At 40.5% G+C, this 253,871-nt stretch overlaps 3 protein-coding genes across 4 annotated transcripts; 2 read left to right on the top strand and 1 right to left on the bottom strand.

The window, feature by feature from the left end:
* Window positions 1-16,854: 16,854 nt before the first annotated feature.
* Window positions 16,855-18,512, bottom strand: LOC132070301 (vitelline membrane outer layer protein 1-like). The gene is made up of 3 exons (XM_059466975.1): window positions 18,342-18,512; window positions 17,687-17,790; window positions 16,855-17,149 (listed from the first exon to the last, which is right to left on the bottom strand). The coding sequence occupies exons 1-3, from the start codon at window positions 18,510-18,512 to the stop codon at window positions 16,855-16,857; spliced, it is 570 nt and encodes a 189-aa protein (XP_059322958.1).
* Window positions 18,513-37,918: 19,406 nt separating this feature from the next.
* On the top strand, window positions 37,919-39,611 carry LOC132087588 (vitelline membrane outer layer protein 1-like). The gene is made up of 3 exons (XM_059493943.1): window positions 37,919-38,086; window positions 38,542-38,639; window positions 39,326-39,611. The coding sequence occupies exons 1-3, from the start codon at window positions 37,919-37,921 to the stop codon at window positions 39,609-39,611; spliced, it is 552 nt and encodes a 183-aa protein (XP_059349926.1).
* A 48,043-nt stretch (window positions 39,612-87,654) lies between these two features.
* On the top strand, window positions 87,655-240,696 carry GUCY1A2 (guanylate cyclase 1 soluble subunit alpha 2). Of its 2 annotated transcripts, XM_059466373.1 has the most exons (8): window positions 87,655-87,912; window positions 102,230-102,291; window positions 102,767-102,888; window positions 114,283-115,001; window positions 163,487-163,972; window positions 181,127-181,270; window positions 211,760-211,914; window positions 222,637-240,696. In XM_059466373.1, exons 1-8 carry the CDS (start codon window positions 87,655-87,657, stop codon window positions 222,842-222,844), a joined length of 2,154 nt encoding a protein of 717 aa, XP_059322356.1. In that variant the 3' UTR covers window positions 222,845-240,696. The 2 variants fall into 2 exon arrangements, with proteins under 2 accessions (XP_059322356.1, XP_059322357.1); XM_059466374.1 differs by lacking the exons at window positions 211,760-211,914; window positions 222,637-240,696 and adding an exon at window positions 181,377-182,342.
* Window positions 240,697-253,871: the final 13,175 nt, after the last annotated feature.

Raw genomic sequence — 253,871 nt, 5'->3', positions numbered from 1 at the left:
TGATTTGTCCATGATTCAAGTTCAGTATTTATTGTCTTGTCTGTTACAGATGTGTGAAAAGTGATTTCATTCTTCAGAGGCTGCTTTTGCATATCTGAGGACTGCAGTTAGGCTGTCTCCAAATTCTTGTCTTCAGGTTAAACTGTGCATTTTCTTTCAATGTTTTCCTGTAGGTTATGTTTTTCTATTCTTATTCTTTTGTGCTCTAGGGTCTCTCTGGTTCATTAAGATGGGATGTGATGGAAGTCTCGAGAGTGGATATGATACCTCAGAGAGTTGTTATCACTGTGTCTGAAACGAGAGGTTGCTGCTATTCTTGGTGGAATATCCTTCTATTTACAGACACACACACACACCCCCACACCCACACCCAGTGCAGTTTGCCTGTTTGAGGAGACTACAACATAGTGAAGCCCACGACTGCCTGCAAACTTCAGATCCTCTCCTGCTCTCAAGTCAACAGTTTGCTATTATTGCAAATTACACCCAAGTCTGTGTTCTTGCTCTTATTGTTATTGACTTAATTTCCTTTTTATAGACCTTTTTTATTTTCATTTTGATGAGACAATTTTGAATTCTACTTCTGCTTTTAAATTATTTTTTACACCCTCTTGAGTCATGTGCAAAGTTAAGGAGCAACTCTGTATTGCAACAACTAGCAGTTGTGCCACATCCATGTTCACCCTGCAATATTTGTGTGCGCCGGCTAAACTGTTTCCCTGCTGTCACTTGGACTGTTGCTTGCTGCAACTTCTGATCCCATTATTCTTGCTACAGATGTGTCTGCTGTGGGCACCTCAAGTACCAAATGAAATAGGAAGCGTTGCTTTAGTAGAGTCAGGATCTAGTATCATCTGTAAAAGGTGAGATGGAAATGAGTAATTATCCAGGATTATATTCTGGTTTTCCTTTGGAAAAAAATGGCCTGAAATTCAGACTTTGCTGTTACACCTTTCTCATTCAGGTAATTTGCTTGGCTGGGTCCCTTCCCAGCTCTTGCACACTCAGAGCACTGAGGGAGCAGAGGGAGAAACAGGAGATGTTGTGAAAACACTGCTCAGCCATATGAGAAACTTTAGTGTCCTGTCAGCATTGTTTTGGTCACAGATCTAATTCACAGCACCAAGCAAGCTGTGCCCTCTGCTATTGGCAGAACAGGGCCACTACTCATCAGGACTTTTCAGAGGCTTGGTTGAAATTATGTGCCATGAGTTCTTGCTGTGATTTACAGTCAGATTGGTTGAATTTAAAAGTATATACTACTGTTTATTCCTGAAAACTCAGAGGAAAATATTTTCTGTAATGAAAACATAGATTCAGGGTTTTAAAAGCCCTGAACAACTTGATAGGCTTCAGAAGGCAGAGTGGAAAGAGAATGTGGCCATTATCTCTTTTTACAAACAGCACATGGCTTCTTGAGAGGTTCCTGTTCACCAGCTCCCCACTTTTATTGAAGTGTAGTCTTCTGTGGAAAGCTTTTGAATTATTTTCTCTTTAGAGCAAAAAATACTTTGGCCAGTATTAGAACAGAAACAGATGATATGGAATTCATCTGACATTGGTGTGAGTACTTCTTGTCTCTGTATATAGCTGTCTGCAAGATTGTGGGTAAATAGCATTTTATGTTTCCTATCAAATAAAAAACTTCAAAAAACTTTGTTTTAAGGTGGAAAAAAAAAAAGAATAGCATCCTCCAAGGAAATCTTAATCCACAGGACTTTGATCTTCAGAGCTCCTTACAAGCATGAACTTTGTGGTCTGAAGGTTTTGACAGACACAGCTCCCTCCCTCTGACAGCTATGAATCTATTGATTGTCTCTTTGGACCAAGTGAATTTCCCCCAAGCCTTTGCACATGCCCTGCCCCAACCCAGCACGTGGGATTTGGGTTGCTTAGGGCACCTAGAAAACCCTCTCAGATTCCATCTCCTTTTGTATCCCTGGGATCCCATCAACTTCAGTTGGACACATCATTCTTGAAATGCTCTTTGTCCGTGAACACAGTTTTAAATGATTTATGATTGCACAGTCTTTTATTTTTAGCTTCTGTGCAAAGCCTCCAAATCAAATCTTGATGGGAACTGCTGTCTGTGATGATTTTATTGTCTTCATTTCCACTAATGAAAAACAAGTAGAGTCTTGAATTAAACTGTGTGGTCGTCTTCCTTTTAGTGTATTTTTTACACAAATCAAACAGGAATACAGGTAGATGAGAGCAGTAATATAATTCTGGCATATTAAATAATTACCTTAAAAAAAGTCAGTGAATCTCTTCCTAACAAAACAGCACTGCTAGAAAGCTTGGGTAGTTTTTTTAATGTTGGGAAGTGGGGACATGCAGGAGGATTGTGAGGGCGCACAAGAGGTTGTGAGCTGGGTGGTGCAGTTGGCACAACAGAAGGATGGGATGCTGTCCTGTGGAGCTGGACAAGCTTGAGAAGTGGGCCCGTGAGAACCTCATGAGGTTCAACAAGTCTAAGTGCTACTTCTGGGTCAGGGCAATCCCAGATATAAGAACAGTCTGGGAAAAGAAGTCACAGAGAGCAGCCTGGCCAAGAAGGATGTGGTGGTGCCGATGGATAAGAAACTGGATATAACCTGTCATTGTGTGCTCACATCCCAGAAAGCCTGTTGTACCCTGGGATGTTGCAAAAATAGTGTGGCAAGCAGGGTGAGGGAGGTGATTCTGCCCCTCTGCTCTGCTCTGGTTTTTATCATCATGTGATTCCTCAGTTCTGATGCTACTGGCTCTGTAGTGTTTCACATGTCTACATTATTTGGGCAATAAAATTGTGATGTTTCATTTTCTTAAGTTACCCTATATGCATTATTTGGTTTATGCAGACATCTTTGTGCAACTTCTGGTTGAGTGTTTTTGCTTCACAGAAGATTTCTGGCTATGCAGTTTTCATGGCTTGTTTTTGTTTTGCTGGCTTTTGTTTTCTCCTGTAACACACTGACTGCAATATGTCTTTCAGGGTGCCAACCAGAGTGCTTCTCCTGCATGGAATTGTGCTGAGCTCCTCTGTATATGACTGACTCTCAGTTCAGTAGGCTAGTTCTCCTGATCCTGGGGAGTTCTTAGAGACCTGTGCTGCTCCCTTTCCTAATGGCTGGTGTCTTGGAGAGAGGGTTTGTTTATTGGAGATGGGCTGTGTGGTTATTGATTGTCTCCCCCTCATGAAAGGAGTCTGTTGTGCAAGAGGACAGGTCTTGGGCAATAATCTAAGAACTATCACTCTCACCTTCTCAGGAACCGTGTTTCACATCTGGATCAGCTTATTAAGGATATTTACTAATGAAGCCCCAGTAAGGTGACACAGCAGCCAATTATTTTTTGCACTGAGTTCCCACTTGTTTAATGGCTGACAGCAGGACCTTTTAAAACTGCAGGCCTGACAACTTTGTAATAATCAGTTATTTCAGTTTAGTCTTTAACAGCATGTTTAAATCCCAACCTGAATCCCCAAATATAATCACATTACAGACCAATTATTCTGCTCGCTGAGTCACTTTGTCAGTTTGACAGCATGCCTGGCAGAAAATTTCGATTCCTTTCAATTCTTTGATTAAAGAAATGAATTAATTCAGAGTTTTATTTTGTTTGGAGATATGGAAGTCTGACTCTCCCACTGATTCATAGTCACCATTTGAAGCTGGAGAGTTCTCTTTTGTGGTAAATGTAGTGAGTAGTCGCAATTCTGGGCAAAATCTTTGTTTTTGCCATGATGTAGTGCAGATTCCTGTATTTGAAGGCCTACTCCTTTCTTTTTTGCTTGTATTGACCAGAGGTTGACTGTATTTCACTCTAGCAGCCATGAATGGCCAGTGAGACAAGTAGTCGTGAATAGGTAGTGGATCCATACAAAGGATGTCTTCCTGATGGATTAGCATTTTAAAAAAATATACAAAGAATATAAAGATGTGTAGGGAGTTTGGAACTGGGAAAGAATCCTTTTGAACAAGTAGGTCTTCAAGCTGGAAGTTAGCAAATAAATATTCATAGTGTTTGACCTTCAGAATATTTGGTTGGCTTAAAAAAGTTGGGTATCTGCAGCCTGCAGTGAAGACTGAGAACTGTTAACAAAATCATACTATTATAGTTCTCTGTTTGATATATCTTCCTGCTCATTATAATGGGAAAGGAATAGTGTTAGTTTTGGCATTTTGAAACCGTTTCTCAAATGCCACAAACATGTTATGACTTGGAATTTACAAACGTCGTACTGCTATCTGCATGCTGCAGACCAAATCAGCTGCTGTGCTGACTGTTGCCCAGTCACATAATTAGGCCATGAATGTCATACAGCATTAACAAAAACCCCACCCAGGGCAGAGGAAAGTTCATACTTTTCATCCCTGTGCTGCTAATGAGGAGTGACCTACAGGAAGTTTAGGGCTGGGGTGGAGTTCCTTCACAGTGTGCAGTCCCTGCTGGGCAGATGTGGGCAGCACAGTGTTTGATGGGAGGAATGATAATCCACTCAAAATTAGGAAAAGGAAAGATATTAGAGAGCTATGTTAGGGCATAACAGGGATGTGTAGGGATACAATCAGAAGGACTGAAATGTGAAGTGGATCCAGCAACTTTTAGGCTTATGGAAGACAAGGAAAAAAAAAAACATTTAACACCTGCACTAAGAGGAAGGCAATGATACTATGGCATCATTGCTGAGTTAGGAAGACTCTCAAATAACTGATGGTGCAAAAGAGACATGAAGTAATTTTGGCTTTTAACCTTTTAAAAAAGAATAATTTTGACCGGACTCTGAACACAATTAAATTTTCAAAGGGAAAAATAGTTGTCAGCAGTAAGGAAAGAAGAGGTGGAACAAAATATTCAGTAACTTACATGTGTATAAAAAAAATTTTTTTTGACAGCAAGAAACTATAAAAAACTCAGCAAGAAACTATCGGGATGCTGTAGAATATTTGGGGAAATGTGATAATGCTATTAATAAATATTTACAGATACATTCAAATATGGTATGTGTAAGTTGCATAGACCTATATCCCATAGCTTTGTTCCTGATCTCAAGGACTTTTGAAGGGGGTGGGGGGAAGAAGCAAGGAAGCTTTCAAAGAGAATACATTTTTTAATGTTCTCTTCATGAGAATTTTCATACTTCCTTTAAAAGTTACCTTTCCATCTAAGCAAAGCTTTCCATATTTCTACTTTGAGTTTTCTGTCATTATGCAGTCTAAATAAAATTCATCTTTGAAAAATTTCTTTCAGATAGAGCTTTACTGCCAAGAAAGAGAGTATAATTTTCACTTTTCTCTTGGGAGTTAGTGCAGCAGAAAGGTTGTTTTGAAATGCATGAAACCTGCTCTTTGTGCTGGATAATTTTGCACCCTCCAGTGGCTGTGAAGCTTCTTTTTTAGTCCTGAATTCCCTGAAGTAGACAGAACACACTGCTGCAGGAAGCAAAATGTTCAGATTCTGAAAGCCATCTGTGTGCTTTTTTTCTATAATCAAATAATCCACAGCTGTTTCCAAAAGGATATATTCCATTAACTCTGTGCTTTTATGAAAATTTTATTCTTCTTTCCACTGTACTCTACCACAGCTGGGGAAAAAAATGTAAATCTCACGTGTGACATTCTGTTTATGTTTAATAACTGCCATAGGCAGGCAGGAGTCCTGCAGCATTTTCTTGTCACCTTTGGCAAGTTTTGTAGTATCACAGAAAAGTGGCCCTTGAGAATTAAAAAAAATGAGCTCTGATTCCACGTCTGCATTTCTTCCTTCTGTTGGGACAGGAGAGGATTCCTGAGAGGATGAAGTACTGGCACCGTTTGTATATTCTGTCCAAGGTAGACATCAGTAGTGAGTTTCTCAGTACCTCAGTGGTTACCTGGGTTTGTTCCCACTAAATCACAGACCTGCTTGATACTTTGTCCATATGTGGAAAGAAATATCTTTCAAATTTCCATCATTATCCTCTGGAAGAGACCCTGATATGCAACTGGAGAACTGTAGATGTATTTCGAGCAAGACCCCTTATCCCTCTTGAATTTAGTTTTTACACTGAACAATTTACCTCTTGCCCTCTGAGAAGCCACCAAAGGCAGTGCTACCCATGCTGGCAGGTAATCCTCAGCCTTCAATTCTCTGTAATGCATCAGAATTTGCTTGGAATTTACTTCTCCAGTTTCACTAAGGAATGTTTCAAAAAGTGTAGGGGTTTTTCTACTCAGCAGTGAGATGCAAGGAGTAGAATAGATCTCAGCTTAAGTTTGGGGCGGGGGGTGTGTGATTTGCCACCAGTATGGGGAAGGTGTCTGAGCTCCTGTTACAGTCAGTGTAGTGAGCAGAGCTGAGGGTGATTCAGTCTCCTCAGAGTGAGTGGTGTTCTTGGGATGAGTCAGTGGACTCCAAGCCTGTCCTGTCCTGCCTGGCTCTCCATGGGCTGTGATGGCAGCTTGGGCACCTGCCTCACACAGAGGCACCTGCACTGTAGAAACCCAAATTCAAGAAGGGTGGATTGTAGCCTGTGTTTTTATGTAGAAAATCGCTGTCATTAATTTTTGCTCTTATATAGGAGTTATATCCTTTAGAATGTAACTTTTCTCCTGGGGGTCTTGCAGCAGCCATCAGAACACTATTGAATTTTCTTGCTCTGAGACATTAGGCAAATTGTGTCTTATTAAAGGTGAGAAAGTTTAATATGTTTCACAAATTGAATGTTAGATGTTTGGTAATTTATTTTAATGTTCTAATGAGGGATGAGGTATGCAGGGAGAATTGAGCTCTCCTCTGTCTCTAGCCACAGGATTTTAACTGAGGCCAGTCCCCCAGAAATGAGGGTAAGTTTTCATATAAAACAGTAGTTATAATTCAGAATTCAAAGGAATTGGACAAGGTCTCAGAGGACTTGCAGAAGAAAAATGTTTTTCTAAAATCAGACTAAAGAGAACCTAGGGACCTGCACTCTTTTAACCCATACCTTGGAACTGGGAAAAAAAGCAAGTAAACCTCTAATGGTTGATCTTTGTTGGTAAGAAAAAAACAAACAAAAAAGATTTTGAAAATTCCTCAAGGCTTTTTTGTTTGAATGGCCTACAGGGAAAGCAGTAGATTTGACACATTTGGAATTTTTATGATTCTGTAACTCATGTGTGATTCTTCCATAATCAACCTAGAAGGATAATGAAACCCTGGAAATGTTGGTACATTCCACTATTCAATTCACATCTTTGGATAGCACTGTGATCCAGATGATCAGTGTGATGCTGTTAAATGTCATGTGGTTGTTAGGTTTAGGAAATATGGTTTTTATAGCTTTCGCACAATCCTGAAAATGTGAAGAACAACAAGGAGGTTATTTTGGCAGAATGGGAATTACTTTCAGTTTGTACTTGAATCCACAATCAGGATGAAGGACCTCTTAAAAACATTTTGCTCAAGATGAAATGAAGCATTGTAGCAACACGGGATGCTTCTGAAGTGTAGTTTTGCTTCCTTTCACGTAAAAACAAGATGGTAAAATAGAAGAGGTGATAGAAAATAATGAAAGATGTAGTTTGGACAGAAGCAGTCAGATGCCTCTTCTTATTGTCTCCCTGCCCTTAATGAAAAGAACATGATTTTTTTTTCCTTTCCCCAATTAGGTCAAATTTAAACATGCCAGTTGTGTTCGGCTGGATTCCAGTTCTCAAGTTCTTCTTGCACAAATGGTGGTACATATGCTCTCCCTCTGACTGGATAAGCCCCTGTGTTTAATTTTTTGCTGACTTTTATGAACCATTTTATTTAATGATTTCAGTTGTTTGGGGTTTTTTTTTTTTTTTTTGCTTTCCCTGGGACAGGCCCTTGAACAGGTGAGATCTCTTCCTTCACAGCATGGTGGGTAATATGGCACTTTCAAATAATCAGAAATCCCAGGGACACAATAGCTCTGGTCTCTGTACCCATTCTGAGCGCAGCAAAAAAGAGGAGTTGCTGGTGTGAGCTCTGAGCTCTCATGCTGACAGTGAACCTGTTATTTCAGACAGGACATGTATCTTTGGAGGATCTGGTGTTCCTTGTGGCTCATGTTTCTGGACACACTGCAGGAGCATCAGGAAATGGAAAATTCAGTAAAAGTAACATACAGCTGTAAAGGTCAAAAGTTTGATTATGGATTCATGACAGCTTACATTTGCAAAATGGTCTCTCTTTTTTAAAAATTATTGCTTGAGGCGCTGGAAAGAGTCCCTAGCTCCAGACTAAACAGCCCAAGAAGTGGCATCTGTCCTCCAAAGTTCCCCAAGCAAAGAGTAGCACAGATATTTTCCTAAGCTTGAGAAGATTATACAATTGTTTTGTGGATCTTGACTGCCACTGTGATTGCTATTGCAGCAGATGAAGTTTCCTCTATCCTTGTGTTTTGTTGTTTTGTTTTGTTTTTTTAATGACTTTATTCTGGTGGGATGGCTCGAGACTTTAGGAATGATATGGTATTTCTGACTTTACTCATTCCTGGTAATATCGATTTCCAGCCTCTAACTCAGTTTTCTGTTAGCATGATGAGTTTATTGTCTAATAGCTATTTTTTTGCTGAAACAAAAGTTATTTGAAGAACAGAGAAAATAACACACTATTTGATTACTACCTGGTTCTCCAAGAGGATGAGACAAGAAATGCTGTGATTATACAGAGCAAGAGCAGTTTCTGTCCCAAATACACCATAATCTATGGGGAAGGAAAGACTCTCAGCCTGTTATTGAGAGATGGGAAACTGAGGTACAAAAAGATATCTTTTCCTGTTATGCTACAGCTATGATGCTTGTATTCAAGATGTTTGTTGTGTATTTTCAAGTCTTTCACATTTGTTCTGATGTGTACATAACAACTTTTAACTACCTGTATCAAAAGCTTTATACCTAGAAATTATATTTCCTCCTTTGGTGAGACAGAGACAATTGGAATTCAAGCCAATACAATCCAGTTAATAAAAAAAACTTTAGTTGTTGATAAATGGACCAGTCAAAAACCTACAAACTTACTCAGGCACAGCCTTGAAGGCATCAGCCTCAGCTTTGTCACTGATGGAGAGAGAAAACATGATTATTGCAAGTGTGTTCAGAATTTAAGGGGGATTTTGGGTTTATGTGAAGCTTATGGGATTTCAGAAGAGGTTTGTGGGATTATGTAAAATTTATTACAGGAAGTTTAGGGGAGGGGAAGGGATCAGGGTAAATGGGTGAGAAGCATGAGGCAATGAGAAAAAGGGATAAAAATGGCTCAACACACTGAACCCTGTGGCTGCCTAGCATTCCTGTCCTATCTTTGTATAAAATCCTTTCCCCAAACCATTCTTTCTTTGTAATCTTCCTGGGCTGTTTGTGAGAACTGTGAGGTCCAAGTGTCAGCATCTGGAGAAGGACTGAGGAGGTCCAGTTGTCAGCATCTGTGCATGAGATACCTAAATACCAGTAACTGGAAAAATCTGTGTCCTGCTCCTACGACTGCTAACCATAAAAGAAAAAATCTCGTGTAAAGGTTGCGTCTCATTTCCATGAGCTACGGAAAACATGCTTTCCTAAAACTCCCACAGCACCAAATGTAATGACTCATTGCCTCTGTTTATTCCTTAATTACAAAGTTCCTATGTGGGGGTCTCAATTTACGACAACACATCTCACTGGCATGACTTTGATAATGACTCTGCTCCGTGGCATGTTTGAGATCAAGCATGGAATTAGGCTGAGGGAAAAATGTTTCCAGTGGGGTTTCCAGTGATGGATGCCTCCACCATCCCCAGCTCCAGCACCTACTGACTCAGAGCTGAAGAGAAAATGACTAGAAAATTCAGAGGGAACTGCTGTACCTGCCAAGAGAGTGAAGCAAGAAAACGGTAAGATTTACGGGAGAAACTGGTGATTTTTGTGGTGGTACAGGCTGAGCCACATAAACAAAATGACCACCTCCAGGTTCATATTCCATCATTACACACTTCCCACAGTGCTGCTGGACACAGACTTGAAAATGATGCTGTTTTACTCTGTAATTTGGATGCCAGAAGGAATTGTAGTTATCCAGCTGACTGATGTCCAGCTTTTATCTGAAATTTGCTAATAAAATACCCTTGTTTTCCTGACTGCTCCTACCTGTGGCAGAGCCTTGATTAATGGCACTGGTGGTGATAATGCTTCTGTGCTAGGAAGTCCTGCCAACATGAAGAGAAGCTAATCCCAAAAGAGAAAGGCACAAAAGGGGAAGCTGCTCCAGGAATGCTGGCAAAGTTGATCAGAGAGGATGAAGGAGGAACTCTGCTGGCCCTGAAAATATGCTGGGTGAGGATGCTGAGAGTGCTTGGAGAAAGTACAAAAATGGGGTTTGAAAATAATGAGGAAAACAAAACATTGGAAGAGCAATTGAGAGAAGAAGCTTGGAGCAAATATTTTTCCTCTTATTTTCACCCCAATCAATATGAAAATTAGGAGAGACAAAAGTGTTTTCAAGAGGTCTGAGTCATCTCTTCGAACGTGGGGGAGAAGTATTCTGCAAAGTCCTCTCTCCTCTTCAGTGTGTGCTTCTGGGAATCAGTCTGCCTAACTGAGGTGGCTTTAGGCCTTGCAGAGAAAACTGGAATTGCACTACATTTACTTGCTGCCTTAGTACAAGAAGAAAGAAATGTGTTGGGGGTAGTTGCTGAGCTTGCAAGCACCCACTTTTGATGATTTTGGTTTCAAAGGTGGCATGTATTACCGCTGAATAAATAAAGTTTATCCTAATTAATCTGGACCTACAGATCACAGTGTCTCTGAAATACATTTTCCCCATTAATTAGTGATTTTAACAGAGTGGTTAGGTACAAAAAGTCTGCACTTCCCTGGCAGGGGATTTGCTCTAGCTGCCTTTAATGTGTTTTTCTGAAAGAAAATCAAATCTGATTTTCTTTTAAAAAATCTTCATTTGACCAATCATTCTTTGTGAAACAACTAAAAGAAATTTCTTTAGATGCTTAAATTAAGGATATAGGAAGAAATAACTGAAACACATTCAACCTGAGGAGCTGGAAATGACTTTTCCACCAGCCTTTTAACCAAACTGGTATGGGTTGCCGAACACATGAGCTGCAGCTCAGCAATAAAGATTTCCTGGCAAGTCCAGGGATAATACTGGCTCTTGATTTGCTTTTTCTGTGCTGTCAGGACAACATCACCCAACAAAGACTTGTACTTATTTATTAATTATGCTTTTCTATTGAGGAACCTCAGCACAATTTGACCCCTAACAAAATTTGTTCCTCCTGTGTGAAGGAATGACTCAGGTTTATAGCTGTTGGGCCTGACTAAAAGTATATTGCTCACTTTGTATGAAAATTAGTGCTGGAGACATATGACACTGTAATGGCTGCTCTACAGCCAATTTGTCATCTTTGTCTTTATATACCATTATTAATCTTGTATTTTTTGAGAGACTTCCAACTCATTGAAATTTGCATCAACTTAATGTTCAACCTTCAAGATGTTGCCTAATTTTCTTAGAAGAATTATCCAGGAGTACAAAAAGATGCAGATTCTTAGTCAAAGGCCGGTTCTCCTGAGACACAACATTTCTTCCTCTTGGCATTATCTGAGTTTGCATGAAAAGCCTTGGGGAAGGAGTCAAACCCTTTGTTGCAGGGTCTAGATGTCCTCTTACAGTAGACATCCTATGTACAATATAAGATTATGCTTGGCCCAAACAGCTTAAAGCCCAAAGAAAATGAGGCCCAAACTGATGAAAGAAGTTGGGGAAAACTGACATTGATGGATAGCAGGACAAACGTTTCCTTCCCAGCTGTAGATCTTGAGTTGGACAGGGTGCTGGGCCATCTTGGTGCTCCTTGAGGTCCCTTTCCAACCTGGTATTCTGCGATTTTATGACTTTTCAGCCCAAGAAAATTACACTAACACTGGAATGGTTTTATGTTCTTTCTCCCTGTTGCAGGTAGTGGGACATGGCATCTGAAAGTGCTACAAGGAGCAGAAAGAAAGATCTGTAATAAAGGCATCAGTTTAGGTTTAAAATGGGTTCTATACCAAAGTGGAAGACACAAAATGACACTAAGTACTTTTTAGACCTGTTACCTTATTACAGATGACAGAGGTGCATTTAGATAAAGCTGTATAAGCAGACAAGCAATATTTAGAGAGGAAGGGCAATTGGGTGCTTAGATAGTAGTTGTTTTTTGCCAGACCATTGTGATGGAATGGCAAAAATTACCTGCATAATGAGACTCTGGTAGATGCAGTACAAGGGTACAAATACAAGGCACAGATATTAGCAAGATGATGAAATTGTTCTTGTAAAACCAGATGTGAGACTTGAAAGCACCATGAGAACAGCAAATGGTGCTGCTCATATAATCAATTTTCTATTTTTTTTACTGTAGTTGAAAATAATTCTAGAGAGAAGAAGAATGACAGGAGATTTTTTTCCCCTACTTTTAAGATACTCTCTGCAAACACTGTGGTGAAGCTGAGCAGAAGAAGGAAATCTCCAATAGAGCAGTAAGTGTTAGAAATTGTGTATCTGAGTTCATGGCTGAGGATGAATGCTATTTTTTGCTAAAAAAGCAAAGAGAAGGTATAAAATATCAAGGGATAGAAAAGAAAAAAGGGAAAAACATTAATACCAAAGAAATGACAGCTGACGCTGGTTTGCATCAGTAGAGATTATAGCCCGTCTTTTACTAATGCACTTTCCAGAGGTAAAGAGTTACATCAATTTATCTTGAAATGACACTTGCAAAGAGCATAGTGTCCATTATAATCTCATTTAATAAACTGCTAGGCCACCTAAACATGCTTTCTATCTGAATTATCCACTGGAAGCATGTGCTTCAGCAATTCATTAACCTTCCTTCTAATTATGTGGGTATAGGCAGCACTCTGCTATGGCCCTGCAGAACCACAGCACAAGAAAATTTGTTCTTTTGCTCAAAGTACATGTTTGTTACTGAAAAGGGCACAGGAAGGTCAGAGGGATGTACTCTTCCTTGGATTTACTGGAATTGTTACTTACTTGTTCAGAATTAGCCATTACTTCAGTACAGATTTTATTACAGGTCAAAGACACACTTGTGGAAGCAAAACCAAATCTCCTACTAAAATAAAAAATAAGTGATAAAATCAGATACAGTATTTCTACTTCAAGGAAAATATAAATAAGTACTTCATTAAAGATGTTCTAGAGGAAATAAGCTGGCTTGGAAGAGTTCTGAACTTTGGGGACATTTGCTCAGTGTGGAGCCAAGTTCAACCTTTGCAGTTTTTCTGAAGGGAATGTGGTCGTCCCAGAGAATGAGAATGCTGATAAGCACCAGAGATCTCCTAGACTACAACATTTCATATGCAGTTCAGAGGGGAGTCCAACCCTTGCTGCTTTCAGGGAAGAAACAAACTTCCCAGGAGACTTTTGGGGCTGACCTGTTCCAGAGGTAGTGTGTTTGAAATGCTCAGTGCCTAGAGGTGAGTTCCTGATGTGTGACATGAACATTTTTCAAAGCTTTGAATACTGCATTTTCCCAGTTTTAGTAGTCATTATTTCAGCTGTGTCATGTGACAGCAATGTCCAAAGGCTGCTAATGCACCAGGGCAAACCTTGCAGTGAGAATGGGGACAATCCAAATATTCCGTGTCTTCTTTCAGTGCTCTTGGGAGAAACATCAGGAAGATGTCCAAGGTGTTTTTCATCCTTCTCTATTTCATTACTCACGCTCATTCTCTCACTCCAGGCAGGGTGCTGCAGGTGTTGTGACAGCTGGGGGACAGGACTGTGGCTTCTAAGAAATGCACTGTCACCTCACTTGGCACGTGAAGAGGATGCCTGCTGATGTGTGTGCTTGAGTTGCAGCAAAGATTAGAGCGTGGACCTTCCCTCTGCTCCCTGGCTGCACAAATGCCAAATGCCTCAGGAGCCCTGGTCCATTGCTGTGGTTTTTATGTATGGAGTCTGCCACCAGAACAGACAGTAAAAGTGAGACAGAGCCCTTTGATAGAACAGGGGCTATCAGCTGTCTGCTTAAGGCCAACATGCCAGTATCATCACAGGAATTCTCCTGTTGGGCGCATGTCTGAGCTGTGGAAAGACTCTCATGGTTTGTATTTCACTCACTGGAGTGTAAATTACATCATTGAATTGTCTTTACTGCCTGCTCCCTTACCAAAGGTTTTAGCTCAAGGTTATCCCCTGATATCCTTCTTTACTGTAGTGAATCTCCATTGGCACTTCTCTGGCTGAATCAGTCCATATTGGACAAGGAATTTCTGAGGAGGAAAGCTGTTGTTTTGGGTAGAACAAGCCCACCATCCCTGCCCATAAGCGTAAAAGGTGAGCCCTGGGAGTTATTTTATTGCTATTCCTCACCCCCCAGATGCTCAAATCCATCCATATGTGAGTAACTGGTGTTACTTCATTACCAGCTGCTGCTGCACATCACCTGTACCTTTTGAGGAAGTGTGGCTGTGAATATCTTTACATGCAATTTTGAGCACTGTGCGTGTTCTCCTCAGTGCCTGGGGAAAAGTGGGTGCTGCTGGCTGTTTTCCACCACAGATGCCTAAAGGCAAAACAGGAATGTAGTGAGGGATGTAAGATTAAACATCCCAACCAGCTCTTGCTGGTGCATCAGGTGAGTAATTGCACAAGAAGCAAGATGATTATAGAAGAGCCCTGGATTTCCATCTGGTATTCCATTCAGGTTTTCCTGAGAGAAGAGTGGTCACATGCTGGTGTGAGTGCACAGGAAATGAGTGCTTGACATGTGCCTTGCCACTTTGAGGTGGGCTGTGACAAACCCTGAGGTTCACTGCTGCAGATTAGTGACACACACAGCAGAAAATATGATATTAGCCAAATAATGAATTTGAAGGAGTAATGGACAGGGATATCTCTTCCAGCATTTCTCTGTTAGGTATCCTCTGCCTGGAAAATGGGATATTTATTACTCAAGAGTATCTGCCAGGGCATTTGGATTCAGCCCAATCAAATGTTTTTGTTATGATGGGGAGGGCGAAGACCTGAGTGGGAAGACCATGAAATGACTTTAAAGAGTGGCTTTCTTGCAGGAACCTCCCTGTTGACAGAAACTCTTTCATGTTTAATGCCATGTAAAGTGCTGTGTACAGCAACTTGCTTAAGTGAATGAATAATGAGTAATATGAAAGTGATGTAATAGTGCAAAAATAACATAAAAACCCTTGAGACATTCATGACAAGAATTCCACCTTTTTGTCTCAGTGTATTTCCTAGGGGAACCTTTTTTCCAGAAGAAAAGCTGAGTTGTGCATTTTCCTTTTATATCCAATTGTAGAGAGATTCCTGTAACAAAAATGGAACTGTCTCCAGAGTGCCTTTATCTCTTAAAATTGGAAATCATCCATGAGGATGTGTGACCTTGTTGTCAGATCACATATTCAGTATTTCTATTTTGATTTTAAATCTGGTACTCCCCTGATATAATTGGTGGCTCTGTGGTGCTTACCAGTTAGGTGTGGAATAAGCAAAGCATGTGGGAACTGACCAAACTGGCAATAAAAATATAACTGCTTGGACTTTCAAACCCGTTTTCAAAAACTTGGCAGAAAGGGTTAAATATGCTTGTAAATGTACCTCTTGTAAGGCTTTTCCTGGCTGCATGCCAAGTGACAAGAAGTCTCTTTGGATGCATAAGGGCAGATGATAGTACAGTTGATGCTTCAGAAACCTCTGGAACATCTGGGATCCCAGCAGGGATTAAGCCTTGGCTCACAGGTGGTACTGAGGAGCATTCACAGTCTTCCTGAGCAAGACTTTCTTATCAGAGAGAATACTGCAGCAAACAAATTTCAAATACATGATCATGGGCAAAGTCTATGACATTTACAGAGCTGAGGATATTCTCCTTCCCTCCTACGTCTTCCTCAGATTTCTGCCTCCTCTTTGCGCTCCTGGGACAGAGGAAAGTGTTTGCTGAAATATTTGCAATTCTCTCTGGAACTCTCCTAATCCTTGCTGTTTGTTCCTTTCCTCCTTGAGTCCTTCCTGCACATGTGCACCACAATGCTGGTCTCCCCCAACTAGTTCCTGCATAATGCCCTGTGAGAGCTGGGTTTGGGGCTAATCCCTGCCCCATACTTGTTATGTCCTCACCCTCAAGGAATTGCCTACAGCCCCAGGAAGCAACACAAAATATGAACTCCAGAGAAGAGTTGAGCAGGAGGTTTGGATGCTGAAGAAGATGGTGGTGGGTTCAGGAAAAATACCTGTGCAATGGTATATTTCTGACTGCAATCCATGTGAAGTACTCTAGCCTTTGAAACAAAAATCCTTGGAGGGCCTCTTCTGCACGGGGCACCTGGAGATGTGCTGAGAAGGCTGGAAGGAGAGGCATGGAGCTGGGACCACAAGCTGCATGGTATATTTGAACTCATTTGTGGATGGATGGATGGATGGATGGATGGATGGATGGATGGATGGATGGATGGATGTCTGATGGATGGATGGATGTCTGATAGTGATCCCTGCATATCCTAAGCATTATAATGGAAATAGGATGAGAAGTTCCCCTTCCCCTCCCTTGAAACCACAGTTTCTGTCAGGGCAGATGATCCCTCTTCTACTTCAATGTTCAGCCCTTACAGTCCAACCTCCTGCCTTACCAACAGGTGTGGGAATCCCCTGTGCTCCCTCACAGGAATTTTGTAGGTTATAAATTTGTTACCAAGCTAAATCACAATAATTACAAAGACCCTTCTTATGAAGTGCTGTAGCCATGGGACCTGGCTACCCTTGACATAATAAGACAGAAAAAAAGTACACTTCCCTTGGTGCAAGGACAGATTCAAGGTTTAATGCTGTGCAGCTTTGTAGATGCTGGCATTAGGTGGGGAGCCAGGCTTACTCACAGCAGAACACTCTCATGTCATTGAGAGCTGTGTCATCCCACTTTCCCTGGGGTTTCTCCACCTTTGTTTGGAGCCCACAGATGGCCCCAGAGGTGCAGTTGCTGCTCCATGGGCCAAAGTGCCCTCCAGGAAGCCCCCAGCCCTCCAGGTCGGTGTCGTTGGAGCAGGCGAACCTCACGTTGTTGACGGCCGTGTTGTCCCACAGGTACCGCCACCGCTCCACGCGCAGCGAGAACGACACCAGCTTGTTGCTGGAGCAGAGCTGGGCCTCCGTCCAGTTCCCCCACCTGCCAGAGGGAAAAACAACTGATTGAGGCCTGCCCAGCCCCTGCTGTGCTGCAATCAACACCATGACCTGCCCGGCAGTCCCGGGGCAAGGGACATACATGGGGGTGGCAGGTTTCTGGGACCACCTGCTTCACCCTCCTTCCCCATCATCCCTGGATGCCCAGCCACCACCTGCTCCAGTCTGCCCTGTTCCTGCAGAACCCCTTGGCAACTTCAGGTGCTTGCTATGTCCCTGCTACTCAATGTGCTTTCCAAAGTAAGCATTTGAGGAAAAGGAGAAAGTATTGCTTTAAGATCTGTAATTTCTGATCTTTCTTTCATTTTGCAAAGCACTGTTCCTTTCCCTGGAACCAGACCTTTGCCCTGAAACCTTCACACTTTGTGGCCAAGGGGAACTCGCCCACGTCCTCAAGAGGGATGCTGAGCCACCTTCCAGGGGGTGTGGCTGTCTGTGGAGAAACCATTGCACTGGTTTCCCTTCAAGCTGCCCAGGAGCTGCTGCCCGGGAGGAGGATGAGGGAGTGAAGGCTGCTCACCCCCCCACGGAGGACTCGATGACTGTGCCGTCCGTGCAGTGTAGGCGGACGCCGTTCAGAGCCGTGTCATCACCAAACAGCCAAAATCCCTGGAAGGGCTGCACCTTGGAAAAGGGGAAGAAAAACGGAGAGGGCACCCTTTTAAAAGAGGATGAGGGATGGCAGGAGGCTTTGGGGACAGAGTAAGAACATCAGTGCAGCTGAGCAGGGCTGTGAGGCAGTTCCATGACATTTCTCAGGAAGCCAATTTTGCTGTTGCCCACCTCTGTTTTTCTCCAAGCAGTGGAGCGGGTACTCTGGAAACAGGAGTGCTTGGTGGCTGCTGTCCCAGCCCATGCCCACCCTCCCACCCCGTGCTGTGATACCCAGACCAGGCATGCTGGCAGGTGGGACTTGCCCCTGGGAACAGGCTGTACCAACCTCAGGAATTTTCTTACCCACGAGACCCCTCTGCTAAGGAGTCACCTACTGGCAGGAGCCTGGAGAGATTCTCTGCGCTAGAAATTTCTTGCTGAGAAGGCTGCGTGCTGCAGACACAGCACAAACTGCTGTGATGGGACAGAGTGCTGTGGCCAGCCCTGCTACGATCAGAACAAAATGACATTGTCTCACAGCAGGTTTTGTTCCCCATGCTGAAGAAGTAGTCAAAGCCTACCTTCAGTGCAAATCCCTTTGCGTGGCCTCTGGGGCAGAATTGCTTGTGTCCCCACGAGCCCCAGGGACCTCCGTTTGGCACGGTGAGGACAGACCCATAGTGTCGAGCCTCTGCGCCCCGGGGGCAGCAGGAGCCCAGCAGGCAGAGGATGGCTGGGATGAGCAGCTGCATCGCAGGGAATCAGCTCAGCTCCCTGCCTCGCTACATGGAGGGGCTGGCCCAGGGCAATTTGTTGGCCAGGGGAGTGGGGAGTGCCAGCAAAGCTCCCGGGGAGCGCTCCTTGTTGCTATGTACTGCTCCTGCTGCCTGCCTGCCCTCTCTGGGGAGGCCTCCTGGGCTGCCCTGGATGGGGGACTGCAGGGTTCTGAAAACTTGAGGATGCAAAGGAAGGAAAGTTATTCCAGCCTCAATTACCAAAGAATGGAATGGCCTGCTTCTGTAAGAGCCCCTTAGTGCAAGGGAAGGGGGAATGTTGCTCTGATGTTACCCCTTGGATGGAATTGTAAAGGACCTCAGGTACTGACAGCACCCAACAGGAGCCAACGAAGACAGAAATCTCTTAAATCTCTTTCTGTGTTATTGTATCTCATAGGCAGCAGGGGCGTGTCAGAAAGAAAAGAAACACAAATGAAGGGCGGTGTGATCAGGGTCCTGCTCAGGAGAATGGGTAGCTCATGGATATCTTGCCATGCCTGGTGGCATAGAATTTTCTAAGCTGAGGGGTTGAATAAGTGATATTATCAGCCCTCTCCATTAACCATGATAAGGCTTTTGGGATATATGGAAAGTTAGGGTTGAGCAGTGTCAAAGATACCTACAACTGTACATGAATCTTAAAGAAAGCAGTGAAGAGAAACTAGGTGGAGAAGGAAACTCCAAGATGACTGATACAAAAAAAACTAGAGATGTTTTACAGTTTGTAGTTATATTCACAGAGCTGAATCTTTCTCTGTTGGAGTCCCACTTATTGACGGGGCTTGTTTTCTCTGTCTTCTGCTTTCACACATCTTCTCCTGTTTCCTCTCTAACAGTCTGAGCTGTCCTGCCACTGCAGGTGGCAGAAGAGAGATCCTGGTTGCAAAAAGACCCTGCTAAGCTGATTTTTTGTTATTCCTTTTGGCTGTGTGGGGAGGAGATGGCAGAGACAGTGCCACTGGGTCAGTGGTTCTGGGATATTGCAGCAGGAAGCAGTGAAAACTATTCACACAAGTAATTAACTGCCTGTGGGAGAAAGTGAACACTGGCTGCATTTCTATAACTTCACGGTGGGAAGCAAGAAAACAAACAAGGAACTAATCTCAGCCTTATATTTCCTCTCCTGTCTCTCATTAATTTTTAACTCTTCAAGAGTGAGGAATCTTCGTGGGTCAAAGAACTTTCCGTCCCCTCCTCTCTCACCTCTTTCCCTACAGAAATCTTTCTCAGCTCTAGGAGGAAGGAATGGACTGAAATAAAAATGATGGGATCAGTATCAGCAGCTGAGTTTGTGCTGTTGGAGTGCAGGGACAATGAGTACTTTTGGGTGGATCTGCTGATACACTGAACTTCCCTAAACATCCAGTGATGCCTCTAACATCCCTGCTAATTAACAGCTTATTATCCAGGGAAGGTCTTGCTCTTCACCCACTGCTTCTTTTTCAGTTAACCTGCAGTTTGCTAATCAGGCAGGAAAAGTACCAGCTCGCAAGTCTAGGATGGGTGGGTTTTTAATTATGTAACTTTGGAAAGCTGGAGTTTGAACCCAGAGACTCTGGCAACTTCTCTGCTGGTAAGCTATGGCAGCTAGTGGTAGGGTCATATGTGACATGTCCTTTCTTCTTTTGTTCAAGCTATTGGAAGGCCAGGATAGTGTTTGTTAGACTCAGCAACTGAAGACATGATGGCCAGAGCAGAGTGAAGATCAGCTCTGTAATTTTGCAAGCATATAAGCCAAAAGGAAATATCTTTTTTTTTTTTGACAACTTAAGTCCTCCACCCTATGACAAAAAAGAGCAGAGTTACAACGAAGACAAAATTGTTTGGAAATAGTGCAGGCACTCAAAAGAATCAGAAAATCAGCACAACAGTAAGAGGTAATCACACAGCCAAAACATCAAGATTAAAGAATGAAGTGCTTGCAGTAGCCTTATTGACATTGCATGTACACATTTACATTGTAGATAGGTAAGTACAGGTTAGGTGAATCCCCCTTTCCCTAGGGCAGAAGGTATTTTGTCATTTACTGCCCATTTATAAGATGGTGAGGCTCTCCAGGAGCTGTGTTCTCAGCTGACCTTCTCTAGAACATAAGCATTCTTAGATGGTGGTGAGAAACAGCCATTTTACATTGTGTGTGGGCTGAAAACATTCCTGCAATGGCCTTTGTAATTTCATTGGAGATAAAACCGGTTAAACTCTTCCCACATCAGTAAACTAAAGATAGTTCTTTTATCAAAGACCTAGTATCAAGAATTCTTCAGTGCTGCAGTCAGCCTTTGAAGCTGACTGACACTGAACTCCTGTGGCTGTCATGTCAGCTTAAAAGCAGATGCAGTGCCTCAAAAGGTCTCTGCTCCCTTTGGTCCTCCATGGGCTGCAGGTGCTCAGCTGCTTCACCACGGGCTGCAGGGAATGTCATCTCCAGTGTCCTGAGCACCTCCTGCCCTTCCCCTGCCCTGACCTCCGTGTCAGCAGGGCTGCTCCTCTCGCATGTTCTTACTCCTCTCTCCAGCTGCTGTGCAGGATTTCTACCCTTCCTGAAATATATTTCATATTCAGCCCCCAGCATCGCTGATGGGCTCAGCTCTGGTGAATGTGTCCTGGGGCTGGCTGGCATTGGCTCTGGCTGACATGGGTGCAGCCACGGGCATCTTCTCACAGAAGCTACCCCTGTGGTTTCCCAACAAAGACTGCCACAGCTCACAGATGCAGCACAGACTGGCTGATCCCACTGTAGCATCTAAGCTGGAATAAGAGGCCTGTAGTTATTTGTTGCCACATTTCTCTTCACAGAGAAAAGCAAGGCACAATTCTCCCCAAGAATATTTCTGGGTTCCACATTCCCTGAACATCAGAGAAAGAAAACACAATTCTTATCTCATTTGCTGTGCCTGTGTTTGTGCAAGAGTAGAATGCAATATGGAGATTGTTTACCCAAAGTGGTGGTGTTTTGTTTCCTTGGCTATCAGAGCCAAGTGTGTGTGTTTGTGTGTGGGGACTGTCAGCTGACAGTCATGGGATTCTGTGCAGTTGTGTGCAGAGCTGAGTGCTTGGCAGATTCAGTTTAGATATAAAGTAATGTAGTATAGAATAATATAGTATAATAAAGTAATTAATTAACCTTCTGATAAGATGGAGTCTTCCCAATCATTCCTCCCTGCCACGGGGGTCATCCTGTTTCTATAGTTACTCCCATCACCTTTGGAGCAAAGTTTTAAAATTGACCTCATGTTTGCCCATGTTTAACTTACCAGTAATTTTAAATGACACATCCATCACTGCTGTGATGTTAGCTCTTCCAGTTTAGAGACATAGATCTCCTGAGTACTTATTATCAGTCTTAGTCATTCATTGCTATTCACAGTGTGACTTTTTAAATCTCTCTTCTGAAGTAATTTTGATTTCTACCTAATCTTTCTTAAGAACCCTAACCCCTGAGAATGGCTGGAGCCATTTGAAAATGAAGTTTCTTCCACTAGGAGCACTGAGCAAATAAATAATTTTAAAATGGCCGTATCTGCTGGCCCTACAGATTTTCTGACAAGGTCCTGAATCTTTGATGTGAAGAAACATTAATAGCATTTATTCCCTTTGCCATTTGTTCTCCAAAGTGCTTTTTGTCTGCCATTTTTTCACATGCAATCTACCACCAGATGTGTTACTTCTATTATTTCCATCTGGCTGCAATATTAGCACTCACTGTCTCCTGCAGCCTCCTTTACCTTGTGGTATAACACTGACAATTTTCTTTTACTCTTTCCCAAGTAAATGTTAATTCCTTGTGTTTCCTGGTCCTGTACTTCCAGCATCACAACCTTCAGGCTGCTCCTGCTGTCAGTCAGGCTGCAAGCCCATGGGTTTCCTTGGGAGGCTGCCTTTGGGTGGGAAGAATGGAGAAGGATCCTGTGCAGGGTCTGCATGTGTGGTTTTTCAGTGAGCAAAGGGAACAGAGAGCCAGGAGCACTCCTGAGGACCTGGCAAAAGCATTGTCTCAGCCCTGAGGTACAGAGAGAGAGAGGCATCCTGCACCTCTGACAGTGCCCCACAGCCAGCCTGGAGAGATTACCAGGAGAGTTTTTGAAGATCTGAAGTGAGGATGGGGGGGGTTGGGGAGTAGATATGCAAAAGTGAATTAAAATTAACTGAGAATGAAGTGTTTCTCTTTGTGTATGAAATCTGCCAAGAAATTCCTTCCAGGTGGTGAGCCCTGGGAACTTTATCACTGGCAAAGTTTTGTTGGTGTTTCATTCCAAGCAAAGCCATAGCTCTCCTGGCATGATGTACTGCTGCCAGATCTTGCTGACTTTCAAGACTGAAAATAAACAAATTTGACAAAAGAATTTTTTTTTTTGTGAGGAAAAAATCTTCAAAACTTGACTGGATGTGACCGTCAGAATCTTTATCTTTCTTTTAAGTTGTCCCTCCTTTGAGCAGGGCACTCAGGTTCTGTGGAAAAGCCATGTCTGCTGAGATGTTGTTTGGGACTGCACTGGTGTGAAACTAGATATATGGCAGTGTTACTGCCATAACTGTGACAGCCACATCCTTCTCTGGACTTGTACTCTGAGTTAATTCTGAACACATTTCTTGCCTGATTTATGCTCTTCCTCACAATTTACAGAGTCACTTCTCTACTTTAATCAATTTCCAGACATTATCTCATCCCTTCTCTTTCCTAAACCACACAGATTTATCCTTTTGAGCTCTTCCTTTGCATTTCCTTCTGGTATTTTCTGTTGCTTTGGATATTTGGATAGCTAAATCCCCATTACTCTTGTCTTCAAAGTCCCAAAACTCTTCTTTAATAACTTCTCTCCAGTCTAAAACCTGAGTTTCAGATATTCTTGTAGCTGTTATACTCCAAGGGCCCATTTGCTGATTGCAAACACAGAGGAAGAAAAAAACCCAGAGCACCTCATAAGAAAAATACCTCAAGCACAAATGAATTGTGAGACAGGATATTGAAAGTACAAGGGCAGAAGGTAGATCATGGGAGAGGAGAAGGGTTCTTTATTGTCATTGCAAATCCCTTGGTACAGCCAAGGAGGAGCAGCCCCTTTGGAGCCTCCGTGGGCGCAGCAGGGACAGGGCTGTGCTGCTGGGCTCCATTTCCCTGAGCACACAGGGACAGAGCCAGCAGAAGGTTTGCACATGAACAGTTCATCTTGATCCTACAGAAAGAGCAGTCACTGGGTAGCTCCTGGCTTTGGGAATGAGAGAACTTCTACTGCAGCACCAGAGGGTAATAGAGCCCCTGTGTCACTGCCCCTGTGCCATCTGAGTGGCTGTCAGGGTGGGACAGCCACTGCTCAGTGCAGCAGCAGGACAGGAAAGCTGGCAGAGATTGCTGAGGCCCTGGGAGAGTTGGGCAGCCCTTTTGAGTTATAGGAGAAACAGACAGACTGCTCCTAAGTTACATCCTCAGCTGGCCAAGCAAAGGTGCAGCCAGAGGGCTTTTCTTGTTTCATGGCCCTGTTTATGGTGCCATGGCTTCTGCCTGCTGACCCCTGCCTCCAGCAGTGCCCTGCTTTGGTGATCCCCCTGGCCCATTGATTGTCTTTGCCCCAGGCACGGCATGCACCATCCTCTTCATCTCTCAGCTCCTCTCTGGGACACACTGGCACATGGCAGGTGGTCTCAATTTGAATTTGGTGGCTGTGTGACACACCCACAGCACTGGGACACACATTTGTGACTTGCTATGGCTCTGACTGCTAAATGAAGCAGATGACATGCATTATGTGTTACCTTTTCTCCCCTCAGATGGGAAATGAGTAATAATCTGAGTTTAGCTTTGTTTTCTCCTCTCTCTTGCCTGACCAAATCCAATTTCCACAGAAAAGTTTAATGAAGAATGAGCAGGGTGGCCTCTGGGAAGAAATTCATGAGCAGGGAAATGCCAGGCCAGGCCATTATTAATGGTGGTCTCTAAAATAAATAACAAGCTTATTAACTTTGCAGGCCACAACAAGCTGGAATAGGCTGCAAGTACTTAGGGAGACACAGCTTGAGCTTGACAAATGGTCTTGTCAAATTGGAGAAATAGTTTGAGAAAAATAAGATGCGATTCTGTTCTAGGGACAGGGGTGAGCTCCCACCTTACTTCTGCAGAAGTAAGCAGCTGCATGAATTAAACCACCTGCATTGACATCACTCTGCAGAGCAGGGTCTGGGTCATAAAGGATCAGAGGCAATGCATGAGTCAGCGGTGTCAGGTGGTCTCCATGCTCAGAAATGGGAACCAAATTACCGCCTAGGGGACAAATGGAGTGAGTTTTCTTCTCAGCAAGTGTGGGCCCCCAGCGGGGCTGCTCTACTCCACTGAGGGCACTGAATTCCAGCAGGACATGGCCTGGCTGGATAGAGTCCAACAAAACCCACCAGTAGTCTGGAAAATCTGTGCATAACGAGCATGAGGGCTGGGACTGTGTGACTGGGCTGTGGGTGACAGGGAGAGGGGTTCTTGGGAACAGCCCTTCTGTCAGGATCTGCAGCCACTGCTGCCCTGAGAGCGTGTGGGAAGGACAATGCAGGGACCCCAGGGTAGAAAGTCTACCCCAGGGTTTTCTGTCTTCTCCCTCACTGGGCTCCCTCCATGCCATGTAGAGCCAGGCTGGGTGGCAGCTGCAAGGGACCAGGGGGAGGCTGGTGGCTGTGCAGGGACTCCTGCTCAAGGAGGGGACGCAAGGACTAGGTTGGGGAGGTAAGCATTGCTCCAAGGACTTAGAAACCATACTACAGTAGGAGTGCAGTCTCCTGGGCTCTGCAGGGAGCTTAACAAGTCCCCAGGCACTGCAAACAGCTCACAGCTGCTGTGGGAGAGGACAGCATAAGAGCCAGCAACAGTGCAGAATACTGCTGTACAGTGGAAGGGAGTGGACTGGACTCTGTCTGTCTGAAACAAACACTAATGGATGAGTACTGCAGCAGGCTAAGGTTGGCCAAGGAGTATCCTTAATAACAATAATTAAGCCTAGGGAGGCTGCAAGATTATCCCTGGAGGATTTTTTGGGAAAGTTTGAGCAGAATTGCATCAGTGGTGCCCAGTGTGCAGTGATAGCTTTGGAGTAGGAATGCTCCAGAAGACCTCCTGAGCATCTTTCCAGACCAGTTTGCTCTGATCAAACAACTAATTCTGCAAGCCAGGAGCCCATCCTGACCTTCAGCTGCTGAACTGTGGCAGAGCCCCCAGGAGCTGCTCTCTGCTCTGGAGACTCACTGGGTACGCAGCTTGTCCTGGGGCTGGTGGGCACCCAGGTGGGCACAGCCTGATGGGGAGCAGTGCAGCTCTCGTGGGCACGGCCCAGGGTGCACCACAGGGTGAGGTATTGGCACAGCCTGAGGTGTTGGCAGCTGGAGGTGAGAGGGAAGGCACAGGGGTGGGAGGGGGATGCCAATTCTCCCCCTCAGCCATGCAGGATCATGTCACACTTGCCTGTAGGCTTGCTGGGAGCAGCTTTCCCTGGGGCCTCGCTCAGCTGCTTGCCTCTGCATCTCTGGGGTGCTCCCAGGCACCCGAGCCTCTGTCTGTGCCTCAGAGAGGGGAGTGTGAAATGCCAAGTGACAGGAGACCGCAGGAGCTTCACACCAGTAAATGGGTGAAGGCTGCTGCCAGAAACACCATTACAAAGTGTTTATTTTCTCTCTATTTCCAGGATAAAATTGGGGAAACATCAAGAAACGAGCGAAAGCAGTGGAACAGCTGGGATCTGTTTACACAAACTGTTAAAGGAGAATGTAAGTAACCAGGCCACATATACATTACAGCATATGCTGTGTTTATTAGATTAAGTATATGAAAATATCTGTTAAATCACATATTATTGCATGTATAATGCTTTACTGTGAGTGTAAGTCCATCCTGAATTTCCCATCCCCTCTGCAACTGGCCAGCAGACTGGAAGTCCTAAATAATCTTCAACCTTTATTAATACAAGCTGGACTAGAGCTGCAGATAAGAAACTGTGGGACATCAAATTCCTGCTGCCTGGGGAGTCCTTTTCCTGACCAGCAATGTGAGCCTAGCAAAGGGCAAATATCCCCCAAGCAGCACTGAAGAAAACAAAGAAATAAATCCTGCCTAGCGCTGACATAAAATGAATACCATGGAGCCAGTTTTCTGGGTTACTGGCACTTTCCTCCAGCTACAGCATTGTTCATGGAGCTGGGTGGGTGAGCCTGCCTGAGCACTGGCACAGGTCTGGCTTGGGTTGTGGTTAGGAAACACCTCATCAGACTGGCACCTGCTCTTTTTTAATGAAGGGATGGGGAGGTGAAAGGACATTTGTGGGTCAAACAGGGAAAAGGAGAGTAGAAGCAGGGGTTTACTTGAGTAAACTCTCCCTCTCAAAAAGATCCAGCCCTAAAAAACCAATCCCATTTGAGCTTCTCTCCTATTGCCAGGCATGGACTACCCACTTAAGGGAATGATTCAGAGAACAGGACTCCCATTGTGTGCTTTGGGATATGTTCACGTTTTTGCAACAGTTTTGTGGGACCAGGAAACCTTTCCAGTCTGTGTCCCCCTGGTGTAGCAGCAGCAAAAACCTGCTATGGTGGAGCAGGGACAGCAGATCTCCAATGCAGCAGTAGCAGCCAGAGCCCTTGCAGCAGCTGAGACATCAACACTGCTCTCCTCTGCAAAGGTGCAGTGTATTCCACTTGGAGCTTGTTGGGGTCTCGGAGCTGGATTTTGCTGTGCTGATAAGGAGATTTGAGCCGTCCCTGATTTGTTTTGTCAAGGCATGTTCATTTCCTGATGTTCTAAGAAGGCATTTTCACTGGCTAGCGTTTGAATTCTGTGATACCTCCGGGTGATGCTCAGGTGGACACACCATGGTTGGTGTGGTTTCAATACCAATCCACAAAGTTGGCTGTTTTCTGAGTATTTCTTTCTCATCCAGGCTTTAAAGCTGAAGTCCTGCCTTGCCCTTGTCTCCCCTCTCACTGGCTTGTTGTCCCCAGGCTAGAGCAGAGTGTTCATTTCTTGCAGCAGCACAGAACATCACAGCTCCCAGCATCACGGGAGGGAAGAGCCCAGGCTTGATTTGCATTAATTTATGCACAAAGGCTTCCTTTTGTCTGAGGTACTTTTAGCTAATAGATCACTCACTGGCCAGAGCCAAGGTCTAATTGCATGATAAAATTGTGCAGATGTGGCCACAAAAGAGACTCATGCTGTTAATGGAGTGTTTTTCCACAGAGACTTGACCCAGTTTGGAGAGAAAATTGTGGGGGTATTTTTTGAGATTTCTTTTTTTTGTTTGTTTTTTATTTTTTGTAACTGCATCTCATGGAGGGATACAGTTAAAATAAAGAAGACATCAGCCTCAGTGGTGAAGCTACTGTGGCCAAGCTGGTTGGATCAGAATTTCAAGAAACTTTGCTCTTCTATACCTGACTGTGGGTGAAAAAGGGACAAAATGACCAAAGCATTGAGGAAATCCCCCAAAGCAGGTGTTACTCAAGTGAAGTGTGCAGATACCATTTGTAGTGTTCAAAGCCCTTCAAAGACTGAGTGCAATCTTACTTGGAGGAATAGGTGAAAATGAGGGAAACAGAAGCTGACCTCTAGGGCATTTGTATGGGAGGTTAACAGGGTTTGTATCTTCATGGTTAGCCCTGTTTTTGTGAAAGATTTTCTTGAGAAATGTCCATAAATTTTCAAGAAAGGGAAGAAATCCATATTCCAGCTGCATAAAATTACTGAAAAACTGGACATTCTGAGGGAAACCTAGATATGAGATATTTTTCGCATGTAGCCTAGGAACTGTGGACTGCTGCAGTCACTGCAGGTGGTGGTACAGTAGAAAATCATGTTCTGGGATCAAGGAGGGTTTTCAGAGGGATTTAAAGACATGTGGGTATCTGGCATAAAACATTCCTGGCAGCAAAGGAGGCTTTTAGCTGTAGTACAAGTCCAATGCATCCACTGAAGTGATAGTGGGGGTTTCCCCTGGTTGCCCAAGGGTCTTGTCCTTAGGAGCAGGGATGACAAAAATGTGCTTTGTGCTCCTGTTCCCTGTGAGCAGCAGGAGAAAAGGAGACCAAGCCCCTGGGTGTGCTGGTGTCTGTGAGCTCTGGCCTGGTGGCAGCACAGCCACTGCTCCTTGGCAGAGCTGAGCGGGTCTGCAGTGACCTGTCCTGGCTGTCACTGACACCGGGCCCTGGAAGGGTGGGCAGCTCCAGAGCAGCGCTTTCCATCAGCAGCTTCCCTCTGCTCCCTCCACTGCCTGGCAGCCCTAAGGGGGAGCCCTGTGGGGGCTTCCAGCAGTCCTGAGGAGAGGGGTAGAACCTGGGGTAACCCCAAATGAACAGAGGATTAAGTACTCTGCCAAGGAATGCTTCTGTGCTTGCGAAACCTGGAGTGTTGCACACAGGCAGCTCTTAGAGGCAGGGCAAGCACAGTTTCCCTGCAAGCAGTGTACAGCTGCATTTTCCTCACCTGGAGGAAATAAAAAAGTCACAGAGTTTTATCTGAGTACAAAAGAAAAGGGACCATAGCATAGAAAATAGCAGAGAGGGAGATTTTTCATCAAGGCATGCACTTTTTTTTCCCCTGAAATAAGAAAGCAAGCAAGAGCCCCAGAGAGAAGCTGAAGGGCCAGGTGTGCTTGCTCAGGCAGTGACACACCAGCAGCCAGGGACACCCAGACCTGCTGTTGAGTGCAGCCCACACAAACCTGAAGCAGTGAAGAGAACCACTGAGAAAGGGCTTTGACCTGCAGGTGATGCCATAAAAAGAGTAAAAAGAAGCTGCCTGCTTTCTCCTCTCCCTCTGCTATTCCTGAGGCCCTTCCTCACGGGGGCAGGGACCACCTGGTGTTCCATTGGCCCTTGTGCTCAATGTGAGGGTCTCTCCCCTGTCCAGTATGTCATGAGGCATGGGCACTGGGAGAAGAAATAGACAACAGCAGTGTCAGGGTTTCAAGGACATGCCAAAACCAGCATGACTGGCAAGTGCATTTAGGCACACTCTTTGGAACAGTGAGATAACGAAGCAGAGCCCAGCATGGCCATGATGAGTCTTCCAAAAGGTCTTGTGCCTGTGGCAGCAAAGAGAAAGAAAGAGCTGGGTGAGCTTCCTGTAGGAGACCTGCATGTGGGCAAGGCCCTCTACGGATCGGCTGCAGTGGTAGGCTGTGGTGGGGACCGAACAATATTAAACTTGCCAAAGAACTTAACCCTTTCTTATTACATGCATATAAATTTACAAAGATGCATAAAGATGAGGTCTCATTACATGCACCCATGTTCCCTGTGAGAAGTTGTCAGGACAGGTGATTCTCATGGATAATGCCACAGAAATTTCAAGCCTGTTCAGAGTCTGCCCACTCCCGTGAGTGTGGGGCTTACCTCTGCTCTGAGGTGAGTCTGCAGAGGAAGGGATCAGGAACCTTGTGCCCATTGGCTCAGCTAGGAGGAGAGTGATACAAACCAGCTGGATTCAGTGCAAGTTACAGAGGGTAGGGATGAGGGAAAGTGGCTTCTGAAAAAAATAAATTAATTGCATATATGAATCATTTGAGTCTTTCAGAAGCAGCAGAGGATTCAGAGGAAACTGTGGAGGGGAGGAATGACAGCTGTCCTGACCAGGTTCCTTTCCAATGATTTTCAGTGGATTGTAGCTTTGCCACATTGGAGAGGCTTGTGGTGAAACTTCTTGTGCTATGTACTCTTCTATTCAACTTGTGCTTCAGGCCTCTCTTAGAAGAAGACTATTGCAATGTTGTAAAATGTCAAAATTTCAGCAACAGGTGTTTTTGGAACAATGTGAAGCCTGGCAGTGTATCCATCATATGAATTCCCTCTCCACATTACTTTGTCATCTCTTACTGGCATGAACATTGAATACAATAAAACAACTTTTCACCTCTGCAGATGAGCCTTGGCAGCAATTGCATTAATTGGATGGTTATTCCATCCCTGCTAGGTGAACTCCAGCCCTGAGCAGAGGAGGAGTACTGCAGCAATGGTTGCACACCTTCACCTGCCTTGGTGCTGGACAGAAAGGAGACACACAGCCTCCCCTGTTCCTGAAATCTACCTGAGCTGTACACAGGCAGTATAGCTTCAGCAATTCCCAAATTAAATACAGAGGGGCCAGAAATCACACATGGGGAGCGTGGGAAAAAATAGGCATACATAGAACGGGAAGTAGGAGCTGGGGTTAGGGAAAACCATTGCTTTTTCTAGGATACAGGATTCCCTCATGTCCAACATCTCTTCCGTAGCAATTTTTCTCCCTCCCCAACACTTGGCTGCAAGCCAGCACCTCAGGTAAGGAGGTAGGGGAGCTACAGTAAGCCTTTGGAAGAGAAGCTTCCCCTTACCCAGCAAGCACTTTGGTCCCAGCCAATACTGCCTTCTCCAGGTGGGCTTCCATGAATTCACAAGGCTGGGGGAAGAGGTGGGAGAGGGCTCTGTGTCCCACAGTGCACTGCAGGCATGTGAATGATACTCTGTCCTGGACTGACAGTGTCTCCCTTGCCTCCTACCCGTGGCTGTTCTGGCCTCTCCTTGCTTTGTCCGTGTTCAGCACCTCGGTACCAGGACAGAGAGCTCTGCCTCCTCTGTCTGCCTCTCCAACACCCTTTCTACCTCCTCAGGACTGTCCTACTCTCTGCAACCCTCAACATCTCCCAGGACAGCATGAGCTAGTGGGATGTGGCACACGTGCCCCATTTAGTGCTACAATTTTAGTCATGCTGGGATAATTGTTCCTCTTTTCCTTTCCAAGGCTTTGGGCAGGGGACAAAGCAGCAAACCTTGCAAAGGGGACTGGATCTCAGCACCAGGATCAGGTGCAGGGGGTCAGGGTCTAGATATGGTCAGTCTGGGTCACCAAGACAGGGCTTGTGCACCTAAACCCCCTAAACCCGTGTCCTGATGGTGAATGCTGCCTTGGGCATCTCTGTCATGACCCCCTTGGTGGTTCAAGGTCGATTATTTCACTTACTTGTAAATGAATTCCTCATCATTGATTGTTGTCTGAATTGTTTACAATGAGACTCTGTGGTCTCAAATTTAGACCAGCGTTTTCTACAAGCACTTGTATCTTTGCCTTGAACTATTATATCCAATGTCATACTCAAAATTTTGAAATATGGTCAAAGAAATCTAGCACTCAGAGTAAATGGGTGCTTCTGTCTTCAGTCTGTGCACCTCGGTGCCTGGACTATTGCATGCAGAAATGTCACTCCCTTGTTTCCCAAGGGAAAGTAATGTTGGTGGAGTCCTTGGATACCTCAGTGAAGAACACTGTGGAAACTCACTAAGCAAGCAGGACCTTTCTAGATCAGGGTTTTAACAGAGTGTAAATGATAAATGGATCATGCCCAAACAGCTACCATTGTTTGTAGGTGGTGATCAATTCTTGCTCTTGACAGCCGTGATGGAAGTTGGGTGAGGGACATGGGTCTGGATCGGTGTGTTTGCAGGAGCTGAAGTCAAGCATGCAGCAGGTTCAAAACCACAGCAGAAATACCTGTTCATTACTCAGTGGGACTACTCTTCATGTTTCCGCTCCAAACTACTCCCCAGGTATGGGATATCTTGGGTTAACCTGTGCCTAACCAGTGTTTCCCCCGTATTCACCTGTTCCTGACAGAGACCCCAGAGCACCCCCTCAGCAAAGCTGCTGAAGCTGTGGCAGGACCAGGGCTGCCTCCCCAGTTATCCCTTCACTGGTCAGTGTTGAGGGCACTGGGACCTTCATTTGAAGGCTGATAATTGAAGATCTGCTGCAAGATCAAGTGAAGCAAAACTTAACACTTGGTGAACTTTAGGAATATGAATGAAGTCCAGAACATTAATGCAGTGCTTAAAGGCTTTGCGGCATGAATTCCAGAGGTGGGTAGCTGACTATAGGCAACAGGGTCTGTTCCATAGTAAATTCTCTGGATCAGCATGACTGTCTGTGAGGAGTTCTTGTGGGAGACAAATTGCTTGAGTCTTTTCTCAAAGTGCAAACATTCAGACTGCAGTGGCCAGCAGTAATTGCACATGGTGGTTCCCAATGACCATCATTTATTTCTACCTTGCTCTGGACTGGAAGAGGATTGTAATTCCACACAAGGATTTCCTGGAATAATATGGACTCTCCTCCACGGATAACTGCCTCAAGACTTTTTTGTCAAAACAGTAGGCATAGTCTACAGCATCATGTTGCCTTGCTCTGGGCATAGATCAGGATGTAATCTGCTGTTTATCAGCATGCAGCTTAGACTGATAGCTGAAGTATTTTCAAACAATACCTGAATTGCCTTAGGAGATTAAAAATGTTGATAAAGTAAAAAGATACTTACATATATTAAATGTTTTCATACATTTTGACATCAAATAAAGACATGCCCTCTTTCTTTTCATCCTCCCCTTCACCTGTGTTCAGGATATGTTGATAAATTCCTTTATTTAAAAAATAAAGGGAGCTTTGAATGATCTGGTACTTATCAAAATAATCTACAAATATAAACTTTATTTTCAGAGCTTTTTGCTCTTTCTTTCTTTCTTTCTTTCTTTCTTTCTTTCTTTCTTTCTTTCTTTCTTTCTTTCTTTCTTTCTTTCTTTCTTTCTTTCTTTCTTTCTTTCTTTCTTTCTTTCTTTCTTTCTTTCTTTCTTTCTTTCTTTCTTTCTTTCTTTCTTTTTCTTTCTTTCTTTCTTTCTTTCTTTCTTTCTTTCTTTCTTTCTTTCTTTCTTTCTTTCTTTCTTTCTTTCTTTCTTTCTTTCTTTCTTTCTTTCTTTCTTTCTTTCTTTCTTTCTTTCTTTCTTTCTTTCTTTCTTTCTTTCTTTCTTTCTTTCTTTCTTTCTTTCTTTCTTTCTTTCTTTCTTTCTTTCTTTCTTTCTTTCTTTCTTTCTTTCTTTCTTTCTTTCTTTCTCTCTTTCTCTCTTTCTCTCTCTCTTTCTCTCTCTCTTTCTCTCTCTCTTTCTCTCTCTCTTTCTCTCTCTCTTTCTCTCTTTCTTTCTCTCTCTTTCTCTCTCTCTTTCTCTCTTTCTTTCTCTCTCTTTCTCTCTTTCTTTGTTCCTTTTCCTTTTCCTTTTCCTTTTCCTTTTCCTTTTCCTTTTCCTTTTCCTTTTCCTTTTCCTTTTCCTTTTCCTTTTCCTTTTCCTTTTCCTTTTCCTTTTCCTTTTCCTTTTCCTTTTCTTTCCTCCCTCCTCTCCCTCCCCCAACCCTCAGTAGACCTTAATCTGTTTTTTGTCTTGGCATTCTTGAGCCTCAGTTTCAAGGGGGTGGAACAGCCCTGTGGCTGTGGTTAAGGATAGATTTCCTGAGAACTTTTCCCAATGAATTTTCGGAATAAGTTGCTAAAGTTTTCATAGGTGAAGTAATCTTTAGTTGAAGACTTGCAGTGGGTGTAAATTGGCATTTGGTCTCTGGCTGTCAGTAAATTTGCACTGCAGGAAGATCTGCCTCTCCATTTCTTTGTGGGGTTTCTAGTTAATTAGCAATTTGAATTAATAGTAAAAAATATTGAAAGTCTGTAAAAACACATATTAAGCCGTGTCCCACAGGAGGCAATTCTAGGTCTAAAATTGCTCGATATTTTTATTTATTTTATTGCACAGTAGAATAGAGACTTTGCTTATTAAATTTATAGACTGTAATTGCTGTTTTAAAAACAATAATGTATGCTCAGCTTAGTAGATAACTGTCTACATTTTCAAGGTAAAGTTTTATATGAAAGCTGGGGGTTGTGGGCAAGTGGGAAACCACCTGAAAATAACTTCACAACAAGGGGAGCACCACCTCTACATGAAGGTCCTCTTTACATCCCATCATTTCACTAATGTGAAATTATCTCCCCTTTTATCTGAGAAATGGCTATACTTATGTTATTTGCTTTAAAGCTTCTCTCTCTGCTCATGCATCTAGAAAACCCCCGCTCTTGTCTCATTTCTGAGATCTCTCACTTATATTTTTCCCTGCCATTCAATTTCCTATTAATCTGAGTCAATTTAGCAAATGAGAAAATGAGGACCAGATAGCAGATAATTTGATTACTCATTTTCTCTTAAACATTTACCCATAGTACTGAAAACTAATTCTCCTTCAGCACTACTGTTTTTAGCCTGCAAAATCCTAAACAGAGTCTGAGGTTATAAGACTAGTTCAGATGGGATCATGCTTCACTGTAGTCAGTGGTGATGAACAGATGATTTCAGAGAGAGGTTCATGTGAAGATATCTGCTCCTCTCTATTGTCATCATGTTGTCTCTCAGCAGCTATGAAGGGAGCAAACTGCAATTATTTCAGATGGAGACATCTGCACTGATGTCTGTGTTCCCTCAGAATCTCACCTCTTCTTTCTAAATAATGCAAGCCTTTACTAATTCATATTTCCATGGAATAGAATAGATTCTTTATTGCCTTTTTATGTTTTTTTGGCACTGGGTGTGATTCCTGGGTTTGCTGGTGTACCATTTCCATGAGATAGTGTGTCTTTTGCAGGATGCAGTTGGCTGTGCAGTGTCTTATCTGCATCCCAGGCTGCAGGTGAGGAAGGGTTGGCAGAGCCAGGCTGTGTGATTTACAGTGGATTTCTACCCAGTTGCAATGGTCAGCTTTGGCATTAGAGATGATGAGGAATGTGGCTACTGAGAGCTGATGGGTGGTAACCAGTGCCTTGGTAGCAGTGTGGGAGGAGTGTAAAATGGCCCAGAGCACGCAGAAGCACACAGTCATTCAGTCAAAACCATCACCCTGAATTTATTGACTTCTCTTTTAGGGAATACTGTTTACTACCCCTCCTATTTGGAGTTCCTGGGCACCTGCTGCCTTCAACCCTTCCTACAGCTCACTCAAAAGAGTCCAACATCTCAAATGATCTCCATCCTTTGTGCAGCAGCAGGTTTACATGAATATGAGAAACTAAGATATGAGAAAGACAACACTACACTGCCAAATGAAGTTTGTATTGTTAAGTGTGTGGTATTTTCAGGTGTAAAAATCAGAAATTAATGAATTTTCAAGAGCAGCTAATAAATAATTTTTTCAATAAAATCATAAAATAAGCAAATCATGTATGGTATATGTTTCTATATGTTATAGACAATTTTTTCCCATGTTCCATATTGATTTTAAACAAGTCATAACATCACAATAATAATTTTATAAAATCAATATACTGATTAGTATTATATTAATCTGTTTATGAAAAAAAATAGAAGTTTTTATAAAAGTTGAAAAGTAGTGGCAAAATTTTTATGCTCCTCTGCCTGCAAAAATAAGTGTATTAAGCTGGATGAATAATGAAAGGACGAAATACCCTGTATCATCATCATTTTGCTGTAGTCATGTTTCATTAATCAAATTCATCAGTTTTCCAATTTTCTTTAAAACTGTTGTGACATTTTCAAGGATATTAAAATACAGGAGAGGGATCAAGAAAGCAGGGTGAGTGTGTCAGTAAGAGATCTGGATCTCACCATTGTAGGCTTTTTTTGATTTTGGTAGTCTGTGTAAGCTGATCTTTGGAAACTGGCTGAGGCACCCAAGCAAAATTGGCACTCCTAAGTGGTAGCAAAATCAGTGTCTGCTCTGCACGTGTTAAGTGCTGTCTAAGCCATCTACTGTGAAATCAAGTCCAAGGCATCTCACATTTGGCAGCCCAGGTCACCAGCTGTTTGGGAAAATGATCCTTTCCAGGTCTTGGACTAATAGTTCGCTAATAGTTCTCCTCTTGAGCTTCAGTTTTCTCCTGGTTCTGTGAATTCTGCACAGGAGTCATTTCTCATGGCCAAATTCCTGAAGGTGCCCTCACCTCCTGCCTCGTCCTGCTCCCCTGCGCACTGCGGGCTCACTGTGCCCCAGGATCCTCCTCTGGCAATGGGAAAAGGCAGGAATCTTATGATTTGAGCAGAGTCTGAGAGGGAAGATGGGTCCTGCCAGGCTGTGGACCTGCATCACTGCTGCTAGAGGTGAAGTGATCAAAGGTGGTGGTTTAGGGCCAGCAAAGGAGAAATGGGAGGGAATCCTGCTCCTTTTGTAGCCATTTCCCAGCCAGGTCCCAGCCATTTCTTTCTGACTCCTTCTGCTCCTTTCCATCCATTTGCTGCCAAGGGCAGGTCTGAGTGTCCTCAGCTACCACTGTGTGACCCTGCCTAAACAAACACACCTGGTTTGCCAGATGTGATTGCACAGTCCTTGTGGGAGAAAACACATCTCCTCTGGACTTTGACATCCCTTTGGAGAAGTAAAACGAAAGTTCTGGTTTAGAAAGGAAAATGGGTTGTGCTTTCATCACGTGCTGTGCTCTCTCAGTGCCTTTCACTAAAAGGATCGTCCAACTTCCCATCATCTTAATTTTCATATATTGCCAACTATACAGACCACTGACAAGTGTAAGAGGAATGCAGAGTCAAGAATGGGAAAAGCAGCATCGCCTTTTAGTGGGACAGGAATAGATGGAGCAGAACAGGGATTGGAAGAGAAACTTAGAAGAGGGAAATTCTTTATCTTCTGTTGGTTCAAGATTTGGCACCTCATCTTGCTTTAACATCCTGAGGATCAAGATACTTCTCTAAAATGTACTCTCTCTTCTTTGCCTATTGATCTGAGTGAAAGCTTCTGCCAGATGCTGCAAGACCAGCCAAGGGCCCTCTGAAGCATTGGCTAACTCTGTGTTAAGGGAATCTCAGCTTCAGGGTTTTGAATTCCCCTCTCTCTGCATCGTGACATTCTCTAAGATGGTGCCCTCAGGCTCAGTGTCACCTTTTCACCTTTCTACTTTTCCCCAGTGGCACTTAGCCCTGAGAACCACAGTGGGCATCCCAGCATATCTGACTTTGGCTAAGCTTGCTGCAAAAGCAAAGCATACAGGGTTTTTGAGATTAAAAAGGCTGTTGAAAAGAAGGATATTAAAACCATAAATTACCTAATTTGTTTAGATTCCCAGGAATCCTATTCAGCAGAAGGTTTTGGGAGTCACGGGCCTTGAGTTTACTTACTCTTGTTCCAGGCCACATCCCTTATATTTCTTCGTCTAGTCTGAACTTCCTTGCCAAATAGCAAGAGGTAAAATGGTTATGGCAGTTACTCTCAGAAGACAAACACTCCCATGGCCAAATATCTGCATAGCCAGAAGCAGAAATCAATATTAAGCTTCTACAGTAGGGAGCACACAGGTGCTCCCAAAGCCCTTCAGTGGCGGGGGATAGACCTATGGCCACAGGATCTGCTGCATGTCAGCTGCTGAGCTCCCAGAGGATCTCCTCATGGGCACTGTGAGAAGGTCAGCAAGTGCTGTGCCATGCCTGGCTGGAAACTATTGTTCCAGTGGTGTTTGTCAATGGGCTGCTAGGGAAAGGCAAGCAGCCTTGGGAGGGTACAAATTCCCCAGGCCATACACCAGCTCTCCTTCAGCAGAAGCAGAGCACAAGAGATGAAGTTCCTCATGCCAGCCACCCTCCTGCTGCTCCTCCTGTGCCCCCCAGGCTCAGGGGTGCATGGTTACACCTCTGTCCTCTCTGTGCCCAACGGGGACCACTGGGGCAAGTGGGGCAGCCAGCAGTTCTGCCATCATGGCTATGCCAATGGATTTGCACTGAAGGTAAAATTCTCTCCATTCCCTACCCTCCCTGTCCCTAAGGATTTTCTGCAGATTTTTCCTCTTCTTGACTATGATGTTCTGTACATAAAGCTATGAGTCTTCTGGCAAATGTTGCCACTGTAGCTACACCAAAAAAGTCTGCATGTGGCTGATGTTGCAGGGAGAAGTCATGTGGGTGAGAAAATCTGGATTCTGGGAGAGAAGCATCCACCACCAGTGTCTCTCCTGAGACTCTGCCTTACCTGTTGAGTCAGAAATAGAAAACACAAAGAACATGTTACAAGGGTTAAGTGGTTTCCCAGTGACAGCTGTCTTTTCCAATGTGCTTCCCAAGACATTTTCTCTTTCCCATTATAGAAAGGAGGTGGGACAGTTTACAACAGGTATGTAAAGGACTTTTCCTGGGTCCTTTTCCCCTTGCCTTTACCTCTGTCCCTGTGTGACTTCCATTGCAGGTGGAGCCTGACCAGTTTGGAAGTGATGACACGGCTCTGAATGGCATACACCTGCATTGTCAGGATGACTCAATCACCATTGAGTCCTTGGTGGGGGCGTAAGTGACACTGTGGTTTCTCTCCTGTTTGTCATCCCCAGCTCACAAACCACCCATGGCTGTGATCATTTGTAGGGGTCTCTTCTCTCTGACTTGCTGTATTCATAGTGCTGTAGTGTAGTGAATTAAAACAAGTGGTTAGGGGTTGTTTTCATTAATTTTGAGGGTTATTAAACAGGGTTTAATAACTTTAACTTAAGTTAAAGTAACGTAACTTTACTACATTTTGTTTGCCCTTGGATTTCACTGCAGAGCACGGTGAACACCAGGGTCAGAGTCTTTCTTTGGAAGAGTTTCTAAGCACGCATTTAGAAACTGCGAGGTCCAAGCCCTGGCCGTGCTGCAGGGAGCAGTGCTGCACCTCTGGCTGCTCTCCTGGCTGCCTGCTGAGTACCCGTCACACATATCAGGGATGCATCATAAAACCTACACTCAGGCTGCCCTCAGAGTTTCCACCAGAACCATAAATATCCAATCTCAGGATTCCTGGTGTTTTTCTGATGAGATATCAATGAAAAGTACATCTTTGGAAGGCAAGGAAAAGAAAATTAGAAAGTAAGGGGCCCCAGACTGCAGCAGGATGCTGTGTCAGAGAAGTGTTAAGCTTCTGAGCAGCATGACAAGCAGAATGATCATTTCCCAGCAGCTCACAGAACCCAGACATTTTTCCATTTGCTTTTTGTCAGGTGGGGTTCCTGGACAAGCTTCCAAGTTTGCCCTGGAGGCTACCTGATCTCCTTTTCACTGAGAACAGAGAAGTCCCATGGAGCAGGTGATGACACAGTAGCCAACAACATCCAGTTCAGATGCTCAGACGAAGCTGTGCTGGTTGGTGATGGACTCTCATGGGGCAGCTTTGGCCCATGGACCAACAGCTGCAAGATCTGTGGTCTCCAGACCAAGGTAGAGCCCCCACAGGGACTTCAGGATGACACAGCACTCAATGATGTGAAGTTCTTCTGCTACAAATGAGCACTTCCTCCCAGTTCCTCGCTGCCTACACATCCCATATCCCACAGCAAGTGAAGTGTCAGAAAGGCTTTGCTCTAGCTTTATCCTGGGACGTGCCCATGATGTTTTGACTGCTTGCATCTTGCTGTTCTGGCCAATGCCTTAGATGATGATGTCTTTTACAGCTACTGCTAAGTTAGCATAGCCAAATCATTGCATCATGTACTGCTGGTATATTGCTCTGAAAATGCTCAATCTCTAGCAACGGCTCAGATCTTACAGATTTCTCAACTTTCCTCTGACTGGCCAGTTTCTTTGAGGTTTGGTCTGCCCATTTTCCCCTTATTTGAAGTAATACTTGATCTGTTGGTATGACAAACAGGGAAGAATGGGTATTTGAGTGCATTTGAAGCTTCTGACCAAAGCCAAAATGAGTAATGAGAGACAGGCAGGGTGAAACAGAAGTTTGGGTGGGCTCATGAGAAGCATCAAAGGTTTGCTGTAATTTCCCACTCCTAGCTTGAATTGCCTCAAGATTTGTACATGCTTTTTGCAAGCAATCTGTTAGCTCCTGCCTGAGCTCCTGCCTTAGGAAACATGGCTAGAAAGTGTGTTTGCACTGTGCATTCATCTGTGTGGCACTGAACCACCTGGTGGGTCGCAGCTCCCCAGGCCTCCTGAGCTGCTGCTTTATAGTGTGCTCTGCTGGCTCACCTGGCTGCTAGTGCAAAACATTCTCGTGGACTTGGATTTTGTTTGTTGCCTCTGGGTTTCATGCTTTAAATAGAATGGGGGAGAATCCAAACTAAAAATAAACTCTATGTCATTCATCCATTTTTTATGCTCCAATATCCTGGTTAAGCTGGAAGTTATTACCTTGTCCTGATATGCTAGATGTAAAGAATGTACTCTCAGTTCAGGGAAAAATGTTTGGAGATCATTATCATGCTCAATCAAGCCACCAAGCCTCTCTGGCAAGAGGTTGAGAAGACTTGCTGCCTCTCTGGGCACCTCCTAGGAAGTGTAGCTGTTGCTTTTTCCTCAAAGCAAGGCATTATGCATTTTTGTGTGCTTGAAAAAAAGGTAGGGACATGGTGTTGGCATTCTCCAGGTGACTGCTGGGGTTGGGCTGTGGGACGTTGTGTCTGGGACCACAGCCATGTGGAGCAGCACAGAGCTGATGGTGGAGATTCCTTCTGCCAGTTCACATCCTCTCCTCAGCACACACATGGCAGCCATCTCCACTCTGGCTCTTCAGGTACACAAATTTTTCTTACTGTTGCTTACCTCAAAAAGTACTTCAATAATAACTGTATTTCCTTCCACTGAAGCACTTCAGCAAAGCTTCCATAGTGCACGAAGAATCTCAGAAAAATTCTTGCATTTGAATGATTTTATTTAAAAAAAATTATTATGAAATTTTCTAATCAGACCTCCTGCTGCAAATTTTCATAGTTCAAATTTGTTTAATCTCAGGATTTGACTTATTTCTTAACATTTGGTATTTCTAAATGATCCTTTAACTGCTGTCTCTCTTCCTCTTGATTGCAGACATTTTAAGTGTGCAAATGCTTTATTAAAGAAATGCTTACTTTGTAAAACCAGCCCAGTCATCACTTGAAATACTGATTATTAGCTTCAAGGAACTGTTTTGTAGCTTCCATCTCAATTTAGCAGTTTCTGAAAAAATCCTTATTTATCATATATTCAGCTCTCTCTAAACATATAAATCCCTCAGCTCTAGCAATTAGCCAAAAAAAAAACCAAAACAAACTCTCCCCCCCCCCCCAAAAAAAGCAACAAAAAACCAAAAACAAACAACCACAAAATCACAACCTCTTTTTAACAAGGGGAACCAAACTAAACTAAAACTAAATTCTGATGCTATCACAGTTAACTGGAGTTAGCAGTGCCCACACCATATCCTAACTTCCAAAATTACTATTTTCAAGCCCCACAAGAGGACATATTTTAGTTTGCATCTAGTTGCTTGGCTTTCATTTTCCTGTGAAACAGGAATAATTTCAGCTTGCAGGCTGACATCCAGTGTAATTAGTGAGGAAAAATTAGTGAGGCAATATTTGGGGACATAAAAGTAAAAATAGCTGCACTGATCTAAGCAAAACAGGCTTAATTTGATGAAAGTGAGCAGAAATCGTGGTGATACAATTATCTTCCAAAGCTTGGGAATCCCCTCGCTGAGGCAGAGGCAGCTCCATGCACTTCACAGAAGTCTTAGAGGGCCAACTGCTGGTCACCTTCCACCAGAGCACATTGGACAAGCACAAACCATCAACTATTAGTACTACAACACTCTGGGATCAGTGTCACCAGCAAATCTGGCAACAGGACATTCCAAGTGCTTTTGTTTCAGCAGTGGTTTTTTGAAAGATATACTGAGTGAACCTGTGTCATTTGTGCAGCCGATTACGTGAGGGAAAAGGGGCCAGGTAGCTCATCATCTCCATATAGAGAAAGTTTCTACGAGAGTTAATTTTTGGAATGACCTATGCCACTGAGCTGAAGTGCTTGAAAGAAGGAATGGCACTTCTTTTGAGTGACTTGTTCAAGAAGAATTCTTATATATGTGTATGCACATGTAAATGTAGATGATGGAAAACTGGAGCTTCATATTGCGCATTTCTTCTCCAGAAGGTAATTCAGGCTGGAAGACTCTGATCATCTGCTCTTTCTTTGCAAATGAATGATTCAGTTAAATTTTGAGGTTTTGCTGTGGGAAGAATTATTCACAGCGCCAGCAAAACTGACCTTCTATGCTTTCCTGCTGCGCCAGGTGTGACACAGCTTCCTAATGGAGTGTGAATACACACTCCAAATGAGAGCTGTTCCAAGAAATGTTTGGAAAACAGAATACCATCTTCTCCTCACATAATTTCTCATGTACTTATCAGCAACTTGAAAATTGAATGGCTATTTTTTTATCATCTGGATATTGATGAACCAGCTGGGTCTCCTCTGATGGTCCACTTGCAAAACATGGATCATACACAAACTAGAAAGTAGATCTCAGGCATTTACTTCACTCAGAGTGGAGAAATCACTCTTATACCAGAAATGAAGGTATAAAACCATCATCTAAGTGTGCTGGAGCTGGTGTGGCTGAAAATGTGCATGGCTGGAATCTGTGAGTGGCAACATCTGCATGACTCAAGAAAGTGACTGTGTGTCTCTGGCACATCTACAAGTCAGGAATATGTTGCTAAAGAACTAACACATAGTCCCTGTGGAATGTTGGTGGACTAGTGGCAACACCAAGGACCAAGCAAGAATTATCCCTGAATCGACTGATAACGTGGCAATTTTGGATCTGGAGCATGAGTAGGCGTGGGGATGGCAAGGAGGAGTTTTCCACTGATCCCTGCATACATGGTACAGCTCCCAGGGAGACTGGCAGAAGCAGCAGACCTGGAGCTTTCCCAAAGTGATTTTTAAAAGCCAATTCTATTGAATAAGACTGAATCAGACCAAGACCAGACCTGCTGTTAGTGGTGCTCCACTGAACCAAGCTTTGAGTCTGCCTCTGAGAAAGATGACCATAGAAATCCTAGCCTTCATGGCCATATTGTTCCTGTTGCACAAGGAAAATAGATATTCCATTAATCAAAAATGCTCTGAGGCTTAAGGCTCTGAGGCTTGTTAATTTTTGTGAGATGCAGGGGAAACAACTGAAGATGCTTTAGCTGCCTTTCATTGTTAATACTATACATGATGAGTGCATCATGCAGCTCATGCTCAACCTGTCATAGTTAGCAAGTTTTCCAGCCCCATAAAACCAACCCTCATTAACTAGTGTGAATGCCAATGAAGAAACAACTAAAACCATCTGGTTTTGAATTTTCTGAATACCATTACTTGGGATTGGTATGTGAGGAGGAAAGAACATTAACCTATGGATCATGAAAAGAAAAACGTCAGGACTCTGGAGAGCTGATTCATGAAGGATTGAATTCTGGCTTCCATGCTCCCCACAACACTGTGGGCATGCCTGGGTCCTGCAGGACTGAATATATATGGTATTGTGCTTGAACCCTTACTTTTAGTCTGAGGAGCTGTTGTGTGGCTTGTACCTGCCTGCTCTGTCTTCATCTCTCTAGAAAGGGAGCCTTCCCAAGGCAGTCCAGGCTACAGAAAGTAATGTTGGAAGCTGTTGTCCTGGCAGGAAGAAGGAGTATCTGCTCAGTGAAAGCTGGGGGAACGCATGAGCTGTCTGGCAATGCATAAACACGATTAGCAGCAAGGCAGCAACACCAAATATAAGGAAAACATATTGCTCCTGGGCAGATAATGTAGAATCTTTCTTAGAGACTTTTGCATTTGGTGTGTTTCCTGAACTTTCCATGTTCTACTGGAGCAAAACTGGGTAAACATCAGCCACCTCATAACCCCTTCCAACACAGACTGACTCTGTACTGCTTGGTAAGGCTTGATGGCTTTGGCACAGGCCACCTAGCTGGGTGACATTTGGCTCCACTAGCACCTGGGCCTCTCCAACAGAGAGGCTTTTTTGAAATCCCAACAGAGATTTCTTTTTGATCACTCAAAACCAGTTCAACAGTAGCAATGGGATAATGGCAGTTTGATGCACTTCTTAATGAACATAAACCAGCAAAATGGACATCAATGACCTCTTCAGTGCTGTGTAGAAAGGGAAAAAATTACAGTGCCACGGGAACATGTGCAGGAGTTTATTAATTCGGTTTGTGAAAAAGAACATTTTCAGAGGGGACAGGACAGTATGAGAGGTCAGGTTACTGTGGGAGTCATTTCAGGATCAGATCCTGAAGAGGCCCAAGACATCCCCTTTGTGTTTCTGCTGTTCTCTTTCTCAGGGGGAGCATTCTGCTGCTGTCTGTGAATGACTTAGAAGTCCATGGACAAAACTGTACATCACTGCCTCATTGAAATCCAGAAAGGGCCACTTTTACCCTAAAGGAGTCTCTTCATACATTCAGAAATAATTTAACCAATTTCACTTTTGCAAGTAGTAAAAGTAGATTAAAATATTAATTCCCCAATCTGATGATGTGCCTAGCATGACCTTCAATCCTTGTACCAATTTTTGACAGTGAACTTTTTATAGTGAGATAACCAAAAGTAATATAAAAAGCAACTTTCTGTCCCAGCTTTTGCCACTTATCAAATAAGACCACATTTAGTAATTCTAGTTTATTGCTATAGAATCCACAACATGGCTAGAAGTGCTGTCAATTGAAAACATGAAATAGATTCTAAAAGTTGATTTGAACATGTTCTTTTCTGAGGAGAAAACACAAAAACAAATTTTGTCTCCTTCTAGCTACATTGTTTGTACTTCACTGTGACAGCAACTTCTGTGTGCTTGCTGGCAAGAGCAGTGTCAAGGGGACAAAGCTTTTCTACTTTTAAAGGACACTTTCATCTCAGGAAAAGTATTACCTAATGAAGAAAATATTACTTCTATGTCCAGGTTTTTTTCAAACAAATATCTGGGAACACATCAGTGTTTATGGAAAAAACATAACTGGGTTTCTCCTCTGGGTCATGCTAGTGAAGTTGCACATCTCTGAAGTAGGGGAGAAGTAAGAAAGACATAAACTTAGGAATCATTACTGTGTAAACAACCTGATGAAAAATTTCCTTTCAAGTCCAACCAAATGACTGCAACTTTCCATGTGAGATTATAACAGCCATGCTGCGGTGCTAAGTAGTTATCCAGCAGTACCTGCTGAGTCTCACTCCTATTAGAGGTGTAAGAAATCCACTGGTGTCCTCCTGGGCTTTAAAACCCAGCTGGAAGTTTATCAATGGGTTACCTCAGAGGTGGCTCACCTTGAATGAGATACAGTGTCACACTCTTGCTTGTTAAGCAGGCTTTTATATAAGTGTTATGGTTTCCATAGAAACATAACTAAATCTTTCCTCCAGCATAATCCCCAAAAGCTTTCACAGACCTGGAAAATACACAGTGAACAGTCAAATCATTTTTTATGCTGACAAAAAGAATGCCACAGTTGTCACCCAGTCAGGTTTCTCACATGGGGCAAAATAAGTTTAAATCCCACACAGCAGAATTGCCTTGCAGCATTCAGACATTTTCTGGAATCCGATTTCCCTGCAAGTTCAGTTTTAAAAAGCTCTAGAGAAACCTTACAGAACTGTGTGAGCTATAGGTGGGAAAGACCTTAATTGTGCTTCCCAAAGCATGTTGGTGAGTGCAAAACCCATGAGAACAGAAACAATAATTATGCTGAGGATCTCTTCCCTAGGCCTGTATTGCTTTCAGCTGTACATTTTCAAGTGTTCTTCATGATGAGTTTTAAATGTTCTCCTTCATAGCTGGGATTGCCAGCATGCAGCAGGGGTTCTCTGGGCTGAAGGATTTCCCCCTTACAGTCTGTTTTTCCTCTTGTGCAGTGTCACCCCACTTCTCTTAGCAGTTTAGGACCCCTAGGTCATGGCTGAAGATTTCCTTTAGCTTGGAGAAAAGGAGGCTCAGGAGGGACCTTATTGCTCTCTGAAAGGAGTTGTAGCGAAGTAGGGATCAGCCATTTCTCCCAGGCAGCCAGGGACAGGATAAGAGGAAATGTCCTCATCTTGTGCCAGGGGATGTTCAGCTTGAACATCAGGAAGAATTTTTTCCAAAGGGTTGTCAGGCACTGGAAGAGGCTCCCCAGGGAGGTGGTGGAGTCACCAGCCCTGGAAGTGCTCAAGAAATGACTGGACATCGCACTTCGCACTGTAGTTATTTGGTGTTTGGTCAAAGGTTGGACTTGAGGATCTTGGAGGTCTTTTCCAACCTAAATGATTCTGCTAATTCACTAGGAGGATGACTTCTTACAGATCTGTTTTTAACTCTGCCTGCTCTTTTAGTGTCTTCAAGAATGTGAGCAGAGCAAGTTGAAATAAAATCTGGACAAAACTATAATGATTCATCTAATTAACACTGTATGAAGTTATTTATTTTTTTGAAGTTTAAATATACAGCGCTGCTGCAATTCATTTAAGCAACTGAACAGAAGTTTAATGCAGGTGCACGGAGAGTTTTGTCACTTTCAGCACTTTAACAGTGGCAGGTGTTGAGCTGAATTTGCTTGCTAGAATTATTTATTATGAATGACAGATATATGAACTGCAGTGCCCTCAGGTGGAACTTACCTAAATGAATATGGACACCTATCATTTATAGTCCATCAGTGACCATGTCCTTGTCTTCTGCTTCTGTTATGGAAACAGGTCTGATGTTTAGCAATAACCTAACCCTGTTTGTTCTCTGTTTAAAGGGTAAAATGCAGTTCTTTCAGCTTGTAGTTAGGTTGCACAATCCAGGCAGCGAAAGAAAAATCTTCCAAGGAGCTGGTTCAGGGCTGCTGGCTGTGGATGACCAATGGGTATTAATGGCAACTGATGGCTTGTTCACAGCCCCCCAGACTCTGGGGGCTCTCTGTGCATGCAGTCCCTGCTGCAAAGCAGATGGCCTCGTCCACAGCCAGGAGCCAGGCGGGTAGCGAGGGCTGGACACAAAATTCCCAGACTCTGCATCATCTCCACTTCGTGTGGGAGCACGGAGCAGTTGTCAGCTCACATTACATCCCTGTCAGTGAACTCAGTGCCTTCCCAGCTGGGCTAAAGCAGGGCTGGCTGGTGGAGACCCAAGGAATGGCAGCTGCTCTGGGGACTCTCAGCTTCCATGAGGCAAAATCCCTCCCCGGTTCACTGGCTGTCCTGCACGCTTTCCTTGGGGCAGAGCAGACAGGCAGGGAGAAGGGCAGTCCCTTCCATGCTCCTGGCATGGGGAGAGAAGGGGGGGTGAGCAGCCCTTGTTAGAGCTGTCCTGCTTCACCCTGGGGGTGACACCCAGCTCATGAGGACTCTGCAAAAGGGGAGTGAGTGGGGCTTGAGAAGGGACACAAACACTGTCTTGAGAAACAGCTGTGAGATGAGCTATTGTTTCATGTCCCCGTACTTACTGCCAGGAGTTACTTCCTGAAACTTTTTTTTGGAATCAATTAATTTAAACTTTAGTTCAAGATAGCTCAATGTCAGGAAGTCCCAGGCGGGTTGGCAGTTGATACAGATTTGCTCTGGCAAGGCCAGGGTATCCTAGGAGCTTGTTGAGAACTCTGCAGGGATGATCTACACATCTCTGCCAGGGTTGTGTTCCAGTCAAACTGTTGGACCTCCAGGTGAAGGGACTGATGGAAGAGCTGGATCCACTACACAGCATCAGGTAGGAGGAAGGGAAGCTGTCCCTTGAGGTGAGACCCCAAGCCCTGTGTTGCGTGGAGGGAGGAATGGCAAAGAGCAATCCCTGAACAAGTAGAGGATGGGGATTCCTGCGGTGGGACTGATTGGATGCTTGTGAGCTATTGCAGCAGGAGAAAGGCTCCTTCACCACCTGTGCAGGGCCTCAGTGGGTGAGACCAGAGGTTGTATTGGGGTAGGAGTCCAAGCTGGTTGAGTCTGATCCGTACTCTGGAGCAGTGTGAGCCTCCAAAGTGGTGTTTGTCGCTTCCAATGAGCTTCCTGCTGCTCTGCTTCTGCTCCTTTGCACTGGGCTTTCCTAAGAAGAAGCTAATCAGGATGCGTGTCCCTGAGCTGCAGGTATCAGTGGGTAGCACTGTTAGATGTGTTATGTGTATTCCCACTGTGAGAAACCATCCTGTTCTCAAATAGCCTAGAGTCAATCAATACAGGAAAAACATGGACAGGCAATGGTGGGTAGTGAGGCTGTGTCTTTGATGATGGCCAAAAATCAGTGGAAGAAATTATGGCATAAAAGCTGCAGGAAAACCAGGAGTGAATAGGCAATTATAGTTTAAACTCCTCTTCCCAAAGAGACCTGTGGTCTTTTTGCATAGATATTTATAGTGTTCAGTCTGCATTATAATTGTCCTTTGAGGGACTAAGCTTCGTGAGATGAATAAAGAACAGTAATACAATGAAGTAATTTAATTAGAGCGTTATTTCATACAATAACATGACAAGTGTCCTGCTTCCATTCTCCCTGGAAGCTGTGTCCTTGATGTCAGCACTGACAGTGATGCTGCAGGAGCAGCATCAAACTGGTGGTGATGTGGAGAGCCAGGCTCTCTGCTGTGCTGGGATGGATGCACCAGCTAGGAATGGCACTGTCTGAGAGCACCACCTCTGGATGCAGGCAAATGCAGGCCACAGCCATGGGATTTGATGGCTTTGTGATGTGTCTAATGAAATGTGGGTCTCTGAGACATGTTCTTATGAACCTTTCTCCCAATTTCTGCTAGAGATCATGAAATAAGAGGAGCCACTGTCATGTAGGATATGTACCCCAATTGAACAAGGAACAGAGTGCTCAGCAGGATAGAAAGTGCTTCTCTAGCATTACTGCAAGTGCATGCCACCTCCTGGGATTGTGAGAGAAAGGAAAAAACTTCCCAAAACTCCACAAGCAGAAATTAAATACTTACTAAAGACCAGAGGCATGCAAATGCCAATGTCTCCCTTTTAAGTTTTAGAGCTAACTAGGAAGATAAAGCTATCAATCAGGTAAGCTGCAAGTCAGATCTCATGCTTTGGCTGATCCAAATGGCCAAAGATGACAATTTTATCTGAGGTGAGGCAATACCATCAGCTTTCCCAAGACACAGCATTGCAGAGACATTCCAGACCTGGTGAGGAGTCCTAGTCAGATTTTTCAGATGTGAAAAGAGTGGAGAACAAGGGAAAATTTTGATCCACTTTAGGAGGAAGGTTCACTGTCCCTATGACAAAACTGAGCAGTCATTGCCTGCAGCACTTGTCAGCTTCCTTAAAGACCCCAGACACACTGGGGCACACCTAACATAGCAAGAACTTCCAGAGTGCTAAGGATGCATACCTTCCTTCTTTGTAGCAACATTAACCACAAAGAAGTCCAATTGCTGCTTAGATAAAAGGACAAAGGCCCCTAGGAATCCAACATCTTGGGAAAGAGCTGTTTAGAGCCACGTAACAACAGCTTAGATGACTATTTACTGTGAAGTTGCAGTCTGAAGTGAGTATTGCTTTTATGGCTAAATTTTGATTTGGCACCAAGTGCCTCTTTGCTAAATGCCTGTGAGCCAAGGACCAGTTTGGGTTAGAGCTTGATTTGGGGATGCTTCAAAGCCTAGATACTTTTCCTGGACTTCTACTGAGGAGAAGTAGAGCTCTTTCCATGAACTCTTTCCGTCAGTCTCCATGTGCTTCCTACAGCATTTTCTCTTGTGGACCCTGAGAATCACCTCCAGGTGATCTTCAAAAGAAGTACTGGTTCATGTATTCCCAATCCTTTTAAGCACTTGCAGAAAAGGAATAATTTACCCATCACTGGAGATGGAGATATGCCATCCATGTGGTCACTCACCCTGCACCCTCTTTACTCTGTCTCTCAGAGCTCAGAATCATGCAGATGGTGACTGTGTGCCAACTCCAGCCATTATTCACCCTGTGGAGCACTGAGGCCATAGGATTAATCTCAAATCACCAAGGTACAGCAAAAGATCCCTAAAGGAAGAAGTCTCCTGCATGCTGTTGCAGGGAAGGAGGAGAACGCATTGCTGGGAAGGGCAAGAAACCTCCTGAAAACCTGCCTTGTCTGCAGGAGCACCTCTGTGACATCTTGGCTCTGCCAGGTTGTTGCCTTCACGCCCACAAAGTGGCATTTTGAGAAGAGGAGCATTGGATCCCTGATGGCACAGCTGTCCCCTTGCGAACTGACCCATTTGCCAGCAGTGACTCTGACTATGGAGCACAGCTGTGACCTGTGAGCTGCCTTGTCAGTGTGCAAACACTGGCTGTGTAATGGGACAGAAGAAAAGCAGCAAACATCGAACTTCCAGCCCAGAGTGAGATTCCTCTCTGTTGAGATTCCAGCTAGGGCTGGGGGAGTCATGAAAGAGGATGTGCAAACAGTGTTCTTCAAAATCCCTGACCTGTCTTGAAGTGGTTTGATGTGTTTTAGCTGATAGCACTTTCCATGTGCTGTCACAGACACTGACCATGCACAAGGTGCATGACCCCTGCAGCAGCCATCCTGCTGGGCTCACCAGCTGGACAATAGCTAGGGAAGTGCTGCAGCAGTTTCCCCTCAGTTTTGTATATTACACTGTGTACTACCACACTGTGTGTAGGTTCAGCAGGGGATTCCCATCAGGGATGACGTGCTGCAGATTGCCATGGCTGTCTGCCAGTACAGACAGCTCTGCTCAGACTTCCCTGCACACCGAGGCCAGCAGGAAAATCCCTGCCACAGATCAGACATCAAGGCATGGCCCCCATATCAAAGGTGAAGGTGTGGAGCAACCAAAACCTTTGGGAATACTGTCTGTGTTTCACAGCCCTGCTCCTCAGTTGCTGGTGTTCTACAGACATTACCCATCCAGGAATTGTAATAGCATGTAGGAATATGTGTCCTTTAACAGCTCAAACTTCAATTTATCTAAGTAAACAATTGCACTCATCTTGTTTTAAGTTAAATATTTGGCTCAAAGAACTTAACTGCACAAATACAGCAAAATCTTACGAGAAAGCTGGAAAGGAACTCTTTACAAGGGCATGTAGTGAGAGGACAACAAGCAATGATTTTAAAATGAAAGAGGGCAGGTTTAGATTAGATGCTAGGACGAAATTCTTCACTATGAGGGTGGTAATCATCTGAGCCAGGATCTTCTGCTGTCCTTTCAGTCTCTGAATGTGCTTTTGGGGAGGGACATGCTGCAGCCTAAAGCAGGGGCTTTATAAAGGATGCAGAAAGGCTGCTGAAAACACAGAAAACACCCAAAAAAAGGAATGTAATATGTAGAGGAAATGCTGAAATGTGTGAGCTTCAAAGGTTTTGGGATGTTCAGACTGCTGGAAATAAAATTGAAACATTGTTTGATTGTGACCTGGAAAGGAAGAAAATATCAGTTAGTGACTGGCTCAGGGCAGAGAGGAAGGTTGGATGAGTTACAGTAGCTGGATGCTCAAGATGGAAAATTTGAGTAAGAAAAAATAAGGTGCTGATATGAACTTGACATGAAGAGCTGTTAGAGCAGGCAGACAGGAAAAGAACAGGGTCTCCACCTCTGGAGGACTCCCAACATCAGCAGGATATTCCTCTGGAAGACTGACAACACAGATTGCCAGGGCTTGAGGAGGAGAACAAGAATATCCTGCAGGAACTGTGACATCCCTGGTGAGGTGAGGGAACTCACTATTCCCAAAAGGACTTAAACTCTGGATCAGTGAATAAAAGGAGTGGGATCACATTTCATCTTGCTGCAGTCATCAATTGGTGCATCCATTCTGCACGTGCAGAAAGGCTGGTTGGGAGTACTGCCTGCTGCTGCACTGAGCTAGACACCTATGGGAGCTACAGAAATGCAAAATCTATTTATTAAATTAAATTAGTACCACTAAGGTGTCAATAGATAGAATGGTCCGTTTTCCAGAAGGATGATTTGCTGCCAGAGGTACCATTTTCCTTTAAAATTAACCATTATGTGCCAGTAAGCCTTATACAACAAATACCAAGGAGTGGTTTGAGTGGAAGATGCAGAAAATAGGGCAGCCTAATCAGAGGCAGGCTGAAATCAATCTCCTGCTGTCCCTGACCCAGAGACACTCTGTGCTGAGATCTCTGCTGCATAAAGACAAGGCACGTCCTTGCCTGTGCCCTGCAAGGGAGGTCATCAGGGATTCACAGGAACGGCACAGGAGAATCTGAGACCTCACATTTGCATTCTGAGATTCACCACAGCACTAACCTCTGCCCTAGCAGAATGAACTAGTTTCAGCTTTATGCCACAGGTTCCCCTGCAATACCAAATCCAGGAAAGGGACTAAATTACCTGTGCAAAAACACACATCTGTGCATTCAGACATGGATCTGGTGCTTGCCTTAATTTTCACACTAACAAGATAAATGCAATAATTTTAGCATATGGAAGAAATATTAAAATTTGCAGGACAGTAATGAACAACCCCTTTTGAAGTGGTCTGCCTTTCTCTCAAGAGAAGCTATTTTTGTCTGTTTTCATTAAGAAAATAATAAACGTATTTTTGGTGGCCAGCTGTACAGAAAACAAACTGGCAGTGTTATGCTGAGCTGATCTATTAGTGTGGATACCAAGAGGCACTCTGCTCTTCGTTTACATTGTGAAGGAATGGCTTCACATGCTAATGCTCTCCTTCCATCAGTGTCCTACACATGGAATCATAACAGCACCTTGCAGTCTTGCCTGGGTGCTCACAATTGTGCAAAAATCTCAGCAGAAATCCTTGGTAAGTCCTTACCCGTCCCTCCTGAGAAGTGGGCAGCTTTTAAAAATAGATCCCAAACTGCCTCTGAGCACAGCAACCCCTGGAAGATGCATTATTTGTGTTCAATAATATTATTTTTGGTAGGGTTCATGTCAATTTGAAAGAGCATTTTAAAAAGGTAGAAGAGTTCTTTCCATAATTACAGCTACACCAGCTTAATTTACAAACTCCTATAAATCTGTTGACACTTGGTAACAGTGGTATTTAATCTTTGTTCTAATATCAGATTTATACTGGTTTGGTACACTCAGTGCCTTTCATTGCCAATTTCATCCCAAGTGCCCTTCATTTTTCAAAGATGGGTAAAGGAAAAATTTGTCTAAACTGTGAGTGTCTGGAAATGCACCATGGTGCAGGTTTTTGTTCTGGGAGAATAAAACTGTTGTGCCAAAAGGGAAGGGAAGGGAAGGGAAGGGAAGGGAAGGGAAGGGAAGGGAAGGGAAGGGAAGGGAAGGGAAGGGAAGGGAAGGGAAGGGAAGGGAAGGGAAGGGAAGGGAAGGGAAGGGAAGGGAAGGGAAGGGAAGGGAAGGGAAGGGAAGGGAAGGGAAGGGAAGGGAAGGGAAGGGAAGGGAAGGGAAGGGAAGGGGAAGAGAGATGACACTTAATTGATAACTGCTCAGAAACTTAGACTGGTCATAAAATGTTGAGTCTCAGCTATACAAAACCACTGACTCTTTGTCCCCTGTGATCCAGTTAGTAATTCTTAGACACCCTCGAGAATCTGGGCCTGAAATTCTGATTTGAGAAAGAAAAAACTGAAAATGTACTCTCTTTTCATCACAGTTTGGCCATGGAGGAACCAACAGATGCATTTTAGTTAGCAACAGAGTGCAGACAGATCTCTTGGGACTGAGAGCCATAAGTCAACTACTTCTGTTCTTGATGCTGCAATTAGTCAATACATTCTTCAAACTATCAGTTTTCCCCAAACAGATCAAATTACAATCTCCAAAATTCAGTCCCCAAATAGACTTATTTTTAAAAAACTATCAACCATCAACACATAGCATTGCTTTCCTTCTTACAAGCAACAATCCTTTTATAAGAGGATCAAGAAGGTAAAGTATACATGGCCTTTCTGCCCATGATGAAATTCTTAGTTAGTCCAGAGCACCCACTGAGCTCTACTGGAGCCATGGGTGATGCTGGCTTTCGCACTGGTGAGCTTGATGTTCAGGTGAGTTTGGCTCCCCAGGATGCACAGAGCCCCAGGATCAGTAGGAAGTCAGGAGCAGGGGTGGTGATTGGATGTGCAGCACAGTCCTGGGGTGCTTCTTGCCCCCTGGACCCACTCCAGGCAAACCTGGCCCTGGTGCGGTGCCGAGGGGAGCCTGGGTGCAGCTTCCCTATATTTGTATGGGTCTGGCACCCACTGTCAGCTGCAGAAGTCAGAGGTCTCCACCCTTGAGTTAGTGAAACCTTGCAGAGAGTAATAGGAACAATAAGGAAAAAATCATACATCTAAGAAATTAAATACATGGTCTGAAATATTTTGAATATAATTAAATTGCACTTAGAGTTTTCCCTCACATCAATCAAGCCAGCTATTAATTTTTTTTAATGTGAACCTTAGGAAGATTTGATGCTTTAAACCATTAAACCCAGATATTATAATTTCCCCCATGGCCAATATGAACATTGTATTAATCATGCAGCACCCACTGCAAGCTATTTCTACCGTGCTGCTTTTGTCCAGTCCCCTAAACTATTACCATCCATCTACTACATGAATTTCCTGTAATGGATTGTAAGAAGTCCACTGTGCAGCACACTGACTGAGTGATCAGAAGAATTGGAATTTTTTCCTTCCTTTTCAAAATTTTCATGCATTATCTTCAGTGACTCATAGTGTTCAGTTTTTTCCAGGTGTGCTTTAGGGAAAAATGAAAATAACCCACCTCCAGCATAGGCTCAGCCTCTTAGGAGAAACTGCAAGTTTTTTGTTATTACTATAAACAAGATTTTCTGTTTCAGAAGATCCGGTTAGAGCCATTACTGTTCCCTGTATCCTCTGGGCAGGAAGTCTCTTCTCAGGCTAATAATCGCTTGCAATTTTTTTCCTATGGAAAAACAATAAACAAAAAACCAAAGGATCCTCATTGGTAATGCTGCTCATATTACAGATTAAATTGCCAGAGGAAATATACAGTTAGGTATATTAAGATTTTTCTGTGAATCTATTACATAAGCATACAGATTTTCATTGCTGTCAGCGCAGCTGTTTGCAGGTCTGCATTCAGCAAAGAATGTCAATGCCAGCGCTGTGAAAGCGTCACTCAGCAGCTCTGCTGCTTCTGGGTCTGATGGTAATAGATTGTCTAAGAAATCTGGACACGTTCATTTTGCCAAGGGATCGTGTGTTGCTGGAGGTAATGCACATCAGATGAGATGTCACACTCTCAGAAGAAGTGCGGAGGCGTTAAGACAAGCCAAATTCTCGGCTGTTTATATTCTTCTTTACCAATCAGGGTATCAGGATGCAGACTGAATTTATAAATACTGGAGTGGGATTTGTTGCATGACAGAAGCTCTTGGAGAATGACATATAGGTTAGACCTTTTGCCTTATTATGCCTCAAAGAAAAGTGATTACCTGCGTTCACAGTTTAAATTAAATAAATATGTTTGGTTGTGGAGTGATAGAGAGATTTCAGGAGAAGAGTGCTTCAGACAGCACGTGCTGAAGGCTGTCGGGGGAAGCAGAGAACAGCAGCCAGCTGTGTTTTGTGCTGCACAGGTTTCTGAATGCTTCAGAGCAGCCCTGAGAAATTTTGCAAGTTTTAGAAACAACTGTCTCCACTAGTTCTTGGCTCTATTTGAAAGCTGGTTTTGGGTCACTGGTAACTTCCCTGAAGAAGGAGAGAGGAGAAAAAAACCCCTCTGTTGGGGATTAAATGAGAGCCAGAGACATGGGTGTAGCTTCCTTGTGGCTGTGCAGGCACTGGTGGAGCAAGGAGGCAGGATTGTGCTGGGGTGTTTTATTTGGTTTAGCTGGGGACAGCAAGAAGCAGCAAGAAGACAGAGTCTAACAGCATCTCCTTAGCTTTTTGCCTTTCAGTCTTTTTGCCTATCATGGTTTGACTAATCCTTTAAATATATTTTGCGTTCGTTTCTCAAATAACCAGCAGACATATGGTGCTAATGAGAATGAGAGAGGGTTTGTTTTTTTAATGAGAAAGAGCAGCTGGTAAGCAGAATATAAAATTAAAAATGGAGGGAAAAATAAGCTCAATGGGATAGATAAGGTTATTAATCACAGCAGAATTCCTCAGCTCTCTCCTCTGATGAGAAGCATCAGGTGGAGTGGGACACCGGTGACCTTGGGACAAGTGTGTGACAGCCTTTTGCACTAGGTGAAAAACAAGTGAGTGATACATGCAGCTGTGTCACAGCTCTCCACGGCAGCAGAGATGCTCTTCCCTGTCCCTGTGCAGGCAGCCTGGCTGGTGGCAGCCCCTCCAGCTGCCCCAGACTGTCACAGCATGGTCCTTCATTCGGGACGGAAGCCTGACACACCTTGTGGGTGCCATCTGCAGAGGGACAGGTGAGCACAGACCAGCAGTGACACATCTGAAAGGGAAATAATTGGAAAGTGGAAAAAATTGCTCCAGTACATCCAGGGGTAAATTTGCCATTTCTGAGTGGTGCTGCATTGCTGGGAGGATTTGTGGCAGATGCTCACAGCTTTCTTTAAATGAAAACCACTTCATTTTCTGCTATTTAAACATGTCATCCTAAGCAATACAGAACAATAAGGGACTTTCCCAGGATGCACCACTGTCTGACTGAGAGGCTCAAAGTAACACAAAGAGCCCTCCTGCCCAGCAGCCCAAGGTTGCTGCTGCATCACACTGCTGTTTTTTAAAATCAAGCCTATTTCATTTAATGACTGGAGGCAGACAGAGCCCAGCTCACAGCTTCTGTGCTAACTTACATTCACCAGGATGCACAGGCTTTTCAATACTGCTGAATCAATCCGCCCTTTCCACTCAAAAGAACTTCTCTGGATTGTCTTGAAGCCTGCTCTTGCCAGCAGCCTGTTCCTGTCTTGAAGCCTGTTCCTGCCAGAAGCCTCCTGCTCACATGGTTACTGCTGGCCTGCAGTCAGGTGCCTCCTATCCCTTGCCAGACAACACCTGAGTCACAGGCAGTATCCATCCTGTGATGCAGGGAGCCCCAGGCTCTCAGGGGCCCTGAGCACCCCCAGCTGCACTGGTTCCATGGCTGAGGTTGTTTCTGTCTATCAGACCCTTTGCCTTTTCCAGAGAAACGTGTTTTTCCTAGGTATGCCTGACTCTTAGAGTCAAGTTGTCCTCTGCTCTTTGCATGTGCCTGGCCATGAACGATGGAAATGATCTGGTCTAGTTCTTGGTGTTTGTATGAGAGCCAGTTTGTTCCTGCAACTCAAGGACAGAGGAAGAAGGTGAGATTTGTCTCTCCTAATACAGACACAGCATTTTGGACAGGTTAGTAGCCTTAGAGACCTTTCCCTACTGTGGCCATGTCAAGGACAAAGGACAGTCCTATCCCTCCCTATGCTTACTGGAGCACACTTTGATCCCAGTAACTGTGGGGCAGAAACACAATTGTGATCCCAATTCCTTGCTCCTCTCAGCAGGCTAAGGACATTTATGGACACCAGTGCTGCTTTCAGTGTTGGTCCTTTTGGTGCTGACAGTGGTGGGGAGGGACAGGCATGGCCCTCTAGCTAACCCTTATTTGAAAGGATCCAGTTTGTATCCCCTGAGACACACTTTATGGTGTGCAGAAAAAGTGTGTGGCTGGCTGCAGTGTGCACTCTTGATCTGAGCTGCAGCACTGGTGGGGATGTACCTTAAGAGCATTTGACAGACTGCAGTGTGAACATTACCAATTGCTGGCTTCTATGACATTATTGATCTTATAATTATTATGCTGAGGGACGATGATGATTTGCACAAAACAAAAGCAGCCTCTTTTCTGAAAAGAATCTTTGGTAAATTGTTCATCCCTCAAATTTTGCCCAGAACCTGCCCTTAATTTCCAGAGTCAAATGCATGCTGCAGTAAAGAGACCACTCTGAGCAGGAGTCTGTGCCATGCCTTTTCCTCCTAGAGCAGTGCAGTCACCTTTTACTCCTCTGAGGGGAACTGAAGGTTGCTTTTTCTTATAATTGAGCAGAAAGTAAGGTAGAAGTAAGGTACAGCCACTGTAACAAAGGATTATGACTTCTTCACAGGGTGAAATCATAAGAATCTGGCTATATGGGAGGAAGTTCTTGTTTGAACATGCAATTTGAACAAGTAGCAAAGAGAATCCTCGCAGATGAATGACACTAAGTGGTTTCTTCTGTTTAATAAATATACAAAATATCTATCTAGATCAGTTGGATGAGTAATGGAAGCCCTCAAACCCTTTAGGGACACTTTTGCTGTCTTGCAGGCTTGCATCCTTTTGCACCTAGGATGAGAAGAATTGAAAAGGCAACAGTGGGAGATGATTGCTGCTGCTAGCAGCAGAGAAGAATGAGTGCAGATGTATTAGGTTTTACCCCCTACATGATAACAACTTTTCTAGGAACAAAGAGATTCTTTGTGCCATGGAATTTGGTGGAAAAGATGGGTGTGAAACTTCAGGGACATAGCTGAACATGCTGGGTTCAGAGAGAGGTGAAATCATTCCAAATCCATTTTCTTCTTATATCCACCTGTAAAGCCTTTGGTGGACATAAGCATCAGGCATGCTGTGGCAGCCCAGCTCTGTGCCTAGCAAATGCTCTCCTGCTGCATGCTCAGTCCCAGCAATCTCTTCAGGAAAAGACTCCATGTGGCTCACTCTCACCAGGACCCACAAGTGCCATTTGAGCTGTTTGTGCTGTGAGATTCCCACAAGCCCATTGTGGGGGATGCACATTTTCCAAGCCTGGCTGGGGCAGCTCTCTCTTGTTCACTCCCCTGGGGTAATCATAGGGCTATTTTTTGCTGCACACTGTGTGAGAGGGAAGGGTCCCATGGTGTGCCTGAATGCTGCACAGTGCAAAGCAGCACTGTGCTCCCTCCTGCCTCTCCCAGACCCCCCTCAATCTCCCAGAAGGGAGAAAAGGCTCACGTCAGAGGGATGTTTATGCTGATGTTATTCAAATAAGCAATGAACAAATAAAATGGTATTTAGGCACTGCCTTTGCTTCTCAATACATTTCTTCAGGCAAAATTACCCGCAGTGGTACTTAAACCTCCTTGGGGGTCTGTAGCTCTTGACAATGTTTTCTTTCCTGCCTGCTACAGTTTGAGGGGGAAAAAAATTCTTTATTGTACTAGCACAGCCCACAAACTTGCTGAGATACAGATGTGAAACTCTTGTCTTAGAAAGAGCAAGGAGGAAAAAGAAATCTGAAAATAGGGAAAAATGTCAAGGGAGACATTCGCAGTTATATAAAGTTCTTCTTCCCGATTTAAATATTTCTGTAACTTATTCTGAAATTCAATGTTTGTAAGTAAGAATAAAAACTCTTTGTATGGAACAGCTTCTGGATAACATGTTTGTGCAGAACAGAAATATTGAAGGGTGAAAAAATCGATACTCAGAGGGAACTGAATGGCTCAAGCTATGGCCAAGTGTATGGAGGCTGCCTTGAAGAGCTTAGCACTTCGAAATTCACCCTGGTCAGTAGAAATGGAAACTAATTTCCAGCTAGCATCTTTTCTGAGGCCATTTGTTAGAACCTGTCAAGCTGATATGACCTCTCTTTCCAATCTCAAGAGGGCAAATGCTTCTATTTCCTATTTACAGGGTGTTTATCACCAGGGCAAAAAGAAGTCTCAGCCATTAGACTGGGGAAAAAAAAAGCCTAGCCACAGAAATAGGTACAGTTCCTGCAAGGCAAATCAGTAAATGAGGTGCCACAAAGCACAGTCAGGAGAGGGGTTGCCTATTTGATTTTGAAGCTGCTTTGGTGTGAGTGATGCAGTAAAGGCATCGAGCCTCACCACCTGAGCCAAGGACTGAGCAGTCATCAAGGGCAGGTGACCAATTTGATTGATTACAGGATAGAAAGGCAGGAGAATAATACTGACAAATGACATTTTGAGGAAATGAAATTATTCTGGGAGAGCTTTGCTTTCACGGATTAAGAACCGAAGGGCTGCTGAGCATGGACTTATCTCAGTCATGTTAATTTCTCCAGCATAGTGGACTGGTCGAACTCTCCAAAGGAAAACCTCACTACTAAAATCCAGAATAAATTAGATGACAAGTGTAATCTATCAGCCATAATAATTTCAGCACACATTGGAACCAGAAAATTTTAGCTCTGCTTTAGTTCCCTGTATCTGGGAACTATTTGAGTTGGTGAGGAGGTCTGTCTTTGCCAGTGGAGAAAAGCTCCTTTCTATCCTGCTGCACCATGATTAATATACCCCCCAAATTATATCTCCTTCTCAGAAGATCAGTTGGAAAGTGTTGGCTGGGAGCAAGTCTATAGACCTGAAGGTCAGCCGTGCTCTTACCCCTGCAAGTCAGAGGTGGCAGAGCAGACAGAATTACGGCTGTGACTCATCTGGTGACATCCTGGAAGAAAGCCTGTTGTGAGAGGGCTTGGTGGCTGTCAGCCCCCATGAACTGCAGGACCACTGGGAATGGAAAGTGTGAAGCATCCCTCTCTGAGTTCACAGAATCACAGAACATGCTGAGCTGGACCCATCTGTATCCCCCAAGTCCAACTTCTGGCCCTGCACAGGAGGACCGATCTCACACCCAGGGCCTGAGCACACTGTCCAAATGTTCCTTGAACTCTGTCAGGCTTGGTGCTGTGACCACTTCCCTGGGGAGCCTGTTCCAGTGCTCATCCCCTTTCTGGGTGGAGAACCTTCTCCTGATGTCTAATCTACACCTTCCCTGACACACTCTGAGGCCATTCCCCCAGGTCCTGTCACTGGGCACGAGAGTGAAGAGATCAGTGCCTGCCCCTCCTCTCCCCCCATGAGGAATCTGCAGCCTGCCAGGAGGTCTCTCCTCAGTCTCCTCCTCTCCAGACTGAACAGAAAAAGTGACCTCAGCTGTTCCTCATAAGACTTCTTCTCAAGGCCCTTCACCACTCTCATTGCCCTCCTTTGGATACTCTCCCATAGTTTAATGTCTTTTTTTATGTTGTGGCACCCAGAACTGCCCCCAGCACTGGAGGTGAGGCTGCCCCAGCCCAGCCCAGAGCAGAGCAGGACAATCCCCTCCCTTGCCCAGTTGGCCGTGCTGTGCCTGATGCCCCCAGGACAGGGTTGGCCCTCCTGGCTGTCCAGTTCCAGTGAGAAAATGTCCATGCCAGCTATGGCTGCACTCACAGGCCATGTGTGAGGTCACTGGCATGTCCCATCTGGATGTCAGTCACCATGTTTTCAGTTGTTGTGAGGCACAGGTAATGCAGAGCACAGAAATCTGTGAGACTGTCCAAGACTTCACTAGAATGGCTCCCTTCTCCTGTGGGACTCAAGCTGGTAGTTTCGGATCCAGCAAGAGATTTCTACACGTCACATCACTTGGTTTCACTCCAAATTGATGGGTATAAACATATCAAACTCCCTTTGCATGCCCCACTTGGGAGAATATCATAACCCCCAAGTTCAAGCATCTACAAAGATTTAGACAGAGTGGTTGCTATTCCTCTTTTCCCACTGAGAAGGTGCTTTTGATTCCACAGTGCTCTCATTGCCCGACTGAGGCTGTGGGCAGCCTGTACTGTACCTGCTACTTGAGGCTTACAATAAGTTGTTCTCATTTACCTGGTGACCTACTTCCAGCTGTTGTTACCTGCAACAAGTGAGAAGTGGCCCATACCCCTTCTCTGCCTAAGATGAAGCCTGTATGTGTGCTGAAGGGCAGTGGGCCGTGCCCTGCTAGAGACTCCCAGCTGGCTGACAGCTTCCTATCCTCCCTGTGCGCTCCTCACAGGAGGTGACACTGCAGCCACCACAGCACGTCCCCTGGCAAGGCACAGCCTGCACAGGATGAAGCCCATATCAGCTTGCTGTGCTAGTTTCTTTCCTGAGCAAGGAGGAAGAAATACCTTCCTTTCTTTGCAAACTGACTGTATGTGCTGTAGATTATTTCCATCATACTCTCTGTCTGTATTACCGGCATTAATCCAGTACAGCGTGGGATGAAAATGTGCCCCTGAGACTAAGCATGCACGTAACTTTGACTACCAGCTGACAACATGGATGCAAAGTTGTCTCTTCAAACTACTCATAAAACCCTGTGGATAGTGACGCTAAGTAGCTCTCTTTTATGCAATGCAGGCATTACATTTTTTTTTTTTGTGTGTTGACACATCATTATATTTCTCAACAAGGCAAATTAGAGCAATGATATGAAGTTTTGTCTTGAGAGCCTTGAGGATTTTTTATGGTTCTGGGAGCCTTCATTAAGACAGACTGTAAAGTGGGGTGTAAATATTATAATGATGAGTTATTTCTTCCTGCTTGCTAAGAAGCAGCAGAACCACTGTAGAAGCCAGCATATCCCATATGGATTGCTTCTATTATATTTTAACAACTGCTGCATGTACTAATTGCTTTTAGTTCATGGGGACCAAAGATAATGTTATGAATGCTCAAAGGAGAACTTATGTTGTACATGACAGCCATGGCTAAACATCTCCTTTCTCCTGCTCTTGCTGTAAAGACACCCAGGTGGGATTTCCTTTTCTGTTTCTTGTTTTCTGTCACCAGTTTTGATGTCACTGTGAGGATGCGCAATAGTCTTGAAACACTTGTTCCAGGGTCTAGCTGCATGACAATTTGTCCCAGAGGTGCCTACAAGGATGGATTGTCCATGCCCTTCTCATCAGGGGCAGGTGGGGTGTGTGCTGCCAGAGTCTCTGTGATACAACCTTGGGCCTGCACAGCCCTTTCTTCCCCTCAACCCCAAGAGCTGTGAGCATCATTCTGTCTGTGACAGCACAGCCTTTATAAGGAAAGAGGACTGGGACTGGGGAGGAGCGCAGCCACCATGCCATGTTACCTCTTTTGGGCACCACTTCTCCCTGCTGTCAGCCCATCTACTCTGACTAGCCAACAGGTATCCAAACAGACTTACTGTGCCACTCCTCACAGAAAGGACATTTCCACATGAAAGCTGACCAAGAAAATGTAGAAATTAATATTCCACAGGACCCCTCATTCCCTATGTAGAAACCTGCTTGGTTTCCCTTTTCTTGTTTCAAAGACGTGTAATTAAGCACGAAATTAAACAGGGCTGGAGCTCCTGAGATGTGCTGCAAATTCAGTGTGTCATGGACGTTTGTAGTTTAACTTGCACACTGCTAGGTGCTGGCATTTGCTTGGGCTGCACCCCACCTCCTTGTCAGGGGCAGGGGTGGGAGAGCACAACTGCATCCCCATTTTCCTAGGTTGAAAGCCTGACCACAGCAGCAGGGCACAGTGCTGTGTGCTCTTAGATAAGGAGGTCCCCTACCAGAAGAGTCAATTAATGACTAGTTAGTGAAAATCCAATTCTTAGCAAATTATATAAATTATATGGTTATTATATAACCATGAGTTCCACCCCCACCTGTCCCCACTCCCCCAAAATGTAGGGTCTCTTTAATGGTCAGTCTCTAAATTTCATTAGCTTTTCTCTACTGGTCGCAGCCAGGTGCAAGAATACTCCTGCCATCTTCTGGGAACTTTCCTCTGTGTGAGACACCCCACTGAGAACACACAGCATCCCCTGAAAATACTACCATGCAAAATGCCAAGAATTGAAAAATTCCTCAGTTTTGGTAACTTAAGTGCTCTGTGTATAAAGCCCAGTGTGTTTTAAGCATCTAGCTCACACCAGTCCTTTGAGACTGGATGAAGTGTCCCTTTCTTTAAAGCTTTGTCTTTCTGAGGAGGAATGACAGCAGGTTTCAATTTTCAGTCTTTGTGATAGTTTTCAGTGAAATAAGTGTGACTTTTTCCTCAATCTGCCTTCAATCCTCCTCAATCTGCCTTCAATCCTCCTTTAATAAACATACATCAAAAGCAGCTAAGGCTGTATTTGGCACAACATTCACTTTTCTTCATTTACCTGTAACAGGACTGACTGCTGTAACATCCTTGATTTGCACATGACTGCTGACTTTCACTCTGCAAAAGGCAAGATCTGGCCAAATGATGCCCTTGTACATTCCCATTGGCAAGCTTGGTCGCCAAATATCGGCTTGTTTTGTATATGCCAGGTTAATTTGCTATACATACATGACTTTGCTTCAAAATCCCTACAGAATACAAGTTCCTTTTTCTACACAGGCATAATTCTCTCAAGCTTCAGTGTCATCCATTAACAAGCTGCTAATAATAAATAAATTAATAATCAATTTAGAAAAACTACACGGAAAAGTAACCAGCATAAGAAAGGGCGATGTTCCCCAGCAATCTCAGCTTTTTCATACTGCACAGGCTTTCTTGTCTTTTTTTTTCCAGAACTATTTCAGACAGATGCCCCAGTAACCTCTGATGTTTCCTACAGATCTCTTCTTTTTGACACAGAAGTTATAAAAGCAGCACTCTCAAAGAAATTGGAAACCTTGTATTCTGCAAAAGCTCAGTTCTTGATGTTCTCCAAGGAAATAGAGTATACTCTAAGTCTCTAATCCAGATATAGCAAAAAGACCAGAAGGTGCCACATAAATTTATTTTCTGTACTATCTAATGTTATTTCTGCATCTGTATATTTAGAATTCCTGCTTTGTTAGTACCTTCACAATGTAAAAATTGAATGGAAGTGGTGTGAGTTATGTTTTGTTCCTGTCAGATGTAGCTCTGAGAAAAATGTGAGAGAGGTCATGGTCACCCAATAGAAGATGAACAAGAGGCTTGGACTGCCTTGGATGCCTGCCAGTGGATATTGGCTGATGCTCGTTGGACAACACACTTGTGTAAACAACTTTCTTCCTGCAGCAAGTGCTCAGAGGCTGTTGACACCCACGAAGTTGCCAGGACCTCGACTGCGCATCTCTTGTGAGGGGCGGCACCGTAACCAAGGCTGTGTGCAAGCACTGGTTCATAGTGCCACCTACAGAATCAGCACTTCCACTGGATGATGAATCGGATTGCCTCTCACTCCTTTCTCTCAATTTGATTTAACGTTACGAAGAAATTGTGAAGCAGAAGTTTCACAAACTTTAAGCATTAAATTACCAAAGATTTTCAAGTGGGCAATTACACAGTGCAACAGGGTATTTTTAAGCATCTCCCTTTAATCTAGCCTGTGATGAGGATATTCCTACCCTGGAAAGTAGAATAAAATTTCAATTAACTCAATTTCAAGTGGAAGGAAGAAAGGTCTGAAACATTAAGAAAAAGATAACCCCTAAGAGAGATGTGGGGACATTGAATGACATAGGAAAACATGTAACTTATTAGGCCTGAAATTGTGGAATCTACTTTTCATATTGAAGGATATTTTTATTAAAAAAAAAAAAGAAATGTGATCAATACACCTGTTTCCAAAAATGAAAATGCTCTTTTTATGAATGGAATCCTATGTGTACGATAGGATTATGTGTAGCAATATGTGTAAAGAGATGATATGTGCACCTGGAGAGCTGCATTCTAGAGCTATAGTCTAAAAGACATTCATGACAAAAGCTTTGGGCACCAGCCTATACCTTGAAGGAGTGACTCCTGTCATTGGCACAAAATGAAAGCTGTTATAAAGAGAGCTATTCAAATAATATATTGAGATGAAGAGACCTTGTGGAATGTCTTCCTTTCTTTAAGGTTAATATATAAATGTATAAATGAAGACAAGTAAACTGAACAATATGGGGAAATTTGGACTCCATACTCCTCTGGATTCCTCTTGTGTTAATTTATGCTTGCAGAATTGAAGGTCACTGTGAGAAATATAGAGATTCATCACCTGAGTTTGAGAAACCCAGTGGCATCACCAACAGGAAATGCATATTAATCCCTTGTGTGACCAGTTATTTTTGTATCAAGTGGGAAAGAGATAGGGTGATGCATGTTAGAGAATGATTTCAGTTTCAGACCTGTTCTCACAATGACTATTTTCAGTGAAAACTTACACACACACAGGTAATTGCACAGCAATTATGTGCTGTATGTATGGTGAGACAACAGTAATTGCTTCTTGTTCCAGGTCAGGCCAGGTGCTGGGAAAGAGGTAAGCTCTGGTTTATCTTTATTTGCTATCCCTTGGTGCATACCACATCTTGGAGTTAGTCTTCTTGTATTGGAGTCCTGGGTACCTGTCCCAAGGACATTTGCCTGCCTCTGGTGTGTATGATGGGAAAGCCCTGGGAAAACAAATTGCATCTAAAGAGGAATAATTGAAAACAACAATATGTGAAGTCGTAGTATACGAGAGTACGAGCGCTCCTGCTACACCAAGCTTTAGTGTTGGAGAAAATCCTAAAAGAGATTGTGGAAGCTCTAGCAGTGAATTAATCGGCATATGATTCCCCACTGAGAGTAGTACTTGAGTGGGAAATTATTTAAAACAGGTGGAACAGAGTAGGTGTTATCAGTCTGACTGTCACTCTGTTCCGTTTGGGGAATCTTACTGGTCCCTAAGGAAAGAGAAATCACACTCATGCTGTGCTGGTAAAGGATGATATGTTCAAATTACTGGGAACATGTGTTGTATTCAGTAGACAGCAGAGAGAAGGAAGAGCTCCCGTAGCATCCCACTTTCTGAAGTACATATTTGTACAAACTGGGCTGAAAATTTATGAAATAGGAAAGAAAGAGCAAATAACTGAGAGAGGACTTTTTCAGCCCCTCTGTGAGTAGCTACAAGCTGCATTTCTACTGGGTTAAAAATTCTTGCACCTTTTATGTGTGATCTTTGTCATAATAAAGGCCAAGATGAGTTCCTTGCGGTTGAAGTATTTGACTTAATGTATGACAAGGTGTAAAATCAAAATACAAGAGGAAAAACTGAATTTAAAATACCCTTTTATTGCTATAAAGTAGACTGAAGTTGTATATCTTTTCTCATGTTTGCCCTTTAGCTTTTGATGCTCTTTAGATTTATGGCATAGTGCTGAGTGAAAATGATAAATAGGGTATAGATACTGGAAAATGGAAATGTTGCTTGCCAGCCTGAATAATATGAGCAGCCATTCAGTCACTGGAAGATATTACAGGTTTAAATGTACTTTGTGATGCTTCTTTTAGCCCGACACCTTTTTTTTTTTCATGCCTCTTTCAGAGATACTATCTTACCATGAAATAGGTGCTCTAAGTAGCAAACCAGCAGCTCAGTTGTGGAAATTACTTTGCATTGCTCCCCTGCAGAAGTGTACCTCTCTGTAAGAAAGCACTGCAGCCTAATTGGAACAAAATCTTGGAGCATGAAAGTGAGGATGGCTTTGTTGCTGAATAGTCAGATCATTAACATAGAGAGGAGTCATAAACTATACTTTTCTTTAACTAAGTTGTGTTTGTGATTTACAAGTGATTGGGTACTTATTATTAACCCAGTAGCTGGGTAAATGTGTGATAAAGGAATATAAACTGAGAGCTCCATGGTGCAAAGACCAGGCATTCTTTCAGTCCTAGGTGAAGTCCCATGATGCTTTGGAGTCATGGAAATAAAATTTAGAAATTCCAATCAGTCATACATCTTTTAAAGATGGAGTGCCCTAACATGACAAGGATAGCCATAGCTCTGAGTGAGGAAGTCTGGGATCAAGTCTCCTTTCTGTTTGAGCCAGAATACTGTTGCAGTGAAGGCCAACCACATCTTTAAGACATGTGAGGATTGGGGTGGATTTTTCTCATCTGTCTTGTTGAAACTGTTCCAATCTTTGTCAGAATTTAAATCCTCTGGGGCCAGAACACAAACAAGAACATAAAATTAACGAAACTTCATACACTGGGCACTCAGATGAGGGAAAGGGAATGATGATTTGTATTCACCCTCTTTTCGAGGGATATGTTTATACACAAAACATCCTGTAACATCTGTGGTTGAACATTCCATAATATCTGTCCTCAGAAGGCTGATTCTCAGCACAGCTGTTTCTCATAGTTCATAAAGGAAGAAGTCTGGTGCTAATCTCAGGCAATAAAAAAGAGATCAGTAATGTGGTATTCAGATGATTATATCCCAAACTTCCTGTGTATTTTAGATACCAAAGGCCCTGAAATGTCAGGGTGTTTGGGAAAGAAAACGGATTATAAAAAGTTTTGTGCTTTGTTTTTTTTTTTCTTCCTTAGCGTTGAATTTTAACAAGTGCTTAGTTACTTCCACACTCCTGGAAACATGAATTTTTTCATTTTAAAATGTCATGTACAAAATATGGATATTTCCAAAACATTTTCCTTCTCCTGGAGAAGAGAGAGAGTGAGGGAAATGTGAACAAATTCCACTATACCCACACTGCACATCAGTTTAAATATAATTAATGGAATCATAGAATGATTGGGGTTGAGAGGGACCTTAAAGATCATCTAGTTCCAACTCCTCTGTCATGGGTGAGGGCACTAGACTAGATTGCCCCATCCACACATCCAGCCTGGCCTTGAGCATTCCCAGGGGTAGGGCAAGTTTTCTGGGCAACTTGTTCCAGTGCCTCATCACCCTTAGCAGTGTAGAAATAGTAAAGATTTTCTTCTTAAAAAAAATCATATTGGTAAAACCAAAAAGCACAATTTTGGTAAATAACTTACTGATAGCCTCTCCTCCTTTCCTCCCTTTCCCCAAAGTTAAGGATTCCACAAACTCATAGATAATGTTAGAAGACTATAATCAGGAATGCCAAGCTAGACTTAAAAACAATGACAGGAGTAGCAATTAGTGATTAATGGGCTCCTTTTATTTGCCTTCAGTTTTTCTTTTGTGGGTTTCTTTGAAAAGAACTTTGCTGAAAACGAGTTGACCAATGGCTCCTCAGATTCCATTAGAGAAACCCCAACACTTAAACTAATGGAGAATTTTCATTATTTCTCTCAAAATACCATGGTGATGAACACTGGTGAAATGACTATTAATCATTTGTCAGCTTCAGGAGCAATATGATTTACTTTTATCAGGGATTTAACCATATGAGGACAAGAACAGCACAGGACAGACTGCTTAGTCTTTCACATCATTTCTCTCCAAAAGTCTTGGGTTTTCACTGGTCTGACAGAGGGTTTTGGGGAATCACTGGTGATGGCTGTGCCTGCGTGCAAGGTGAGTTATCAGTGAGCAGTGTCAACGCTGGAGTGAGGGTAGTGCCTGGGAAATGTGAGTCTTACAGACAGGAGGGTGGCAATGCCTCTGCTTTCCAAGGGAAGGCAGGAGGAGATGGGCTGGATGGCTGTAGATCAGTAGGGATGAATTGTTTCAACATAATTGCCCTAAGGAAAGGACTGAATGTCTTCCAAAGAAAAGGACTAAACAAGGCAATTTGCATATCAGAGGAATCCAGTAATGAAAACTTACATTAATGTGTTAACTTAGTAAATGTGAGAAAGGTGGGTGTGAGGTTGTCCAGTGAGATGCAAAGATCTGAGAGAAATGACCAACTGTGTCCCATAACAGTTACTCCACGACTGCCAGTCTGGAGGGCTGACACATCTACAGCTTCCCCCAAATCCCTGACTGTATCCTTTCTCCCACTGCACACACAGTCTTCTTCCTGGTTTGTCAGAATAACCGGGGTCTATCCAAACTTACTGCACCTGCAAATAGCCCTGAGCTGGTGATATTTTCCAGTTATTTTTCACCGTGGAGCCACCAGAAGCATTCATTAATAACAAGTTTCTTTGCGTGACTTGATTTTCATCAAGCTTTGATCAAACCTTCATGGAGAAGTTTGGGTTAGAGGTGCCCTGAGGAGAGTCACAGGCTCTATCCAGCCACTCTATCCCACCCTACAGTGCTGCAGGGGGTTGTTGTGGCCAAAGTGTAAGACCCAGTGCAATACCACTCATGTTTTCTGTGCAGCACCAGCATTGTGACATATTCAGGAAAAAATACTGCTCTAAGGAAAGCTAAGAAGACATCTTCTCCTGGCTCCTGCCCCCGTGAGTGTATCTTGCTGTGCCTAAAACCTTGCCTGGCTTCTGGACTTTCAGCCTACTCTTAAAAATCTTCCCTGATGGAGACCCTGGTGTCTCCCTACAGAGCCTGTTTTGGTCCCTAACTAGAGACAGACATTTCTTGCCTTGCTGCAACCATGGGGTCTACCCACTCTCCACAGAGCTATGGTGGCACCCAGCCCCTCGTCTGCAGTCACAGCTCAGCTGCAGACCAGCCATGGCTTGGCAATGCAGGGGAGTAAGTTGTTTAAAATTACACCTAAAAGAGCCCTAATCCTCCTCTCTGAACAAACGAGTAGTCCAAGTGAATTGCTTAGCTGCGGCGAGCTCTGTCACCTCATTCCAGCATGGATGACTAAGGAAGGAGTATGGCAAAAGTTTAAAATATTAGAACATATTTCTACCCTAATGTAGGCATGAGCACACTGTGATTTCCAGCCTGTGAGCAGCTGCTCACATTGGGTCAAGGCACACTGGCACTCATTTACTGTGGTCCTTCATTTCTGGGTTTGCATGGGAATGGCATGCAGGTTTTGTGACAGATGCCCTGCCTCTCGTGGGCTGAGCATCTGACTCAAGGCTTATTGGTGAAGCATTACTGCAAAGCATTACCTTTTGCCTTTCCTCAGCTGCTTGTTCTCCTTAAACTTGATCCTTACAGAAAGCCATTCCCTCATCCCAAATTACCACTAAATCTGTTTAAGCCCAGACAACAAAAATGACCTTTTAAAGTACTATGTTAGTCAAAATATGATTAATTAGGGTTGAGTTCTTTTAATTCCAAATAGTTTAAATACTTATAAATTAAAATTTAAATAATTATAGTCTTCTCCGGATATTTTAAAGAAAGAGCTATGAAGTAGAAAGTTGAATTTTCAATGCCTCATTTAGCATGCTGAAAAGAAGGAAAAGAATAATATTAAAATATTTTATATCAGAGGTGTAAAACTGAAAAGAAAGAACTAGCATTCTGATTACGAATTAAGTTCTCATTTAACACAAATAAAGCATACGAGGTTGTAAGAAAGTTTGACAAAAAGAAAGCCTGCAGAGATCTGTATTTTTTGTGCTATAATTATATTGGTATTTCTATATTATTATAGTCATTATCTTGCCAGTATCCAAGATAAAAAGCCACTATTAAATCCTCTGAAGTGGATAGTGGCTGCATATGTCTGTCTGTATGTGTGTAAAAGTGTGAAGAGTTGTAAAAATATTGAATGGGGTTCTGAAAATAGTCCAAATTTATGCAACCACTTAACTGCAGCTACTGCAGCTTGAGTTTGACTTTGTGTCTGTGAGAAATCCAACACAGACCCACTAGAGAAGAACCTTGCTCAAGTCATGCACGGCTACCTACCCTTGAGTTTGCAGGAATTCCAAGAGCAGGCAGGTGAATTACTGGCTGCAAACACAAAGCCTGATCTAGATATTGAATCCTACAGTTCTTTAAGGATGCTGGTTTGGCTGACAGCCCTTCACCCCCTGACTGTGAGCAGTGTGTCTCCTGAGAGCTCCTTCAGCATTGCTCTTGGCTGCAGGAGATGAAGAACAGAGCATGAGGCTGGCAGAGCAAAGTCTGACAGTGCTCACTGTCCCTTGCCTGCAAAATGTATGCAGCCACAGACAGGGGAAGCCTGTGGACTGCAGAAGCTGCCCAGTCTTGCCAGTCAAACCCACTGGTTCCAGCAGGGGTGTTCCAAGGTTACTTTGCTTCAGCTGAGGTGAGAAAGGAGTCCAGTATATCTTACGTGTTCCTCTTCAGCAGCCTCCATAATTCTCGTTATGTTGATTTTTATTACTGTAGTTTAATTTACTGAAGAGGATAGAAATGATTTGCGAGTGAGGCATGTAAATAATTTTTAAGAATGGAGTAAGAGTGATTCTTAACAAATACACTTGGATTTTTCTGGGAAGGCCATTTTTCCATTCACATTTAGATGCATTAAATTTCTTATGGAGAACATCATCATCAGTTGCAATGACATGAATGAGGGATGAGGACTTTTTTAAACTGTAAAGTAGAATAGCACTGATCAATAATTCGACTGGAAGTTAAAACTAACTGGAGTTTGGAGATTAATTTGAAAATGGTATATGTATTTTATTTTCAGGAACCTTTATGCATTCAAAGTGTGAACAAACTCAGGGCAATCAAGAGGAAAAGCAGCAGCTTGGGAAGATAACTTTTTATGACATTAGCATTATGTTTTCAGAATGAAGTTGCGAGCAAACCTCTTCAGCTTTAGTTGGAGAGTTTGTGCATTTAGGCCAAGCCAGATCTCACTTACAGAAGATTCTCCACAGCAGCAGGTTAGCTTTAGTAAAGTTGCAGAAGGGACTCCCCCTTTCAAACCTGCTCTGTCCATCTCTGATAAAGAAATCAGTCAAGCTGTGCTGATCCGTCTGCACATCAGGAGAGCAGGGAAGGTCTCTAGTGAGGAGGGCATCAGAGTCACTGAGCAATGGTCTAATGTTGGCCATGGGGGCCAGGTGTCACAGGGAGACCCAGGGAGGTTCACACCCCCACACAGACACTGCCATAGTACATCACAACATCATAGAACACTGCCATACCACATCACAACATCAGAAAATGGTTTGGATTGGAAGGAACCAAAAAGATAATTCAGTTCCAACCCCCTTCTGCCACGGGCAGGGACACCTTCCACTAGAGCAGGTTTCTCAAAGGCCCTTGGACACTTCCAAGGATAAGGTATCCACAACTTGTCTGAACAACAACTTCTATGCCATCTTCCTTGAAAATCAGAATAAAAAATACTATTGCTATATCAAGCAAAGGTCTCAGGAAGGTTTCCAGATTGAAGATTTCGGTTTAGGAGTTTTTCTTCCTTAGTGCTCAAATTAACAATACTTTGGTCATATGTGGCTAGCAGTTAGTTGGTAGATACCTCCACTTTGAAATCCATAGTATTTGCCTTCTAATCTTTTCTCATTAATTAACTTGAAGAGCCAGAGCCAGCCTGTCTGTGTGATCAGGTAACCCTTGTCACACCTCTACCATGGTCTGTGCTTTTTTTGCTCTGCTCTCCAACCACCCCCTGACCCAACATTTCCTTTATAAAGTGCTACTGCTGGGTGGATTAGCTGCAGAGCAATTTCCTCACTGGTCCCACAGTTCATGCCAGGCACAGCCCTGTGCACCATGGGGGCCTTCTCCCACAGCAGATAAAGAATATCCCCCTTGCTGTCATCCATATTTTGTTTATGTGTCAGCAAAGAAGCCAAGTAACATATTTGCTTTGTCTCTTGTGGCATTAACACACCCAAGAGACAGAGAAAAGTGTTATTCTGGAGACTAGTCCATGGCTGTGGAGCCCATGAAAGGAAAATGAGAGTGAGAGGTGAATGCTGGGGCTTGGGTGCCTGCTGCCACGTGCTCACAAAATGTTTTCCATGTGAAGGCCTCCTGGAGGGATCTCACACCAGGTGCCTGAGAGTGTTTTCCAAATGCTCCTTGAACTCTGTCAGGCTGGTCCTGTGACCGCTTCCCTGGGGAGCCTGATCCAGTGCTCATCCCCTTTCTGGATGAGGGAACCTTTCCCCAGTAACCAACCTAAACCTGCCCTGACACAGCTTCAGGCCATTCCCTCAGGTCCTGTCACTGTCACCACAGGGCAGAGATCAGTGCCTGCCCCTGCTCTTACCCTGGTGAGGGAGTTGCAGACTGCAATGAGGTCTCTCCTCAGCAAGTCCTCTTCCCCAGGCTGAGCAAGCCAAGTGACCTCAACAGCTCCTCATAAGGCTTCCCCTCCAAACCTTTAATCATCCTTTGTATACCCTCTAATGGCTTAATATCTTTTTTGTATTGTGGTGCCCAAAACTGCACAAAGGCACAAGAGAGACAGAAAATGAGCATAGGGTATCCTGAGGTGGGCCAACTATGAAGATTAGAGGAAGAAAAAAGGAACAGCGAGAAGGGAAAACCAGGGTAGAAAGAATATTTCATCAATTTTTGTCCAGGGAAGAAGAATTCCCCCAGCAGAGAGTGAAACCATATTGTAATGAATGGCAGCTCATGTGCATTAGCCAGCAGGGCTGACCCAGACTGTGGTGGGGCTGTGACCACTTCCCACTGGTCTCATACCCTGGCAAAGAGTGTTTCAGATGTTTACTGCAAGGCAGTGAATTGTTAAAGGCTACCTGGGGACTTTTCACACTCAGTTGGATTTTCTGCATGCAGAGATCATCTGCTTTCACCTGGCATCCTCGTTCTCAAAAGCATGACATCAGCCTGATTGTGATCTGCATGATGTCTCCCTCACTATTAATGCTTCCCTCAGTATTAGTACATTTCCCTTCTTAGCTCATTGCCAGTACAGCTTTCTGTTATCTCTTGGTCACTGTTTGGATTTTTTTTTCTCAGTAGTTTTGTGACAAAACCCAGATACAGGTGAAAGCTGCTGTGTAAAAAGCAGCCAAGCACAAAGGAGGAAAAACCACATCTCTCCTCAGTGGCAGGGAGCTTCTCTGTGATTCACGGTCCTGCTGCTGAGCTCACAGCTCTCTGCTGGCTTTTTAACTGCTGCAGGCAAAAGCCAGATCAATCTGTTTTAGGTGTTTGTTTCATTGTTATTCTGCGCTGTCAGTCACAAAGGCAAGGGACACTCTCCCAGAGACAAACAGATGATGGCAATTTTTGCTGTGCCAGATGGGGGTGTGCAATTCAACACTGAGAGGAACTGCCAACCAGAAAGGCCATCATAAATCACAGTACCCACATTTTCCATATGATTAAGGTCTGTCAGGTCTCTGCCAGGCATAAATATCCACAAGCATGCTATCATTTGAATTTTGGAGCACTTTTCTGCACAAGGAGTTACCATTTTACACCTGAGTACTCCTTGGAGACTAAAACATGTTATCTGCCTGACTGAGGGATGGAGGAAATCCCCACAGGACTTTGGCACATGTGAACAGTACCTTCCCCCCGCTTTTTTCCAGGAAATCTCAGCTGGCTAGGACAAATTCAAATTCTGCCATTGCTGCAGGGATTTATGAAGTAAAAAACTGACCTTTGTCTTCAAAATTCGACAAACATCAGCAGAATATTTTTTACACCCTAATCCTACAGTGTGAAAGTCAATCTGATTTCCTTCTGACCCAGATATAATGACCTTAATTAGTTCTTCATGCTGTCATTGTTCAAGAGCAATCTTGCTCTTACAGAGTTTGCCCACAGCTGACACTTGGGGAAAGGTGAGATATCTGTGCCCTAGGGCTTGGAGTCAATGGGCTGTGGTCATCTGAATGCTGCAAGAGACAGATCACTTTGGTATGGCAGCACTAAAGATGTGACCTCCCTGGCAGGGGCCAGTTGCTGAGTTCACCCACCATTATGACTCTCCCATGACTCTCTGTGCCTGAGTCTTACTCCAGCAGCTCTGCAGCGCAGGAAGATGACAGCGGATATGGCACAACCATGCAGCACATCTGGCCCTAACATATATTTGACTTGTAGGTAGGGTTTCTGTCACACAGGAAATACCTCCAGATCTATTAAGATCCAAAATCTTATCTTCTCTCAATACCAATCACAAAAATTCTGTGTGTGTTTGTTGTATTAAACTCCTTATGCGTGGAGGGTTGAGTAGTTATATTTGTAATGTTATTTAACCTTTTTGGAGGCATTATACAAATTTTTTCAGGTTCTTATTTAGTATGTTAGTGCAGAAAATATAATTTTGTATTACCTAATAAACATACTTATTAAAATCTATTTGATGGAGGGCACAAAAATCCAGTCTGTGAGCTGCAATAAAAGTTTGCAGAGGAACTTCCCCTGTCTTTATGAAAGATGCATGCAAAGATGATGTGAAGCACCTTTTCTTTGCATTGTGGCTGGGGAGTAGGATCATCTCATACAATTACAGATGTCTCTGGTGTAAGTCACCCTAGGTTCCTTTCAGAGTCAATTGAGAGAAGTAGGTATTTTCAAGAAGTGATTCACTTGACCTATTTGTAGCCATCTATTTTAGGATGAAATGATCGTCCCCCCACCCCCCCAAGTGCCTATTTCTATGCATTGACTGTAAAGAGCAGTGAAAGCACTAGCTGAAGGGTAAAACATTGCAGGTTTTGCTTTTGGCCAAATGAATTAGTGGATCTTTAGATTTTTTTTTTACTTATTCTTGGCTCAGGCCCTAATGTTATAGTAATGGGTAGTTTTGGGGCAATGTAATCACACCAAGGACTGCTCTTTTTTGCTCCTTTTGTCTCTGCCTTTCATATTTTCATTTTCTGTTTCTCTTTTCTCTTTGTTGTCTTTCTGTATCTCTTCCTTTTCCCTGCAGCAGTTTCTAGTCCTTTCTTGTTCCCTGAAATTGTGTTAAATGAAATAATGAATACACTTCCTTAAAATATTATGAAGACTTTTAAGGTAGTGTGCCAGTAGGAGTAATGGGAAGGGAGAGAGTTCATAACTCTCAGAACTCCTGTGCTGGTCAGGTTTCAAGGTTATCTTCCCAGTTAGTTAGATCTGGTTATCTTCCCAGTCAGAGGGATGGAAGTAAGCATCGTAAAATAAAAGCTTAAGCTGTTCAGAACCTGGACATTGCAGCACCAGAATATTACACCAAATACGCTTCACTCAGACCAACCTATTCCAGGGAGGAGCTGCTCAGTGTGTTGGCTGGACAATTACTGAAGACCATATTTCACTCATGGGTTTTTATAGTTGCTCTAGCTTGGGTACATTTCCTCCTGTCCCCTTTGCTGAGCTGACGGCAGTGAGGCTGGCAGTGTGAACCTTCCAGCAGGGCACTCAGGTCTGCAGCACTGCAGGGGTGGCGGTGGTGGCAGGAAGGTGATGGGGGCTGGGGCTGGCATGGGTGTGCTTGCATCCCAGCAGCCCAATGAAAGCAGGGACAGCTCTACCTGTCCCACCTAGTCCTGGCTCCAAACTGCATTCCCAGCCCTGGGCTGTGATGCCCAGGGCTGTGGTGCCCCCTGATATTTTTGGAGTGGGATCTTCTGTCTCCACTAACTCTACTCACTTGTCCAGGATGGAAGATGACTATTTCCGCCTCTGATTTTTTTCCTGCAAGCATAGTGGCTTGCTGCTTTTCTCATTTCCAACCAAATTATGCAAAACCTAGCATAAAAAGATTTAGTACCTCATCTTTACAAAATTCTGTTTCTTTTATGTCTATGGTTCAGTTGATCCCTTTAGTGCCTGATTTTCTTCCCTGTTAGTCATCTTTGTTTTCTTAGCTGGAAAAAAGCACTCAAACTTCATAAATTCCAGTCCTCTAAAATAATAAAGCTGTATTATTTGTGTTGTCTTTGATGCAGAGTCATACACACACATTATGCACGTTGCTCTCTCATCAACAGTAAAGGAACCCAAGGTATTTCAGAAGAAGAAATTAAGAATACAAATGTTGCAGCCCTTTATAACCTCTCTTTAAAGTTAAAGAAAATTAAGGAAGAGTTGCAAAGTTGCTTGAAGTTTACAGTGAACTCATTTCTGTTCCAGAATTTGCTAGCAAAATTAATTTTACATTGCTACGTTTTTTAATGTGGAATTATTGACAGATACTCAGCTTCTGGTTAGGCTCATAGAAGATAATGGGCTGTCGACAGGAAATAGAGATTTCCTTGGAGTGGCTTCTTGTTTCATGGAAAGCCAGAACTGGAATCTTTGAATAAAATTCAAAGAGGAAAAGAGAAGTTGACTCAAGATTTACAAGTTTAAATTGGTGGAACTTTTTCTTTGATAAAGTATAGATGAGTACTTTACCTATCCGTTTCTAATTGGTCCTTTGCAACATCAAACCTGCCTCTCTGCCTGTCTCTCACACTTATATTTCTGATCTACCAGAGATGAGGCTTTGCTCAGTACAGACCTTTCACACTATTTAAAATCCAATTACCCTGAAAATCCTTCTCTTCCCAGCTATGTCTCAAGTGTTCAGGTTATGATGAAATTGCTCTGCTTGACTGTAACAGGTGCACTTACCTTACTAATAAGAGTTTTTGCTTGTGTTTTATATATCTGTAAACTTACACAAGTCTGCTTGAAGCAAATGTTACTGTTTTTAATATTTAATGAGCTGTATTTTTTAATATAAATAACAGTGAACAGAATAGGACAGGAGAAGATGGGAAGGAAGACGAGAACAAATAATTTTGAAACATAAAATATTTAAGAATTACTGGCAGCTGTGGAGAAGGGGGAAGCTACCACAGACAGTAGCACTGTGCTTTCTGTTTCTTCTTCTCAGACTTGCTCAAAGAAGTTGTTTATTTAGGAACTTACTGTTGTACTATTCTTCAGATTCTTGGTTTTCATACCAGCCAGAATAATTCCGTGCTTCTTTTTCATGTCTCTATAATTTTTTGAATCTGACTTTTTCATTTTCAAATCTTGTCTGCATTAAGTAATTTTAATGCTTTTGTAGCAAGTAAAAATTAAATTTAAAAATTAATTTTTAATTAATTAAAATTATCTTAAATTAATTTCTAAAAAATTAAAAATTCTGCTATATGATGAAGTGAATGGGGTAACACTCTAATGCTATGCACTTCCTCTGAGTTTTCACCTGCAAGGAGTTCAAGATGCTTCTTAAAATCGAGGGAAGTGTTTGGCATTTGAGGTAGTATAGATGTTTTAATGTTAAGCTGCTTCTTTCTGCTGCAGAGCATTTGCTTTGTGTTGCCTTTGTGCCCAACGAACAAAACAATTGCTCTTTAACTTTTTTGACACCTTATCATGTTGAGTCATGTGAAGCATTAAACTGTTGTCAGGGGATGGAAAAGATCACACTTGAAGATAAAACATGAGGGCATGAGAGAAAAACCATGACATAAATTTGAGATTGTACAGCAGGAGTACATTTTACTTCATGGTAAAAAACAGGACAAGATACTTTGCAGAAACTTGGTGTTGTGCACAGATTAGTACTAAAAATAGTTTGAACCAACTGCGTTAGCACTTTCACCTCTCTGGAATCAAATTCTCATTGCTTTGCAGAAGCATCTGGAGTTTAGCTTTAGCTGAATCTTATTATTGAAGAATAAAGGGAAAAACTGATTGTATAGAAAACCATACCAGTGACCTGAACTACAGCACTCTCTTTACAAACCAGGCACTTGGCTGCACCACTGCAGAGAGAGCTAAGACTTTTTTGTCTTTTTAGAAGAAATATTCCAAAAATATGGTTTACTTATTGGTCTTACTAGCAAAATGTTATATTCTTTCAGGATTTTAATGGTACTTTTCTGTAAAAATAATTTCATATTTATCTATCCACAGAGAAAAGGTTTTTTCAACATTACTCTACTAGCAGCAAATGTTGGTAGATACAATTTATTTCTCTATTGCTACAAGCAGCCAAATTCCCATTATGTCAGTATGTGAATTTTTTTTTCCTGTAAAAGATTTTGAGATTGATTCACCCAGATTCAAAGAAGTCCTGAGGATTACTACAAGGTGCTGACCACCTCAGCCTACATCAGCAGGGATGAAAACTATAGGGTTTGGCCCACACTGCTCTCAACTCCCCACTGAAACCATTCTTTGTTTGAGCTTATTTACATTACATATTTGCTTTGTAATTGCTTGCAAATCACCTTGAGAAGTTTGGAATGAAACACATTGCAAAAGTGAAACATTCATGTTACGGCAAGCACGTTGCAACTCCCCCCACCCCCTGCCCCTTCTCAAGGTGTGCGGTTCCCTCAAACTAGCCTACCTTTTTTTGACCTTTTCTTGCATAAAATATGTTGATATGAAAGAGAGCTTGAGAGTCCACTGAGTCTTCCATAGAGAAAAGGATTAGTCTTTCCTTCCTATATTTTCCATCTTTTGTTTCTTCATCTCCTTCCACTCCCCCTCAACAGAACATTTATAAAGATTTCGAATCAGATTGTGAAGCTGAAATTATACACACATATACACATATGTTTCTAGTTATGTCACCATTACAAAATACATTTATTTAAAAACTCCTAGTGCAGAACTTCCCTATTAGTATTCACACTAATCTCTGCATAGAAACATTCCTCTGGGGACTGACTGTCTGTTTTGCAAAGAGCACAAAAACCTGTGGAATAAGAAATGGTGGTATCCTGATGCTCAGTAACATCAGCAAGAGTGACAGTGCTGAGTGGCAGAGGCACTCATATCTGAAAATTGTGTTCCTTCACCAAAACTAACTTGACAGGAAAATACTTTATATTTGCCTGTAGCCTTGTTTTAAGGAGCCAAGTGAAAGTGAAGAATGAAGTTAAACAATCAATTAAGTTTCAAGTGCTAAAACTTTAGTCACCATATTTTGCAATGCTTTCAAATATTTCTCTAGAATATTAGGAATGTTTTAACACAAGTATCCACAGCAGGTTAGACAGCTGAACATTAGAAGGAAAAGGGATCTGAACACTATTAAGTACATAAAAGTGCTATGCACTACTAGGCACAGACAGACTGAAGTTCATGTTGAAGGTACATGTGATGAAAGACGCTGGGACAGCCATTGTAAGCAGCCACACACATTACATTTCACTTCTTGAAGAAGTGCTTTCACAACAGGATCCTTTGCCACCTCTTGGAGAAATACAGTAGATTTTATTACAGTAGATTTTATCTGGATGCTCAGTAGGATCTTTCATTTGGACAGCATTTTGGCTGACTCACTGTTCGCGAATAATATCCTGTAGGTAGACATGGTAGATAATTTTTCATTTACTCAGACACTATCTTAATGGTTTATTATCATCTACATCTATAACCATGTTCTTTCTCTCCCTCTCCTGTTGCTGAAACAATATAAAAGTAAAACCTCTCTCTTCCTTTTTGGCCTTCATAGAAGCAAGTCTTTGGGACAAATAAAAGAATTCAAAGAAGTTTCCAAGATAAAATCTTCCCAGTCCTTATATGACAGAAAGTTTCACTTTTCAAGAAGTCTGGGTAAAATATAGTGGGATTTCCTGTCATTAAGATAAAATCGAAAAAGGTAATCTAATCAGACAAGATGTCAGTGTGAATTAATCTTAGACCAGTTGGTAAGGTGATATTGCCACATAGGTGGCAATAATTTACATTTTGGAACTTTTAAATAGGAAAATATCTGGTGGAAAGTTCAGTTTGAGAAGTAACAAGTGTGCGCAGTGTTTGTGGCAAGAGCCAGCTCGCCCAGACAAGAGAAAAGGAGCTGCAGTATGACACTCTGTGCTTGGCCTCCTCTGGTCCTGCTTCCAGCCAGGTCCTGCTGAGCTGCTGCAGAAAGCCCTCCTTACACCTCCTTACACCAGCTCTGCTGCAGGCTTGTCCCTTCCCAGATGCTGTGCAGCACTGCTGGCCTACAAAACTGCTCAGGTTCAAACCTAGTCACACCTGGTCAGTACTTTGTGATTACCCCGATTTTCCAGGACCTGCCTGCTAACTCCTTGCTTTTGCTTCCAGAGCTGCTACATGCTTTCCTGGTGCTTCTGGGATCACAGGGCTGCCTGGAGTGTGCTGTGAGAGACCACCAAAGGGAATTTCTACAGGCAAGCCAGAGGACTGGGAGAGACATGAGGGGCACCTTTCCTCATGGGTATCCCCTCTGCCTCTCCTCAGGAGAAAAGGCAGTCCTAGCAGACAGCTCAGGAAATTTGAGAGTCCTGGCTTAATTCAGCCTCTGTCCGGAGCATAAGAAGCTCTTAAAGCTCTTTCCATTTTGTATTCTCATGTTGTATGAAGAGTGGAAGGAGCTTCTCCAGAAGTCTGGAAAACGTGTCTATTTGAACTCCTGCTATGATACACAGGGTGCTTGAAAGCAAATTTGGTTCAATTTCATATGTACATGCCTAGAAACCACTGTATTTTCTTTGGCTTAGACTTGTGATGACATTGATATCCTTACAAAAAAACTGCTTATAGCAGGAAGTATGTCTGGGATAAATATGTTTGCGAGAGTGGAAACAAACTGGCTTTCTGTAGGGAGCTGTTCCGTAAACAGTGGCTTGACAAAGCTGCAAAGACTGCTGGGGTGAGGTAGCCCTAGACCATAAAAGATGCTCATCAGCATCTTCCTGTTTTAGAGTTTTAAATTAATTTCAGTGGGGTTTAGAGGTAACTCTGAGGCAGGACTTATGCTGCCCCTGCTGCCTGGTGTCCTCAGGGTAAAATACTCAGGACACAGAAGAAACACTGATCAAGAAAAGGTTCAGTTTACCTCATCCAGGGCTGAATTCAGCACATCTGCCTTTCCGTGCAAGTGGAATGGAAATAGGAGATTTTGAGTTCTGAGCTACAGTTTTTATTTTGCAGTTTGTAAGTTTTTAGGTCTGAATGTTTAGCCAGCTGAGTGTTCATTCTAAACAATTAGTTACAATTGTATACCATCACTTCTCCCTGAGATTTGCAATCTCAGTTTGACCTACTCATCTGGGTCAAAGCACTGCTATTTGGACACTCTTATTTTTCTCACTCCATCAGGCATTTCCTTCACCTTTTTTTTTTTTTTTTTGGTGTGTGAAATATTGATGATGTCAATATACCTTAGCTCTTTTTACAGCCCTGACATCTATTTTTGATCCTATTTTGGCAAGTCAGTATAGTGAAATCCCTAAATTTACAAGTGGATCTGATGCTGTCCATTCATGTTTCCAGCCAACTGATCCTGAATAAAGTTGTCTTGAAGTTGGATTAGGCAACAAGGAATTCCTGATTCTGCCATTGATCTGCTAGGTGGTGTGACTCTTGTGGTGTGTCACCAGTGCTTTGTTTGCTTTTCTCATCCACAAGAAAGAAGTCCTAATAGTGTGCTGAGGGTCACAGATTAAAGATATTTTATGAGCATTAGGACACTGATTCTTCTGCTTTCATTACACAATATGTCATCTTGCAGTGTAAAACAGATTTATTACTGCTTCAGTAACATGCTGGACTCTAACATAACCTGATGACTAGAACAACAACTTAGACCAATGTGAATTTGCTGCACTTTGCACATAAACTATATTTCTGAGTAGTTGAAATATAGAATTGATTTGTTCTTCAAGCCAGCTGTAATTCAACAGATCATTAATGACAAATGGCAGAACGCCCCAGCCATCCTTCCAGGCACTACTCCAGATGGAAGTCATTGGATAAAGAACAGGAAGGTTTGGCAGAATGTGAAAAAGAATAAATTCGCTGCACATCATTCATTTTGCCCGACTGCAATAAAGTAATTGTAGCACAATGTTGTCACAGGATAACAGTCTCCTGCTGCTTTAGAAATGCTTTGCAAAACAGGTGTTTACTTTCTCTGTGGGGACACATTGATCCCATGACAACAATCTTTTCTATTAAAGGAAAATTAAGTACTTGTAGGTTCAGCAGTACCATAAAAAAGATTATTATAAAAAGCCATATAATGTGAAATGATATGAACTATATATATGATATATGTGATATGTGCAACTAATAGAGGGATTAGTTAAAATACTTTCTTTTAGCAGCTTTACAGCCAACATTTTCTCAACAAAGGCAGATAGGACAATGCAATGCACTATGATGGAGTTGTTTTGCTATTTTAATCTTCCAAGGCTGTGTGACCTGTAGAAAAACAGCATTTGTGAATAAAAATAATATCAAAACTCCAGCATATGTCTGATGAGAAATGCATAGTTAATAGCAAATAAATAAAAAATCATGAATAATTAACAATAAAGTAACACACTCTAAATAATGGAAATTAAAGACCATGTATTTTCTGTCAGGACTGAAGTCAGTTTTGTAAATTTTGCTCATTAGCACTAAGACAAAAATGTGAAAATAGATAAAAAATATGAAAAAATTTGTGATTTTAATAATCTTTTCCTTAGAATCACAGAGACGCAGAATCATTTAAGTTGGGAAAGACCTCTAAGATCATTAAGTCTGACCTTTGACTGATCATAACCTTGTCAACTAAACCACAGCACTACTCCATCACCTCCAATCCAATACTTAACACCCTTTCTGTGGAAAAACAATCTTCCTGATGTCCAGCCTGGATCTCTCCTGGCACAACTTGAGGCAGTTTCCTCCTGTCCTGTCACTTGTTTCCTGGGAGAACAGGCTGACCCCACCTGGCTGCACGCTCCTGTCAGGCAGCTGCAGGGAGTGCTGAGGGCCCCCTGAGCCTCCTTTTCTCCAGGCTGAACACCCCCAGCTCCCTCAGCTGCCCCTCACAGCACTTGTGCTCCAGACCCTTCCCCAGCTCCGCTGCCCTTCTCTGGACACGCTCCAGCCCCTCAATGTCTCTCTGGCACTGAGGGGCCCAGAACTGAGCACAGGATTGGAGCTGTGGCCTCAGCAGTGCTGGGTACAGGGGGACGGTCCCTGCCCTGCTCCTGCTGGCCACACCTGGCTGATCCAGGCCAGGATGCCATCGGCCCTCTGGGCCACCTGGGCACACTCTGGATCATGTTCAGCTGCTGTCTAATGAGAAGAGTAATTATGCATTAGAAATTGTAAAAGAATTAAAAGTAGATAATTTTTTTTCCGAAGCGTCTGTAATGTGAGACACATACATCACACTCTGTTGTAGTATGAGAGAAAAGTTGCATTGGCATTCTTTTAGTGAACCTTATTCATTTTACAGACATTCTGCTATTCACCCAATAATGTGCCAGCTACAGGTTGGGGCTGATGAGACATGTATAAAAGAAGAATATTTGTTCTCTTATATGCTGTAAATGTCTATGTCTATGGGCTCTCAAAGGCATTTGACTGCCAGATGAAGCAACCCCTGTGGTATTTATCCTTTGCCAAGGCTGCGTCTGGATCAAGAAAAATGAAATGAGAATAATTAACTGGGGACTGAATGACTTGTTTGCTCACCAGACTCACCTCTGGGATCTGCATCATCTTGAATCTTCTGCTGTCTATTTCTATTTAGCTAGAGACAACTTATGATGGTGTTTGGTATTTTTCCAGCTGGTTGCTCTATTCAGCTCTGTGCACTTCATATCATGAATCCCAGAGTTGCAGTATGCACACTACTGGTATCCTTAGTAACTGTATTGGGCAGGTATGAGGCTTAATTTTACAAGCTTTAAAGGTTGTATCTAATCAGACTAGCCAACATGGTCTGGGTTTACTCAAAGGTCTGCTTCATCTGAAGAAAAATATACTTGAAGAACCTAATGGCATTTTTTTTGCTGAGTTGTGAACTTCACTATCTAGACATTGAAGGAAAATGTCCTTCATGTTCTTCAAAAGAGTTGGTTTGGTACAAGTACATTTGGTTATGATGTCCTGACCTCAGGAATAGTCACTGAGGCAGATAATTTTCTTTTCCACTTCAGGATCACTATATTATAGACATAAAAGGAATACGGCCATAAGGAGCATTAGGAAAGTAATTTTTAAAGCTGCAAAGGTAACTCAAAGCACTGTCAAATGCTACCAATAAGTTGCATTGGGAAGTGCTCCTTTAAACTTCAAGAAAAAGAGAAAACTGAAGACCTAAAAGGTGTAATTTTTGTCATGTTGAAACCCTCTTCCTTAGTGCTGAATAAAATGCAAAATGCCTCCAGGCAAGTTGCTTACCCTACAGCTGAAGTGCTGCACATGGAACCAGTTGACACTTTGGTATTTTTGCAGTTTAGAACTTATAAATATGTATTTGCATTTTCTGTGCTAAACCATGTGGCTCTTACACAGTTGTCACTGTCACTGCATCAGCCAGGAAACCAGTGGTATTTTACTTCACTGAGGACTATATGAAATGGTCTTTGAAAAGGAAGTAAATTTAATGGAAACTGGAGCATGTGAAGGATGTTAACATCTTAACACAGAGATGTTAGGGGGTGATGCTGTGCTAGGGGTGGTGCTTAGCACCAAAGGGCATCTTTCAGACCCCTTAGTTCCTGAGTCTCCACAATGGTGGGAGCTTGGCCTGCGGGCCAGCAAGGGCTTGTACAGCTGATCTCAAAGAATCTGTGAAAAGGAAACACAGAGAAAGACAACAGACCTGAAGGTTTGTGTGTGAATTACTTGAATGCGAAGTCATGCCTGATTCATGTCCTAGGGCTGCTGAGGGAATCACCAGGACTGCAGAAAAAAAAGTCTGTGCATCCCAAGTGTAACACTTCCCATGGCAACAGAAGGTACTATGGAACACTCTGGCTTTACAGGACATCCTTTCAAGCCACAGGCTTCAATCACCTTCAATCACCAGACTCCATATCTATTTCTACTAAAAAAAAGAAAAGACACTATGCAAGTCAAGGGAAACAAGGATGACACACTGAAAGCAATGTCCTGGTTGTTGTGTCCCAGTTAAAAGCAGCATGTTCAGGCATAGACCTGTGCCCCCTCTGAGAGCAGACATCGGCTTGTGCTGCCTGGGGCCACGCTCCAAAGCTCCTTCACACCTGTGGAAATCTCCCTCGTTTCTTCAGTAAGTCCTTGTTTAGGCTGCATTCAGACATTTAAAAGGATAAGGTTGTAAAACATGTCATAGTACAGTGAAAAGGTAGAGTAAAAACTCCCTTAAAATAATTTCCTTTTAAGATAAGTTTTTTTTTTTTTTAACAAAGGGAAAGTAATGACAAGCTGTCTTCATTGATGGTAGGACAAACCACTTCAGCTGAGATCACATTTCCTTGGAGCATTTTTGCTGAGGAGAACTACATGGAGTTATCACTATTGTAAAGAATCTCAAAAGGTGTCTTTAAACTGATAGCATGGGTCGGGAAAGTTGGGAAGAAGACACCTTGTGTGCCATCCGGGATCGAAGCTCCTCTGCTTTGGTCATCTCTCTTAGCCCAGCCCTTTCTCCCATTTCCAGGGCTGTAGCGAGAAAATGAATTTAGTTTCTTTGCAGTTTTGGACACAACCTAGAGTGCTAAAGGGAGGAGTGCTTGCACAAAGACGACAGCTTTTGATTCTGAAAGCTGATGGCCGGCATCCTGTCTCCCCAGTTTTTAAAATGATTTATTTTTTAAGCTTCAGCTTCCCTATTGTAATTTCAAAAGTTCGCAGGCGGGGAGGGCTGGCAGGGAGCGCGCACCGGCTTTCCCGGCCGCTGGAGCTGCCAGGGAGCTGTCCAGCACCGCGGCGGGACTGGAGGCGGCGGCGGCGGGGCGGCAGCCATGGGAGGGCCCCGGGATCGTCCCCATTCCCCGCGCTGGCACCGCCGCTCTCCGCGGAGCCGTGCGCGCTACCGGGCCACGTCCCCGCTTCCCCCAGCCCAGCTCCACAGCTCCAAAGCGCAGAGCGGAGCGCCTTGCCGCCCTCCCGGCACCGGCAGCGGCTGCGCGCCGGCCCTGCCCTCGGCCCTGCCCTCGGCCCGCCCCGCCGGGGGCATCTCCGCGGCGCGGGGCAGCGGGGCCGGCGGGGCCGAGCGCGACAGGCGGCGAGCGGGGCGGGGGAGGCGGGAGGAGGTGGAGGAGGGGGAAAGGGCTCCAAACAACACGTGATCCCCGCGGAGCAGCGAGGGAGCCGGGGGAGGGGAGAGCGGGGCGGGCGGCCGAGGCAGAGGAGGGCAGCAGCCACCGCGGTCGCCGCCGCCGCCGCTTTAAAGGCTCCCGGCGCGGAGCGGCGCGGCACCCGCGCTCCCGGCCCGGCGCGGAGAGCCGCGTTGCGGGGCAGCGCCGCGGTCTGCGCCGCTCCGGCGCGGCGGCTCCGCCGCTGCCTCCCGCCCGCCCAGGGGCACCCGCGGCCATGCGAGGCGGCCGCCCCCGCGCCCGCCCAGCTCGGCGCTGCCCGCCGCGGCTGCCCGCCGCCCCGCGCTGAGCCCGCCGCCGCCCCGCGCCCGGCCCGCCCGCGGCACCATGTCCCGCCGCAAGATCTCGTCAGAGTCCTTCAGCTCGCTGGGCTCGGACTGCCCGGAGACGAGCCCCGAGGAGGAGGGCGAGTGTCCCCTGTCCCGCCTCTGCTGGAACGGCAGCCGCAGCCCCCCCGGCCCCGCTGACATCCCCTTCGCCGCCGCCGCCGCCGCTGCCAGCGCCGGGGCACGCCGCGCTCCGCGCCGCCGGCGGGTCAACCTGGACTCGCTGGGCGAGAGCATCCGCCGGCTGACGGCCCCCGCGGTGAGTGAGTGAGTGAGTGAGTGAGTGAGTGAGTGAGTGAGTGAGTGAGTGAGTGAGTGAGTGAGTGAGTGCCCCGCGCCCGGCTCCCGCCCGCGCCCGGCACTGCCCCGGGGCTCGGGTCCCTGTCGGGAGAGAGGCGGCGGAGCCCGCGCCCCCCGCCTGAGTGCTCCCGCCGGGTCGCTGGAGCCCGCTGCCTCTCCGTGCCCGCTCCGGCTGCCGGCTGCCGGCTGCCAGCCACGCAGATCTGCGGGAGTGCAGCTCCCGGCAGCCCGGTGCTGGAAATCGGGTCGAGAGTCACGCTTAGGAGCAGCTGCCGCTTTGGCTGGGTTTATCGTTTCTGCCGAGTGTCTCTCTGAATGAAAACAGAGCAATAGAGTGTTTATAACTGGTACTAGCGACCGTTTTTTTTTCTTATTTTTTTAATATATAAAAAGTTACATCTGTATGATGCATGGCGTGCGCATTGTTCCTGAGCAGTGAGGGGATGTGAACTTCTTACATTTGTAGGGCTTCTCTGTACTGAATAGGGTAAAACAAAACAAAGTTCCGGCTATGTGTTCGTAAATATTTCAGCAACAAATTTCCATGTGCCTCCTGGATGCGCAGACATTACTGACAGGTCAGTTTCTTTAAAGCTGACTTTGAAATCCACGACTTAATGATTGCCTAGATAGCTGCACCTGTAGTTGAGAGTCAGGGACGCATTGTCTGTACGCTGTAAACATCAGGAGCGAATTCAGGTAGAGCCTGTAACATATGCTGGTGTAATTCTGTAAGACTGAAATCAGTGTCTCAGGAGTTCTCGTAGATTAGTGTAAAAAAGGTTTTTTCTCCAGCCTTTGTGTTAGGATTGCGCTATGCTCCTGTACATACGTCTGTGATCACTGCTAAAATTTCCTCCTGAAGTTTCAGCTGCAACTGAATATTTGTTTGGGCTCTGAGATAGTTTAATGTATTAAAGAATGAAACATTAATGGCAACAAGTAGTCATAATGTGCAGGGCAGCTGTATCTGCTATTGTGGCATCAGATCATATTTTTTCATATTACTGGGCAGGTCTGGAAATTCCTTACGAGTCTCATCACCATCAACTCTCAGTTTGCATTGGTTTTAGTATACTCTTTTCTGTTTGGAGTTCAAGTGCTGGACAGGAGTAGACAGGGTGTTTAATGGGAGAAGTTTTAGGGCATTAAACAGCTAATAGTCATCCAGCTGCAGTTAAGACTTTCCTTTCCCATTGAGTTTTTTTCCCCTCTCCACTGGGAATCTGGTCTTGTAATGCTGATATTAATAGATGATATTTCAGGTGACCTGTCTTGTTTTAGTATACTAAAAAAAGAGAGGAGCTATTTAATTTAATAGCAATGCAATGGTATAATTAGAGCATATGTTACCCCAAATATTTGAAGTATTCAGAAGTAGTTCAGCGCAGCATTTTGAGATAACCTTAGTATTTGTGTTTTCTAAGCTTTGACTGTTATTTCCTGTGTTATGTTGCTATAAGAGACCATTACAGTTTTACATATAAGTTGTTGAATTTGTTTTCAAAATAAACGCATTCCTTGAATTAAGACATTAATAAAACTCTGATAGATCCAAGTCCTTTTTCTTCCCTGCTCGCAGAGAAATTTTGTTTAAGAATGCAAAAATTTCATCTAACATGGTTTTGATGTCCCAAGCAACAGCATTCATGGTTTCCCTGGGAGGTAATTATAGCAACCCTTGTTGCTAAAAAATAGGTTATTTAAGAATTTTAATGTTATATACATTACTTAAAATTTCCCTTTTTATCTTGGCATCCTAACTACAGCTTCATTCCCATCTTACTCATTTTGGCATAAATTAATGTCTTTAAGTCAAAGAAGTCTTCTTGTCCTAGTCTTGGTTTAGGGAAAGAACCAAGTCCCCTGCCTTTTTATTTTTCACCCAGAGAAGCCACTGTTCAGATGCTTTGTTATTTTGGTGCTTTCTTACTGAGCTCTGTAGTACTGAATATATGCCTTCACGCAACAAGTCAAGTTCCCATATGTCTAACACTTTGGATCGGATTATTTTTTCACATCTACTGATATAAATCAGGAATAACTTTAATTGGAAGTAAAAAAAACCCCACTTTGATTTAATAGGATTCATTTATGTTGTTTGTTAAATTAGAAGGCAAGTGTGAAGGGAGCACTGGCAGATGTTCTTTCTAAATAAGAAGCTCTAATACTATTTTATAGATGTAGACAGATCTTCATTCCATTCTACTATAGATAGGGGTGTCTGATAAGTATATAAACATATCTGTGTGCATACAGATGTTTATACTGTATATCTAGCCTGCAAGGTTTAATGTTGTCTCTTCAGACATGAATGCAGCAGTTCTTTGTCCTCATTCCAACTTTCAAAGTTGAAGGATGCTACAGGTTCCTGATGTTTATACTTAGCTGTAGATTTTTGTGCTTTCCTTCAGCAGTGACTAGGATTATATACTCAGTGAAACACTGTTTTGTGTTTTCACTGAAGAAAAATTCTGTGTGTGTATTTAATATTACTGTACCATGCAGAGAGTTCTAAGTGGTAGCCGGAGCTACTGAGAGCTGCTCTGGGGATGTGGAGAGCATTGAACAGAATAGGAAGGAGCATCCAAGGGGAAAAAGAGCTTTGGGCACCCAAGAGGGGTGTCTGTAGGGCAGAGCAGCAAGAAGGCTTCATGTTAGGAGTGGTTGTGCAAAAATGTGTATGAAGTATTTCTTCTGTGCAATTAATTCATGAGTTAGTACAGCTACGAGATTCTGTACAAGATTCTGTACAAAGAAATGTACGAGATTCTCTACAAAGAAATGCAGTAATGAGATATTCAAGATATATTACACTAAAATACCATGAAAACAAGTTACTGCATTTTTTTATCACTTGTAATCTTGGTTTCAATTTTAGCTGAATATGACTTTGCTCAAACATTACTTTTTGTGGAACTATGGGAAAACATCAAAAAGTGAATCTTGATGTGTTGCAGCATTGAATCCACCCCATTCTCCTTGCTCCAGGACAACAGCTTCTAGCACTTTCCAGCAGGCATGATATTCCACCTTTTCCCTTATATTGATTATTGGAGATTTTTTCCTGCAGTAGTTACACTAGAGGATGTAGGGACCTGATCCCTCTTTTGGCATGGGTTCATTTTATGTTCCTGTGGGTTTGTAAATGTTCCCTGACATGCCTGGATGGGTGAAGGATTGCTGCTGTTTGTCTGGAATGTGCTCACTGCAAGCTCCCTCTTTTCTGAGCCCCAGAACTAGAAGGATGATAGGGCTCACATCCCACCAAAACAGCTCTGTGTTTTGGGGAAAGTGTGTGGTGAGACTTCCATCTACATCTCACCGCTGGCATTTGTGAGTAAGCTGTGCTGGGGAAGCAGGGTGCGCAGGCAGGGAGGCAGAGCAGCAACAATGCAAGGAGAGGCAGCTCTTTTGTCTCAGCTTCACTCAGCAAACTAACTGTGCATGTGCTGAACATGTCACCAAGCTGCTGCCCTGCTGCCTCTCCCAGAACCAGTTTGCTGTGTAGCCAAGTGCCCTGGCATCAGAAGGGTGGAGGCACAGCTTCTGTGGGGCTGGGGAGCTGTGCTCAGCACCTGGGTGTGACGATGATGGTTGGTGGGACCAAACTTTGCTGCCCAGTACAATAAACCCCAGGCTGTGCACACAGGTCTTGTGGCTCCATCGGCTCACGAGGTTCTGGCAGCAGTGCTCCCTGCAGATTGCCCCATGACTGTCCCTGCCCTCTCACAGCCTTTGATCCCTGTGATGTTCCCACAGCGCTGTGTAATTGTGAAGGCAGCTCCTATCCGTTCCAACATGTTCCTAAATCATGTTCCTGACAGAACACAGATGTCCCTCTGTCCTCCTTCATCTGAACCGCTGTCGAATGGTCTTTGGTTATGCACTCTGATCAGAGAAATCTGGAGCCAGATCCAGCTGCTCCCAAAACAAACAGTTGCCCTTGTCACCAGGCTGGGTTCAGTTTATTGGAGATAAATAATAAAATGTTGGGAACTTAATAGGGACATTGATTTATTGACCTTGTTTTAAAGAAATAACTTGGTAATTAAATGCACATCACAAGCAAATTTAATGATACATTCTCCTTTTGATTCCAGCTTTGTTATTGAGTTCTGTTTTAAAGGATGGATTTTACACCCACAAAGACATACATTTTGATTAATTATAAGTAGAGAACATGATGCTATATGATATTCATTATTAAAAAAAATTTTTCTTCCCTTAGAAGCTCTACTATAGGAGAACAGTATCCTGGCACCAGTTGACATAGCTTGAGTCTTTAAAAGTGCAGTTTAATATGTGGCTGAATTCTAGTTCCTTGCAGCAATTTTACTTTTGCTCCAGTTTTATTTTGACTTGTATCCAATACCAGGCTGAAAATAGAATCTAAATCAGAAAAACATAATTTGTCACTGATTTGAAAAGTCAAATACTCTGCTCCCATCTAAGAGGCATAGGCTGTCCCTAAAGGATCTGAGAGTGACTGGGTGTGCATTCAGAGGAATCTGTGTACCCCTGAGCACTGCACTGATCTTTCTGAAACACAAATTACAGCACAACACAGCATTAAACTGACTAACACTTCCATTTGATTTTATTTTCTGAAAGGCCAATGTAACGCATTGCTTACAAAACTGTTAAGTGAAAATCACTTCTGTTATACTTTTCTGTTCACTTAGAATTATTTCTGCTATTCTTTAAACGCCCAGTTCAAAACACATTAATGTAAGAACCCTATTTTTTTTTCTGTGTTATTTAGGAAGCTACTACTGGCTGCCGCCAAATAGTTTGAATTTAAGAACCGGCTTTCTGAATGCAGCCCTTTCCCTGCCAGTGGAAGAAAAGTGAATGTAAAAGCAGTCATTTATGTTGGTGTGTAGGCTATGACTTATGTCACAGAACTACTGTAACTTCAGATTGCTTAATTGCAAGTGAATCCTCCAGTGAGCGGAGGTGGGGTTTTGGCAGAGAAGTTGCAGTGTAGCAGCTTATATCAAACGTGGCTCCATCATAAACCTCTACCACTTAGTGTCCATGAGTACTACTCCTTTTATTAGCTTTTTACTTCTACCCCCTTAACAAGCTGCTGCCACTAGCAGGAGAGGTAGCAAATTGATTTTTGCATAAGATTTTGGAAAAAATTTGCACAAGTATTCTGAGCTCCCTATCACTTACATGAACACGTTGTGTATAGCTAAGCTCTGCTGTTGTAGAAAGGACTTCTGCCTGTCTTTCTGAATGAAATAAGGTAATGTCAAATGATACCCATATCAGTGCTGTGATGATCTTATTCACTTAGTAGCCCAGGCTGGATGACCTTCATACATGAGTAACATCCTTCTCAAGAATGTGGGTGTGAAGCATGACAATGGTGAAGAGAGGCACATTCTATGGGAAACTTTTAATTTCTCATTTCAGCAGGCAAACAGAATGATTTTTTGGAAAGTATAATAAAACCAGACTTTTGCTGAGTATCTTTTAACTCAACATAGACAAAAGTCAGTTATACAGAAGGTCACACAAGCAGTCTGTAGTCAGTCAATCTGTTATTTCATCATCAGCCTGAAATGGAGCTGTGATGTCTTAAACAGGAAAATTCAGGAAAATATCATCAATATGAGCATCACAGTGGGTTTTAGTTGTTTTTCTTGTTCAGCAGTTTAACATCTGATGCAAAGAAAGTTCAGCTTCAGCAAATAAAATACTGAAGAAATTATCTGGCCAAGGGCCTGCAGCATTGTATTGACCTTGATGAAATTTTATTGAGTGTGAGTTTAAGTATTTGACATCTAATGCTTAGACCAGTCATAGTAATATTGGCTTTCTTAATATTTGTGCTGTTCCAGGCTGAATCTTAACTTCCCTTCAGTGCTTGGAGAAAATGTGTCTTGGAAGCATTCATAGGTTGCAGACAAGTTTGCTGCCTGGGAGCAGTGAGCATATCCCTGCTGGGGAATAGGCTTTGCCCACGGGCAGATCAGACCTGCTGGCTGGCAGAGCAGAGCATGGCAGCACTAGTGGTGATCCCACAAAACTGATCTAAATTGCTTTGCACTTCTCTGCCTCTCCCCTGGCCAGAGTGTGCAGGTGCAAATAGAGAAAGGTGTAAGGGAGATGAGAATGTCAGGATCATTAATAAATGCCCCTACAAAAGCAGTGAGCCCTCATGGCTGCATCACAGTGAGCATGAATGTTTTTCATTTGAAACTGTTTGAGCAGAGCCATTTACCACCTCACAGCAGTTGGTTGTGCTCTGATAAAATGCAAAATGTTAATACAGAGGAAAGCCTGCTCTTGCCTTCTACCTCTTGCGCTAATGTTAAAGGCTGCTATGAAGTGCTTTGAGTAAAAGAAGTTATTGTCTTGTATCCAGATTTTTCTGTATGTGTTGCTTTGCAAACTCTCAAACTAAGTTTCAGAATGAAGATTAAAAACATCTAGGGTTTGTCTGTAGGTTTCAAAGGGATAAGTACCTATGCAGAGATGCATATGAAATTATGTCCAGTTACACTGGGGAAATTGGTTCTTCTTCTATCTCAGCAGAAAAAAAAAATCCTTGAAAAGGACCGACCTATAAAGCTTTTCATTTCCTATCAGTCTGCTGGAGTAGCACTGATGATTTTATGTAGTAGATATCAGTTGCATTAAAAGATGAACAGGTAGTATTAGCAATAGATCATCTGTTATAATCTTACTGAGCACGTTCTCTCTGCAGCACAGAACAGTTTTTCTGTCCATTTCAGACCAGGCTGAAATTCAGAGATTAACAAAGTGATTGCAGCTGGTGTTATAAGGGATAGCACCCTGAGATATTTATCCTTCACTGTCAAGGAGTTAGGCTAGATGATCTAATAGGCAATTCCATCCCTAATATCTGTGATTCTTCTAGCTGAAAGGCAGTTGGGGATGCAGAACTTACAATTTCTAGTCATTATTTAGCTCTGCTTTATTTCTTCACAGTGTTTGCATTGTTGCCATGAAATAGTATTGGGCAAAATTCTTAATCTCAATGCTGTTTATTAAATTAAGGCAATTCTCTGATGTGCTCCAGCATTTCTCTGTGAAGAGGACCCCAGTTTGTATGAACTGAGGAGCAGAAGTGTCTCAGGTTTGCCTGCCAGTCGCGCTGAGCTCGGGCACTGCCCCCTCGCACGGTCCCGTCTGGATCATCCTGAGCTGTTCCAGGCAGCTTGTTTGCCTCCAGCTGTCACTCACCCTGCCCTGGATCCCCAGACAGTCCACTCCTGGGGATTATGCATCTCCCTCTCTTGATACCGAATCTGCTGCTAGCCATGGAGGTCTGCAAGCAGGGAGTGCTTTCATCTGGAATTGGGAAGCTGGTCTTCATGAAGAAGATACATTTTTTAGCTCAAATAGAAGCAGTTAAAAAAATAGGTGCAACTTAAAATGTTCAGAATCTAGAGAGCTGACTTTTTTTTTTTCCCTGGTTATATTATCAAAAACACTATTAAACCCCTAAATATTATTTCTTTTTTAAAATTTCAGATGATTGCTTATGTTGTGAAACTGTTTCTCCATTTCTGATTTCTGTCCCCTATCATTCCATTCTTCAGCTCTTGGAATGGGACAGGGAGAGTGCTGACTGTGCAGGACCTGCTAGGGAGTTTTCTTCCTTTGTGCATCATCAGAACATTGCTGGATGCCAAAGGAGCCTTCCTTTTATTTTTCAGTTCTGCTTTTCCCTAGCTGCAGCAATTTCAGTGCTTATCTCTCCACTCCTGGCACTTGGGAGTGTTGATAAATGTTTGTCTTCAACTGGAGCCTTGATTCTTTGTTTACAACCTCTTTAATTCAATGTTTTGCAGACCAGAAGGACAGGGAGGGAACAGTTTTTCACTGCTTACATGATCATGGGGTAAATATTAAAAATACGCAGACTGAAAATTACTGTTTTGCCATTTATCTTCTTTCGGATGGGCCAGATGCACACCTGCTCGTGTGTGCTTAGAGATCTGCAGTCACCTAAGCACAAAGGCCTGACTAAAATTGGTTTTGAAATATGAAAAAGGAAATGTTTTTCATTAATGAATGATCACCAGCAGTGAATCTGGTGACTAAAATCATACACATCTGCTGAGTTTATGATTGAACACTTGAAATTTGAAGCATTTAAAACTTTCAGTGCTGATTTGGTGGAGGTCCACAGGCTCTCCTGCATGCAGGGGTGCAGATTCCTCTGGGAAGGACTTTGCAACTCCCCAGGGCACAACACTGTGGGAGAGCCTCCTGACCCAATGGACATACTTGAAGAAATTCTGATAGAAGCAAAGTGGTTTCTAGCAGAGCCTGTTATGCTCTTCAGTGCTTCAGTTTCCATGTTTAAAATTTTAAGCACTCAGGTTTTAACAGCATGACTGCTGAAGCCTTTGTGAAGCTCAGCTAGGAGCCACTTAGCTTTTCTGAGGAAAAAATATTTAAAACTTTGTGAGGGCTAAGGAGGAACTGTCTGTGTACCTGGCTGCTCTCTTGGCAGTGTTCTGTACAGGCCCTTTCTTCCCTAATTCCATCTGGGTATCTTAGGATGCAAAAGGAATGGCATGGAGAATTTTAAACTGCATTTATGTAAATTGAGACTGAGTCATCTGGGATACTGTGTGCAGTTCTGTCACCTCAGTGTGGGGTTTGTCTGTCCTTACCTAAACATTTTAAGATGTCGAAGTCTGTAGCAATCAATCAATGTCTCTTCTAGACAAAAGAAAGAAATGGGTATTTATAAAGACTGAGTCCTCTGGCACGTATTAGATGCCAACCAGAGGATTAAATTAATCACTGTGGGTGCCTGCAGTTGGGCAGATGAGCCCTACCGTTTATTTCCAAAGGTGTTGCAATCAAATGAAAGACATTTCAGAGGCAACAGAAAATGGCTAGAGAATAGGCTGAAATCTCAGTATTCTGAGAAGATTGGAAAGTTTATGTTTGAATGCCTTAGGAAAGACATTTGTAAGAAGGGATGCGGTAAGAAGGGATGCAGTTGAAGGGGAAATTTTTTCCCCTTTGCCTTGAAAACTGAGGCAATGATACTGCAGGAAGAGAAAACTGAACTCAGAAAAAGAAAAAAGCCCCACAGTTTAAACTAGAATCCTTTCTGCAAGAGAAGTTGTCTGAGTTTAAAAACCAGGAATACTTCAAGTTCATTTAGAAAAATGTCTTCATAAAGATTTTCTCCAGTTAGTTATAGAAGGAGTTTTTGAGGAACTATTACTCCTCTATCTTCAGGACTTGAACAAGTTTTGCACTACTGGGGAGCAGGATGAGATCCAGCAGGAAGGGCACATTTCTCTAGGAGTGCATCTTGTAACCAGTGGTGGCTGGCAGTGACAGTGGCTGTTGTGGCAGGGCTGCCACCGCCGGCATTGCGGCCTGGTGGTGCCAAAGGCCGGGCACTCTGGTCAGGGAGCAGTGAGGTGCCAGGGGGAAGAGCTGTCGTAGAATAGTGAGGGAGGATGGACAGATCTTTCCAGAGGCCCTGCAGAGCCAAGAAGCTGAGCTCCATCTTGAAAGAAAGGAGAGAAAAATAGAGATAATCTTTGAGAGTCAAGGGTGGAAACTTTCAAGATGGTGAGGGCTGGAGGTTGGTTACTGCTGACAGCATAACTAAGGCCCCTGTTCCACCTGTGATTCATCAGGTACAGAGAAGGTAAAGTGCCTGTGAAGAGGTGGGAGAGATGGCCTCCCTCCCTTCAGATGGGGCAGCAGATCCAGCAGAGCCTCAACCCTTAGAAGGTTCCAGCAGAGGAGGGTGTGGTAGGTATCAGAAGCTCTCTCCTGAGGAGACAGAAGCCATTGTGTGCCAGCCTGCTGTGCTGTCACAGGAGGTTTGCTGCTTGCCAACAGCTCACACATGAGCCTTGCAAAGAGGCTGCCAGAGCTTGTTTGTCTCCTGGACTATGACTGCTGCTGCTCATCCATGTGGGCACCCATGATGCAGCCAGGGAAGACCTTGAGGAGTCAGGAGTGACCACACAGCTCTGAGTGCAGGGGTGAAAGGTGCAGGTGCCCAGCTGGGGTCTCCTCAGTCCTGTTGGTGGAGGGGAGACGGCTCTGGCTGGTGCAGGCACATCTTGCAGGCAGTGATGGTGGTGTTGTTAGCCAGGCTGTGATCTCCAGGGACATGGGGGATGCTCTGAGGAGCAAGGACTGCTGAGCAAGAATCTGACAAAGTGAGCTGAGGTCATCTCTAATTGACTGCACAACCTTGTGAAGGTGGCTTTAAATGATGCTTATTGGGGAAGGGGGTTCATTCTCTGAAGAAGAGGGTGAGCAGAAAGATGCAGTCTACAGCTAAACTGAGCAGGGTGTGTAGGGAAGATGGAGCCAGGCTTTCCTTGGCGGTACAGAATGGAGGAAGGATGAGAGGCAAAAAAGATCGGAGTTTAAAATCAGAATTATGGAAAGAAATGGGACATCATGAGGGTGTCCAGATGCTGGCACAGGTTTCCCAGAGAAGTTGTAAGATCGCCATCCATGGAGAAACTCAAAACTTGTCTGAAGAATGACCTGAGCAACCAGTTTTAACTCAAATTACTTTGAGGAGGATGTTGGTCTAGGAGACCTCCAGACGTTCTTTCAAACCTGTATGACTCATTGATTCAGTAGTTTTTTACAAATTATTCTGACACATTAGGGTTAGCCATGGCCTGATATCTGAATTCAGAGTGATTTTAGTGAAGTCCTCTATTCTTTGCCACGCAACAGATCAATCTGAGTATCTCCAGTGTTTCCTTATACCTTACATGTCATCGTACCATATGGAGTTTGGATGTGATCTGGTATGGCAATCCTTGGATTAATTTACAGTTAGGAATAACAAGAATTTGTTTTACTTTGATTTGTCCTTAGGCACATGAGCAGATGTGACTACTCCTGTTGTGATGCATACAAATATTAGTTAATTATCATAATCAAAAGGAATTGTTGACATATAATTGTTTAGGTAATAGTCCCTGGCTTATACTTACATTAAATCCTATAATTTTAAGTAGCTATGAAACTTTACAATATCTTCAGTAAATTACTGGTACTGAACACCTAAATGGCATAACAGTGGAGGAGGTGGATGGTTAAAGGCTGTCTTTTACCTCCTTGAGTGATGGAGCTCTGTTTCTGGGAGAGGTCATGTATGCTATGCTGCTGGGAGAAGGTTTAGCTATTTTGCCTCCATCCATTCTTGTTACTGAATTAAAAAAAAGAAAAAGAAAAGAGGTGGAGATGTTTTCCTGCTCATTCTCTGTCTCATGAGCAATGTATTATCAGTAGTGGAAGAAGCAGTGCCCCAAACTGCCCTTGTAGGCAAACAGGTGTCATATCTCTTCTCACTGTTTTGTTTAGACATGGCCCTGGTAACGGAATTACATTTGTAGCAAAATGACATTCACCAGTGATGAAATACAGCAAACTGAGAAGGTGAGCATAGTGACACTCTTAACGATGCACAGCAATATGCCATCATAATTCTTGTCTGAGATGAAGAAAGGCTTTGTGACTCCTTGGATCGGTTTCCATTCTGGCTCTGAGCGCATTACATCGAGCTCTGTTTATGACCCATGTTTTAATAGTAAATCCTGTTTTTTTCTGTATTAAATTTGTAAGATTTGATAAGAGTTGCTGGTGAAAAGTGGTGTGAGTTCATGGGGTTGTTTAGGATTGTCTGACAACAGCTAGGAAACTGATTTAGCTTTCAGGAGAGAAAGTTAACATGGGAATTTTTTTTTTTTCCATTCTGCACTGCAGGAGAAGGGATGTTTACCATTGAAATAAGTTCAGGACTAGGAGATTGCTTGTATTATCAGATCTTGAGGTAGTCAAAATTATTTTTCCCTGGTTTAGGAAACTTCTAACCCCGCTCCCTGGTTTAGGAGTGCAGTATGTGTTCCAGGCATGAGAAGGACTAAGACAATCTGTGGATGATTGCTCAGGTGTTCTAAGCTGCAAAACTTCTTGAGCAGACAAGAAGCAGTTTTTCTTCCTCTCTGTTGTGATACCAAGCATTGCTGCATTCCATATTCTTGCTGTAAAAGCACTTTGGGGCAACGAGAATGGAGATTCAATTTAGCAATGAAACATTTCTATTATTCCCTATTTCATGTCAGAGGAGTTGCTGGTGGAATACTGATATTCTGTGTGTAGAGAGTGGGGCTGAGGGAAATGCTCTATGGAGATGGGAAATGACAGGTCTCACTTCTTCACTTAAAGCTATTCTGCTTTGCTTTGTTGCTGCTGTGAGAAAATACATCTCTTCTAGACGTAGAGAATGGATTTTTCTGCCTTCTGAGCAGAGGAAAGCTTCTGAGTCTCAGTGAGAACATGCCATTAAATATGTTTGCAGCCCATTAGGCTTGAAGACTTCAACATGTGCTGTACCACTGAGAAGGAGATGTTTTTTTGATATGTGATGGTTTCACTCATATGGTGCTTCCATCATGTTTTACAAGAGAACATGCAATTTTTAAAGCCTTTTGGCACAGGTAGTTAGTTAGTTCCCACAGAGATGTAAAGTGATTACCTGATAGTTAACAAGAAAAACCTTTTCCAAGGTTTCCATCTAGGTTCTTTTTTTTTTTTTTTTTTTTTTGTTAATGGGATCACAGAATAGTTTGGGTTGGAAGGGACCTTTGAAGGTCCTCTGTCCAGCCTCCCTAGAATGAGCAGGGGCATCTTCAGCCCAGAGAGAGCCCCATCTAACTTGACCTTGAATGAGTCACCTACCACTTCCCTGGACAATCTGTTCCAGTGTTTCACCACCTTGCTATAAATATCTTCTTTCTCATTTCTAGTCTAATTCTATCCTCTTCTAGTTCTAAAACATTGCCCTTGTCCTACTGCAACAGGACCTGCTAAAAAGCTTGTCCCCATCTTTCCTATAAGCCCTCTTACGCTCTTTTTGAGTGCATGCATTTAAATTTTAATTTTTACAATTTAATTAATTTAATTTTTAAATACAAAAGTGTAGACACTTTTTTACAGTTTGGTATTAGAAAATAAATTTTTTGCAGTTGTACAAACCTAGTGTAGCCTGGTATACAGTTTTTTCTTCCTGCTGTCATTAGGACAGATGACTCCTTCTGCAAACTCATGAGCAAGTGTTTGAGCAAGGTGGGAAGCTCAGCTCTTGAGCTGCTGAATCTGTAGGTCAGTAAGCAAAATTTGAGACTTTCAAAGGTGATTGTGGTTTTAGCATGATATTCCTCTAATTAAGGAGCATTTTGACTATTAATTTCTAAAACAATTAGATGTCTATTCCAAAAGGCAGCAAAAGACCAAACATCTCTAAAATTTCAGTGCATGTTGTTGTGAGTCTGATCAAAATGTCCATGTGTGCTTTCGATACAGAAGAAAAGCTTATAACTCTCAATTGCGTATCTCTGTCTGAATTCTGGCACCAGGTCAAAATAGACAGGTGAAGAACCTCGGATTTGATACAAGCTAGTAATTTTTGAGGAATAACATTTTGTCGTAAGTGACTTGGAAAATTCAAGAGAGAAAATTACATGGATATCACATGTCCTTTTTTTGCCAAAAGATCTCTCATGAATTCATTCAAATAATAGCAGCCTCAGCAGCAGTAATAGTAAGAAAATAAACATTTATATACATAAGTATTTTGGTGAACTCTGTAGTAGTGGTAATAATGCAAATAAAGACAATTATATATCTGTGTAGTTTGGTGAACACCTATTAAAGTGAAATAGCATAGAAGTGCTTGAAGCATGCCATGATTTTCTTCTGATGAACTTGACTTTCCTGGTAATACGAAAGATGACTGAAGAGTTATAGCTTGTAGGAAAATAAGCCAAAATAAATTGCATCTTTATAATATTCTTTATTAGAAAATGCTCTAGGGAGCATATAGAGTTTAAAAATTCAATACCTTTTCCTGGTGATACTTTCATCACAAAATAAGGGCATTTTCTTGCAGACTATTTCAAATTAATTATTTTAAATTACTGAGATAGTTGGCGTGTTATAGTTTTTGAGAGCTGTTTTTGAGAGAGAAGTGGCTCCTTTGTTATGTGCAACTAGCCTTATAAGCAGTATTAATTATGCCACATTGTAAAATTCTTCCATTTAAATGGTGAAGTAAGATACAAGGAATGAATAATAATATTTAATATCTGTTGTTGCGATGGGCATATGGCAGGTAGAAGATAAAGAGGAGTAAAACTGAAGAAAAATAGTGCATGAAAAGATCTGTTAATTGAACTGTGCTGCAATTCCCTAATCTCACAATTTTTAAAATTATTCTTCCGTAGCCTCAGACCATTCGGCAGACTCTTCAAAAGACACTGCAGTATTTTGAGCATCAAGTTATTGGGTAAGTGTTAATGTGAGGTGGGGAAAGGTGCATGGTAATGCTTTGCTCTGTGCTTTCCAATTCACAGCCCTCCATGATAAGCTTTTAAATTTAATTTTTAACTTTTTCTCTCAAATTCTTAGAGTTGCTTTGGAATAGCAATACATAACCAAGATTGCTGTTCAATCTTGCTTCTGTACAATCCCCTCAGATGGCGACTGCTTAATGAACTGGAATGTTTCTTATAAAAAGAGAATAGCAACTCCTTTTCAGTCATAGAATATCAGGTTGGCAAGGGACCTCAAAGCTCATCTAGTCCAACCTTTCATGACAGAAGCATGGCCTAGACAAGATGGCTCAGCACTCTGTCCAGATGAATCTTGAAATTGCCCATCACGGGGCAATTAATCCTTAATCCTTTGCCACCACTTCTGAAAGATATTTGTTGACTTTGCATTTGTATAAGGAGTTGTTATAACTTTTTTCTTTTCTGTAGTTACAGAGATGCAGAGAAGAATTTTCACAATATATCAAACAGATGCTCTTATACAGACTGCTCTGGCAATGAAGAAACTGAAGATGTCTCAGGAATTCTCCAGTGTACGGCTAATGTGCTTGGTATGTGTTTTTTCAAGGGAATTTGTTTCCTTTAGTTGCAAGGAAGTTTTACTGACCATCCTAATGCCAACAATGAAACAAGAAATTTTTGCTCCAACCACAGAAATTTAGAATATAGGCAGCAACATACCAGTACACTGTTACTACATTTGTTTCCTTTTCTACATACATTTTGCACTTTTAAGACAATCCAGACGTGATTGTCAGTGGAGGCAATGAATGTGTATTGTGCAGTACCCAGTGATTTGAGAAGTTTCAAAGGCTTTTGGCAAGTGGACTTGCTTCTGTGCTGGCCTTGGAATTATCTTTAGTGTTTTTATAGGAGTTCTGAAGAAAAACAGACACTTTTATCATCTGTGGACCTGGTGAGTAGAGGGCCTGAGAAACAGCAGCAGGGTGTACCTGAGACATGAAACATTCTGGAAACTTAGATTTTCTCCAGCAAGAGGCAAAACACTGAAATCTGACTGTATGATAATTGAAGATAAGTTTTAACTTTCCATGTCAGGGGAATATGGTGAGGTGATAGTCTGCTCACATTATGGTCTTTACCCTTGTATCCTGCTGACTTAAAATACTTTTGGAGGATATGCATTGTGTATCTGTCTTTCTTACTGCAAACTGTTAAGCAGACTTGATGTGCTCTGTGAACAGCAAACATGCTCTAGTTTTGGGATGACTGTGTTTCACTGACATTCAAAATGTTTTGTCTTTTTTTTTTTGCTATCCAGTGCTTTATTCTGTAAAATGCTAAATGCTCTCAGGGATGTTCTGTGTGTCTTTAGCTGCTGCTAGAAGGAGGTGGTGTTTTGTATTTTGCATGTGTGGTCATGGAGAGAATTTAGAACAAATCAAATTCTAAATGTGTCCAGTGTTATTTACCTTTTTTTTTAATTCTAAAATTTTTGCATGCTAGTTCTCTAAAATAAATGCTATGAGTGATAAGGAAGGACTCATGCAAAGCAGAGACTTTTCATGTTATCAGGTGCACATTAATATTATAAAAAGCCAGACTAGACATTCAGTACTTGTTTCACCATGACACAAAATATGAGTTATATGAAACAGCTGTGAATAGTTTTTCACCTTCATAGTGCTTTTAAAGCAGTGTGTCAGTCCCAGTACCTCAGCATGGCTGAATAATGTGCAACCTGTTTCCTCAGTGGTATCCTCAAAATGCATGTTTATTAGGGGCAGATTGGGACCACAGTATAGGGATAACATCTAAGCATTACTATGTTGGGGAACTATTAAAGTGGTTTTGTTGAAAATTAGGTTGCAGAGACTTTTTCTTGGACAAGTTTGCCTCTTAAAGAAAGACTTCTTAGCAAAAAAACTCCACTTCAGTATGAGCAAAACACTGTGATAATTTAAAAGCAATCCTTCTCCCTATCTGGGATAAGAACATAAGGGAAGGAACAGTAAACCCAACTTATTTATTTTAATTGTAGCTCCTATCACAACAGGGAAAAAATTAATGGAGGCTGTGTAATTAATTCTCACATACACAGTTATTTTTCTTGTTGAATAAGGATTGGGAAGATCGGCCTCTGTGAAAGAGGGATGTAACCACTGGGGTGTGTACCTGGAGCAAGTGGCATTGCTGAGACAGGAGGCAAGCATGAATCTGGTTGTGATGAAGGCTAGAGAAACTGTTGAACCAAGTCTGGCTCTTAGTTCATTTATATGAGCAGTAAGAGACACTTGGTGTCTAGGTCTGGAAGAAAATGTTTCCTTAAAGATGCTTGGAAGCATCTTCCTGCTCTCTGACCTTAGATACTGCCAACATAATTCACCTCTTCCAGTCTCCTAACCACCTCTAAAAAAGTCATTTGGCATTCCTTATTCATCAGAAGAGTGCAAATGCTGAGATCTCTGGTAAGCTTGGAGGACTCTGAGCAGATGCTTCACATTGTGGTCCTGGTGCTTGCGCTGCTCACAGGGAAGTGCTGACTGCAAGCTGTTCACTCAGCTCGGTGCATGTGATCCATCATGTATGAATGCTGCAATTTTCCACCTGTCAAGTCAGCACCAAAGTGTGTCACCATCTTCCTGCAGTGCAAGGACCTGGTTCTCCTTGTCTCCTTACTGAGTTGCTCTGCTACAAGTCTAGACATCAGTAGAAGTCTCCCTGCTTTAAACCACTGTAATGGAAGGCACCCATGTCCATCAGATTCACATGCTGTAAACTGTGTGTGGTATCAGATCAGTCCCACTGTTTTCCTTTACAAGGACAGCTTCTGAGGCTGGAGTATTTTATTTAACTTTCCATCCTTTCAAAAATAGTCCAGACAACTTCATGATGGACTCAGCTTTCATTAATTAGTGCATGCATACTTTTACAGTGTCCTTCATAAGCATGTAGAAACAGAGAATCCTTTAGGTTGAAAAAGACCTTTAAGATCATCAAGTCCAATTGTTAGTGCAGCACTGCCAAGTACACCACTAAACTGTGTTCAGAGGAGATTGACAGTGTTGGTTTGAACCTATTTTAGAAATAAATGATAAGAGAAAGATGTCCATGATGAAGTATGTTACGTGGATTACTACCACATTTCTTTCTTAGGTGACTATAAACTTATACTGAGGTATGTTAGAGAGAAAAGTTGTATCTGAAGAGATTCCTTATTTGACCTTGGGCAAGTTTTTATTCTTTCTGTGCCTCAATTTCCCATCTGTATAATGGAGATAACAGGATTTTTGTAATCCTTTAAACCACATGTCAGTGCTATTCAGATTTCAACCTTCTTGAAGTAAAGACATTTTCATACCCTTTGTACATTCAGCATTTTGAACAATGACAGCAAATCTCGTTTGGGACTGCTTTTGTCCTCATGATTTAAAATAATTTGATTTCATGTAAGATTAGAGTGTGCATTTTTACTTAAATGCTTCCAGAATACAGCAGAAGACCTTCATGTAGCTGCAAATTAAAACTTTGGAACAGGAAATTATGGATGAAAACTTTTTTGTGTTTTTGTAACTGCTTTTAAGGAATTTATTCCAGGACATAAAGCCTTCATGACCTATCTCCTGTTTATTTCTTTGGCAGATATTCAAAGAAGGTCTGTGCTACTGAGTTGTACAAAGCAGTAGAGAAATGCTCGATTTTCTTTTTGAACTCCACTCTGTACTTCCAATATATCACATGATATTTCTCACATCCCAAATGCACAAGTTAGATAAAAAGGTGTACAACCTTCACTTCACCTCATCCAAACACTCTTTTCAGACACTGCAAACAATTAGTGTAGCCTTTGTGAATGTGAACTATTTTTCACTCTTCAGTCCTTCACAGGGAAAAAAAGAAAGGGAACTTCATTAAGGCAGTTATCTGTCTTTTAAATGGCATCGGTATTTCCTTTGGAGCCTCTCTGCATCTTGCTGAGGAATATGTAATCTGTCCTCACTTTGATAGTAAAACTAATGAAAAGTAACCTAAATTCATAGTCATATAAAAAGAGCTGTTGTGCAAACTCTGTAAAGCAGCAGTAACTGTTCACACCCAGTCTCTGACGACATGGAAGAAGTGTTGTCTTTGAAAGCCCATTTGTGTATTTTAAACTGAACTATCTAAATTGCATGTACTGCAGCACCATGTTAGATAAACTCTATAAATTACACTTGGTCACGCAGTCTGAAGTTACAAATACACTTGTATCCGATCATGGTTTCAGGAGAAAGGCCTGGAGAAGTAATTTTACCTATCTAACTTTCCATTGCTTAAGGCACTGAAAAAATTTCTCCTCCATTTTTTTAATTCAAGCAAATAATTTATACAACAGAATTATTTTTTGTCTCGTAAAAATTCAGCTTAAAAAATGCACAGCACATATCAATGGCTAAGTCAGCTCTGCATGTGGACTCAAGTGTATTGCAAGAATTTTTCCTATTAGGCATTTGTGACTTGTGGGATAATAATGCTCTTTCTTTAGATTTTGCTTCAGAGAGTGGCATGAAGAATTTGCTTGTCTGTCCATCTGTCTGGGCATCTTCTGTTTGGAGGATGATATGGTGCAGTGGCAATTCCCCAGGGATTCCCTAATACCCTGGTGATAAGGTGTATGGAATCCTGGCCCAGAGCCCTGTCCTGTCAGGGAGATAAATTGTGTTTCTGGATTCAGCTTCCCCAAGTCACCAAGGAGGAGGTGGAATCCATTGTTAGTGTAAGGTTTTAGAGAGTTCTTGCTCTGGGTGACATTTGCTTGTCACTACCAAAGAGAACATGTGCTGCAGGCTGCTTTATATAGGGCAGATCACTTCATGACTAAATATATCTTGCAGGGCTGATCCTTCATTTAGTACAAAGGGCATAATTCTATAAAAGTCATTTGTTGTCTGTACATTTGTCAGAGTTAAAGATCTGTGTTTCCTTTGTGAAACTAAGAAAATCTTAGCCCTTATATGAGACGATGGCATGAAGCTGTGTCAGGGCAAGTTTAGTCTGAATATTAGCAAAAGGTTAATCACCCAGAGGGTGGCTGAGAGCTTCACTGAGGTGAAGGCTGTTCAATTTTTATTGCTCCACTGCTGAGCACTTGGGAAGTGGTCACAGCACCAAACCTGACAGAATTCAAGAAGTGCTTGAACAGTGTTCTCAGGTATATGGTGTGATTCTTGGGGATGTCTTGTGCAGGGCCAGAAATTGCATTTTAATGATCCTTTTAGGTCCCTTCCAACTCATAATATTCTATGCTTCTGTGATTCTCTGTTGTTAAAGAGATGTTTGGGATCATTCTGGTAACTACTAAATAACTGCTGAGAAATACTGTATTTGAAAAGGCAGGAAATCATTGAAAAGGACATGCCAGGACATATCTTAGCCTACCTTCTAACCATCTTAGACTAAGTGTAGTGTTTGGAAAAGGTAAACAAAGGTTTGGGACAAACAAAGTCAGCAGACTGACTGCTTGGGAGGTGTCTGAGAACTGTAAATGCTTAGATATTGAAAGTATATAAATTTTTATCACTTCCCTTTGCACTTAGAACTGCAACTAGTCATTAGGATGCAACTAATTTAGGATACACAGCCTGATTTATAATTAAAGTTGTTGGTTTACAAATGGCATAAAAGGAAATGTTACACGGCCCAGAGGATTTACAATACCAGTGGATTCTAATAATACTTTATCCTGGGGGGTCTCAGCTATACTCACAGGGCTCCTGTTATTTAGCAGATGTTACAGTGCACTGGCAACACAAAAGTAATCTAAACAAAAAGCACATAGTTCATGTGATTTTGAAACTGAGATGAGTACATCTCAATTAGAAAAGGACAAATGTTTATACCAAATGGCCTTAGACATCCCACTCTCCTCAAATCAGAGCTATTTATTGTTAGAAAGCAGATGAACTTCCAGCAGATAATGAGCGGTTTGGAATTATGATGTACAATAGCATCTTGTGGAAGTCTATTTATAAAGAACATTTTCTGGCCATGATTCATTGACTGAATGTAGGTGTTTGTCGTTATCTGAGGTGCTGTGAGGTACCTTTTGGCCTCTGTCAAACCTTCAGAAATGTGTAGGTCTCCCTTAGGTCCCTCGTCTTGGCAGATACAGTAACTATCTGTTGGTTCTTTTTCTGATGCCTTATGAAGACTCAAGGAGCATTAGATTTCTATATTTAGTCAGATGAGTTGAGCCCTTTATATATGTGAGGAGTTATGAGAGATAATTTTGCATTTCATGGGAAGAGCTTTTAGATTTCATTGCAATTTTATTCGTTCCAGGAAGTGCAGTTCTGCTCCCTGTGTTAATTTAAAGACATGTATATTTACTTTAATGAAAAAAAAGCAAATTAAAAAAATCCTTATTGCTGTTTAATCTTTAGAGTTAGCATGAAACAAACCTGGTCTGCCTAATTTTTAGGAACTACCAATCTAATGACTGCAGTTTTCATTTAATGAGCCCTGTGCAAATATAAGAAGGGAGCCTCCCAGGTGGTGGTGGGGGACATAAAATCATGATAGTCTTGCTTCACATGGCTTGGCTTTGCTTCAGAATTGGCTGCTACTGAGAGCACTATATGGGGGCAAAACCCTCTTCCACTGCCTATTCTTAATATCTCATGTGAGCTTCCTCTGTCAACAGTTTTGAGCAGAATCTTTTATATTTATGTTAAGAACTGGCGATCAGCTCCTCAGCAAGAGGCAATAATTACAGTGGTATTTCTATCACTGGTCAAAGGACGAGGAAAGAAACCACCTCATTAAAAGTGGATAAAAGAAATATTATAGGTGAACAAGTGTCAGGAGTTCTTTTTTTAACAGTAGTTCTCATTTATATTCTGTGAAAGATATGCAGGCCCTGCATGTCACTGTAAGAGAGGTGTTGTATAGATTTTTCAGTTGTGTCACAACCACATGTAAAAGCATAAAATGGTGTTACTGTATTTATATAAAAAGCACCAAAAAGGTAATATAAAAATGCAATCTGGATTCCCAGGATGATATAAATACACAATAATAATGAAGTAAAATCTAAGTCAGTTATACAATAATTAGATACTGGTACTAGGTTCACTTACAAGCCAAATGATTCATCTACTGTACCTTCAGCATTAGTCTGAACACAAGAAAACCTTTTTTATTCAGAGACTAAATGTTGCTTTCCCTACCATCTGAAATAATTCTTTAAAATTCTGAGCTGCCACCTGTCTTTCTGTCCACAGGTCTGTTTAAGGAAAAGATGTTACTGATGCCAAAAATTTGATAATCCAAAAACATTTAGGAGACACTTGCTATAACTGAGGGTGGCAAATTCTGCTTCTGTTCACAGTATGAGGTCTGGAATTGCATATTTAATTGTTCCAACCCCTTAAGGTTTGATATTTACAGATTCTGAATGGTATCTCAGAAAAAAAAAGTATTTTTCAATGCCAAATGAGTCAGATGCTGGCCACTCTGCAGCCATTGTCTTAATTATTTACTTTTAGGAAAAACTGGATGGCTTGTGACTGCTTCTGCATGCTGCACCAGTTAATGAATTACATTGACTTTTTTTTATCACATCACATAATAGTTTTTTATCACATTAGGTTTTTTATCTTCTGATTGCTTCTCAAGAGCCTATGATTTGCAATTGTCTTTATGGGAACAGAATCTTACCTAATTTCTCCACTTCATAATGTACAAAATACTTAAAAATAGTGCATTAATTCCTTGACATTTTGTAGTGTGTTTTCGGTTTACATTAACTGCTGAAAAGAAAGTGAAAATCTTTTGCTAGTATGTTATTATAGGATGAAGTCATCTATTTCTGCTCCAGTTCAGTGAAATACTTAATTTGTACTTTGAACCTGTGCTTAAAGACTTTGGTAATTTTGGATCTGGATAGCAAATATAGGATCCCTTCTCTTAATGTCTTTGAGACACAATTTCAAAGGATAATAATTTTTCACAAGTCCAAAAGTGCTTTTTAGTGGAGGTCTGTACCAATATTTTCATTCTGTGGTTGCTTTGCCTCAATTTCCAATGTGCATATTCAATTTATCTCCAATATGGACTAAAATAAAAGTGACATTGTAAGGAAAAGCAACAAAAAGAAACTACTAAGGAAAAACCATTAAAGTTGTGATATGTCCTCCTGATGTCAATTTAAGTAGTAGGAACACAGTAGATCCCTCTCCAGGAGGAAAACAAATTGAGACTAATGCATTTTTAGGACTTCATTTACAATATTAGTAGAAGGTTTGTAAAGAGTAGAAGCTCCAAATAATGAGTTACTTCAGCTGGGGAGCAGCAGAGAGTGTTGGGATGATTTTAACCACTTAGTGGGGTGTCTTGGTGAAACCAGGGAAGATCTTTTCCCCTCTGTGTTAATTGCAAGCCAGTGCTCATTAGGAAGCTGTGTTGGGGTCATACATGAGGTGATAATGGGAGTGCAGTGGCCTCTACATTTGGAAGTGCTGGGCTGTCCTACAGATATCAAATATATATTTTTTTTCCTGGGAAGCTGAATGAAAATTTTGCTTAGAGGTTCACAGTGAAAAAGAAAGAATGGAGATGCTGGCTTTTCAGAATGGAATCGCAAATTGTCAGTTTTGATGAACAGAAGTTGACTCACATTTTCAATGCCATATTCAGTCTGAATTAGTCCAGGGCAAAATCAAACAGAAAAACAATTGTTCAACAATTGAATGTAAGATGAGTTTGAAAAGATTGGACTTTTTATGTAGATGCATAATCTGAAGGTTATAAGATTATTTTAATTTTGTTTGTATTTTCTCAGCATAAAAGAAAAAAACCAGGAAATACCATATATGTTGAAATTGGAAATCATACTGAATGTAATATTTAAGGATAATAACTAGCCCATGGAAATCTCTAAATGTAAGAAAGTGTGCATTATAGACACAATGAGTTCTGGGTTCATTTTTTTAGCATGAAGGTTTTTGTACTTGTCATAAAACTATCTCCCAGTCTGGTATTGTTTTGGATTTATCTGGGATACAGTTCATTTCTCCTCAGTAGCTGGTACTTTGCTGTGTTTTGGATTCAGTATGAGAATAATGTTGATAACGTACTCATGTTTTGGTTGTTGCTAAGTAGTGTTTATCCTAAGCCTAGGACGTTTTTTGTGTCTCATGCTCTGCCAATGAGGAAGGGCACAAGAAAGCTGGGAGGGAGCACAGCTGAGACCCAAACTGGCCAAAGGGACATTCCACACCATTAGAATGTCACGCCCAGTTTATAAACTGGGAGAGTGACCTGAACGAGGACAGGGACTGGCACTGGTGGTGAGCAATTGCATTGGGCATTGCTTGTCTTACTGTATGGATTTTTTTTTTTCTTTTATCATCATCATCATCATCATCATCATCATCATCATCGTCATCATCATTATTATTATTATTATTATTATTATTATTATTATTATTATTATTATTATTATTATTATTATTATTATTATATTTTCATTTTGTTTCAATTATTAAACAGTTCTTATCTCAACCTACAAGTTTTACTTCTAATTCTCCTCCCCATTTCTCTGGGGTGGGGGAGCTGACCAAGTGGCTGTGTGGTGTTTACTTGCCAGCTGGGCTTAAACCACAACAGCTATGTGTAGAAATATGGGTAGGGAGAAAATCTACAAAAGATTTGCAAAAGGTTAGGATCATTTATATGGTAGCAAGTGAAAAGGTTATACTGAAGTATATACAGAATTAGTGCTAGGTGAGCATCTGTTCATCATTGGTTTAAACGAGAGGCAGGAATAATTCAGTAAAAAACACATATCAAATATTTTTTTGCAACTTTACACAAAGACACCACTGGAGCAAATAGCTTTGCAGAGAAATACAGAAAAATTTAATCTGTGTGTTTGTGTAACAAGGAATTTATTAAATTAATATTTTTAATTCAAAGATAAACATCATGCTTCATGCAAAAATTATTGTCTTGTTGGTAAAGCTAAGGAAGAAGCTTCCTTGAAAGGAACATTATGATTTTTGGTTCTGAAGGTTGCTTAACTTAGTTTAATTTCCTTAGTATATCATAGTGTCTGTTCTTGTAGAGAAAATTCATGACTAACATAGACCAGCAGTTTGGTTGAGTTTGGTCATATCCATTTTTCTATTAGAGCTGATCTGATTTTCTGCTGGTACTCTGTGTAACTCAATTCAAAGCTGAAATGTTCTTAAAAGTAGTGGGACGTCCTCAAGCCAGGTACAATTCCTGTTGCTTGGAGTCAGTGTGTTGCATCCAGACTGAACAGCCAGTTCTCCAGGATGGATAACAAGACCAATCTAAGACAATCGGCAAAACCTCAGGCCAAACACTGAGATAGAGTTCCCAGCAGTGATAATGAGGTGAGGCTTGCATGTGTAGCAGCAGAGTCCAGGAGTGATCAGTTCTGCAAACCTCATTTGCAGTCAGTGGCGCCAGGGCAGCTGCTGCACTGTATTTGTACAATACATTTGAAAAGCACTTCACCTATGCTGTCTTTTGGGTGGCTTTGTGGGATGTATTTGGCCATTTGTATCAATATCCCAGGGGTTTCTGGTGATGTTCTGTTCCCCTCTGCAGTCTTACAGCCTTGGGTGTCCCTGCTAGACTGCTCACTTTTACACACAGACTTCTAAAGTTGCTCACTATACAGGCAATGAGATTTAAAAGTATGAGTATCTGTTTGTGTATACATATGAATATGATGATTTCTTAGCTATTTGCTATTAATATCCAGTTATGACATTATTGGTATGGGTTATAATTTAATTATTTTTGGACTATAGTGAGTATTTTTTGGTAAGATGTTACAATACCATGTTATGCAGGCGTAATGGTAATGAGTCAGGAGTTGGCACACAGTCTTCTGAGTCAGGATATTAGGGGGCATTGTGTACCAGAGGTACTTTCTTTTGGCTTAGCTGTAGAGCTGACCATCTGTGGTCATAAAAGATCCTGGGAATATTTTTGTAATAACCTAGTTTAGTGACCAAATTTCTTTATGAGTAATGGCATTTGAATGAACTTTCCCAAATTATAGCTATTACTTCTTTTATAAAATATGCTTTGTCATGTTTTTATGTTGTCATATTTATATATGTAATTTTATGAATTTTAATTTGCTATTAATCATACATCATTGCAGACTGTAAAGCTGGGTAACCCTGAAATCCCTTGTGAATATTGTTTGTATTAACTATGCCTGTGTACATAGGTAGTTCAGACACTGCCTTGAGTTTATAAAAGGTTATTGTCTGCAAACAACATGACTTCTGTTCCCTGTTATACCTCAGGTATAAAAGTCACTAATCACTCTGTTCTTCCCAAATTGAAGGCCTAGAAGCAGTCTAAACAATGAGAAGTTCAGTGATCCACTGGGATATTACCAGTGTTATAAAGCATGCTGAATACACATTAAAATAAAGGGCCTGTTGTGCTCTCAGGAAAGAAATAACTGCCCTTCATTTCTGTTCAAATTCAAGAGAAATTTTAACGTGTTTCCCTAGTTGACTGACAGGTAATTCTGTATGATTTCAATGTAGTGAAGAAACTATGTTGTTAATTCCCAGATTACTTTCCTTTGAAAACTCTGGATATTTGTAATTCTCAGACAGGTGATATATACTTCCTTTTATTGTTACATCTTAAAACAATAAGATTAATTAAGTTAATTAATTAATTAACAATAAGGTTAATTTTGTAACAGTGAGGAAAAGGAAACAGGCCCTCTAATAACTGGCTGAGACAGCAAGCTGAAACAATGAGGACTTAAAAAAAAATGGTTTCTAGGGTTACTCCCAACCACCACAGAAACCTATGGATTGGCATCTAGTGAAAAAGCTGCTCTCACTGTTTTGGAAAAATCCTGGGCAAATACAGGCAAAAAGGGAAAATGTGACACAGTAGCAATGCTATTTTGTTGATATCAGTGTCTCATTGTCCTATAGGTCTGAAGTTTGAGGAAATGCAGGAAAAGTTTGGGGAGGAATTCTTCAATATCTGCTTTGATGAGAATGAAAGAGTTCTTCGAGCTGTAGGTGGGACCCTTCAAGACTTCTTCAATGGCTTTGATGCTTTGCTGGAGCATATTAGAACTTCATTTGGAAGACAGGCCACCCTGGAATCTCCTTCTTTCCTATGCAAAGAACTCCCAGAAGGCAATCTCATGCTTCATTATTTTCACCCGCATCAGATTGTGGGATTTGCAATGACAGGAATGATAAAAGCGGCAGCAAAGAAGATTTACCGCTTGGAAGTGGAAGTAGAACAGGTCACAAACAATAAGTTGTGTTCAGAGGGGACAAACCCAGGTAACTGCAGTTGTTTGACTTTCCTTATCAAAGAACATGAAAATGCAAATACCACAAAAGCACTTCCACCAGGAACTTCCCAGTCCCCCTTAGACCTGAGGATTAGTATCAGCACCTTCTGCAGAGCTTTCCCCTTTCACCTGATGTTTGATCCAAACATGCTGGTTCTCCAGCTTGGAGAAGGTCTTAGGAAGCAGCTGAGATGTGACACTCATAAAACACTGAAATTCCAAGAGTGCTTTGACATAGTCTCTCCTAAAATCAGTGCCACATTTGAACGAGTTCTCCTGAGGTTATCTACACCCTTTGTCATCCGGACCAAACTTGAGGATTCTGATTCTGAAAGTAAAGATAAGGTAAGAATATTAATTTGGAAGTGGATGTGCTTATACGTGTGTGGTGGGAGAGGATTTTTTGCTCAGAGAAAGGCAGCTCAAGTCCTGTGTACTCTGGAATGCCCACTCATGCCTTGCAAACAGGGGCTAAGTGATATTCCCCAGCCAAGTGAATATTTTCCTAGATTATTTATAAGCTTTGTCTGTGAAGTTGTAGCAAATCCTGACATTTCCATTCAGAAAATTCTGCACAGTGGGGTTGAATAGTACAGCTTGAATAAAAGGGTGAGGAATTTTACAAAATACCTGTATCTTATCCTTAATTTCACTCTGGGTATGTTATGATAAGAATAGGTTTTAAGCCATTTACTAGGACCTAGCTTGGAGTATTTATTTTGAAAGTTTCTCACCGCTAGTTTCACATTGCTACCTCAATGTATCTTATTTCCCTATTTTGGAATGCTGCTTTCCTATAGGTTTCTTCTTACCTCTCACCCTGCACTCAAGAAAACCAGGGCTGTAAGTGGTACTGAGTGTCACTTAAGCCAGTTTTATTGTGTTCCAGTCATTCAAACAGGCACTTGTCCTCCCACACTGCATCTTTCCTCCATGTTTTAGGAGACAGCTACCTTAACCAGTGAGCCCTGTGTTGAGTTCAGTGCATTCAGCTGAGTAGACTGAGAACATGTCTTTAGTGTGGAGTTCTCCAATGGTTGGATGGAATTTGTCTCAGTGCCTATCCTGGAATTACAGGGAAGTTTTTTGGTGTGAAGTAGGGTTCTGGGTTTTATGCACCAAAGTACTTGTACTTAATTAAAACTTGCTTAAAGGCTTGAAAGTCTGTGTGTGGGTGCCCTGAAAATACTGCTGCTCAAAGTGGAACTGGATGATCTTTAAGGTCCCTTCCAACCCAAACCATGCTATGGTTCTATGATTCTATGATAATTAAAAATATAGTTACTTCTTACCGCAGCAGTATTTCCAGCTCCTCTTTGGCACTATACTTTGGCACCAAAAAGCACACGTCTGCTGCATTTTCCTCTGGAATTAATATGTTCCCCCAAGAGAAACAAACTGGTGCTTTTCATTTTGTATTATTTGATGTCATTCAACCTTCTTGAAACCAAAAGGGAGTTTATTTTTCAGAACCAGTCCTCAGTGTCACCCTAGCCTTTAATTACAAGAAGGAAATGAGGTGTGAAAGGAGTGGAGGAGTTGGCTCTGAGCTACCTTATGATACACTTGTTTCTCCTTTGGAAGAGTCTGGTTTCACGACGCTTCCGGCAGAATGCACCTATCCCTCTCAGAAACCTTCCCCTCTCCCAGGACAGTCACAGCCCTTTGACTGTCTTCTGCTCTTCATGAATCTGCTGTAAATCACTCTGAAGAAGAAGAAGGTTTAGGTGGAGGAAGGAGACTTTCAAAGCCTTTTCCCCTGTTTAAGTTAAACACACAAAATACTCTCTTACCTGGACAGATTTCATATGGCTGTGGCTTGCGCTCAGGAGCAGTGGCAGGAGTGGGGCTGGTTGGAAGCAGGATTTTAGATTAGGCAGTACTAACACCAGGGACACAGGTGGAAGGGGACGGCAGCACAGGACATCCTTTTCCTGCCAGCAGCTGGGAGAAAAATTGTATCTTGAACAGTGAGGTGTGAATTAGAGTCAAAAGGGTGATGGTGAGGTGCAGGGGAGCTGTTTTGCTGAAGGCATGGGAATTAATTTGAGAACATCAGTTTATCTGAAGAGGTATTTTCTTCTGTCTCACCCATTTGATAATCACTTTCAAAAATGTATTGCTTGTGAATAGTTAAAAAAAGCTCAGCATAGGATGCATTTTGCTAGATATTTGCTTTTTAAAAAAAAGAATAGTTGCACAGATTCATAGGCTATGGTTGACTTGCTTACATAGATTTTGAGAGGAGAGACATAGCAATACAGTTTATGTCATGTCATTATCCATAAAAGTCCTTCATGGATAAAAAAAAGTAGACTGGGCCTTGGGAACTGCATGCTGTATTATTTTCCCATAGCTCATGTCACTCATTTTGGAATTCTTTTCAGTTTGCCAGCACTTGTTTGGAAGTTGAATATTGGGCAGGTAGATCAGTAGCTGTAAACATGACCCTGCTTAAAAGTTGCCAATAACTGACTTAGACATTTCCCTATTTCTCTGCCACACACCTCTCTTCAGTTCATAGTGGAATCACATCCCACTTAGAGCTATTTATCTTTAAAAAATAATAAATAAATCTGACTCTGCAATAACTGACACTTTTCAGGCTTGGTTACCTTCAATGGCAGCTGTAGGCATGTGACCCAGACAACTCTGCTGCAGTGTTGAACCTGTTCAGATGTCTTATTGCATTAAAAAAAACAAAAACTCAGAGGCTTTGCAATGAACAGATGCTGTTCCAGCCTCTCTTCAAAAGATGTTTATTTTCATTTCAATGCATAAATCATACATTTTTTTCAGACTAGCAGTGAGAAAGACAGAATCAGAAAACAGTTTTCATTTAGTCCTGACACCAGCTCTGTGTTCAGATGAAAGTAAGTCATAAACCATGATCTTTCCCTAACTAAACACCTACAAGCAAAATTAAAAAAAAACAATCCAAAACCCAGCACCTGTCCTCGCTTTCAGGGTTTTGAGTGCTTGTCCAGTTTATTTAAAGACTCATTTGTGTGTTTCACTTTACTGGTATTTGAATAATTGGAATAGATAATACTATCCTAAATTTCTGGTATAAGTCCTGTGAGGTCTGGGTGATAGGGAGCACTTCCTGAAAAGCTGTATTGCACCTTTGCAGAAGCACAACCTCATGCATTAATATCTTAGCAGGATTTTGTTAAGTTGGTATGTCACCACCTCTTCCTTGGAGCTCAGAGCATTTACAGGATCCCATTGTTCTAGGGACCAAGCAGGAAAAAAAGGACTCTCCACCTGAAGAACATGGATACCTAGTTTTAAACATGATTTTCAACACCATGTTTCCTGCTTTTTCATGCAGCTAAATGCTTGTTATTGTCTTTTTTTCCTATGGTATGGTACTACCCAGATGTTGAAGGGCCCTGTTGCTGCTACTTCTTATATAAACATTCTGTGCTTTTCACATTTCACTCTAGTTTTTTGTTTTGTGTGTGTGTGTGTGTGTGTGTGTGTGTGTGTTTTTAACCAGGGACTTTCACTAGCATCCAGTTAGGTTTTCCAAATTTTGGATATTGTCCCAAAATATCAAGACAATGTTTGCTGTTTAACCCCTCTAAGGAAACTAATTCTACACTTCTCTATGGGAGCAATAATTTATTGCAACAATAAAAAATAAATTTATTGTCACAATTAACCATTTGGGATTGATCTCTTACAACTTCACGCATGGTTAGTACAACTGTACTGCGCAGAAGCTCAGTGAATGTTAGTGGAATCACATGTGGGATAAGAAATTAAGAGGGCTGAGTCTGAGCTCGTGTGATGGAGTGTTCTGAAATCCATGTCAAGCCCTTCCACTGAGGTGGAGGTGCCGGCATGGGAGGGGGCTTATAACCCCCCCAGCAGTGAGTTGTGCATGCAGGGCAGGTTGGTGTCCCCCACCATTGCCTGCCCAGACAGGGGCTAGAAGCTCCCACAGGTACATCCTGAGTGCAGCCATTTTCAGACTGTAGTGATGAACAAGGCCATCTGTGACATGATATAAATACTCGTCTCCTTGACAGTACACTGAGGTGCCTGGAGCTGCTTCAATTTTTAGCTGAATGGGAACACAAGGAATTGTGTTTCTGGAACTGCTTTCACTCTTCCGGCACGTTCTCCTCATGTGCCCCTTGTGAGCCCTCAGTGCTGGGCAGATTGAGAGGAGATGGGGCTGCTCCCTCAGGGACCCACTGTCCCCGAGACCTCCATCCAGACCCAGCCCTCCTGGACCATGGATTGGCAGGATGAGCCCTGCCAGCACTTTTGGTGCCCACCAGTTCGTGGGCCTACATTTCTGAAACTGGGTTTCAGGTTCCCTGCCATATGCTGTGCATTTGTATTTTCCTTGTAGTGCTGCTCTTCAGCTCAAACTAACAGGCCTTTTCCACATTTGAAATAAATCAGTTTTTTAAGGATACTCACTGGCCTTTGACTTAGGCCTCTGGGCACTTTAGAAATTATCTAAGAATAAAGCTGGCACCTTAAACTGCATTACTGGAGATGCCCAGACATTTTTTTTTTGATGGAATGTATTTGTTTTGAAGATTTTATTGAAAGCATAACTTCCCAGTTAACAGTTCAGCAAAATGTCTTCTGGCAAAAAATTACTTTTATTTATATACGTGAGTAAAATTTTTTTCGTAATTTTAGACATAAAATACTTTTATTAGGGAAGACAGTTTATCTTACAAATTATAATATGCCTAAAATATGAAACACTGGGTTTGACAAAAATGACCCTCTGAAATTTTTATGTTGGCATAAATTCCAAATGCCACATATAATTCAGATTTATGAATGGATTGAAACTCTGTCAGGGGAGGTTTAGGTTGGATCTTGGGAAAAAGTTCTTCACCCAGAGGGTGGTTGGGCACTGGAACAGATTCCCCAGGAATGGTCACAGCACCAGCCTGACAGAGTTCTAGAAGCACTCGTACAACACTCTCGGGCACATGGTGTGACTCTTGGGACTGTCCTGTGCAGGGCCAGGAGTTGGACTTTGATAATTCTTGTGGGTCCCTTCCAACTCAACATATTCAGTGATTCAGCGATGAAAAGTCCATCTAGACCAGTGCACTGATTCTCACAGTGACTGAGAGACAACCCTCTGTGAAATCGGTAAGACAAGGTTCAAGCCTGCAGCGTCCCTCTCTTTTAGCTCTCAGGGGAGGAAGCGCATCCTCTTGCAGTGGTATCCAGGATGTGGTAGGGGATAGCCCCCTCAGGACCAAGCCTCTATGATTTGATTTTCTCTACTGCTTATTAGCAGCTGTGAATGTGAGACCCCTCTGGCAACTCTCAGCCAGGTGTGCACATTGAACATGGAGTAAAACAGCTGGCAAAGAAGCCTGCTTGCCCCTTGCTTCAGCAAAGCACTTTCCCAGTGTGTTTTCCCAAGTGTGTTTGTTGATCACTGGAAACTGTAAAAAAGTAGTGCTTTTTAAGTGCTGGAAGGATGCTGTCCCCCTTTTTATATTGAGAGTCAGTTCTTTATCTCCTTCTGTATTTTTAGTCTGGACCAACTGAATGAGACAAGCAGTCCTGACACTAGCAGATTAATTTAAAACCCACTGTACACCATCTCATATTTTTCTTTTGCTCTGTAAACTGTTTTTCCTCTTCTCCTAATAAAATTAAAATGAAATGGCCTGAAAGTCATTCCGGCATAAGGGACATATGTCACTCATGATCTAGGAATTCTAATTTTTTTCCTAGAGTTGATTTATTCACAGTCAGACAGCTTTTGACAATAAGCTCCCGTTGCTTTGCAGGCTTGTGGAGCTCTTGGAATCAAATTTGTGTCTTCTGTTTCTGATAATGCTATTATCCCACCCATTTGTTTGTCAAAATGTGTATGGACTTTGATGGTTTTCAAGATGAATTGAGTTGGCTGGTTTGACTGCTTCTAGAGATTGTGGTGGGTTATGAGAAACAATAGATGACATGACTTTCTTATCTCACCAACAGTTGTGCATTGGAGAACTTTAATAACATTGTGAAATGGGCCCAGAATTGTTAGTAATGCTACTTTAGAACAGGCCAATAAAAATGCCATTTTGGAAGTGTTTTCAGTGATAGGACTGAAAAAGTTTAGCAACCTAAAGTTAAAATACATCCTTCTCATTTACATTAGCTGAAAAACAAGGAAGCTGTTTGGAAATTGTTTTGTCAAGTGAAGTGGTTGTTAAAACAATGTGACTCCATGTAAACTCTTCCTTATTATGATTTGTATAATGTTTTGATAAGGAAGCTGGTTGGACATGAAAATGTCCATATATCTCCTTTTGCTGCAAGACTTTTGCATGGGCTACTAAACTACACTATGTCATAACTGGAACAATATGCATTTCATGAATTTTTGCATTACATGATGGGAATATTTAGACACAACTCAGTTTGATTTTCAGGAATGGTTTTTTTTCCTACCTCTTTGTTCCACTGACTAAAATTAATTGTTGGTTATTCAAAATACATTTTCATGCTTTTCCTCATTTGCGTGTTTGAGTTGCTAAATGACTGTGCTTTTCATGGCATCTGATCTGAATGGGTGTGATGTCAGTGAAAAGCCCTTTTCCTTGGGGTGGTTGAATGAAAGCAGATGCATCCAGTCACTCCTTGCCTTGCTCCTTCCTGTCCTGGCGCTTGCAACGTGACAATGCATGAAGTCAGGCTAAGGTTTTATGGATGTGTCTCTTTGCAGAGGCTGAATGGACTTAGAAAGAAGGGGGAAAGCTGGAGTGTCTCCCTGTGGATTGAGTGAGCTTTGTGCAGGAGCTCTCCCAAGTGCATGGGTGGGAAGGCAGAGCCTGTGAGAACACCAGGGTGTGCCTCTGAGTTTAAACGTTGGGTTTATTGCTCTGAGGAGCAGTGAATGCAAGTGTGGCACTACTTGCATTGTCAGCTTTGGGTTGTAAGGCCACTTCTACCCAGCAATTGCCAAACCTCCTGCCAGCCCTGGAATATGCTCCGTGCCTGAAGGCAAGCCTGAGTTACCCCAGGTCACTTGCAGAACTGTCCTGCACAGCCAAAGAGTCCACTCAAAAGAGGAAGCTTATCACTTTCTCCCTCCACCTTAAATTTTGTCTTCAAACCTCAAATTGGGACCATGGGATTCCCTTCCTGTCTGGTTTTTAGTGTAGCTTAGTAGTTTTGGACCAGTTTTTGACTACTTAGCTTGTTTCCTCCAATCATGTCTCATAAATATCTAGTCTTTTGAATTTAAATTATAGTTGACAGCATGGTTTGACTCTAAATATTAATTTATTCATGCTCACTGGGCATGCATCTTGTTGTGAATTTTTCATGCTTTATTTCCATGGAAGCAAAGCTCTGAAGTTGTGAGACTGTGTATGAAACAAAAGCTTTACTGATGTTTTGTGGGGCCATGGACCCAGGTGGAATAGGCAGTTAAAAGAAATTTACTTTGCCTGAGACTTGTACCTGCATTGGAGCTATTTATATTCTGGGAATGTAGCTGAATCAGACATTGTAGACTGTGAAGGTCATAAAACTCTAATCAAGGGGAATACTACTAGGAAATAACACTTAGCTGGTTTTGCCTTAGGAATAATTAGTATGAAAGAGCAAGATAAGAGTGATTTGCAAAAGTCAGGACTCCAAAGCAGATGCTGATTTGCTGATACCCAGCCAGGTATTTCTGCTGTCTCTGAGCAGTACTGGAGATAAGTTTGACTAGATAACATTTTGCTGCCTTTACTCTTGCCAAGGATGTGTGATATTCACCCTGCTCTACTCCAAGGTCTTCCAAGAGACTGACAGTGTCAGTAGCAGCAGATCACCTGAGGTCAGGCAGGTGGCCCATGCCAGTGGTGCTAATCTTTGTTTCAGTTTGTGTTTTGCAGTGATGAAATGGCTGAGGAGGCCAGAGCACTCAGTCGGAAAGGATGAGCCTTTCCTTTGCAACTCTTTACTATGCTGAGGAGGGAGTCACAGTTCAAGTGTATATACCAGCCAGGCAGACCCAGTGGCTGAGTAACTGGATTTGCTCCTCTGGGAATATTCCTTTGCCACTTGAGGGTTTTTAGGGCATGCTGAAGCAGAAGTTACCTCACTAAGCAATATATGAGATGTAGAAGTTGCATAAACCACAGAGGTTTATTTAACTTATGTATGCTTAGAGGGAACACAGGGATGAGCCCAAGTTCTTCTGCCTGTGCTAAAGAATCACCAAAAAAAAAAAAAAAAAAATTTAGATATTTGTAATGTGCTGTTGTGAGGATTCCCCAAATTTTGTAGGTTGTTTCATTTTTCATTTTTTTGAATATGCCTTTTACAACCCTATATGTTCACATTCTCTCCAGCTGGAACACCTAAGATACATTTCCTTTAAAAAAACATATAGTACCTCCCTCATATTGTCATGATTAAAGAGAGTGAAAGAACTTAACCCATAAAATAATATTTATACTATTTGTTCCTGTCACTAACCTTTGGCTTTTACAAGTAAGGACTGAGTATCTGAGAAAAGAATTAAATGTTCTTTTCCCACAGGCACAGGACAGGCATGCAAGATATTTCTAACACATAATTTTCCTCTTAAAAATTTTTTTTTTCTCTTTGCAGATTGCAAACAATTAATAAACGTTTTGTACTTTGACACCTCAGAAAGATGTAAACATTTTAAAATTTGGTTCTGGATGAAGGATATTGAAATATAATTTTCAACATTTTGAATAATGTGATTTTTGTCTGCCTTGTGAGTTTTATGTATTAGGGTTTACTGTTTTTCTTTCTTTCTTTCTAAGAACAGAAATCAATCTTTTTGTTCACATTAGACAGAAGCTTTTTCTATAATGATTCTCATTCTGCTGTGGGCTCACTGGAACAGCAGCATTTATGCAACCATCATGGGAATGAAAACATTTCATTTTCATTTTCCCATTACCTTTCTTTTTCTTTGGCACTTTAATCTTTTTTTCCCTTTCTTATAAAGGGCTGTTATGTAGTTATTATGTGATCTTCATAAAAACAATTTCAGCTATTATTTTCTGTGTCTACCTGACAGCATCTTCATAGCAATATTCCAGTGGAGTGGCTGTAGTGGATTTCTCTCAACACTGGAGTTGGTAGGATCTGATCATGTCCTGTCTCAGTACTTCAGTCTTGTACTTCTCTCCTCAAATGTTGATCTGGTAGCTTTAAAAATGTCTGTTCTGATGAAGATGCAGGTCAAAAGGATCCTGCTTGAGACAGTACAGATAATAATATTGAAGTGTTTAAAAAAACCACTTACATTGACAGGTTGCAAAGATAACTGCCTTTGAAAATTCATAAAATAAAAGCTTAGAGCATAAAAATATTTGGCCTGTGATGTGTTTGGAAGAATCTGAAGAATGACCTGAAATTTGCAAAGAGTCTATTAATAAATCAATTTCTTAAGCAGGTATTTTAATGGACAGAGATACTCAAAACTGAGATAACTTCAAAATCCTCATTCTTGGCTGTTGAAGGGAGATATGCCTGTCCCAAAACAGAAGTGAAGTCATGCCCCATGGCTAGAGGAAGAGTTGTTTTTTGTTCTGTCTGTGATGGGTGGGGTAGGGCCTCTCAGCCCTCGGCACGTGGTGCTGTTCTGGCTCAGTTTGGGCAGGGAAGTTCAGTGATGGTGAGACATGGGCTGCAGGATGGGCACCAGGTGTGCATCAGGGGACGCACTCATGTTCCCTCCTTCCACTGGTGTTAGGGGTCTTGGCAGCTTAAATTCTCCTTTTGATCCCACCCTCCCCCCCAGAAGGAGTGTTGTATTATTTCAGTTGTCAAGTAGCTTCTCCTTATCAGGACAACCTTGCTTAGAAAGGGATGGTATTAAAACTGATTTCATACAATACAGCACAGGCTGATTTCTTGTATTAGTGTAACATTTTCCAGTGAATGCTAAATTAATTATATTTTAAGTGTTTCACTTAATAGAATTGTTATACTTTTTTTGGATAAAACTGTTGGTATTTTCTGCTTGGTTACCTTAAAGGCACCCAGTAGAGGGAATGTTTGAATGGATTAACAGAGCCTGGGGATTGTTTTGGCTGTGCTTGCTGTGGCAAGCTCAGAGTCCTTTGCTGTGCTGTGCAGACTTTTGGATGACTCCCCTGTGGAAGTAGATTCTGCCTCCATGGTCATTGCACCTGGTAGAAGTCAGGCAAAAGTAATGAAGAGCTCCTGTATTCTCAGAGTTCTTTTACTGCCAGTAAAGGAGAACTACCAAGCAAAGAACAGATGAGGCTGTGTTAATTCCAGCTCCACTGAGACCCAAGGGGAAAAATACCAGTGCTTGGCAGGTATTAAAGGAGATTCTTCATATTGAAAGAACTTTGAATTTTCAGCTTCACTGAATTGTATTTAGTTTTTCCTTTTAAAGGAAAAATTGCTATAAAAATATTGTCTAAAGCAGTGATGTGAGCGCCGTGCAGACAAGCGGTGTTGTTTAATTTCCATGTGAAAGAAGCATGGAACATATCATTAAAAGAGCATCAAATTTTCTCACTCATCTCAGAAGACTGCTGATTCAGTCTATTTCCTCTTTGCTCAGGAAGGCTTCAAATTCAGTTATTGGATAACTTCTGTGTCTTGAACATTCAGTTTCTGGCATTTGTTCCTGGGAATAGGAGCATAAAATAACAGAGAATATTTTCTGTCAGCCAAAAATGCAGAGACCTCTGAGAGGTTTCCTAGCTATGTTCAGCAGCATCAGAGGGTCCTGAAAGGCTGTTGGAACCATTTTGGGTGATGGGGAACTCCACAGAGAATTCCAAGGACATGGGAATAACACTAACAAATGCATAAACAGTATTTAAAAATAACTGACTTACTGCTCCAATTCTGTTTTTTTCCCATGGTGTTACATAATTATATTGGGGCTCACGGAATGTGTTGAACACACCAGGGTGCTCACTGGACTAGCAGGACTTGAAGGATCATCCTAGCAGCCCCCTGTTTGCACTGTCCAGAAATTACACATTGTTTTAGTAGGGTGTTCTGTGAGTGTTGGTGCAGTTGGGTAAAAACAAAGAATATAAAAATGATAGCATAAAACCAAAGAGAAGTACCAGTGGCTGTGGTCAGGACCTCCTGACCCCTAACTGATAACTGAAATCAAATTATAGTTCTAAACTAAGTTTATTGTGCTGCTACTATGGGACCAAAATCTGGTACCTTTGCTCAGGGTAAGTAAGACGTCACATCTTGATTTGCCTTACTAGTTATCATTAGCACAGGTGCAACAGGATTGCTTTGGGAGAAGGTATTTATTTTGAGTAAGGAGAAGAAAATAAAGTCTTATTTGGCATTGAGAGAGCTGGGGATGTTCAGCCTGAAACAGAGAAGGCTCCAGGGAGACCTTATAACACCTTCCAATACCTAAAGGGGATTACAAAAGAGATGGAGAGGGACTTTTTACATGTCGAGATAGGACAAGGCTTTAAAATAAAAAGAGAATAGGTTTAGAATAGGTGTTCATTCCTGTGAGGGTAGTGGGGCACAGGTTTCCCAGGGAAGCTGTGGATGCTCCATCCCTAGCCAGGTTGGATGGGGCTATGAGCAACTTGGTCTAGTGAAAGTGTCCCTGTCCATGGCAGATGATTGGATAATCTTTAGAGCTCCTTCCAATCCAAGGCTTTCGATGATGATGATGATGATGATGATGATGAAGTGCAGAAAATACATTTGGTGACTGCTCCTACAAATGCCTTGAATATGAGACTTTTGGTAACAGAAGTGACCCATATGGCATGTTCTGGGAACTAGACTTTTGTTTCTAAATTGGAGTCATTAACATCGTCAATACTGTATTGCTGATTTTTTTATTTTAAGAGAGATGCAATCATAAATAATCCTCCTCTTTTCTTTTTTAGAAAAAAGCCTTTTTGTCTAAAAAAAGAATTTTCTATTCAACAAATTGTGACTTAAAATATTGTATAAGCTTTGTATTTTTGAATGTGTTAATTTGATTGACATTTTAAGACTTCTTTCTATAGTCACTGTAAAAGTAGAGATTGTAGCACTAATTATGGGAAATGTCCAAAGAATCACCAATTAATAATCAGAAGTGACTAACATGTTGTTTTGCATGTATGACAAAGTACAGCTCTACAAAATTGAGGTGAAAGAACTGTTTGATCACCCACCCAAATGTTTATTTCTGGATTTGTTTTAAGCTACAAATGACTTTTGTAGGCTAAACCAAAGGCTTCTTTCACTAAGAGATCTTGCAGTGATGTTGGAAAATGTTGCTCTGATTGATTACTAGGTAAGGATATAAATTACATGTGAAGTCAAGTAGAATTTGACCAAAGAATATCTAAGAAAATAGGGCAGATCCAAGATACTGTTTTAAGATGTTTTCATGGAAATATCTTAATATACTTTCATAAGCAGGAGTTATTTTGCAAATTCATAATATACAAGGAATTAACATGCAGTCTGCTAAGGGAAGCAACACCTGAGTGAGGTGTTAGAGATGATCAAATGAAAAATTTCATCTGTTGGCTTTTTTGTTGCACAGATAAAAATGTTCTCTATGAAATACCCTATCAACAAGGCTCTTGGCATTGAATCTTCACTCAAAGGTGGCACCTCTGTGGGAATAGTCTTGCTGGGTGAAACTTGGAAGGATGTGTTAGCCCATTGCCCCAGCACATGGAACATTGGCAGGGCTGGCCAGGAGTATAGTGGGCACACAAAGAGCTCTAAAATACACCCTGTGGTATTGTGATGGAATCTGTGGGTGAGCTCCATCCACCTCTGCACTGGTGTCATGTGGCCAGTGAATGAGGAGCCAGGTCATGGCTGGTAGTGTGGTGTGTGATGCCCCAGCCATGCTGATGCCAGGGGTTGCTGACTGAGCACTGCTGCAGCCTTCCCCAACAGCAGGTCAGCAGCCTAATCAGTATCACTGGGAAGGCAGCCTCAGGAGGTCCCTGGGCATGGAAATTGTCCAGATTTCTCCCAGAGTGTGAGGGGCTGCTTAGGAGCTAATGATCTTACAGAAGTGCATCTGCCTCCAGACTGATTCTGTTGAGGAAGGGATGTTGTACATCTGGGTGAGCTCTTGTTTCTCAGCTGGAAGCTCCATTTCACACCTCAGGCTTCTTCCATATCTCAGCTGACTGAGGACCTTTGCTGCACGCCTGAGTCCTGCTGAAGTGCTGTTGCTTTTTGAAATTGTTACAGATATCCTTTAGTTCAGCCCATCCCAGGCTCCTTGCAGGTGAGCATCACTGAGTCAGATCAGTTGAATTCTGGTTTAGCAGACAGCTAACACTACTTTCTGTCAAAAGAAAGAGCTGTGATGAAGAATAATGTGTTTTAAAATTATGTTGCACATTAACTATATCAATTAGTAGTTAAATGAGCTGACTATATGCAAAGCAAAGAGCATATCTGTCTTCTTCTCTGACCCTTTCATTCATTTTCATGCTCTCCACTGTGCACGACGAGCTCTCTAAACCAGGACCCTGGCTCTTCACTTGCTGTGAAGAGTGGATGTTTCTGAAAAAGTATTTTGGGACATTTACCTCTCTGTTTGACTACCTTCTAATCCCTTTTTCTGTTACTCCCTTCAGTTTATCTGTGTTTCATGAGCAGCTTGGAGCAGAGGGAATCCTTGTCCCCTCTCTGTGGGCAAGGCTAACATGTGCAATATGCTTCTCCTTGAACAAAGAGGTTCTTCAGGGTTTCCAGGTCCTTGTCTGGTGGGAAGCCTCAACCCTTTAGCTCTGATAGCCCTGTTATTTGCAAATAATTGTGCCAGTGAGTGATCCAAAGTAATAGAAACACCACTACAAATTTTCACGCCCTTGAATAGTCTTCACAGGAGCCGATACTCAGGAGTCTTCTTTAAGCAGATGCAGGAGTATTTTCCGGCTGAGGGTCCTTTCCTGAAAGGAGGCTTCTTTGTAACACTTTTCCCAGCTGTGCAGTATTCAAATTCATGACAGAAATAGCCAGTTGCCAGATCAGAGATGGCCTTAAGCTTCCCCCTGTTAATTGCTTTATCTGGTGGGTTGTGCAGGCAGTGATAGTGGCTGCTGCTCAAGCAGAGCTTTCGCACATGACTGGGGAAGCAGAGGGATTACATGCAAAGGAAGAACAGATTCCATTTTCTAACAGGCTGCAGAGTTATTAGCATTTTTAGAGAATCTGCATGTGTTTCTGAATTGTGTCTGCTGAAGTGAAAGTTGTACAGATGATCAGTGTTTGATAATGTGTTGCGGAATTAGAAAAAAAGAGATAGTTTTTGATCCCTGCATAGATTAAAAAGCATGAGGCTTATTTCTTTGAAAGAAGTGATGTGTGAATCACAAAAAAAAGCTTTGGGTGTTCAAGCTTAACAGATCTTTTCCTGCATAATTCCTGAAGCATTTGTATTTGTATGTAGTCATCTACCAAAAGGCTGCCTGGTGCCTTCCCACTTGAGTTAGAGAAAATTAACAGAAATAAGGCATTCTGCTGAACAGGACTGATATCCCACAGCAGATTAAAAAGGCCATGAGTAAATCCATCTTCCCCTTAGCAGAATTAAGACTGAGAAATTAATTTAATTTATAGGTTTATTCCGTTTGAAGAAATGTATCAGTAAAGGGTATTTGTCAATCTGCTACTGCAGATCTGTGAGAAGAACCTAATAATATAACTCTCTGTTCTTGTTCATGAAAGTGATCTAGATTTAAAATAACCTCTCCCAGAGGAGTGGGAGTGGAAGGTTTGTTTTAAACTGGGGTCAGAAACATCTTGAAAAGTTTACCTGAGTGCCCTAGTTACTGGGACCCATTTACTGTTAATAAGTTTGTTACAGAAATATTTTTGCAAAACATAGGGAGTTGGAAAAAAAGCCAAAAAGCTGTAGGAAAAAAATTAGTTCTTACACAGGCAAACAATAACCTGAGACAGCCAGAGAGAGTCTTGCACTTGACACTGCACTTGTACATGAGCTTGGTGCAGAAGAGCTTAGAAGTGCTGATCTTTGTTGGAAGAAATGCCCTGTCTCCACTGAATTCAACAGGATTTGTTCAAATTACTAAAAAAGACACAGGCAGGATTTTAGCTAAGATGAAAACAAACAAAAATATATTCCTTCAAGTACCCTTTTGTTGGAATTACAGACCACCATGCTGTACAACTAAAATCAAATTGTAAGTCACTAAGTCTGATTTTCTGTTACCTTGTGTTTTGTTTAAGAGAGAATGAACAGTTCTATACCAGCCTTTCTTATCTGCTTGACCTTGGTGTCTGAAAAGAAGAGGCGAAGAAATATCTTTTTACTTACACAATTTGATGTAGTTGACAATCCATCAATGTACTTACTTTTAAGAGTACCAGTTTGCTCAATTTCTTTTTTTTTTTCATTTCTCATTGAAGAGTTTTCATTTTCTATTTAAAGATTTCTGCTAAGTAAATAGGAACACATGAGTAAAATCACCAGCACATATTTTGGCTATACGACTGTTGATATTTAAAAATTCAGAATTTTCTTACTTCTGAATGTGTTAATAACATAATATTTCAAAATTGTGTCTTCATTGATTTAAAATATGGCGTGTATCCATGTCTGCATTCAGAAAAGCATTATGTGGGTAATCCTTTTTTATACTGTGGGCTTTACCTTTTAACACAGTGCACCTTCTGCAGACACTCTGGCAGTAGATGGGAAAACAGTATTGAGGCCATATATATCATTATTTACACGTGCTTGTATTGGGAATAACACTGAGAGATGAAAAGTGAACATAGATTTTAGGAGTTCACATTGCAACAGTGTGTAGTGTACCTTTGTCCTGTCAGGCATTTGCAAAATTTTCTTTTGAAGAGTTTGCCTGTCAGTGTCAAATGTAACAGTTCCTTCCTCCATCTTACCAAATAAAATCTTATTTATTTCCTATTAATGTAGGACACGGAAAGCAATTTGATATGGACTGCATTGAAAGTCTTCTTAGATGAAAGATAGTATTACCTCTCAGTAATTTAGACTTTTGTTCAGGACAGTAGGCATTGGAGGAAGCACCCATGAGGGGTAGAATTTCCCTTGAATTGCCCTCATTACTTATTTGGCATCACTGGTTTGGGATGCTACTGGTACTGGCTGGGAAATTCCCCTAATGGTTTTACTAAGTAGCTTTTAGTTAGAGTTATAAAATTTTTTTTTCTCTCTTATTTTTGAGAATACAGATGTCTTGAATCATGGATAGTCCAGTTAGTGTGTGAATTTCTTGTAAAATTAAGTGTTCAAAGTCTGTACAGCATTCTTTGTAAATCAGTAAGAGTCTGTATACATTAGACACTGCACAGGACTAAATAGAGTGGAGCTATTACAGCTCTGTCTCCAAATCTGAACCAACAAATGAACAAATACGGTTTGTATGAAAAGAAAGTTCTGAATCCTTTTTATGCATCTGGCAATCTTGCCATCTGCTCCAGGACTGAAGGGAGAAAAGCCCTGTGCTTTTGGGCTCACTCATGAAGCTCAGCACCTAGGCTCCTTGTTCTGTAAGGCAGCAGGTGTGATGAGCTGTTTTAATGTGAAATATTTTCTTTTCTGTACCTGATGTCCATAAAGAGGCTGATCTGCCACAAACCACCTCATTGTACTGTGTAACTTAGAAGTTTCACTGTCTCTTTTTTTAAAGAAGTTCTCAATGCTAGAAGTAGGAAGGGACAGAGGAACAGAAAAAAAATATTTTAAAAGGTCTAAATTTTTCTCATATAACTTGATGACTAGAGTGTAATTATAACATTTGACATTTTCTGTGGCTTTTTTCAGTTATGATGTGACTGTCTAAATATTATTTGTTTATTAATGGACTCTTTCAGAGGAGAGATAAGCTATAGTAATAAATACGATACTGGGATTTGAGAGAGTTGATGTATTTGGCCATTTCAAATATCCAATAAGAACAAAATGTTTTCTTTGTTTTGGTATGAAATATTGTTGGCTAAATACAACATCGCATGATAAGCCGTGCTATGTGTTGATACAAGGCCAACCAACAGTCCCAATATCATTTTCACAGTCCAAACCATTTATAGTTCTCAGACCCAGTCAACAAACTTGAGCTGAATCCATCTGCACAGACAACAGAAAGCTCTTCCAATTAGAAGCCCTTAAGAATATCTAAGAAAATTATACCATTTTAAACCAATTTTTTTTTTTTTTTTTTTTTTTTTTTTTTTTTTTTTTTTTTTAAATAAGAAAGATTTAATATCAAATGAGTATCAGGTAAAAAGCTGTAGTAAGACAGTGCTAGAATGGTGGGAAGCACAAGCCTAAAGCAGTAAGAAAGAGAAAAGTGCTTCAGCCTAAGGAAGACATGGCAGTGCAGGACGCGTTCTGGGTAACAATGGCAGCTCTTCAGAGTCTTTAGAGCTGAATCTGTCAGGAGAAAAAGCAATAGAAAACTCAACAAAATGGTTATAAAGTTATTAAAGTTGACTATCTTTTGAAACCGAAGCAAAAACGGCCTCTGTATTCTGCATTTGGAGGTTTGTGTGCAAGGGCCAGCCTTTAGAGCCAGAAAGGGCATCTGGAGCCCTGGTCAGCATAGCAGCCTGTGTGCTGTGCCGTGCTCTTGCTCTGCTCTGAGGCACTAAATACAGGGAGGCACACGTGTGTGCATCTTGCTTTTTCCTGCCCCTTTTAAAATTTAGCTTAGAATCCACTGTCTACCTACTCCTGTTTCGATTTACTGCTTCTGCAGTATAAAACTATTATCATATTACCAGTATGAAACTATTAACACCATAGGACATTTAGATTGGATCTTGGAGTTTTCTTAAAATACAATATCTTTTTATGGGGATGAAGGAGACAAGGAAAAATAAATACCTTTTCTTTTAATGGATTAGGTGGTTTAAATTTCAGGTTACACTGAGGATGCAAAGGGTCTGGGCTAATTCTAAGTCCTTCCAGGATTTATGGAAAGGGATATGGACCCCTGTACTCCTCCTCAGGTAGGTCTGTGTTATTTTCACGGTGAAGTTGAGTCTTTGAGGCACACAAAAAAATTCTGCTTTGTAGCTATTAGCATGATAAGTATGCAGTGCTGCAACCAAAATCTATCCTTTAATTCTTTGTTCAATTTTAATTGCTTTAATGAAATAAAGAATATTTATGAGTGATAATTAATGACTGCATGAAGCGCTATCCATTTCAAAGAGAGTACAAAGGAAGAAATGGAATTTAAGATAAAAGTTTGACCTTCATATCTGACAGAGAAAAAAACCCTCAAACTTAATATGGACTTCATACTGCTTGAGGCAGGATCATCTTTTTTGTCTGTAATATAGGACAACCAAGTACCAGTTAATTAGTTTCCTAGGCACACTAAAATGTTAAAAAATAAACTTAACTGATAAAACCACAGAATCAAGGAATGTCTAATTCATCAAGTTTGTTCTTCAGAATTTATGTCAACATAACAAAATTTATAATTTATAGGCACATCCCAAAGTTTGTAAATAATAGGCACACAAGCTGTTTCTAGGCTGCTGGGTCAGGAAGCAGCGTTCCTGGGTGCTCAGTGAGGTGGCTCCCTCGGGGGAGGGCTGTGAGGGTGGTGCTGCTCTGCTGAACGTGCCTATTCTGATTTCATTTCACCACACCCTCAACTGCATTTGAATCTTCTTTTATAAGACTAGTTATGACTCCCTCACACCCTCATCTTAGGGGGCTTTACAGCCTTGAAAAAATTTTTAAAAATCTCTGTTTTCTTCCTTATCACTTCACATTTTTAGAGTACTACTTTGCTTTTAATAAATCAGTTAATTTAATAAGTGTTTTACCTCGCTTCTAGGAGGTAAAACATACCGCAGTGTTTCTATGGAAATCTTTATTACTTGGGTTGTATTTAATGTTTGGTAATGTCACTATATTTCTCTTTAAAAAACAAAATCAAACCAACTATTTTAAAAATTCATAACAAAGAATGCTTCCTTTTCAAGTCTAAAGTTTTGGCTTAGAGTCACTCTGGAGCACATAAGAGACTGACGGGACATATTAGAGACATTAGGTATGTTTCAGATAAGTTCTGTCTAGTAAAATGGGCATTTGTCCCATTTGTAATTAACAAGGCCATAATTTAGAAAGAATAAATTAATTGCTCACAGCTATTAGGTAAGTAAACTATCTAAAGAATTGTAGTTATGTTCAGCTAATTTCTTCATTGTTTTAGCTATATTCAACTGTTTTAATACCTCTGTCTAGTTTTCCTAATACACCAATCTGTAATTTACTCCTTTTTCAATATTCTAGGTAGTTCCATTTTCCATTTCATCCTCTGTAACAATTCTTTTTGGGGTTTTTCCAGTTCTTCTGACTTTACTAAACCAAATTTTTATTGTGTTGACTGTTTTTCATTGTAATCCCAGTAACTGCATATTTTTAGGACCCTAAAGGCTACAGTTTCCTGTGATTGCAGCTAAATTTTTCATAAAATGAACAAGTGCTATTTTAAATTGTTCAGATTTTATTTTTTCGCCAGTTCTTCTACTCACAGCAATGTTCCAATATGTTACTCCCCTGATGGTTGGAGTCATTCTCTTCCTGTTTAAATGTATTTGTTGTTATCTTGTGCGTGTTTATTGTTGTGCAGAGTGTTGAAGGTACTGCTAAGACACAGTAATCTAGGTTCTGATGGCTTCTTACAAGATGCACAATATAGATGACCATGCCTTAGGCAGAGGAAGATTTCATTAATGTAAAAGACTCTCAGGTGACATATGAGACCAGTGGGAACAGTCATGTTCTTCATGTTCTTGCTCCCCTTCAGCTTAATCATAGCTTAGCTTATAATACTCTTCTATCTCAACCCAGTAAGCCTGTGGAAAGCTCTGAGGTTTGAGCTGTAAAGCTTTGAGGTGGCATGTATGGAAAGCTGATGCTCACTGCATGACTTTGAATTTCTTGGTGCTTTATTTTAATTGTGTGATGATTATGTTGGTTCTCCAGATGCTGTGTTTTTTTAAAGCCGTGTTCCATACATAGGGCTTTTTATTAATAAGAATTAGCTTAAACATTTTGCCCTGCCATCTTACATTTATGACATTCAGGGTGGCTGAGAACCAAAAATATTTTATTTGATGTGCTTTAAATGTGTGCTGAAAACCCCACATAGGATTTGTGTCACAAATGATCCGCAAAATGTAAGAATCAGAGTAGACCCATTTTCAAATAATAATGAAACCAAATCTTTGTGAATAAAACTAACTCCATATTTGAAAAACAAATTCCTAATTTTGTACCACAATTATTCTACTCATTTCAGAGCAATTACTCTGGTTTACATAAAATGTACGTAATTCTAAGGTCAAACTTTTAATGCAGCTCCTAATTCTGTCTCAGGAAATACTGCTGACTGAATGTCACATAACTTTTGTTTTGGTGTTTCCAAGGAAACACAGCTTGCTTCCACTGACATGTGTGGAAGATATGTATTTTTTTCTCATCTTATACTTCTCTGGATTGCTTTAAAATTCCCTTCTGTGGTTACTGCATATTTCACTCTGCATCTGCAGTGTCTTTGCATTGAATTGAACCAGGTTTCTATTCTAATCTTGATTTACTCAGGCACCACACAGATTCAGCTGTCTTCCAGCCACAGTACATTGTAGCTGATCTTACATTTTGGGATTTTGTTACTGGTTGGTTGTTTTTTTTCCCCATCACTAAATGCTTCCATCACTCAAGCTCTTTTGCTCCTACACACTTCTGCAAAACGGTTCCTATGGTGACACGGCTAAATACCTCTCTGTGTGCCTTGCATTGCCCTCTGTCATCTTTGCCTTCAGGAGAAAAGATGGCATCATGACATCCCATCCACACTGCTTTTATTACAAAGCTAAATTAACCTTTTTGGTATTTTTTTCTACAGAGCATTTTCAGTAGCATTTTTTATTCATAGAGGTTCTTAATTAAATAGCAGTACGCGTGAACTTTCAGTTCTTATTCACTCTCTGTGGCTTTGCCTATATTTCTTCACCTCTGTAGAACTTACTTTCGTAATTGCTCTCTGCCTGCAACACCTGACATCTCTAATGCAAAGGGCACCCTCCAGGACATGGCCATGCTCTTGACTTTTAAAGTGCTTCAAAGGCTTTATTACAATTTCTGTGAATGGCTTCATGTTTGTGAATGTTGCACTCATGCATATTTATGTTACTTTAGAGACCACAGTATAAAAAGGTGCATGGATCAGCTGCAAGATGTTCAGGATCAGCTTCATGGGAACATTTCCATAAGGGCACCAGTATTGTTTACAGGGCATGCACCAAGCCAACCTAACAGTTCACCTGCACACCTTTTGGGAGATGTAAAGGTGCTCGGACAGCTTTTGCTGAGTGTGATGCCTTAGAATTATTGTGAAGTAAAGCATGCCCTGCAGCACAGGTTATAGAACATTACAGCTGCTTTCTTCATGATGCATTTTTACTGTAGCCATTCCTATGCCTGACTTGGTTCCAAATCTAGTCTTTCTGTGACTTTGTATGCATTTTGTGAATATTCCTCCAGCAGCATGCCAGTTTTGTCTGCCTATAGCTTGTTAAATACAAATATGCCGCAGCCCTGGGAATTATTACAGGATACTTTGCTTTCTTGCATGGAATAGTTCACCTTTGCTGTATTTACCCCAATTTGAGATTTTAAATTTTCTTTTCAATTGCTATTTTTAAAGCAAAATATTCTGGCAAGATAGTCTTTATTTATGCAATCAGTGGAATTCTGATATTTTTTATTATTTCCATGATTCAGAAGTGAGCATAGGGGAAATCTTCTCCAGAAATATTGCAAAGTATTCAAAATTCTGAAAGATTGTAATTGATTTGGTATTTTCAGCAGGATCTTTGCTGTAAAGTCTATTAACCTATCTTTGCAAATTGGAGTTAAAAGCTTGAAAGTCACATAGGTCCTTACTGCATCTTCAATAATATGCTTAACAGTTCTTAGTTTTTATCTTTGTACTTCTAGTAAGTCTTGGGGATTTTTGCTTATAAAGATTGTCAATAAATTGCTCAGGTCTGAGTGCTTTTTTTTTTTTGTGATATGGTAGAAATTGGAAAGCTAGAGCTTTGCATTGTTAACTACCAAAAATATGAATAGTGTTTCTGCATTGTAAGAAAAGTAGCTCAGTAACTTACTGTTGAGCAAATACAAGATAACTGTGCCCCCAAAGAGTGAGAAATATGCCTGAAAATACATTCTTGGGAAAAGGTAGATTTTATCTTATCTATCCAGCTCTCTTTCCGTCTCTCTCTTGATCTATATCACTATATCTATGTGTTTTATCTTTTTTTTTGATTTTTTTTTTGTTATGTTTTGTTTTGTTCCAGAAGGGTGGGTAATTGTAGTATGTTCTGAGCCATCTCTTCACACTCAGTTCCTGTGTTTTCACCCAGCAGTGCACATAGTATCTGTGGTCTGGAATTGTCTGTCCAGACAATAGCAACACAGGCCATATATCTGATGAAATGTGCTACCAGCTGTCTGATAAACCTGTTTTTAAAGGGTCTCTGCATCTGTTAATTTGGATGAGCTGACACAATGGCATAACCACATGCCTGATACAGATGGTAAATTCTAAATTCATGCTATTATGTGCAAAAGTACTGGAAATCACCAATGTAAGGGTTGTTATTTCCTACTGCATTAGGATTGATTTGCTGTAACCATGAGGACTTTCTGTTTGTTTGGTGGGGTTTTTTTAATGGTCCAAACCATTTTGGTGCAAATTCTCTAATGTCATGACAACCTGAGGGATATGCTGGAAATGGAAAATTTCAGCCTGAATGGTTCAAATATGACAAATTTATGAGCAATGGAAAATGAGATCTGTTAATGGGAAATGTTTGTCACCTTTTGTAGTAAAACAGGCTCATAATATTGCTTATGATGCAGATAGAGCAGCTTTTAGTCACTGTTTTTTAACCTTCTCAGCATGTGAAGAGTAATGCATTTGAAATGATTAGTTGGTTTTAGCTCATGCCAGTCAACAATTCATTACAGGTGTCATTAATAAAATAGATGATGGCCTTTGCCATCTGCTTAAGTTAGGTTTACAAGGAAAACACTTTCCCCACAGTGTAAGGACACAGGTAATTTTGTGTTGGCAACTTGATTACTTGTGAACATTTATACTAAAAACTCTTCACTCAGCCCCCACACTCTACCTCCCAAAAGAACCCTCAGCAGCCACAAAACATCATAGGTATGCATGTGTCGTGTGCATGTAATGTATTCACTGAGATGCCTGAATTCTCTGAAGATACTCAGTGACCCCCATGCCTGAGCCAAGGGTGGCTTTGTCAGTGCTCTGAGCTTTGTGTCTCTTTGGGATAGGAAACACGGGTTAGAAGATGATACTGAAGAGAAAAGAAGGCAAATAAACAGAGGCCAGAGGTGATGATGACTCCATCTCTATATCTCTATTGCTCTTTACTTGTAGGATTGTGGATTTTAGGAAATACTCAAGACCCAGGGGCAATAAGTGTGTTGTCTGATGCTAAGTAATATTGTGGGGTTTGAGTTGGGTCCTTTGGGCCCCTTTGAATTATGCAGCTATCACACAAGTCTCTGTAGTTGTGAGATCGATATTCCTGGCAATCTTGAACCACAATGAGGTTCCTGGGATTCCTCCCCTTCCAGTGAGGTTAATGTCAAAATTGCCTTAAATCTCTTCTACCAGGAAGATGCCTGAAGATGCCTGAGTTACTGAGACATAAAGATTACCAGGCATTTGTGTTTTCAGCTTGCATTACCATTTTTCAGGAGAATATAATGGTATGAAGAACAGCAAGACGTGTATTTCTGAATAATTTGTCTGTACCATGACTGGCTGATTTAACCCAGGATGCTGTCTCTCTCAGTGACTGGCAGGATTTAACTGGAGGCAGTTAAAAGGAGGAATGCACACTAACTTATTTGGTGGGGAATTTTTTCTGACTTTCTGTCTAGTGTGAGGTGTGAAGGCAGTCTTTTATGGAATAACTTGGGATGTTTTATTACCCATGTAAAGTACTAAATGTACTTCTAGTGGTTACAAAATCCTTTGCTTGGACGAATATTTCCAATAGTGGAACAAGGTTATTTTTTCAGTGTTAATTAAAAAGAATATTCCCTATCCTGCTTTTAACTCTCTCTCTTCTTTCATTGAATGTCACCGTTCTCATTCATTACGACAGGATCATTAAACTTAAAGTCAGTACCTTTAATGTTTATATTACAGATCCCCTCCAGCCTTTCTGGCTGCTGACTTTATAGTTGTTAACTCTTAAGTTTTGCCATCTCAATATCGCTGTGGGAGGTTTTTGGTGGTTTTTAGATAATTGAGGAAAAACCAAATGCAATTTCTTTAAATATCATCATCTTAACGTACCTCCTCTGAAAAACTGGTCACTCTGTGTTCCCCATTCCTTCCCTTACCTTGCCTCTGAAATGAGAGAATACCAGCTAACCCAACAGATGTACTTCCTTTCTATCTTCCTATGAAAACCTTTGCCACGAGCTTCCAAGTGTTGTACATGTTTTCACCTTTTGCTGAGTGTTCCTTTCAATAGGATTCCATTCTTCAGAATTAAATACTTTGGAAAAATCATCCTATTTGCATTCTTGTATGTGTATCAAGGTGTGAAATAGTTCTATTTCAGTAATTTCATGATGAACAAACTAGTTAGGACTGAGCAAATGTTCTACTTGCCTACAGATCACATAGTCAAGCATGAAGCTTTTTAGCTGACTGAGCTGCTAGGAAAACAGGAAGAAAACAATGCAATGTCTTCTTGAACTCAGCTGAACACTGGTGTCATAAGAGATCACAGACCCCCTTATTCAGTACCTTCCCAGGCTGGTGGCTGTGAATATGTTGTGATTAAACCCATTTTTTTCTAGTACCAGCTCTTCTGACATCTTTCTCAGACTACTCCTCCTTAATCAGAGCTTCTTAGCATCCTATGTACGAGGAGAATTATGATAAAGGCATCATCTTACCTCCATGAAAATGTCCTTAGTCTCCTTAGTGAAGAGTTTTATATGTTTGAACACCATGTGTTGGTGTGGTTGAACTGTAAATTCATTGCTTCTTCCACAAATAGAAGTGTGAGAGGGTAAAGAAACTCTCCTGAGTGATTTGGAAAGCTGCCTACCATCTGGACCTACCTTGCTGTTGGTATGATGGTGGCAAGAAGCCTTATCATGTCTAAGCTTCCCTGGGTCTCCTGTAGGGCTGCAGCAGGTGGAACTGACGTGCAGCATGTGCTCAAAAATGGCAATTCATACATTTAGGAAAATTAACTATGTGATGGGATTGTCTCCCACAGGGAGCTCTGCAAAATCAAGTGGCAGATCTGTAATGACCTCTGAAGCAAGCTAATGAAAGGGATAGAGAAGTGTTCACAAAATGCCATGAGCATTTTATATTCACTTTGCTTTAGTGAAATGCATGGTGACACTTTCTTGGTTTAAGTCTGAGACTTCATAACCATGCAAAAAAAGCATATGAGACTGATGACAGACTGTAAGTTCTGTTCTAGAAATAATTTTTAAAAAACTTAGATACTTTATGTTTATCATAAAATACACCTGTATGTGGGCTGGAAAAATACTTTTCTGTGTCTCAATGCCTTACTAAAGGGCTGACATATTAAATACTGAATATCAGTTTTATAATAGATTTTATTGTGATTCAGGAATTGCAGAGCCAGCTGGCTTTGGGGACATAATACCAACTCTGTTTATTATTTGCAACCACATGACATGGATGTGACAAATTGATAGCTGAGGTAAGACCAAACTTTAAGTGCAATGGCAATAGCAAATGCAATAGCATTTTCAGTAGCTGTTGAGAATGAAGACCACACTGAAACTTAATATGACTCCAGAGCACTTTGGATGGTTTTGAAAATTCTATGTGTACTCTTAGGTAGTAAAACAAATAGAAATCCAGGATCACCACAGAAATGTAATATTTTCTGAAGCAGTTACATATTTGTGATAGATAAGCAGCACCTGCTAGCGGCAACTGGCAGTGTGGTTTTTTGAGAAACAGAAATGACTCAGGGCCTGATCCTCTGCTATGGCAGATCTTGGGTTCATGGACATTTAAACCTGGGTGAAGTGACATTCAGTCTATCAGGAGTGTGCTGCATTCATTTACTCTTCGCAAGATGACTGCTTGAGTTTCTAGGCAAGGAGGAATTGGGGTCATGACAATTTCATAGCTGGTTTCCAAGTTTAGCTTTACATACATATGCTAGCAAGTTTGCATAAATTTGAACTGGCGTAATGCAAGAGGCCTGCACTGCATGTCAGAAAGGGCATGTTAGACAGATTAGCCTACATGCAATTAACTCCCAAAATTATTCAAGAATTTACTTGATATAAACATAGTCATGACAGCTGACTGTATCTACACTAGTAAGCATTGTTGAGTGCTAGGAACAGACCTGGAGGGCAAAACAGCAACTGTTGACTACTCAGCGCTGACATTATTTGTATTTCTGTGGGTTTTACTGTGGATGGGCTCTCATCTAGTCCTGTGGGCTGGCTGCCCTTTGGAATGTGGAGTTCGGAAGGGAAACTCCTAGAGAACAGTCTGTGCTCTAAGCCTGCTCTGCCAGGCTTTGCTTCTGAAGTGAGATCTTGATCAAAATTAAAACACTATGGTAGATAAGCAGCATCTGAATCTACAAATTTACTGAAACAATTAAGTGTTTCAATCATAATTATTGTGCTATGACCTACATAAACTATTCATTCTTTTCTGTGCAGCCTCCAAGGGGAATTTGAAAGTTGCAGCTAGTTAGTTCAAATGAACCCTGATCTTTAAAAAAGACCTTTGAGTAGATAGTTTTGAATCCTGAAAACAACTCGTTGGAGTATCTACAAATAGGAAAAATCTTAAATCTCAGATTTACCATTGTTCTGTTACTGTTCTAGACAGTCTGTCTGTCTGCTAAACATACAGACTTTTCAGTTACCTTCTTGAGACACTCGCGTCTCCCCAGGCAGTGCACAGGAAAACAGATACCTGGGGCTCAATTCAGTTTTCTACTCTGAATTAATTGTGTGCCTGAGATGCCCTACAGCACATAAGAAGGTCTCGTAGGGCTGGTGGAAGTGGGGGAGACCTGTGCTCTTTTGGAGCAGCAGTAGGAAGCCAAGAGCAATACCACAGAACACGTCAAATGCTATTAATGCAAATATATCAGCCAGTAAATTTAATACATACATTTTATGCTTTGTTGCACTATGCTTATTCAATGTAGAAAATGTTATTTGAGTATAACCCCCAAATTCATACAATTAGCAATGCCAAAAGCAGCGATGCTCCACTGTGAAATGGTAAGACACATGATTGTATCATAAAATAACACCTCAGGATGATGACGGCTCACCATGCGTTTGAATGAGTAGTTAGCAGGGATTTGTCATATTCATGATTATAGAAGTGTCCTTTTCCATTCACTATTAGTGAATAGTAGCTGGTTTTCTTTTGCATTGTTATGGTCTTTTTTGTGGTTTGGGTTTTTTTTAAGGAAAATTCTTTTCTGTTAGTTTGTTCCACATTTTCTAAGTTGTAAGTTTACAAAGTCTTCTGCACAGCAGCACAGTTGCAGTGCAAGATTCTGAATCTCATCTACATCTTTTGTTACATCTTTTTTTTGGTCTGGTTGTCAGCAGTTTAGTGTTTTAAGAGAGTATTTATTCCATGATAAGTCTATGTTTTGATAAAATAACATTACTATTCCTTTAAAATTAGATGATGTATGTTCCCTTTCTAACACATTTGTGTCCTAATTCAACCAATGGACTTCATGATCTTGGAGATCTATTCCAAACTTAATGATTCTGTGATCATTTGATAAAATGTTAAGCTTTTTAGAAATTTTTAAAACATGCTGGATCTTTAGATGTGCTTTCTAAGAGAAGAACATCCATTCATTAACTTCTGTTGGCTTTCTCTCAATCTAGTATTGATTTTAGTAAAGTACTGCTACCCATCAGTAGCCCAGTTAGATTTAACAATTTAAGTGCATTCTTGAAGGTTGGAATATGCTTGAAATGGTTCTTTGAAAAGAGATAAACTGCCAAAAATACACCAGATTTCAAGGGTTTGACCACAAATAATGCTAGTTCCTGTCAAAAGATGTATTTGGGACAGAAAGGAGGTGTATTGACTCTTTCCTCAACTGGACAGATCAGAACACATTTAAATTATTTCCTGCAGAAAAGATAATACAATTTTTGTTATGAGTAGCAAATGATAAGCTTTAATTCCTAGTCAATCTTAGTTATTAATGACAGAATCAAATACTGCTGCATGTTTGGAAACTGTCTGCCCAGCATGTTTCATTTTCTGTGAAGAGCAACTGGAATTAGACACTAATTTGCAGCATACTTCACTTTCAGAGCAAATCCTAATGATAGTGACATTTAAAAAAATATATTTTTGCAATAATGCCATTACAAAGCCATTTAGGCTTCATATGAGTAGCAGAGGTTATTGTTTTCTGTTGAAATATCAGATTTCTTCTGGAGGAGAAAACTGGAATACATTTGTTAAATGTACCATAAAAGCAGAGTTACCCAAAGTTTTTAATTTTCCTTTTTAGCAGTCCAGTTTGATGAATTGTCCTGATTAGCTCTGAGGAAATAAATTTTAAAATTAGGTGGGACTAAAAGGAGAAAAATAGTGACATGCCTGGGAGTTGTCACAGACTGAATCACATGAAGAATTAGATGTGTCAGCTAGGAAGAGGCGCATTTATTCAGTTTGTTTTATTTACCTCACACCCAGAATCATGCTAACTGGTTCATTAGTGAATTCAGAAGCAGAGTATCATTGCCTGACCCATGCACTGGCCCAAACCTCCCTGTGTTGTGGTGTATCCCAGACCCGTGGGAGGTTTCCTTGCCCGGCACAGGAGCAGTGCCAGCAGGTCTCTCATGGGAGTGGGCGGGCAGCACATGCCAGGAGATGGCAAAGTGAGCTCTGCCAGCCCTGACCGGCTCCTAGCTGCTGGAGAGGACTGAAATCACAGGCCTGGTCTGGAAAGAGAGCCAAGCAGGGGTCTGGCTGCTGCAGACTCCGCTGGGGCACCCCTGGGCATGGGCACAGAGCCCTGCATCTGGTTTAGGGTCAGCAGGGAGATGCCTGGGGAACCCACGTGTCCCACACTGTGATGTGAGGCCTTGCACTGTTTAGCACTTGTGCAGAAAAGCTGCTGCAGAGCTGTTTAAGTTGTCTAAATCCTTTCTTTTTAGAGCTTCTTCTTGGTTCCTTCTGGCTAGCCAGAAGTAAAAATTGAGATAACAGAAATAACAATTTTGTGTAGCTCACATCTCAAGCCGCACATTTTGAAGAAAGGAGGGAAAATGTGTGTTGATGAAAAACAGCCTTCTGGTTTAGTTCTGTAAATCAGTAACAACAAAACAACTAGGGGAGTTTGCAATAAATTCAGAATGTACACTTTAATGTAGACCCTTCATGCACTCTGGTCTGCAATGGCAGACTACTGGAAGACATTCTCCATGTTGTCATGCATTTTAGCTCCTTAATTTGACTATTCAGTTTGAACTACAAGTGCCTGGATTTTTAAGTGTAGAGAGACTACAAGTCTCTGGATTTTCAAACCCCTTGACTAACGGAGTAGATGGCTTCATCATTGCCTATGACAAAAAGGCATGCTAGAGGGTATGCCAAACTAACTTCATTTCTTTAATTTAAGAGGCACACATTGCTGGATGACAACTAGTGTGAAATTGGACATGGTTGGCTTACAGTAATGATATAATTTCTTATTTTTGCTTTATTATATCTGCCAAGTACAAATTTACGTGCAGAGTTTGGTCAAGAGGAAAAAATATCAAAAAATATTAGCATCCTACAGAAAAGGCTTTGTTAATTTTATTTCAGCAGTTCTTTTTCTTCATTAGTCTTTTTTTTTAAGAGACTTATTTTAAGAAAATATAACTAGTTCTTTTATATGGCTCCAGAGATTGTATTTTATAATTATCCTTCAAATATTTATAATCTTTTAATAGCTGGCTTTTTTCCTCGACAACATGACAATAATTGCTAGATTAAAAAAAAAAGAGCAATTTGATCAAGCTTAAACGCTGGCTTGATCCTATTTCTGTGGAAGTCAGGGAGACTTCTTCAGTAAGAGGAAAGTTGGAATTTGCTTCATGATTGTTTCTCTTCTCCTGCCAAATCCTCTTTCACTCATCCAAGACAGCAAAGAGTTCTGCTTTCAGTCACAGTGCTGTAAATCTGGTCTATCTACATTGATTCAATGGGCTTATTTTTGTAGAGATCAGTATAAGTGAGAAAAGGATTTATCTCAGTTGGATTCATGCTTCTTGTTAGTGAGTCAATGTACTATATAATTGGTGCTGTCAATAAGACTTTCCCAGTATTGATTCCTTTTTCAGTATGGAAACAGAAGGAATATATCATAGGGTCTAACTGATATGAATGTACAGTATCTTGCAAAAAAAGAGAGAGTTTTTATTTGGCTGGGGCTTTTAATCTTTCATCCTGAGATTTTAAAATAGCAACAAAGTGACATATATCATTATCCATTGCTCATTTTGTGTTGTTCAACTTTCCTAGAAGTCACTGACAGAATTGTAACTGTTTGAAGGGTTGGATCCGAAAGCAGGAAGTGCACAAGGTGCTGCTTATTATTTATAGCGCCCACAAGGTGCTATGGATAGAATATCAGAAAACACATAATTTGAATGTTAGTCAATTCAAAGTTAATGAAAGAGAAGTCTATGAAGATAGCAACAAAATCTGACAAAACTCACATGCTCATAGCTTCATTGAGAATTGGCTTTTAGCTTGAAAAAGTTATACTTGAGATAAAAAATGTTCTCTAATATAACTATTAGAAAACAGGAAGGAGAGGGTCTTTTCCAGACAGATGGGAGAGCCTTAATACAAAATCTTAGAAGGAGCCTTATATTGTTTAACTTTGTGGAAAAACAGTTTTGAGTGGTTGCTTTGATAATGTGGGAGTTCTTAGGCAATCTCAGTTATTATATTTTAGAGCCAAGATTTCTTTGGCATGGATTTTTATATGGCCTTTGACATATTTATTTTTGCTGCAGTTTTTCCAAACCAGCAGGGACCATGCTTAGATTGTGCTTAGAAATCTGGAATATGTTCAAGCAATAAAAGAGGGAAAAAAGATAATTTTGTTCTTATAAGTTCTGATATAAAAAATAGCTAAAGGGGTCATTGATTTATGTGTTTGGTACTTCCTTTATGTTTTGGCAGATTTATATATGTGTATATATATTTTAACTCTTTTGCACTTGTGTATGTGTTACAAGAATTCATGCAACATAAATTAGTATGTATGTCCTGTCTGATATATTGTTTGTGAGGCAAGAGCCATTACACTATGTCATTTAGAGATTATAACACATTCAGGAAGTTTAAATTATTCATCTTTACAGAAGGAATACAAAATTAAATTCTGACTCGAGCATGCCATTTCAAACCACCTTGGTTCTCATTAGGGTTCTGATAATCTAATGTTAGATTCATTACCATCTAAAATTATTGCAATCTGCTGCCTTTTGTTTTGATTCAATGTCCATAATTGTTCCACGTGATGTCAGTAATTACTGAGGCTGCTTTTGGAAGATATGCAAAGACACGGCAAGAAAAGATGATCAAGCCAAGTTTAGATTTGTTATCTGGTTGTACATGTGCGTCAGAAACTACATTTTAGTAGTGTATCTGTTTACAGTTGGTGTTGCATAGGTTCCAGAAAAGGAGGAATTATGCTGCAAGATAAGGAAAACAAATTAAATATAGTTTTGAATCATTCAAGATTGAAAGGAATGACTCCTGGCTGGATGAGGATGAAACTTCTGTTGTATTGAATAATTTTTTACTTTGATTTCTTTTAAAGACAATATATGCTCTTTCCTTTGTAGAATCTGCTCCCCCTCCATACAAAACAGAATAAAACAAACACTCATACCTGCTGAAAATTAATGCTTCTGACCCCAAATTACATTGCAGTTTATAGAATTCGAAACACAAAAATATTTACTCTCAATATATTTACTATAGTAATATGTTCTGCTAAGTTTTTCTTCTTTTTTGTAAATCAGTAAGGCTGTCACTGCACCCTTTATGAGTGGGTGGAGGAAAAGGAAGGATGAAGCAAACTGCATTTCTATCATTTGCATCCATATTCCTTATTATGAACATTTACTAATGTAACACTACATCACAGTCTGTTCCATCATCAGAAAAGTTATAGCTTTGAGACAGCCTGAATCCACTAAAGGGACAACACTGTGCGTAATGTTGCATCTCAGTTGTGTTTGGCAATGTTTAAAAAAAGTGGATATGAGAACTAAGACATGCAGGTGTGATGGGGGATGCTATTTGAAAGATATTTTTCATCCCATAATTTTATTTCTCTTAAATATTCAAATCTTGGTTGGCAGAAGCTTGTGAGAATTTTGATAATTTCCTCACTTTGTTCATTTGTTTGTCGGAGTTTTTGTTTTTTTTTTTTTTTTTTTCTAGTATATATACCCACCTTTCTTTAGAAGCTTGTATTCTTTGAGAGACAGAAGGGGCTTATTTAGAGTAAATCAAAACAGAATCTCTGGCTAGACATACAATAGATTCAGCAGATCTTGTGTGTTTTAGTTTCTGATACATTCAATTAAAGGACTTTTTATGTTCTGTAGTTGGAATTAGAAAGAAGTAGCAGAAACCTGTAAAATGTTAGAGTTCTCAAACAGATGTATATTTATTGGACTACTTAACATGAAGAATGATTTAGGAAAATCAAATGGACACCTGTGAAAAAAAGCTGTTTGTTCTGGCTTTTGCATGAAGAAATGAAAAAGCATCAAGTTTGATGCCAGTAAACTGTCAATTTGTGGAAGCAGCTGTAAACCAAGTACTGCTTTATTGTATTGCTGCACATTTTGAATAAGCTGGATTACTGCAGTGGGAATTACTTTACATTTGTACTCCTGAACATGAAAACATGATGTTTCCTGAAATCACTAGCCAAAGCTTATGACAAAAGACAGAATTTACTAAGGAGAAGAAATAAAGAAAAGAAAAAAAAATCAATGTTAAAATCAGATTTTAAGAGATTACAATAAATAGCCTTGTGCTCTTACTTAGTTCTTAGTCTTATTTTGTTAGGTTTAAGAGCTACCATTTATTTTGTATGATGTGGAAGAAGGAGAACAACTATTGAAATATGCTAGAGACAAGTATGATGTCTTACTGTGTTAGAAAAGCAAGCTCCCTTTCCAGATTAAAGACTTTTTTCCAGAAATATACAAATGGCAGATTGTTGTTGATTACCAGTAAGTATGATGAGAGAGAAGATGCTTGGAAATTTGCCCCAGATCACCTGGAAAATTCAGTAAGCAAAGAGATGAAACCACATTCTCTGGAGGCATTAAAACTTTTTACTCCCACTGTGGAACAAAGACTAATGCCAGTCATCCCATCAAAGAGTTTTCTGTCTCTATTTATAAGAAAGAGAAAGGAATTAGTGGCTAAGTAAAAAACAGATTACAGAACACCAGAAATTGGCTGTGTTGGAACAAAGCCTAGAACTTCTCACAGCAAAGCTGCTAAAATAGGAGAGAAGTTCTGCTTTTGCTGACTCTGAGCTCCCAGGGTGGCTTTGTTGTTAGCATCCCATGTGGGGCTATTTGGCTTTCTAGCTAGGTCAGTTTGGAATCCTGTTCTCTTCCTCCTCACCTCAAGCAGCAGCTGCTTAGACTTCTTTAAGATAGCTCTCAGGGAAAAAAAGCCCCACAACAGCAAAACGAAACAACCCCCCAAAATCACTTGAAAAACCCCCATAAAAGCAAACATGTCGCTTGGGCACAAAGTACATCAGCAGCCCTGGTCATTCTGTCTAGTGCTGGTCAGCAGCAGGCAGGGGGCAGGAGAATAGAGGACCACAGATTAGACTAACACAGCAAATCTAGTGCTGTAATTGTAGTGTTTTCACAGTGGCAGGAAAAAGTACATTATTAACTTCCTTCTGAAAAGAACCCCTTCTATTCCAAGGCTAATGTATGAATAAGCATGGGTAAATCATTACTTTTGCAAGGAATTGAGCCTGGCTAATCAGGAAATGTGTGAAGCTGATGCTGTTTGCCAAATACAGGCTGTTCATGGAATTGGTTGTTTAATGAGAGTAATAGCACAGCTGCATCAGCGTGAGAAAACACAGCATGTCGTGTTTGCAGGTCTAACTAAGAAAAATATGCTCTGATGTTACCTGGGGAGGTGTACAGAAGTCAAAATGAAGACAAAGAGGGGGAAATCACTTTGGCATTACTTAACCTAAGCAAAAGAATCAGTCTCTGTTAGCGGAATGCCAGCTAGGTTTGATAACGAATATTCAGTGGAAAGGTATGCCCACTATTAATCTGAAATGGATTTTTAGACATCTGCTGGGTTGCATCAGGACAGAGATTTTTCTATTTTTCTTGTCCCAAATCTGATAGTATTTGATATATCTGAAAATATAGTTTTTTCATCTGTTTATATTAAGAGATATTCCTACAAGTTATGCAGCCTTACTATCTTTTTTGATTGAAAGTGCCTGTTTCAATAAAACCATAACTTCTATATTTAATCACTTTATTTAGTCATTGTAGGATTGAGGAGTTTTGAATTTGAGTCCACATGGATACATATTTTGTTTTATCGTTTGGCTTAAGTAATGTATACCTGTGAAATATGTCTCTTTCCTTGAATTTTCATTTCCTGACACAAAAAGATATTTTGCTAGGGTGTTTTTGATCAGCTACTGTCAGTGTCTTCTGTAGCTATTAAGAGTGCATCTCCCAATCTTACCTTAGGGAAGGGACTGTTTTTGAGGGTGGCTGAAGAGCTTGCTAAAGTCGGCTTCACTGGAACTGTGTGCCTGCAACAGCTCTGCATATGAAACTGTCACCAACTAGGAAAAACAGTAATGTTTAATATACATTCCTCAGATATATTCCCAGTTTGAAGTCTCATTCCAGAGGAAAAAAAAATTGCAGGTTGTTACACTGATTAATTTTACTGCTAGGTTTATTTCTGGAAGATTTATTCTGTTAGAAACTGAAATATTTGGAACAATCTTGCTTATCCAAAATGTTTCATTTACTGTGTGATCTGATTTTAATACAAAATCAGAAATTTTAAGTTCTATAATGAGAATGTCCTGATATAACAGATTAAATGTTAAGGCACTGTGAGACAGCAAATGTTGTTGTAATTTTTTTTGTGTGAGTCAGAGACAGTTTTCCTGATGTTGTTGATTTACACACATGAAACTGAGATTTGATTGATCTTTGCAGAATTTAGGCATGTGGTGATGTGAAGTGAGCAAGACAACATATGGAAACTGATGTCTGGAAAGCTTTTCTAGAATGAGCTTTGATTTCATTTTTCTCCTGACTTCAATCATTATCTGCTCTTGTGAAATATGAGCATTAAAATGTTGTGAAACTTTGCAATCACTAGAGAATATATTTTATATACATGGTCATCCATGTTCAAATAGTGTATAATTTCAGAGCATGGGACAAAGCTGCAGTGGAGATCTCTGCATAGTTAAGTTGGCTGTTTATCCATTTATTTCACCGTGTCAGGATTTTTACTCTGGGGGCTTCAAAGCAATGAAATGCCTTGGTAATCTGTGATCATTTAACATACTTCAGTTAGGTTATTGTGTATGAAATACAATGGTGTTTTCAATTGACTGAGGGGCCATTAACCAAAGCAGAAAGGAAAGAAAGAAGTTTAATTCTTCCATCTTTTCACAACTCACTAATACCTCATAATGACTTTTCATAAATAATATCTTATTTTCTTGCCTGTTGAGCAAAGGGTGTTATTTCCTTTCACAAACATGTGTGGGAAGAAATTGGAGAAAATGGCTAGTTACACTGTTTAGGTATGACTGACAAATCACAAATGTCATCAGAGAGTTGTTTGTGCCAGACTTTCCATTTATTTCCACTGATGCAACATACACTTGTATGTACTGATAGATATAAGCTAGAATGTTTTGTGTGCTGCAATAAAAGGGGAACCTGTTTTGATCATTTTAGAAAGGAGGGATTTTCCACTTATTTGTGACCCTGTGTCCTGGAGTGTGCTGCTGTCAAAAACAGCCTCTCCATTAATTCCAAATGATTTCAGACTATGCCTTTTCATTGCTCCAGCTCAAGAGCATCCCTTCTGGAGAGCCATGTGTTTTGAAAGCAATTGGAAAATTTGTTTAAACAAAAGATCTCATACTATCTTTAGAGAAAATTTGTCTCTTAGCAGAGAAATAGGCAATCATCAGTCTGCTTTTCTGTGTCATTTCTTCTTACCTGAAGCTCGGTAATCATCATCATTTTCTCTTACTTCCTCAACAGATATAAGAATAGTTTCTTATTTTTAAGGAATCAACTGATCTGTGTATAATGCCATTGATTTAAATCAAGACTGTTGCAGTGTGATTAAGGACTGCTAAATTTTACTGTCTTTAAAAAAAATTATTATTATTATTGTGGAATATTGTGCAAGAACACAGTATTTGAGAGAATTAGTTTAATTTATTTTAACTTTATAAAAAAATCATATGATCACACTTGAGAAGTCCAATATTCTGTATTCTCAATACATCAACCAGTGTTTTATTTCATATAATCATCAGCCTGATAATGCAACAACATTTAATATTCCTTTAATTGTTCTCTATAGTGTTAACACTTTATTAAAATTTTATGAAAAATAATGCAATTGCAAAAATTAAGCATTCTGGAGGACACCATGTCTAGCCAAATATTGCAAGTTATATATGAAAACTAGGGAGAGATTCCTTGATTTTGTGTTTGTGTTAATTTGAGTACTACAAAATGTAAACTGCTAATATTCAGAGAATAGAGGATTTCCAGTGTAAATGTGTTGGAAAAATCTACATGTTATAGGATATGACAGCACTCTAGCCATATCTGGTATCAGTGCAAAATAATTTCCATGTAATACACAGCTGTGTGTGATTACACCAGTTCTTACTGCTCGTTGAATCCAAGTAGATCCTGACTTGTGCAGAAGGAAGAGAGCATTTATGAGAGCCTGTCCTTGTAAATGAAGTACAGGAGTCAATGACAGGCCATGTAAACCCCAATAAATTAAAATGCAGAACAGCTACTGAAGACACATGTATTATAGATGCTCAATAAAACTTAGTTCACAGTTTTAGCTGAAAAGGATGAAGATTTACAGGTCAAACCTGAAGAAAATAAGGTGAACTAATTTCCACAAAGAGAATGTTTTCTTTTTGGCTCTTCTCATAAGACCATTTTCATGGGAGACTTTAGGCAGGGCCCCCTCCTCAGCTGCACAGGGGAGAGAAAGTTGTGGGTCAAGATGAGGAGATAGGGAGAGATCACTCATCAATTACTGCCAGGGCCAGAACAGACTTGACTTGGGGCAGTTAGTTTAATTTATTACTAATCAAATCAGAGTAGGATAATGATAAGTATAACCAAATCTTAAACCTTCCCTGCTCCTTCTTCTTGGGCTTAACCACTCTTGAATTCCCTGCCTCTTCCCCTCCTTCTGACTCTTGCAAAGGGAGTAAATATCTGAAATGTGAAATTTTGAAAGGTGTCTAGATCTTAAAACTGACTTCTGAGGTACAGATTTTAGGCTTAACAGCTTTAATTCTCAAAAGAATTGTTGGAGTCAAAATGCTGAAAATGGGAAGGCTCATCAAATGCTCTGCTCTTTAGGGAATTCCCATCTCCAAATTAGCTGCAGGTCAGTATTTGCATTGGTTATGAATTGGTTAGAGTTGATCCTGTGGATGTGTGTACAGACAGCTTTTCATTAGCTCCACTGAGCCTGTCCTGGGTGAGCTGGCCATGTTCCAGCAGCAAGGTGGCTGTGTTAGCCTCCTGCTGTGCCTGAGCAAATATTTTCTGCTCCTCGTCAGGGTGTTTCAGCTGAGGCAGAGCACTGCTGGGGCAGCTCTGCCATTTCTGGGGCTGGCTGGCTGTGATCTGCCCAACACAGACAGTCCTGAGAAGCTGTGCAAAGCTGCCCTGGGGTGTCCAGGGGCAGGAGGAATCTGCAAGCTGAGTGGGGAGCTTCATGAGGCAGCAGTTCTCAGTATTATTAGACAGCAGATCACTTCTGTTGTCCTTCTTTGCTGTAAAGGCTGGGTCTCCCCATTCCATCCACACTCACACTTGCCCCATCCCACCACACTCCCTCCAGGCTTTGGTGGCTCCCATGCAGCAATGGGAAGCAGCGACTTGCTTAAATGCATTCTTCAATTTGTGCTAGAAAAGTCAAGGCAATAGAGAATGACCGTGCTTTGGTTTCAAAATATCACCTTCAACATTTTTTTTTCGCTTTCTTTACTACCATATCAAGGAAAAGTCAGTTAGAAGTAGTGAAGAAAATTTAAGCTAAACAGATATTTTAATGTGCACAGAAATGTGAATATTCATTACATCTGACTGTTCCTTCTCACACTATGTCCTATTTATAGTTAAAGGCATTTTAATGTTTTCATTTGCTTTTCATTTCTTGATGTGTTGTAAAATAAGTGCTTTGTGGAAAATGACACCCCTAACCTGAGGCTACTAAACCAGGCCAATGCATTTTTCCCAAATTCATTAATGCAGCGTGTAAGAGACTCCAAAAGGAGACTGTCTTTTACTGGTACCTCTCAAATATGTTACTTACAGCAGGTTATGGATGAAAGGTCTCTTAATGATAGGTGGATTATGTTGAACACTCTAAAAGAAATTCAACCTTTTTAAGAAATACAGAGAAAGTATAATTTTAAAGGCCTGGTACAGTTCTCACTAAAATCAGCTTGATATATTTACAGTGACTTCAGTGAGAGGTAGAATGGGTTTTTCTTATTATAACTAACTTAAGAATTATTGGACTGGGAAAAGAAGAAATTTCTTCTCCTCATGTTCTGAAAATTTATACTGCGCCAGGAGAGCAGAATTGATTAATCCCAATATCAAATTCTAATGATAAAGCCTTTTGTCAAAGCTGCAAAAGTACTTGATATATGGGTTAATAAAAATCAAAGCAAAGTAAAAATACCAACAGAGGACTCCAATTCTCATCAGCTTCCTTGGTGTGGTGCTGGCAGGAATTTCGAGCAGATTTATATACTTAAGATGAATTCGGGAAAGAGTCAGATTCTGAAAGTCCTGAAGTTGAAAAATTCTGCAGGCTAGCTAGTGCATGGGCTGAGAGATCTTTTAATCAGAGGAATTTTAAAATACCTAGGTTGGTGGTGAAATGTGATATCTCCTAATGGTTGCTATATATATCTGTTCTCACAGATCAAAGGGGAATGCTGCTTCTGCTGCTCCTTGCCCACTGTTTTTATGAATAAACATATGCACTTGTTTAACCATTTCACTGCTTTTTGCGAAGAACCATTTCCACAAAGAAACAAGTGAACCTGAATCTGAGAGAGAAAAGCACTTACTAAGAAATATCACATAAGTAAGAGTACTTCCTGCTAGTAGGACATCTCAGGCAGCTGGGACAGATCTCGTTCAGAGGAGAAGCCCTTGACAGGAGGTGAAGAGTCCTAGGGGAAGGATTAGGTGAAAGACTGATTCATCCACCCGCACAAATCTTGGGCCAAAGACAGTAAGAACTAATTCAGAAAGTAACAACACTGTGGAAAATGGCAACATCCACACTCCCTTCAGTGTACTGACACATTCCTCCATAATTTTGCTTGGTTGACATTGATAGAAATAAATAAAAAATATCTGTCTTTAACAAGCTGACACATAGTATTTGTCAGTTATAAAGGTTTTCCCAGGCATGAGATAATTAGAGATTTGATTATGTAAATGTATGTAACATTTTTTTTTAACCAGGTGTTTAACAAAAATTAATTGGAAATTGATATCTTTCATAGAGAATATTAAATATGGAAAATTTCCCTTCTACTTTGATTGATCTGTTGTAATTAAACTGTGGTGGGATCATAAGTACAAAGTGCATTTTGCTTTGGTTGAAATAGGAAATTAATGCAAGTGTGTGGCTTGGAGCATGTTATTGCTACCACCACTTTCATAGTTCACAGATCTTGAGCTTGTTGCCCAGAGTGGCTGTGGATGCCCTGGCCCTGGAATTCCCCAAGGCCAGGCTGGAAGGGGCCCTGAATAAGATGGTCTAGAGGAAGATGTCCCTGCCTGTGGTGGCGGTGGGGGGTTGGAACTTGATGATCTTTACTGTCCCTTCCGGCCTAAGCTATTCTAGGATTCTGTAATTCTAAACAAATGAGTGTGTCTCTGAAAATTGTTTCCACTCCTCTGCTCCTGACCAAAGCAGACTTTTTAAACACTGATACTGCATATTTTTAGCTTTGAGTTGTTGGAGTAAGATGGGCAGCTGAATATCTGCACAGAGTATCCTGGCTTTTAATAGAGAGACATGTATTGTTGAAATGTAAAACTCTAGCATGCTAATCAAGGTGTGTGCAACCTGAAAACAATCTTAGGGAATGAAATAGATTTTGCAGTAAAATGAAAACCACAAAATCATAGAATATCTTGAGTTGAAAGGGACCCATAAGGTTCCTCAAGTCCTACTCCCTGCTTCTCACAGGACTACCTAAAACTAAACCGTATGGCCAAGACCATTGTCCAGATGCTAATTGGTTGATAGGTGTTTCAGGTAAAATGTTTTCTGGATGCTCTCAGGGTAGTCAGTGTGCCAGGAGCTGTGGGAGTCTGCAAGCTGGAGGGGCAGCACCTGGCAGCCAAGACATGTCCCAGGCACCCAGACTGGGAATGTGAGGGCAGCCCAGCACCAGCACTGGGACCTCCCTGGGGTTGGGGATGGGGAAAGACTGATATTGGGCTGGAACTCGGGCCCTTGGATGGGCCCATGGCCAGGGAGGGCAGGGCAGGGCTGTGAGAGCATGGCTAAGGCAGGACTGACAGCCCAGGGGGCTGGTGTGGGGTGCAGGGCCCTGGGCGGGGCCAGGGTGTCCTGGAAGCTGGACAGGGATTGACAGGCCAATGGGGCCTTTGGGACTCACACAGGTTGTGTTTAAGTATATGAAGTTATTTGTTCATGGAAAAAACATTCAGTCTGTTCTCGGTGGGTTGATATTCAAAGGGATTTTGAAATTCTCTTGGGAACACTGGTGAATTTCTTCTTGTGGTGTTGCCCATGCCATATTCTGCCTGTCTGCCCTGTTGAGTTCACCCACTCCTCTGCTTGAGAGCATCTGTAAGGGAAGCTGATCAAGGAGCACATAGAGGTGAATTCTGACTCTTTGCTGTCTTGTGTAGATAGATGTTCCTTTGAAGAAATTATTTTCCCATTGTTTTTATTCCACAGGGCTAGATTTATCTTGCACTTATCCATGTAGCAGGAGTACCTTCTTAAAAGCAATTTCTGTGTCTTGAAGCAGGAAAAAATAAACTGTAAATCGTCTTGACCTGTTTCAAGTGGAATCCACTGTTGCCTTTTGTTTCTCAACAGTTGGTTTGGCAGACTAATGTGTTAAGGATAGAGTCATCTCATTTACCTCTTCTCCTTTCCCCATTTCACATGTCCTTGCAGGTGGCTCCATGCTTTTGATATGTCATGCATACCTATGCTTCTTGTGGAGCAGATCCTATGTAACCCTAACTTGTTTGCTTTTAATCTGCCACACTTGCTCTTCTCATACCAAGAAGTTATTTTAGAAGTCCAAGTTAACAACTGAAAGATATCAATGTTTCTTTCATTATCACTTTCTCTCTCTTTTACATTATAGAAAATGAATGTACTCCCACCAAAATTTTGGATTTCTTAAAGGTACAATATTTTGCTGCCAGTCTGGGTTTATGAGGTATCTATGACATACAGAAAATCTTACATTTGGTCCCTTTGCTCTGAAGGCTGTTGCATGTTATGAAACACTCCAGGGTTTGCTATAAATAGTGAGAAATTTTTTACAGTCACTTTGCTGCTGTGTGGAATAATATTCTTTTGACAATGCAGTGAGCTGGAAATAAAAACTTGTAAGCAAATGCTGAGAGTTGCAATTTCACAAGAAGCCAAGCACATCCTGAGTTGTGCTGAGCAAACCTTATCTAGTTTATTCAATTGTATCAGGCATCGACTGAAAAGTTATTTTTCATTTCTGTGGAGATGATATGTATTTCTCTTTTTAAATAAAACATGGGTGTAATGGAAGATGATATTTTGTTATTTTTGTCTACAGAAAAAATAGCAAATCAGGGTTTCATTAGAATAAGATTTTTTTTCTTATTTTTATGAATCTTTCTCCACAGCTAGTTCTGCTTGCTGTGGCTCTGACTTACCCCACTCTACAAGCAGAGCAGGAGTATTGGAGAGGTTTTAATAGCTGTTTATTTTTCTGTCTTAAGGGTCAAAGTCATGCTTTGCCTATTTGGTGGTCAGCCAGCCACAGAGCAGCACTAAATTTACAGGCTTACCAAGACTTCATTTCGTTGAATTGAGTTTTGGAGCATTTAAAATAGAAATTAGTTAGAACAATTGAGAACTCATATTTCCCTTAATGTGCTTAACATATTGGCATTTAGGTACCTTTCAGTGCACAGCAGTACATTCACTCCTATGAATTAAGTTTATTCTGATAGGAGGTAGACTTAACCAGTACAGGCATGTATGTCCAAGCCTTGTGCTCCCTTCACAGCAGAGAAATGTAAGTATGTCTACACATGGGGCATGACTCATTTGACCATGACTTAGATGTGTCACATAGATCATGCAACTTTTATTCCAGAAGCACCTGTTTCTGTTGTTGCCTGTAGAAAGAGTCATAAACTGACTGAAGCAATGAATTCCACACTGACACTACGTTAATTATCCCAGAACTAACTTGTGTAGTTTTTGTTTGAATACAAAATGATACCCTACGATGTCTCCCCTTCCTGTTTCCACCTAAATTTCTGTTAAGTCACTGGTTAATTCCTCTGCTTTCCAGACAGATTGATCACCTTTGACAGGTCTCACAAATCAAATGCACAATCCAACTTCTCACCATAATCCAGCTCCTCACCAATGATGTTTCCTTTCTCACTCTCCCTATGAATACAAGAACATCCCACATTAAACTATTTTTTTCCAATTTGAGCTTTTTAGTTTTTGTTCATTTTATAGACTGAGGTTGGAAGGAACCAGTGGAGGTCATCTGATTCAACTTGCTCAAGTTGCTCAAGCAGAGCCACCTAGAGTCAGTTTCCCAGGACCACATCCATGTGGCTTTTGAATATCTTCAAGGATGGAAACTGCACAATCTCTGCAGCCAACCTGTAGCACTACTTGGTGTATAAAACAAGTGTTCTCTGCTGTTCAGAGGGAGCCTCCTTTGGCTAGTTTACGTCTATGGCCTCTGGTCCTGGGCACCACTGGAAAGATCTTGCTCTGTCATCCCTGATCCCTTCGAGTACTTATGTACATGGATAAGATCATCCTGAGCCTTCTCACCTCCAGGTTAAACAGTCCCAGCTCTCTCAGCCTTTCTTCATAGGGAAGAATGTCCCAGGTTCCTATCATCTTTGTTGACCTTTTCTGGACACTGTCCAGCATGTCCATGTGTCTCCTGTACTGTGGATCCCAGAACTGGACACAGGACTCCAGGTGTGGCCTCACCAGTTCTGAGCAGAAGGGAAGGATCACTTCCCTCCACCAGCTACAACATTCCTCCTTCCAGAGCCCAGAGTACTTCTAGTCTTTGATGGACCGTGTTCAATTTGCTGTCCACCAGGGACTTTCCTTAAAAGCTTTTGCCACAGGATTTGTGTTTGACCTCTTTACATTGGCACAAAGTGTTTTTTTCATATGCCCACACTCAGATTTTTCATCTTTGGGGCAAATCATCAAATGTTTTCAAATTTTTTTTGTAGGTCATATTTTTTAGACCTTCCATTGCCTTCATTGCTTTTCACCAGATTCTCCAATTGATCCACCTTTTTGTTATACTTTAAAAGGGACAGATTTGCCCTTCTGGGGTCTGAAAATTGGTGGTCACAGTATAAGGATAACTTCTGGTGTTTTGCAAACTGTATTTTTTGTTTACGTAGTCCTGTATAGTGTTTTATTTCTACATGACAGCATGCCGTGTTGGCTTACATTCATTTGTTCCACTCTGTGCACTCTGGGCCATCTTCTCAGGAACAGTTAGCCTGCCTGTACTTTTTGCATTTATTTCTATCTAAATATATTTATTGCCCTTATTTTGAATTCCAGCTTTAGCCCATTTTTCCTATTTAAGACATTTTTTTTTAATTCCAATGTTGTGTGTCATACTTTCAGCCCTTCTAGATCTGTCATGGAAACATAGCAAGAAAGTCATTGCATTTCTTTCTGCAAGTGTACTGTTGTAACTGTACCGTTTTGTCCAGTGTTCACAAAATCCGCTAAGCCTCTAACTCCTCAGATGTTATGAAATACCTTGCTGTAAATGTTCCTGAGGCACTGCTATGTATCCTATAGGACATTCAGAGAAGTCCAGTTGTTTTAAAATTTAGGTTGGCAGCTGGACCTCCTTTCTGGAAGTCACCCTAAACTCTTTGTACCTGGAAATTATGATGGTGATGGTGTTCAGGTTCAAGCTGATTTTGCCCCAGTCTTTCCATCCTCTAAATAACTATGAGCCTGATAAAGAAGCAGCTTTGTTTTCTCTTACTGAACTTGTCCATTGTATAAAATCAAACATGGATGTGCAGCTGTGTATGAAAGTGTGGCCTAGCACTGTAAGTTTCTAACCTAATCCCAATTGATAAAACTAAAAAAAAAAGAAGACTGTAATCACAGTTTGGGAGGGTTTATGCACTGACCAAACTCAAAGGAGCAGCTCCATTGAAATTTGTGGATTGCAGAGGCTGCAGAAAAGGTCTGGCCAATTAGAAGGCAAGTCCTTTTTAATCCCCCAGTTATTTCTCAGGGATACCATCCTGTATTTCCTTAATCTTTTTGAGGAGATGTGTACACCTTCTCTCAATCACTATTCTGAAACACACATCTTTGTATGAAGTAGTGTCATCCCTCAGTGCAACCCATGAAACTTTTCCCTGTGCTTTTCCTTAAAAATTAGGCAGTAGATTTGGCATTTGATTCATAAGTTTTTTGTTCCTGGGGTGGCTTGCATCCAGAGTATGCAGAGGTTGTGCAGAAGGTTGGATACTGTGTACCTAATGAAGGAGCTGGTGATGCGCTGCTCAGTGGGAGACTCTCCATGTTCCCAAAAAGCACCTTTAGAATCTGTCGGTGTTTCTGAGCTGGGTCTTTGGGGAGAGACACTGAAAGAGTTCCCTGGAATCAGGAACCATTTGCTCCCTTTCTTTCAGTGACAGGGTTTTTGTTTTTCATCCCAGAGCTACTTAGGCTGCGCTGTCATTTCACTGCAACATAAGACTGTAAAATATGATATATATAATTGCTCTTTTCAAAATGTTCTCTTGCACCACTGTAAATCAGTGGAATGTCCTCTGAAAATGGTAGAATTAGTCTCATTTTATTCAGTGAGAATATAATTAAAGAGACAGGAAGGCAACGAAATGTAGCAGTAATGAAATAAAACTGATGACAGAAATGTTTCTATCTTTCCCTGCTTACAAGGAAGATGGATGATGCCATCCTGCTTGCCTGTAGGCTTATGGTCCAGGTGTAAAGTTGTCCAGCTTTGGGGAGGTGCCCAGAAGTGTGACTTACTTTGGCAAGCTTCAGGCGAACTTGATACCGTGTAACATCAGCTATGTTTTTAGATAAAAAAGAAGAATATAAGAAGCACAGAAAAATCAAAGAAAATAGATGGAGGTCCTGCTGGATCACAGTTGCAGACTGAAGTCTGCTAGAAAATGTCTGTTTCATCTCTGAAACTTCTTTGGGAAGAAAAGGGCTTTGCAAAAGCTGATAAGAGTGATGCAGTCTTAACTCTTCTCTACTGTTGTTCTTTACAAGACCTTAGTGTTTTGCCCCAGGAAATCTGGAGCAGGTTTTTTTCTGCTGTCCTGTTCCCTGATTTGGCAACTTGAAGAGACTGGCAGGCCATTTTCTAAAACATTCATCAGTCATCAAGAGAGAGCAGGACGACAAAGTCACTAATGTAACATGAAAGAAATGATAGGAAACATCAACGATTCCTGTTAAACGGAACACGTGATAATTTGGGGGATAAAGCTGAAATATCACGGAACCTTTGGCAGTTTTAGGAAGCTAATCAGTTTTGTACTGAGAATATCTTTGCAGAAATTTCTCAGAATGCTCTGGAAACAACCTTGTTGAAGCAGAGGGCAGCTCACTTGTTTACTAGTAATTAGGCATTTTACAGGATGGTGTGTCTTTTATTGCTTTTCACACATAAGTCTCCAAGTGTCTTACAGGGTGGTCAATAGCATTGTTCCTGCTGTGCTGAAAGGCCACATAAGAAGTCAGGATTGATAATCTGCCTGAGGTTACCCAGAAGCAGAGCAGAGGACTCCAGAGTGCCTATTTTGTACATTATTTACACAGTCAGTGTTTCCTGAGAAAAGTCCACCCGGGGAAAGCTGGCACAATATATTAACACAGACAGTGATCACATCAAAGAGTTTAACACCTCAAATTGACAGAGGCGAAGTGGGAGCACAGGGGGATGCATTGATTTTCTTCTAGTCTCGCAGCAGGTTAACAGGAGAAACACACCTCCAAGCCAGGTGCCTTGCCTTGCTGACATGCAGCTCAAGCCCAGGCTAGGCTGGCTCAGCCAGGATCTGTGGTCACACTCTCTCTATCCTCCTGAGCTGAAAACACCCTGTTTTCACCTGGAGATGGAAGAGGCAAGTGAGGAAGTGATGGAAGAGGCAATATGAGATACTTTTATTTTGCACAAGAGTGAAAATCAACAAACAGAAAACTCTCCGGCGCAGGGGAACAAAATAGGAAGAGAATTTAGAAATGCTGTACCATGTATTTCATATTTGGCAACTTGTACTTCGGAGTTAAAACAATTTTGCATGTGCCCTTTTGGAAGCATGAGGCTGCATGCATGCAGAAAGCATCCTATTTCCCAGGGAGCCATGTTTCAAAAGTAGAAAAAGAGCACTTAGCCATGGAGCATTAAATCAGCTCATGCAGTTTGCTGACTGTCTTTCTCACTGAGATGAATGTCCCAGAGTGAAGCTGAGGAAGCAAGGCTTAGGAATGTAAATATTAGTAGGTGTGCAGGAAAATAAATTAGAAAATTTGACAATTTTAATGACTTGCATTTACTATTTTCACTTGCTGAGTTCCCTGGCTGACATCAGGAGCTGAATGTTAGGTTGCTAGCAGAGAAGGCAGAGGGCAATAGGGACAGGATAGGCTCAGTTCTCATGTTGCCATAGAGTTTACAATGACAGCATTATGTATAAAAATATTATGTAAAAACAACTGATAGAAAGAGGTGCTTCCTTAAATCTCCCCCAGACATGGAAGTACCATGTAGGATTACCTGTCACCTCAGCAGGAGCTTTCAGACCACTGGACACTTAAATCGCATCATTATTACAGACACCTCTGGATTCCCTGATGGAGGTTTTTCTATTTTGCTTGGTAGGATTATGGATGGAAGGAGGATTAAATGATAAGTGAATAATGTGACAGCAAGCAAATGGCTACATGATGAAAGAAATGGTCACTGGAGGAGGCCTTTTCATTTTAAGATATTATGTGGAATAGAAAACACAGATACAAGGCATTATGGTGCCTAACACTGCTTAGGTGAACAAGGTTTGTGTGTTGTGCCTGTATTGATTGTGAGATCCTCAGGGTAAGGTCTGTGGGTATTTCTAGATCACCTTGCACATTATTGCCCTGGTCTTTGTGCAGTCCTGGAAGGGAAACATTAATGGAGTTGTTTTTCATGATGGAGGCTATGGCAAGCTGTGTTTACAAAGAGATGCAGTTTGTCTGATTTAATTTAGTTTTCAGTGTCCATTTCAGTCTGGCAGTTCTGTGCTTGACTGCCATCATGGAGCAAGAGGTGACAATCCACGGCCTCAGTGATATCCACCCTTGGACAGTGCTCAAAACATCTAGACATCTAACAGGCTAATGCAAAAGCTATAAACCAGTTGTTTATAGCCTGATGCTCCTTCCCTACTGTACCTTCTGCTATTCCACAAATAGAAATTGGATGAAGCTCTGTTACCAAGAAATTTGTAGATTCTAACTTAGTCTGCATGTATGAGAAGGAAAGCAGGAAACAGGAGGACTAGTATGATATTTCCATGCCATTTGTTATTTTACAGAGCTGTTTTTCACATCTATTTTTATTTGATTCCTCCATAAAATGGCCACAATTGACTTGTATTAGATATTGTGCTGAAAAAGAACAGAAGGCACTTCATTTCACTAACCTGCTTTCAGATAGTTGCAATTTCTCTTCCCTTTTTTGCTTTTTCTAATTTATAGCTAAGTAACAGAGAAAGAACAACTCAGAAATTTGCTTGTAAGTCCAGGTACATCCAGGAGCATTATTTAGACAGCACTCTGAGAATACATATTATTGCTTTCTTATTTAATTGGGTACAAACAAAATCCAACATCTGATTTGGGAATACTTTTGTGTCAATTTAGTTTGTTTTCTGACTCAATTTGGTGAGCAGACTGTGAGTCTCATTACTTGAGTAGGTGAGTGCAAAAGGCTTCTGTATAAAAGGCTACAGTTAATTGTTTTAGCTGAAAAGACAGAGGAAGTAGAATGAGGATCCACATCTATTTAGTTGATTTTCCCCCTTGTCTAAACTCTTTCTTTTTGTTTTACAGGTGATGGAAATTAAAGGACAAATGATTCATGTGCCAGAATCAAACTCTATATTGTTTCTGGGTTCCCCCTGTGTGGACAAGCTGGATGAGCTGATGGGCCGAGGCCTCCATCTTTCGGACATACCTATCCATGATGCTACTCGTGATGTCATACTGGTTGGGGAGCAAGCAAAGGCACAGGATGGCTTGAAAAAACGAATGGATAAGCTGAAGGCAACGCTAGAATGTACACACCAAGCCCTGGAAGAGGAGAAAAAGAAGACAGTAGATCTCCTTATTTCTATTTTCCCCGAAGAGGTGGCTCAGCAGTTGTGGCAGGGGCAGCAGGTTCAGGCCAGGAAGTTTGATGATGTGACCATGCTCTTCTCGGACATTGTTGGCTTCACTGCCATCTGTGCCCAGTGCACGCCCATGCAGGTCATCAGCATGCTCAACGAGCTCTACACACGCTTCGACCACCAGTGTGGATTCCTTGACATCTACAAGGTAACAGCTCAAGTCCTAACCTAGCAAAACATAACTGAAATGAAGGCAAAAAAAAAATATCAGTTGCTTTTTTCATAAATTGCAGACCTTCCTCAGAAAAATATGGAGGCAATATTTTTGTTCCATATGTAAAAAAACCCAGATCTGAAATATGACCATTGAAACTCAAATGCTTGAATATGAAATGGTCATCATGATACTCCCATGGGATTATTGGTCTCATATTCCCATTTTCTTGTAGAAATACACATCTCCTGTATTATAGCCTGGTTTCCCTTAAATGACACATCAGCCACAGCGTTCTAACAATGAAGAAGTGCACAGTGATGAATCCTAAGCCAGGCTTCAGCTCCTCAGAGGCATTCACCTTTGACTTGAATGGTTTAGGGCTTAGGCATTTATCTTTCCCTTGAAAGAAATAAATTTTCCATGAGGAGCAGAGCATTCACTAAAAAACGTTATTATAAGGAGTTTCAACTTCCACTGAAAAACAGGAAGAGGACAGCAGATGTCTATGCATAGTAAACGTAATGAATGGGACATGGTGCAGGTGTGCCATGCTCTAAAGGAAATGTCACACATGCTGGTCCCATTAGAGAACTCTTAGAGAGCTCATCTACACTTCTCTTAAATGGATTTGGTGTCCAGTATGTATTTGAGTGAAAAAAAGGGGGAGGTAGAATGTAATAAATGCACTGAAGATATTAGCAGTGTAATTATCTTGTGAAACCTACAGACTGTTTTGTATATGGAATGCCTTTAATATTGTGATAGAAGAAATAGAGCAAGTCTCTTTTTATATGTTAATGCACAAGAGAAAAGAGATGTGGTTGTAAAATTATATATTGACTTTATTACATGCCTGAGGTTTGCAAACTAACAGTTTTCAAACTATTTAATATAGTATTTGTTGATAGGCTGTAGAGAAAAAGGTCTCAAAAATGTCCTGCTCCTTTCATTTCTAGCCTTTAATGCACTTTAAAAGGAATTGAAAAATAATTACTACCCATCCAAATAATAATCATGGCTGAAAAGCTACAGCATGTACCACAGATAAAACTGAAAATGGTATAGCTAAAGGTTGGTAGGGCAGTTTACCAAAGTAAACAAGTACACTGTAAAGAAGTTTTGGGCTCCTGGTTTAGGGGTTTGTTTTCCTAATGCTCAGAAGCCAAAGGCCATCTTGGGACATGAATGCAGTGGAAGGTACCAGCCCTAATTTGAAAACTGTTGTGGTGGTGCTGTTTGAAAAGATGGTGAGTGTGATCTCAATTTGTGTTAATCTAATGTTGCTGCACTGGATTATGACCCAGCTTCAGGAAGAGGACTTGAGGAAATGCTAACCCAGAGCCAGGAGGATACCTGGTGACCCTGCTTCACATGCTGTGTGCTCACTCACTGTGTTCCCAGGTGATTCATTTCAGCTGTTTTGAAGCATTCAGAATATCCTTTGTTGAAAATTACGGCTGTATGGGAATAGGATATAAAGTATGCAAAACTCTATGATCTAACTGCAGAGAAGGTTGGTTGAGTCCTCTGAGAACACTAAGAAGGAATATTTATGCATAGGAATAATCACCACCACAACAATTATGATTTTATAAGTTATTGTCAGGTAGTCAATTTTAGATACTTAATCACCACTACTTGTACCCAGGCCACCTCAAAGATATATTTGTGTAACTAGGCTACAGAAATTTATCATGTGACCTAAATACATATATTTTTAAATTTGCTTGTTTTTAAGCAGCATGGCAAGAATAATTTGCAAAGATTATTTGGTGGTCACATCTGAAAACCAAATGCACCATTTTGTAAACAGAAAATTAAGTAAAATACGATAAATAAATTCCATGCTGTAAATTATTTACCCAGCTTTACTGTTACAGAATTTTGTGTTCAGAACCTCACTGCTTCTAATGCTGCAATGAACGTAGTATTTTCATTTGTCTCATGCTGTTCATCCAGGGATGTTTATAGAGAAATATGGCACAGAAAGAACAAAGATCCTCACATTTAACTAATCAGACATAGAGGGCAAGCATAATAAGCTTTTGGATACAGACTGAAAATGCTTGGAGAGAGCTGAAGGGTGATGAGTTAGACTTTGAAATTTCTTGGAAATCAAAGTAAGTAGCTATAACTGATGAGGTAGGGAAAGCTTATCCAATGGATGGAGGCACAGGTGAGAATGACACAGACAGATGATGGGCTCAGGAGATGAATTTCACAGCAGTATTTTGAATGGATAGCAATGATGACAGATTGCATTTGTCCAGGCTGAGGGAGAGCATTGCCGTAATTGAGAGGCACGGTGCTATGAGCCTGGGTGACAGTTTTAGCAATCTAGAAGAATCTGTGTTTTAGAGAGTGAAACTTAGGAAAGAATCTGCTGATATATAGCCTTGGTGAAAAGATTAGGAGGGACATGCTCATGATAATCACAGAAGAACAAGGAGGTGAAAGAGCTGAGACCTGGTGATGCATTTGGAAACTGGGGCTGCTGACTATCAGAGCTAGTTTATTTGGCTTGAGGTTGAGGAGTGGGAGAAAAAGTCAAGCAGGGAGTGCAGTCCAGGTCAGTGTAGCTGCAGATGCTTGGCAAGCTGGTGTTTGTGGACATGCAAGTAAAAGCATGGACTCCAGGAGCAGAAGTCATGGGAGAGATTTCTCAGTACATTTTGAAAGCTGTGGCTTTGGGTAAAATATGTACTTGTTGGCCTCTTTTGACCTGTTTTGCTCTGCCTCTGAGTTCCTGTTGTTTATCAGCCAAGGACTGGGAAATGGTGCTTCAGTTAAGCCATCTCTTTATCAAACAAGCTATTTAGATATGCTGCAGCCATGTCTTCTGGCATTTAGACTTAACCCTGCAGTCTGAAATCTTCCCTGCTTAAGATTCCCACAGCTTCTGTTTCTCCTTCATGTAATATGTATTTGACATTGGCTCATTTACAATATTTGTTTCTTGTTCAGTCCTTCTGCCTTTGTAGGCTTACTTTCTCAGCTCTTTCCCCCTCAGTTTCCCTTCTGAAGCATTTCCCTCTTGCACCCTTTAACTGTGTAAAGGCAGCATTTATTTAAAGGCAGCATTTATTGTGCACGTTTTTTTGGCTGCATAGCTGGGTAGTGTCAAGCCAAACAGAGCAGAACCAGGCCTGATCCTGTAGGTTTTAGTTTCTTTGTCCTTTCTCTAAACAGAGCAGAATTTGTCCTTGAAGACATAATAGATTTTCTCTGATGCTATACTTCACATTCTCTGAAGTCCTAAGTCCCGCTTTCCTTGTCTAAGCAGACAGTCCTAAATGTTTTTTGAAAATGAACTGTGGTCAGCTGCCAGAATTTCTTTGCTATACATCTTCATCGTAAACATTTTAATTGAAAGTTTATTGATTATTTATATGAGACAGTATAATTACAGACATTCATTTTGCAGTCAGAATCCGCCACTTCGCTGTGTGGATTCCTGCTTTCTTTTTGGTTTCATTATTTGGCTGAACTGGCACTCTCTCTGAGCGGTACCACATGCAGCTTCCATGGGTTTTTATTCCTGGCAACATGATACGCTTAGTATGTTACATCTTTATTTTCTGATTTTATATGCCTAACACTGTATACAGCCTTAATGTTTGCTCATTGTAAAGACCCAAGACTAAAAAATGATGGGAAATCTGAACTTACCTGCAATCATTCAAGACTGATACTCACCAGTTTTGAAAAATGTTTATATGTAAAAATGTTTGTATTTAAAATGTAATTTTAAACTCCCATTTTCTAAGAATATAACTTTGCATTTCTGTACTGGTAGTTCGAGTTGCAGAAATCTGTACTCGTTTCACAGAAAATACCAGTACATTCTCAGTGCCATGACCGTCCTCTCTTGAGAACTAATACATCTTGTACTCAAATACAAGTAGTTGTACATACTTGTACTCAAATAATTGTTCTCAACCTTACTATCAGTGCTATAATGACTAAAGAATAAGCAGTAAGCAGAGTCATGAGCTTCAGATTATTCTGAAGTTTTCCAGGCTTTATGTTTCATAAGTTAAAAAACATAGTCTCCAAGTTTTCATGTAAAATCTATGGCTACTATTGTTGCTATCTTTCCATCCAGCTTTAACCTTTTAAGTTCCGTGTAAAAACATGGCCATTTGAAGAAGTTTTAAAATTCTAAACTTCAGCTTAGGCATTTAGAAAATGCAAGAAATGCAATTAAGTTATATAAAATGATAGTGGTACTCTTACATGAGCAATACAGAACACATAAAATATTACAAGATACCTTTTTATAAAAATGGAATGGTGCAGTTCTGAGGATTACCAGTGAACCAGGTGTTGCTTCTTCCTGATAGCTTAAAGTCAGTGAGTTTTGAATGTGTAATAGAAGAAAATGGGCAATAGAAAAAAATTTGCATAGCCCAGAAGCTCGCTCTCTCTGCAGTCCACCCAGCCTGGTAGAGCTGCCTTCAGCACACTGCTCTGTTTGGGTCCCACCATGAAGGGTTCCTGAACCTTCTTTCTCCTGTGTCTGAGCTGGCAATGACACTTTCTCCTCCTTGAAGTCTTTGCCTGTACCTGGACTTGCTGGCACACTGGCATGTCTCACTCCAGTATGAAGTTAGAGCAAAGCCAGGGCAGCTCTCTCTTTGGGGAACTCAGAAGTGTTCTTGGGTTACGGGGAAGAAAAACCCTAAGGGAAGAAAAAAAGAAACACAAAATGTTCCACGGATTTTCTCTGCAGTTCTGGTGTAACACCACCCAAGAACTCAAGAATATTTTAAGACTTCCCATTCCTTTAAGCATATATTTTTCTCCAGCCTTGTGGACGATTTACACTTTCTGTCTTCAGGGAGATCTGCAAATGAAGCAAATAGACACTCAGGCTCCAGAAGAGTTATTCTTTGCTTTATAAACACACAGCCCTGCACAAGGCACTAAAACATCTGTGCATGTTCTCCTGCAATACATCACCCAAGAATCCTCTAAAGAGCCTGGGACTTCTGTTTCTGTATACAACTACTTCTCTACTTCTTCACTAATACCATACTTGTATATAGTTCCTTCTCTTTTTTTTTTTCTTTTTTTGGTCTCTCTCCTTTCACTTTTCTCTCATCTGGAATGCACACTTTTGTTTGTAACTGCCCTGGTCCATTTCTCTCAAGTTGCATAGGAGCCTTAGAGTCTGTGTCCAGCTTACAGGTCCTGTGAGCACTTTCCAAGTCCTCAGTTTGTATGTGAAGCCTGGCTATAAGATTTAACTTGAATAGGACCGAGAAGGGTGTCCTCCCTGCTCCAAACTGAGGAGCCAGCCCACATACTGCGGCCAGACAGGAGGCATGGCCAAGGGCATTCCCTCTTGCAGCACACAGATGCTATGTCCCTGATGCTATGTCCTTTGTTTTATTCTCTCCAGTTTTTCCACCTTCTAAATTTTGGTACCTCTGAGGGACTGGAGAAAATTAATTTCACTTTCCATCTGCTTTGGCCCTTTACATTTTTTAGCACTCTGGCTGGACTATCGTGTACCAAGATGGAACATTTTCATTCATGCAAATAGCTTTCATAACTGATCCTTAATTTATTAATTATTTAAATTAACATGGAGGATACTTAAGTAAGTTTATAGAAACTGGATGACATAGGAATTTCAGGACACATAAATTAAAGCCTGCATAACCTTGAGGAGGGTGTTCTGGTTCACTAGGAGTTTAAATACTGGAGATACCTCTGGCAAGTTAAGACCACACTTACGCTGAGAGGACAATCACATTAAACTGCAATGTGTGTCTTGGGTCGTACATGATTATTTTAATATTTTCATGTTTTGTTAAGTAGTTCTGCACTTCGATATTGCAGTAGGCAGAATGCCAGCCAGGAAGTTTTCTGTTCATCAGAGATAATTGGTCTGATTTTTGCAGTTTCATATTTTCCTACGGAAGAGAGAAATCATTTATACACTATGAATTTTGTATTCTGTGGCTGTTGTGTGCAAACCTGATGCTGGTGTCATGTAGACCGCAAGTCTTCTGGCATGACTCTTTTAACTACTGAAAAAAACCCCTCTTTTAAGATACTAGGTTGTAATTCTACATGGCAAATACTGTTTGCCTTTTTTCTTCTGTAAAGGAAGTAGCACTCTGAATTACAGTGTAGATGAAAGAGTTTCTCCATATATTGCATACTGAAAGATCTGTGCTTAAGACTGCTAAGTAGGTGCTTTAGAAAGAGTTCAAACACAGCTCTTCCTGCAAAATGCTCCTGAACTTGCCAGTGTGTAACATCATTAAATTCACTAAAAATAAGATGCCCTCAGGCCTGGTAAGAGCAATTGCTTCTTAATTAGGCTCCTGGGCAAGCAGCTTGGTTTTATAGGAAGTCACTTCTTTTGAAAAATGAGCTTTACAAGAATAACAGAGTTCTGAACTTCATAGGGGGATGCCTGTAATCCCTCCCTTCTCACACAGGAGGAGTTTTCCTGAAGAATTTCCAAAAGCGGAATGTCATGTCATAAAAAGTGTTGCAAAGTTACCTTGAAACTTGGGCACAAGATTTCACTGCTTAGGAATTGATTTTAAAAACATTAGAGACAGAAGCTAAGAGAGTGAAACACTAAGTAAAAACTGAAGGACATTCTTTGAAAGCAGTTGTGTTCTCAGATCCTATCTTGAAAACTTTATAATCCTTTCCAAAGCAGAAAGTTTTTTATAATATACCAGAGATTTGGAAATCTATAAGTAGTGCTGTATGCTGAAGGATATTGTTAAGCTTAAGCAGTGTTGCAAAATTCAACTGTTTCAAAGCTTTGCTGACAAATCTTTGCAGTAGAAAAAACTTAGAGAAAACTTCAAAATGCAAACAGAATTAGGCCTTAATTTGTATTCAGAAACAGCATAAAACCAAATAGATTTTATTTCATTTGAAAAAGGACAGTATTCACTCATTGCAATGTAGACAGAAATGTGTATCTAGACCTACCTCAGGATCAAGAATACCTAGTCCAAGCTCAGAGGAGGCTTTTCTGAACTGCACTTACACCACCTCCAGAGAAAGAGCACACACACTTAATGTCACAGGGAAATAACCTTATCTGGTTTCCCTCTGGCATGTTTATTTGTTATTTCTTTCCTTAGAATCTGTGTTTTAGATTAAATGACTTGTTCAAGTCTTTGTACCATAAGCTGCCCAAAATACTTCACATCTGCTCTCCCTGCACTTAGTGATTAATAACATCCCCTGACCTGCATGCCAAATTATGCGTGGCCAGAGCCAGGACTTTCTGAGCTAAGCAGGATCTTGCTGTTGTGCTGAGCAGTGGTATCGTAGCACTAGCAGTCAGCACACTCATGCAGTCCTTCTCCTGGCTTGGGGTATGCTGTGGGAGCAGGAACATGCCCACTGTGCTGCACTGTCAAAGGCACAGAGCTCCCCTAGAGTCTTCTGGGAGTCTCACAAACTAAGCCTGTGGCCCACATGAACCTGTTTTTCAGGCAATGCCCAGAAAAGCATGCTGGTGACAGCATGGGAGGGGTCTTGCATATCAAGTGACAGTCTGGGCATGGATGCAGGCAATTAAGCAAAGACACACACATTTGCATCCTGCTGTAGGAAATGGGAAAAAAAGAGGTTTACAGAATTCAGGATGGAATGTGTCATGCCTTGAAAATTCATTTTTCTCTTCAGTTACTATAGAAAGAGTATAGATGAGTATACTGAATTAAAGCTTCATTTTTGTATGACTGACACTTGGTAATGTGAGCTCCATCATGAATTAGAACATTGTGAGGTTATGACTGATCTGCAGAGATACTGTGAGAATGATTTGGGTAGAAGGAAATATGGGAGATGTCAATAACATCTTGAGGTAGAATATGAATATCAAATAAATTGTTCCTGTGATGAGTGCTGAGATTGCTGACTTAAAAAAAGGACAGAATCTCCATTTTCTTCAGTTTTTGTCCCATACCAGTTAAACGCTGTCCTGTTTGCTGCTGGACTAGAAGTCATGGACAGGAATAATGAAGCCCAAATGAAAAGTCTGAAGCACCATGTTGCCACATACCACAGCCTTTTCTGTATTCTCCTGCTGTACAACTTAGGGCAGAAAACAGATGAAAGAAAAGCCACTGAGAGATACTAATAACTTCAAAGGTTTCCTTTACAGTTAGACTTGCAAGAATTTCATCTTGAAGCTGAATTTGACTGAATTCCTTTAGAAGGAAGACATTTCAGCTTTCATAAAAGAAGTACATAGTTTTGAGGTACTGTGTAGTTCAGTCTTGCAGATGGAATGAAATATGGATAAACAGGATAATGAATATTGTGTGAAAGCATAGGTCTTTACTGGAGGCTCTGATAATTTCCAGTGTTCATTCACATCCTGAATTTTGGCCTCATGCTGGGATGAAACTTACAAAACCATCGCCTTTAATATTTATATATGCTGCCATGGAAGTGCAGCCTGGGTGTGCAGGAAGCTAAGATGTGCTCCAGTAAGTCTAGGCTGAGGAGTACAAATAGAACTTTGACTTTGCTCATTAAGAAACCAATCCAGGTCTTCAAATCAAAATAATATGCTAGAAGGCTTTGATTTTGCTGTTAAGGTCATCATAAGAATCACTTAAGGTTTGCTGTTAAGGTCATCATAAGAATCACTTAAGGTTTATACCTCTAATAAATGCTTTTCTGGATTAATATCGAAGACAGGAAAGGAAACTGATCTCTGGAGTGTAGAAGGTTTTTCCACTGGTTCCTCTGGCAATCTAGAGATCAGCTTTCCTAAAGGACTGTTTGATTTTGCAGAACTTGCCATGTCCTCCTTTTAAAATTGACCTGCCCCTGTGACCTTCAGAGGTTCAATCTGCCCTTCTGCCTCTTCACATAGTCTTGCTAATTCTTCCTTTTCTACAGTTCTGAGGTAGAGGTGAAAATACGCTACTTTTAGCATAGAGTTAATAATTAGACTTATCCTCACAGTCAACAGAGGAATGTTTGATTTTATAGGGTAAGTGTGAATGTTTTTAAGTGGTAGACTTTTGTTTATGAAGGAGGTTCTTAGCCCAGGTCAGGTAACTGCAAGAGTTCCCATTGGGTTCATTGATCATGAAGAGAATTGTGAGTGAATAGCTCATATTCAAATTGCTATATTAGACATATTTCTGGTTAGGTGAACTGAATCTCACCTGTGTAGATTACAGCTGCTACATCTTGGCAGCTCACGGTCTGTAAGATGCAGCTGCAGCTGAAATACTGCTTCTTTCTGCTAGTGCCATCTACTTTTCATGTGTTTTATGGTTATTTAATAATGTTATAGTTTGATGCCATGTTATAGTTAATGCACAGAGTGTATTTTAACTGGGCTAAAGGAATTTTTTCTGCATTTTGATTTCTCTCATACAATCAGTATCCACTCAAGTTATTTCTTCCTGCCTTCCTTGATTTTTGTTATAGTGCCACTGGATTAACTCCCATCACCACTGGCATAGATATTCTGTTGTCTCTCAATAGGGTCCCTTAGAATACTTAAGTGATTAATTCAAAGCCTGAATTTCTATACATTATATGAATGAATGTGATGATTGTTGTCAAAACACCTCGTCATTGCTCAGTCCCACTGAAACAATTAGTAACATAATTAATGGCTGTATTTGAGAACAGGGAATAGCATATAGTTATATCTTGGATTATTTTAGAATCTGCCAAAATAGTGCATTATAATGGCCTGCACTTGTACTGAATGTGGTTGCTTGAAGAAATAAAAGATGCTTTGTGAGCTGCTTATGAAATGTCAGGCTCATACAGCAAATTTCTTTATAGCATTTTCATTTTGAGATTTACCACCTAAAATAAAACGATTATGTTCCTTATCCCCATGTTTGCTGAAGTATCTATGGAAATCTTCACTGTCTGCAGATGCTTGATTGCTTTAAAAAGCTTCTTTTTATCTGAGTAAGACCTTTTTGTCAGTAAGTTTCACAGGTTTCCCTGTTTCTTAATTCATAAGGATGCTGATTTCATTTTTTCTCTTGCTCTCTCACCCTCCACCACTGTGGAAAGCCCACTTGTATCCCCTCAAGTGCCATGAAACCATGTCTGCTGCAGTCTGGATAAGCTCAGCTCTCCCAGCCTGTTTTCCCAGGTGCTCCAGCCCTGTCTTGCTGGCCCCAAAGAGTTGGATCCAGTTTATCAATCTCTGTCTTGCACTGAGGACCCCCAAAGTGGATGTGGTATCTGAGTCTAACAAGTGCTGAGTGGGGGCTGATTGGCACTTCCCTGGCCTCTGTTCATACATCCAGAATGTCACTGGCCCTCTTTGCTCCCAGGACTGGCTCCCGGCCCATGTGACATTGACTGCCCAGCAAGACCCCCGGGGTCTCTCCCAAAGAGCCACTCTTCAGGAAGCTGGCTGTATCAGCTCCAGAGAAATTCTTTCCCAGGGACAGGACTTTGCACATGTCCTTACTGAATTTCCTAAGCCTCATCCTGCCTGTTAAGTCACTCAGGATGGCAGCCCAGCCCTAGAGCAAATTGACAATTCACCTGTCTCCCCTTTTGGTATCAACTGTAGGTTGATGCAGGTGCAAATAATGTTATTATCAGGAAAAACACCCCACAGATTTTCTTATAAAAGACAGATATATTTTAAAATTCTAGATTTTCTTTAATATACTGTGTTTTGAAAAGTGTTAATGCTCAGTAAACATTTTATGCACTGAGAACAGTGTGTCTGTATTTTTGTGGGAGAAGGTAAAGATGCATAGGAAACAGGCAGAAGGAGAGGCAGGTTAAGGTGGAGAATAATGATCTTCAGTGCAGATTAAAAAAAGACCAAAAACTAGAAAAGTTAGTTTTCTCAGAGAGAATAGTTAAGTGATTAACAGAAGAGTATTAAACTGCAATTACCTAAAGCATTACCCCTTTCCCTGCTCATTATTTCTGTTTTTCTCACTTTCAAGCTCTTTAAGAGGAAACTGATGTAATTGCAACTGCTGTTTGTTATTATTTCAGTTTTACAAAATAAAGTTTTATAGACTATCTCCCAGCAGTAGGATAGTTTCAGGCTATTGGCAGATTACTCATATGTGATAAGAAACAATTTAGTAATGATCTTCTCTTCAGCTAAACATAGCATATACTTTGTACACTGTGTCTGTAAACAGGGTGTGGAGCATAGGAAAATTGTTTAATATTCCAAGTTTCCTTGCCAACTTAAAATTACAGTGATTATGAACACATACTTACTTAAGCAGAAATAAATATTTCTGGTGATTAAAATAGCAGAAAGGGGGGAGACCACAAGCAGGATTTGATGCATATGGAAACTCAATTCAATTGGAAGAAACATCTGTTACTCTATAAAAAGAAGGGTAAGAAATCAAGACATGGCTAAAGAATATCTAAGTCTGGTTATTCTATCTAAACTGTATGTGTATGATACACTTATATAGATTACCCATATATATATTTTTCCTCAAATATGACCCTTTTTTCAACGAAGAGAAACCTTTAACAAACATTTGATATGAAATTCGTATATATTTGCTTTCCAAAGTAATCCTATATTCTGGTCATTTGTGTGTAGCAGGAATATCGTGTGGTTCTTTATCCTGAACTGGAAAGCAGTGTCACTTTTTATTTCCAATTTATTTTTTAAAAAAACACCATTGAACCAGGCTATAAAGGACAGTGACATAAATTATTTTAGGTTAAATGGGTACTAGATATTGCAACCCTTATGAGTGAGATAATAGATCTGTATGCAACCCTGTGAGTATTTTAGAGATGAAAACAATAGTACATAAGTACCCTTCAGAGGAAGGTGAAGGATCTACAAAAGACATGCTGTTAAAGGTAGGTTTTCTTCTTGAAAAAAGACAGAAACTTTTGAATTTTCAGACCCATTTTTGGTATGTATTTCATTTTGATTATAAACAAAGAAGCCTGATTAATATGAGTCTAATTTAACCCATTAAAAACACACAAACTGCACTCAGATTTATTTATGTCTCTCACCTGAAAAAAATAGTAGTGAGTACTCCATTGTAACAGTTCTAATACAAATTATATATTAGGTTTTCACAGGAAACCTGCTGAGAGAGACAGGACTAAAACTACAGCCTGTTCTCCCTCCAGCTACTTCTTTCAATGTATTTAATATTTCTGATTGCAGTAGAAATTTCAGATTAGAATTGCCTCAAAGTGACCTGTGCAATTACATTTTTTATGTTTATTTCCAAGCTGTGCTTTGAAAAAGGTTCTGAGTAGGACTCATTAGAATTGAGTGTTTGAATTCCTGAGTATTTTAGGTGAAAAATCTTCAGCCTGCTATTTCAGGTTTTACTTTAAAAAACGGTAACTCTGCCCCATGTATGACACTCTGTGAAATGAAGTGTGACACTTCAGTTTTTTTGTTACCTCTAGAAGTTCAGAAAGTTAATGGCTGGTGCATATTCATGAATTCAGGATGAAGGATGCAAAGCAGGGATGTTACATCAGTGCACCACATTTTCCCTTAAAAACTGTCACTGAAACAACACCCTGACTTTATATGCATGAACATCATTTGGCTAAAACTTCCAGTTTCTCAGTTTAATAACAAAAGACAGCGTAAGTTTTAGCTACTGATAGTTGGAAGAGACCTGTTGGAGCTGCCCAGGGATTAGGTTGTTAATCTCTTTTCTATGGCACTTTAGAATTAACGGAATTACATTTAGACTTCTGTGCTACTGAGTTGATCTGCAATCACATTCCATCTCAAATGGTTATGAATTAAGGATAAGTGACTGTGAGACAGTTACTATAGGGTTCACCCTCTGTAAAAATTGCTGTTCACATCTAAAGCAGGCATACAGTATCTACTGATGACTAACAGGAGCTGGCTGTATAGAAAATGACTTCTTGAAAGCAGGAGGTGTTTGCTTCTTGCTGCAATTGGATGCATTATCACTCTTCAGTATTCAGCAGTGTTGGGATACCAGTCAAGAAAGTTTCCCTGAAGTGTAGAGTACACAGCACTTCAACTAATTATTAATTTTAATATAAGATCTTTTGAGGGCCTGACTGGAAAACATTTGGACAGTTCCAGTGACTTGAGAGTTAAAGAAGGCTTTAGAGGAGGCTTTTGTATAGCGGTGTAAGTAGCTGCAAAGTTTCCTGGATTCTTCATTTGTTAGTTAACAATAAAAATTCTGTTATGCAGTTTTTAGAAACTGGTCTTTTTCTTGAAATCCAAGTTCAACTTCTTTTCTGTGGTACTGTGTATTAATTCCCAGTTAATAAAAACTCCAGTGAACCTGGTTATGGTAAGTGTAAATCGGTGAAAAGGGATGAAAAGTTGGTAACAGTTGTCCAGGCAATCAGTGTGTAGCTAGAACTACTAGGAGCAGTAAAAAACTACAGTTTAATTAAAAAAAACAAAAAAAAACCCCAAAAAAACAAAAAAAAACCACCCCAACCCCAATTCTTATTAATGGTAAACTGTCAGTCATCTGCAAAAACGGCTTTAATATTCAGAAGAATATTAATACTTTTTTACAGAAGCAGCATAAGGCATTCCAGTCTTAAACGATTGAAAGCAAAATATCTTTTCCTGCATATGTATCTAGGAAGAATATAAAAATCGAATATACTACTACTAATGCATCTTAAAAGTCACATTACAAAGTCAAAAACTCAGAATCTAGTTTATCACATGGTAGAGATTTTCTCTGGACTTTTATTGCTGTATATCATCATTTCAAAGTGTATCAAATAGATCTGAGTGCAGCAATTTTTAGACACTTTGAGTAGTGCCTGCCTTTTCTTTTTATCCTATTGGCATTGCATATTTATGGAGTAGGTTGCTCTGTGGTGTGCACAGTTTCATGATCTACCCAGGCAATACTTTGGAGCAAGCTATGAGCAGTACTTTGTGTTTCTAGTCCAATTGCTAGTCCTCAGCTGAGACAAGAGAAATTCCCTTCTTCCCTGTGTGCATCTGACCCACTCAAGGGCCCAGCCTGAAATTCTGAAGTGTGATGTATCACTCTTGTTACAGTCTCTATTTTAATGTCCTCATATACCCTTGTGAAGCTCAGCTAGGCCAAGTGAAGGTTCTGCATCTGGCTCAGGGCAGTCTCCGGTATTTGTAAAGACTGGTGGATGAATGGATTGAGACCATCCCTCTGAAGAAGGACTTGGGAATATTGGTAGATAAAAACTTTGACATGAGCCAGCAATGTGTACTTGCAGTCAAAGACAGCCAACCATACTCTGTGATACATCAAAAGAAAATGTGGCCAGCTGGTCAAGGCAGGTGATTCCTGCTCTGCTCTGGTGAGACCCCACCTGCAGTGCTGCATCCAGCTCTGGTGCCCTAAGCAAAAAAGGGACATGGATGTCTTGGAGTGGGTCCAGAGGAGGGCCACAAAAATGACCAGAGGGCTAGAGCATGTCTCCTGTGAAGACAGGCTGAGAGAGTTGTGTTATTCCACCTAGAAAAGATCTTGTTGTGACCTTTGATGTATAAATGGGGCATTTTACCAAGGCCTATTGTTACATGACAACAGTCATTGGTTGTGAACCAAAAGTGACGGTATTTGATATAAGGAAGAAATTCTTCACAATGAAGGTGTTGAGACACTAAAACAGGCCCAGAGGAGCTGTGGGTGCCCCATCCGTGGAAGTGCTCAAGGCCAGGTTGGATTGGGCTCTGAGCAACCTGGTCTAGTGGAAGGTGTCTCTGTCCATGGCAGGGGAGTTGAAACTAGATAATCTTGAAGTGTCCCAACCAAAAACATTCAATAATTTTATGACTACATACAAGTGGACCAAATGCAAATGCCATGGACAATCTGAATTACAAGAACTCCTGGAACTTTCGGAAGATTTGTCAAATCTGGTTTTGAAGAAGGATGGAACCAAGGTTAAAGTTTCGTGGAGGTACTTGTAATGAAAATTTCAGCTTAAATGCTTAGTTGAGAAAGACCCTAGAAGTGACTGAAAACAGGGTTACAGAATGATAAATCATTAGACAGACCTGTCAGTACTCATCACATCCAGTTTAAACTACCAGGTCAGTCTAAGCAGTCATAGTCCTTCCCCTACTTCTCCAGTATTGCTGTCAGATGAACTCCATAGGGACAAGCACTTTAAAGAGTAATGGCATTATTACAGTTTTTATTTTTGTATAAAGATGAATATGAGGCAGCTTCAGTTCCGTTTTTCTGGTAGTACAGTACATTCAGTGTGTGGAATTTAGCTGTTAAATTTCAGCTATGGAAATTTCCAAGGGGGAAGAAGCTAACAAAATAAGTAGCTTTGTCTGAACACTGCAGGAACAGTATTGATCCCACATCTATGCAACCAACTTTAGTGAAAAAGCAATTCTGAAATTGGGACATTCAACAAGGAACAGAATTTGTATTTAATTTTTGTATCTGACATCACAGACTCCGCTCTTTCTGTAGTAAGCTCTTTGATGTTTATTCATGATTTTAAAGAATGACAATGGATTTCTGCTAATGCTTCCTTCCAATTTAGAGTATTTTTAAACATCTATTTCTTCAAGACTGTCTTTTTAACTTCTGATACTTCTCACTGGGCTTGTTTGTCTTTTTGCCCAGTTTCTACATTTTTCACCAGCCATGGATATATTCTTGCCCACCCATTTATCTTTGGAAAAATAAACTCCTAAACTGCAGGGCTTTGGTAGTGTCTGCTGCTTGTGGACAGCCATCCTGAGATAAGGCAAACAGGCAGACAGCAGTATTGATTGCTCCTATGTGTTTTGGTCTATATACAAGTACTATTAGGAGCTTTCAGAGTATTGAAGGATCTCTAATGATTGTCTCATCTCAGGAGAAACCTTCAGCTTCTTATCTATATTTACATCCTCCTGCACAATCAGTCAGAAGGGTTAAAGTGGCAAACTTCACTATGGGCTTGCAGCAGATTAAGTTTGGTGGTGGGAAGTATTTGCTCAACCAGTTCTAGGTTCATACTCTGGGTATGTTTACATGTGATGCTTACTATTCAGGTATTATTTATACAGTTTATCAGTTTATCACAGGAGATTAATCTGAGAAGATCCAGGCCTACTACTTAGTAGATTCTCTGCAGAGAGATGAATCAGCTATATTTATTCTCTGAATAACTGCTTTCTCACTGCTTGCTTTCTTCTTACCCTAGTCTTTGCTGAGGCATTTTCTGGCATTCCTGTAGTGTTGTGTGCAGAATGAAAGCCAGATTAGTTATGTCAACAAAACTAAACTAATCCTTGAGGTCTGCTTGGGCTCATGTTAATGGATTTTGTGTGAGAATGTTACAGATGTGTGAGCAAACAGACTGCAAAACACAATGCTGTAAATAAAGCTGCAGGCCTAGAGGGCTGCAGTGTTTCTCAGGCTGCCTTTATCCAGAGCCAGAGGGCTGCTGCAATTCATTTTGCTCCCACTTCCTCCTGGGGGCCAGCTCTTTTTAAAGCAGATCAGGATAAGAGAGCAGTAAGGCCTGCCTGAAGAAACCAGAGGGCTCTGTCTGCTGAACTTCATGGCTGCAGGCGGGGAATGCAGAGTAGGACATCCTGCATGGTAGAGAGAGACATCAATTCTTATTTGAAAATAAGGGACAAATGTGCAGGCAAAAGTCTGTAGCAATAGCATCTCTTCATAAATTATACCAGGAAGAGCTATCCACTAATGAGAAGTTAGATAGTCTTCACTGTTTTTTATGGTGATGTTTTGCTTTTTCTAATTCTCTTCCTGATATAATTTTCTAGCATATCAAATACTAATTATGAGTGATAATTATGTGGTGCTACTCTTACCCAACAGCAAACTTAGCCAGGATAGTATAAAATGAAGCTGCAAGTGATTTCTCATTTAGGAAAATGCAATTTTCTGTGTTACTGCTGTGGGAGAATGTTGTCATATCTCAGCCGATGCCATACACTATTCTAGACAATCTTCTTTGGTTATTAGGTGATAAACCACTGTGGTGTTGCTTGTTGGGTTTTCACTGTACCTGTTTGCAGACTCAGGTAATTATGCTCTTTTGTCTAATTGCTTATTTATGGGTGTTTTGCTCACATGTTTTAAGCAACTGTTTGATTGCAGCCCTAATGGCAGGGCTCCCCTCTCATTATCACACCATAACTCCGGGTTTGTCTGATTGCTGCAGGTGGAAACAATAGGTGATGCGTACTGCGTTGCAGCAGGGCTCCATAAGAAAAGCCTTAGTCATGCCAAAGCCATTGCCCTGATGGCACTGAAGATGATGGAGCTTTCAGAAGAGGTTCTTACTCCAGATGGAAGCCCGATTAAGGTAACCCCTTTGCTCTTTACTCTCAGCTAGTCAGTGATACACAGACCCGCTTAATTTTGTTGTGTTCTGTGCCAGAGTGTTTACTCTTGCATCACTATGTCTGCAGCTCTGATGGGCCACAGGCCCCTTCTCCAAATTGGTGTAAACCTGCATGAAAGAAGAATCTGTGGACTGCCTGCACTTTCTCACTGTTAATGTGCTTCCTTCCCAAGCTATGCCATTTCCGTTCCCTACTTTGTTACAATGGGGGAAAAACCAGATGTCCTTTTGTAACATTTTCAAGCTCCTCTGCTGTTCTGCTTCATTTGGTTCTATACCAACATATTCAAAAGAATACCATTCTGAAAAAATATGTTGGACTGTGCATCTTGAAGAAAATTCTATTAAAACTTCATGTGAACATTCATTGAACACAAAATAAGCATTAAAAGACTGAAGATACCAGAAGACATAGCATTTTCAGTTTTGATGGAAAACTATTTCAAACAGATGTTAATTTAATCCTACTAAAAAATATATTTTTGATTGATTTTATTTGCTTTTCCAATAATTAACGGCAGTTATATGTGCTAACTACACTGGTATGTGCTGGGAAAGCTGTCTTCCAGAGCCTCTTCATATTTTCACTTTCTTTTGAGTCATTGCTTCAATTGTAGGGAGATTTTGAAGGTGTATGTTTTACTCTGAGACTCACTTTTTGTGACTGTTTTCATTAACACACATTATTTTTCAGAAAAATCCTCTTATTTTCACTGTCTGCATAACAAAACCTGTTAAAGGAAGACATAAAAACATCGTAGAGGAAATATGTTTGGAATAAAATGCTGGGAATAACCAAGTATTTTCAAAGAGTGCTAATAAACCTCCATTAGAATTCAGAAGAAAAAAGTTTATCATACTTAAACTGAAAGTAGAGGTACTGAGAAGTTCATCTTAATTTCTTAATTGTTCTGTTTTTGGTTTTAGGTGTAATAGATTTCAGGGCAGGAGGGATGGTGATATTGTAGAATGTTGCTACCTTTGTACCTTATCTGGAAGCTGTGTTTAAAAATAAAGCTTATCTTTCATAGAAGGATATTCTGATATTCTGATTTTTTTTTTAAAGTTTATTAAGATTAGAGTTCCTCTCATGTGGCTACCTTTACCCTGTAAACTACTGCAATAAAGACTTTTGAAGAAGTCTACTTTAGTTTGTCCTAGTTTAGCTGTCTACTCTAGGACAAGATGAATCACTCCCTAAAAATGTCGGCTTTTTTAGTTGTCTGTAAGGGAGATTTATGTACTTAACCTAAATGTGGATGTCTATGCTGTGAGCTTCTACGCTCTGTCACATGAGTCCTCCTACAAGTGGCAAGGAATGCATAATTTTTCCTAGTGGGTATTTCAATGATCATCATAATTAAAAACATACTCATAATTTCTAAATTCAGTTGGCATGACTTTTGCCTTCCAGACAATGTTAAATTGGCTAGAGTGACCCCTATTTTTGTTAGTCTGCAGTTTTTCACTTAAAAAAACCATGAAGGGGCCCATTGTGCCACAGATTCCCGTTAGCAAATGTTCCATGTGCATTAAAATGTTTTAAAGCAGCATCAGGGAAAGTTCAGATTGGATAGAAGGGAGATGTGGTCAATCACTTGAATGAGCTTATCAGGAAAGTTATCATGGCCCCGAGCGTGTATGTGGTTAAGTGCTTGGACAGCTCTTAAATTTATGAAATTACTTTTAGGTTGCCCTGTGTGAAAGTTTACGGAATATATGTATTTTCTAAATTGCTTTGATGGATGTCTTTTGTTGTCATCTCAGGGCTGAATTCACCAGAATGCAAGGATTTACTTTTTGTGGTTCTTGAAATGTTCATCCCTCTGATAGCAGTGAATATCTTATTAAGTGACACTTCAGGTCTCAAAAAGTCAGGATGAAAAAGTAAACGAATAAATTTTAAAAATACCATATCACATAAACAGGAATATAGATTTTCATCTATCAAGTGCATTAGTAGATGATGAAATGAGGCTTGTTATCTGGGTACACTGTTATCATATGGTGTTGTTCATTGTAGTGATCACAAAAATAACTTCTTTGCACAACCATTTAGATGTTATGAAAAATCTGCCCCTTAGAGCAATGCTAGTGTGGGCAGTGAGCAGTCATGTGTTGGATGGAACCCTGGATGCTGAGAATTTTAAACTTTCTGTGCTGAAGGCACAGATTTGCAAGACAGCACTGCATTTGACCTGAGGCTGTGGAGAAAGCTTCCAAAATTTTTTAATAGCACTGGAATTGTGGGTAATATCACAGAGTGGAAAACTTAAGAGTTTGGGGTTTTAGAACGTAGTAATAAACATGAAGCAAGATGGTAGTTTTAGGGTTGGAGGCAGGTTGTTCTTCACCTTCTTCTTCATGGGTTTGGGTGATGTTTTGTAGTTGGACAGAAAAGTCTGCATTGCAGGCTTCCAGGGATCAGTTGTTGGGTTAAAAGGGCAAATAATCCAGGTGTCATTTCTTAATTGGATAGTTAAGTCTTAAGTGACCTTGTAAGAAGAGATAGGCATTTTGTGCCTTGCTAATGAAAGGCTGCACAGCTTATGGTTGGGAGGCTCTTTCACTGATAACAAACAATAAACACCTGAGTCTGAATGTGAACCACCGTCTCAAGTGCCTTCAGTCCTGAGCCCGGCAGAGGTAGAAAAAACGAGCAGAGAACCGACATGATGGACCTCAGGATGGTGGCCAGGTGTACCAAGCAGCTCTGGTTTGTACCCAGATGATGCTCCCTGCTCTGAGTCAGAGCTCGTAGCATGCTGATGAGAGAGAACCGTGGTGTGCAGCTCACACCTACTCAAGCATTTGGCACTTCCAGCAGAGCCAGAGGCAGCACAAATGCATGAGCAGGATGGGAACTCTGTGCCAGCACTCCTTAAACCTGTGTGAGCAGCCTGGCACTTGAAGGGTAATGAGAAACTGCTATTTTGCAGAAAGAGAGAGCGAGCTGTATTACAGCACAGCACACAAATCCTATCATCAGTGTTGTAACACAGCCTGCCCTCTTGGAAAGAAATATTTGTAACAGAAAACGGACTGATCATTCCCCTGTGAATGATGGAGGAGGCTTCAGGTCCCTGCGTGATTTTTTTAAAACTCAGTTCTACTAGAGGCAAAATCCTGTTACTTTAGAATGAGCTAAGGCCTTAGTACAAGAGAGAGACTTTTGCTTCAGATACTGTGTGTAGAATTTGATATAGATTTTTGTCCTTTCAGCATAAAATTTTAGTTTGGAAGCCGTCTTTTGATTTATATTCTGTACAACTATTTATATGTAGCGCTTTATGACTTTAGTCTGAAAATATTGATTTAAATCTGCCTCCTACATTTAAGTGAGTGTTACTTGAGTATAGGATGTGCTTTTTACTTTACTACATTTATTTTTTTAGCTAAAGTGGAATTATATTAATTTTAATAGCTGGAGATAATACTGTAAGAGGAATTCTCCAGGGCATTGACCTTCAGTGAAAGGTTGCAGTGCAGATATGGAATTCCTAGAGAATATTATTACTTGGATAACTTTTTATTATGCTTCAAAGTTTATCTAATTAATCAATGTGTGGTGTATATCCCAAAGAAAGAGGAAGACCTTCTTTTCAGTTTTTCTTTTCAAAAGGGCTGCTGTGACAGAACATACCTAGTTTCCTCTAATGAGATTTCCTGAAAGAAAATTATCTGCTTCATTTTGTGGTATATGAAGGTTTATGTAATAGGGTCATGAAGAGATAAGAACTGGGAACTCGGAGGAAAAGTAAACTATTTACATGAAGATGCTAAAATTAACTACAATTATTTAGATTAATTGTGTGCAGGTGTTCTTGTCTAAAGCATAATGATTGAGCCCTACCACAGCAATTCAAAACACATTGGAAGATGTTTTGCTACAGCAGAAAAATTTCATCTATATTTAAAATTATTTATGTTACCATAACATGAGAATTAGACCTGTAAATACTGTAATCCCAAGCCAAAGCAAATACATGCCCCTACCTTTTTGCTCACTTTCTCATGACTAGTTTGTGAAATACTCTAAACAGAATAGTGCAAAACATTTCTAGCTGATGCTGGCTTCAATGTGATTAATTTCTTCTCAGGTGAGGTAGATGGGACCTTGCATTTGCATGGCACATAATCTGGTACTAGGATCAGTTGTTTCTTTATTATCACTTGAAGCTTCTAATCATCACCTTCAGATGTGCCAAAGCTATTTTATTATTGGATTTGTAGGCTGCACTCAAACAGTGTAGGCATTAACCTCATCTAATTTCAAACACTAACAGTGTGAACAGGTATGGCTAAAATTGTTACTGTAGCTCCCTCTTAAATGAAGAGAGTAAATTTAGTCTGTATTCATCTGAAATGCTTGCAGTGTCTAATTTATAATGAAATATATGAATTAATATTTGTCAGGTAAGTCCTACCTCAGGAGTGAACAGGTTAATGACCTCTCAGCATGGATGATCCCACTGAAAAGAGCTGAACTGAAACAGAGGTTCACAGCTTTGATCTGTCACAGCTTTTCCATTTGAATTTTAGATGTGATCCAGACTTTCCATACTTCAGCTTTCCATATATAGGAGACAGACAAAGCTTTACGGGTAGAACCATTCATTTAGCATGTCTAAGATGTATGACCTTGCAGCATTAGTTTTGGTTTATGTTATCTATTTTAATACTAGCGATCATGGTGACTGAAACAATGAAAACCTGAGGTTTGATAAACCTCTAATCTCTGCTTGCCAAGTGGTAAATTTTAACTAGCATGAACTCTGACTTGTGAGTAAAGGCACAGAAGAGTCAAAAAGGCTCTGTAGATTGTAATGGCTTATGGCCACAGTGAGTGACACACTTTCCTAAATAACATGGAGATAGGCAATGAATTTTAGAGTGCATACCATCTTCTGCTGGTTCATTAAGTATTTCCCTTTGTATTTCAGTGATATGCCACTTGGGTCCGGGACCCACATAGAAGTGCCAACATTTGTTTGTATATGTGGGATTTCTATTTTTTTAAGTGAAGGGGCCATTCCCAAAAACAGTGAGAGAGGGCAGCAGGTGTTGTCTATGTTATCCTTTTCAGTGTTCCTTCCTTGCTTATTATTCAGGTTACGGTGTGCTGGTTTTATAACAATTTAATGGTTCTATTGAAAAGTACATCTTTACGTAAGCAGCAAAAGGTTGTCTGGTTTGGTTTAAGTTGTGAAGGGCTGAGTGCTGATGCAGGCATTCTCATCAGCCCTGTGTGAAAAGCTGCTGTGTTCCTGCAATGCTCCTTGCTCCATCCGTGGTCTCCTAGCAACTTCGCCTTGTACCTAATGTCTACATCAGACTCTGGAAGGTATAGAATATCCTACTTCAGCCTGCAGAACTACTGGAAATTAGAAATATCCTTGTGTTGAAAGGAAAAAAAATCAGAAACAGTTCCACAAAAGAAACCTTTGCAGTAAGAGATTTTCAAGAGCTTGTAGTTTTACAGGTTTACCAGCATTAGAGCATCATGGCAGTTTTGGGGGCCATTCAGAGCTGCACATCAGGGAAGCTTAGTACCTTTTCTTTACAGCATGCTTGGGAGATGGTGAGACAAAATCAGCCCTGGTGATGATTCCCTGGATGTGGGAGAGTTCATGATTGCACTTCCTCAGTTTGGCCCAGTGCCTTTGGAAATGTAAAAAGAGAGGAGCTGATTGAAGCATATTTCCCCAGGAATGTGGGAAATGGCAAGTTTTGTTAGACCACTCTAAGGGAAAATTCACTTTCCTCAGCCCTACAGTCAGTTTCACTCAACTGCTTCCTTTTGCATGATTTTAGTAATGATCTTTAAAAATCCCAAACTGCACCCATTATTTGCAGCTTCTTTTCTTTTGAAGTGACTTTGTCAAATACAGTTGTATTTTAGATGCATTGTAGGACAGTGTTACTGCATATGTTGCAGTAACAAGGCAAAGTGAGATTTATAATGAAGAATCTGGTCTGAAAAATTAGACTGGCACTTAGTCTGCTGAAGAGGGGAGGTTCCCAAAGGGTTGTTCATTCTTTCAGATGGCAAACATTTCAGTTCTTAGGTAAAGTCTGCTGTAGGTGCTAAAGGTAGATTTTCAGAGCTACGAGGAGTTGATTCTACACAACATAATGATCCACCTGCTCAGGCAGAGGCATCATATTGGGATTGGCAACCTAGTGTAAGTCAAACTTGAGTAAACCAGAAAGCTATGGAGATATTTTTTTTTAATGACTGCTGGGAGAGAGAGACCTAAAAGACAAGCAAGGGGCTAATTAATAACGTGAGCATCAGCTGAGAAGAGGTTTTGTCATTAGACCTGGCCGTTCTCCTCTCATGCCATGAGTTCTCTGACATTTCGTCTCTGGCACGTAGGAAGCACAAGTGCCATTCCATCTCTACTTGACCCTGTGGCAGAGATAAAACATGTTTGTAGAACCCAGGGCTGTTACACAGGGCACCTTGTGAACTTTCCCACTGTTTATTAGTTCACAGTGATTACTACATGTTCACAGCTCTTTGACTCACAGTATGCAGATCTGGCTGCGTGTGGAAACGCCTCTGTAATTCAGTCACGTTTCCTGTTCCTCAAGGGAGACTAAACCTTGCTGTGATGGCTGCACCTAGCTTATGGCTTTGTCCTGGTGCCTCACAGTGAGCAGATACTTTCATTTTCTTCTCTAGGTGCTATAACTATGTGCACAGGGAAAACCAGCAAGGATTTCAAGGTTTAGATCCCTGCAGGGAGCACAGGATATGCAGCTGGGTTGTGGGGTCAGCTTTGAGGTCACGGTGTGACATCTCTCACGGTTCAGCAGTCATTCCAGACACAAACGCCTCCAACTAACACTCCAGATGTCTGGCTAGCAGTAGAACTGGTTGGGAATTTTCCATAGAAAACACTTTTTGGCTGAGAACAGTTTATGGTAAAAAAACAAATTACCAGGCATATCTACCAGCTTTTGTTGAATCACTGATCAAAACTCACTTCATAGTACTAAATACCAATAGTTACTGGGACAATGACCTGGGGAGAAAAAACCCAGAACTTTAAAGAGAGTAAAGCATTAAACTTGTATTCTTTATGAGGAAAAAGACCTCTGCATTCTCATTTATCTAGGATGGAAGATATCCTATGATACAGTTTTGCTCCCGGGCTTGGGTTGGGACATTTTTTGCAGCTGCCAGAACTTCACATTCTGGCCTTGACTGTTACAGTCAGTGGAGGACTCCCATGCTGAAGCTGAAATTTTCTGGTTTTGGTATTGTACATTGATTCTTTATTCAGACAAAACCAAGCAATAATAACAACAGAAATGCAATCCTCCAGGTGAATAAATAATTAAATCTGTGCTGCATACAGCATTTCAAAAGGTTGATATTTTTGCATCTTTATGAAGGGAAGAATAGACAAAAAATCTAAATTTAGAATTGCCTGATGTACAATGATGTTATATGTTTATATATAATAGAGATATGAAACTTGAAATGATTAATGAATATTTAAAGAATTGGGCTAGGGAATCTAGGGTAGCAGAGAGCTGAAATTTTATTTCTCCTAAGTCCTAAATGTGTGTTCTCTTCTTCCATTATGTTTCCTGTCAAATAAAAATTAAAAGGTCTGGTTTCCACTATACAACAAGAGTATTTTTCTTATCTCCTGAGATGGAGAAGAGATGAAAAACATTACACAAAAGTTCAAAAAGGTAGTGATATGAAAATACACAAACATGCAAGGACTCACAGAAGATAAGCGGTAATACACTGAGAAACAGCACAGACTATGCATAAAAATAGTGCTTGATTGGCTTTTATGCAGTAAGCATGCCCAGAAAATGCTAGCCTTGAATTGCTGCCTCATTGGGTTAATAGGCACAGGTGATCCCAGAGGCCTCAGAGGGAGATGCAGAGATGCAAATGCCATGCCCTTTAAAGCTGTAGAGGTGGTTACTACCTCAGTGTCTGTTTCCAGCTGCTGAGATGCTGTCAGGCAGCTGCTGCCCTTTGCTGCTCGAGCATCTGCCTCTCCCTTCAGTGACTGAGCTGTCAGCACCTGCTTTGTGGTCTGCCGGCTTGAAAATAAGGACACCTATTCTGTCCAGTGCTGGTGATATTTATTTGCTGTTGTAATCTCAGTTATGTACATTCTCTTTTCTAAACTGGACAATATGTTGCTTTAGAACAACCAGTAAATCACTTGATACCCAGTTTGTGTCTCTTCCAAGGGCCCCAACAGTTTAGTCACCTAATCCAAATGGATTTCTTTATCTGGAGTCACAGTGTACCATAAATTGTAAGTTTTGGCAGTGAATGGGGCAAATCTTCATCCTGACCCTCCCCTAGAAGAAGGAGATGGTGTTATACCTGCTGTAGCCTTACAGTGTGCAAAAGTAACATATCCTCCTGGATAATGCAGCTTGGGCTTCTGTGGGCTAGATGACAATGCTAACTTAGCTCCTTCTTTCATCCAGATGCAGCCTGGAGAAAAAGATTCAAGAAAGAGCCTTGTCCCATCTACACCTTCTCCCCTCTTTCTTGTCTGCTACTGCATGAGTAGTTTTGGATAAGGTGCAGCTGGAAATAAAAAAGAAAAAAAAAATTTGAGCTGCCTGCAGCGTTTCATACTGTATGACTTCTGTTACACATTTGAAGTGTGTTGTTCTTCTCTCCATAACCTATTAGTACTCTTGTCCCTTTAATGCAATTTTTCTGTGAGGATTATCTCACTGGTAGAAAGAGACAAAGCTTTTCCATGTTGCAAGGAAGAGCACCTTGGTTGTCCTTCTCTTTCCTTACCCTGGACTGCAAGCAGAGCCTTGCCCTGAGTCCCAGAGGAGCTGCCTGTGGGTTGTCTCATGGAAATCAGTGTCTTTGTCAGCCCCACTGGGTAATTCTGTAGAAATGTTAACCTTTATCCATCCACAGCTAAAGCATTTTTAGGAGCAGCTGGCAGCATCTGCTCTGCAAGTTTAAGAAGAAGAAAGTGCATTTGTTAATGGTTGCACTTGGCTTCTCCCATTCTCTCCAACATGCAAGTTCAGAGAGGAAAAGTCAAAGTCTGCAGTTTAAAGCACCAGTTAAAAAACCCTATGGCATAACTGTTGTCATTATTCTGAGCTAAACAGTGAGTCATTGCACTGTGCTATATTTGAGTGAACAGTTCAGATGAGGGGTGGATGCTGGAGGATTGTACTTGGCCTTCTGTTTGGAGCTGACAAGTTCAGCAACATTGTTCAACAGTTTCAGAATAGTTTAGTTCCCTAAGGAAGAATGCATTTCCTGTCATAAATAAATCCATAAACTAAATGTTTCATGGTATTTCAGCTTTCTTTCATATGAGACATAGAGTGTTTTGGAAAAAAATGCCAGTATTTCCAAGGGATTTGTGACAGCCTTTTTCTGTTCAAATACCTCATTTAAATCTAAACTAGGGTAAAAGTAATTCAATGCAAATAATCCTCTTCAGAAACTTTATGTTGAATAATTTGAACTTTTTTAGCATAAAAATCTCCATATTTATATTGGATTTTGGTTTTGCTTTAGTATTTTAAAGAGAGAGGAGATGAGAGGCAAAAGCATTAGTTTTGAATGGAGTAGGAGGGAAAACAAAGCACAAATAATCTGAGGATGTTCAGTCCTGCCATGTGACCTATTTGATTGCAGCAATGAAAAGCAAGGGCAAAGTGGTATAAGGAAAAGTGGATTAGAATTTACAAGGATTTCTCCACCTGGCAGAACTTGGAGGGGCCAAAGTGATCATTATCCTGAAGGAAAACCTGATTTTTGTCTGGCTTTGGAGCCTCATTCCAGGAAAAGAATCTACCCTGAGAAGGAAGATGGGAAGAGATGTATTTCTGCGATCTCATTTTAGCCTCCTGCAAAAACTCCATAAAGCAAAAGCTCTGGATGTTTCTTGCTGAGATATAGTTTTCCTAGATGAATAAGATATTTCTTGACATTTAGCAAATATTCTAATACTTTCACCATTATTTTGATATCTAAAATGACAAAAACTGATTGTAACAAAGTTGTCAAAAATCACAAAATCGTAGAACAACCTTTAAGGTCGGAAAGGATTTCAGAAGATCAGCTGGTGCAACTTTTTGTGCCCAGGTGACATTATTGACCACCCTGTCCAAGGACAGCTTGAACACCTCCACTGATGGGGACTTCACCACATCCCTAGGGATGTCGTTCCAGTGATTGATTGTTCTCACTGTAAAAAAAAATTAATTCTTATGTTGAGATGAAGCCTCTTCTGGTGCAAGTTGTACCTGTCACCCCTTGTCATGTCCATGAGTCCTCGGTGACATTCTGTCTTGTTTGTAGCTGCCCTTTAAGTACTGGAATAGTGTCATGAGTTTCCTCCCTTAGGTGTCTCTTCTGCAGGGACGAAAGGCCCCACTCCTTCAGGCGTCCCTCACAGGACAGACTCTCCAGCATCATGACCATCTTTGTGTTTTTCCCTTGGACACTCCAATTTGTCTGTGTCCTTGCTGAGCAGCGGGGCCAGCGCTGGGCGCGGTGACAAAGGGTGAGCAGGGTGGGATGTTCAGGTCTCCATCTGTGCAGTGATGCCCCTGCGGATGCAGCCCAGGATCCAGCGTGCCTTTGCTGCTGCAGCAGGGCACTGCTGGCCCTGCCAGCTTGTCCACCAGGACCCCCAGATCCCTTCCAGCTAGGCTGCTTCCCAGCCAGCCATGCAGATCCAGACTTGACTGAGCTCGTTAGTTATTCTGGCCCAGGTAACAGGATGATAGGTTTACATTGGTAAAATTTGATGTTCATCTGAGAGACATAGCATGTTCTTTACAACAGTGTGTATTTTCACTTTTCTGTAGAGTTTAAATGGAAAGTGAGTAATTAAATCCCTATGTGCCTTTCTGAAAATTTGTCTTTTCTATCATCTCTCTTCAGAGTACCTGTTTTTCTTTCTGTGACAACTTACTTTGTTGTAGTAGGTCCATTTGTGCTGCATTTTAAAAAATGGATGAAAAAAATTAGTAAAAACCTTTACCAGAAGAAAAAGAGTCCTAAAAATAGGGAGATTTTTTAAACTGCCATACAGTTCTTTGGGAAAGGAACTAACTGCTGTTGTTACTGCTTTACTACTGTCATTTCTGCATAGTGGCGCCCACTCTGTAGCCACAAACAACACTTTGCAGAATTAGAGTTATTGTTCCCTTTGGGAACATCAATATGCTTTACGTAAAAGAAGCAGACTTTTACAAAACCTTAAATTGAAGAAGTCTTTTTTTTTTCTTGACTGATCTATGACAGTGACAACAAATATATAGTATGAAATGACACATATATTTCCCTGTTATTCCAATAAGTGTTTCTGTGAGTTTTTTTAATAAATGCTATGATCTCAAGGTGTTATGATAGTCAGAAAATAATTGAGCTTTGTGGTTTGAAAATCAGGCATCTGGGGGCATTTCAGGTAGGACAATGAGAACCACTATAAAATCCAAACTTTAAAGTAGATAGTACACTCAAAAATTTGTATTTATAGTCCCTGTTTGTAGAACTTTGATATTTTATTTGTTATTTCAGTTTGCATCTGTGTATGTTTTTTCATCTTTCCCAGTTTACAGCCCATCTTGCTTACTTAAAATGTTTTGAAAATGTGATCATCTCATAGCACACTGGTTGCTTGAACTTAGAGAAGAGCTTCATTCAGATGTCTTTTTGACCAAAATGCCTATTTATTTAATCAGATACGGTCCAGCGTTTATGGATAATTTCAAACCTGGTTTAGCTAACTATACATTTGTAAATGTAAGTGCTTTGGGGGCTGAACTCAGGTCCTTTTATTTGAGTAGAAAATCTTTTGCATTTAGCTGCCTTTGTTTAGACTTGGATTTTTTGAGGAGAAACTGTCATTTCAGTTCACAGATACTGAAAGGGATATAAATATAGAAAGAATGAACATTTTCTTCTCTATGTTACAAGTCTATTTGTCTTCAAGAATTTGCTCATGGTGGCTATTCTTAGCTTATATTCACCAAGACAACATGAAAATTAGTGACCCTTTTCCTACATAAACTCTGAAAAACTAATTAATTTAATTTCATTACATGCTAATTTTAGCATGGACAAAGTATTTTTGTAAGATGCAGAGTGACTGTTTCATTATTTTTAACTCCAAAATATTAGTCTCCTTTCACTTTGAATAATGACTTTTTCAAAGGTAAAATTAAAGACGACATGGAGGTCAAACTTAGGGGGTTTATTTCTGTATGTGTTTTTCACAAAACTTCACATCTCTTAGAAAATTATTTGATGTTCAAATTTTCAGTCTCACTTTTCTTAAACTTCAATGAGAAAAAAGCATGATTGTGTCCTGTTTAGCACTCCCTGGAACCTTTTCTCTATCATAACTAGGAAAAAAAACCTTCAAAGGCTTCAGTGAGTCCTTCATTTAACCCCATTTGTCTCCAGGGTACCATCCATTGCATACTGGGCTCTCTGTTATGTCTGCTTCCAAGGCCACACTACTGCACTAGATGCTCTTTTGGTCTGATTCAGTACAGTTGTTCTTACATTCTTATCTAATTTATTGCCTGTTCCTAGTCACAGATCTCTGCAGCTAAATGTCAACTCCTTTTTCTGAAGGAATGACATATTTAATAGCTAGGATAGCTCAGATAACAAAAGCTACAAAAATTCTGTTTGCTGTGACTGAGATCATGGTATCTATTTCAGTGTGGTTACCCTACAGATTTTTATACAATAGAATCATGGAATTATGGAATTGTTTAGGTAGGGAAAGACCTTTAAGATCATCAAGTCCAGCCATTATCACGGCACTGCCAAGTCCACCACTAGACCATGTTCTTGTGGTTTGTTTATACATTCCCATTTCCTCCTCAACAGACTCATAGGAAGCTTATGAAATTGCTAGTCATAAAAATATTGAGTACACTATAACATTCTTCTTCTGTTCTCAGAGCTTTCATTACTTTGGAGCATTTGCCAAAGAATTCTTAGGCTTTTTGTTTTTCATGAGCTCTTCCTTGATGCTTGCCATTTGTTGCATTGTGTATATTGGATACCTAAATTATGTGATGTTCTGCTGTCTGGACAGAAGAAAAGCTTTAGAGGCATGAGAATGAATGGCAAATAGCTAAATAATGAAGTCTACTCTTGTTCACACACGAAGGCTATTGTTTACAGGAGATGAGATTAATTCTGCTAAGATCTGTTCCCTTGTGAACTCATTGAATAAGTTTTTTGGTCTGACTGTTGATGACTAAAAAGAAATGAACAGCCATTCAGAATCAGTGGGATTGTTTGCAAATGTACCTTTTGCAGAATGGAGGAAGGCTGTTCCCGCAGTAGAACTGTCTCTCCTGTTATGTCTTAACAAATTTAGGGAGCCACACTCTACAAACAATAATCTATAAGACAGTCTGAGTTTCCAGACTAATTTTCCAGAGTTTCCAGACTGATTTTCAGTAAGCATTGCATCCTGGATAGTGGTAATGTCGGGTTCCACTTCCCTTCACCTAGAATTGTGAGGTAGGTATATGTCATACTTGTTGCTGGTTTTGACAATTCTGTAATAATAGCCACCCAGGGTTTCTTTTTTTATATGGTTTTGGTGAAATATTTTGCTCACATTAAACCAAGATTTATTGTAAATGCATTCCTTTATGGGTTTTTAAAATAGATTAAGATTTCTGGTAAGAGAAATTGTTATTAGGAGTAGCCAGTGTTTGAGGGGAGTGGGGAGAACAAAGCTTAGCCTGTATGGCTTACATTAGGAAAAGGTAAATATCCCACACCCCATATGAGGGAGTACCATTAAGCCCCAAATAGAGTAACGGCTGTTCTTGAGCCTGTCATTGCTTTGTCATTTCAGTTTTGTTTCTCAGAAAAGATGTTTAAGAAGTGCAATGTGTACGAAACTGAATGTTTTTCTTGCTAACCCTAACAGCAAGAATCATCAATGCACAGCCCACATAACACTAATATTAAAATTAAATCTAAGCTTTAAACAATGTTTTGCAAGAGGAATCAAAAAGTGTTCTTGAGAAATTGGAAAGTGAGAAATAAATGCATGTTTTAGAATCTCTTGTATGCTCAGTGGGCATCTGAATCCCAAAAAATTACACTGTAAATACCTCTGTTTCGAGCTATGACCAAATTGCACCAGATGACTGCTTTTAGTTTTGTCTTCTGGAGACCAGAAAGCAATAGGGAACCCTAATGGCTTCCTGAAAGTTCTTCTGTGTATACATTCCTTCTCTCCTCCACAGAAATGGAAAAGGAACAAAAAGTCAATAGGATAAACAACTCTGAACAGCAAATCTGCATGCATAAGAACTGAATAGCAAGTTTACAGGCTGTAGAAAGCACTGAAATTTGAGGAATTTTCTGAGAGGCCTGTAATACCAGTTTTTCTGTTGCTTCCTTTCCAAGAACAGCAGCAAAGAGCAACTGTTAACTGGAATTGTGTCTTCCTCAGTAGGATGTGTGTCCGTGCATATGTGAATACATAGAGAGAGGGCATATAACCCTCTCTGGAAAGCATTCACTTGGATTCATTCTGCTTGCAAACATTGCTAAGCCCATCTCCTGATGTGTCATAGACTCTCACAACAGTGTTACGAATAATCAAGATGCAACCTCTTCCTGAGCATATTGACAATTTAGTTGGACAAGATTCCAAAATGACAGTGACTTGGGGTCTCTCATTAGTTTGGGTTAACAGAAGTTGATACCTTTATAGCCCATTACCATTGGAGGAATTACAGCTTTCCCATGGATACTGTGACACATCTGGAATTCTTACTGTTACATGAAAAACAGATGTGCATATTTTTCTGTTACTGCCATGTTTCACTCTGGACTTAGCATACCAAAACTTGACTGTCACTGGTCCCCTTGCTCCATGCTCCTCCTCTCCCATTCATTTTGCCTTGCCTTGAATTTTGCTTTTAAGTCATTTTCTGTGAGTGAGATTCTCTTTTGCTCAGTGTGGTTATGCTCAGACATATTAATTATGGCCTTTAGGATTTGTTAGCTACAGCATTTAGGATCACTGTGGCTTAGTATGGATGAACATATATTGTTGTCCTTGCCATGAATGCCTTGGGGAAGGCCTGTGTTTTATCTTGTGTCACAGCCTTAATCCACAAGTCCCTCTTCCCTTCCTAATTGCTGTTTTCATTAAACCCAGGCATCCTAAGCATCCCACAGCATACTGTCCACTCACCAGCTTGCATAGCTGTCTGCTGTCCTACACTGCCTTTGGCCCAAATCCTTTCCCAGGCACCTTTTGAGTCAGTGAGAGTTGAGTAACAAGGTTTGAACACTGCTCTGTGTGTAATGCAGATCTGCTGCAGCGTGCTGTCAGCTGTGGGTGTCAGCACAGGGCTAACTGGGTGGGAAAGCAGGGAGATAAATCATGTGCTTTGATGCTACCTTCTGTTTTAAACTCTCTAGGACTACATTGAGGTGACGTCAGAAGCACCACTTGTGACCCCCACAGAAATGGCACATTTTGAAAACTGTTACTTTTAGAAATCATTTTTGGGGAAGGTTTCTAGATGTCTCCTGGTTGAGCAGAACTGATTCCCATTCTTATGAAAAATATTTTAAAATTCATGAATTGCTTTATTTAAATAAAATCACGGATACGTAGAGGGGAAAAGGGACTCTTACTGTGGAGTTGGGTTGGGTTTATCATTACCTCATACTTAGAGCCAGGAGGGCAGACCAAGGAAAGAGGAGATGCAGCCAAATAAGCTGCCATCAATTAGTGCCTGAACAAAGGTTACAACAAAGCCTCCCTTCAGTCCCGTGAACATCTGAGGAGTCCACTCAGTGCATAGCTTTGAAAAATCTGCTGCAAAGAAAGATGACCAGAAATATGCTGGGACTCAGGGACAGGCAAATATCAGAGTTATCTGTTCTGGTTTGCTCCACTTAGTTTGAGCAGCCATAACAATCTAATGAGGGCATCACAGAAAGTGGAACTCAGCAGAAGGTGATGTATTCTTACCTCAGAAGACTCAGAGCTGGTTGGAAGCAAGGAAGGCTGGAAAGCTATTATTCTTCATTTGCCATGTTCTGACAATGTTTTATGGGTGTTGAGCACTGCCATGGTTTGTGTCAGGATAGTCCTCCTTGGACTGACCCAGCAGCAGTGCTGTGATTCTCTGGCTATATTGGGTCAGATCTGAACAAGTTGATCTTAGCACAGCCTGGAGTCTGTGTGCCTCACTGAAATGTGCAGTGCAGGTAATAGCTTTAAAGGTATTCAAATTTTAAAAAAGCCTTTCTCAGTGTGGCAGAAATTAGAGATACAAAGAACTTGTGTTTGCTTGGCAAAATTTCCTTGTGAATAATGTGGAAGTGTACTTCCTTGTTAGCAGGCTCTTCACACATAAGCATAATTTGTAAAAAAATCTGCGTGTCTGTTGAGATACATTGTTCTATGATTTAGACAGACATTAATAAAACGCACACTTTATTGCTTCTGTTTGCTCAAATTTGCTTATTAAGTTCAGCTGCATGAATTTGGATGGTTTTTGATTTGAAGAAAGCTTCTATTTATTTCTATAGAAATTAATTTATTTATTTCAGAGAAAAGGAAGAGTTTTCATTACTCTTCCCACAATTCTACAATAGGGAATGGTGTCTGTGGAAAATGTAGTCTGAACATTATTCATCTTTCCCATGGGGATTACTAGAAGTAAATTATGATTCTCTGAATTTGCTTACAAACCAAGATCAATTTCTAAGTAACACTAAATGAAGAAAAATTGTGGTGATTTATCAGACACAGTCCACTGTAGTAGCTGCTTTATAATGAGCTTTGAGACACACCATAATGCAGTCTTTTGTTGCAAATATCTTTTGTACACACACTGCCTACCTTTTATGAATTAATTGGAATTTAACATGCTACAGCTTTGAAGTATATGAAGCCAAACCTTAATGTGGGAAGCTTCTGGGATTTAAACACTTTTGCAATGAGAAATCTTAAATATGTTTTGACTAATTTCATTCAAGGATCATCTACAGCATTTTTATGTAAGTGAATCTCTTAATTTCATGAGCCTTACCACTCTAATTAAAAGTTACATTTCAGTCCTTAGAACATTTCTAAGAGACCCATAACTTTTTTACTTGGTAATATATTTATTCTTATAGCATGTCAGTTACTGACTAGAATTTTAGCACCTACATTTTTAAATTCATGATCACAGGCTTGAAAAGTCAATGGAAAGTAGTTAGTTTTGCTGTTGCCACTGTCACTCATGGCACAATAAGTGTGCCAGCTCTTCAAGTAGATCACTGCAACAGAAAAGGATTGGTGGATTAATGGAGTTTGTGCTGAGGCCCTTCCATCTATACTTAATGTTTTTGAGATTTTTACTTGAAGTGATTTTGTTCCTCATACTAAATGTCTCTACCATACTAAATGCCTCCACAGATCTGAAAGATCAAATGTTGATTTACAAACTGATATGCCTCTAAAGGTTTGTCTTAACTTTGGTGTACATCTTGAGAAGAGCTACTGCTTTAATTTTCTTTAACAAGGTTCTATTTTATGCAGAACAAACCATTTCTTGAAGTGAAGCAATGTAAAGTAAATAGGGGCACTTGGGGCAGGTGCTTCAAAACCATGTGGAATGGTTTAAAAGCACAACCACTAAGTTGTACTTTGGAGGTTGCTGCCCTTTAGTGAGGTGATTGTTCCTGTCATTCTCATGGAGGCTGAATGTGCAGCTGCCAAAGTGTTTCCTGTGAAAGGGTTTGTTTTGTTAGTTATCCACAGGAAGCTTAGCTGTGATCATGAGGAGCAGACCAATGCCAAAATAACATGACTAGATATGATTGCAGTGTAGTAACAGAACTGAGAATTCATCATGCAAGGATGACTGTCTAAAACTTTTGTTTTCTAATACAAATGTTTTTTGTCAAGCTTGCACTGTTTTGCTATTCATGGGTGTGGTTGTTACTGCAAAGTATGTTGTTGACATTGATCATTGTATGATTATCACAGAAAGGATGTTAAATATCTGAGTTTATAGCATGAGTAAAATGGGTTCAACACTGCTGCTGTCTACATTTTTTTTTAGTTTTAGTAAAATTCTAAAGACAATGTGAACGAAGGTACACAATTTCTCTTTGAGCTGAAATTCAAAATTCTGTTTTTTTAAGTGGTTTCAGAACATTAAAAAATATTTCTCCCACCCCATCTGTTCTTAAGGATGACAGGAAAACAGACTTTGCAGCTGTCATTTGAAACCCTCAAATGTAACACCACTTTTTAATTAGTTGTCCTTCAATGCAGTATGATGTTAGAGTTAAAAAAGACACACATATGTTAATAGATCCTGTCCATCTTCCAGTCAACATCCTCACAATGTGTTTTCCAGTGTTTCAGTAGTGCCATAATGAAATGATGTAACTTAGCACATTTACCTCAAAAACTTGTCACTGTCATACAGTACGGTCTGTATAGGCCTAGATAAGCTGGATATTCACCTATGTCTTCATTTCAGTTGTATTATTTTATACATCCTTCTTTGATATGAACATCTTGCACATACTGGTAGATGATTATCACACTTCCCCTATTGAGGAATAATTAACCAAGCTGTAAGCATTTACAGATTTTTAGTTTCCCTCTAATTAAATCCTTTCTGAAGAGATTCTTGATCTTTTCAGAAATCACAGCTGTTGACAGTATCTAGGTTTTAACTTAATAGGCTTAGTGAGGTTGACTAGAATTATGTAGGAATATAAATAAATAAAATTATATAGGTGTCAGATGATGTTTATAACCCCAGATTACTTCTTTCATGTGATAAGATTGCAGGCTATCTCAAGTTCATTTTGATCTTCACTCAGAATTTCCCAGCTTTCTCTCTTAAATTGTGTATATTTAATTCAGAGTATATTTCTAGATGCATTCAGTTTGCAGGATCCATTTTCTTGCATTGTGTGTTGTTTATTGCAGATCATTAACAAATACAATAAATAAAAATAGATTATGCTGAATTTTATTTATTACACACAACTATGAGTGAGATTTCATCTACTTTATTTCATTTATCCACAAATTTCAACTCATGTTAAATACAAATAAAAATTATCAAATTTTCATGATATAATATTCACGGTTGTCTTCCTCTCAGACACACTGAAAAAGAACAAGGCACCAAAAAAATAAAGGAATTCTTTTTAATGAAAACACATCTTGCATCATTTGGGAAGAAAGGAATAAAGAATGAGACTTAGAGCTAAGGGACTTGTCAGAAAAGGTTGCACCAAGATAGGTTCTTTGCCCACTTCTTGGTTGAAGAATTTGACTGGAAAAGTTTCAAATAAAGCATAATCAGTTGGGAGCAACAGCAGGAAAGAAGCAAGCAATGAGAATGCTGGATAAGCAGAATCCAGGGCTGGGGGTCTGTGCCCCTTAGCAGCCAAATGCACCCAGCTGGTGTTATTAAAGGTTGGCTGGAGAGCAGTGACAAACAAGGAAGTTATAGATATGCCATGCTACCATCTTCTACTGCCTCCCAAACTAGATTAGTTTTACATTTTCAAAAGAACATGCATGGGTAATTGAGATTTAAAGTCTCTGGCTTTCTTTTCTGGTCATACTCACACAAATAATAGCATAAGTATGCTTAATTTTTTTTCTGTATGTTTGTGGATTATAGAAATAGAAATTAATTGATAAAAGCTGGTGAAGATGGGCAGAGATAATCTTGGCTATGCATATTAATGTTTAAATTTTTCAATTGCAAACTGCATAACCCGCAGAAAAGAAATTATTATAATAATTGCATTAAGATTGCTATTTTTTATGGAAATTACAAGCCAAAAACCACTGTATGTGTTGCCATGCTTTGTTCTTTATCAGTGTGTCTCTGAGAGAGGGATGAGTGTTAGACACAGTGGGAGAGATCATTGAATGAAATGAAGGAAAGTCATTAGACTGAACATTGAAATCTTTCCTTCCCATAAGTGATTCACCTTCATCTGAGAGCAATTAGTCTTTGTTTGGGTTTTATCATATTCTTGACATCATCAGGCATTCATTTGCTAATTTTTTGAAAATAAGATCAAAGTCTTTCTAGTCATGAAAACACCAGAAATTCAAATTTATCCTGAATCGTCTTCTTTAAATTATAGTGCAGTTAAGAATTTTCTCTGAAGCAATTTAAAAAGTGAAATAGTATCGCATTCCTATTCATGGTACATCTGATGTTGAATAACAATCAGATATTGCTTGTAGATTTCCACCTTAAATATAGGAATAGAAAATGTTTCATTTTGTATGAGTTGCATACAAAAGAGTGATTTTTCATTCATTTCATTAACCATTTTATTTACAAAAGTCCTTTTTTAAACCTAGATTTTCAGTGAAGGTAACAAAATTGTACAGAATACTTTTGAGTTCTGATCCTAGCTTTTGTTATGATTTGTTTTGTAGTGTCAAGAAAGTTTGATTGACTTGCTGAAATGCTGTCTATACAGGAATCAGGAGACTCACTAAATGCTTAGATAATTTGCTAAAATCCTCAGTTCAGTGCAAACCAGCTGCCTTTCTCTTTGTGCTAATTCCCTTTGTTGTATGCAGAAGTTATTCACAACTGTCTGGATTTGCTGTCTGAAAGACTTCAGAAAAATCATTTTATGTGAATGTGTATTTTGAGCTCACTGAGGAGGAATTCACTTTCCCTGCAAAGGTCTGCAGCTTTGTGATGGTGAAGTACAAAGGGCAATAAGGAGTATTAATAAACCCCTTCCCAATTATAGCCAAGGTGAAGTCTTTTAGTCCCTTGTTTATAGATCTGTGCAGTCACAGAGCCTCATTTCCCTTTGTATGCAAACTCCACTGCCAGCTGTCGTGGTTTGCTCCTGGCTTAAGAGTTGGGTAAGTTTTGCAAAAATTATTGTCATCATCTCACATTGTCTTGTGTTCAGTCTGTAGAAATTGCAGTTCTTAAAATCAAACTCATGAACAAGCAAAGGAACGCAACAGCATTATCATTATAGAGTAAGGTGCTAATGGTTATCTAATACAGTGAGCTGTTCAAACATTGGAACCTATAAGGTATAAAATATCTGTATGTCCCAGCTGTCATGTGGAAACTTTCTTTACTTTACAGGCAGATTTATATTTATTTTTGATTTGATCATGAGAACAAGTTGTAATGTTGCACATTTAGTATTCATTTAGTATTTGCATTTAGTATTCAAGTCTCTGTGATTGTAGCAGTGCCTTAAGTTTCTCTACAAAGAAGCAAACTATTTTTTAGCTATTAAAGCCTGCAATTCTACACAGTCTTTATACAAAGCTTGCCTTAGCCTTTTATCTTTCATGTGGTCATTCCTTGATTGACTGTTTCAAAAGAGGGCATAAATTGACTTTTTTCAGGTATTTCTCTATATCACAGAGTCACAGAATCACACACTTCTCAGTCTAACAGACAATACAGCCAATTAAATGGTTCAAGAAATGACTGGATGTGAAACTTAGTCTGTGGTCTAGTTGACAAGGTGGTGATCAGCCAAAGGTTGGTTGGACTCAACAATCTGAGAGGTCTTTTTCAACATAAATGACTGTTAGACTGAGAAGTGATGAAGGAAGCAGTCTGTCTGCTTTTCCCAACTTAAGAAAAGATACATTTTTAAAACCTGACCCACTGTTTTTTTGGGGGTTTTTTATCATGTCTACTGTGTCCATATGGAGCAGGGAGTTTATCAGATAATTTTTTATTTTGATTATATCTGCCTTGGTGCTGATAGCAAGAAGCTGGTGCATCCAGTAGAAACTACAGGCTTAAAATGTATCTCCTCTTCGTGCAAAAAGTATCAACATACCTTGTGGTGGTAGAGGTTTAAATGATTAATTTCATTAATAGTGTGGAAGCCATTGGGAAGACTCTGATACATCATTATTGTAGAGGCTAGATAAGGTTGCTTCTAGTAGTAAAACTGTAAGATTGTTGCAGATCAATGGTTCTGTTTAGAAGCTGCTATGATCCTTGTTGATTGGTTCCAAGCTCTTCCCAAAGCAGATCAGTCTGGCTTTCATTGATGTATAAGAACATGTCCTGTGGTCAAAAGATGAAGCGTGACTCTGCCATTGAAAGGTCATTTCAAAGGCTGCAGGCTAGATTCAAAGACCATTGCATTAAAACATCTGAAGGAATTTCTGCAGTTCTACAAATAGAGTGATCTTCTGATGGGGTCCCATCCATCAACACCAGTATTTTTGATGATTTATGCGCAAGAGTGTGGCTCATTTTACATAAAGGTAAAAGTGTGTCAACTTTGCCAGGCTGAGAGTTGATTTCATCTCACCTTTCTTCAGCTGTCTGTTTATGAGGTGTCCAGGTTAAACTTAAAATTAAATGTCCCTCTCTGTTCCACCAGGAGAATTAAGACAGGTTCAGGAGTGGATGATTCAGCCTCTTCTGTGTGCCAATTTTAAAATATGAAGAATTGCAGCCCTGAGGTTATTTACCTCCTGTTTATCAGGAGTCTAAAAACCTAACTTAAATGAGGCTAGCTAACTTCTAGGTCGCTGCAATTAGATGAAATTTACCTTAAATTACTAAATTAGGAAAAGTATCAAATGTTGATACTTGAGGTTAAAACACTTAGGTCAGACTTTTTTTTTAAATAGAGTTTTTTTTTTCTCTTAAATATTTTGAGCATGTGTCATTTATCCTTGTTAAAGTATCACCCAATCCATTCAGTATATGTCATATGATGGCACTGTGAGACAAAGATGTCCTCCTACACCAGGGATCAAAGAGAACTTTCTGATGAATATTTTTCTTTTTTGGGTGTCAGTGGTGGGGAGGCTGGGAAAAATCCTCCACTGTTATGTGGGCTTGTATAAGTGATTAGCTCTTTTTTAAGTGCCTGAACACACAGGTTCACATAGTAATTAAATTCCTACTGTGGAAATTACTATTTAAAGAAAACAATAAAAGGTGGTTTTGATTAAATGCCCCATCAACAATGAAATGCAATGTTTTATTGGTGAGTGAGAAGCAGCTCATGAAAAGGCACATTAACTTTAATGTTTTTTCTTTGGAACTGTAGGGGAAGGATACAGGTTTTATTTTCCTGTTTAGCAGCTCTGAAAATTCTCATTTACGTCATTTAACACCCACCTCTCCACTCAAAACCCCCTCCAGTAAATAATTTCAGGTCAGAAGTTTCCTTACAGATGACCCAAATCTTCTTCTAACCTAGACACTGAGCAGTTCCATACTGAATTCACATGATCCCATTTGGCTCAAAAATAGCTTGCCCCAGTGTAAATTTTCCTTTGATGCTAGAACTCATGAGCTCCCAAAACTAGTCTGAGTCTTCATTTTTGTTTTTACTTCATTTAATTCTACCTCATACTGCTGATGGAGACTCACAGGTGTATAATTTCTCAACACAGGTTATGAAATATGGAGTTGTGAAATAAAGGAAGCTGCAAGGAGCCTCTGGAGGTTAAGTAATCCAACCACTATTCAAAGCAGGGCTAGCTTAGCTCATGGCAGAAGAACTTCAAGGGAAAGAGAGAACTAATTTCATTCTTCAAGTCTGGGGCTTCTTTATGTAGAAATGATTCATAGCGTCTTTTCCCACATTCAGTAGAAGTGACTGTATGCCAAGACCATAGCCCAGGGATGTACATATGCAAAGTGCATCACATTGGTTATAATTTAATTGCATCTTTTTTGCACAAACCACATGATTACCTTACCCAATAACTACTTAAAATGGATTTATTGATCCCAAGGCATTCACTCTTATTAGTTTATTACCTTATTTTTCTTTGTATAATTTGCTGTGTAATTTGCTTCAGATGGGTTGAATAATTCTTTGAGTGAAAAATCTAGGAAATTCTGATTAGAAAAGAAGTTAAGTGTTTATTTCTCCAAATGATATTCAAATGGGAGGGAGGGGTGGGGGGGAATGTATTCTGTAGTTTAGTTCTATAGAACACCTTGTGAAATTCAAGTGATCTAAATTTTCCTCTGAGCAGGTCTGTTCCTTGGCAACAATTCTGTAGTGAGCTGTACTGTCATATGTCCCTTTCCAGAAAGGCACTGTGATATTTATAAATCTATCTAAGAATACAGATAACCCACACACTAAAGCATATGTCAGGACGTAGCTGTCAGTCCTATCAACCTGCAGTCCTCTGAAGGAGCAGAAAGGCACATTGACTCACCGGTGTGGGGCCCTGATTTTAGACCTCTGAGCTCTGGAGAGTCTGTTTTACATTAAGACATTTTACAAGTAAATCTCCCTGTGCAAGGAATTTGTTGGGATTTACAGATAGCGCTGCTGTAGAAGCTGCTAGAAAATATTAGAGCAGAAAACACCCTACAGAATTTGGCAGATTCTGTTTGAAATAATCTGGCTCAGTGTCATGGGCTAATAGCTAAGACACCATGCAAGAGGTGAATTTTTCGTTTTTGAAGGACACTGCAAGGACAGAAGGGAGAAGGTCCATACTGAAACACGGAGTGTCAATCAGTATATTAGGCCAGAAAGTGAGGAGTGCTTTTGTCTAAGAAATGTTACTGTATAGATACTAATGTACATTGTTGAGGCAGAGACCAAAAGTCCTGATCCAGCAGAATGCTTTCTATTGTATTTAATTGCTTTTCTGGCTTGGGCCATCCGTGTGCCTGGAACTCTTTTCATGCAGCTGCTGCCTTGTGCCAGCCCTGAGCTCTGCTCAGCTTAGCACAAAGTCTTGAGCAGCTGTCAGTCAGTCACGTTATTGAGGCTTGAAAAGCTCCAGGTTGGCAGAGCGGGGGATCACTTCTGCCTGTGGTTGTTTTCCAAGCTGTGTCACCTACTTCCCAGCCTGCCCTCTCTCCTTCATCTGTGTCTGTGCAAGGCAGACAGTTCTGAGAAAATGGATTCTGTGTCCTTCTGGATGCAGTTAACCTGTGAGACAACTGAGACTTCTCTTTCTAGCATGGCAGTGTGTTTTTCAGAGTGTGAGAGCTGTTTATTAAGGTCCTTCTTTCAGTGTGTGGTGCAAAAAAAGAATGCATGCTGAAATGTTACTCTAATTCATATTTGGGGAGGAACTGAACATCAAACACCTTTTCTCTACAAAAAGAATTTCTTTTGGCTCAGGAAATCCCTGAACTAAAAGTTTCTGGTTGCAGAGAGAGAACTTTGGAAATGAGCATGTTTTTTCACCCTGTGCTTATCAGAAGACAGGTTGCGTAGTTACCTTTAGTGTGAGTTGGAAAGTCTGCTTGCATGTTTTAGTATCAACTACTCTTTACTGGAAGACAAAAATAAAGGTACCCACAGCATCTTCTTCTTCCTACTTTTCCCTTCAGTTTATTAAATAATCCCTTTATTAATTAGACCACAGAAAAATGGTTCAAGCTGTAATGTTTCCTGAAAGGAAAAGTAAGCCGGTTTTAAATTATTCCTCAAGCTTCTTATGTACATGGTGCTGTGCAAAAATATTTGCAGTCCTTTTCTTTTCAACTCAGAAATCATTCTTCACAGTCATACCCTTATGCAATTCTCCATGCTATTGCCTATTAGTCTTTTTTTTTTAATAAAGCATGAATTATGCTTTTTAAAATAGATTTGTAAGCCCATACCAAAAATTGCAAATATTTTTGCTCAGCACCATGTACATATGAAGCTTGAGGAATAATTTGAAACCTGTTTAGTTTTCCTTTCAGAAATCATTACAGTTTGAACGATTTTTCTGTGGTCTAATTAATAAAGAATTGTTTTAAATCTTGTAGTGCAATGTCTCAGTTTTGACTGAAGAGAAATAAGGTTAATGTATTCTATTGCTTATCAATACGCAAACATATATTGGTCAAAAAATTTTGGATTTGAGGAGGTTTTCAAAAACATTATTGAGTAAGCAAGTGCTACTTCTCCGACTGTCTTTCCACTTGCATTTAATTTTTGTCTTGAAAATTATGTGGAGAAATACAGAAAGAGGAAGGAGAATACATTTTTCGAAAAGGTTTCAAAAGAGAAAAAACTCAAGAGCTTTGACCATAATGAAAATGACTGGATTTTCTTTTTTTTTTTTTTTTTTGAGAGTACTGATTAACAGAAAAAGCTATTAAGAAGCAAATTAGCAATGATTAAATTTACTTCAGGCATGCCACTGCATTCATTTACTGTTATTAAAATACTTTTGCCACTTGCCTATAAGGTTAATTTTAGATGGGTTGTTTAGAATTTTCAGTGTTGCATTTACTCTCATCTCAGTTGGAATAGGCTTTATTTTGATGTAAGAGTATAGTTTTCAGTATCGTGCCTAAGAAGGCATTCAGGCAATTGCAAGTAATTGAAATTGAAGGGCAGATAAAAAAAGAAACAAAACTAAACAAAGCAAAACCCCCAGTTCTTCTGGATATAAAAGAGGAAAATAATGCTTTGGCAATGAGGAGGTGTAAAGAAGTAACATACATTTTTTTCAGATTTGGGACATCAGAAGAATTCAGTAACAGAATGTTCAGTTCAGAAAAAGAACAAATATTTTTGTGTTGTTCATCCTTGTTCCTGTTTGTTCTTGACTTTCCTCTTGCAGTCTAGTCTGCACTATCAGCTCTCACTGATACCACTTCTGGCACATTTCCACTGCTCATTTTAGATGGTGACCAGTGCTTCTCATCTTTCTCATCTTTCTTTATTAATCTTCTTCTTTATCTCTGCTAAACAAAATCACTATCCTTCTGGTCACTCAGGTATCAGAAATTTCTGCTCTTTGTGCCTTATCCAGTAAAAAATATTCAAATACTGCTACTTTCTTAATACAAGCTTTGGAAGCTTCTTTGGCTTCACACATAGCCACATCTTTCCTCTCACATTGCATTGGTCAATGCAGGCTGCTTTTCTTTTACACCTCTGACTCATCAGCTTTTCTCCATTTCACTATTACCACAGCTCTTGCAGAGATCAGATCTGTTAATCTTTCTTTCTTGTTTTTCATTGCACTCATTTCAAGTTGTCCCTCTTCATCTAAAACATCTCTCACAGGTCTCTCAGTATTTTTCCCACCTGTTCGTGTCGGTTTTGCCATTGTGCCTTCCAGGATAATGCTTTAGAAATGTCTGGCTTTTGTGGGTATCTTCACTGTTCCTTACCTCTTGGAGGAATGATATTTACTGGTTGTTTTTTTTCACAGCTGTCTTCTCTTTGTGATAGTTTCCAAAGAGTCACCTTTCCATTTGTGTGCACAATGCATCTGAATTTGCCTCAGCTAAGACTTCCCTATTATCTTTAGCCAAATAATTAAGGACATACAAAGGAACAGTTGGTACAGGTGAAAACTATGCATTTTATTAAAAATGTTCCATTTAAGACAGTTAATAAATGTATAATTTGTAGTACACGTATATTTAAAGGAATAAACAGTTATGATAGACAAAAATTGCATCCTAGTGTTGTCACCTCATTTTCACTTTCTGTGCTATTTTTAATATTTAATGGTGACTGTTGTGAGAGAGCGCTGATAAGGGCTACATGTACAATATAGCCTGGGAACTGTAACTTTATTTGTGTAACTGTTGTTGGTATTGTTCTAAGTTGTGTGGTCTAGGCAGATTTTCTTTACTGCAAGGGTAATGTGAAAGGTTGATGTGCCCCAGTAAGTGCCTTCTTGTTAATAATTTGATCACACTTTTTTTTTTTCCTTTGTAAAAGAGCCTGAAGCTGTTAACACAACAGTTTTCAACTCTGTGAGGAAAAGACCAGAACAACGAATCTGCAAATGAAGTAAAATCTTGAAAAGACACTTTTAAGTAAACATATTTCTCTAAAAATATGGTCTAATATAGGACCAATATAACGGTTATTCTTGGTATAATAAGGCACACGAAGGAATACTTTATGAGCATCAGTGTTTGCAGGCTCTTTTCTTGTAGAGAGCTATATAATAAAGCAGATGTGGAGCTTTATTGTGAACCATTCATAGTGTAATTTATGTCTAAGTTTTATTGAGAAAGCCTACATCAACTTTCTTCTGCCAAATGAAAACTTCAGGTTTTGACTCTCTCTATGCAGTTTAACCTGTATTTGTGAGACAATATCTACCTTTTTCAATTGTAGGAGCAAGTGTTTTTTAAAAATCTCTTAAGATAGTACAGAAGAACTCTTATGTCTGCCACTGAAGCACTGAGTAATAAAAAACTATGTGGCCATATAAAAGGAAGCAATGAAAAGGAAACAATGAAAGTAACAAAACAACCAACAATAACTTCAGCTTTCACTGCATATATTGCAAAAGCAAATTTTATTTCCTTAGTATGTTTTTTACTGTCATATTTTCCATCCTCTCTAATGTATACTTTTATTCCTGTGTTTTTAGAGGAAAACAAGGCTAATACTTTTCCTTACAGTTTCAATCTGGCCTTTACATGTGATTGAATGTACTGTGGAAGAGGTCACAGCACACAGTTAATTTGTGATTTTTAAATAAACAGGCAGAGTAGCAATGGAACAAATGAGTTTCATTAGCTCTGTTCCTAAAATTATGTACAAAGTGACTACATCACCTCCCATCTCACAAGAACAAGACATTGTAAATAGGTTGTTTATTATTTATTGAAAGGATGCTCGTTGTTGTGTGAGCAAAACTTCCTGCTCATAGTCTTTCACTGAGGGCAGGTACTGACCTCACCTACAGGGAGAACAGCTGTTTACCCAACTCATGGCTGCAGGAGCACTTTTTTCCACTGGTAATGGGCAGTGGAGTTTAAATGTATGTTGTAGCAAAAGCAGGAAATCTTATTGCTCCAAAAGATGACCAAAATAACCCAAGTGTTATGAATTTGCACAAATGTTAGCAGGCAAACTAAGTTAGTGGATGCTTCCCAGCCCTATGGAAGAGAGGATTTGAAGGATTTCTGTGTCTGACTTCCAAACCATAGTAAAGGTTTGAAAGTTTGATTCAAGTGAACTTTTTAACTTAAAGAATCACTAAAGTGATTCTTATCACAGATTTAAAAAAGAAAAAAGAAGGAGAGAGGAACAAAAAAACCAAACAACCTAGTCTGTAATTAACAATCTTGTTGTGAAGATTGAGGGTTTTAGGCTTCCTGTGAGAATGTTGTAAGTAGTATCAAATGCAGAACATGTCCTTAGATTATGCAGGAGCTTACTGTATAGCAGATATAATTCTGAACCCATTGTCTGTGACACATAGGAGAGGAACAAAATTAGAAGAGTGCTTAGCTGCATGATGGAAGTCTTGGGCATGTGGGAAGAACCATAGTCAGTGAAATAATGTGGGGTCCCACATGTTCTTAGAACTTCATGGACACCAATGTTATCAAATGCTGGCATTTTCTTTACATAAAAAAGGAGTAAAAATGATTTTTTTTAAAATTTGTATTTGAGTCCATATGTATTTTTTATTAAAAAATTAGGGACTGATGGACAAAAGGACAGTGCAATAACTGTGAGTTAAGTAAGTAAAAGGACCATATTGAGTACGGTGTTAGGTAAGTCACTCATTCTTACCCCATCAGACCCTCTTAGTAGCTGCTATTTATTTCCTTCACCTTAAGTTTTGCAGCAGTCCAGTTGCTATGAGCAAGAGTATCCTCAGAAGATATTTATATCTTCTTTTTAATTTTTAACTGTTATAAAGTTAACAAGAGAAAAAGACTTCCCTATCTGTAAAAATCATTTTCTTGGCAAACACAATTGTTAGCTAAAATGTATGCAGAATAAATCTCTGATTATTCATTCTGAAGTAAACTTGGATGGTGACTCTGAGCTGTACAGGTCTATGCAATTGCCAGGTCTCAGACAGTTACAGGGAATGATTGCTGAAATAGTCTCATGGGTTTTTTAATTTGCTGGGGATTTATTCCTCCTTATTTTGAGAAGGATACAATTACCTTTAAAATCATTGGTGCCTCAGTCCTCAGCATGCTCACCACTGCAATATCTCTCTGTCTGACAAAGTGATAAAGACCTTAGACCTTGAAGAGTTTGGAAGAAAAATATGGAGGAGATAAAACTTAACTACTCTTCTTGCCAGTTTGAGAAAAACTGGCTATTACTTCAAAGCCTGTGTTAGAAGTGGTGGCAAAAATAACCTCTGTAATGTATTTATTTGTGTAATTAGATGGCTGATGTTGCAGTAGTTCTGGATGATCCCAACCTATTCTGTTCATGATCTCTATTTTGACTGTCACAGTCTCCAGCAAATGCGCACAGAAGAAAATTGTTTTAGTGAAAAGATAATAATATTTTTGTTCTTCTTTCTTTTAACTGCATCTGATCTAAGCTAGAAGAATAGAATAGAGTCTGGTTTTTTTCCACTTCACTCTTTCTTCTTTAGTTTACTCTTTATTTGAAAGGGTTGCTTGTAGCTGAGTGCTAATGACATTGCCCTTGGTGGCCCAGGAGGGGCAGCCTGACGTGGATCTCATGTGTTTTTCCAGATGAGGATAGGCATTCACTCAGGTTCGGTGCTGGCCGGCGTCGTCGGTGTGAGAATGCCGCGCTATTGCCTCTTTGGGAACAACGTCACCCTGGCGAGCAAGTTCGAGTCAGGGAGTCACCCACGCCGCATCAACGTCAGTCCTACCACATACCAGTAAGTCCTCTTCACCCTTTCTTTCCTGTTGTTTTTGTTCCAGCCTGTTTCCAGTTCCAGTTCCTGTAACATGCTCTGTCCTCAACACACAGAATTCAACAGAAAGTTGGTAGGGCATTGGGACAGAGGAAGGAGGCATTGTGTGGGGATGTCTGTCTTCTGTTTGCAGGTTTGTATCAGAGTGTGCAAAAAAGTCAGGCATTGGAGGCAAGGAAGCACAACAGAAAAGTCAGCCATTCCTGCTAAAAATAATATGTAACAGAAGAAGTGGGAGATATCTCCTAAAGTGAGGTAGTTTTATGCACTATTGCAGCTTTTGACTGGGGATTTGGGTTCCACCTGCTAAACACAGTTTTCATGAAAGAAAGCACACTCCCATTGTCTCAGAAGGAAGTCGTATTTTGCCAGTAAGGCCAAGAGATTACAAAGAGATTTAATGTTTTCTTGAAGACAAAATTTCTTATTTAGCACTGTAAAGACGCACTTGATAGAAGCATGCTTATAATGTAGGAAAAAAGATTGAAAATGGCAAAGCATTATCCCTAGCGTTTTGAAGAAATTATGCAAATGGAAAGAAGGCTTGATTAAATCTGGTTATGAGGAACAGCTCCTAAATAAAAAAGGTGTTCCTTATTGTTCAGATTTGACAGTTTGATTGTTAGAATTTCTACTGCTTAGAGTACAGCTGATGCACTCACTTTTTTTTTGGCAGGATATCTCAATCTTCCAGTGTTCTGTATCTGAAGTAATTTTCTGAAGTAAGGTTTTGAGACTGTATGGTAAATATCTACATAGTTGCTCAAACAATATTACTTTTCTTTCTTTTATTTTTCCTATTCAGAATCTCAAATCTTTTCCCCCATAGCTACTATGTAAATAAAAATTTTAAATGGGATTTCTTCAACCGAGTATTGAAGTGTCTGCTATGCTAAAATGTGAATCACTCAGAAAGTAAAGTTAAAAGTAATTAAACTAATACATAAAGTGACATTCTTCTGAAGAATGTCCATTCACTTGAGACCATATTTTGAGAATGAAGCCAGTGTAACAAATTGAACAAGAAGTAGAATAACAATAGGGTTTGTATCATAAAGTGAACAGAAATCGATTCATACAGCTGTCTGGTAACATGCAAGAGAAAGACAATCTGCTATTTTCCAAATCTATCCAAATCCAATCTATTATTGTTTACAGAAGATATTTTCATTTAAATAAAAATAAATTCAATAAATATATAGGAAATTTCTGTTTGGAGCTTGGTATCATTTGAAAATAAATTTGTTTTGGGACCTTCCATACACAACATTCTACAGTGTTTTACTCTTGGTCATCCAGTATGGGATAGAAGGAAGCCTCTAAAACCTGGTTTGAACACTCACCATAATTTTGTTTACCATTTGTGCTCCAGTTACAAAAATTACACAGTAGCAGGGCCTTCCATGTGTGATTTGTGGTCTGGCAAAAGGTGACCAAGGCCCTGTGACAGGGAGCTGGACTTCTCTTGAGTAGGATCAGTTCTTATAAAATGCTGTTCTCCAGCCTCAGATAGTTTTCCAGATACTCTGAAAGTTCTGTCCGTACTTTTTCAGAAACGTGGTTCAGGAGACTGATTTCACTTGGGGCTATGGTGTTGTTTGCTCATGTTTGTGTCCCTGAGAGCAGAAACTGGTGAGCTAAACAACTTTATGGAAATATAACTAGAGAGCAGCTGTGGGACCCATGGTGCACAGAACTCTCTTCATGCTGGGGCCAGAGTCACCTTCTGTGTACCAGTGCACAGTGCCAGTTGTGTTGAAGTTTGTTATGAGTGATACGGCACCTCCTTTGTGAGACACAAATTTGTGGCCATTGAAAAGCCTGATCTAGCTGAAGATGTTTCTGTTCATTGCAAAAGGGTTGGACTAGAAGGGCTTTAAAGGTCCTCTCCAACCCCATTGATTCTGTGGTTCTGTGACTGTATTTTCTTTTCATCACAGTGCTGATTAAATGACTGTTCTGGAAGTTGGTTTGAGGGCCTGTGTATGGAGCTTGTTAGAAATCTGTGGGTTTGTGCTGCCCATTTTCTGACTCTTAGTGCGTTCTGGCACAGAGAAGATGGCTTCTCTTCACCTGTGTCTCATCTCTGCCCGGCTGCCACTGGGCATTTCGTACCATGGCAGGTCAAGTGTGAGTCACCTTGGAGAGTGCTCTTACTAAGTCTAGGCACCAAAACTTGAGTCAGATCTTCTCACCCTGCATATCTTTCAGGTTGCATCAAAACTGGTTTTTTTCACTTCCCTTTAATCCTAGAAATCCAGTATGAATGGGACTATTTTTTTCACGATTGCTGAACTTTCACCTTGTAAGACCCTCATGTCTGTACTTACCTTGCAGACAGTTACCAGTGTGGACTGTTGCTTCAAAAAGGGAAGATAGAAAAGTAACTGATTTTGTAGTAATGCTGTAACATAAAATTGCAAAACAATACACAACAAAATACGAAATTGTTGGCATTTTTAATCTGTGTGATTGTACTCAGTAAACAATCTGCTGTTAACATGCTAAACAAATTCAGTTCTTGATTCAGAGAACTTGCAGTGGAAGTAACCGACTAGACACATGGTTACAGGTGAAGAAAGTAGAAATGGAAAGAAAATATATGTTTGAATAAAATACAGGTATCATTCAAAATGAGTGGCTAAAAGTAGTGATTATGAAGCTAGGAAAAATTTTATATTACAGGCTTTGGAAAATATGTGAAATAATAAAATTGATGTACATGGAGCAACTTGAAAAGTTGATTTCAAACCTTCTGTCATAGTTGGAAGCTTGAAAACAAACAGGGAAGATGTCAAGAAATAGCGCTGTTGAAACAGTGGCCAGAAGAGACTGCAATTACAAAATACTCAAAGGGAAAGATTTATCCAGAGTTTCTAAAGATAGTGATCTGTGAGATTTAACATAATATCCTTGTGGTGTCCAAATCAAAAATAGTGATCTGATGCATCCATATATAACTTTTCTTAAATATAATTTGTATCAGCATTTATTTATTGTGTATAAATGAAGTGATTCATCACAAACTGAAAATGTATTTGTATTTGACTTTATATTCTGTTAAATTCTTCTATTTGATCACACTCTGCTGCTGTGCACTTTGTTAATACTGCTATTGTTAATATTTCTATTATCTAAGAATAAGTGTTTTCCAAAGTAGATGATTTTGCAGTCATTATGAAAACAACAGAATTTTCAATTATATGAAACTACTGGCATTTATCATCACAGCCCTGATGGAAGTTGTGATTCAACTTTTATAAAGCAAGCAAACTTTTATAAAGCTTGAAACACATCCAATACTTACCAGCTTTCATTTTACAGTAAAGAGATTATGCATCCTAAAATGTCATCAGCATTCAAATAATAATCACACCTCAGAATACCTATTATTGGTTACAGACACTTCCCTTCAAGCCTGTAATCTGCCTAAGTAAGAATCAGAGTCTAAAATGATAAGTACAAGGTGTGATGTTTGTTGCTTAGCAGCAGCAGTGAGCCTGGGGCAATCTTGCTTCAGTTACACCTGCCTGGGCAGAGCTCTACTAGGTGTGAAACAACAACTTTTACAAAGATGCACTTTGCATTTTTTTTTAATCTGAAGCATCGCTTCTGTTTGAAATATCCTGTTCTCTTGACTCAGACAGGTCTTTGGATGCAAGGGTCACAGATCCCCATTTGCTTTGAAGCACTGAGCATTGTGAAATTAAATCCCTGGAATAGCATTGGTAAAACTTCCAGTAAGAAATGTGGAAACTGGAGAGGAAGTTGAGCATCCCAGACTGGTCACTTGTATAAACATACGGACAGAAAAGAATAGGAAAATAAGTGTACTTGAATCATCATTATCCTGAATTGAATAGAATTACCCTATTTTCCATAGTCAGAAAGAAAGCACAGTAAGATTAATGAGACTCTTCAGCACAGGAAAGAAATAAAATATTTTTTAGATTTTTGTTTCAGCCTTTAAAAATTATTTTTATGAGATATTAATATAATATGCCCACATTTGTCTTGTTTTCCTAGTAGTGTTGCAGTGTGGTGCTTTGGGATTTCTAAAAGGTTATCAAAAGCAGGTAAACATAGTTGCTTCTGTTTGTCAAGTAACTCCTATTTAAGAATTAATTCTTTTTTTCCTCTTTCTACCTCTAGTCTTTTGCAGCATGTATTTCTCTTTTGGAGAATGTGCTTCTGGCACTCAGTGCTGGGTACAGATACTTTCCATTATCACATGTTGGGCAATGCATCTGGGACCTGAGCTTAGACAAAGATGAACAGCCTGTATCCCACATCTTTATCTTGATTTAGAAGAGAGTGTATGTGCCTCACTATTGAGCTGGGTGAGGTCATTGTGTGTTCATCTGCATAAATTGCTCCTCAGCCTTTAAAATTGATTGAAACTGATGTAGGTTTTTAATAGTTCTTTCACAGAAAGTTGTATGAAAGAAGTTTTATGTAATTAAGAAATGTTTCTATACTTCCCTCTTTACAGGGATTTTAAATTAAAATTAGGCTTTTCTTTAAACTCCTTATTGATTTTTATTTTTATCAAATTCTTTTTCCTACAAGTTATATCTATTTATATGTATTATTTCTTCTACAGCTTATAGCTATCTCTACATCTATATTTTTCTGCCTCCTATGGTCAAACCAATGGGCTTGCTCTCCCAAGAGCCTTATTTCAGATTTTGTTTCTCAGCATCCTTTAAAAAAACTGCTTGTTTTTATGTTGTTCAATTCACAATGTATATTTTCAAGAGTTGTTGGTGGACAGACAATTTAGTTTTGGACAGACTGGGAATACAACCTATTCACAGGCACAAAAAATTATTGCTAGTCTAATTTTAGAAGCATAGTCAAAACACACTGTTTTTTCTTGGGTTTCTGCTCCCAGTGTCACCTGCTTCTGTGAGGCTGCACCTCCAGGATCACTGTGTTTTGTGATGCTGGTCCTTGGGCCTCTGTTGTCTGTCTGTGCTGTGCTTTGTGACACTGTACTTTTGTTCAAGGTTCTCTCTACACAGGATAGCTGTGCTAGATCACTGTTCAGTAGTTAACAGTGTATCTTACCCCACAGTTTCACACAGCTGATCTAAAGCTAAAACATCTTTAGAGAAAAGTCATCTGTTGGCTACGCAGCTGTTGAAACTACAAAAAGCTCAGGCCTGCAAAAATCCAGGCAGGTCCTGAGGCCAGTACTGTTACATCACTGTAAAGCCTGAGGCCTTTTAGTAGCAAACCTGTGCACTGAGCCTCTGATGTCCCAAACAGAGAGCAGAAAACCAATATTCTTTTTGCTTAGGTGAGTGAGGAAAAAAGTGTTAAAGGTCAGAGATGGACAATCACCATGCTTGGCTGCATGTGGTTTGCAATATATTCCATTAAAAATCATGACCGGCCCTTTCGTAACCTTTCCACAGTTGACCTGTATGAAGAAGGGACACCAGTACACTAACTTTCATAGTTTAAAAAGTAATAAATGCAATGTGAAGTTAATTAGGTAGAGATGTGGTCAGGGTTGTTTTTTTCCATTCTTGCTATGTTTATAGCATGCACAGAAACTGAGGGAGAAATTCAAACCTGCTAAAGTTTAGAACCAAGTGCACTGATTTTTTAGCATTACAATAGCAAATTCATATGTTTATACAGAGTATTTTAAGAGCAGCCTTCCAAAATTTCTAGTGAGTGCTGTAATAATTGATTATCTGTATTCATATGGAAACAAATTAGCTGTTTTATGTTATCAAGAAGATGCCCAGTTGGTGAAGGATAAAACTTGTTGCCATTGAGGAAGCGAGCAGCAGTCCAACAGGAGACAGTCTTCTCGTAGCCTGTTTGGAAAGCCATTAAAATTAGATTTTCCTAATTATACTGGTTAATGGGCAGATGTGAACAAGGGTAACTAAAGGTTTTACAGTACTTTTAGAGTTGAGGCAGAAAGAATCTTTTTCTTTTGTTGTTTCTCTCCCTGTGATAGATAGGCTTTATGGAAGATTGACCTGGCCAATGGTGCTTACTGTGTTTCGGAGTGCAGTGCATAGTTTCCTTTGTTGTAGAGCATTTTATTTCTCTTAGAACTTTTGTTCAGTTTTGGTCTATACAGACCAATTTTCCTAAAGAAAAGTTCACATTGAAGTTTAGTTCTGAGTGGGTGCTTTTGTGCTCTGATTCAGCAATCCAGTGAAAAGTACAAAAGCCTGACATCTATGAGAGACGGAGGGGAAAACTGTGGGCATGGAGGGAGTAAAGAATCATCGTGGGCAACATGCACTCAGTATAGAGGGCTTTGTAACAAATAATTCTCCAACAGCAAGTCTCTGTTAGTTCAAATGGGAGAGATGAGCAATCACCATTTCCTACTTCAAATTGGAGGGCTGGGCCATAAGAACCATTGAAGTTTAATAAGGGCAAGTGCCAGATTCTGCACATGGGACACGGCTACCCTGCTTGTGTAGACTGGGGAGTGAGAGGCTGCAGAAAAGCACTGTGGAAAGGGACCTGGGGGTCCTGGTCTGTGCCAAGTTGGACATGAGCCAGCAGTGCCCTGGCAGCCAGGAGCTGTGGGAGCATCAGGCACAGCACGGCCAGCTGGGCAAGGGAGGGGATTGTCCTGCTCTGCTCTGCTCTGGGGCAGCCTCACCTCCAGGGCTGGGGGCAGTTCTGGGTGCCACAACATAAAAAAGACATTAAACTGTGGGAGAGGGTCCAAAGGAGGGTGAAGGGTCTGGAGGGGAAGCTGTATGAGGAGTGGCTGAGGTCACTTAGTTTGTTCCACCTGGAGAAGAGGAGACTGAAGGGAGACCTCATTGCAGTCTGCAACTTCCTCATGAGGGGAAGCAGAGGGGCAGACACTGATCTCCTCAGTCTTGTGACTGAAGTCAAGAAAAAGGCACAAAGCTGTGTTGGGAGAGGTTTAGTCTGGATATCAGGGAAAGGTGCTACACCCATAGGGTGGCTGGGGTCTGGAACAGGCTCCTCAGGGAAGTGATTGCAGCACTAAGCCTGAGAGAGTTCAAGAAGTTTGAACAGCACACTCAGGCTCATGGTGAGAAGCTTGGGGATGGTCCTGTGCAGAGCCAGAGTTGGACTTCATATTCATCATGGGTCTCTTCCAACTCAGCATATTCAGTGATTATATGGTTTTCTGAATATAGAAACTGTGATGAAGATGTGACTGTTTCTTGCCAAGATAGTTTGAAATGTAATTACTGTATCATTTCATCTATGTGAAGAAAGAGCTACAGCTTTTAAAAGCTTCTTCAAGATTCCCCCTAAGTACGATCCCAATTTTCATTCACACACAGACATCCTGATTTTTTTTCTTAAATGAATGAGCAGAAGAGAAAAAAAAAATAGGATAATTCTCAGATACTCTCTCTTTTTGTCTGAAAGCAAGAGCATTCCCAGCAAGGAAGGGACAGAAAAAGAATTTTAAAAACTCTGAAAGATTTCAGGTTAGGAGGAGAAGGTGTCAAAGTTAATCAACTGCAAATCACTGTTTAAGAAATTCTTCCTCCCCTGAAACATCATTGAAGAAGACAAGCTGAGGGCAGACCTAATTCCAGGCAATTTATAAGAATGCCTGAGTACCTTGACCCGCACAATTTGAGCTCTGAATTGTAAATTGTGTATCCAGCTACTTGAGTGGAACCCAGAATTTTGAACCTGTGAAAAACCTACTATAAAAATATCCTTTGCAATAGTGCCCTGCAGGGAAATTCACAGAAGTGATTCAGAAAATACAGCTAAGATAAATGCTTTGGGATATTTTCAGACTAGTTGTTATATGAATATTCCTGAACTGCGGAGGTTGTGTAACTTCAGCTTAAGCTCTCAGAATATGGGACAATCTGGGGACATTTTTTATACAGTTAAAGCTGCAGCATAATTTCCTGAAGGTGAAGTATAAGATTGTGCTCTCAGGGTAGATTGTTCTTTTCACAACTGGCAGCCTGTCCTGTTCAGAAAGGAGTGCTCTGAGAGCAGTCTGTGAGGTGAGGCAACCAACCTGAACTGGTGCCAGCACCCAGGAAATGTTCCAGAGCAGAAGGTTTTACACTGGATCTTCTCCTGATCCAGAGAGCAAGTGCAAAAAATGGATTGCATGGGACAGAGTGGCTTGGTCAGCACCTGGTGTCCAGCCAAGGTCAGCCCGTCCCTAAGGATGTGCTCTACTCATTCACCTGCTTGGCACAAGGATCTTTTGGGGTTCTTTGTTCCCATAAAAAGGAATTCAGTAAACTTAGAAATGGGCATGGTCATCAACTGCTATTGATTTCTTTTTAACATCACAGGTGGCCTAAAAGTAAGAGGGAAGATTTTGCAGAAAAATATCTTTGCTGATATGCACTGAGAATTTGCAGATCACTTGTTTGTTTAGTATATGCAAAAAGATTTAAGAAATCAGAGGTAATTTCTGAATTTTGATCTTACTCTCAGATTGGGAAGCCAAGTATCAGGACCAACATATTATTTAAGGAATTTGAAGAACCTGTTCTTTAGGAGAAAGCTAACAAGAGGTCATTTTCATCATGATGAAAATCTTTTAAATAGGATTATTCTATGAGCCAGATTTTTTTCTTTTTTCTTTTTTTTTTTTTTTTTTTTTTTACTTTTAGCAATGTAAAGTAAGTAGGATAGAATGTAATCATAAGTAACTTCCATTAACATTTGGTAACAAAGGTTTCCTGCCATGCTTGCTTGAGAGCTGAAACATTATCCCAATGAAGGCCAGCTTGGACAATTTCCGAGGTTTAGAGGCTGATTCAGGCGTCTAATACAGGATGTATTCTATCACAAGCCACAGCAGTGGAGGAATCTTCAAAAAACTAATTGTCTATCAGTCCTGGAGCATTTAATTGTCACCAAGTTACAATTCACAAAACAAGTGAAAATAAGATGGGTAGTTAATATCTTGCGCTTTTTTTTCTATGAGGAAATGGTATAAAACACCAACTAATCTTAGTGTCAACCCTGACCTTACTGAAATAATGTAGATATACTTTACATTACACTTTACAGTTTTGGATTTGTGTAACTGTCATTAAAATTACCTGATGTTAGACTCTGATGAGGAAACCATTGATTTTTAGGAAGGCAGGATGCTCCATGGTGAATAGTCAGTGTGGGGAAGAGTGGCTACAGTGAAAGCTTACAGATTTAGCTCAGAAAGTTCTAAGATTTCAGCTGTTACATGCAGAAATCTAATTTGGGAAGCTGAGAAGACTTATTTCAGTATGTTAAGCCTGTAGTTTGGGCACACAAAATATTTACTGCAAACATTGCAGAGATTAAAAGAGAAGCTTCTCTGCAGAGGCCTCCACAAACATTCATGCAGTTTAGAAAAGATTCAGTATTTTGATCATAAAATTGACAATGTGGACTTTCAAACTACATGCTAAATAAAGTTCTCCACAGAAGTCCAAAGGCACAAACTTTGTTGGATTTATAACTAAGTGATTACTAAAAAGCTGGAAAGAAATTGCCTTTATATGTCAGTGAGCTTACCTACTTTTGTCTCACGCAAAAAACTCATGAAAAAATACTCTGTAAAGGAAGTGCCATTGCATATACTGATAATCCTGCAAAATTCCCCTGGCAAGAGGATTCATTCATTCATTTGCTTTCCAGAAATCAACTTTACAGGCATTAAATAATCTACCTATTACAAAATTCCATGGAAACTTATAAAATTCTTCCCAATTATGTTTTTTAGCTTCAAACTGATTGAGAGAAAGAATTAATATTGTTGGAGGGAAAAGAGGAAGAATGCTTTTATATATCCAACTGTGCTCAGAATTTGCCATTGTCTCAAAACTGCTCTTTTCAATGCTGCAAGGGATTGAATACCACTAACTTAATCTACTTTGGAAACAAAAAGAAAATGTCTAGAGTTACTTCCTTTATTTTACAAATCCAGCTAGTCCTGGTAAAGATGCCCTAAATTTTCAGGTCTAACCAGACAGAGATTTCTAAGGTGGCAAATGGCAGAAGGCAGCATAGTGGGGTCTCTTGTGTTGTGCCAGCTGAGCAGGCATGCCAGGAGATGGCTTTGTCAGTCCAGGGAACCTGGATCCCATTCTGACCCAACCAAATAGCCTAGATGAAACCCATGGGTACTGTTGGTGAATAGTGCCAGATTTAGTTCTGCTGTTGAAGATGGATTTGCTGTATTTGAACCCAATTTATGGAAAAAGTACTACTGAGTGTAAATGCACAAACTGACCTCCCTGCTTTTATCTGGGAGAGCTCCCAAGCACTGCCACCTTCATACCAGCCTTCCAGTGGGAAACCTGGTGGTAGCCATTGCTCTGAAATGTTAATTTCTGCCAGACCAAAGTGTTTTAATTAAGCCAAATGATGTGTTCTGAACAACTTTCATTATGAATTTGGTTCTCTTTCTGGTACATTATTTTCTGAATGCTGACACTGATTTTCAGAGAATGTTTTTTTGAGCCATCCCTTCAGCTGATCTCGGTCAACAGAGTTCCTTGAAGCTTCGAAGTTAATGATGATAAGTTCATACTGATCAGCTGATGATCCTGACTTAGAATTTCTTTATATGCTACACAACAGTGTAAACATATTTTTTACTAGGTTGCACATAGGATCCACCTCTTCCAAAGAGGCATTTTTGCAATGTGTTTTACAGTGTTTTGTGTCCCTGTGTTTTTTTTTTTTCTCCAGGCTTTTGAAAAAGGAAGAAAATTTTATTTTTATCCCTCGTTCCCGTGAAGAGCTTCCAGAAAACTTTCCAAAGGAAATTCCTGGGATCTGTTACTTCCTGGAGGTCAGAAGTGGTCAGAAGCCGCCAAAACCTTCCGTCCCATCTGCCAGAGTGAGAAAGGTGTCTTACAACATCGGCACCATGTTCCTCCGGGAGACCAGCCTATGAGGCCTGCTGCAGATCAAAGACTTGTCAAAAAAGCACAAGCCCAGAACTGGGTCATGACAGGGGAGTTGGAGGTTCTTTGTGTTTCACTGCCGCCTTCTGAACAGGCAGTAAAAGCTCCATGTAATGTCAGGCAATAATCATTTCAAAAGGTGGGTAACTGCTGTCGGGAAACAAAGTGGAGATAGGGAAAAAATATTAAACAATGTACTTCCACTTCCAGAGGAATTTCTTTCATAAACTTCAGTCTGGCCCCTCTATGGCAAACAAAACAACGAAGCAAAACCCCAACTCTCAAATTAGAGGTTGGTCTTGTTTTGTGCAGAAAGGATGATGGTTCTCTGTAGATTTGCACCAGCTAAGCAGAATTGAGAGTCAGTTCTGATTATGCATTTCTGTATTTAATGTGTTCTTCAGTAAGGTAATGATGTTTTTTAACTTTATGAACAAGCATTTCATACATATACTGTAGAGCTATTGTAACCTTCCTGGCAGGAGGAATTATGACTCAATACAAATATTGTAGGAATTTTACCTATTTTTATACATATTTCACTTTCTGGATAATTACATTCCACATACTGTAAGCTGAGTGAGCTTAGATAGCTTTTCAGAAGAAGTTACTGTATATTTCATACATTCTACCTATCAAAACTTATTGTTATACAAGTGGGAAGAAGGCATTTCTTGACTTTTTTGGCAACAAAAAAAAGAATCAATATTTACAGAATAAACCCCCCACTTTGATAAATCACTTTATCTGGTTTTTATGCTAAAGCTTTAGATGAGCACTGTCTTCTTATATAAAATAATGTTCAGTATTTGTCCTACAGTGTTGTATGTCCAGTCCTTCCAGGACAATGTAAACAAAGTTCAGAAGATCAATGTATGGACAAACAGAAAAGTTCTCTTGTTTTCCCTCTAAATTATCAGCCAAACTGATCTTCAGTAAAAGCCCTGAAGTTCTCTAAAATTTTGGTCTTGTGAAAACTTATTCTGAGGAATTCCAGTGAACACTGGAAGATCTCTGGATGGTTTTCCACATTTTTTTAAAAGGACTTGTGCTCCTAGTCCAGATTGATAGTTGAAAATCCATTCTGTTAATAATGATTGTTCATTTGGAAACCTCCTCTATTGTTGGATTGGCTGAAAGTCCCCTGCTTTATCTAGCTGACATCAAAAGAACCTCAAAAAGGGAAAGGCAGTACTTTTCCAGGTTTAATGCAAATGGCAGGTCAAGATTTTTGTTAGTCCAAGACAATTAAAAAAAAAAAAGAAAACAAAACCAAAAACCAAACAAAACCAAAACCAAACGAAAAGAATTTTTAAAAGGCCAATTCTTTGCTGTTCAAAATTAATACAGTATTATTGTTTTCAATTAATCCAGTTCAAGCAAGATGTGTATCTGGAACATTTTCAGGCATTTTTTTTTTCTCGGGTTTTCTTTTTCACAAGTAGTGGTGGTCAGTTTTCCTCTGTGGGTGTTCTGCCTTTGGATCCTGCTGGGGTGGGTGATGTTGTTGTGAGCTTGCAGATTGCTAGTTAAAATCTGTGCCGTGGTTCCAAAGTGGCTTAGCTGCACGTGGGCCTTTAATCACTTCAATCAAAGATAAGGCTCAGCAGCAACTAGGAGGCATAAGATGCTCTGCATTTCTCTAATTCAGAACAGAAATGAGTTTGCTTATGAATTTAGTAGTCACAACATGAGGCATCTCTTGAAAATAAGTAAATAACTTTCACCACATTTCAGGATTGTCCCGCTGGATCTTTCTGTGAAGGGAATGACAGTTCTCTATTTCTCCCCTTTGACCAGTAGCCCCTGTGAGTCAGCATGGCACTGCTAGCCTGTGCTGAGAATGTTTCAGGATTCTTTTCCATGATGCCTTTCTGGATGAGAAAGGATTGTCTTGAACCTTCACCAACTTCAGCAGACAGACAATGTCTGAACTTATTGTGCAGGGATGAGTTCTTCCTTGTGTAAGGAGGGTAGATGCATGGGAATTAGCCCCAAAATCTATTTTAATGCAAATTTGCTCACTTTCTAGTGGGATACTGATGTTAAAGATTTCTTCCATTGGTATTAGAGCATTGTTGGGATTAGAGTTGTTATTTTTTCATCTACCTTGATAAACAGCATACAGAGTTTTGTGGTCTATCTAAAAAATTACTTTAAAAAACTGTTCAATTTGAGATTGTGAAATTTCCATCCAAATTACAGATCTGAGAATTTCCTGCACAGGATGACAAGTTTTAGCCTATAGCCATTAGTTTGCACATACACAGGATGTAGCATGCATTTTTTTACCCTGGGAACACCAGTGAGATGTGTAAGAATCAGAAGTGGATCAAAGTTCATGTTTCACCACTGAAACAGGAATGTCACTTCCCAGCTAATAAATCCATAGTTCTGATGTCATTACTTAGTTCCCTAGAGTGAATTTTTTTTCAGATAGGCATTAGTAGATTTAGATTTCAGTCTGACTTCTCTGGCACATCTTCATTGTTCAGTAGTTGCTGATGTCAGAGTCCCAGCCTATCTGGCCAACTCTTTTTCTCTTCTCACTGCCCACACTCCTATGTGAAGAGTACAAATTTAGAGGTTTAGACCAAAAGTTTGTAGTTTGATATCTTGTCTCTTACAGTTGTTAGTAAGAAGTGTCTAGGTTAATCCTGCACCTGATCTTGATAATGGAAACATTTTCATAGCAAATGATGGATAAATTCTAGTTTTACTGGCAAATTGGAGAAGCAATCAAAACCAGTTTGTATCAACATCCTCATCCTCTCAGAGACTTTTTGTTGTATAAGGAGACTTAAAATCAGAGAGATCTGTGTGAGAACTGGTACCACCATTGATAGCATTCGCAAATAAATCATTTAGCTCCCCAAATCAGAGTACACTGACTGTATAAAAATATGCAGTCTTTGTTTTTCATAAGCTTATGTAAAGGTAACATATCTAGAACTGCAGTGCAGATGCTAGGTATTACGTTATTTGTGTTATGATGAGGGATGTTAATGAAAAAAGTGTGGGCTCTCTGGGGACATTTTTCTCTGTCAATGTGAGGAAGGTGTAAAACAAACTCTCAGCACTTTCTAAATTAGTAGTTGCATCTGCTGCCTTTCATATTCGGTTGCAAGCTTATTTTTTTGGACACCTTTACAAAGTGAAATGAAACTTATTATCAAGATTGATGTTGTCATGTCAATTAGGTGGTAGTCAGACTCAACATTTCTCCAACAACGCTTACTTTTAGTGATAGAGAAAAGGTTCTCATTTTCCTGGCATTGTCTTATAAATAGAAAGGTTCTCAGAATGCTGTACCTTGAGATGATGAGGTGAAGAGGTTAGAGGTGCTGAAATGGTTACAGAAATAATATACTCTAGTTGGAATTTTCTTTCAACTTTTTACTTCCTATGAAACAGAGGATCTTTGCCTCCTCTGAGTAAGAATTTGCATTCTTGTGTTTCTTCACGTAGCTGCAAGAAGCCACATCTGCTGTCTTGAGTTTCTGTGCAGAACAAATCTACCCTCTCTGCAAAGAGAAGGAGGAGATCTATTTTGTATTGCAGGTACAAGGCAAAGGGAAGGTGATGTGAGGATCCCCCTACTGGGTTCATCAATCTCTTTGTGGCCAGTTGCTTGTACCAAGGCCAAAGTAAAGAGAGTCCACAGCCATTTCCCCAGAACACTTTTTACAGATCTTGTGTCAGATTTTTCCATCTGTTTGAAGCTCTCCATCACACAGGCCTTTCTGTGATGCAGTTCATAGAGATCATGAACTCAGAGCAAAAGGGAAATAGTGATGAAGTGGTAGGGTGGTGGATAAATTTTGTTTTGCATCCCTCTGGTAAAATTTGCCATTCAAAGACAAAAGCCTCTGCATGGGAGAATTGCTACTAAGCCAGGACTCTCAAAGTGTGGTTTTCTTGCAAGATCCCAAAGGATATTTCAGTTTTAATTTCAGAGAGCCAATAGTCATTAACTGTGATTGTGGTTTTGGCTTCTCTGCTCATTCCCACATTCTGTTTCAGATCTGAGTCTGTTTTGAAGCCTGGAAACACGCCTCTGCAAACAGAAAACCAAAGCTCTTAAAACCTTGGAAATCTTGTATGGGAATTGCCTGTTTTGAAGAAATGCTTGTGATTGAGTCATTAACAGTCCATGGCAGTTCACGTGTGTGCACATGCCATTTCACAGTGCTGTCTCCTCTTGTGCTTACAGTGTTCCCTACCAAGCCCAACAGCATCCATCATCCATTTTTAACATCCGTCTTCCATTTTTCCTATATAAAGCAAGCAGTGCAAAAACATGACATGCTGCATGCATTTAAAAGTATCTGCACTGCACTAAGATGTAAACTCTGATAACCAGTTTCGTATTGTATATTTCTTGCTCTGAATTGATCCTTCTTTCAGGCAATTTAAAAATGAATGGAAAAAAAAATAGCACCCAAAACTGCAGTGTTGCATTGCAAATGAGTCTGAGAGCTGTATTGGTTGTTGGGGCAAGCTGAATTGCTGGACAGCTTTGTTGTTCTTGAGCTGCCACAAGCTGTCACATGTACATGCTTCATGCAGACAGTCCTGTCAAGGAATCTGTAATCCAGCAGCAGGGACATCTGAGTTTTCCTCTTCTAGTCTGAGGCCACTATTTCACCTCTGCTGAGTGCACAGAGCTCACTGAGGAGAGCTGATTCCCTGTCCTAATGCAGTCTCAGAGCTTCTGGCTTCCTTTCTGGATTCTGGCGATCTTTTGCAAAATTGTGCATGTGTAGTATTGGAAATAGCAGTGTGCTTAAATTAGCAACAAAACAAGAAGCTAAAAAAAGCTTGTCAAACTCAGAGACAGTTGGTTCCTTTCCCTCGAGGTGATACATTATTCATAATGCTGTACAGGATTGAGGGTGCCAGTGACAGGAGAGGCTATGGATGAATTAAAGATGCTGAGTGTGCAGTAGACTCAACAAGTAGGAGTTGATTGGCTTCTGCTACTGTTAATAATTCCATTATCTTGCATGCTGTGTCCTGCTCTTTTCAGGGTTCTGCTCTCCAAAAGATTTCCACTTCCCTTAGCACACTGTATGTGACATAGTGAACAATTCCTATTGTTGTTCTAATTAGCATATATTGTTGACACAGCTGCTTACATCTAAAGAATAACTGGGGTTAAAGGGCTGATCTTACTCTTGCAGCAGAGACAAAACTGCTACGGTGGCACAGCAGGCACTCACATCCTTAGAGAGGAAAAAGAATGCAGTGCAAGTTTCCACTGGTGAATTTGGGTGAAGTCATTGCATGAACAGCCCATGGCATGTTTTTTAGCTTTCACGAGCACCAAATTTATCTGTGCAGATAAGAGTTACGCCTTAACGATGTTATTCATTTGCAATGCATGAGCAGGCTTACAACAAAAATCTGTGAAGTGTTTAACCTCATACACATGATTGATCTTTTGTGGCTTGGCTGTTAATCATGCTTAAAAGCCAGAGAGACAGTGAAACTGAGGAATGCAGCAATTCAGTCACAGGCAACAGATCATTCACCTCTGCAGTTGCTACCTTGCTCCTGTGGCTTAGAAAGGTTGACCTCCAGTTGTCTGTGGTCCAGGTTAGTGTCACTGTGTCACTGTAGCAACAGAATGGCCTCTGAAAACAGCATGAGGCATCTCAGTCTGCTTCCCTCTGGGCTAGGGTTCACATTAGAGAGCCCAATACAACATGTGATGCAAAGTGGCAACTTTGCTGGCAGCCTTAACAAAAGAATCAGTGGAAACAGATGTTAAACCAGCTGTTTGCTCCAGGGATTTTAGTTTCCAAAGGCAGAGTGAGGCTGAATGTGTTTTAATTCGGAGAAAAAGAAAAGAGAGGATTTCAGAGAAACAAGTGTCTTCCTTGGCTAGCAAGGAGGCAGTGGAATTACATGAATCAAGAGGGACATGCTGATTACCTTGGCTGCAGCAGTGCCTTCAGTGTCTGGCCCTCTTTGGCATTCCAACAATCAAAGTTTCTTTTGAAAACTGGAGGACAGGCACTTTTCCTGTCAGGCACTTGTCCCCTCTGTTTTAGAAAGAGTATGAGGCTGCCTAAATCCTTGAGTGTGCTTAACTTTCTCAGTGACCACAGATGGCAAACTTAGACTAGACATCTGTTTTTTAAGATGGCCGAGATAAGGGAGACTGATCCCACTGAATTACATTCTTTTCAGCCCAAGTGCTGTGTCTCTGATCTTCTGTTGTGCTGCTTTTCAGCATCTTGCACTGGCCAGAATAAATAGAATCGAGCTAAGTGTCAGAGGGATAGATAAGCATATTCCAAGATAAGTGAAGTGTTAGCACTGTAGCCATGGTGACTGTTGCGAACATGGGCTACTGCGCTTCTGCAGATCCCTCCTAGCGTCTGAGCCCTTTGCATGTGATACCAGCACTGCCAGCACAACTCTGGGATGCCATTAGGAGTGTGATTTACAAAAGGTTTTGAGCTTTGAGCCCCTAGCCCGGTTATGCAAAACCTGTGTGCCACATTCATCTGAACTGTATGCCAGAATGCCTGTGTAAACCTTATCCTGATGGTAATAACACATACAGATTCTAAAGAAAAGAGAGCTAGCTACCAGGTTATCATTAACATACTTTTTTTTTGTGCTTTTGTGAATTTGTTGGCCCAAAATTAACTTTCTATTAGCAGAAGGTGTCACACTGAGCTTCTTGTTTTCTAGGTAATTATTCCTTAGCAATACTCTCTAATGACTACTCTTGAAGCAATAAGTAAAGCCATGTTAATCTCTTCTGTGTAGGCTCCTGTGCAACACCTATCACCTTAACAAACCACTTTTCAGCAGGACATTAAATGGCAGAATAACACCCTGATGTGTACTGTTGCTCCTTCCATCCTCTTCCTCAGAGAAGAAGAGCATGTAATGGAATAATTTGACTTTTTAAAGTGGTGGTTTTTTTTAGTTTTCTAAAAGTATATGTTGCTACTCAAATAATTAAGAGCAAAATCAGAACTATGGACCAGAATTAGAAAAGAGTTTTGGATGTAAAAAGTATTTTAAAAGACTGTCTACTAAGTAAGACTGGTCTCACATTCTAGATAAACAATAGGGGTAATAGATGTAAGACACACCCAGGAATGATAAATAGGAGTAGTAAGCCAGGCAGGTACATACAATGGATTGTTTCTGTTTTATACACAAGAGTAAATAGATGCTTAAACCGATTAATACCCACAGAGGGCAAATACTGTTTAATCCATTTCAGCATTTGTTTATTACCAGTGCATCCCTAAGGTATTGTTTTTTCCTTTCTTAATGAGATTGGAACATACTGTTAAATCAATATCAGAGTTTCTGAACTTATTGCAAAAGAACAAGTTTAGGAATAAATAAACATCAAGGAGAGATTTTTTTAGATGTGAGCCATTGCATGAGAGAACAGATCACATGGAAAAGAAAAAGGAGGTACTGACAGATATATTTATTTTAGAAGTTTCTATGGCACTTCTGGTTGATTTAAATAATTCTGAAACTGTACACTGAAAGCCTGGCATCTCAGTTCAGATTATTTGCATTTCCTAAGAAGAAGCAGGTAATTTTTAAATTCACATTAAGGGTCATAGTTCTCAATCCCATTTTCTCTGCTTGAATGCAACATTTTTCTGAAAGTTGAATCTTTGCTGAGTGACCTTGACGTTCTGGATGCCTAAATAAGTTTTGGAAATGTGGGTTGGAAATCCCCCCTCTAAATTAATTCCCATGTGTTTGTCAGTGTTTAAGTGTATAAACATTCTTTTCTGGAAACTTCTTGTAGGTCCTGCAAGTATATAAATAAGAACCATCTGAAGAAGGTGAAGTATGTGTGTAGGAGAGGGCAGCTGTATGTAGATGTGGTGCTGATGTTAGCTTTTATCTATTTGGAAGCTGGATGACACAGAAATTGTTCATACAAAGGGCAAGAAAGTATTGCACATAGTGTCATGAACTCTGAGGGTATAAGGTTGAATTTTAGAGTCTATAATCCTTGAAGTTTTAGTGGAATTGCATGAGAAATGCATGATGTCAGAGTTTTTTATTTTGAGCAAGAGTTGAATCTCTACTTACAGAGAAAAATTGTGGGGGGTAAAAGAAAATCTAGAAGGCCTAAATGCAAAATGCAAAGAGGGTCCTGCTGTTTTGTATTATTTGGCTTTTCTGCAGGTAGGACTAAGAATTCCTCCATGAGTTTCAATACTGAATGCAACACTAGATGTGAAACAGGGCAAGTGAGATACTTTGCCAACTGGAAATTTGGAGGTGGTAGTAAGAATGTCTTTTAAAAAGTATATAGGGATAAATGTTAACACTTTTTTAAAAAATGGAGACTGCTTTGCTCTGTAAGTAAATATTGTTTATAAATATCTAAACAGAAAGAAAGCTTTAAATATTCTTGTATCATCATAAAAAGGTACAAAGTCTGTGAGATAATCTGCAGTGGACACCCTTTCCTTTAGAAACAGGAATATATTGAGTTTTCAAATGCAATTCAACCAAGGGTTGTCTGTAGTAAATTTCCAAGGAAGTGGTATTTTACCCAGTAGCTTCTGCAGAAATATCATGCAGATTATGTTGAGTAAGGCCAAAATTTAATTCCATTGTTCAGAGCTTAGTAAGAGATACAGAGCATCCCAAAACCAAGCTTTAAATATGCTCACTGTCAGGACAGCATTGTGCCCTTTACTGAAGTCTAAACAAAACCCATTCTAGACAAAACTCCCATCCTAATACGTGACATTTATACTGCCTTGCTGAAAATTAGGGCTTCACTAAGTTGCAGACATTAATGTCTTTGATGTGAGAATATTCCTTATTATTCTTATGTCTCACTGTGCCCAAGTTGCACTGGGGTCCTCTAGAGAACCAAGGTTTTGGGGGGTTGCTGTAAATATGAGTGAAATTCAGCTGATCTGCATTTAAGCATCTAAAACTTATGTCTGGTCTGAGCTAGTCAGGTCAGTTCCCTCTACAGTCAGTGCAGACATCCTGGCATTTTAAAGATTGAGCTGTCCTGGACAAAGCGTTAGGGATGAGATAAACCACTGTCTTAGCTATGCTCTTCCCTTTCCTCCCCAGTGACCACTGTGGAGGACTGGTTCAGATTACCTGCCATGCTGTAGGTGAGATAAATCCCACAGCTGTGAAGAATAAGAAGGTGTAAAAAACAGAACATCAAATACATATGGAGACAAAAACACTGGGGCAAGGGCTAGGCTTCAGCCAGAGATTCAAAGGGACATGACAGTAAAATTATTAATATATAAGATTTTAGAAGTCTGACTAGGAGTTTATTCTAGTTATAAGAAAATTCATTTCAGTTTAAAACTAACAATCTATGATTGTTGCTAACTCCCCAATTTTGCTCTAAGATAGCACTAGTGTATTATCTGATGTATTCACCAAGAGCCCTCTCTCCAAACCATCATCTTTACTGCTCGATTCTGTCTGGAAATAGCTACTTAATAAATCCATCCATCCATCCCTCCCAGAAATGTATATTTTTTAACACTGAAATATAAATTTTCCTCAACAATTTTTTTTCTGTTTTGTTTTCTTGAAAAAAATTGCAGACACTGCAATATAGTATACAGGTCAGTGTCTGCAGTCACTTGGGAAAGAAAGGAGAACAGAGGGTGAGGTGCTGGCTGGATGTTCTCTCACACCGATCATAGTTACTAAAGCTTCTGTCTGACCCCTCTGAGTCACACTTGTGTTGTGATGCCCTTGGAGTACCCACATTCTCAGGAGTCAGGAACATGTGTCAGGCTCTGAGCCAGAGAGGAGTGGGAAGAACCAGGGCTGCTCCTCTGCTACACTGCTCCCATACGTCTCTCTTCTGTTTGCAGTTGCCATTCTGATCCTTAGACATCTGTGGTGATTTTCATTGCAGTCATGGTCCGTGGGAAAGTTCTTCTTGAGAAGAATCAATAGTATGTACTCCTCCACACTGTGAACTGTTGCTCTCCAGAGAAAAGGATTAGAAATAGTATTGTCCTCAAGAGCTGAGAAAACTTGCAGATATTCCATGTACAGTAAACAGTTTCTATAATTACCATGAAAACAAAACAGAGAGGCAGAGCTGTGCAGCAGGGCCAGCCCATCTCATACACACTGCTGTGATAATGAAATCCAAACCCTGTGGAATTGCAGACACATTATTCTCACTTGCTTTAAAGGTCAGCTAAAAAGCTGATTTCTCAAATGGGCTCATAGCTCTGAGACAACGTAACACTAGTCATTTCTTCCAACAAATTGCAGTTGTCAGAGAAACTGGATTAGTAGCTCATTGAGCTAAAAATAGACACTATGAGCTTGCCAGAGAGGGGTGAAATCAGTGACAGAGGTGAAGGTCCATCAAAATAACATCTGGAGAAAAAGCATCAAAAATGCTGAACTGAAATCCAGCTAGCCATAAAATTACATTACAAAGAATTGTAATCACAAAGAAGAAGAATGACAAGGTTTACTTTTAATTCTTATTCACCTTCTAAATCCGCTTGCAGTTTCTGTTTTATCTGCTGAATCAGTTTGGCCACAGTCCCTCCAAAGTTAAGTACTACAAGTTAAGCACTGGAAGTCATGTTAAAGCCATTATTTGAATACTGAAAATAAGTTTTTGGCTTGACATTTCCATCTTCTTCGCAGGAGGGAGGAGAAGATAATTTATTGCTAAATTTATTCAACTGAAAAATAAAAGCTAAACTCCCAAAACCCAAATCTAATAACAGAGCTGTAGTGAAAGAAAATTTCCAAACCTCAGCAAATCTTTACTAAAAAGGGGGTAATTATTTTTCCTTGCCTCAAACATTTGCATTTTAAAGAATTCTCTTCTGTGCCATGATTTTGCAAGTTCATATTGCTTCTTGCTTGGATTTAACAAACTAAACTAAACAAAACAAACCACTTATTTATTCTTAATTCTTCTTCAATTACCTATTTTCTGCAGCAGGGCAATTCCACCATACTGTGTATGACCCTGAAGGAGCAGCAATCCACTGCAGACAGAGAACCTCAGCCTGTTTAGTCAAGGTGAACAATTGTTCAAGGAACAGGCTGGAACTCAGCTAAGACAGGGCTGGCAGGAGTTGCATGCTGTTTCTACTATGACTTAAGTAATTCTTTTTATTATATATTCAAAAGCTGACCTGTGCATAGCTCAGGAATAACCTTCACCACTTTCTTTACAAACTCTTCCTGTAGTATGTGTCTTTTCTGCACACCTGTTATAAAATTTCTGCATTTCAGATCTGGGGCACTGACAAGTACAGGGTATAAATAACTTATGTCAGTGAAGCAAATCACTGTAAAAAATATTTGTAAAGTATTTATGCTCATTGTCTTTTGGATATCTTATCAGGTGAAGTTCTCTTTGCAAATTTTTGTTCTTGCACAAGTCCTCATTGTAAAAGAGGTCAAGAGTAATCTTGATTTTGGGAATTAATTAGCATCACTGCAGTTTATCTGGCATTCAGTGTGTCCCATTATTATCAGGGTGATGAGGTTCAGTGGTGGAACAGAAAGGTCAGGACAAGCAGCACGAGCAGTTACCTGCATCGCACGTCCTACATATTATCTAGGCATTCCATGGCACACTTTGAATTTTATAGAACATGATGTGACTGCTTAAATTTGCAGAAATGTAGTTAGAGATAAATAATACAAATATGTGGACATTGTCTGATAGCTGTATTGAGATATTATGGATATAGTGTCACCTACCCTTGGGATTACTCTAAACCAAATCATGCACCTTTAGCATCCATCCTTAGTTCAGTGAAAAGCTTGGCCATCTTCATCCCTTTACTTTTTAAACTTCAGTTTCTTTAAAGGCCAGAGGTCAATGACTCAAGTATTTTCCAGCAAAGTATTACAAGAGAACAGTAACTGGGTTTTTTTTTGTTGGTTTTATTCCCCCCTGAATATGATGTGCTCCACTGCTAGGACTGACTACATTCCTGCTGGATATAAGCTTGACCTTTCCCAGTTTACTAAAATTTGATAAAGTTCTTCTTTGCAGGATCCCATAGTGTTTTGAAGAGGCTGTGTGTATTCTGTTTGTGCAAGTCACAGGTGCAACACATAAATATTAAGGTGTTCTCAGATCACCATCCTACAGAGTCCAACCGATTATTTCACAGCCACAAATAATCCTCTAACTCTCTTTGCCACTTTTCTGTGCCTCTATGGCCAACCTTAGAGAAGGAACTGAATGCTACTAAAAATAATCTACTGGTTTATATTTATATATTTCAGTGGGATTAGTTTGCAATAAGCAGAAACTTTTGCAAAACAAGCTTGTATTATTGGCACGAAATTCACAGCCTGGGCCTACCAAGTCATAGTTCAGTCTCTTCCCAAAACCTTTGAGAACAAATTGAACTTTGCAGTATCTTGCCTAGAAGATAACAGTTTTCCAGTTGTCTGGGACTGTGATTCTGACTCTCCCTTCTAATCAGGAGTCATGAAATTCAAGAAAGTGTGAATGGAAAGTAATTTCTGGTACTTTGTTGAACAATTTTTTCCAGCAACCAGCTGAAATTGTTGATTTAACTGGTGATTCATTCAGGCTCATTTTCATTTCCTCTGAAAGGAAAGCTAGAGGACAATTAACTTTGCTGCCTTAGAGTTGTATCTTTCAACTTTTCCCTTTAATTTCTGTGTTGCCAAAGTAAAATCTGAGGGCTAATTCCTATCTAAGATGGTCACAAACATCTGTAGTAGCAGAGCCAGACATTTGTGAAGATGACTTGGATAATTGTAGGAAGATGGATTTCACTTGAGTTCATGATGCTCAGTTCTGGGAGTGGGAATTTTAGGAAGGGTTATGAACCACCATTGCTGGTGTGTCAATTACTGAGAGCAGACCAAAGGGACAGAACTGTTCGGTAGAGTACAGTTTCAGTTTCAGCTTTATGAATGCTGAGAATTGCTGCTTGTCTTGTTTCAATCTGCTCTGTTCTGGATGCTGGATAAAAGTATTTGGTCCTCCTAAAATGTGAAGAGTGACCACCTCCAAGGCTGCACTCCTGTGGAAATGGACAAATGTCCATCCCCTGGGTGCAAATGCTTTTTGCGTAGTTCTCTAGTACTATTTTAGTGTTGTCTTACAGAGCTTATTTGAAGAGACTTGTACAAGCATTTTGCAGTAATAAGATTACAACCTTGCACTATCAACAATGATTGTTTAGCATTAAAATAATCTTGGATGCCATTAAAGAGTACTAGAGTTCTGTCAGGGTTTAGAGCACTGAGATGTTTGTGGACCTGAACCTATTTGTATGAAATTTCTTACAGACAAAGGATAATCTAATTAATGACAGTATTTCCAGTTTAGTAACACACAAAGGAGGTAAGGCAGTGTCCCTAGAGACTTCTGTCAACTTAATGATTAAGAGATTCTTTTTAGTACTCTGTAAATCTGAACATTATTTTGAAACATCAGCCTGCGATCAATTGGGAGGGGATGGGGCTGGTTAGAGTTTTGCTGTCAGAGGGCATGAACAGAAAAGCCCAGAAAACATATAAGCCAGGGTCTTCCCACACTGAAATCAAGGGATTAATTGCAAAATTGCATCTGATTACTTGTCCTGTAACTAGCTGTTCAGCAAAGGAATCCACCTGCCAACAGAAGCAGACTCCATACAAACTATCACATGCTGCATTTCAATTTTTTTATTGGGATTTGTTCGGCAGACTTAGTTGTCTGGAAGTTCCAGTAAGTACCTCTGGTTGAAAGTTGCTATTTCAGTTATGATTGCTTCCCCAAACCAACTGAATTTATTACTAACCAAAGACTTAACTACTTGAAGAAAAAAAAACAAAAACAAAACAGTAAATTTGGTTCTGTCATTTGCGTCTTTGACTGTGAGCAGTTGAAGTGCATGATGTATGTACTAACCAGGTGTGTGCTGTGGCATTGAACAAGTTATTCAGGGCTGCAGCACCAGAATGACACATTTAGTATTCAGTATTAATCCCTCCTTGGGATCATGAGTCTGTGTAAAAAAACTTGATGTGCCATATGTGTAGGCCATGGGAAAATTGTGTGTGCAGTGAACTATACACGGTCTTAAAAGCTTTAACATTTGTACTGCTCTTCCTATAACAGAATGTATGTCTTGATAGCTGTTGATCCTATGAGCTTCTGAAAAAAAATTTAATCTAAAGTTTATTCTTCTTGTCTTAAAATTACTGTTTTGTGTCTAACTGTTTACACAGACCTGCATACAGCAAAGGGTCTTTCTCTGTATGTTGCTGGGAAATGGAAAAGCAGATGCTATTTGTAAATCTTGCAGGCTTAGAGAGATCAGTGAATGCCTTTCCTGAATCTCCTCCTGATAAGCCACTTCTATTTACTAGCAAATGCAAACAGTGCCAATAGCCTGGGCCTTCTTTAGAGGAAACAAAACAGCCTTGTTCTGTTCCACTTCTATTGATGCTTCTTATTTTAATCTTTTTGCCTCCTTTTGAGTAGGCTTTGGTGATACAATTCTTCCAAAGTGTAACTGAGGACAGTTTGCCTTTTTTACCCCTCTTTTTTCAAAGCCACTGAAGGCCTCAAACAAGAAGAAGAAACTTTACAAAGCTCATGCAGGTATGTTGTTAACAGATAGCAGAAGGTTAAACAGCCTTCTCAGAGTAGCCCAGACTATCTTTTAGCAGCATGCCTGCACTGTATTGTGACTTGACATCTCGCTTTCATAGTGTGACCTGCTATTAATGGTGTTTGTTGCAATGAGGTCCTTTTAGTTTGTCCTAAAAGATTTTACTTGTTTGTCGCCATATTAGAAACATAATGTACACTCTATAAGAAAAGCAATATACAATATACTATACATCTTCTATTTCAATGCCTCCAGTTTTAGGCTAGTATTCATATCAGTGTTTATAATCAAAATACAGGTTTTTCTCATTCTTCACAAGACCAAGTGAAGTTTTGCCTTGTCTAAATACTAACAGTAACATTTCTATTCAACAAATGCTCTTTTCTCATGCTTCTAGTTTTCTTGTGATGGGCTCCATACTACTGATTCCCCATTAATGCATTTGAAAGGGAAAAGTAATGGGCTATTTCAGTGCATGACCTTTGCACAGTACCTGATTCATAAAGATAAATAGATCCAAAATTTCATTTATGAGTTACTGGAGATCAGCAAAACAACAAAAATCCTTTGAAGTTCAGCTGAGGAAATTCTGAAGTTCTTGTATTGCTTATTGAGTTTTGCAGTTTTTTGAGTCGTTGTAATGGATATATTTGATGAAGCTTTTGCCATAACACTGGCATCTTCACAGAAGCTGTTCTAATTTCTGCTTCCAGTTATATGTGAAAGTGTACTGTAGAGAAATTATCTGGATTTAAAAAAAAATCATGCAAGTTTTATTCACGTCAATTCTTGCTTTATTTGACCTCATCCTCTGGTAGGTAGCTCACTTTAATTAATTCTTGTCATAATAGTAGTACAGTGTCCATAAAAATGTTTCTGCAATGAAACCTCACTCAAAAATATTTTGATCCTGATTGTGACCAGGATGCCTTTATTTCAGAGTTCAGTCACTGAAGAGGTGGTCAAAGAAGACAGAATATTAGGAAAAATCAAGAAATTTTTGTGTATATGGTTAAAAAAAGTGATATGACAGAGAAGAAATTGAGTTGATTTTTTTCATTAAAATTTGCTTATACGCATTACAGCTGCTCATAAAATATTTATTTCTTCCTTCACTGTCTTTCTTTTGCAATCAAAAGATTTCCAAAGCAAAAAAGTTACCTGGTGACTTTGTACAAATTACGTAGCAAATGCAATCCAGACACCAAATCCATCCAGACTTTAGTAGTCCCCAAGGCAGCTAATTCACTGGAAATCATTGACAGAGCTTGTTCTTCTGAACACTGTAATGACACAGGATGAAATGCACCAGTTCACTTACATTGTTGGCTGCTCAAGATTCCACCCAGACTGTATTTATTATTCTTCTCCCATTGCTTGGAAAGGAGGAAAAAAAAAGGAGAAAAAAGCTTAGGTCTGTGTCTCTGCATTACTCGAGTTCCCATATGTGCTGACTGCATCTGATAGTACATTGCAGACTTGATTTCCTATGACAGAGAAGATGGTTTATCTCTTTTGTGCTACCTTTCTTTTTCCCTGTCAGGAATTTTTTGACATCTCTTCAGCCATGTCAGTAACTTTTTTTGGGCTCCTCAATGTCTGGAAATCCTGGATGAAAGGCCATGCTAAACATGTGCAGAACAATTCTGTATCTCAGGTGAGAAGTTTTGTAAGGATATTTTAGGTTTATTGCTAGGGGCAGGCCAACTTTCCAAGTTCAGTGGGCTCAACTTGTGCTGTAGAGCTGATGTGTAAAGGCACAACCCATGTTGACATGTAACTCAGCCATGCAGACACATGGTCAATGCAGTTCAGCATGGCAAATCCTGAGAAAATGGAATTTGCAGCAATTGGAATTTCAGATGTTGGCAGGAGTACACGATTTGTATCACCTGCTCTCTCTTGTGTCATGGAAACTATCTAGAAATATCGGAAAATAAGTAGGAAAGAAAAAAGAAACAAATGAGGGCAATTGTGAGGCAGAGCTCATTTATCAAATTTCACATTCCAGAGGTGGAACTAAAACCATTCAAATTCAGTGGTCAATGCTGATCAGCCATCTCATAGGAGTTCCGTCCCAGTTTCCATATGTAAATTTCATACTGAGCAGCTTTAATACTGCCACGAGCAGGAGGTGTTTGGCTTTTCAATAACCACTAAAAGATTGGGTAGAGATTGGTTGCTGGAGTGCTCAATACCCAAATACCCAAATACTCAATACCCAAATACCCTGCTCGGTCTTGGCAAGTGGAATTCAGGTTCCAGCAAGGTTTTGTGGCAGGAACTTTGAATGTTCTTATGAATCAGGACTGACCAGGGATGGTCCCAAGCCTTCAGAACACACATCCAGGACCAGTTTTACACACATCCTATACACATGCCTATGGATTTTATGAATCAGGTCTGTGATCAATGTTTTGAACAGTTCGTTTGCTGCAGTTTCATGGGGTTATTCTCTCTTGGTTTGCACTGTAAATAATACTGTGCATCTCCTATTTTATTATACAAATGCCATGTGAGTTGCTTATTTTTAAAATGTTATATAGCTCTGTTATGATTTATTTGCGATGCCATAATACAGTATTGATTTAATATACAAGGTATCTCAATGGCATGAGTGAAAATGCTTATATTTTGCAATGTCAAATATTTTATTTTTGTTTTTTAAAATGAATACATTTCATCCTATGCAGTTCCATAAATGTTTCTTAAGTGGCTCATTATATCTGGAAAGATTGCTTCCTCTCCAGTAGTGCAAGCATAAGAACTAGTATTCCTGATCAAAATCATCAGATATATCATCTAGCAATTTCAGATTAGAAATGTATGTACAAATATGTAAGCATTTATAGTTAATCAGAACATCTATTATATCTTCCTTGCTTTTCATGTAATGATACATTTTAATCATTTTGTATTCTTTTTATTTGTAATTATTTGTGACTCATACACAGTGTAAATAACATGTTTCATTATGCAAGTTTTCTAGGTATTCGAGACTACAAAAAAGTTTGTATATGAAAAGAAATTGATAGTAGATTGGAATGACATAAAATAAAGTGGTGATGACTATGTTCTAGTTATACTGTTCATTTCCAAGATGTCTGTTAAAGAAAAAACATTTTATTTGCCCTTTAATGTCCAACCAGTTATTTGAAGTATATTTACATCAATAAATCATGCAAAAGTCTATTAAAAGTCATGAAGAATCATTGAAATTTTCTTTTTTTCTGTTTATGGTTTACCTATGGACAGCAGAATTTAAATATACTAAAATCCAATTCAGTGGGAACAGTCCAAGAAGTCAGTGCAGGTATTTGTGGAAAAGAACTTTTTTTCCTCAAGCCTCACCTTTTAGCCCAAATCCAAATTTATTTTCAAACAATAAACCTGTAAAATATGTTTTAACAAAATGCTAAATGCTTGAATACATTTTGCGTATTTTCCTTGATATGTAATCTTTGGTTTTCATGACCGTGGCCATACTAAAACCCTACTAAAGCCTTTGTTCTCAACTGAACTTCTGACATTTTGAGGCAGAGCTTCTCAGGAAATTTAACAGATTGTTGGAAAAAAAAAGTCAGGTGTGGGTGATGCTACAAAAGCTGATTTCAGTGATTGTTCAGTTCTTGGTTCTGTAGAGCAACAGAGCAGATCAGATTTCCTTCCTGGAGAGCAGAGTGAGAGAACAGGTGACATGGCAGGGGAATCCCAGCACCAGCTCCTTGCTGCCAGTGCAGGAGCAAAGGGAGCTGGCATGCTCTAGTGCCATGAGCTTGGCAAATGCTGCTCGTGTTGCCCACTTTTTCATTCCTTCTTAATCTTTCCTATATCCCCAAGTGAGAAAATGACTCATTCTGCTCTGCTATTTTTTACAGAAGACCATTAAGTAGAATTGGTTGCAATATTTTTCTTCAGAATGTGCTACTGGGAGAAAATGGAATTTCAATCAATTCCATGTGTTGTTGGGGAGTTGATTCTGACATTTTTGTTCTAAATGTGCTTGGCTCTTACATGGCTAAAGCTACAGCTAAGGAAGGTCTAACCTGTCCTGAAATTTCAGGGCTTTTGCTGGCTTTAAGCCTAGTGAATATTTTCTAGGAAGCAGACTGATAATTTGCCTATTCCTGTCTTGAAAATTACTTCAGAAAATTATTCTGAAATTTTTAGATGGGAAGTTTAATAACTCCAGTATATGGAAGTCAGTTTTTGTCCTCGTATTTGAGCATCATGTGTGTTAGCCAGGAAATTATGATAAAGACAATTATCAGAGACTTACTGTGAGTGTTAGTCTCTTATGAATATAACACTACATTTTGAGATTTCACTTTCTCCAATAAAGTCCTTTTATGTGACTGTATAAATGCAAGGAATGTAAGAAGTGCATTCAGCTTAACACCCATGTGCATTAAAGATAATTCCAGGAGAGAAGTATATAATAGGAATAAAAATTTGTGTAGACAAGGACAACAGTACTTATGAAAGCTATTGTTTATATTCCAGAAATGATACGGGAAAGAATTTCTCAGGTTTGAAAAGATATGACTGATAAAAATCTCTGAATCCTCTGTTGAAAAGGGATAGAAAATGATTATTCTCTGTTTCTTATAATGGAAGAATTAGAGGGCATTAAATGAGGTTACAGGCAGCATATTAAAAACAAGTAATGCAAGAGAAAGCACTTTTTTTTTCCCTTAGTGTTTAATCAAATTCTGGCTCTCAGTGCCAACAGAACATTTAAAAGACTAAAATAGAAGCAATTAGAAAAGCTGATGGAGGGTAGATTCATCAACTGATTTCAAACATGTTGAACTGCATGCTATTGTCAGCTCAGAAAGCCACTAATCCTTTGTTGCAGGGATCTGGGAGAGTGTCCCAGCCAGAGGTCTTGTAATTAATACTTTTTTATCTACTCTTTGCATACCATTCCCTATGGATATCATTCCAGAAAATTTGCTGGATAGATGGAGCTTTCAAGAAAAACTCTGGATTTGTATTTTGATATGGGAAAGACTGGAAGAAGAGAGTCCAAGATGATCTGCAGGCTGGGGGAAGAAGGGGGGGAAGGGAATTTGGAAGCCATACCAGCATCTGGGGGTAGCATAATGCACTGGGAACTTGCTGATAATGTGCAGTCTGGACATCAAAGCTGGTCTGGGGGAAAAGAGGTGATTTTCATTGGGAGACAAATCAGAAAAGAAGATTTTTAGATTTTTGCTGAAATGACTCAGCACAAACAAGTTACCTGTGATCTTTCACAGCACTATCCCTATGCCTGGGAAAAAGCCCCAAAAATATGGACCAAGGCAATTAAAAAATACCCAGCAATGAGCCAAGATCAGTTTTGCAAGAAAGACTTGGAGAGTTGTCATCCTCTTGATAGGAAAAACATTCTTGTGTGTTGACTCTATGTGAGTACCTGGGTCACAGACCTTGTAGGATGAAATCTGAGTAACAGCTTTGAGTGGAAAGGACTGCTTAAGTTTCCTCACATGTAATATTCCTCCTTAATTTCAGTACAGAGGGAGGGAAAATTGATAAATATACCAAATAAAGAAGCTATTCCTGTAGGTCTGCACACCCCTTATGTATGAGCAGATCACAAACTTTAATTCTGTTTTGTGGGCATGGGTGAGATGCACTGGCCAAGGAGAACAGAAACTGAAGTTGAGGACCGCTTTGATTGAGGAGTTTCATTGAAGATCTTAGCACAGAGGAGAAGAAATTGCATCTGTTGATGGCACAAAACAGGGAGCTGTTCTGTTAGCAGCACAACAAGAGCCAAATGAAGGAAGGGAAGAATAGAGCAGCCGCCAGACCACATAAAATAGAGGTAGTCTGAAAGGATAAGTAATATCTGCCAGGATTAATTGCAGGTATTTGTGTAATAACTGGAAACTCGTAATTTAGAAGTGACAGTAGAAAAAAAAGAGATGGAAGGGTACTGAGGGAGAAGTGTATGATTATACCCACTAATGTCATGTGAAAAAGAGAGAGAACTGTTTCTGATAGATACAGGGAGATATCAGTGATGTTGCATAAGGTACTTATGTGATCATATCTGGAATACTGTGTGTAACTCTGGTTATTCAAATTCAGGGTATTTTTGTGACTGGCAGCAACATAAAGCCCAAGGGAAGTATAATTATTTAATTAGCTGGTTTCTTTTTGAGTAAACCATGCATCTTTTAAAGGGCATACACATAAAGTGTGCCTGATATATTTGTATGTCTTTAGGTAGAGAATGTGGTATCAAAAATGTTCAAAATACTCACATTTCTTCCTGTTCAGTAGGCTAAGGAGGTACAAAGTGATATAGCTTGATAAAATAGCCAAGAAATAGAGGTGGCTGAGTTACCATCTGGTGTTACTCTTGACAGGTCTAGGTTGTGGTCTTTAAAACAGTTTTTCTTGTTATGTGGGGCTGGAATGAACAGGTGAAGGGTTTTCAGCCATTGCCTGCGCTCCTGACTTTGCTTAAAAATGTGAGCAAGAAAGTTAAATAGCGATTTTTCTGCAAGGCATCTTGGTTCCTCTTCCTAAACACAGATCTCTCCTGCACTTTAAATGCCCTCATTCACCTTGCTTTCTATGTAGCTTCTACATGGCTGAAGGCCTTTTGAATGTCCTGGGCCATATTCACCACTGCCACATTGACCTCTTAGATGCCATAAAATAGCAATGTATCCAGACAGCTAAATTAATTACATGGTGCTGAGTTTTTATAATTTATTTCCTAAATAAAAACATCACACTGCTTGAAGGAAAAACTAGCTAGCCAGATGAAGATCACAGGTCATTCTTCTATCAGTATATGTGATTACTTTTAGCGGAGTACATTCACAAATGATGAAACAAAGCTTTGCATATGGGCCAGAATATATTAAAAGAGGGTTCAGTAATACTCCTAACATGGTAATGTAATGATCTGAATACTTTAACAAGTAAGTGAAACATAACTGTGATATGATTTATTTAATTTGTCCCTTAAGACATCTCTTTACATCTGTGGAAATAGACATAGTATTGTATAATTTGCATTTTTCCTCCCATTGTTATTTCTGCAAATAGACCTTCTTTGGTCTGGCTGCTATGTCTTGTATAATATGCCTTATTGTAATTGCTTTCAGAAAAATCAATATAATCCTACAGTGCACAAATCCAGCTAGACTGCTTGTCCTATCGTGGCGTGAAAGAACAAATACCACTTTTATTTCAGTTGTCTGTCTGGAGCTGACAGGTTATAATGCTGCACATGAAAATGATGGTATTGAGAACTTTGCACACTATGGGAAGCTGAGTGCAGTGCTCTTCACCCGAAAGGACTCCTGATTGTGTAACTGGCAATCTACAATTCCCTGTCACAAAGTGCCATGGCAGGCAGGATGGGGCTGCTCAGCTCTGGCTTTATAAACCCCAGATGGTCCCTCCACAGTGACAGTGGCCTGGTGGTGAGTCAGGTAAGAGAGAGACCTGTGGTCACACACCTGAGTCATTACAGGGCAGGTCATACAGCTTGTTGCTGATATAAATTCCTTGTTCAAATACGCCTATGAAAACTTCCCAGTTTAAGGACTGAATGTTATACATTCCTTTCTTTCTTTAATCTTGCTTTCCTTTCAGGTACCTGCCTTGGGAAATGCTTGGCTAATGAAATATGACAAAAGGCTTAGCTTCACTTTTCACCTCCCTTTGTGTCCAGATGCATATACAGTTTCTGACCCTTCCAGTCCTTTCAGGTCTGAAGGCATCAGAGTGTCGGAGAAATTATTTTGATTTTTCATTTACATTTCAAAGCACTTTGTTATCAGAATTCTAATAAGCCATCTTGTGCTAGATATCCAAGACCTTAATGGGTCCTTCCTCCAAATGGACTCAGAATTTCTCTTGCTCTCTTACCAACACATAGAAGCATTAAAAAATATGCCCAGGCCCATGGTGTGAGTCTTGGGGATGTCCTGTGCAGGACTCAGTGATCCTTGTGAATATCCTATGATTCTATGATTGTCCAACAGCAGAAACACAGACAAATGAGGTATGAGTGCCTAGTTTGGAGTGAGAGCCATATCTTCCTCTCATCTGCCTGCTGGAAATACAGCACAGCCAAGAGGAAACTGACCAGGAGGTTCCTGGAGTGAGAGTAAGAGAACTTCCTGACATGCATGAAATCGGAGCTAAGTTAGAATCTAGAACAGAGCTCAAATATTGAAATGAGTACAAAACCACCTGAAATAGTCTGGGGAAAAATGGAAGGTAGAAGAAGATGTACTATAAACTGGGTAGGACTTGCTAAGGGCAAAAGAAGAAAAGAAATGATGCTGTCACCAGTAGAAAACTTCAGAAATCTATTATGAGGGGATGCTGAGCTTCTGTTTAAGTCATGAAATAATAATTTTGCAGACCATTATATTATCTAAATCTGCTGCTGAAAACCCATCAATAACTGTAATACCAGTAATCATGAATTTCACTATAAGCGTGAGTTTAAAATTAGTTCGAACATTGAAGATTGTAGTTTATAAGGAGAAAAGAATTCATCCTTAATGTCTGTGTGGCATCCAAGGGAGGAAGACAATTTTTTTCTTGCAGTAAGGAGAAGATTACTGTTAGAAAAAAAGAAGGCTTACTCTTCACTTTAGGTTCAGATTTATTATGTATTAGAATCAAGGAAAATTCTTTTCTGTCTCAGAAAAAGCTATGAATTTCTCAGATACTCTGGAAAAACAAGAGCTAATCAATTTTAATTGTGTATAGCAGATTATTACATCCAGGAAGTGTAATACAGATTACTACTTGACTGAGTATTTGCCGTGTGCTCCAGGTCAAAAGGAGCTTGTGTAAATGTCACTGGCATAACTGATCTGTGACACTGGAAGAGTGTGGTAAATCAATATTGTCTTAATTGCATTTTCTTGAGGCAATTATATAGTAGTCAGAGAAGGATGGCATACTTAGTTTTAGTTAAGAGAGATTGACTAGTTAATCAGTAAATTCATTGTCTACAAGTCATTAAGAAACCCCAAAATCAACTGAGGTCTTCCCATAGTACTCCTGTACCTAGGGCATTCCTGGTGGAGACGGTGTCATGGGTGCTGTTCAGACCCATGGGTCACTGTGCTGAAGTGTTGCTGTGGTGCCACGTTGCCTTTCCCAGCACAGGTGAGGGATGCCAAGGCCATTCTGGCTTTGCAGCACCTGGCAGCACGGATCGACATCTCCATCCCTGAGGACAGCACAACTTCCTTGCAGGACAACGCCTGTAAGAGAAAATGCTTGTTGAGTCTTAAAAGTACCCAGTCACCAACAGGAGCAATGCAGGAGGAGCAGAGGCAGCCTGGTGGCTCACCTGCTCCTAGGCAGCTCTCTGCTGTGTGGCTCCTCCAGGGTACAAAAGCAGTCACTTAAAATAAACACTGAGATAATGCCAACACTCTTCTTCCTGAAAGCCACTTCTCATTCCACTGTCCTTCCTCTCTAATAAAGGGCTAATGCTATAGAATTTGTTTGATTAAAGAACTACTTCTCAGAGGCCAAAATACTGTGATGGATTTCTCTACTATGCATGCATGAAAAGTGCAAGATATTCTTTACCAATTCTGTTGTTAGAGAGTGCAGGCAGCACAGCTCACTGCCCAGGTCACTGCCCCATGAGAACTTCTCTGCCTGACTCATAGCAGTGACCCTGCTTGTTTTCTTCCCTTATGTAAATAATTAATGCCATTAAAATGCAATTCTCCTTTAATCTCTGTGCAGCAGTGTCACTCTGTACCTTTAGGACTTAATTCCTTAATTAGGCTCCAATGTAGTCAATTTTAAAAAATGTGGCATCTCACTCAGGAGTGAATAGTTGAGTGAAGTGACTCACTTTAGGCATGCTTGTGAATTCCTACTCCCTCCCCACACGCCCCAGTAGATGGTGTGGTGTAAATGAAGAAACGGACCTAGAAGAAAATGGTCTTAGAAAAAGAAATGTGGTAGGAAGGAAATATTTATGTATAGGCTAGGGAAAAAATACCCCAGTTCTGAAAAAGAAGAGAGAAGGCTCAAATTAACCAAAGTTAAAGTACACAGAACTATTCAGAGCTATTTTAATAGCATCTGCTGCAGAGGTTAAGAAAGCCGGCAGGTGAAAAGGACAAGTATAGACAGCAAGTCAGGAAAAGCCAATTCTGCAGAAAGACTTTTCCATAGTCTCATCAGACTGAGGAAAATTGGTAGGGAGGATGACACAAAGACAGGAAATGCTGTCCTCCCGGTGAAACATGCTTTTATCTTTTGTGCAGGCTTATTATTTTTTAATTCAGCTTCATTTGCCATTTCAAAAAGAAAACTGCTGTTCATAATTTAGCTTTGCTTTTCTCTATGTGGTCCTGATTTGGTTGAGCTGAATTTTCTTCAAATTTCTTTGTAGCAACACCCATCAAATATATAAATTATTTTTATTTAAATGTTTGCTTCCTGATTATTTGCTGAACATGACTCATAACTGCATTTTTTTTTTTTCAATTTTGCACATTTGCTATGAAGAATGCTGTACATAATTCACTTTCACTGTGGTGAAAATACAAAGATTCATTTCTTGGCATCCCCAGGAACTGAGAAAATTGTGGGGAATTACTTGGGTGAAGTGAAAAAAGAAGAAGTAGAGAATAAGATTCAAACAGATATGGCTTCAACCAGTGAAAGATATAGCTGTAGTATGCCAAGAGCCCTCATGGACAATAAAGCACTGAAGAACAAACCACATCTGTATGTGAAGAGATAACAAAGACAAGAGAATTCCCATCAAAACTGGCTGCTTTCAAAATGGCATTGCAAGTTGGGAAGTGCCAAGGAGGAAATCGGTTTAAAGGCTTTGCATGCAATTTGTAGAATTTAGTGCAGCATTTCATCAAGCCTTGTCCGAAGACTTGATTTGCCTAATGGCAAATTATCTTTAGCAAAATAAGGTCCAAAATACGAATTGACTTGCTAACATATAGCAAGAAGTGTCAGAAGTTTTAGTGCCTTGGGAACAGACTTGTTTTTCCCTCTAGCTTTGCCTGTAGACCAGCAGGGAATTTGGCTGTGGTAGAAACATATCTGGGTTTTTTGCAATTCCTTCCCCTGACTGTTCATTGCTTGCTCATCACCAGGAGGGAGAGAAGCAGCCCTGGCTGGGTGGGTGGGTGGCTGCAGCAGCAGGTGATTTGAACACAACCCAAAGACAGCACATGCTTTGACATCCTGTTTGGTTCTTGCCCAAGAGAATCCATAGCACTGAGTCTGGTCTTCCTTTTATATAAAAAAAAATATTTATATAATAGTTTATCATCCACACCTCATTTCTCTCTCAGTAGAAAAGGCCTTACACAAAACCCACAGGTTTCATTGAAAGCCACTAGCAAGGGCCTCTGCAGGTTCAAGATAATTTCTCTAGAAAGAAGATGTATAAACACATGACCTGTAGCTCTGCTGGATATTTTCTGCATCAACTTAACTGCAAGATGACACTGGATCTTTGAAAAAGTACCAAAACAACAAAACAAGCACAAAAAATGTGGCAAGTCTGTGGTCTCAGGACAGGGTACAGAACTCAGGTTTGTCAGCTGTTCAAACTGAAGCATTTAATTGTCCTTCCCTGTGGGACCAGAGTAAACCCAGGCACAGCCAGAAACCCTGGAAGGGAAATGATATTTCAGGCTTTTTATTGCAAAGAACTAAAATAATAAATAGTGGATATTAAAACCATGTACCAGGCGCTGTTACATTAGCAGGTTTAATAACTTTCTGCAGATATTACCTTGTTGTAATTCGGAAAATGACCATGACTACATTAGCAGTGTGGGTGACTACTGTGTTGGTGAGATACAGCTACTGCTGGGCACATTTGCTGTCACCATGGGCTCACAGATAATAAACATAATTACCTCCATGGTACCAGCCAGTGCATCTGCTCACATAAATTATTTTGCAGCACTGTGACCCACGCCCATGTGGTGTGCTCTGCTGCTATGCTGTGTCATGATCCCATTTCAGCAGGTTATTAGCTGCACTGTATCAGAGACGTGGAGCTGTTGAGCACAGCTCCTAGAGGATTTTGGCCATTCACTTAATTCCAGAGAAGGAAAGATTAATTTATTACCAGCGCTTCAAGAGTGTCCTTGGGTTTTCATCTTGAGAATGTTGGGCAATTTTTCCCTTCACCCTGTTGAAAAGGCATGCTTATAGAATCTGATTTACACTTCTAGGTTTGCACATATATCTGATTTGCACTTCCACCCCCTCTCCTGGGACAGTCTAGACAGCTTTATAAGATTGATAGACAGAAAAGTTTCATGAAGGCTGCACTTTTCTGTCCAAAGCTGCTTGGATATTTAACACCTTTTGGCAGTAGCCCTGAATCTGGAGGAGTAAAAGCAGTTCTTTGAGATGCACAAACCCTTGGAGAACCAGCACTGCATCAAACATACTCAACTGGAAACTGTCTTGCACACAATGCATAATATCAACAAGCTGTTAGACAAATGTCAGGTTAGCTAATCTCTGGAAGCATAACTGCTTTTTGCAGCATCCTTTCTTCCTGCTTCCTAGCGTAACTTTCCTTCTTCAGATCCCTTGTCACCAAGGACCAGCAGCAACACCATTTTCCAGAGCTGAGACACACAGATGTACCCTGTATTCAGTCTGGAGCAAAGCCTGGTTCAAAGCAACATAATCTTTGTTTCTGATAAGACGGGTAACAGCACATCTGTCTGCCTTTCTATCTCTGTAATATTCAGTCTTCAGAGAGATGGCAGGGCTGTCTTGATCATTCTCTGTTAGTGATCTGTCTCCTTTCAATCTCCACTCTGACAACTATCTATGTCCTACCAGCATCACTGCCTGCAGGTCCTACCTGCCTCCCAGGACTTACTTGCCACTGGCATGAAACAGGGAGAGCTTGTCTTCCCATATCTTTTGGCTGCCTACCTGAAGGACTTGGCAGGATTTGATCAGGAAGGTTTGGATGTAACCCATGCTATGCCTGACAGGGCACCACCTCTGTAGAGTGCGCAGACCTGGCTAGAGAAGACATTACACTTGCCCTTGGAGGACTTCTAAGAAGAGCCATTTGCTTGAAACTGCCTGTTATTCACCACAGAACATGGTCACAGTGTGTGCTTCTGCAGCAAACTACAGTCTTTGTACTCCTCCTCTTAGCATGGGGTTTTAAACATTTGATTTTTTGCTTTGTGAGTCGTTTAACATATATTAAGAGCACAAGGCTTCTCTGCTGGCTGCAAAAATTAAAATTTCCACTGGCATAAGCAGCCCAGGCACCTTTGGTTCAGCCTGTGAAATGGTTGTCTGCATGTTTCTCAGAGTGGTCTGCCTTTATTGTTTAAATTGATAAGCAAAATCCTAGCTCTTCAGAAATTTTGCAGGTGTGAAATTATGCATGAACTACATAACAAAGGAAACCCGGCAAATAAAATTGAAGGGGGAAGAAGCAGCACTTTACTATGCAGGGAAATAAATGGCATTTTCCATTATCATTAAAACAGTGAAATATTTATTTGATTTTCTTTTGCATCAGAAATTTAGTAGGCTCTGTCTGACAAAAGACTCAAAATACGAATCTCAGTCCTTATTCTGAAGTTCTGGTTACCAAATATATCTATCCTGGCAAGAGTTATGAGATTTAACTTGTAAGCCTGATTAAAAAAATGAAAGTGGATCTTGCACAGTAGTTGAGTGATGGCAGTGATTTGCCTGCGTGCACACCCAGTGAGCTTAGTCACTGTTCCCTGGGGACTCCAGGGGCTCCCCAGCACCCAGGAGGCACAGGACTGGTTTGGTTCAGTGCACTAATGTGTGACACAGTGCTCAGCTGAGCCACTGGCTTCACTAGGAAGCATTTGACCAGTTTTGGCAGCTGCTCTCCAGGGGAGTTTGAGCAGCCCTGCAGGCTCTCCTGGGCAGCTGCTGCTGTGCACAGACAATGGACAGGCAGTGCTGCAGTGCCAAAGATGTCCTGAGGCCGTTCCTGCCCCAGAATTGACAAACTGAACACAAACAGGGCACCTGTAGGGGCAGTAGGAACTGATTCTGCAGGTGCAGGAATGGCCACATAGGAAAGTGCTTTGTACCTACTGGAGATAGGAAAAGCTTTTGCACAGTTGAAGAAAATCAGTGTCAGTGGACCTTGCTTGTGTGGGTGCTGTTGTGTAGGACCATGGGTTCATCTGGATATGAAAAAAATCCCCCTAAGAAGGGTGCTGCTGCAATGATCCTCACAGAGTCCATCACCAACCAGACAGCAATTTGTCATCTGTCTGAGACATTCAATTTCCCTTCTGAGTATTATCCTGTGTAGAGATTTCAATAAATCAGTCTATCTAAAAAAAATTCTCTGTCATTGTCTGCACCACTATGGCAGAAGCCTTATCTTCACATTTAGAAAGCAAATGAAACCATTATAAATAAATATAAAAATAACTGGTGTCTCTCAGAAACACAGTAATAACCTTAAAATAACTTATTTAAAAGCCTTGGTGAACAACAGAGGATGCTTTACTTCCCCACAGGCTCTTAAGCAATGGTGAAGACAGTTCCTTATTAAGTTCAACTATTAATGATACTTTATATTTTCTTCCCACATTAAATGTCACAGTATTTTCTCATAAAGTTGTGAAAATCATAAGCTCAGCTCCCAGGAGACTGCTACTGTAAAATTTATCACCCTTCTAGCTGAAGAAAGGGAGATTCACCATAATGGACAAAATAAGTATGTATGAAAATAGTACCAGAGATGTTAGCAGCTGTGCCACGGGTGTAAATTGGCCTAGTTTAGTTCTGTGTAAGCAATAAAGGTTGGCATACTGCACCAGGTCCTAGAATCTCACCAGCTGGAACAATGCTAAAGGATTTAAAAATACACAATCATATAGCTTTTAATTTGGAAGAAGAAGGAAATGAAAGAGAGAAAACTGGCAGAGAATCAATGCGAAAATTTTCTTATCTGCATAATTTTAATGTATGGACAACCTGATAGATTTGAAGAAGCTTTTCAGGTGTTTTCTGTGAAAAAGAGCCCACAACGGCCCATAGTGCTGTGCTGCCACTGCCTCTGCTGAGAGGAAGAACTGGAGACACCTCTCTCACCTGTTAGTCCAGGTTATCCACAGCTGCTGTGGAGTTTGTTGGGAATTTCAATGAACTTTAATGTCTTCAAGAAAGGACATCCAAAGCTTCTTTAAATTTTTCTTTAAAGTTTTGAGTTTACTGTCAGCTTTCTTCTGTTTCTCTCACAGCTTCTTGCGGCTTGGTGAGAAATACAAGGTTGGTTACCAAGTCAGCCTTTTATTTAGAGAGTCACCATTGCATTTCAGTTGCCTCAGAGGCAACCCAATCAATAAGAAAATTCCTGTAATATCATGTTAAGACAAAATACTATTTAGCCAAACCTACACTAACTTCACCCCAATTCCCTGACCTAACCTGATGACCTCAGACAGCGTGGCTGATCAGTGTCCTGTGGGTCAAATCTGTAGCCTGAGGAAAAGCATTACAGAAAGGTAGACCCTTCCTATGTTGGCTAGGTAAAAAATATGTGATTTTTCTAAAATAGTCCAAGGCTAATGGTTGGGTGCAGCTTTGAGCCAAATAGTCTAGAAGAAGGTGTCCCTGCTCACAGCAGCATGGAACTAGATGATGTTTAAGGTTCCTTCCAACACAAACCATTCTGCAACTCTATGATGCTTTGAAATCATCAGTCTGTGAGCAAGCTTGAATCACTGGTACTGACTGTTGGCGACATAGCCATTGAAAAGATTTTAATAATGGACACTGTTGTTTTGGGGTTTTTTTCTGGCACATTTTGGTGAGTTATACTGATATTTCAGGTGATGAGAGAAAATCTGCATTCTAGAATTTGGGATCTGGGTATTTGACTTGCCCTGTTGTGCAAGCACACAGGTTTTCTGTGTATTGCTCCCAGCCCAAGTGTTTTGATACAGCACTCCTCTTGTGGTCAAATAATCCAGTGCTTGATGCACCACCCAGGGAGAGGCTGTGTGTGCCACAGGTGCAGTGGCAGTGGGGAATGTGAGAGGTGCGTGAGGGACTAGTGAGAGTGCCCTTCACCTACTCCCTCTTGCTGCTTGGGTGACATGCCAAATCCACCACTCTACTTCACACAAAGCACCATGTTGCAGCTTGTCTTGTCCTTTCTCTCATTCTATTCTCTGTACAATGTGGTTATTGAAAATCATTTCTACACACAAGCAGCGGGCACAGCCTTTTCAGTCTCTCCCACCTGCAGGTGTGGCATAGGTACAGCTTGATGGTGCAGCCTGGAGTGGGAAGACAGCCTGTGTTCTTGTCCTCACCTGAGCAAAGCATGCACAGGAACACAGGTTTGGAAAAGCCA

The sequence above is a fragment of the Ammospiza nelsoni genome, chromosome 2 (assembly GCF_027579445.1).
Source record: "Ammospiza nelsoni isolate bAmmNel1 chromosome 2, bAmmNel1.pri, whole genome shotgun sequence".
Taxonomy (NCBI): domain Eukaryota; kingdom Metazoa; phylum Chordata; class Aves; order Passeriformes; family Passerellidae; genus Ammospiza; species Ammospiza nelsoni.
This window is presented reverse-complemented; position numbering and strand designations above follow the sequence as displayed.

Bases quoted from the DNA above. Each gene is read 5' to 3' on its own strand.
- LOC132070301 (XM_059466975.1), bottom strand. From the start codon at position 18,512: ATGCAGCTGCTCATCCCAGCCATCCTCTGCCTGCTGGGCTCCTGCTGC. The intron at 17,791-18,341 runs GTAGGCTTTGAC...CCCTTTTCCAAG, and splicing joins CAAAGGGATTTGCACTGAAG to GTGCAGCCCTTCCAGGGATT. The intron at 17,150-17,686 runs GTGAGCAGCCTT...TCCCTCTGGCAG, and splicing joins ATCGAGTCCTCCGTGGGGGG to GTGGGGGAACTGGACGGAGG.
- LOC132087588 (XM_059493943.1), top strand. From the start codon at position 37,919: ATGAAGTTCCTCATGCCAGCCACCCTCCTGCTGCTCCTCCTGTGCCCC. The intron at 38,087-38,541 runs GTAAAATTCTCT...CTTCCATTGCAG, and splicing joins CCAATGGATTTGCACTGAAG to GTGGAGCCTGACCAGTTTGG. The intron at 38,640-39,325 runs GTAAGTGACACT...GCTTTTTGTCAG, and splicing joins ATTGAGTCCTTGGTGGGGGC to GTGGGGTTCCTGGACAAGCT.
- GUCY1A2 (XM_059466373.1), top strand. From the start codon at position 87,655: ATGTCCCGCCGCAAGATCTCGTCAGAGTCCTTCAGCTCGCTGGGCTCG. The intron at 102,292-102,766 runs GTAAGTGTTAAT...TCTTTTCTGTAG, and splicing joins TTTGAGCATCAAGTTATTGG to TTACAGAGATGCAGAGAAGA. The intron at 181,271-211,759 runs GTAACCCCTTTG...GTGTTTTTCCAG, and splicing joins CAGATGGAAGCCCGATTAAG to ATGAGGATAGGCATTCACTC.